A 287,209-nucleotide genomic window follows, 5' to 3' on the forward strand; every position below is an offset into this window, starting at 1 on the left:
TTGCATCAAATTTGTCTAAAAGCACATTTATCTTCCTATATATCTCAAGTTTTAAAAACCCTTATTGAAGACTACACAATAAGTCAAATGATCCGCACCAGTGATTTTTTTATACTGAGCCCAATTTTCTTAGATTGTTATAGTAGGCCTACAAGTGTGTGGCACATTGTGGAAAAGTCTTGCATGGCAAATTGTAGGGGTGGTAAGGTGGTAAACTCAGAGAGAAGGACATGGGTAACTATTTATATAACTCTGAAATGGGACCCTGTGAGCATGTGTTTCTGTCTGTCAGGCTGCATGATCAACCGATGGACACACAGGAGCTCACTTGCTTTCTGTTTCATTGCTCTTTTTCCTGTCTTTTCCGGACAGGATCTCCCTTGTTTTGTGGACTTTGTTTGTGTTTTCTTCTCTTACTCATCTGCGCCTTTACAGAGCCTTAAACTTCAACCCCTCCTGGATCTTCTTTTTCTCCCTGTTGTGATTTTTTTTGTCTTTTTCTTCCTCTTTTTCCTAATCAGACTGCTTTTCCTGTGTGCATATCAGTCCTTACCCTGCTGTGTTTTTTCCTTATCCTCTTCTCCTCCACCGTTCCCTGTCTACCAGTGCGTGGTTTTTGGGCCATGCTCTCCTCACCCACTGTGATTCTCCAGCCTTATGGACTCCCTGTCTACCCACAGACAACCACATGCTACCCCAGCATAGTACAGGTAAACTATAGTCAATTTAATCCAAACTCTCTCTCTCTCCATCTCTTTTTAATCAATATTGCATCACCAAATGTCCAGTCAGGCTCAGCTTAGAGCTTGACTCCAAGCTAAGCTAAACTAAGATAGAGTGACTCAGGATATTTTCAAATTTATGTGATACCTTTTGATATTTCCTTATGATATTATAAAAAAATTCTGCACACAACTGAACAGGCTTAAAAGAAAGAAAAAAATAACAAAAGATCAATTAATTGACAGAGGTTTGCAGAGGAAGGAAAATAATCTTGCATTAAAAATTAGAATAAAGATAAATAGGAAACAAAATAAATAGCACAAACAGCTTTATTTGTTTGCAATGCTGAAGTAACTGCATATGATATATTTGACTTTAAATGTGAAAGTGTTTGGAAGCATATATTTTGATTTATTAGTCTAGTTAATGTCATTGTGTTAATGTAGAATTTGACTGAGTCATCACCAAATGATTTATTTTCCAACTTTAGGAATTATTTTTCATGGCGTATATGACAGGGAACAATCAGAAATAAATAGAAAAACAGTAAATGACCATTCCATGAAATCAAAATGTTTTTAGTGAAAGCTCATTTGTGACACCAATCGTCTTTTAGAGAATAAAAGATTACAAATGCAAGTAAACAGGGAAAAAGTTAAACAAGGTAGAGCATGAAATAATTAAAAAAAAATCACATTTAAAAATATTAGAAAATTATCTAGAAAAGGGGTTTTGGTATATCACAATAGAAAAATTACATTTTGAATTTTCTTAACTCTGATTTTCTTGCATTTTTGGTTGAAAACTGAAAAAAAAAAATTTAAAACAAAAGGTGAAACAAAACTAAAAATCTTACTCTACCTTAAATGTCAACTTCTTTCTTATACCTTCATTTAACCTGTTCATATAAAATAAATATGTGTCACAAATAAAATGTCACAAGATCACATCTTTCATTTATTTTTATATTTCAACTTGTGTTCAAGAGACCAAAAAAATGTAAAAATCTGAAAGGGGTCACAGCTTTACAAAGCCTTGTTGGATATTGGGGTGGTAAACAGATTGCGAGAGCCCTTTATTTTAAAGTAAGGACACATTAAGGGTTATCTTTAGTCCACTTGTGTCAGTAATGCCAGCAAGCCTTACATGTCTGTGAGTGTGTAGAGCGTGTGTGTCTAAGTGTCCCTGACATACCATTAATGCCACAGTGCATCTGGTATCTGTCTACCTTGTCTCTGTGCTTCTCACCAGCTGTATTTTTAGCCCTCCTTTCCTGAGCAGATAATCACTAGAGGAGATTCTGTCAACTATCTTGTTCCCTGCAGTCAACTCCACTTAAAATAGGTGTGAAACCTGCCTGCTGGGCATTTAAATTCTTACTAACAAAAACTATTTGATGATGTTGTTTGGATATCTTTTCTTATTCATGAATATTTCAGGGATCTAGAGTGAACAGGTGTTGGCTGTGGTGTTTGAAGATGACTTCTACCAAAAAAGGAGGGCAGAGTTTGAGTTTCAAAACATAAGGGCTGAGTTCAGGCATGTTGGCAAATGCTTGACTTTTTGCTTCTGTGAAATGTTGAATTTCCAAGGATCGTAGACTGATTTAGCTTTTTCTTTCCTCAAGAATGTCTGTGTGTTTGAACCGAAACATCTGTTTGGAGAAGGATGATTTGTACGTCTGTCTCCTTCATATTTCCTGTTGTTTTAAAAGTAGTCTGAATAGGAAATGGAGTGAATTTAGCAGGAGAAGGAATATTTGGTGTCATTATTAAGCTATGTGTTGGCTAATATTTGTAACTCAGTCAGCAGCACTCAAAGACCACATCTGCAGTTTGCGTTGCTGTCTGTGTGTAAATCCTGCAGCAGCTGTCCCAGCATGCACCTGGCTCCGAGCCATTGACCTCTGGCCCCAAGCTGACAGCTGAAGAAGGGACGAGAGAAAGAGGGAACAAATGGATATCAGAAAAAAGCTTGTGAGGAGGAGCAGGGGGACGCGGTGTCTGCACGCCTGCTGACGCTGTGATACTGAATCAGGCACAGTGGCTGCTGGTCACAGTCTGTGGGAAGATAAAACAGGAGAGCAGCACTGCAAGTGATATCTTTGGCTGCTATCTTCATTTTTCTGTCACTTCATTATCTGCCAGGAGAGCAGAGACAGTCACACACTAGCTGAGATAAATGGTACACATACAGGCATGTTGTTTTGATATGTGTGGAAAATGGTTTCAGCTGTGGCTAACGTGAATGAGTGGAATGAGACTTTGGAGAGTCACAGCCGCACTGATTTCAGTTTTACGTTGTTTCCTTTTCCAGAATGAGAAAGAATGCAAGCAGCAAGCATGATCAGTCTTGTAGATTTCAAGTATGTCTTTAATTAAGAGGGAAACTATTTTAAGCCAATCACGCTTCACAGCTCAGAGGATAGCAGTACCAGTATTCAGATGCATCTACATCTTTGACAAATATCAAATAAATATGTCAACACATAGATGAATTGCCATTATATTCTTTATGTTAAATTCTTACTTTGTTTTTGAAGCTATCATGACATTTTAAGTGTAACATTTTCTTGTGTGTGTGCTGTGAAATATCCCATCAACTCCTGTATTAATTCCTGAAGATTCAACAGGATAAATTGCATTTCTTTTGGTGATTCCTTGACCCTCGATTTAGCACCAGCATCAGGGCAAAATATTCCTCTTGATTACAAAATAGTTAGATGCTAAACTGTATTATTAAAAGCCTCAGCTAAATCTTCAGCCTAATAAACTCAAGAGTGCTAATAAGAAAAGCTTAGCAAGCTAACATGTTAAATTGTTAACATGATGAACAAAACAGATATTTAACAACAGAATTCCAGATTGTTAAATGGGAAATGTGAGTAGTTTGCTCCAAGTATTACTATTCCTAGTCAATCCATCCTTTATTTATTCTGCTTGTCCTGTTCAGGGTCGCAGGTGGCTGGAGCCAATATCAGTAGTCACTGGGATTGAGGCAGGATACACCCTGGACTAGTCGCCAGTCAATCACAGGGCTGACATGTAGAGACACTCTCATATTCAAAGCTATAATCACCAATTAACCTAACGAGGAAGTCTTCGGTTTGTGGGAGGATGCTGGGATACTCAGAGACAACCCACGCATGCACAGGAAGGACAGGCAAACTCCACACAGTAAGGTCCTGTCTTACTGGGATACGAACCAGGAGACTTCTCACTGTGAGGTAGCAGCACTAATCACCTTACCACCATGCAGCTCCTTTTGAGCTTATACCACAGCACACTTTTTTGATCATAAAATTAAATATTTTGTCCAGTTTAGTCAAGTCAAAATCATACATTTCATACACGGGACAACACAACATGCTTCATGCTCACAATCATGAATCAATCCATCTTTATGTGTAGGGCAAGAACAGGCCTAGACCATACTCTTTGTTCTGTTTAGACTGGGGCTGTTAAATGATTTTGATATCCCTCTACTTTGTCTTTATAACTGTGACGATTAGCTGACAAGGACGCAGAAGCAGAGCATGAGCCGAGGTTGAAAGTGAAGAGAGTTAATTTAACAGGAGCTTATGGTGCAGAGGAGGCTGGCTCGTGGCAGGCTGAAGCACTGGCAGGAAGTAGGAGACACTGTAAGAGCAGAGGACAAAAAGTTATAGTGAAGTCCAAAGAGTCACTGAAAAAATCCCTTGCAAAAGCACACTTCTTCAACACTGAGAGAGCCAGGTTACCACTCATGAAGCTGAAGGAATACTCGGATGCCTAAATGCTCAACATGTAGTGCGGAGATATTGATTCTCAAAAGACTGGCTGCAGCAGAGATGCCTAACAAGCTGCAGCTGTGAGTGCCAGTGCTCCTGCCCTCCCCAACCACCCTGCAGTGACACAGAGCCTCCTCTCCAACACACACACACAAAAACAATCAATACACAAAATCCCAGAACACAGGAGGTCAACCATGATATAAAAACAGTTTTTGTTTCGTTTTGGATTTTTTTACTGTTATAGTCTAGGGGTAATTAACTTCTAGTCTAAATAAACACCTGCTTTTATTTTGAAGAACAGAAAAAGAAATCTAGGGTTGATTATAGGTTATAATATGACCGTAACCACAAGAAAAGGAATTTGTTATGGACTGAAAAGGAAATAAGAGAATGTAAAACAGTTTAATGTTTTATTTCAGAAGAGCAGATGTCTTAACTTTTCCTCTGAGCTGCCTGTGAGTTTTTAATGTGAAATGAGCTATTAAGGAGCAGTGTTGTACTTATTTTACATCACTGTGGCAGCAGTGGCTTAACCAAAATGTGCTGAAAGGGACAATAGAGCAGTGGTTTTCAATCTTTTACCCAAGGCACACCTAAGATCAAGCCAAAATTTTAAGGCACACCACAACCATATTTTTACAAAATAGCCTCTTACATGTTACAGTAAATCGAGTGTATAGTGTTAGTTCAGGTTGGCCATGGAATGAAGCACTGCCATATAATTGAGATCAGCTGATCTAACGAAAGTCCTCGTCATCTGATGGCAAGCTGATGTACTCTGTGCTAGTGGCAAATCATACACATGCCACAATATACAAAGCCTCTATGCTTTGCTACTCCCTCTGCAAGCTGCTTTTTGCAACCCTCCTCCACCCCAGCTCCTCCTTTATTCTACCTCTGACTTCATCAGTGTCATTCTGTTGCCATTTATGCTTGTTCTGCTCTGTTTTTTGTTATTGTACAGTTGTAGTAATATGGTTGTACAAATTCCTACGGCACACCGAGACTTGGCTCAAGGCACACCAGTGTGCCTTGCCACACCATTTGAGAACCACTGCAGTAGAGCATATGGAAAACAGACTCATGTTTAACAGCCATCTGTCAAAGCTGTGTCACGGTTGTGAGGGGTTAGAGGGAGATACAGACACAGAGAGACAGATAGAGACAAACAAACAGAGCAACAACAATGAATACATGTATCTTATTCCTGTTTTCTTCTATATGGCTACAGTCTGTAATCATGGCACAACAATGTGTAATATTTGATGTTAATCACCTGCTAAGTGAAAATAAAGATCTGTATTAGAGACTACAATTATTGTGACACACAGAGGAATTATAGATGAGTTTGGACAGATTCACTTTAACATTTATAACAATAATAACAGATTTAAGGCTGATATAAATAGTTGCCACATTCAGAGTTGAACAGGTCTAAACATGTTAAGTAAGATAGTAACTGTAATGTTGTTATTGTAGCATTTGGTGATTGCCAGGTCCATAGCAACATGCCGTCTACATCAACGATCCAGGGAACCTACAAGACAAGGGAACTGGGAGCTCCCAGGAAGCTTACCACCCAGCTTACTCTTAACTTTACCACAATCAGTGTTATCCCTGGCATTGTTGTTAAGTGCTTAAAGTCACTTGGTTTTTGGATCCTAAAACATTAGCTGGAATCATGCCTGGTGTTTTACTTACCCTGGTCGCTTCAGTGTGTCAGTTGACAATCTTATCTGCTGATATTCACCGAAAGGTACTCACTATTAACAATCCATCCTCTAATTCCTTTTAATTTGTACTATCTGCATCTATAGCTCTAATTTTCACACCTATCAGTGCAGCAGCTGAGTTCCAGTTACATTAGATCCCTCTAAATCCTAAAGTTGGGCGAGAAACTTGTGGTATTTTGTCCATATGGCAACACTTGGAAGTACATTTATCAGTCTGTTAGGACGAAGTGATGGTGAGCCTATATAATCCTTCGGTTAAGAGAGGCAGAGAACACTGAAATAGAAATAGGCCTGCCTGATTAAAGGAATATTTTGGCAATACACTGCAGTGGGAAGTTAGCTTAGCTTAGCTTAGCTGAGCATAGGCATTAGAAGCAACTAGCAAGGTTGTAGTCAAAGGAAAGAAAACTATTATCTCAGCTTTAAAATTAACTTGTTATTTTCATATAACTTGGTTATTTATGGAAAGGCAAAGTGAAAAAGAGTTAGCTATGCTAGCTATTACCCAGTGTTTCAAGTCTTTAGGCTAACTTTACTGTCAGCAGTAGTTTTATACTTGATGAATGTTTGAGGTGGATTCTGGTTTTAAAGCATACTGGGAATTCATTATCATCCATTTAGGAGGATTTTTTTTTGCCTATGACTTCAAAAATAACACTAAAGATATGTTTCAGAAAGACTAGACATTTGACATCACAGTTTTTAATTGTGACACTCATGACCAAAAAAATGCCAGTTGCTAATTCCTGAGTTAATCCAAAGTCAAACATATTGCACATAGCATAGAGAGGAAACAGTTGGAATATATAGTGATTAAAGAATGTCCCAGTAAAAGCAATAAAGCGCTCTGGCCTCTCAGAGTGATATTCTTGGAGTTGACCTTTAACATGATGTACTGACTTGCAACTGAAGGAGCATTTACATTCATAAATACCTCATCTTGGGGGAAGAGCTCTTTCTGCCATTTGGGTTGAGTGTGTGAGTGTAAATGGATGTCTAAAGTGAAGGCAGTTAGTTGTGATTGACAGTTACAGATGACCACAGCTGGTGTTCCTCCCCCCAGTCTTTTAACTCTGGCAATCATTTGATGCGATTGGTGGAAGAGTAGGACTTATGGTGCAGTAGGCGGGTGGTCAGCTGGCATTAAAACATGCTGCAGTTGTTGGACAATGCAGCAAAGATCGAGGAATGCAGTAAAGGGGTAAGACAATGCTTTGGCTATTTACTTAATAATTCACTTGTATCAGGGCTGTGCTGGATTGCTTGGTTCAGTTTCTGTTTTCCCATCAACATAATGATTTCTTAGCTCCGCACGATTGTCTCTTGACTTCAAGGAGTTTTTGTGGGTTTTTTCCTGCTATTATTAGATTGAATTTAGGCTTTATTTAAACAGCCTTTCACTTGTCTAAGTCTTAGTCTGGTTATTCAGAGAAAACTCTTAGATGACTGAGAAAAGGACTGCAACTTATCCTTAATGATGGCACTGATTGATTTTATGTATTGTATTGATATTATAGTATGACATAAGGTGCATAAAAGCATCTTTAATTCCCAAAGTTCTATCGCTTTGGCTGAACTGTCTAGACAAAGCATTATTGTGGATTGCAAATTACCAATCAATCAATTGTTTGAGTAATTATTGCTATTTGCTAAAGTAAAGGGATTATTTAATATCTTTTAGTGAATTATAAAATGAAAATAACAGTACAACAGTGCAAATTCTCATTTTCTAAGTAAGATGCAGTGATTTTTTTTAAATGACTTTAATTTGCATCTGATAAGTGGAGCAAATTTTTATATATTTACATTTTGTGAACCTGTGAATTTCATTTAGGGATTAAAAACAGCCTAGGTATATTAACACATAAGGTTGAATCTTGATCATATTTTGTATTATGAATCTTTATTTGGAAAGTAAACAGAGATATCAAATAAATAGTGGAGTTTAAAGGATAAATATATTGTGAGATTACTGTGATGTGGAAGTGCAAAGCAGTAGTGAATGAAAATATACAAGAAATGAAGTAGCAGCAGTTTTATAATACTTTTGTAAATATATTTATTTATTAGATGTTTTCATTACAATCACAGCAACTCTTTATTGTGATTGTTTTCTTCTATTTTGGGTGTTCTTTTAATAGCATACAGAAGTATTTTGATGCAGTATGTTTCAATATATAAAAAATAACTGAGTATTTGTAACTGTATTATTTTTCTGCTTTTAGACATTATATGAATATCTGATTCTTTTTGCATAATGTGACATGACTTTGCAGTTAGATGGGTTTCTTTACAAGCCTTGTATTTGTGTGACGTCTTCTTGTATCTTGTTATTTATCTGTCTTCTAAATAAATGAATGAATGAATGTTTTTTCAGTTACGTACATGTTGATTAAAAAAACAAACATCAAATAAGGTCTTTTTTACATAAAATTCATCCTTCTTTAGAAATGAATGAGGAACTAAGAGCAAAAACAGCTCTAGCAGGTTTGTTTGTTTACACCTTTGACATCTGATACCTTGTCTGTCAACAGTGGCTGATTCTTCCCTCTCTCTCCTCAGGGAGGCCCTACACAAGAGGCCGGCCCTGGCAGTGGCGACCCCGCCCTGCCACAGGTCTACGCTCCTCCTCCGTCCTACCCCCCACCAAGTCAAGGCCCGCCAACATCTGCGGGCAGACTGCCACCTCTTGACTTTAGCTCTGCACATGCCAGTTCAGAGTACCCTGAACATCCTCAGCTCAGAGTCTATCAGGCCCCTCAGCATGACGGGGCTGAGGCTCTGACGTCCAGTAACACGGTAAGAACAAATTTAAGCCCCAGTAAAATCCGATCTTCTCTAAGTTAATGTGACAGGAGCCCTGCTGCCACAGGTAGTGCATCCATACGTCCTATCAGAGGAGCATGGCCAGATAGAGTGTCCTTCTATATTTAGAGCCCCACTTCCACTGGGCTGTCCATGTACGGGAATGCAGCTCACACTACAGCAAAGTGGGGGGGACAGCTGAGAGGGGATTGATGAAAATAAATCCCCACTTTCCTTCTCTTCTGTGTCTTATTTAGCCACCAATAAAACAGATCACCTTTCAGGATTATAACTGTGCAATATTAAGTTTATATTATCAGTTCAAAGTTTAGGATAGGCCTATAAACAACAAGTTGCACTTTGTATGTCATGTTTTGTGGTTCATGTGACTGAGATGTTCATTGAAATATACTTATAATAGAATACAATAAATGAACTGCATGTACATTTAAGATTATGTTTTTTGGTCCCAACATTTTTTTCACAATGTCAAAACTATTTCTTAATCTGTTCTGTATTATAAAAGTCTTATTGCCTTAAAATAAGGGAAAGCATTCACCAGCACAGTGAGATAATTTCAACTTGATTCAATGAAAATTAACCGCAACAATCTGCATTATCTTTAATTTTTAATATGGATGGTTTCACACCTTTTTTAAAAAATAATTTTGCTTTGAGTGAAAAGCCTGAACAACTCTGATTGATACTCATTAATTTGTCACATCTTTTTTTCTTAGACAAAAATGGGCACATTTTTTACCAGAAGGAGACTTGGTAGCACTTTGTTTTAGTTGGCCCTAACTGTGGCATTTTACCTTTACCCTCTAACCTTAACCCTAACCCTAACCCTCGTAATATTGTGGCAATTCTCTGGTAATTAACTGGTAAATTAAGGAGTAATTTCTTAGAAATAAGATGGTTATTTCTGTTCAAGTTGCTTTATAGTTCTGAGGTAATTTCTTTATTTTGGTCCACTAAATTAAAAACAGTCTTCTTAAACAATTTAAAAGCAGTTTTTATGGTTAGGATTAGGGGGTTAGGGCTAGGAGGTTAGGATTAGGGTTGGGTTTGCGGTTAGGGCATTAGAGTTAGGGTAAAATACTACCTAATTATCATAGACTTAAGACAAACACTTGCCTTGATAATGAATGATTTTTTTACAAGGTAAATACTTTCTTAATATTACCATATTTCCAAATGATTACTTGGTAAAATACCAAATTGTTACAAGGTAATGACACCTTTTTTTTGAGAAATCATTAGATTATTACACTTATTACCATCAAATAGAAAGATAATTAGGGTTAGAGTTGGTTTGTCCCTTTTTTCATTTGTCACAAAGACAATCCCAGGGCAAAAAAAATGATTTGTCTCACAATGAGCCCTGTTGGATTTTGTTTGATTCCAAAATCTTAGCTGAAAAAAAAATACAACTGCAGTAAGATGTCAAATTTGTCTTAAAATTAAGGTTCTGCATAAAGTTCTTTGAAATTACAGTTGTCTCACTTTAAGACCTCAGCTTGCAAAAAGAAAAGTATAAGATAAAGTCTAAGTTTTTCCAATTATCTTAAGGTTGTCTTCTATAGCTAAAAAATTACGGCTTATTTTTTACTTTAAGTCAAAAATAACACAAAATATGTCGGATTATTGTGCTCCTAAGGGACCCTTAGTTCTTTTCATCCCTAAAACAAAGTTAGCATGCTAACACAATAAACCTTAGTGTGTTATGATATGAATATGAGATAGCCTTATTAGGTTTAGCATAGTAAAAGGCTAACATACAAAAAGACAACTTAGCATGTCCAAATACTGACACGATAAAAAAAGATTTTGCTTGTTAAAATGACACAACTACAGTTTTGTTGCAATGCTAATATGAGTAACTATGATTTAGCACAGGGATGTCAAACTCAATCACAGTAGGGCCTAGGGGCCTAACAGGGTCACCTTTTTAAGCAGAAACTGTCAACCTCATTTCACCAGTAATAAAATATGAAAAAACACTTAGCACTGATGATAAGCGATTTTGACATTTAGAAAGTTAAAAAGACAAGTCTAAAGGTTCACAATCTAAGAAAAGTAAATTTATTATGACAATAATGCTCAACAGTAACAGTTATAAAAAAATGAGGCATGAACCCTAGTTAAGTAAGTGGACATGGGGTCTGGTTATAAGGAATGTTAGAGGGAAATGATGGCTGCAATGAGGAACTGAAGTCATGGCCTGACAGTTTACAATGGACCAGAACCTGAACAAGCTTTTAGTGACTGATTTGAATCCAACCTAAAAAAAACCCACAGTATTTTGCAATGTGAAAGGTCAAAACATTAAATTGAAAAATAACATTTTAACATTTAACGTAACATTTTAAAGGCAAATACATTAGAAAGAAAGTCAAAATCATAGGTTTAAAAGGTCAAATTATGAAATAAAATTCATAATTATGGAACTAAAAGTCAAAACATGATTATGAATTTTTAGTTGTGAGTCGAAAAGGTCAAACTATGGGATTATGAAGTCAAAGTTTGGAGTCATATATATTTATATATAATATGAGATAAAATACAAAAAAAATGGTTAAAAAGTTCTAAAAATGAGAATTATGAATCTTAAAGCTCAAAATATTACATGAGAAGTCAAAATTATGAGTTGAAATGTTCAAAATACAAAGAAAAAGTCAAAATCCTAAGTCTGAGTCCTAATTGTGAGATGCAAAATTGAAAATGTGAAATTAAAACACAGGTTAATTTCCTTTCCCACATTCCTGACTTCTCATCTAAATATTTTTAATCCTTACTTTTTCAGATTTTATGACTTAACAAGGATATCTTAAATCATCAAGGATAAGTTCACATTTTTATACTTTAGAAAATCTGCAGACCTCATACTGATGGCCCAGTTATAACAGAAATATAAGATCATCTTGCGGGCCGGATTTAACTGTTCCACGGGCCAGATTTGGCCCCTGGGCCTTGAGTTTGACAACCCTGATTTAGCATAACTAAATCTAACACAGTAAAGAAAGAATTATTATATTGAAATACTCATATGATAAGCTAAGATTTAGCATGGTAAAAACTGAATCTAAACTTAATCGAGCATGTTAACAGGATAGATTTGGCTACCATTTATCATGTTAAAATGTCACAGTAAAGTATATTTTAGCAGGAAAATGAACTTGTTTTGCCTTGAAGGCCCTTTTCTTGATTTAAATCTGCTGCCATGTTAGCTAGCTAGTAATGCTAACGCTAGCATGCTTGCATGCTAACAGTTCAACATCTGCTACAGCATCAACAAAGCATTCACTGAGAGTGTGAAGTGTCCAGCGTTTTACACTAAATTATGGGCGTTTTGTGTGCTACAATATTAGCATGTTAGCATTAAGCTTTTAATAAAACACTTAGCAGCATCAAAAAGTGGCTAGCTTACATTATATATCTCAAAAATTCTTTGGAAATGTGATTTAAATTTGGAAAGAGGTTGAAATTGTCTCACAGCTGCTGTAGGCTATCTCTTACAGAAACAGTAGGCCAAAGATGGAAGAGAAGCATAATGTTGTGAAGAGGAGATATGAAAGCACTAATCAAGTCTCCCTCAGGCATGAAAATGTTCATTTTGTCAAAGGCAGGGGTGTTTAGTTTGATCTTTGTGGCAGGCCAGCTCTTTGTCCTGCTGCTACACATCTCTTTGCCTCCTCTTATAAATGGTGTTTTGTGGCCCCGTCTATATATTTTATTACTAGAGCCCCTGACATACTTGGGTCTGCGCTGATTTTCGTGTGAGGAAAGTTGAGACGCCGCCATGGAGGGAGGGGGTCAAAGGGGGAGGCTGACCAGATGACCCCCTTTCCCCCCCTGAAATATCGCTCAGGTCCAGAAACACAATCCTGCATCGTGACATGACACCACCACCCAACTCAACCCTTTCCCCCGTACCCCCTACACTGTAGCCTGTCTGTGGTGTGAATGTGACCGTCTGCTGTCTAGTAGTGAGCTATGACAGATTCATGTAGTGTTCTCCAGTGGCCTGTGTGAGTTTATGTGTGTAAATTACCCCCCTATGTGAATGTCTCTTTTCCTGAATATCCCCAACTCATTAATGATGCCCCTTGACGAATTATCTTAACCCTTGGCAGAAAAGCAGCACCGTGACCCCAGACTGACACTTTTGAAATGTTCAGTTTGATCTCTGCCCCCCATCACCCTTTTCAAGCTTTTTGCGCACTTCTTTGCCTTGTTAACTTAAATTTAATTTGACTCTTCACTGCTGCACTGAGGCCTTTTAAAGAAATCTGCCTCTTGGTTACTAGAATGCTTATAATCAAATCTTGACTTCTGCATACAAACTAGAGTTTTCTTTCACATATCAGTATTTTTCCTGTTGTTTTTTTTCTGCTTTCGTTTTCTTTCCAATGCACCCTGCTCTTTTTCTTGCTCACACTGCTGAAGCTCTTTGTATTTTTCCATGCAGACCCTTTCACTCTCTTTTTCTTGTTTGGACTCATTTATCTGTCTGAAAAAAAAAGTTTCTATAACAATATTTTCCTTGCAACGGTTGAACAACACATACATGTGCATACACGTGCACACACTAGCATCGTGGTGCATTGTGGGAGAGTGAATGTTTTGGTTTTGGCACATTAGGCCTTGGATTTTCTGTGCATGGGTAAATCATAATAAGTGAAATATTGTAGTCTGGAGAATATTACAACTACTTAGTATTCATAAGAAAACTTGGCACTAAATTTTTGTCCTTCTTGTTGTCTGAGAGAAGATAAAACTTGTTTAACATTTTTATTGAGCATTAGCTTTGGTGTCAGATATATTAATAATTATTGATATTATGATTAAGTGCCTGAGAGGGATCACTGGTTGCTGAATGCTCTTTGGTTTGAATCACTTTATGAAAATGATCTTTGCCTAATGAAGTGATGCTTACGCAACTGAACTTTTGCGTAGATGATGACCAATGTTGCTGAGTCTGATATATGAATTCACTTTTATTTCCCCTCTTTTTTCTTTTCTTTCCTACTGATGCTCTCTCACTGTTTTTTATTTTCACACCTTCTTTCATCTCATTCATACTCTTCTCTCTCTATCCTCTGTGTTCTATCTTTCTGTTTTTGTTTGTTCCTTCACGTCCTTTTTCTTCGTCTTCTACCCACATGCATGCTTCCTCTCCTCCTTCTCCTTGTTTTCATACTTTCTCACTGTCAGGAGGACGCTTTGGCCCCTGTGACATCTGATCCCCAGTCTCTGAGTGTGTCCGTGTCATCAGGGGGCGGGGCAGGAAGTGGCAGTGAGGAGGAGGGGTCAGGTAAGGCCCAGCCAAAACGCCTCCATGTCTCCAACATCCCCTTTCGCTTCAGAGACCCAGATCTCCGCCAGATGTTTGGGGTATGAATTTCCTTGTCTGCATTCCAGTGCAGTTAAATCACTGTTGCCCATGTTAGTAAACTCGTATGTAGCCTTCATTAAGCACTTTCTCTCATATTTCAGCAATTTGGGAAGATCCTTGATGTAGAAATTATCTTCAATGAGAGGGGTTCAAAGGTAAGCCTAAACAATTATTGTCACAGCTGAAACTTAAAGCTCCTGTAAGGAACTGAGTGTGAGTTTATTTTGGTGCCCCCTGTGGACAAAGCAGGACTTCTTATCTTTCTGCTGATTTTATCCTGTACATCCATAAGTGTCTTTTTGTTTATTTTTAATTAGGGATGGCAAACAATCAAAATTTTAATTGCGATTAATGTCTTAATTTCTAAAGGTAATGCAGTTAATCTCCCTCTCAGTAGCATTTTTAAATTTCACTATTTTGCATTACGAACAGTTTTTGTTTCATTTTTGATTTTGTGTAGTGTCTCAGACTAAGAGCAAATGACTTAAAAGAAATAAGGAATTTGGGTGGATTGAAGATTACAGCTTGAATTTAACCACAGGAAAAGGAACTTGTTATGGATTGAAAAGAAAATACCTGAACAGGCCCAGTGGTATACTTACTTTACATTCCTGTAACAGGGCCTCAATAGAGTCCTGTATTGTCTCCCGAGTCAGGGGTGGGTAATCTGTGTGCCTGCTGCCTTCCTTGGTTGTGTTAGTGGTTTCATAGACTTCTGCTATAGAATCAAGTCCTGATTCCCCATTACCTGTGGTGGCCATGGTAGGCACAAAAAGTACTACTGAAAGTTGATGGGGCAGATATTCAAATGACACGTCACCTGCACAGAGGCCAGTGATTGGCTTGAGGTTATCATGGGACAACTTGGAAAGATTGGGTTCTCAGTCTCACTACCAAACGACTGGTCAGGAAGGACAGATCTTTGGAGGAGGGGGTGATTACCACCCATCCTCTGTGCATGCCAGCCCTCCTTGCCGCTGAGGCTGGCTGGAACCGTCTACCCAAACACTGGCCCTAGGCCAGCTGCAGGGGGACCTCCGATAGCGGGTCATGGCTGCCAATCTCTTTGCTCTTACTGCTCTGTCTGTGGTGTGGAAATGTGTATGAATGTGTCTGAATGGGATTAGCCAATACTGATGGCAAATTTTTCACAGAAACCTCTACCATCAGTGAATGAATGTGTGAGTGAATGGGTGTGGATGGGTAGGTGTGACCTGCGGTATCTTTGAGTAGTCAGATGACTGTAAAAGTGCTATACAAGCTCAAGTCTATTTTACATCAGTGTGACAGAAGGAAGGCATTGCAGTGGTTTAACCAAAGTGTGCTTTTTAGTGACAATAAAGAGTATGATTGTTTTTTTATTAAATGGACTTATTTTGGACCTAATCACATAAAGATTAATGCATCAGAGCTGACGGCCCAATTTGATTTAGAAATCTCATCTGACTTTCTTGTAACTGTTGCATTCATGTCTTATATTTATCTCAAGAACCTTTCCTGTCTGTTAAGTTAATCACAGTCTACCGCCTACACAGTGGCAGCAGTTTCAGGCAGTATTCATAACAATAAAGAAATATTTCCTCTTGTTGTTGAAGGTTTTGTTTGCTTCTTTAGTTTACTAAGAGTATTACTGCGTGAACTTTCAGGGCTTTGGATTTGTCACCTTTGAAAGTGCCACCGAGGCCGATCGAGCAAGAGAAAAGTTGAATGGGACAATTGTAGAGGGGAGAAAGATTGAGGTAAGGAAGACTTTCCTGCTCTTATTATTTTTGTCTTCTTAATATTCTGTATATTTTTATCATTTAATGTAACTTTTATTGTGCTCCAAGGTTAACAATGCAACTGCAAGAGTAGTTACCAAGAAGCCCCAGACACCTCTAGTGAACGGGGAACTTTCAAGTATGAAAAAACTCAACCATATTGTGCATTATACTCTAAGCAGAAGCTTCCGTTTGTAACAAACTTAATGTTATTGTTTTTCTGTAGCTTCTGGATGGAAGATCAACCCAGTGATGGGGGCAGTGTATGCACCTGAACTCTATACTGGTAAGTGGTTCTCTAAAATACCTGATTGTGTCTTATAACCATCACCATCTTTTAATGTACTTGTTCTATGTGTTTTTAAACTCCCTCTCTTTAGTTGCCAGTTTCCCATATCCTGTAGCGACTCCCACCTTGGCATACCGGGGCTCTGCTCTGCGCGGTCGAGGCCGAGCTGTCTACAACACAATCCGCTCTGCTGCTGCCACACCTGCCGCTGTACCTGCCTACCCCGGGTAAAACTAAGCTACCAAGACCTATTGACTGGTCTCTTTTCATTCACAGCTCAACCGTTCATTATTGTTTTTTATTTGCTTTTTATTAGGGTTGTATATCAGGATGGACTATATGGAACAGAAGTCTATGTAAGTCTGTATACTGAGATAAACCACCTAAAGATTTTGAAAGTGTTGCAGCCATCTTCATGCCACTGATGTCTTTTTTTTTTTTTTCTTGTGCAGGGAGGCTATCCTGCAGCTTACAGAGTGGCTCAATCAGCATCGACTGCCACAGCAGCTTACAGTGATGGGTAGGCATCAGACACAGGGCCCTCACAGGCATTTTGCACAGCAGTATTGAAATTGCAGCCCATCTTGCATTTATAATGCATCAGCAGTAAATTATTGGAAGTCTTATAATATATACTGGCTAATTTTCTAGAGCTATATAGAGCTATATAACATATATATCTTTCAGTCTGGTAATAGCTAATCATCAGTGAAGGCTGAAGGCTGACAGTATGCTAGAGGTTATGTACTCATAGTGCTGCAGATATATAACAATGAGCCTGCCAAGTTTAACTCGGAGTGGTGCCCAAAGGCTTCAAGGCACTCTAAGAACCACATGGAAGAGGGGCCTTTTGGGCTTGGCTGGCTCAGGAAGCAGCAGACAGGTACTGGCTAGCCAGTAGGGCTGTGTTTTTTGGTGGTTGCTGAGCAAAACCCAGGACATGAAAAGAGTTCGGAGAGGCCATACAGGAGGGTTTTACTGTTGGAATCAAGGCGAGGACTTGGCTTAGGCAGAGGTTAGGCAGGCAGTTGCTGATTCAGGCTGATGTGAATGTAGTAACGAAACAAAGTAATGAATAAACAAAAATACCTCCACTGCTGGGTTAGTTTGGAATTGAAAAAATTTTAAAGAACCAATCCCCAAATGTCTTCGGATATAAAGGCGGGGTTGCTGTATTCTCGCCAGAAGTTGCTGAGGTAGTTGAGAAGTTTCTCAGTGGCAGGGTGCCAGGTGGAGATGAGATACAGTCAGAGGTGGAAAGCATCCATGTTGGGAACATGTGAATGTCATTTTTATTTATTCAAATGATGTGACGCTGTCGTCTTTATCTGGCCTTCAGTAGACACTGGGAGTAGCCAAGTGCCAAGTCTGAAACTGTCTGGTTAAGGGTTAGCTCCACTTAGTCTGATGCCATGGTTTTCTAATGTCAGACAGTGGATTACTCCACCCTGGTAGGGAATGAGTTGATGCCTCACACAGAGAAATTGACTGATTAGTAAAGAATAGTTCTTTCAGTATAACCAATTAATTCAATAGTTTATCAATCCATCCATCCATCCATCCATCCATCCATCTTCTTCTGCCTATCCAGGGCCAGGTAGGTGGCAACAGGCAAATCAACCCAGACATCCCTCTCCCCTGTGACACTTTCCAACTCCTTCTGGGGGACCCAGAGCCCAGAGGTGTTCCAAGACCAGACAGGATAGTTAATCCCTCCAGCACATTCTGGGTCTTCCCCAAGGTCTCCATCCAGCTAAACATGCCTGGAAGACCTCCAAAGGGAAGCGCCCAGGAGGCATCCTGATCAGATGTCCAACCACCAGAACCACAAGTTCTTTCTGGATGTCTGAACTCCTCACCCTATCTCTAAGGCTGAGCCAAGCCACCCTCTGGAGAAAACTCATTTTGGCCATCGGCAATCTTATTCTTTCTGTCATTACCCAGAGTTCAGGACCACAGGTGAGGATTGGGGGGTAGATCGACCAGTAAGATTTGCCTTTCAGTTCAGCTCCCTCTTCACCACAACAGACTGGTATAATGCCTGCGGTAATTCTGACACTTCATCAATCCGCCTGCTCCCTTTAACCGTTACCCTTATAAGACCTGACATACTTGAACTCCTTCACCTGAGGCAAAGACGACCTCCCCACTCAGAGGGAGCAATCCACCATTTTCTGGCCTCAGGCTTGGAGGTGCTGACCCTCACCCCGACCGCTTTGCACTCAGTTACAAAACTGTCCCATTGCCTGCTGGAGGTCCCAAGCTGAAGAAGCCAACAGACCCCTGTCATCTGCAGTCCCCCAGACTTGACCTCAGTAGTTTAGACTGAATATATCCATTAGTGCAGAGTGGGCTATAATGAAGTGAGAACTTCAATAAAAATATTATGAAGCAGTTAAATTGAAATATACGGCGGTTTAATTGAATGTTGGGTTTCTTACAGATTAAATTTAGGGCTTTTTGCCTTTTCTTGGAGAGGACAGAGCAGTGAATAGAGCAGGAAGTCATGGAGAGAGAGTGGGAAATGGTGTGTGAGAAAAGAAACCAAAACCTGGACCACCCACTTAGAAGACCAGCTTCCATGTGGCCCAACTACTAGGCCATCTGCAACCAAGAAGGTTGAGCTTTCTGAAATAAAATGGTCCTCTTCTGTTTTTGAGCAGATACGGACGGGTGTATGCTACAGCTGCTGATCCCTATCACCACTCAGTTGGACCAACAACAACCTATGGAGTTGGTACAATGGTGAGTAAAAATACCTACAGCTTCTTGTTATTAGCACTACCAACTCAGCTGACACCTACTTCTGTCAACAGGCCAGTTTATACAGAGGAGGATATAACCGCTTCACCCCATACTGAGACACCCAGTAGGGGGCAGGGATGACACCCTCATGAACTCTGGGATTGGCTGATCCATGGACACTGCAGGACAGATGATAAGATCCTTCAAGTTTGTAAAAGTGGGAATGGCTTTACCTCCTGTCTCCTTCACAACCTCTCCTTCAGAGGCTAAACGGACTGAAGTTGTAAATACTGTAGGACTTATTCTAATGATTAATATTTAGCACCTGGAGAATGTTATTTAAGACAGTTGCTTAAAAACCTTTAAGAGATTGTTTTCTGTATTTAAGATGTTTGCTCTCACTACAGGAGGGACAGTCCATGATAAATACTGTGAGAATGAATTTTTGTGACTACTATCCACTGTCACGGGTCAAACTGTACAAATGAACATTTGTACAATATTTAGATGACTTATTTTTGATGATAGCTATTTACTTAATCTGTTTGACTGTGTGTTTGAACGTGTGTTTGTGAGTGTGTTAATGACTGAGAGAGACCGCTGTGACTCTGGTTTCAATATTACAAACACTGAACTAATGTTTGTCTGGACTTAGCTGGAATTTTGTTTTTTTTAGCCTTTCTAACAATCTACCTCTCATACATTTCTAGTTTTGATTACAGCCATCTTTATTAGTCCTGTTTCGCTTTCTCTATCCTTCATTTTTAGACTCAGCAGAGCTTTCTTTAATCTTTTTATTTAACTTCTTTTTAAACCCTTACTAAAGCTAAACCAAGTGGTCTGGTCAAGTTCTGTCTCTTATGTCAACAACAAGGGCTGGTTTCTTTTTTCCCATGTTTTTGTTATCTAATATATACATAAAAAAGCTGAAATTGAGCTCAGTCGAGCAATACACTGACTCCTGTGAATGAAGCTGAGCAAAGTCTCCGGATCTCTAAAAAGAGTCACACTCTCCATCACTACGAATGAGGCTGGATGGATATTGGCTGGGGAGATGCAAGTCAGATCAGAGTTTACTATCCCAAACCAGAATGCTTGGTGGAAAGGCACATCTCAGTCCCTGTTTCTATGCCTATCTTTTGTACCTCAGCTCCCAGGATGCTTTATATTTCTGATCAGCTTTAATCGCCTTCAAGGTTCAGAGTGGGGCTGCATTGTGCTGTTGCCTTAACATTTACAGGCCTTTCTCAGAAACTGCTTCCTCTTAGTCTTTATTTTTTAGACACACCTGTTTCTATGTTAATTTATTCTTCTCTGCTCTTTTTCTGTCTACTTTGCCTTATTTCTCTCGTATTTTTTTCCTCTGTGTTCTCACTCAGAGCTGCTGAATACCTTAACTTTTATCAATCAGTTCTTTTCTGCCTTTTCTTTGTTTCTGTTTCACTTTTCCCTGGTGTGTTTGATGTTTACCTCTAAATAAATTCTCTTTTCGCTGTTCTCCTCTTCTGTCTTTTGTTGTTTTATAACATTTTCCAGGCTATTTTGTGTTTCTACACAGCTCTGTTGTAATAGAAAGCTTTTATTAGTGATTGATTGGCTTAGACTTTTCAGGTAAAAGTTTTAAGTCAATCAGCGGAAAGCGGTTCTTTCCCTCTGTTTCTTGGTCAGTGTAGTTTAGGAAAACTGATTTTTATTTTGAAATTAGAAATCCAAAAGTGGAAAACCTGCCCTGAGCTCTTTCAGGAAGTTCATTATTATATTGTGAATCTAAGAGGCAGAATAAAAAGGTTTACGTTTTGAGAATCAAGAAACAGAAAATGAAAAACATTTTGTTTTCTATTTCTTTTTTTTTCCATTTTCAATTTCTCTTCTATAAAAAAAGAAAAAGAATAAATGAATACAGGCTCACTTTTCCATTTTTCATTTTTAGAATCAAAAAAGGAAGATCAATGAACAGAACACTGGGGCTGTAACATTCTTTTACTACATACATGACCTGGTGCACGTGTTGTATTTAAAAAAGAATGTTAAATCTCCAGATCAATGACGAACTGTTTTTCATCTTTAGTATTTATATTTGGAGAGCAAAACAGAGCTATGGAAAATGAAAAACAAGAAACAGTAAACAAATCCATTTATCGTTCTCTTTTTTTGATAATCGGTTTGTTTTTTGTTTTTTAATACACAATTTAATTGTGTTTTTGCCTGAAAGTGTCCAGGGTTGTTTTTCCACACTTTGCTTTCCTACTTTTAAATAGTAATCACGAAGCATGGATTTCTGATTTCTAATTTCATGATAAAACTGAGCTGGCTGTAAAAAAAACACTGGCCATTTTTTCTTCTATTCAACTTGTTTTCCCACCTTTATTTTCTTGTTTTTTTCCCTTCTTTTCTGCACCACTGTAAAAAACATATTTACACACACATGAAATGTCGCCTTGGTCTGTTCTTCTTTTTATCTATTACCTTTAAAACTTTCTGAATTCATTCTTCGTGTTATTATTTGTAGGTTTAGTTGTAAGACCTTTCATAGTTTTCCTTTTGTTTCTTTATTTTTAACTTTCTTCCTTTCTCCATCATTAATAGTCTCCTTTTGACTTTTCCTTCTTTGCATGATACACAGTCCTCTCCTATTTACTGCATGTTTGCTTCTTTAGCTAGTTTCTAGTCCTTTAGTGGGTATAACACATGAGAGGGAGCAGTAAAGTCCTGAACATCATTATTGTTGTGATACAGATGTAGGCACACAACTGAAGATAAAAACAGCAATGATGATTATACAGAACAACATTTCAACCTTGAGTTTGATTTTGGTTTTAAACAAGAAGGTAAAAACCTACAACAGATCATTTTAACTCCATCAGGTCAACTCATTTTATAATTGAACTGAAACCCCAACATTTTACTGCAATCTAGTCGCTCTGGCTGTGTCCATGGTTTGTAGTATCCACCTAATTCCTAACCCCCATGGTACTTGACAGGAATTCTAGGTGTGACTTCTGGTGCCGCCTGTCAAAATAGAGTTTTCCATAGTTAGGAGATGCTAATCAAGATTATTATTAAGCAATTTAGGAGATTTTTAAAAAGTATGTAAAAAAATATGATCTGATTATTTCTCAGCCTTCTTCTGTGAAGGGTACTGTAAAAAAAGGATATTTAACTAACTTGATTATCTCTGTAACTGTATTTGCGAAGTAATAAAGTAGTCCTTTTTTAAATATTTATTTTTATTAATATCAGTCATTCACAAAGTCACATGTTGAGGTTTGTTTATCTCAAACAGGTACCAGAACTCAAATATTTCAGAAACTTTCATTTATAACTTACAGCTGATAACATTTAGTTTGATGCTTCATTTAGATAAACATTTGATAATGTCTGCTAAAGTACCAGAAGTTCCACCTGTAATCATATCTGCAAAAGAGGATGAAAAAACTGACATGCATCGCGAAACTAGCAAATTTAGTGTTGTGTGATTCTAAGGTTTCAGATTTATCAGTGAAGAAAAACTCTGTTAAACCTGAGAGTCAGAACTCTAGGCTGAGGTGGAGTGACACATATTATGAAAAGTCCTTATAGTCATATATGGGATGCCTCTTGTCCAATCAAATCTCTTGTTTGGAACTAACTCCTTTCCCTATGTGTTTAGTCTTTCTCTCCTCTGACTTGATCTCATTTCTGTTCTATTTTAGTTTATTTTTTCCCTAGTAGTTGTCCTTTTTCTCTCATTGGATAGCCAGCTTCAGTTCCATTTAAAAATAGCTTACAGTGACAGATTCTTAAAAAGTTTAATGCCTGATTTCACATTGTGAATGTCAGTAATGGGGGTCTTCTCCTGTCAGGAGCTTTACTTCCTACATTCTCGTGACTTTTTATGCATTTACTTCATTATTTAGAAGTCTTTCTATGAGCTCCAGTTGAAAGGGGCATGTTTCCTGACAGCCACGGTGTGATCACAAGATTTATTCACTTAGATTCACCTCAAAGTAGTTGCATTTGAATTCAGCATTCAATTCACATGTAAGGTAGTAGTTGATGCAGCTTTAGGACTTCTGTGATAAAACAGCAAAAACATACTCTAATCTTCACTGATGATTTAGTTACCTTGATTTTAAAAAAATGATTATTTAAGGATGTTGGTGTTTTACCAGCTGTTTCTGCAGAAACATCTTATTTTTTGTACCTTGCTTTCTAATCTTTGAAATTTCTGTTATCTGTCCTCTTTTATCTTTAGACTTACTTGCATGAACTCATTTTTCATTTCAATTCTTTCCTTTGTTTCAGTTCTGACTTTTTCTGGCTATCAGACAACCATCATCCAACTTTTAAGTCAGAAATCATGTATTTTACTACGCTGACCATTTTTACACAAGGTCTTTAAAATTCAGATTTTGAGCATGCATCTGCATAGTACCAGGTACTAGGTCTGTTCTCTCCTCCATATCACTGGTGTCTCTATTCTGTTATTTAAAATAAAGTGTCTATATCATTCTTGACTTCTGGCTGTTTTTGGTGTCCTATAAATTTATTCTGGCAAATACTCCAAAAGTTCAACATGACACAGAATGCTTATCATACTTGAATTTTATTAGATATCTTCCAAATGTACACAATATTTACAAAATGGCAGTTTTTCATGTCACATCTGTTTAGGAGTGGGGGTGGGGATGGAGTTGACGCTTTGAAGGTAAACCTTCAGCTTTAGTTGTTAGTGAGCTGCAACATAAACTTCTGAAGCTTCGCAGAGGAAATACAATACTTACTAGTGATTGTGACTAGCTGCACTGAAGGCAAACAGTCACAAACATATTCAAGATTAAAGGAAAAGATGATGAGAGGAGAAATACTGAAAGAGGTTTGGAGAGAACAGGAGAGGGAAGCATGCAGGGAGGGGAAATTGGAGAAAAGAGAAAAAAATGAAGACAAGTTAAAAGCGAGGAATGTGGGAGTTGCTCTAGTGTCGAACAGTAAGGAGTTACAAAGACTGATGAAACAGGAACATGGGAGCAAAAAAACATCTGAAAAAAATGAATCAAGCATTGGAGGGAAACAACACACAGCATCCAAACTAAAAATGTGTAGTTAGACATCCTAACGGGTGAATTTTTCTACTTAAGAGAAAAAAAATTAAACAAAGCACACATTCTGGACTTAATCAATGCTGAAAACCTGAGACATCTGATGTACACACTTTAAAATGAGTGAAATATTTTACTGTTACACAAATATCAGTGAAGCTCAATACATTAGAAGAAACCAAAGAGCAACTTTTCAGCCTGGGAGCACACACCAACAGAGAGAAAAAAAGTTAGCCTAAAAAAACACTGCACATAAAGAAAACTATTAAATGAAGGTATAAATGAAGAATTTCAAGGATAACATCTTCTGCATGTCCGGACACTTTCAAATAAAACCCTCTTAAGAAAGCTCTCCGAGGTCTGCTAGTCTAGCGAGATCTTAACAAAAATTTAATTATCAAAACCAAATACAAGAAACTACACTAGAAAATTTACCAGTGAACCAATAAGTGAAGGAAGATGAAATGCATCTGGACAAACAGAAGATAGCACATGTAACTTTGTCCACATTGTTTAAAAACTAAACAAATACAAGGTTGCACAGGAAAATTCATTATTTATGTTAGCAGCAAAAGATTTCCACATTTCATTAAATGAGGCTCCTATGTATGATCAGCTGTATGGCTTCAACTTCAGTGGGTCAAAGCAAGACTTGGATTGCTCACAATTCACTCTCCTCGGCTGGTGTATGGAGGTGGTTGTTCGCCCACTTATCACTCCTCTGTTTTCCTGCAATGCAGCAGTACAACGAGCTGAAGGATGAGAAGTTTGGTGGTGTGAGAGGAAGGTGTGGGGGACGGAGGGGGAAGAATCGGCGAGGACAGGGGTGAGGTAAATGAAAGAGGGAAAAAGAAAAGATCAATGAGATCATTGCCATTAGAAAATGAAATGTCAACAATGAACAGTTTGGAAAATAAATCTATAATCCAGATTTAGAAAGGCATATTAGCCTGACGGAAGAATTTCGTTTCACAGAAGACGTTTACATCGCTCCCGTTTTGCAATTTACACCTCATTCTTCACCAAATGTTTACAAGCTTTACGTGGAACCATCTGCCAACAATAAACTGCAACACATAGCAGGTTTTTGCTTGAGGTATCAATACTCAAAATCAAATGTTACATGACTATTAATAGAGATGACCAGAGGCCACAATTTGATTCAAAGGTCTTTCTTAAAGATTTCAGGCTTTACTGGGAGAAACTAGCAATTATCAACTCCAGCACTACATCCTCCAGTCAAGTTTACAAATCCACACAAATGTTCTACAAAAAAGACTAAATTAAAAAAAAAAATCACACTTACCCATGTGTGAACAAAAAAACTATGTGCACAGTTTGAAAAGAAATAACAGCAATATAATACAATATTTACAAAAAATATACTAAATAGACAAGTAAACATTTTGATTGTACAGCAAGCCTTCCTCCATCATTTTCAGTCCTGTGTATATAGGGTATTTAATACTTTTCAGATTAAATAAAGCTAGTGGGAATTACAATGCCATCCTGGGTTTAAGCAGTTATTTAATAAATGGGAACAAACTGATGTTAAATCAAGGTCAGTGCTGCAGGTGTTGGTGGTAAAAAGTGTACCTGTTTTTAGCTGGCGCACCATTTTATACATGTTTTTTAAGTTTTGTAATTTACCATAAAATTATCCAAGCAATACATATGTAGGTCCTTAAAAGCACAACCTGAGGATAAATGGACAATCATGAGAGAAACTTGCTACTCTATAACCCCAATGCCATTTCAAGAAAAATTTCTATTTAAGGCTTTATAGCTTCTGTTAAGTACAACTTCACCTGCATTTTAGAAAATTGACTTTGGATACATGGATATAAAAGCACTGGTCTCTTTATTAATCGCCATCTTTATTATATCAGTGTCTATATCTGTATAAAAAACGATGTTCTGAATCAAACACTTAAATAATCAGCAGCATGAACCTGTGCAGAAACATTTCTGACTCAATTTTGGCATTGAAGAACACTGTCCAATTGTAATGATACTTAATTCATCTGTCCAATCTCTGTAATCTGCTTTTGGACTCCATTATTCCTTATTTTGTGAGAGAAACGCCAATACTGCAGAGCACTAAACATAGGACAAAACAATTCTTAAGAAATGCGAGAAAACACCTCTGTTGTTCAGTAATCCACCTCTTCTGGAGAAGTCCCTTTCTCTTACCAGCCTTGCAGACACAGAGCTGTGTGTAGCATACAAACCACTCGATGATTCTCCTTGAAGCAGCAGGTTTCACGATGAAGCTCCAACCAGCAGCTTTCACCTCCAGCTCATCTTCACGCTTCCTTTAGAATTACAGCTGATGAGGAAAAGACGGCCATCATGGAAAAACGATAGTTGCGATGAACAGGTGCTGGATTCCAGTTGCTGGCAGAACTTCTACCTGAGGATGATGGAGGCAGGCTTCCTCAGCCTCGGGATGCTTGTAATCTGCAGACTGAGCTCAGTGTAGAGGGCTTGGAGGCAAGAGGGAATCACCTGCCTGTATCCTTTATCATAAAAAGTCATTGCTCAACAGACGGACACTTTCTAGAATGCTGGCCAACCATTTCATGTTTGAAGACAAGCAAAAAAGTTCTTATGAACTGAATCAGGGAAACAGCTTAAGACTTATAGTTCATTGCTTGAAAGGCAGTAAAATCCGGGACGAGGAACAGGATGAACGAGCCAACTTTAGAAACCTTCAGGAACTAGGGTGCAGGGCAGGACATACAAACCACTCAGCTTTCTTCCAGAAACTGCAGGCATCTTCTCACCTTTTTGTCTCAGTCTCTTTGAGGAATTGTTACGATGACCTGACTCTGATTGCTTCGCTTCACAATGGAGACAGCTGGATAAACCACTTGAGGAATGCCTTTTCTATGAATTTCCCTTTTGCAGGACAATGCTTGAGTCTTCAGATCTTGAAGCTGTTGACTTGAGGAAGGAAAAAACATGACAGAACACCGTTAGCTTTGAAATCTGATGGTGCTAAAGGAACAGGAACCATGACGAGAGAGAGAGCCTCCCTGATCTGCTTCTGTGACTTCTTGGCCTCTAAGTGCTGACACTGCATCATTATCTGCAATATAAATTCCCTCACTTTTCTGTTGTTGTAAATATAGTTAGATATGATGGGAATCTGACTGTTTGTGTGCCAGTATGTGCAGGCTCATGTTTAAAGCAGCTGTCTAAGTTTCAAAATGGCTTTCTGAAATAGGACTCTTGCAGTAGAGTAATGTAGCAACTATCTCTAGGTCTTTTCATAGCCTATGATTGCCACCTACTCTGGACTGGCTCAGTTGTCTCAAGTAGAGTGCACTGTGTATGTAAAGATCCCTCCCTTGATGCTACTAACCCCCAACCCCACCCCTCATGAAGCAGCTAGAGAAGCTGTGCTGGTTTTGCAGTCTATCTTTTTGGGGTCAGATGGGGTAAAGGTGACACCTAGGCCAGTAAGAAAGCTCATACAGGAGTCTAAACAAGGGAAACCCAGAGTGGTCTGCACATACTGCACCGATACGTCGGGCCTGAACCTGTAGACAGAAGAGGAAAAACAGAAAGAAACAGGTCAGCAGATATATTTGAGATATTAACATAGAAAAACATGTTTCAGGACGCTGACTTACGATTTGACAATGGCCCTAAGTGCATTCTTTCTTTCCCGCTCTACAAACTTGTCAATGAGGTATGAAGCCATGCGGGGGGCATCCAGATACAGCTTAAAGAATCTGCGATAGTTTCCTAAAGCCCAGGCAGCACGGAGTGCAAGTGCATGAGCCACACATGGATCTGCTCGCAGTGTCGGGGTTAAATAAACCAACTCAGTGGTCAGATCTGGAGAGGAGACAGGCAACAATGTTAATCCGTGGAAAAAAAACATCTAATGAGAATTTTAATGTTGACGCAAGAGACAACCGTTTGGTGATACCTCCAGAGTTTTTTGTGAAGATGTAATACAGCAACCTATATGCTGTAAACTCTCCGATGTTCTCTGAGGGGTTGTCCTTATATAGAGCCTTCAGCTGGGTCTGGCATTGGTTAAACTCCTCATGGTCTCCCTAAGACAAAAACATACTGTCAGTTGCTAAAATATGCACTGACATCACATTACACAAGGCATTTCTAAAGAGAGAATGGCTCACCTTTTCCAGAGCAATGCGTGCATGACACTCGTACACTTCCACTGTGAAGTCTGTACGAACTCCTTGGACCTAGATATTAACAGGAAGAAACAGAGACATTTATCAAAATAGAGCCAAGCTAAAATTCTCAACCTACTCTTAAAGACAAAGACAGAGGTCAAGTTTTCATATATGAGGATTACTAACCGTGAGGTCCTGTCGTATGGACTTCATCTGTTCGCAAGCATGGGTATAGTCCTGGTGGGTTTTCCAATGGGCCTTCACAGCCTGCAGAGATTTTCTCAGGACCTTTGGGAAAAAGTACAGATGTAGATCAGTCTGGTAGAATTTGAAGGAGAAATCCTTATGCCCACCATTGTTTTTACTTAATTCACACAAGAAAAATTAGGCTCTGAAAAATATTTTCTGCACTTCTCTTTACTGTAAGGTGACAAATCCAACAAAAGCTTCACGTAACCCATGAAGTTGTTCACTACAGTAGTACGATAAAAACCTCTTACCTGCACAGGGCGAACAGTAGAGGGGTCTGGGGCACAGGTGAGCCTTAGGTAGGGCTTGGTGATGTCCTGGCATGTTCCTACGATGGGGCAGTCCTCCCAGCTGAAGCCCTCCTGAGTTCCATCAGGCAGTTCCAGGGTGTGAACGGAGAGAACCAGGGGTTCTGAGCGAAGTTGTTTGTGGAAACGTGCTGCTCGGCTCTGCTTCTTAGCTTCTCTGTTGGGATCATGGAAATCAAGCCCTGCATTGCCACCTTTCCGCTTCTTTCCAACAGCTGCACTGGCGTCTTCCATGTTCCTGAAGGGATAAGTTAAAGGTTATAGACAAGCCTTCCCTGTTGAAGATGTTCATTTGGCACCTCAATAAGAATGGAAGTCAGTTAAGAAATCAAAGTCTAACAGAAAGTTCTATTTATTGATATCACATTTAATAAGTTACCTTCTTCCTCTGTTGGCCTTTCCTCCTCTTCCTCTCCCTCTCTCTCCACCTCCACGCCCTCTGTCTCTGTCATTACCACGACCACGGGCTCCTCTCTGGTTTCGTCTTGACAGCTGAGGTCTGAGGTCACTAGAGATGCTGCTGTCTGACTGTGAGCCAGAATCACTAGGAGCAGAGACATGATATATTTAAAAGGGTCTAATCCAGATGTCCTTATTAACCAAAATACAATCAGAAGAAGTGTCTTACCTGCGTCGATGCCTTTGGGTGCTTCTGTCCCTGTGTCTGCCGTGGGAAGGGGATGGGGAGCGAGAGGAAGAGCGAGAGGAACTAGAAGATGGACTCCTTTGAGAAAATATATTTCTGTAATGGCCTAGTCTATGTCCACCGCCCCTGCCTCTTGAAGCTGCAGCAGCTGTACTTCCACCACGACTAATGGAGCCGTCTGAAGCCCTCTGGGGTTGAACTGCTTCCCAACGAGACTGTTTAACTTTAATTCTACAAAAATAAATAAAAATCCAAATGTATTGATGTGAGTTTTAACAAACAGGAAACAACATCAACAATTAAAAAAGCCTAAAAACATAAACAGATGAGAAATTATCCTCTTCATCTACAAAACATCTCAGTAGTAAAGACGTTAATGACATCCTATAAATGCGCCAGGAAGATAAACTCACTCTGGCAATGGCTCACGAGTCCAGTCAATAGTGTAAGCAGAGCCGTCTTTTAACCTGTCCTGCAGAACTTCTTTCAGCAATTTTTCAGTGCGATCTTTGTCTTCCTCTGTCTCACAGGCTGTAAAGCAGCGCTGCACGTATTCCTTCATGGCTTGGGGCCAGTCCTGGGGCCTGGAGAGAAGGATTTTAAGTAAAGTTACTTTTGTAGGATTAAAAAACAGAAAAGAAAGTCAGTAGAGACCATTGAGTTCTTACCGTGTTTGAGCACCTTGGGGTGCACCAGTAGCACTAGCTGGGGAAGAAGGACTTGGGTTTAACCCTGAGGGCTGCTCGCCTGGAGGGAAAGTCTGGTTGGAAACTGGAGCACACTGCACCTGATACGGCCTTTTGGGAATATTAAACTTCACAGAAGCTGTCCCAGGTGCCTCTGAGAGAACAAAATGATAAAAAAAAGGAACAAAACCTTGTAATTACAACTTAATGAGTAATTTTAGTATTGCTCAAATTGACATCGGGTCAAAACTTGGATATGGAGATGTAGTTTTGTTTGAATACATTGTTTTTAAACCAGTGTAAAGTTAAAGATCTTGTAGTTTAAAGTTAGCGTTATTACAATTTGCACTCAAATATAAGTTACAAATCTGTAAATACTGATGACTTTTATTGGAGTAACAACAAGAAATATACAACAAACTCTCTGTAGAAATGTTAGACATCTGAACTAATTACGGTAAATCTTACGTTTCATGCGGTGCCACAGTTGCTGTCCTTGTTTTTGGTTTTTGTTTTTGTTGGCCTCTCCTCTGCCAATTCCTGGTAGGTACTGGCCAGGCTGTTGTTGCTGCTGCTGGTGCTGTGGGTTATTCTGAGAGGGCTGATAGTTGTTCTGGGCCTGAAAGCCCTGTCCATAGTTAGGCCTTCCCTGGGAATGATTGTACATTTGCATTTGGTTGGGGTCACTGGGTGGGTATGGCATAGAGTTATTGGCATTGTAAGAATTTGGAGAAGGGGGAGGGGGGTACTGGGAGTTGGGTGGGGGAGGAATTGATGGGGGTGGAGGTGGTTTATCTGATGTGGTGGGGCTCTGGGGTGGTTGGGGTGTTGCAGGGGGAGGGGGCTGTGGTTGAGCGGGATAGGTAGGAGATTGGTCTTCCATTCCTGGCACTGGGGGAGGCTATAAAAACAAAAGAAAAAATTAATGTATTAAATAGAAAACGTTTAAACCCTTCTTAAAGTTTTTAATCAATATAAATATTGTCAATTTATACCTACATATACAAATGTAAACATTTATCTTTACATAGAAATGTGAATGTACCTGTCCATTAGATGTTGGAGGTCCCGGGTAAGGCCCTGGTGGCACACCATACTGATTTGGTGGATATGCACCTCCATACTGGAAATCCAGAAAAACATATGCTGTCACTGAGGAACCTTGTCCAAAATTTGTCAAATACCAGACTCACTATATTCTCTGGAATATTTTTGTCTGATTTACAGATGTGCAATCCTTGTGGCTTGAGACGCTAAATACAGTGCCTGCCCTTTATCAGCACAAGATATTAACAGGAAAGAATTCTTCCAAGCACTTACTGGACTCATTGGGTAGTAGTAGTTGTAGGGGTATGTATATCCTGGGTAATGCTGCTGAGTCTGCTGATACCAAGGATAGTACTGCTGCTGCTGCTGAACGGCAGAAGAGTCAGACACGGCTGGTTGAAACTGACCAGCCTGAAATGACAAAGCAGTAAAAGTCTTTAAATACAGAACAGACAAGTCAAACATTGACCGGATGGAAAAGACAATGAATAGAATATAAAATTAATCAAATACAAACACTTAATAAAAGAAAAAATATATATATTTATTTATATATATTAAAAAACTATTAGCCATCAAACAGCAATCCTTGGGTATCCAGAAATGAGGTGACCATTAATTGGGTAGTATGTGACTTTATTTCAAACGCTTTTTTTTTTTTAATGCCAGCTGTGACTGTGATAAATTAAAATTTGAATTTCTGGTGATCTTTCTTTATGTATTAATTTCAAAATCAGAAAAATATCAGCGTATTGGTTTTGATCCCCTCAGATGCATTTTATACATAAAAATACAATAACACAAAAACATACCTCTGCTGTGGTTCGGTTGGCTTGCGCAGACTTAGCAGAGCTCTGATTCTTGTTAATGGATGCTAGTGCTTGTCTTGCTTTCTCCCATTCTGGGTTTTCGTGAACCTGGGCATCTCCAGAACCCCCATAAGCCCTGAAAGTGGAACAAGAACTAAGGTCAAGGGTGTCCTAATCTTTCCTGCTTTTATTTATTCATGTTTTTTTAGGGATGCATGATAGTATCAGTATGATATTGGTATTGGCAGATATTAGCTTAAAAAGTGAGTTATTGGGATTGGCAGATACTTTTATTTATGAAAATACCTAAAAACCAATATAAAGGCTATTAAACCTGCCTATACTAAATATTGGCTATACAAATGAATAAGTGGAGTTATACTCTAGACCAATAGACATATTTCAACTGAGGCCCCTCTCCCAATCATCATTCCTTACATTTAGTGTGTTTAAAGGACTTCACTTTTAGGTCTGAACTTCACTGACATATAAGTATCAGCTAAAATAACTTTGTACATATCATCATACTGGATAAATATGATTGGCAAATATTCAGTGTTGTGCATCTCTAACAGGTTTCATCATGTTGCCTTTTAATTCTGTCACTTAAAATTTTCATTTGTTTTCTTTTCATCAACTGTTCATTATTTTAATAAATTCATAATGGTGTGTATCAGTCACTCAGTCTTTTTACCATTCTCCTATATTATCAATCACTTTTCACGTTCCTGTAAAGCACTTTGAAATGTAACTGAATTTGTCTGAAAGGTGTTCTATAAATAAAGTCTGAATGATTGGTTGGACAGAAGGCACAAAACGGCTTCAATAGGACCAAAACTACAAAATAGGCTTACTGTATATGCACTTTTAACGTTTAAACAGTTTGATTACCTTCTGAAAAATGTCCCTAAGAAAGCTAACCATAGTTTACCTTTGCACAACACAACACCTTCAATTCAATCATGTTATTGCACGGCGCTATGAAGGGAAAAGATCATACATTTATCGCTTGTTTTAGTGTCACATATAGAAGGCAGAGCCAGCGTTTAAATTCTGTTAACAGCCAACTACTTGTAGACGATAACATGTTGAATGTGATCATAGAAAAAGACGACCGAATCCAATTACACGTTGGCCTTTTGAAACACGGCCTATTCCGACATTTCAGTTGAGCTCAAAGGGGGAATGTTAGAAGGTTAAAAATGCTAACGTTTTCATCACACCATGGCCACTAGTAGTTTTAAACAAATATGACTTAAATATAGTCAGCTGTACACAATCGTGTTAGCTTTCCTCTGGCCGAAGAATTGGCCTGTATCTGGCTAGTTCTCTGTGCTAATACTTGCCAACACCCTTTGCTGAGGGAGTTATCAGACTTAATACCAGAACGGGACAAAGTAGCTAAATCGTTCTTCATTTGACGATTAGTTTCTGAATATGCCACATTATTTTTATTCAGCCTCTGTTATGAGTATTTATCGCATAAAACGTTAAACCTACCAGTTGGTTGTCGGGGTTGCTTGTGCCGTGTTGGCCGCCATTTCGCCACAGTGTAATGTTAGCGTTAGAAAGCTAACGCTGGACGTTTGTTCGCTAGCTAAGCTAGCCGGCTAGCGACAGACTCTGCTAACGTCGTTAACGTTAGCGCTCCTGCTAAAGCAAAAGGTAAACAAGATGAATTCTGACACGTTGAACAAACAAATCAGCTCCAAACCGATAGAAGTTACTAGTTCCTATTCAAATGAGACCTACTATACCATATTTAAACTCAAGGTATAATAAAAATGATGTAAATTTAAGCAAATCCGCGTCTCTTCTCGACGACAACCAACATCGTCTGACCTGACTGTGGAGATACAAAATGGCAGATAAGTAAAATTAGCCAAGTCCAGTGACGTTACCATGCTAACGGTTTTAGCCCTGAGTACACTCTCACAGGCAAAAGGGTCGCACGATAACACACACTCTTAGTACTGCCCTCTACTAGACCAACAAATCAAATATCTAGCTTCAGGTTTAAGCCTGTCTGTATTCACCCACCAAGCTGTCAATCATTACAAAATGAACGGGGGTTTGGATTGTTATGCCTGAGGTACCAAAAGTATGGTAAAAATTACCCAATATTCGTAAAATGTACTGAGTTAGAGTTAGACTTGGGAAAACAAAACTGAGTTAAACGATCCAACATAACTGTATCTAAATATATGGTATTTTACAATCAGTATTAATATATAAATAAATGTCTTCCTTAAGAAAAACACCATCCAACAATAGTCTTAGCTATGACCATATTTTGAAGCTGTAGCATCATATTACCCGATCAACATAGTCAGTTCTAACTTGCTTGCGTACTATTTAAAAAAAAAATCAGGATTAATTTATGTAATATTATCCCAGTAGAGTTTCATGTTTCCTTTGGCTTTTCAGTGCAGCACACAGCTGCAAGATGTGTGTTTTTTTGACCTTGTATTAGTGTGTACTACTGAGAGAGGAGTCTTTTCCTGTGAGTGTCTCCCACACCTGAGCCCCCAAATCATTCAGACTTTTTGGAAGTCTCCGTGAAGAATAAATTATAACAAGTGTATGAATAATTGATAGTTGAATGATAGCTGAACAGCCAGGCTATCAGTGTTTTTTTTTTCTCGATATTGTATTTATTCCTGTACCAAAACAACACTTAATTGTTTCCTGTCATCTTTATTTGTAATGAAAATGAGACTGATGTATCTTAGTATCTTAAGTTAATACAGGTATTTTGAAAAGAACTTAATGTTCTCCATTGTAGATCATGACATCTTTAGGCCATAATCCTTTATGTGGTCAGGTTGCAAACATTTAATTAAATAAGTTACTGTATTGAGTGTGATTTCCAGCCCATTTCCTACAAAGGATGATATAGTATAATGTCTCTGCAGATGGAATAAGTTGTTCCAATTGTCTTGTTGTCTACATCATCACACAAATATGCTGAGCATTTGTGACAAGATCTCACAAACAATGAGTCACGAGTCAGCACCATTGTATAAGTACCTGCTGTTTGGTTGTGCTTGTTTCTTTTACCCATGGGAGGAAGCTGGATAATATGGACTCCTCGAGCACATCCCCACTCCATTACTGTTGATGAATCAAATGAGATTTGTTTTATAATACCAGTAATATGTCAGAGAATCTATGTATTTGTTATTCTTTAAGTTATTCTTGTGTGTTCATTATACATCCAACTGACACCCTTGAGCTGCCGTCAGCTCAGTCATAAAACACACCATGTAACACAGCAGGGTTTGCTTCACTGACTGCATTCCACTGTAATTGCAGCCAACTGTAAGTCAAAACCCTTCTTATCAATTACCATACAAAATTACATTGGTCTAATGTACTGGTGTAGTATTAAAGATCTATACTGTAGCTTGAAAAATTCTTAATAAATCACTTGATACCATACACTCAGGCTGGGTATAAAGTGATTTAATGTCTAATTCAGAGATTTGAGCATTCTTGGGAGATTATGCCAAACACTTACAAAATTGCACATATTTTAAGGGGCCTTGTAGAATTTGAATAACATATTGGTCTTCTCACATGTTATTTAATATAACAATTTACAAATGTTATCTGTGTCTGTAGTGAGACTCCATACCATGGTCTCCCCATGTAGTTCTTTGGTTCATTTAAACAAGGGAAATTAGTTTTGATTGAATATTGGCCCACATAAAAAAGCAGTAAAGTTTATTTGGAACATTCTGTCTTGCTGCCAAAAATATGACCTAAATCTGAATCACCTTAAAATAGTCTAAGCTGTTTTACTTTCAGTGTGAAGTGTATTACTGCTTTATAACTTTAATTTTCTTTTCTTTATTTTGATGTTGAATATTTCCATAATCAGGACCAACTAATGGGCTAAGAGCAGGTTTTCAGGAAGTTAAGTAGTAGTGTTTTTTCAACATGATTTGTTGCTTGTAAAGAATTGTAAATAATAGGCCTAGAGAATGTTGCATACCTTGTATTTTATTTATTTTCATTTTATTTAATCAATTTGCATTGATTTTTACGTTGATTTCATTCAATCAAACAAACAAACCATTTTTTTAATTCATATATACAGTATGTTAACAGCTAAATGTGTGATGTAAACATCCGCCCAGTTGAATTTGATCAAAAATGTATCTGTATACATTACGTTCAAAGAAAAAGTCAACTTGCTTTACTGAGGATAAACTCTAAATCATAGCCTGACGAAAGTACATTTTTAATCATACATGATGTATATATCCCTCCGCCGCAGCGTTTATCCTTTATTAATCAGTCTCATTCCTCAAAACTACACAACAGACTTTTGGTTTCACTGTCGTTTTATGATAAATTCCATTTTTATGATCATTTTAGCAAATGTTCGTTCTACAAAATGTCTTTTCTGTGTTTACTGGCACAAACATAGTAGCACGACTCCAGAGTATGCTTGGGCCACTTGACAACGGTCTAGTGTCAGTTGATGGAGGAACTAGTTGAGTTGGTGGAGGCAAAATAATCGACCGAATCACAGCATTAATGATTTTCAGTAAAATCGAATGTATACATTCTACCTTCATGTGATATTGCTTGATTCAAAATTACTGAATATGGCTTAGCATTTACTTTAGCCATGTCCTTTAAATCCTGACTAAGGTCTTTTTTATTCACAATTATATGATGACAAGTTTGATATCATGGCAGTTACAACTGTGTGCTTTTTAATCAAATAGTTAAACCTTAACTGTTATCAAATAATCTTTTATGCCATTACAAAGTACGGTTAAAAAGCAGCATGGTTTCTGTCTGAGGTGACTGTTGACCTCGTTTTATTGATCCCTGTTTAGTGAAGTCGACAGCCTCTTTGATCCAGCTCTCCCCAATAAGTGTCGCGTCACTTCCTCGCCCCATGCCCATCCCTTTGGAAAGAAAAAGAAAACTCACACAGACAACGACGGCGAGAAAAAGAGCGAGGGAAAAGGCGAGAGGGAAGCGAAAGCCAAAAAGCCAGATGAAAGAGCTGGACACTTGTGAGGGAGCCGACCAAAGACGAGAATATTCTCTTTAAAGTAAGTTTTTATCAGTTTTAACGTTTCGGTGGCGCTCAGTCAGACCTATCGATAAGTTTAATATTGATCCGACCGTGACTCATTAAACTTTAGCAACAACTCTAACTCTCACGTGTTTTTCATATCAGTTATTATTCACTCATGAAAAACAGTGATACAAACAATTTTTCGTTATTATTGGTGGAAAGTTATCAGAGTAGGGGTAGGCCTAAAGCCCCCTCCCCTCCCATACCAACTCACATACATACACATATGTACACTAAAGAAATGTCTTAACTGTATATTTATGATGCCAGCGCCATACATTTGATGAAGAGATGTGTTTGTTAAAATGTCCAAATATATGAGATAATATTGGCTTCCACTTCCTCTAGATTAACTTCAAATGTTACCTTGATGGCCTACTTTCCCATGACATTTAAGTTAAATTCTCACTAAAGCAGCCCAGTCATATGGCTAATTGTCAAATATTTAGCTTTTCCTCTTTTTCTGAATAAAGTTACAGTCTTGTTTTTTCCACATTCATCCCTGAGGGGAGAGAAAAGTATGTGCTAGCGTTGCATGAGTGCTTCAAGTACAAGTCTCAGCATGGCCTTCACAGCCGCAGAGTGCCAAAATGCTCATTGCTTTCTCCAGACTTGCACAACATGGAGAACTGTTGACGTTAATCTGCCTTATCAGGAGTCTATGTGCCAGTTTTTCAGATGCTTTCTGCACTTTTTTTAAGCTCTGTATTATCTTGTTTTCTCAGAGTGCCACATCTGTCATTTACAGCCATTCACATGAATAACAAAGAATTAATGCTCCCCATATTCTGGCCTGCTTTTTCTGTACAGTTATGCCGCTGCACAAATCATCCCGGGCCCCTCGCCTGGACCCCACCATGATCTCAGCCCCACTGGGTGACTTTCGCCACACTATGCACATTGGGAGGGGAGGCGACGCCTTTGGCGACACCTCCTTCCTGTCCACACTTGGCCCGGGCCAGGCCAGCAATGACCCAGGAAGCACAGGAACTGTGGCTCAGCCTGAGCTGGTGGTCAACCACAGTGATCTTCACACAGAAGCTTCTGCAAGCACACAGAACAATGAGCTTCAGCACTCTGAGTCAGTGTCTTCATTCGACCTGGATCTGGATCTAGGTCCATCCATGTTGGGAGATGTTCTTGGGGTGATGGATGGTCTGGGGCTCGACTCCAATGAGGAGGATGTGTTCAGTCCCAAAAAAGGCCCCTCCTCTGCGGACTCAAAGCAGGGAAACAGTGAGATGTCTGTGAACATGCAGAACGAGCTTAACGGGAATGACTTGGTCAGTTTGGATGGAAACCAGGTGGGAGACAGCAGGATACCAGATGGGAACGGGATCAAGTCAAAGGGGTTACGACCAAAAGTACGATTCAGTGACAAACGAGAGGAGATCATTCGCCACGCATCTGAAGAGGAAGAAGGTCAAGGGTTTGACTTCCAGGATGAGAATCAGCTGGAGTGTCTCAGTCCAACAAGGGTCGAGGGTGAGATTGTAGTAGATGGAGGTGAAACGGAGTTCACCAATCACAGAGCAGATCTGCCACCCAGTCCCGCCTCATCACACAGCTCAGAGTATGAAGGAGTGACTCCATTGGACAGGAGGAGAGTCGACAGCTGCCAGTCAGAGACTGATTCAGAGGAGGAGGAAGAGGAAGGACGAGGCTACACATTTGAAGATGAGTTTGATGATGAAATCGGTCTATAGGGGGCGGGTACGGTTTTGCCTTAAAAACAAATCTTTGCTGTCAGCCAAATCAAGTTTACTGTATTTTCTTCAAACTCATTATATCAATACCATTTGAATGGGAGGCTTCAAAATAAACTGGATTGATCAAGATATAAAGGAGAATCTACAGTTTGACGACGTTGCTCAACTGGAAAGACATTTTTGTTTTATCTGCATGGGTAACAGATTTGCAAAAAGCAGATCGATGTGATTTAAGTGAAAATGAAAGGTTAAAAGCACTTTTTGACTTATTTTGCTACTCTGGATGCCTTGCTTTGATTCTGATGTTCAGTGAGAGTTTGATTCAGGCTAAGTTAATATCACTTGCATTGTAAAGTTTCATATCTTTCATTTACCTTCTTCAGGGCACACCTAAGGCCCTGTGAGCTTTCATTTAGTGCCTTTTATTAATATACCCTGTGCCTTATCCATGTCTTATTAGATGTATCTCATATTGCATGTTTATTACAGTCTTCATGTCTTCTCTTCATGTTTAAGCTTTACAAATGAATCCCAAACACTTTGAGAGGAAATAAATCTTGTGTATTATTAAATACTGTGAATCTATCACATTCCAAATCTGATGCTGTGACTTCCTTGTTCACACCAAATGAGATGTTTTCTTACTGCAGTTATTTAGCATGTTTTTAATGATACCAAAGCTCTGCTTTTTTGCCGTTGGGTTTATACTCAGACAATCATGGGAATTTAAAAGGTCATTTGTAAACCAGGAGCAGTTGTGTGTTTGTACATGTCTCTTTCTTGATAATTAAAAACAAAAGTATTTTATTACATTGTGCTGTAACAGGGAGAGACAATTGTGCTCATCTGTGGAAAATGCTGGTTTTGACTTATTCTTCATCCCGTGGTCTCAAAAGGATTGCAGTAAGAACAATAAAACTGTCATTGGGATTTTTAAATATCCACTCACGATGGCTCTGAGTCTTTTTTTCCCTCTAGACATGGCTTTAGGGCAGAAGTGGAGCACAAAAGGAAAGTATTCAGAGTGAATCTAGAGATCCTTCAACTTGGATTTTTTTTCCTATAACCCCTTCCTGAAATGAAACCATTCTGTGTTTCATGCTTGTTCTTTTACAATTACAAACACAATAAAACTGGGTTTCATCATTTTATTTTAAACATGCAGCAGGAAATGCCTAAAATAGTTCACACATCTGTAAAGCATACAGAAACTTTCATGGTAAATATAACAGTGTGGCACTCTGTTGGCCAATGAATGTCAAAAAGAGAAATTACTACACAGCTTGGATATATACATTATTAAACATACTAAGAATTACCACTTATATCACACACACGATGTGATATACTTGGATTGCAAGAACTGTCTGCTTCTCTCACGCACATGCATGCACTACACAGATATCGTCCTGAACACGTTGAACCCTGACAGAGCCGTAGAGATCATCACACCAGGGATCTGTGGGTGCCAGTGGATTTCCTTGATCTCAGACTGACCCTGATGCAGGAACAGCAGCTGAGGGGGCAAGTCCTTCACCCCCTCCACTCTGGCGCCAACATCGCATGACTCCACCGACAGGTCCCACTGACTGATGACGTCATCTGCACCTGAGGCAGCAAACACGCTTGAGTCCACGGGGCTCCACTCGACAGAGGTGATGGGGGCGCTGTGTTGTTTGAAGTTTGCAACAGGCCGCCCAGTCTGCATGGACAAGTGAAACACAGACAGTTAAAGGGACAATATGTAGAATTGATATACTGAAATGACTACAGTTAGTAAAAGATGATTACCCCGATGTTATACCGTATATTACTTTTTAGCTGTACATTTACATTACTGTACAAACTTCTGACAATTTTCAACAAAAACTGCATTCCAAGGTGAATTTACCCTATGGTAAACAGTTATTGTTGTTTCATGGATGAATTTCATATAATAAGGGTGAAAAGCTGTTAAAAGTGGTCTTCCCGGAATGCTTTCAATTCAATTTAAACAACTTTATCATTATCATTATCATCTTTATTAATTTATCTGGAGCAGCTTGTACATATGAAAAATAAAGCTGGCAAAGAAATAAATAAAATAAAACAGCTGTGATTAGTCTAATAAAAGTATAAAAAGGATCTGTGAGGGTAAAAAGATAAAGGATAAGAAATTAAAACTCTTGTATAAAAATATAAAAGCCATATAAAAACCTAAAGAGCATTTCGTAATCAGATTCCAAAGGGAATCAATAAGTAGCTTGCAACCTAAATCAGGAGGGAGGCATTGAACAGCTTTCCTCCTCATTATGTGAAATTTATTAATGAATATGCAGTTTTTATTGAACAGGGTCTCCAGTTTAAAAAAGAATAAAGCTATGGACGTAGGCAGAGCTAAGCAGTTAGAATCATCTTGTGTTATCGTTTTGTTTGAGAGCCTCCTGGCACCAGAATGTAGACACAACGTGTTTGAAGGTTTTTATCATGCATGGTATCAAGTTTCAATCCAATTTGCTTACTGATCATCCTGAATGTTCTGTTTTGGTTTAATAAATGGCAAAGGCCGATCAGATTTAGACAGATTTTGTTGCATCTTGCCGATTTTGTCCTGTGCGTAGGCAAACTTCTTTTTTTTTGAATTTTGACTAAAAAAATCTTCTTAGTTAACCAGGTATATGCATCACTAATCATCAGTGCTGGGTAGCGTTACTTCTGAAACTAACTTGTTAGATTACTGTGTTACCTACTGACAAAACTAACACGTTAAGAGTACTTTGCATTTCTAGATATTAAGGGTGTAACAGTATGGAAAATTTTCGGTTCGGTACGTACCGCGGTTTTGAAGTCACGGTTCGGTACGTTTTCAATACGTTAATTAAAGCGAATACATAACAGATTTTTAAAAAGTGTATTAAATTGTATAAAAATAAACAGGCTGAATAAATTACATTTAAACTATTAATAATGCTGCAACCTCCTTCAAAAAGGTCTTCAATTGATAAAAAATATCAATAAATAAATACATTTTTGAATTACTGAGACTTTTTATTGTTCTTCCTCGTAACAGTGATGTTCTTGTTTGATTGGTGCCCTTTCAAATGCATAATCCACTGGAGGATGTGGTGTCAGCGACACAGCTGCTGAATAATGTCAGCGCTACTGTTGTTGTTTTTGTCCACTGTTGTATTTTACTGGGAAACAAAGTGTTTCTAAACAGGACACTTTTATCTGGGAATATTCAGGCTGTTGCTGGCATTTGCTGTGGTTGTGTGGTTGCCAGGACAGTGTGACAGTGAGTTGTTTTTTGGTTTTCCATCCATGTATGAGCTTTGTTCCACATGTATCCGTTCAGTATATGTCTGTACCATACCAAGAGGCCCGTACCAAATTGGTATGGTACGAATACACATACCTTTACACCCCTACCAGATATTAAAACCCTTTAATCACTCATTCTATTTGTGGGTTGTTAAAACAACATCACAAGCGCACGTCTCCCTTTGAATGTGTTGACTCTTCTGTCACTGCACAGCCAAATTTACGACCTATAATCTGCATCTCTGCAGTCTGACAACACCACCAACCGCTTCACAGCTCTTTCATATGCCCACAATCTGATAAAAAACGGGGCAGAGGCATACAGAAAAACACAAACTGCACATGGGATTCAATGAAAACAAAATAAAAGAGCTTTTAAATCCACATTTCACCATAATGCTGTTTTTGTCCATTTCATCAAAAAAATCCAACATAAAGAGAATAAAGAATGTAATGCTGGCCTCTCTGCTATATCACTGGCTCAATAAGCTAGTGACACGTGCAACAACACAGCTGTGTTTACCTTCCGCTGGCACTACATGCCAATATGCATACAGGAAAGAAAACACAAATAGTGCTGATATTCAAGGGGCTTCTTTCTCATTGTTTTTGTGGCCAGAAAAGAAAAGAAAGCAGGGATTTTTCTTTCAGCAATGGATTACTTTTATGAAAAATGTAACTAAAAGATCACCTGGATCGTAGAACTAACGTGTTATGTTACTTGTTACAACAAAAAAAGTAATCTGAGTACTCTTACAGATTACTTTGCAACGTATTACCCCCAACACTGGTCAGCATAAGTCTCAATCCCTGTTCAGACAAAAGATTTTGAGACTTTGGGAGAGCAGATGGTCGAGTGGTTTGGGGCGCTACCCATGAATGCGGGTAGCCGGGGTTCGACTCCAGCCTGAGGCCCTTTGCCGCATGTCTCTCCCCGCTCCCTTCCCTGTTTCTGAGTCTATCCACTATCCTTCCTCTATCAAATGAAGGCGTGAAAAGGCCCAAAAATAAATCTTAAAAAAAAAAAAAAAAGAAAGATTTTGTGACGCATCAATACCATTTTAGGACGTCATGTGGGACTGTTGCAGCTGTTTGAACTGAGACATTGCAGCTCCAGAGAGGTTGGCTGTTGCAAGCAGATAAATAGAAAGAGAATATCTTGTTTCAAAAGGCTTTAAATGACAAATATTAGTTCAAAGGTGTGTATGTTGTTAGATAGAGGTATGCTGTGAATTTTGGAATTGTTAACATCTACTTTTTTCCCAGGCCTTAAACCCGATAAACAATCCATTGGGTGTTATACTTCTTAAAGTGTGCCACACACTACAAAATACTTGATTGTTGGGCTGGAGCTTCCCTTCCGACCAAAGCCAACAAAGGCCAGATTATGGGATAGTTCTTGAGATTATCTCTCCAAATTATCCTGTGGTGTGTTACAAGTAATGTTTCCCTCTTCGACCTGATCGAAGATGCTCAAATTGGAGAGTGATATTAAACATGTTCAATATTTACAACTAAAAAATCCTGTTGTGTGAGGTTAACACTGAGGAAAGTCGAGCAGATACGAGCAATGAACGGAGCGATATCCAATCATTAGGCAAGCTGACTGAAGGAGGAAGTAAAATGGAAACACACACATGGCAACAACAGTTTACAGAAAGTCAGATGGATTTTAGAAATGAAGGAGAAATTTGTTGCTTTGCTGCAACAAAACGAGAGTTTTACAGCATGAACTGTTAAACGTACCACAGACAAACAGCCAAAGGAGGGAGCTGGACTGAAATTGCAACCGCAATGGACGTAGCATGACGCTACCAGCTAACCACAGTAACTTCTTCACTCTAAAGTCACGTTTGACCGTGCAAGATGTTAGTGTGTGGTTTTCTGAGTTTATCCTCTCATTCTACATCACACTTTTTATGAACAAAACAGTACAATCAGTCATTATTTGTCACCATGTGTGGAGTCTCTCATATGGAAAAAAATTAAGGTTTTAAAAATCTTTATGTGTGTGGCAGGCTTAGGAGGCTACACGAGAAATTCAATGCTGTCATGGCTAAGTTTGTCTGGGAAAAATGTTGCTGTCAGAAGACATGTTGTACTAAGCTAGCAAAACATTTCTGTGTTAGTGCCATGAAATTGCATTGCCATGCTACGATGGTGATTGCATAAAAACATGTGCACAGCATCTTTTTTTTTAAAAAGGGAATTAGTGATGAATCACCCTCATGCAGAAGTCATACAGCCTTATGTCATGCATTACTATGATGATAAAGTTGACTGAGGTAAACAGAGATTTAAAAGGTAAACTGTCAAACTGTGCAGAGAGTAAAGAAAGGGAGAGAAAAGTGGTACAGCAAATGCGTTTGCTTATCTGTGTGAACTGGGCTTTACTTGGTAAAATGTAAAACAGAAAAGGCTGTTCCTTCATTTTGCTGTTTATCACTCTGTGTTGACCCCTTTGCCCTGGCAGCAATTTCAGCCATTAAAATAACATAACAGAAATAGACAATCTCATAATTTACAGTCTTGCTTGCTTTTGAAGATCATAAAGTGGCACCAATATCATTATCCGTCTATTTTACCCGCTTAATCTTCCCACAGAAGCTTAACTTGAAACTTCAAAAAATGGTTCCTGTATGAAAAGAAGTAGGGTGCGATAAAACACAACACAGTGTACCTGGCACAAAATAGAACAAATGTTATTTGTTAGGTGGGGCTGCCTTAATGCAGAGGTGTTTGATTAATGATGGCGTCATGCAGAAAGAGCTTAGCATTGTTTGTCTTACTGCTCTAATGGGGTGTTATTATATTGTGATGACACACAGAGCAAACAGTAACATCATCACTGCAAGTCATACATTAGCAAGCAATGATTCATAGTTGTGTGTGAACAAAGGGATGATACTGAATAAGTTAAACCACCAAGAATTAAACTGGACAACTTGCTCTCTATATATTTTCTAACCTTAAATTGGCGCAGGTCCCACACTTTCAGGTGCCCGTCATCTCCTCCTGACAGGAGAAATGGTTCACTCTTGTTCCAGCTGATCACATTGATGTCTGATGAGTGGGCGCCATCGGCTGAAAGCATCGAGTTTGGCGGAGCACGGATATCCCAGACACGAATAGACTGATCCACCGAACACGAGGCAAAAACCTGAGACAAACAACATATCACAGTTCATTTCAACTTGAAGTGTGGAAAATTACACAAAAGAACACTTCAGTTAAACAAATAACTCCACTTTATTTCTCTATTACATAATTTTTACTGTTTTTTTTTTTTTAATTGAGAGGAATGGGTATTTCCTTGTTCATAATTTTGTATTTATTTGCACGAATCAGCCTAAAAGGGTGGACAGTTAAAACCTGTGAGCAAAAATGGTAACTGTAACAAGGCTTGTCAAGGATTCCAATGCAAATACCATAAACCAGTTTGGTGAGTGAATAGCTGACGTCTTTAACTTCATATTTCAGTCTGGGATTCTGTAATTGCACATAGCTACAGTGTTAACATGTGGTGTTGGGAAAAAAAGACAGCTTAGTTTTATTCATTCCAATCATTCACTCCCCAAACACCTTTGAGTTCCATCCAAACACCTGTAAAGCAGCAGTGAGCTCAGTGTAACCCCTGTGAAGGAATTCAACTTCTACAGAGAATCATCGCAGCCTTTTAGGAGCAGTCAGGACAGCAGGCTTAAAATCATCATGGCCATTTTAACTTAACACAGTCCATCAGTCTGACATATGAGGTCATGTTTACAATGAACATACTGTAGCTTCGGTGGGCGACCACTGCAGATCCTCCACAGACTTGCTGTGGGAGCTGAAAGGCCGTTGGTCGATCTGCCATGAAGTCCCGCCTTCTCGTGGCTCCCAGACGTGGATGTTCTTTCTGCAGTCTCCACTGACGAGACGACCTGAAAACAGAGAAAGCGCATAACACTCCAGCCTGTTGACATACTCAGCTGTAGCATTTAATCTCATTCAGTAAGATTTTTTTTTAAATGACAACTTGTTTAAGAAGTTAAAATGTATTTTATGCAGTCAAAAGAAGATTCATTTATTGCAGGTTCTTTATATGAGGAGGCTGACTGGACTGATAATCACTGACTAATAGACAAGGGCTGGTATTACACCATGTTCCACATTATTATGCAAATGACATGTTTCTCTTATTTTCCTAAATATTAAAGCAAAAGACAGTCAGAATATTTTTCAAATCATTAGCCGTTAGAGCATAATTCAAATGTTTTTGAACAAACTTTATAATGATAACCATTATTTTTCTGTTCCACATTATTAAGCACAGCAGAGTTTTCAAACATTTTATAGGTTGTAAAGAACTGAAAATGATCATTTGTTGAATTTGCAGCATTAGGAGGTCATATTCACTGAAATCAAAAGCTATTTCAATCAAAAACATCTTAACAGACAAAGTTACACGTTGACATAGGAGCCCTTCTTTGATATCACCTTCATAATTCTTGCATCCATTGAACTTGTGAGTTTTTGGAGAGTTTCTGCTTGAATTTCTTTGCAGGATGTCAGAATAGCCTCCCAGAGCTGCTGTTTTGATGTGAACTGCCTCCCACCCTCATAGATCTTTAGCTTGAGGATGCTCCAAAGGTTCTCAACAGGGTTGAGATCAGGGGAGGATGGGGCCACACCAAGAGTTTCTCTCCTTTTATGCCCATAGCATCCAATGACTCAGAGGTATTCTTTGCAGCATGAGATGGTGCATTGTCATGCATGAAGAAAATTTTGCTACAGAAGGCACTGCTCTTCTTTTTGTACCATGGAAGAAAGTGGTCAGTCAGAAACTCTATATACTTTGCCGAGGTCATTTTCACACCTTCAGAGACCCTAAAGGGGCCTACCAGCTCTCTCCTCATGAATCCGGCCCAAAACAGGACTCTGCCACCTCCTTGCTGACGTCACTACCTTGTTGGGACATGGTGGCCATCCACCACTCCATCTGGACCATCCAGGGTTGCACAGCACTCATCAGTCAACAAGACTGTTTGAAAATGAGTCTTCATGTATTTCTGGGCCCACTGCAACCGTTTCTACTTTTGAGCATTGGATAGGGCGGCTGAATAGTAGGTTTATGCACGACCGAAAGCCTCTGGAAGATCCTACACCTTTGTAGTTTGGGACTCCAAAGGCACCAACAGCTTCAAATACCTGTTTGCTGCTTTATAATGGCATTTTAGCATCTGCTCTCTTAATCCAATGAATTTGTCAGTCAGAAACCTTCTTCATTATGCCCTTATCTGCACAAACCTGTCTGTGCTCTGAATCAGCCACAAACTTCTTCACAGTACAATGATCATGATTAATTTTTCATGAAATATCTAATGTTTTCATACCTTGTCCAAGGCATTGCACTATTTGACACTTTTGGCAGCAGAGAGATCCTTTTTCTTTCCCATATTGCTGAAAACTGTGGCCTGCTTAATAATGTGGAACAGTGCATTTTGAGGTTTTATTATTTTTTGAATAATTATCATTATGAAGTTTGTTCAAAAACATTTGAATTATGCTCTAATGGCTGATGACTTGAAAAATATTCTGTCATCTGCATTAATATTTAGGAAAATAAGAGAAAAATGTCATTTGCATAATGTGGAATGTGATGTATTACTCAGTTTAAACTTTAACTCCCACTTCTTTGTGGACGTCACAAATCAAAGAAACAAAGTAACTGACAATTTCTTTAGCAGTATGCATGTCATTATTTGTAAATATTACTGCTTCCTATCTGCCTGTATGTTTTTTGTAGGTTCATTTCTTTTGTATGTGTAATATAAATTTCAAGTTTCATTTCATTCTCATTCAATAGATTTTGTAGTAAAAATATCTTAAAATAACACAGCTGAAAGAAGCCCTTTTTCCATTTTCATAAGCAGTTAGAGGTGTGCGCCAAATATGAAGTATATGTCTCACAGTGTTAATCTTCTCGACTATAGCCATGACATAAAATGTTTCTCAACTACCTTTTCCCACAAAAAGGCAAGACTTTGGCTGGCCACACACTAGACCATTTTCAAATCTTAAATGATTTTAGAACTGTGGAAGACCACAGACAGAAGGACAACTTTTTGTCTTGAATAATTAAAATGATTTAGACAATCATTACACATGTAAATAAGAGGTCAAAAGTGAATATAATGGCACCAAACACAATTTTGTTGTCCCAAAAAGTCTGAGGGGAACCCTAGCCTCTCGAAAACCCCCAAATACTGTCTAGTGAAGTTATTTATAAGTAGATGCATACAGACACACTGAAGCAATGTACTGGTGAATTCTAACAAACTCAGCACACAAAGTCACTTAAGAGGCTTCCACTTTTGACTGCTCAACCCAATCTGTTCCCAATCCATTCTTTGTTTACATTATAGCATCTTCAATCCTGTTTGTTTGCTAGCTTTTGACGTCACCTGCACATTTCTGTTTTTAACTCAGCTTTGGCTGACCAAAAGTTGTTAGAAAACTACCCTTAAGGACAGAAACTTTGTTATTTGAATCCAGATCCAAGCCCTTATAGGCGCTGGGCATCGAAAGCTTTATAGTCCCTGGCCTGTATGCATTTCATTGGCAAGCTTCATTTTCCTTTAAACTACACATAAACATGTTTTCATAAAGAATGTGATTAAATTGTCATTAAGTGCTCACAGCTAGGGATTTCACACAGAAATCTTTGATGCCAAGTTGACAGAAGGACACTCATGTACATCGGGTACACACAGTTCTTCTCATGTTACTTGGCCTGAGGCCTGTGCTACGAAGCGATTCCAGCATACCCAGGACATCTCTTCATTATCTGGCTTGGCTAAGCCATCATGCTAAGTGGTCACATGACAGCTGCTATTAACTCTGTAGGTCAACCAAGGGATTCCTCATCTAGCCATGAGCATGTTTACATAAAAGAGCTGTTGTCTGCAGCGTATGACAAATTGTAAACATCAGCCAGTCTAGTGGCAGCAGAGCAACAGAGTCTGCGACAAAGACCAAACTATATCAACAGATGTATAGGAAAAGTTACACTTAATCCAGGCAATAAGCAACACATTTGCAGCAGCTAAAAGCAGTGAGGACAGCTGTCATAAAGAATCATCACTGTGTGATCACATAAGTTTGAGCAACTCTAATATTACAGCTAAATCATAGGGGCAACAAAAGGTTTATACTTTTAATCCATTTTGATATTAAGTTAATGTGTTGCTGACGTGTTCAATGACCATTTGAACCTTACTCTTTCAGTGTCAATCAGATGCCAGAGAAATGAAAAAATAAATAAATAAATAAATAAATACTTAAACTGTTACATAAACTACTTTCATATCAAGTACAGAAGTTTAAAGCTTAAGTGCTTCAATCATACTAGGCTAGGATACTATCATTACACAGACAAACAGCCAGCCTGGTAGAACATGGAGGGGGATGGGTCTTTTTCCTAAAAAGTGGACCTTTTCAGTTTCGTTCTTCATTTTGTAAAACTGTTTTGAGCTGCATTAGGAATGCAACACAAATCTCATGGGACCAGGCAGTCGGAAAAATAATCGCAGCTCCAGGATGGTCGCACATAGCTAGTGCTTATTACGATGGAGTTAACAATGATGTGAAAAGGAAAATTAAAGTTAATTTCCAATACATAGGCAAAGCATGGCAAAGCTAGACAGTTGGATGTTTGGAAGAAGTTCTCATTAACAAATGAGAATGTAACTGACCAAGAAAAGGTCAAGACATGGACATTCTTTGCTGCACAAATGTAAAAAAGTTCTGATACACAGCAGGTACAAATCTGACACATCCGAGATGAGATGACAAACATGATCAGTTATCAGCACTCCTTCCTGCTCATATGAACCATACATTACATAAACATGACAAAATTTACTGTTAGACACATTCACCGAGATATCAGGGTTCAAATGCTCTTGCCATTTATCAATTATAGGCACAATCGATACACATAGATTTTTGAATATAGACAGTCTGTTGGCTCTGCCCTGGCAAAAAGTGTGAGGCTTTGTAAAAGAGGTTTGTACAGCTGGTGTATCCACTAAGATGGCAATTAAGGCAGAAAGATCATCTTATTCATCACAAAACGCAACTACCTTTAAATATTAGAATATTATGGAAAAGTTTTCTGAGCTCTTATTCACTTTGGTTCAGTACACACAAGTACAGAAGACAATCATTGACACCCTTCACAAGTAGGGCAAGCCACAGAAAGTCATTGCTGAAAGGGCAGGCTGTTCTCAGAGACTGTATCAAAGCATATTCATGGAAAGTTGACTGGAAGAGAAAACACATGGTAAGAAAAGGTTCAAAAACAACAGGGATGAGCTCAGCCTTCAGAGGATTTTCAAACAAAGCAGAGTGAAGAAGTTAGGGGAGCTTTACAATACGTTGACCGAGGCTTGAGTCAGTGGATCAAGAACCACCACACACAGATGTGTCCAGGAAATGGGCTACAAGTTGCTCACCTGAGCTAAGAAGAAAGAGTTGGACCATTGCTCAGTGGTCCAAAGTCCTGTTTCATATAAAAATAATTTCATTTGGGAATCAAGTTCCTAGAGTTTGGAGGAAAATTGGAGAGGCAAAGAATCCAAAGTGTTTGAAGTCCAGTGTTTTTAAGTTTCCACAGTCAGTGATGGTTTGGGATGCCATCATTGGTGGGTTTTGGACTCCTGTGCTGTATCAAGTCTAGAATCAATGCTGTCAGCTGTCCACCAGGAGATTTAAAGGGGACATACTATGCAAAAATCACTTTTTCAGGTTTTTCTAACAAAAATGTGTGCCTTTGGCCTGCCCACAATCCCCTCAAGTACCAGAAAAATCCATTCCCTTCCCTCTCTCTTTCAGAAAATGTGTGCTGAAACAAGCCATTCTCAGATTTTCCCCTCATGATGCCATGTGGAGAGTTAGCACTGCTCCCTGGTTTGGTTGGCCCTCCCCACTTGGAAGAAAGCATCAGCCCTCCTCTCCTGATCTTCCTCTCAGCTGCCAGCTGAGATGCTGGGTAGCTCATTGAGTTACCCTGCTGACTTTGGTTTAGGAGACTGATGGTTCAAATGCCACTCAGGTCCTGACCTTTTGATAAAAGCTTCTGTAACATTGTAACATCTGTAGTGCCACATCCATTTCCTGAGAGAGGTGTGGTCAGGGGCGGAGCCAGACAGATCAGTAACGGACACCGCAACACTTCGTTCTGAACAGGGTTGAAACAGGGGGGTTTTTAGACATGCAAAAATCCAATACTGGAGTGTTTTTTCAGCAACAAACTTCACAGGCATGTTATGGGGACCTCTGAGACGAAAATAAACTTGGCTTAAAAGTGTAAAATATTTCCCCTTTAAGGGCACTTCATGTTTTCATCTGCTGACAAGCTTCAAGGAGATACGAAGTTCCTCTTCAGCAAGACTTGGCACCTGCCCACAGTGAAGCCAAAACTACCAGTAAACTGGTTTTCTGACCTGACCTGAGCCCCGTAGAGAATCTCTGGGGATGGGTTGAGAAGAAGACGACAGACAGCAAACTTAACAATACAGATGAACTGAAGACTGCTATCAGAGCAACCTGGGCTTCATAACACCAGCAGTTGCACAGACTGATTGGCTCCATGCCACATTACATTGATGCAGTAATTTGTGCAAAAGGTGCTCCAGTCAAGTAGAGTGCATAAATTAGCATAAGTTTCTAGAAGGTCAACATCTCTGTATTATTAATTATAATGTTTTAACATAATGGATTTTAGATTTTCTTGAAGTTAAAGCTGTAATTTAAATATCAAACCAAAATAAGTCTTGAAATATTCCACTTTGGGTGAGATGAATCTATAATATATGGAGATTCATTTCTTGAATTAAATTACAGGAAAAAAATGAAGTTCATCATGACATTCTTTTTCTTTTAGATGCACCTATAGAAGTAGAACTTTTCTGACCAGTTCAGGAAGAATTGTACTTGTGGAAGTTTCATAAAGTAGGAATATCTGGTAGAGCTGTTCTTTTGGATTGCATTAGATTGCACATGTGGTCACAATGTTACAGTTGATTGGTATAAGCTGCTCCAGGAAGAAATGTGTGGTTCAAAAATCAAAAGGAATTATTAGTTAGTCAGACCACATCCTTTACTCTCAGTCCTTTTTAATGCAGTCAGGAAGACACTGTCCTGCCTCCCCAAGAAAAACAGATATTCAAACCTATTCATTCTCAGCTATGAGGCTGCTTAATGCACACAGCTTTGCCTCACCTATACATAAAGTGTTGTTATTTGTTTGGTGTTTGTATGGCATTGTGCCTCATGATTCTTCACAATTTGCTGCTCTGAGCCAATCTGCCGTCACTGATATATCTGTATACTGCTGAAGACAGTGTCTTCACGGTCTGCTTTTGTTTCTGTTAGGCTGTAAACTGAATGTCACCTCTGGGCTGAACAACAATGTTTGATTCTTATAAGTGTTAAAAAGTAAAATTGTGCTTTTATTCAGTAACAGGTGACATCTTGACTTACCAGGTACTGTAGGAGACCAGTCAATAGCAAATCCTTCAGTCATGTGTCCTGAAAAACTGAAGAGAGCTGTAGCTTCCTTCTGCTGGTTGACAAAAGCTGCCATGGCAGCAGAGCTGTGCACGGCATCCAGTTGCGGTTGGAGGTCAAATATCTCTACCTGTCCTTTCTCAGACCACACAGCAGCCAGAGACTGTTTTCCATGCCGAGTCACCTGGGAACACAAGGAACAAAATCAGCAGCTAGAAACCTTTTCTGTAAGACTTTTTAAAATATGATACAGAAGAAATGATACACAACATACTCTGACTCTGTTAATGCCTCCATAATGAGGCATCATGGCCAGCTCCAGCTGTGGTTTCTTGTCTTCATCCACCTCATCATCACTTTCTTCATCACTGCTCTCCTCATCATCTTTGTCTTTCTCTGTTCCATGAAGGTTGTGCATGCGCATGACAAGAAGTCTGAGAAAAAGCATACACTTTATCAGGTCGGTGGTGACAAACTTGACAGTCTCTTGATGGTACCTACCAGTACTGTAAGGGTCATAAACCTGCTATTTCAGAGTATTTATAAAGTAGCAAATTACTCATACGAGAAGTATTTAACATTGTCTGCTTTCTGTATTGACGTTTCTAGTTTTCATGCAATACAAATTAGCAAATTAACATGTTTCTCATCACCCTGTACATGACCCTTCAACTGTCATTCAGAAAAAAATCAGAGCTGTTTTCATGCAGTGATCTTGATGTCATGGAAGAAATAAGACTACAGAAACAAAAGAAAACAAAAACCAGCTGCTGTGATTTTTTTCATCGTTTCACTTAAATTGAAACTATCTGCCTTTTGAATTTCTTTGTTTTTATTCTCTAGCAGTAAAATTCACTGTTATGAATAAGCTTCTAAGCAAGATTACGGAGCTTGCTATACTTGACACTTTATTTGTTGAGAATTTTGTTCTGGCTAACTTTAAAACAAATGAACGAAAATCTATGCATTGCATTTTACAGTTTTAGTCCTGATGTTACCACAAAATATTTATATTTCACCTTTATACTCAACTGCTTTCATTATTGAAATTGTTCTTATCTTTCAAGATAAGGTTCCTAATGATACTAAGAATCAATAGTATACTATGTTACTCTCATTTTGTCCATAGGTTTTGTCCTGTGTAGTAAATAGAGTTCACCCTCGCTTCTTCTACAGAAATGTACCAATTTAGACACAGATTTTGAGTGGTGTGACTCACTTTAAAGTTGGGCTAGTTTTCAGCCTGATCCCGTATCGTGTAGTTGGCTACATAATGTGGAAAAGTTGGCTGACCAGGCCCCAACTGGGTACTCCAGATTGGTTGGATGGATTTCTAGCATGTTTCTTATTTTATTATTTGGAATTCATGAGACTGGTAACCAGTATTTGGAACTGACATGCCTTTATTATTTAAAAAACATAATTTATGTGATAAAAGTAAAATTGCATGATCAAACTAGAAAAGCACTCAGAGAGCGCAGACCTCCGCCATTAGCCCTATCTCCCAGTAGTACAGCATCCTTTAAAAAATTCCTGAAACCAGAAGGGGATCTGGATCACTCCCAAAATCTAATCAGTTCTTCTTTATGCCATTTCCTGAAAATTTCATCAAAATCTGTCCATAACTTTTTGAGTTATGTTGCTAACAAACGATCAAACCCTCCTGATCACATAACCTCCTTGGCGGGGTAATAAATGAAGGAAAATATACAATTTGGTCCTTCCTCTCTTAGCATGAGAAACGGCACAGAGCAATACAGTAGCGTAAAAAAAAAAAAAAAAAAACAGGAAGTGATTGCAAACACTTATTGTGTCAGAGGCACCCAGGTTTAAGTGTTGATTGACTAATACTCATGTGACATCTAGCCAAGCAGATGTTTTGATCAATCAATTTGCTCAATTGTCTGTAAAATATAACCAAACCCGATAATTCACCAAATGCCAAATAGCATCAATAATCAGCCAGGTTGATAACTGGCTGACCCCTAATTCACAATCTTGGGTGCTTAATTCTCCTTTAAACTGTCAAAGAGAATCTTAAGTTACCATGAAGACAGCAAGAATGGCTTTTTGATGTGCCTTCCCTGAATATAATAAAGGAAATAAATGAGCAGGAAAAAGGCATAAACGCAGACCTCCAGCTGACATAAAATGTTTGTCATTATTTTACTGCCAGTTGTGTTTTCTGGCAATGCTGTTTATATGTGTAAATGAGAGATGGCAGGAGTGCTTGTGGCTATCTAAAGTGTGAAAACATGACAAGAGATGTGACATCAACCTCCGTCTGTGAGACTTTTCATAGGAAACCGAAAGCCATTTTTCACAGTCTGTTCCAACTTCACTCAGACAATGTGAGCACATAAATTGTGCATGATGGTCATTTGTTGTAAAAAATTCAGTTGCACGGTGTGATGATGTTGTACTGATATTCCACCACATCCATTATAAAGGCAGCTTGAACAGGGTATGCACAGCTTTAGTGTACAAGGAGAGATAGCTAAAGAAGATGTCTGAAAGGCCTCCACTGGTTGAAAAACAAACAAACAAAAATCAATACCAGTCATATGAATTTTGAAGAGCCAGGCATGGAACAATACAAAATAATATGAAAAATTTGCAAGATGGTTGATATTTAATACTTCTGAGATATAAGGCATGGTACAATTCCTTCAGCATTTTCCCCATTAGACTAAAAAGAGTAAGTTATTTTTCGGAAAGCACTGTTACTGAAATATGATCCTGCAGACAACAGATTCTGGAATGGCTTTACTGTGTCATGGTTTTGTTAAGAAATAAATCAACATGGGTTCCATATTTGAAAATTTCCCTTAATGTCAATAAACATGCACTCGTTTTATATGAAATGTATGGAGATCGTGCCCCTTACCCTATTGCCTGAAAACCATTATTGACACACTTTTATAAACAGCTTGCATAAACAGCATGAGTAGCCCATCTATGACTTGCAATCAGGAGGTGTGTACCTGTTGCTGAGAGCCGTTTCCGCCTGTGTGCCTGCACACAGCAGCATGGACAGAGGGAACTGCTCCCTGCCTTCTCCTTCTCCATCTCCCAGCACGTCAAAACTCAGACATGGAGCACCTGAACACAAACAACAATCCAATGCATTAAACTGCAGCTTTATATTGTGGTTTAAAAAGTTGCCATAATTGCTTAACTTTGGCTGCTCTAACTCACCTGTTTGGCACTCATGGTACATGCGGTAGGCTGACCGGTCCATCTCCAGCTCCTGGCCGGGCTGAAGCGGCTCGATCCCGGGGACGTACACCTTCTTCTCCGCATCTCCATCTGCTCCTTCCTCTTCCATGTCTACACCTTCATCATCATCGCTACCAGCTTCGCCCATCTCCACCATGTCGGCTCCTTCCTCACCAAACGTGTCTTCATCGGGCGCAGACATATTGGAGGAGTTTGCTTACTTCCGGTGTACTGCATAGCCACGTGGTTTAAACACCCTGCTCTGCCCCCTCCCTATCTCTCCTCCTCCATTTACGGGAATTCAGCTGGCTTGTTTGACGACTTGTTTCCAGCTGCCAGGAAAAATCTAACTTGCAAATATTTGTTTAGGAAATTGCACAAAGTGAGATGCTTATACATAAACGTGAAATTGGCCTGGTATTAGGGAGTTAAGTGGATATTCGGGGTTGTTCCCTCCTCCTGGAGATCAGCATGAGTGTATGGGATCAGATGAGTCATTTACACATTCAGGGGTCATGTGCTGCTGACCAGGGACAGGATCTTCTAGTCTCTCTGAATGAGTCTGATCGTTGGATTTGCTTTCAAGAATGGGCGTAGTAGGAGAAACGTGGGCCAGACCACCCAGAGCTCCATGGAAGATAGGTTGTTGAGGCTGAACTCAGACAAGCTGATAGTGTTGCCTGTTATTCCAGGCAGTCTGGAGGCATCTGCAACTGTGAGGCACTTCTAGCAGGCCGTTCATATGAGAAACCGTCTGTGTCAGAACAGAAATACACGCTGGACGTTTAGACAAGTCAGATCAAACTTCCGTTTAGGGTCAGAAAACGTTAAATAAGCAGAGAAAACAGTCTGCCGTCAAGAAAAAACTCGTCCTTCGTAAAAGCACTCTGATAGCAAACTGAGCTTAGCCAACATAGCTAGAGCCAAGCGCACAAATCAGTCCTTTAGGTTACATTGCTACAGTGTATTATCTACAGCACAATGCTAGCTTTATGTTTGCTAAAGCTCATGTTGCTAAAACTAACTTAGCTACATTAGCCTGTAACATTAATTACATAGCTAGTGTAGCTATTTTAGATTTAGTTATTAATTTTTAAGCTAACTTAGCAACCTTAGCTTATTAGTAACATTCATTACGTAGCTAGTGGAGCTTTGTTACAAAGTTAATGCAAGGTACCATTGGTGTAACTACTTCTAAAATGGGTTGATACATTAGTAAATCCCATATTCGACCTCTGACCTCGATTCTGTTTTATCCTTTATTCTGTTTTATTTATGAAATGTTGCTTTGTTTGTAAAATTTGCAGTTTAGTTATTCCATAAAGTTAACTGTCAGACTGAATGAAATTGATTTTTATTTATTTATTTATTTATTTAAAGCTAAAACTGGAAATATGTTCTGCCAAATTATGGCACTTCTATTCTGACAGAGATTATCTCACACATTATTGGTGAGAGGGGCCATCAGAGATGTACAGTCTGCATCCAGACAGTCAGCACCCTGGAGCACAGAGAGGAAAGTAATACTTGAGTATGTTAAAATGTTTTGGAAATTTTAATTGGTAAATCTGCCCTGTTACCCTTGTTGAACTATTAATAATGGAAAGGAAAATAAAAAGTAAGCATTATCTCCCCAAGCCTTTAAAATGGGATTTATCATATGGCTATAAATTTGTCAATGGTTATGGCTAGTGGTAACCGAAGTGCCTTGTCTTCTCCAGGTACAAAGGTGTGAAATGACAGGCTTTCACAATTTCCCTGAGCAGTCCAGTACAAGCAGCTGCACATTTTAACTTGTCCCATTGTGAATCTTTGGTTTAAAGTGGGCACAAGTCTATACTAAAATGCTATAAACCTATAAGATGCTGAAAAGAACTCAAATGCCAAGAAATATATATTTTACACAGTCAAAACATTTTCATTGTTAAGTCTAAACTCCAACAGACTTTTAAACAGTTTACATGAAGCCATGGGCTATGAAATCAAACTTCAATACAACTGATTCTAGTAAGTATCAAACTATCCATACCTGTGTTAGCTGTCTCTTTACCAATGCGTCAAAAACAGAAATCAAATGTATAAATGTAATATATTGCATGCAGTAAGTAATGCACTCATTCTTTTTAGATTTTTTAAAAATTTGATATGTTTCAATTGCATTGATAATTAAAATAGAAAATTGTATCATTTTAAAATTTCTGGTGTAAAGAAGCACTTTTTCAATGTTTAAGATCGAATTTTGTGGCCCCTGTTTAAACAGGACATTGAATAGAGTCAGAAACTGGGGAGAGAGAATGGGGAACAACATAAGCCACAGACCAGACCCAGGCCACCTGTTTTGATGACAACCATCTTTACATGTAGCTTGGATACAACCAGACCACCAGCCTATAAAGGGTAGAACAATTTGATGACCTTAAGCAAAGTTTAATATAATATATATATTTAAACGACCTTTCTGTTAAACATTTGAGAAGGGACTAACACAAATCTTTTACTGAGACATTTGAGTAAACAATGTTACTGAGCTATTTAACAAGTAAGAGTCAAATAATAAACATAATACTGAAGTGAAGTACAAGTATGTGAAAAAAAATATTGTAATATGCTTAAAGCTCTTATGAAGAAGTCTGTTTTTGTTGACTTTGGCACCCCTTAATGTCAATAAACAGGCACAAGTTTTATATGAAACAGTATAGAGAGTTACTTAAATTGTCTGTGTTTCTTTCCCCTGTTGCCTGAAGACAATTATTGACACACTTAATATAATTTCAGATAACAGCATGAGTAGCCCATGTCTGACCTGCAGTCTGGAGGTGTGTACCAGTCTTGTCTAATATATATAATGATTTCTGTCTAGGGCTGGGCAATTAATCGCAATTCAGATTAAATTGCAATATGGCCTGCAACAATTTTCAAATCGCAGAGGGTGCAATATTTGCTTTACCTGAAATTTGTGTCAAAATACCAGTTTAAATTGTTTTTTTTTTTTTTTGTTTTTTTTGCAGCAGAGACATTATGCATTCCATATCATGCAATCATTCTAGTGGCATATTTTTCAGAAAAGCGCACAAAAAATCCTATTCTCTTTATTTTTGCACGTTTTTTTTTTTTTTTTTAAATTAGAATTATATAAAATCGTCATTCCCTTTAATACAACATTTCATATCCAATTTGCAAAATGAGTCAAAATCATTACAATTACAATTTTTTTTCAAAATTGTTCAGCCCGTGTTTAATCTAATATTGTGTTGGTTATAGTTTAGAATTAAATTGTATGTTTTCATTGGAAAATACATGAGATAAGGAACTTAAGAAATAATCGTGTATTAAATCGCAATGTTGGGTAACAAAATTGCATTTAGATTATTTTCCCAAATTGTTCAGCCCTATTTCTGACCAAAAATACAATTTGATAATGATGATTATAATAATGAATTTTTGGCATACCTTTCAGTACCAAAATCTCGTATTTATTTGGACAATTTATGCATAAGGTTGGCATGCACCTTTTCTCCATGTAGTTTTTTTTAATGAGAAACTGCCATGTTTTTATCATTAAAATAAAACAGATACAATTCCTTTAGAATCCGTGGAATCTTAAAGGAGGAATAATTTAATGATTTGGTTTAATGGAGGTATAATTATTGTGATGAAACCCCTGATTTAAAGTGCAACATATGGAAGAGATGCAGAAAAAATCCTGGAGTGACTCAGGGGTCAGTAGCCTCTGTAGCATTGATGGGAACTTGTTTCGCAGCAGTAAAGACAGACTGGTAATCTGCTAGCGCCATTTAAGGCATTCGCTGATTACATGTATTTTGATCAGCTGATCTCATCTTAAAATGTACCCTACACATATCTGAATAGTATGCATGTGTTTTGTCTGGCTTTTGTTTCCTTTTTTTCCTGTTCTTCTTGCTCAATGATGATCTAACTGTTGTGCTATTTGCACTCATGCTGTATTACAGCTTTCCTCTCCTTTCAGATTATGATATAAAGTCCGTTGAAAATAGTGAATGAAAAACTGAACTCTAAGCCAGAGCTCTGCTTCCATACAGGCCTAAACTAAAATGTCTGGATCAGTGTTTTCAGAATTATGAAACATGCAGGAGGATCCAGTGAGGACAATGGTGCACATTACATGCGTGGGCGTTTACAAGCAGGGGCAAGTGTGAGCAGCAAATGGTTCACTTTATTCCTCGTGCAGATCTTGACAGAAGTCAGAACTTCCCTGGAGTCCTTTTCCATCCAGAGCACATTCCTCCCCTCATCTGCAACTCATCTTTCACTGTTTATCAAAGTTACAAAATAGTTGTGAAGGATTTGGACTCTGAGAATGACTTGGTAAAGTGACTGCAGTGATTGCTGAGCTTTAATGAATACTCTGTGAAACTGTGTGCTGTTGCTGGAATGCAAAAATCATAAACAGAATGTAATCACTCTGATTAACACTGACTATAATATAAATATTGAAGTAATGTTTTGACAAACAGTTGAGAAGAGATAAATGCACATTTCTTTTACTTAACTGTTGAAACTTTGTGAAAAATGTTACAAGTAAAAGTCTCAAAGTTAAGATTGTATTGAAGGGAAAGTATGTGAAAATAGACATCAAAATGCAACTGAAGCCCCTGAGAAAAGTTTATGTTTGGAGTAGCTGAGTTCCTGTTGTTGACCAGGCAGGAAAGTTATCTCTTTGCTGAGATAATGATGATTATGCACGTTTATGCATAAGAAGTGTTCAGATTAGAACCCAAATTTGGACATGGCTGTTTAGCAATGTAGGCTACTCTTAATCGTCTTGTCTGATACTTAAGCCACAGCAGGGATGACAGACATAAAAAATGCAAAATTAATTAATCTTTTATTATATTGCATGGTGTACTCAAAAAGAGACTTATTAGATTTATTTGGTTTCTTTTCCAGCACATCACAAAAGTTTTAAATAATAAAGAGTATATATTACCCATGTATTGTTTAATTAGTCTTTAGTATTAGTATTGTTGATGAAATGAGCTGGCATTTCACTATTACAGTGGATGAAATATCGGGTAATTTTAATAATTTTTAAATTTCAATTCATATCATTCCATCATGCTAAGTCAGGGGTGGAAAGTAACATATTAATTTTACTCAGTAAATGTACTTTTACATGAGTACAGTAAACTGTAAAACTGAAAAAATTAAACATACTCAAAACAGTTATTGAACTGATTACATTAGTTTTTAAGTAGTGGAAATAATTTTTTTAATAGACTCAAGTCAAAATATATAATTTACACTACAATACCTGACGGGTTAATCAAACTTAAAATATTAGAGGTAACTGATTACATAAAAAATTGAAGTAAACGAAAAAACCCTGATTTGTTTAGTTGCAGGTTCTTAGCCATTTTAAGTTATATCACCTCAGTTTTATGATCATATATGTTAGGTCAACTTTTTTCAGTTAAGCTACACATTAGAAACTTTCCTACACTTACCAATTCAGTTTAAATCCAACGCTAAATAACATGTTTTAAGGTACACTTCTCTGCTCCTGCCATCTTCCCTTAATTCTGCATGTACATTCATCTTGAACATTTATGCCACTTATCGTAGGCCAACCTAAGTTACTACAAGTGATGCTCACTGAAAGATGCATACTGAACTAGGAAGCCTTCTTCCATCATGTTCTGTATACCCTACTCAGTGTATTGTAATTTATTGCCACAAGAAAGCCTTCTCTAACTGAGTCAGTCACTTCACTCATGGTGCAAAAGCATATACCCAAAGGCATTCTGGAAAAACTGTGCAGAATAAAAGGATATTTCAGTATTTTTGAAGTTGGGTTGCGTAAGGTACATGGTGAAAGTATTTCCATTAGCCTTCAGAGGTTTCAGTGAGTGTTGTCCCTTCATACTGAACGCACTTAGAGAAGCTAGGCTTTGCAGTAGCAGACAGGTATAGCTGCTCTGCGTAATTTAGAGTTTTTGTTAAAAATTGGCCAAAAAAGTGGTTGGAACTATTTTACAATGCGAGCTTTGGTCTCAGCATATCAGCCGAATGGAAATTTGTCATCCAAGTAAGTTTATGGCTGTACTCTTCTAATGGCCGAGACAAGCTACAGTTGACACAATGTGTTTCCTTTATAAAAACAATGTGTCAGCTGTTGAAGTGGAATATCAAGCTGGAATAAGTAGTTTTAGCTTTATGTGGTGTTTTTTTTTGCTAATAAAGCTAGCAAAAACAAAGCTGTTCGGATACACTGAGGTGGAAGAGCAGTAGCTAAAGCTTGTATTGCAAAATAGGGTCAAACACAGATGCTTTCTGGGGGAAAAATTAAACACTTCAAAAATGTTCAATATAGCGTGCAATTGAACCAACATTGTGTATTGGCCTATTTTTTACCTAAAACTCATTCAATTACATGGCGCAATTATACCTGTCTGCTAAAATCTATAGCCTAGCTTTCTTGAGGGTGTCTTGTTTGAAGAGGCAACTCTCAATGAAATCTCCAATGGGCTAATGGCACTACTTGCACCAAGTACCTTATCCAACCTAACTTCAAAAATACATAAATATCCTTTAAAGGGATGATTGTCAAATAATTTGAGTTAAAAAAAATATTTTGAATGATTGAGTACTGTTTACTTAAAACTAAAAATGTGTTTAAAACACTTAAAAAATAGAGTTTAAATTGCTATTTTGGATTTTGAAGTGAACACAACCCAATGTTTACAACCAATGTGTTGTCTGGTACTTTTTTCCACCTCTCTGTAAAATTACCCTTTGTCAAATACATGTATGCTACCAGCCAAAAAGGGAAATATCCCTACAAATGAAGTGTAGTGGAATTAGCAAGTAAAGAAAGGTTATATTTGACCTAAACGCTGTATACTTTCTCTTATTGCTAATAACTAGCAAAGCCCACAATAAATAAAGCTTGCAACCCTTAAGTTAAACCAAAAACTATCCATGAATATATATCTAAATGTTTTTAATTTACAGTTATGTACAAAAGTAAACACCAATAAACTGTAATATCTTACATTTACATAAAATTCATTGTAAACAGTGATGAATTCCACATCGATAGACGTTGGCTTATGTGCATTGGCTTTATCTCTTGTTAGCATATAGAGCATAGCTAGCTTTAGCTTGTGGCTAGCTCTAGAGACGATGGCTATAGGTATACGTGTGTGATATCATTTGTTACAGAGCACTTGTGGGCAGTGAACGTAGCTACGGTATAGGACTAGCTTTGGACATTAAATGCAACCTGTGCATGTCACTTCAAATACAAAAGCTTACTGCATTCAAACACGGAGACATAAGTATAACAAACATTCAGTGCCAGGAAATGTCTTTGCATTTTGTGTGCATCATTAAAAGGGATCATTTTTTAGTAACTATGGCAACAGCCACCAGTAGAGTCTGAATAGCAGGGCGCTCCAGACGGAAGCGGAAAATGATGAGGATGGAGGGCCACCGCTGGACGGCAGCTGAATAATGTCTATCATCCTGTCAGGCTGAGCTCCCTCCTCGTTGCTGATGGCTCGGGTTGTCAAGAGTCTGGCCCTCGAGGGACCGTAGTCCTTCCTCTGCACTGAGGGGGGCAAAGTAGGCAGGGTGCAGGTCTTAATCGTGGACGAGCACCCAACGTCGAGCCAGCGAGTGAAAAGTTCAGAAGTGAGCTTGAGGAGCTCCTCAGGAGGGGAGGATAAAGTGGGGAACTGGTCCAGCTCTGTTTCCTCCTGAAACCTCTGGGACAGGAGAACAAAAAAAGAAAAACATTCAAGAAACTATTCAGAGAAGGGGAGAAACTTTTTAAACTCCCCTAATAGAAAATGAGACATTAAAGACAAATGTCTGTTGACGGGCATAACTGTTTGGGCCAGAGTTAGCTATAAATCTAACATACATAGGGTCTTCAGGCAGGAATGTGGGAAAATAGATACCATTTAAAACAGTTAAAACCATAAACAACTCTTAGAACATGATATAAAAAGAACATGCATTGCAAAACTAATTTACCATCTATTTAATGAACTTTTACTCATGTTTATGCGGTAATCATATTTAAACATCTAAGTGCAGTATGCCAACATATCACATGAGCAGAGTTGGCCCTTGTTTTTGCAGCTTTCTGTTACAAAGTACAGCAAATTATTTGGGTAAGACATACATAAATATAATCCTTACCTCTGTATGTATGTTTCTCTTTATAATTTTATCCAGTGTCTGCATCAGATCAAGGATGAGGGAATGATTTAGGTGCTCATCCCAGAGGTTTCTGAGGAGCACATGCCAGGAATCCTGGAGGACGACTGCAGCAGGAAACACACAGCACTGCAGGGAAACGGTTCAACAACACAGCAACCCTAAAGTTAAGTTTAGCGTGCAAAACACATGTGACAAACCACCAAAAAACCACATCCATTACTCATTAAACAAGCAAGACGGCTGGTAATCTCAAGCAATGTTTCAGTAAACACTGTATATACAAGACTTTTCCTGTAAGGTAAATTCAACAATAGTTCTAAATGGCTTAAGATTGGGATAACTGGATTATGTCTAAATAGAGCATGCATTTATTGCATGTCAAATGTCTCTCCCCCTGATTTTATCTGATAATACACTCACCGGATCAGTGTCACACAGCATGTTTCTTCTGTAGCGGTGCACGACATAGTAATCTTTTGGAAATACTGTCCGCTGGGTCAAAACAAAATGAAAGCAAAAGATAAGAATAAAACCACTGATGATGAAAAGGTTTCAAGATATGAAATCTTTTTTAACTTCACAACAAATAACAGGGCTAACGTTTTAAAATGTAATAACTTTGCAGGTTATCAGATGAGAGATAATAGCAGATCGTTCATGTTTATGTCGGTGAGAGCTTCACCTTTTATGCCCTCTTGATTTCTCCTAATTGAACTACATCAATAAAAAATGATTGTACTGCTTAAGGAAGAGTACATCCAGCAATATAAAATCTAAAATATAGTTGCTACAGACTACAGGGAGGATTATTTCCACTCAAGAAACACCATATGGTCTACATTAAATCATAAACAGAGTCAAAGGTTTCCAACTTACAAATCCAGTCGGATTAGAGTCGATGGTTGTTTTAATGTTTTTCACAGCTTCCCTGTCAAAGTCACATCCACCACATTGGACAGTCAAGAGTGATAGCAACAACAAAACTGTATGAGGCATGAGTGAGAAGAAAAAGAGACAGAACACATTCAGATAATTGATGGAAACTTTGTGTGGTTTTGTAACTTGTTCACGCCGCATACCCACTAAGAAACATTACATCACATCCTGCCTCAATTAGCTATTTCTGCAGAAAAGCATAATGAAACATTGCCCACTGTTGCAACAGCTCTGGTCAAATAAGAACCCCAGAAATACTGAAGTAACAACAAAGAAAAAGATTTCAATTTAGCTTTAGCTCAACTAGAAAGTAACTACTTCTAGTTTATGTATAGTTATCACCTACATAGACAGTTTAAGTTTGCAAAAAGCATTGACATGTACACATTTCTGGTTTCTTACCTGGCAGTGACATCCTTTTTATCTTTCTAAGAAGGGACACTTCTCCATTTCTTCTTGTTGACGGCAGTCACTCTGCAGACGGGGTTTCTGTGTCAGTCTGTGAAAGGCAAAGTTTCCTCCTCTGTCGTTTCTTAAGGTCTTTGACACAAAGTGCGCTGCTGTGCCTCCTCTTTTCACAGCTTGATATTCAGTTTCCTTGTTGACATCCCTTTTGCACTCTCTTATTTTGAGTTCCTTTGGTACTTTCCACAAAAATGCCTCATTTATCCTCTCACGCCATCCTGCTCTCTCACTTTGGATTTTCCCACTTAAGCCTGAGTGGCTGCAGCCTTTCTCCTGTGAAAGCTTTTGTTGTTTTGCCCTTTTTTGTTCCTGTATCTCTTTCCCTTTCCCTTCTCTCTCACTACTGACCTAGAATCTTCCTGGACTGCCTAATTTGAATCACCCCCTCTCCCTCGCATCTGGTCAATGGATAAGCGGGAGAGACTCTGGCCTCCTCTTCCTCTCTCCCTCTGGCCACTCTGTGTATCCTCACTCGGCTCAAAGTGAAAGTGCTAGGCTGGATTGCTTGTCTGCTCCCTTTAAGTCTCGGCCACTCCCACCACCACACGTTTTACCTCACTATTGACTGACCCAGCCCCCTCCCCCCCCTTTGCTCCCCACATTCCCTCTTATTACCCCCGTTCCCCCCCTCCCTCCATTTCTCCAAACCAGGCCCAAGGAGGCTTAGTCATGCAGTTGGGAGCGTATGTTTTTCATTTGGACTCTCCCCCACACCTCTGCGCCCTCAGATCCCCTGCTCTTTATTCATCCTGTTTAATCATCACATGATCTTTTTCCCTCTTTTTTTTCTTGAATAACATTCCTTAACAAACAGGGTTGCAACACTGCATTGTCAGAACTTGCAAGTCATCCCATGTGTGACAGCTCTCTGTAATCATTACTGTTAAAGTGGGCTGCACAGAGGTGGATGGTGTTGACTGTGAGGTTGAATATTGTTCACAGCTGTCATCAGATTGTCCCCTCAGGTTATGTGAAGCCTCATTATATTTTTGCTGTCTATTAAGAGGAGGTGTTAATTACTCATGATAGGAAGGAAACCAAAGTTGCGTCTTTGAGTCAAAGACAAATTGTTCATCTATGTGTCCTTTCTTGAACACTAGCCAAAAGCAGCAGAACTGTTTCCTGAAGTCCCCTCTGCTTCAGACGAAAAGGAAACTAGAGAGCAGCAGTGAGATTAATGCTCCCTGAGGTATCATCTCGAAACCTCACCTACACTTTATAGTTTAATGGCGGATATAAATATCCAGCACTGTGTCGTCTTTGTTTCATACATTGCTTGTATATTGAGGGGAATAAATATGTAACTAATTTGTGGTGCTGCTGCAGACTGTTTGTGCTTCTATTTATGCAACATGCTAAATGAAATCCAGATTTAAGTCAGAAAACCAAAGCAATAAAAAGTAGTAAATCTATGAGAACACAGCAGCATACTAACAATATTAAGAAGTTTTTATTACAAGAGAAACCTGGAGTCAGAACTAATAGCCCCCCCCCCCCACTTAAATTGGAATTTGGAGCAAAAAAAAAATGAGCCCCCCCCCCCAAAAAAAAACCCTCAATCACTCCATAGGTTTGGGTCAAGACATTAAAGCAGACTCCTAATTGAAACAAAGCCGCATGTTGCTGAATTTTATTGACTAAAGTCTGCAAACTTCAGCAAAGAAACAAGCTCAAATAACTGAGGTATGAAAAAAATCCTGCTTTATAGTGGATCACTGTGCAACTGGCTCATTAAGAGGCCGAAATCCTGCTGATGTGGATGGCTGTACTGGAGCGAGGCCGTGTTATGCAACTGGTTTTCAACATTTCAGGACAGCAGAAAACCTTTAAAAGTGTTGTCTTACACCACTTGGGGCTTATTGGCCGACAGCCACTCGAACAAGTGAGTGGGAATAGGCGGGGAAATGTTGAGCTGCTCCTTCAGTTCATTCTCTCCCTTTTAATCTTATCATTCACCACAAGATGGAGCCAAGAGTGGAATTCAAAACAAAAAGGATGCCAGTGGCTGTTCACATTCATTTATTTCATTTAAAAACATCAGCAAAAAAGAGTTAACAAAGTGCAAAGTCTGGTTAATAAGTTAAAAATATACATTAGTCTTTAAAGCCATCTACAGTAATTCCCTTTGACAAACAAAGCATGCCTTATCCAAACTAGCCAGTTGTGTTAATCTGAGCAGAAGAATAATCAACATTATTAACAGTAGATTTCCAACTATTTAAAAAGAAAATAATGAATGAGCCATGGCATTCCTGGCTTTCATTTACATTTCTCTTTCACTCTATTTTAAGTCCCAAAAAGTTACTTTTAACTGATTCCATCTATCCAGCTTTTGCTTTCCCTCCTTTGGAATTTCCCCCTCTTTTTAGCCCCTCTTTTCTCCTTCTCTCTTTGTCACTGGCTGGGGCTCCTCTCCCCTCCTCGCACGGCCGTCATTAGATGACTCTTGTACGTTTTGCTAAGTCCTGTCATCCAGAATTTCAGCAGTCTGACGTTGTCCTCCTCGCCTGGCCCTGTGGCCCCGAGGAGGGCCAGAACCTTCTGAGTGTCCTCCCTCCCTCGTCCGTCCACTTTGGAGAACTTGAACAGCACTTTGACCTTACTGAAAGGCAGAGAGTCAGCTGTGAGGAGGGGAAATCTTACAGCACTTAAACCCAGAATGAAAGCATGATACTCACTTCATCCATTCCTCCTTCAGACACAACAGGCAGTGAGACACGACATCCACGGATAAGTTCTCATTAGACAGAGCAACCTCAAGCTTGTTCAGTAGCGTGGGACCTGGAAAAAGATTGTTTGAGGGATCATAATTTAACCATGTATCTATTGTTTTAAGTTGAAAAGGTTTTCAGCTCATTTAAAGAGGCAAAGCAGGAGATCCTTTTACTGCCCCTTAAAGCCACCAAACTCCAGAGACAAAAACAGTATTTTTTCTTCCTCCATTGGTGCTTGATAAATTAATTAATATTGTTGTTCAATGCTGGTGTTTACTAAGAGTAACCTCTGATCAATCACACCATGACAGACAGACACCTTAATGACAAAGGTTGCGACAGTGGGTTTGTGTTGAATGAAGTCACAATGGTTTTAGCGTATCAATCATCCTATCTTCAGAAAGTGCATCTTTAGATTTTTCTGTAACAATGTCAGGCATGAAGAATAACAATCTGAGCCCATCAATGGTTAAAAAAAAAAAAAAAAAAAAAAAAAAAAAAGCACTTTTGGTGGATGCACTTTGATAGGGAGCCATTGCACTGCTGCTGCCAGCTGAAGCCATCTATGGGGCAATTCATTTTTTAAAAATTCGAGAACACTAAAATATGTCACAATATAGGGCCCAGGAGTACAGTTACCTTAAAGTACCAGGTTGTGTTTTGCTATCTCTAAAACTGTCAAGCAGAACAGATTTAATTGTAGTTGGAGGGAAGATAACATTAACTCATCACTTGGAACCAGACTCTGGGATCCCTGGAATAGGACATGTCTGGACATTTACCATTTCAATCCGGTTTTCCTTAACGACAAATAAATGTGGCTTGCATAAGCTATCCCTATTGGTTATTTGATGCTGATTCACATCCAAATCATGATCAAGAATGCCTAAGGTCTATTCTGATATTAAAGGTATTAATTAGTTAAGTTTGAGCTGCACTGGCAATTAATGAGCATTCTTTGCTTTTGGTTTTTGACCATAATGCAAAGGACTACATGTTTTTCTGATTCTTTTAAAGCTTTTGCCTTTATTTGGTGAAGATAGGCAGGAAGTGTGTGGAGAAAGAGTGGGGGATGACACTGACTACACTGAACACTTTCTGGACTATGTACTGTATTATATACACACAATGTGTTTTTGACATTGAAAGTTACATCAAATGTACTGTACATGGACTATTTATAAAGTCAGGTATGTGTGCTCACCTCTGTCTGTGGGCTGTGTGTTGGCACTGCTGATGCTGAACTGATAAAGTGAGGAGATGTCATCTTCACCCGCAGCTGAGATCTGGCAGCTTCTTTCTAAACTGACATCCACCAGCACTGAAAACTCTACAGGATAAAAAAGGGAACAGTAAAAAATCCACAACATATGACCTGTGAGAACTAACCGTGTACTTGTATCAGCGGCATTTCACAGCATGATTTCAAAGAGTACCTGAAGAGCTGACGTGTGCTGGAATGGGCACATCAGGGCTGAGACCCAGGAAGTTACATTTGTAGGCCTCTTCATACTGAGCACTGTATGGCACTGATCGCACACAGCCCACTGGGAGCAAAGACTGACGGGAAGAAAGGGGCACATTTAAGGATCCGTTTATACACACATAGGTCTGTTTTGTATAAATGTGATCAATAACACCTGGGTTTTTTTCTACAGGGATTGGCCAAAACGTCTACTGCGGGAGGGGAAGGGGAAAATAAAGAAAGTGACCGTTAAAACAACAAAAATATCACCCTGTATACAAGAGTTCCCAATATTAGACTCTAAAACTTTCAACAGCGAGATAAATAGTTGTATAAAGGGAGTAGTTACATGCTCTGTCTTGTTGGTGAATTTTGCATACAAATATCAAGGGAGCATGTACAGGCAGAGAAACTGTCAAGCTGTTTAGATGTAGCATGAACAAAAACACAGTACCTTTAGTTTAAGAGTTTTCAGGAGATAAATAGCATTTTTCTGAACTAAGAACTAAAACCTAATGTTACAAGCTAAGTTTTAAACAAGTTTATATATAATCAGAGTTGTTGTATAGGACAGGAAAAGTATTTCTTCAATAAAACATGTGTTTTCAGTACTTTTCATGCTTAAAAACGTTAAAGCTCCTGTGTGGAGTTTTTAGCTCCACACAGGATTCAATGCCACACTAAATTCAATGCCTCTATCTGACGTTCTAGAGCAAAAACACCATTAACAGGTGTCTGTAGGCTGTAGGTATTATTATTGATGCCTAAAACCATGGCCAGTGGGTAGGCGTCGGTTAAAGGTGATCTTTGCCTGCAGCCTGATGGCCTTTTTTTTTGTTTGTTTTCCAAGCGTTACTGTTAAAAGAAAGCAGGGTGGGATTTAAACATGTACAAAGAACAGATTCGTCCACTGGATCGCAAAATTCAACACAAGCTGAAAATTCCTCAAATGAGCTTTAACAATTTTAATGTACTGGGATTATTACGCTTCACTAAATGTATCTAATGCCAAATTCAATCTTATGAAATGGTGCTTGCCTTATTTATGGTTACCCACATGGCATACCAAATAACAGAGCATACTTAGAGCGAAGTACCTTGAGCACTATAAAAGCTGATTGGATGAGCCCGGGGTCTGCTCCTCTCCATATGACCTGATTTCCCATGAGCACGTGCCACACAAGCTGACGAAACTCAGTCGCCCCGAGGACCTGTGGAACCAATCAGACTATGATGTGCATCAGCTCACAGACACACAATGTGAGCTAATATGAGGATGAGAATCAACATCCTTAATAGGTAGTATATTGATAATTTTTTAGCTAATTAAAAAATCTATCAGTACATGTTCACTGTAAATTGAATACAATCTTGCAAAAACTCAGTGACCAACTTAAAAATTGCCAAAGTTTACCTGTCTTAAATGCCTCAGTGACCTAAATTTGGGCCCGGGTAATTCATCTAATTTTCCATCGTCACACAGGAAGTCATGAGTTAGCTCGTTCTCTGACTGGATCCGCTGTGGCTTAGGACCGCCTCCCTCTGCGCCCTCCCAACAGCTCATTTCCTCCTCTTGTTCTGTTAGAAACAGATTTACATGAAAAACATAGTGGTGACTGAATGCTGTAAAAATGCAGGGGAATTCAACAGGAAGTTATTACGAAGTGTTGTGTTAATATTGCACTCCATTTACAGACAACACATGATGTAATCAGTCATCTATTTCTAAACTAAGTCAACAGTGTACAACTGACCTCTTTCCTATGACTAATTCCAATCCCACTTATGCTACTAGAATACAGGCCACAACAAAACCAATCCATTCAAATATGACATTTTACTTGTTCTTACATTGCTCTATAATATTTTTGTAGCTTGTAACTCGTGTGTTTGGTAATCCACTTGTAACCAGGATTTCCTGAAGTGTAACAGAAATAAACTTTACTCATTTACAATATCAACACAAGGCAACAGGATTAAAATTCTAAAGAGCTGCATTATACTGGGACACATCTCTTGAAATCTTTTAAACAGTTTCTCAATCTTGAATAAAAATTAGGCAAACACTTTCTGAAAGGCAGTGTAAGAGAATACAATGGTAAGTGAATCACACTGTTATTTTGGCCAGAGTGTCTCTCACCGACTTCCCAAGTGAATCACACTTTACAGGAGATTCAGACAGATGATAAGACTAAGACACACTGTGAAAACACATGACATCCGCTGATGTAAGCCTCCATCAGGAGGCCAAATCTTGCCAGGAAGGCAACACATGTTGAGGCATTACTCGGGTTACAGGCATTGATATTCTGAGCGTTTTAATTCAGTAGGATTTGAGTTCATTCTACCTGATTTAAATCAAAGGCTCAATTAGAGGGATGTAACAGTACCTAGTAAAAATTTCAAAATCAATACAAATAGGGACACGTGTAATTGATTTAACAAAATTATATACTGGCATTGCAATACTTTTCAACCAGCAAAGGCAAAAAATAATTTTAACTTGGGCTGTCGAGTGATTATTAATTAAAAATCACATTTAATAGCTGAATTTTAATAATCACAATAATCACATCTTTTTTTTTTCATTTTAAAGCTCATGCTCAAATTTAATCATTTTGCATTTATTCAAATAAATAGATCTCAGATTTCTTGTTTGAATAAGTGCTGCAGTGGTATACTACTATGGTCAAAGACCATGCCTTAGAGGCAAGAGACCGCTTTAAAATACTTATTCTGTGGAATACTGTGTTTAGAGCAAAAATCATTATGAATTATTAATTAACAAGATTAAAAAAAAAACAAAAAACAACTCCCTGTCATGCTTTTACCTTGAATTGGTACAGTCTTAAGCTAAGGGCACTTTCTTTTTTAGCCCCATTTGGATAAAAAACAACTTTGAATTTAAAAGAAGATAAGGAACATCTTGTAGATCAAACATTTCAAAATTAGCTTGGCAATAAACAAGAATTAGCAATGAATTTAAAGTTCTATGAAAATAACTTAGCAGAACATTTTAAAAAGGTGAAATGTTTGATATTGAAAGTTCAGATTACTTTTGAATAGTTCAATGAGCTTTGCAGGTGTTCTTTTAAGTAAGTCAGACATTCAGAGGCAGTGTTGTACTTATTTTTCCACCACTGTAAGAGCATGAAGACACTACATTGATTAGTTTTCAGCTGCAGCCCTGACATGCTAGCTTAAGTGTGGTGTGCCTAAATGACAAATAGCATGTGATCAATGTGATCTTTTAAAAGTCAATGTGTTAATATAGTGGCCTTAATCTCGTCACAATTAGTGTGTTAATGCTGACAGCTCCATTTTAAACAAAACTTTTAAAAATATATAATTATTTATTAAAATGTATTTAACCAGGACAACCTAAATGAGATTAAGAGTCTCATCGAAAAGCATGTCACTACTATCAGTGTCGCAACAAGAGACAAGCACTGGAAATTAGCAAAGCTACAAACTCTCATCAGCTTCATGTTCTGTAATGAAACTATATTTTTCCCTGTTAAATAAAAATAAACTCAGCTCATTTCTCTTTCTTAATAGAAAATGGCTTTTTATTACAAACTATACCACCTTAACCCTCAAAGCGTATTACTTATATAACAAAGAAAAAGTGTGAACAGGTATATTTAGTTTTTATTGTTGGAGAAAAGAAATAAAGGGTCATAGTTGCTCATTAATTGACTTCAGTTTTATCTTATTTCTGTATTAAAAATAATTTTAATAAATTGTCATAAAAGTCTTCTGAGGAGCCAGTGTCATGATACTTAGTGTTAGGTGAAATTTGCAAAAGTGTAACTGGCAGAATTGGCAGAATAATATATATAAATATAAAGTGTTACAAAGTAAAACTAAAGTGTCTAAAAAGATAAAACCCTTAAAAAATATTTTGTGTCAACGTTCAAACATGTGGGTGTGTGTTTCAGTGTTTATGTGGTTGCCTTGTGTGTAGCTATGTGGGTCTGTGTGCTGATAAGTATCAGACAGAGATAAGCCCTGCTTTCTACCATGAAGGCTTTATTTTTAGTTGTAAGAGGTCACTAAGCTCTTATAAACCTTAATTAAAGACATAAACTTGGAAAGGTTCCTTCTGCTATCACGTTTGATGTTTTTCAAGGGAGATTTTTCCATGTCAGCTTTTCTGTAGCCATTATTTTTTTGTGTTTGCTTTCAGGATCTCATGGCTGTGCTCATCCTGTTGTTGAGGATGTGTTTCTGCTTTCCATCTCTGACAAGAGGAAGTGACTGTAGCATCTTTTGAGGGAAAGGAGGAGCAGATTACAGACACCTTTATATATGATGTAAATTTGAGTTAAGAAACTATTCATTGGTTACCGTGTTACTAAACTGTTATCATTAAACCATTATACATTACCTATAGCACTGATCACTGTCTGCTCCGCTATAAATATGTGCTACATAGGCGCTAATTTAGGTATATATTGGTGGTTTCTCAAAGCCTATCACTACATGTTGCTATATTAGTAAAGCAGCAATTTGGTGCTTTCAGTAGTTTAGTCCAGAGATTTATTTCTGTTCTGTTGTTTAACCTTGTGTTTGCATTTTTGTCCAGCTGCATCTTGAGTGTAACTGTAATATACTGTTGTATATCATGTGCAATGTGTGTTACTGGAGGATACCTCTAGAGGGCACATGAAAGAGCTGTATACAACTACCTAATGTGCAAGATGCAAATTAGTGCAAGGAGATACTTGTAAAGGTTAGTTTGCACTGAGATTAGAGGTACCCCCATAGAAAACACCATTAACAAAAAGTAACATCAGATCAGACCTGTGGTCAATATAAACCACCAGCACTGTCTACATACATTTTCTTCTATGTATGGATGTAACGATCCTTGCATTATGGTTTATGAGTGACAATGTTAACTGGTAACTTCCAACCAAATGTGCAGTCTTTACAGCAGCTGTTGAAAATGGAAAAGATCCTTGCTATGTCTCTCTGCAGTTGCAGCAATGGGCGCACTCAGCTGAAAATCATCAGGGTCACTCACTGAAACTACATTTTGAACAAAACTATGATTCTTCTTTTAATTTCCAGCTCTGAAATAAAACATGTCTGCCTGATCATAGACTGCAAAAAGTATCGGACCAAGTCTGAGCAACACTACCCATTTTGTAACTGAAGCAGTCTTTCAGGCCAAACCATGACACTGGCACACTGAAGCAGGTAGAAATGAGGCAGGCCTAAAGCCTCCTGACAAACAGCTACAGCCATGCCCCTAGTAATGCATAGCCTGTATCCTTCTTAAAACCAACACACATGAGTTATTAAAAGATTCACCACTTTTGAAATTGATTTTTGAACCAGGATGTATTTTTTTTTTCTACTATGAAAATCAGTGTTTTAACATGGGTTGGTATCTGTCTTTCAGTGCTTCTGCAATCAGCCTCAAATGGACACTCAAGGAACTGCACTTTCAGATTGGCTTCATTTTTCAACACTCAAGGTTGCCACTTAGTCCTTGTGAGTTTGACAGATGTTTGTGACTGTGCCATGACAATTACGCACCGTACAGATGTGATTAGTTGTGGACTTGCTCTATTAACTCTTCGAAAAGTTTTTGCCATTGCTGTTTCTGTAATGCCATCCACATCTCCTCCATTTCTACACATCTACTCTTGGCCATGTACATACTGCATCTTGCATCTGTGTTAATTTTTAAGGATGTTCAGAGCAAATGTGCCAAACCAAAGCAGAGGATGTGTGGCAACCATCATGTGCGCTCTGAATAAACAGCAAGTATATCTACGGCCTGAGAAAATTGAACTGGCACATGCACGACTGCACGCATGGAAAGTAATTATCAAGGCCACATAAATAAAAGGGTAGACCAAATCCACAATCTAACACAGAGACTTGATATATTTCAAACTGGAGAATAGCCGTACAGGAGAGAACTGTTACAATCACAAATATATCCATTCTTTTGGTCTAGGACTACATAAAGTTAATGATGCTTAGGAAGAGTTCATTAGATTATCAGAGGTTCATGTATGCTGGCACACGTTGGTGCTAAGCATTCTTCATTGGTGCTCTGACCTGAAGGCACCCTTTAAATTTGCACCTTTGGTCCATTTTATGTGAGGTAGACAGTAGACTATAGAGTTTGGGCACTCTCTAGTTTATCAGCTGCTTCACAACACCATTGATAAGCATTGTCTTCTCAGTTATATGTTCCCTTAAAATGTTATCACATCTCCACACATCAGAGATGCATCTTTCACCACCTGATACTTTAAGGCATTCATTTATTTAGTTGGGCTGTATTTTCCTTAGTGATTAGTTTTCAAATGTTTAATCTTGTGCGTTTACTTATTCAAGGGCTAAAGCAGGTGTTATATTGTTAATTACCAAAGTGTACAGTACCTGTTTGCCTCTCTATGAGCACCAGTGTATCCTCTGTGGGGGCCCCTTCCAGCAGCTTCTCAGTCAGACGACTACCACAAGCCTTCAACAGCCTGTAGATAATGTAAAAAGACAGACTTGCAAATTGTGATCAGGAATGGATGACTGAAGAATCACTTCATACATCTATTTCTTAGGACAGGTGCATAGGAGGGCAAGGTATCGAGCAAACAGTTCAACTAAAACTCCTGCACACTGTCTGACTTGCTAGAAAAAGGGATATTTATTTGCAGAGTTTCGGTATGAGACCCTCATCAGGCCTGATGAGCAATGTAAACATGCAAAGGCTTTTATGTCATGGCTGGGCTGCTGGCAGGATTTTGACTCACCAGCTAAAGGAGGAGTGCAGACTGGCCCACAGGTTAGGATGCTGGGTGAGAGAAGTTAGTGACCTGGCTGCATTTCCACTTCTTTGATGAGGGAAAACAGCTGGAGAGAAGACGCTGTTCATCCTTACTGCTCGTTGAGGACAAACTCCTTGTTCACTGTCAAACACCTGATGGAGATCATAGTGACAAGGTATTTAGTGCTCCTGATGGAAACATAAATGTTGACCATTCCTCATATTTCTATGAAACAAAACTTAATATAGGCATGTAGTGGTTATGTGTACACCCTACCTTGAGGGCTGTGCTTTGCAGGCTCTGTATAGTGAGTCTAAGGTGGCGTAACAGAAAGGGCCAAGAGTTGATGAGGTAGATTCTGTCCATTGCTACCATAACAATACTGTACCAGCGCTGGAAGCCCCTGGCCAGGCTGTCCTTAATAAAGAAGGTGTGCGAGAACACAAAACCATGCTGCTCATCTCCAAAGAAAATCGGCCCTTCACGTCCAGGACACACCTGATGAAACATGCAAACACAAAAAGTTAGACATATTTGTCACAACTAAAGAATTAAATAAGATTGCAATAGGTTATACAGTCGTATGTCACTGTTTACCTCACAACTGAGGCTGCGTACACAAGCCTGCCGGACCACGCTGAAAAGCTGCGGCTGTCTGGGATGCTGGTGGCTTAAGAAACGTATGCCTGTTTCATCATCAATACTCACAAAGCCTGGGTGAGATGCAGGAAGAGATCGGCATCCCTGCGAGACAAGAAGAAGAGGAGAATCAGTTGTTTGAGATACAATAGAGTAACCTCCTCAATAGCAATTACAGCGTTAGAATATAGACGCCAGGTTATAAAAAAAGTTAATTCTTCTGATATGTTATGATGAATTAACATGCCGTGTTGTGTTGTCACCCTCCACTCACATCACACATCTCTCCTCTCTGTGTGGCTGAGCTGTTGGCTCTCATTGTCAGCCCTTCTCCTTCCCGGTCACCATCTCGGTCCCTGTCTCCTGGCACTGGGGCACCTGCCTGGGATGAAGGGGATGGGGATGGAGGGTGAAGTGCCTCAGTGCAAAACAACGTCCGAGGGCCATGGAGCTCACAGAAATGACACAGAGCAACAAGCGCGTTCATCTGGAGAGCAGAGAGTGAGGTTTTATATAGTACCTGAAGATGAACATTATCTAGAAGTTTTTCACGTAGTATTTGTTGCCGATTTGTTCATTGACATTTCTAGTTTTACTCATGGCCACAAAGCCGTCAGTATCACTTAGTCTTACCTTAGGGACAGAGCCCGTTGATCAAATGACTGGTAATCAGTGCTTCACAAAGAAACATTCGGTGGTCGCAACAGCCCTTACATTAAAAAGCAGTATATAAACTAAGTGCATATAACATGCTCGACTCTTCATGTCGTCCGTTTTTTATAAATAAATAACTCGTAAGTAACTCAAAATTAGTCCATCTACACTTCCTAGCTGTATTTTCATTCCGTACAGCTGCTAGCTGGCAACAGCACATCATGTCACGTGACGTGGAGTCACGCGCTCGAGCTCAAATGACGCATGGCAGTTGAGAGCATTTGTTGGTCTCAAATTTAACCCTGAAATTAAAAAATACACGACGTCATGGTCTGTAAATAGGGAAGCCAACCATAAAACCTTCGGGATTATTTGTGAGATGTGAAGGAAATTGTCAAGAAAATGTAAAATGAATCGACCACTTTTATAAACTTCATTACCCATAATCCCCTTCGCGACAACAAACTCAGTGTCAAAGGGTAATTTAAAGTCAGAACCGCACATGCTTTCGCTAAGTATGTAAAAGATACAACTTTTTAACCAAATTTGTCGTAAAGACGCGCCGCCAGGGTAAATGTACCATCTAACTGTGATATTTTTATTTGTTGCACTCGGAAAGGTTTTTGATAACAATTTAAAAAACAAGAACGAACTACTTCCGCATTAGCTTCACCGGTGCTGTAAACTGTTTGTACTAGTTTAAGGAGTGTCAGGTCTTGAGTTGCTGTTGTGTCAGGTCAAACAAGGCTTAACGTGTAGCGACAGAGCAAACTTTTTACAAAGTAATATTGCCCTTCAAATCACAGATTTGGTCATGGCATCAGACGGATCAGAGATGCCCTCATCCCCAGCAGAAGACCAGAAGCATGGTGGAGAGGATACAGAGGCGGGGGTCCCACCAGACTCTCAGGGTGGCAAAGAAATCCCAAATTCCACAACAGGTAAATCAGCCTAGTTTTATTATACATAATGGGAAATGAAGACTGTGTGAGGTTTTGAAAAAGCGATCCAAAGACTTTCGTCCTCATTCAGTCTACAAGATTAGTTCATTTTGAAGAGGCTGTGATTTACATTAAAGGGGTTTTTAGAAATCATGTGACGTCAGTCTGAATATTTTCTGTTATCCACTCTGTAATCACAAACCAAGTCCGTGATTCACTTCTGTGTTAGTGTAAGCAATTTGAGTTCTGGTAAGATCTCAGTTACTGTGTCATGTGGCTATGCCCCATATTTTGAAACTGGGACCTCAGTGATCTAGCACACCACTTTAAAGTCTGCCAACATATTTTCCAGTCGTGCTAGACAAGTTTCAGGAGTTTGGAGGTGAGTCATGAGCTGCAAATATTAACGCTGACCTCTGGTGGACTTGTGTGTCTGTATCTACTCTCACTTGCCTCACTGGGCTGAAATCCAGATAAACTGTGAAAGGCACTTCGTAATTATTTTACCCAATTAGTTCCTATCACTTGAACTAAGATCTGATGTCTGAGGCAGCTGAAATATTGTGCTCATGCTCTCCCATGTCCTGAATGACCTGTGCCAGCCAGTGCTCTCGCAGGGGGAGGGCAGGTAATACAGCAAATAGTTGAAGGATTTTGGCTGTGAGTCATTTCCAGTTCTGCTATCTGGAAATAACATTATAGGGCGTGTGGTATGTATGTGTTCAAGCTTACAGGCAACCACATCCCATCTTGTCTGGCTGACATTTGAATCCTTTGGAGCTAGTCATTGCCACCTGTTACAGGATTTATACCCTCAGGAAGCATATTGGAGAGGAAATCAAGTGTAACACACATTGATTATTCCCAGAGTCAAAGTCCTCTTGGGGCTGAATCAACAATATATTTCTGATTTAATTTTCAGTTTTAGACCTGCTTAGAATAAGAATCAGGAAATTATATTTTTGACTTTCCTGGCTCTCTTGGAGACAATAAGACTTACACAGAGGCCTCTTTACAGGATTTAAAACTCGGCTATGTATTCAATAATAGAATAAAAAACAACAGCAGAATCTGATATCCTATCTCCTTGCCAAACTATTAAGCTCACATAATACTCTATATTACTATTTTAGAGGAATCACAAATTTTGAAATCCTCCATTGGACCTACCTTTGGTATGCGATCATAAATATTTTGACTTTGGACTTATTTGTCCCAGTTTGATTTGGTTTTAATGTCAGCATTTTCAAATGCTGCAGGCTGTGCCTCTGAAGAAATCTTATTACACATCAATTTTCTCAAAAATCAAATAATCATTCAGGCACTGCATTTTGTATTTACTTGGGTTGTCATTGTAAAATATAAAAATTGGCTTGATGATCTGAAACATTTAAGTGTGATAAATATGAAAAAAAAAACAGGAATCAGAAAAGGGGCAAATACTTTTTCATGGCACTTTTTCATGGTGTATACAGATAAAACATTCAGTGTTGACAACAGAAAACCAGCTGACATAAATGTATTCTTTTTTAAAGATTTATTTTTTGGCTTTTTCGTGCCTTTATTAGAGATAGGAGGACAGTGGATAGATTCATGGATACATGATACATGATAGATTCAGATACATGGTGCGCACCCTAACCACTTGACTACTGGCGCGCCCCAACATTAATGTATTCTTATGATGGTTTGTCTGCATAAACAAATACCAGAATTAACAATCCTTTATAGATCAAATATTCAATCTCTAGCCATAAATATGCTAATATGATGTATAAAGCCAGTCATCAGTTAGATCCTCTCACAACCTCAAAAATGCTTCAGAATAGACCAAACCAAACTCCATTAAAGAACAATTTAAAATGTGTTTTCTTCTCCTGTTAGGAGAGACCTAACAAAGCATGACTTTATTCTTCATGAACATGCATCATGATGTTGATATTTCAGAAAATAAGTTACTTTTTCTGACTCATACCACTGAAGTGAGTATAAATAAAGCAACACGAGACTTCATATGCACAGCAGTACTCTGAGAACTAAAGAATAGACAGCCTTTAATGCTGATCTATGTAGATGCCCTATGGAAAAGGAAATCTTGCCAAGAAGTCATCTAATGTTGGCTTCACTGCAACCAAGAAAATATTTATATCTGTTCCCATAAGCATAAAGCATCTTATCAGATAATGTTAGATAATGATTGCCAAAGGATTCCTGAGACTGGATTCCAATAAGAAGCACAAACACTGGAAGTAGTAAAGCAGTGAATGTAAACACATATTTTGTTGACATATCTCAAACAACTTTCTATCTATCTGTCTGTCTGTCTGTCTGTCTTTTCATTAAGCTTGTTGTCTTAGGTATAAGGATTTTTCTATTCAGAAATGTCATGCCAGAGAGCTGTGGGAATTTGATATTTGTATTAACAACTATAAATTGCCAGCATGTACCTATCTTTGTACCTTCACCCTTTCTTTTCAGAACCAACTGCATGTTTCTCACAGAGAGACAAGTTCAGCTAACCAATGTACCAATGTTTTTTGAAATCTGTGTACACCTTCAACAAATAGATCAACAGAACAGCTGATGAAATTAAGTTGCAAAAAAAAACAGTCACCTGTTCAGAAGTGATTACTAGTATGCCATTGTTATCTTTAAATCAAGACTTTCATGTTTTTAGTTATAGGCTTTCAATGCAGTAGTCTGCCCTGATGATTTTTCTCTTTCCCTTTCATCGACAGAGTCCACAGGACAGGAACAGAACGGAGTGTGTCAGTTTTTCCTGAAGGGAAAGTGTCGCTTTGGACAGAGATGTCGTTTGACCCACAGGTCTGCTCCCATTTTTCTTGTTTAACAAACACAGTGGCAGGATAAAGGGTCAATCCAGTTTTTACCCCTTAGCCCTTATCTTAGCCCTTCCCCTTGGTTTTGTGTGTTCTTTGAGGGCCAGGGCTAAGGGCCAAGGGCAACATAGCGCTTGAAACGAAGGTTTTTCAGGACTACACTTGAAACCAAGGGGTATGATGAATTTCCCACTATGCAGTATAGGAGTTTATTGTATTTTTGGTATGTACACATGTAAACCAGGGCTATTAACTGTATAAATATATGGAGAAGACTATCACAAATATTCATAGTATGAACGAAATGGTCAAAGCTTTATTGTCACCTCTGGGGACACACTGTTTAGCGGCAGTGTAGGATGATGAACAGCAGTCAAGTGGTGTCTCATTTCTTAAGGAAAGGTTTCTACCCCTACCCCATACCACTCTGTTTCAAGGAGAAGAGTTAAGGGGTAGAAATGGGATTGGTCCAAAGAATGTTTTTTTTTTTTTTTTCTGGTAACAGCAAAATTAAATGAGTTTTGAAATATTTGTGAAAAAAGGCTAACAAGATTGCATCCTTCATGTTTAAAGGTGAGCAACACTTTATACGAGTTAAAGCAGAAGTTTAAATGCATACCTTTTATTTATCTGTTACTTTTTTTAAATTTAACCTTTTTTGAGTTAGGTTAGTCCCATGGAGATCACGGATCTCATTTTTGAGGGAGACCTGGCCAAGAATGGCAGCAATACATAGTTTCGTCAACCAATGCACCTAAACACATACAGCACACATGAAATGATTAAAACAATAAATAGTTATCATTTAAAACTGTGACATTCGGAAATCAATACCTTACTAGCCATACCTACCTTCACAGAGTGTAAAATCTATGTTTTGGTTTTGATTTAGTTGTTGCTCCTGTCCAAATGATCCCTTCTTCAAGCAAAACTAGAGTAATTCAAAACTGACAAAATCTTCACCCTTAATAAAAAATGACATTCAGCCCCAATAACTCTTTGAGTATACAGATGGGATGTTAGGGATGCTTTAATGTAGGTTTGGGGAATAAAATTTGAACTTCTCCTTTAACTTTACCTCTAACTTGTTTTAGTGACATATTTAGAAGTGCCTTATTTTTATTCCTCTTGATGCTTGTCCATTATCTTTACCTCTTTCAGTGGCAAAAACAAATACAGCACGTCATTACAATCTATTGCTTAAATTAATTTCCCAAAGATTCATTCCTTTATGTTTAGTCATAGTGAAGTATTAAAAAAGAATTTAATGAAATTAAGCCAAAATGTTTTCCTTTTTTATGTGGTCATATTGACTAGACAGACAGGTGCTTAGACACGATTACATGCAGATGATACATGAAGTTCAGGAAATTGCACTTGGCTGTGTCATATTGGATGGGAATGTTTCATCTTTTTTCCACTTGTTTATTTATTTTGACATATTTTCCCCTTTTTTTGCCCTGATTTTTTCAGTGACCCTTCAGTAGATGATTCAGGGGCTGCATCTCCTGACCAGGATGACAAACCAGACCAAGAAAAAGCTGAAAAGCTTCATAAGAAAGTCAACAAACCAAAAAAGCCCAAATATGAAGTAAAAGGTCAGATCATTTCTAGTGAGCTTCTTATATCATGTGCTGATGACATCACACCCTCATGAGGCCAGCTAGACTTATTTTTGTCATGACTCACTTTTTCCACATAATCTGTCAATAAATGTTTTCCTATAATCCTCATACAGAGGTGAACAAAAAGCCCCGCATGCGCACAGCAGATGACGTTATTTCCCGGATCCTGTGGGACCCTTCAGTGGATTCCTCAGAGTTTATAGTGGGATACGTGGATCGCTTCCTGGGAGTACTAGAGCGCCCCTTTGTTGACTTCAACTGGGACACCAACCCTTGTGACTGTGATTATACCACTGAGCTGGCCCTCCCCAGACACAGGATCCAGTACTTCACCTACAGAGGGCACCGCGTGTGGGACCGCCACAGTAGAACTGACAGGGTGTTTGGATCCACTGGTCAATCTCTGGCTCCCCCCTTTGGAGGGGAGGAGGAAGTAAAGGGTAAGACAGGTCCTGTTAATACTAAAGTACAGAAAATTTGCAAAGAGCAAGCACACATTGCATCACTGATCTAATCGTTATTTATTTCAGAGGAAATAAACTCAGAAGACCAGGGGGAGCTCCATAAAATAACAGGAAATCAGCCACCTGTTGGCTGTGGGCAGGACGAGAGTGGAACAGATGATTGTGTTCACTGGAAGGACACACATCTGGATGAGACGAAGCAGAGGGAGATGAATATTCACACTCCTGACTCATCAGCAGCAACTCTACAGTGTGGAAGAGACACTTCTCAAGAACAGAAAACACAAGCATGTGTTATGGAGGAGTACCATAATAGGTCTGCTGTTCTTCTTCTTCATGCATTTAATTAAACTGATAGACAACAACACCTGCAGAGAACAAAACTCTGTTTGAATGCCTAGATGTTTCTGCACAATTTGTTCAAAACAAACTTAAATGTTACAGTAAGACAAAAGTTAGAGCAATTTTAGTAAAGTAAATTAGCTGACTTGAGCTGAAGGGGATTAATTGACTGAAACAATCAATTCTTTTCATTATCTAATAAGACTAGAGATATTTTTAATGGGAAATGCCAAATACTTGTGGGGTCTAGCTTTTCAAGATTTAGTTTTTGGGCTTTTCTTGCCTTTATTTGAGAGACAGGACAGTGAATAGCACTGGAAACAGAGATGAGAGAGTGGGAGGTGACATGTAGTGAAAGAGCCACAGGCCGGATTTGAACCCAGGCCGCCCACGTACACGGGGCACAGCCTAACCACTACGCCATCTGCACCCCATATTTTGGCATTTAAAATTGGAAATGTACTATTGTTGTAAATAAATGTAAAAATAGGAGAAACTGTTATTGCCCAGCTTGCTGGGGGAAAGAGAAGTAACACAAATGCAGATTTTTTTGGTAGTTAAAAGTAAGTTATTACAAAAGAAGTAAAACTGAGTAGCAAAACAGGATGAAAAAAATGACAAATGCTTTATAAATCAATAACAAAGAAAAAAAGAGGCTCTAAACCAGTGATACTCAACCTGTGGCTCTCGAGCCGCATGTGGCTCTTTAGTGACCAGTTGCAGCTCTTTTAAGGCTTACTTGAAAAAAAAACCTTAACTAAAAACCTTAATGAAGGTAAACACTGTCATCAGTAAAGATTCATGGTAGGTCACATCAATAAATCTGTTACCCACACAAAGAAGACAGGTTTTAACTTCCAAATTTAAACATCTATTATTTTAAATCCGTATATCATTACCACCGGATGCGCTCGACAGAGGAGCGTGTCTAAGAGAAGAGCACAGAGGAAGTCCGGTGGTGGTGCAGTGAGGTGTGCTGTCTTGTGTTCAAACTGAAGCTTCCCATTTCCTTGTTTGAACTTTTTCTCCAGCCACTTCCTGCCGATGCTCTTTCACACCCATATCTTATGAAAATTATGCCAATGCGCGTGATAAACGAGCATAACACACACGGATCACACGTCGAGATAACATCATATCTAGTGAAAGTTGTCCAAATGTGGGTGTTTGATTTGATCTTTAATGCACTAATGATCCTAAATATTGTCAAAAGAGCAGAAACATAAAACCAAAGCTCCAAAATGAGGCAGGGTGAAACAATGTGTCTGGAGAGCTGCAAGTGTGGGGCAGGGCTGGTTTTAGTCATTTGGAGGCCCAGGGCAAAGACCAATATGAGGCCCCTCCACCTTTAACTAAAGAATGAATAAGTGGAAAAAAATAAAAAGCATCTCTTTTATGTTAGTAAAGCCACAGAACTCCAGTAAAAGCCCCAGTGTGAGATATAAATACCCAGATAGCCAACCATAATTCATCATTTTCTTTGAAAAGCATCTCAGAGCTCAAATTCAGCACATTCTAATATCTTAAAGAAACTTTAGGCCAGGTGGAACTTTCATAACGCTGGTGTTGGGCCAAAGACTGGTATCTCCAAAAAGACCACTTTGCAGGGAATGAAAAAAAATGTATCTTTTGACATATTTTATTGCTTTAGAATTAGTTAAAACCACCGGCAGATGTAAAGGGTGACCAATAGCACTGATTTATAAAAAACATGTTAAAATCATGAAAAAATGACATACAGGTTTTAGCCTGATGTCAGTGATAAATAAAAATAAATAAATAAAAATCAGTGACATTATACAGACATTTGTATCCCATTAACCTCATAATTATCCACCAATTCACTGTTTAATTTCATTTCAACTACAGATTAACTGATCTATTATCTACCTTATGTTCCCGGTTTGGATTGTGGTTCTCGCTAAAGTATTTTTTTAGACAATGTGGTTCTTTGGTAGAATAAGGTTGAGTACCACTGCTCTAAACTATCGTTATAAAGTAACTAATCACTTAGAAAGTAAAGTAAAGAAAATAATATTTAACTATCTAGAATAATCAAATCTAACAGCATCCCAACACCTAGTCTTTCAAACAAAGATGTCTCTTAATGTGTCTGTGGTCCTAAATCAAAACAAATACCTTCAAAACTAAAAAACATTCTTGTCTTTGATATGTATGCTGAATATGTATGCTGCACAAAGAAACACACCCCATTTATAAATTTGAGAAAAAAAAGAGGTCTACTTCTAGGCTGCAGTTTTTATGCAGTCCACTTGTGGTCGTATTGTCTTATTGTAGCATAGTTCATCCCACCATGAAGTGTCATCCTAAAAAAGAGAACAGTAAGGAGGAAGTTACAGCAATGTTGACTGAGATTAGAGCAGCAATAAAAGACGTGGCAAGATAAGCAATGCAAACACAAGCATAATGAGTGACATCACTATCCAGAGTGGATGGAGCAACAGCAGTAGCCCACATGGGAATCTCCTTTTTTTTTTAAATTAGGCTTATCTCTCAAATGTAAAACAAAATCTAGTGTGTATATGTGTACAACATAGAAAAGGTCACAACATCTTCATATGCAGGGCTACCTTTAAAGGCGGAAGTCGGCAGGTCCTCCCCTCTGATTGGCTTCACTAGCAGCAGCACGGGTGGATGAAATCACGCCTAAGGCAGTGGTTCTCAATCTTTTTTCAGTCCTGTACCCCTTGTGAAGTATTTTTTCAGCCAAGTACCCCCTAAACAGCGCAAAACTTTTTGGCCAAATTACAATTACAAATATTTTTTTTCAAACATTTTAAATGTTAAAATGCTTGACTAAATTCATGGCAAATCTTCTCATCACTAAATGTGGGAATTCAAATTAATGTAGTGAAAACAGTAAGTGGCATAAAACCATTTAAACCCAGAGATGTGCAAAACTCTGCTCGGCTGCAGTGGTCTCTCTGGAACAATTTGGAAATAAAAACATAGAGCTAGAGAGAACTGAAAACCTGGAAATAATTACCTAATTATAAAAAAGACAGCTTAGTGCCCCTTTTTGGGATCATAATAAAGATCTCTTCTCAAACTGAAATTATGAACTTAGTTATCGATCAGCATTTCTTCACAAAAAATAAATCATGAGCCTTTTTATGAATGGCGTGATTGTGAATACAGTGATTGACAGGCATGTTCCAGTGTGGGTCAAACCATTCTGCCAACGGGGGAGACTCAGGGGGTTTTAGGGTCATTAAATTTAATTAATTTACAAAATATAAACTCCACTTCATAAACTTAAGTCCTTACTCTCCAGATGCAAATTTTTGGTTCAAATTATTCACACAAAATATTTACATTTCGAACCTGTAGCGAGTCAATGCAAGCTTCAACACCTGCAACACCATTTCTCAGCGCGACATTGCTGCAGATGTTTTTTCAAAGTTTCGCTCCGATGAGCGCACATGGTGGTGGTGCCGATTTTTAAGGCAGACAGAGGAACAAAAACGTCCTCCTCTCCAACACCACCTGATATTTGTCCTCTCCTCATATCTGTCTGTAGTCAGTGCTTGTGTTTTTGCCTCATGTAGCCTGGTAGAGAGGGAGACAGGCAACAGGCAGCCAGACATGTTCACATGAGCGCAAATGCGCTACTCGCACAGCTGGAGCTGTTTCTAAACTAACGGGACTTTATTCCAGTGAAATATTTACCGACACAGCCTCCTCTGACCTCAGAAATACAACTTATAAATTACTCCTCTGACCAGTCTGGAACACAAACAGGTGAGCCAATCTGTGTGCTGTGGGTGAGTTAACTCCTCTCACAGCGACCCTCAGCTGTGCCCTTATTACTCTTATTGATCATATTTGACATAGAATGAATGAAAAGTCAGTCCCTCCTCTTACAAACTTGGCTGGCACAGTGAATGAAACAGTGAAACAAGACGGCACTGACCTCCCGGCTGCGAGTAAAAGTGCCGCGTTACGCACGGAGTGAAGGACAGAGAGGGACAAACCTCCTTTTATCTTCCGCTCCAATAAATATCACTGTTTATCAGAGGACAGAGAAAACTCACCGCAGATAATCACAGCATGAATGTGATTTTAGAATGTACATAAAATACTCGCAAAATCGTGTCGCTCCTGATGTGCAAAGAAAGGCGCTATTTTCTAAAATAGCTGGAATATATTTTAAAATTTCACGTACCCCCTGGAGTGCCTTCACGTACCCCCAGGGGTACACGTACCCCCATTTGAGAACCACTGGCCTAAGGGATGCAACTTTCACTCCCACCACACACACACACACCAGAGAAGGGTGTGCCTGTAACATAAAAATAGACTGGAGTTAATAAAAACAATAACACTATGAGGCAACTTAGTCTCTTTCTTTTACAATGGATTGCTCAAACACTGAGCAGTTACCCTGTATGCCATTTAAAGATGGAGTTGAAGAGGAATCAAAGAAACTGATAAATGACTCTTCCAAAATGCTCTCTTAGATATCTCACCAATTTCTTTTCCCACTCGCATACAAATTAACACCCCAAATAATAGGATATTCCTCTACTGCCCACTCAGCGAACTCACAATCAAATGCTGTTTTATATGATTAGCTGGTAATTCCAATTTAGAGAAAATGTAATGTCCCTTAGTTGAAGATGAGGCATAACAATATTGTCTTATTTTTAGGCATAGAAAGAATTTTGGATGTTGAAGTTCTTAGAAAACTGTTACAGAAATAAAAGCAGATAGCTGGGTACATTTTTCACTTACCTTCATCTGTGTCATGTTCTAAAGACGGAGCACAGAAGGTGTTCTAATATTTCAAAAGCAATCTTGGATGATACTCTTCTGTAGTGATTTAACTCACCTGTTTTGATTTCAGCCTCAAGTATACAGCAGTCCAAATGTGCTCATCCCAGGGAGGAGGAGGAGGAGGAAGTGTGAACGTGGAGGCTGGTGAAGACTTTTCAGCAGAATGGCAATGGGGCTTGGAAGGCACTGACGATGATTGCTTGGTGAGCAAGTTGTAGATTTTTGTTTTGTTGTAACACTTCATGATCACCACAGTGATTTAAATCCTTAGAATTCCAGGTAAAATTACTCAAAATGTCTATCCAGGAATACCATTTGGACTACAAGCACTGACAAGGTGTAGAAAAAAGGAGGGTGAGTGCTACATGGGGTCAGAAATATCTAAAACTTTGTAACCAGGATCAGATGCTCTTCAGAATAGGAGGGCGAAGATATAATGCAAAAAGAAGAAATAATGACTGGCCAGATAACTTGCAAATAAAACTGAAAATCTGAGGAAATCTGTAATAAAAATCCTTTATTGACCAGGGATATCTAGTTTCAAACAAGGTGTCTTTAGAGAGGTAACACTAAGAAACTGTCAGACTCACTACAGCTGATGCTGGTATTGAGTAAGACAACAAAAAACAACATGTTTTTCCATCTAAATGTGTATTGTGAAACAGGCCTGTAGACGACTGCAGCTGTGAGTTATTAGCTTGTAGCGCCGCATTATGTAATAACGCCATATTATGTAATAATGTAATGCATTTTCCATCCATCATGTAATAATGCTGCATTTTCTAAGCCACTAAGTGGTTAGGGTTAGGGCAAGGTAGTAGGGTAGGTGTTTAGTCTAGAGCCCTGAAGGGGGGTTAGGTTTAGGCATAAGTCACTAAGCGGTTAAAGTTAGGGCAAGGTAGTTAGGTAGGGCATACCTTAGAGCCCACACTAAGTCCTATGGTTAAGGTTTTTACATAATGCGGCGTTATTACATAATGTGGCTTTACATAGCTGGACAACTCAACTGGACCAAAGCATGAAGCCTCTGCAAGTTCAGGTTTAATGCTGATAACAATAGAACAGAAAAGGAGTATTTTACACCTGTTTTTGTGGAAAAGTCCAGGTGTTATCAAACTGGGGACTCTAAAAAGAACCCTTGTTTACCGTAACCATGGAAATACACCTACAATTTTTAAATATTTTTTAACAGGAGCATTCCCATTGAGATGCAAAAATCTCTTCGACAAGGGAGTCCTAGCCAAGACAGCAGACTGATAAGAAGACAATAAATAAAATAACAAGATTGCCACTCCTGATGCTTCACCATACAGACATCATCTTTGTCTCTGTGGAAAGGGGACACTCAGAGGAATCCAGTCCACTGCCCAGAATCGCCATCAGTGTTACTGGCAAAAAACAGAGGAATAACTTTTTGCATAATCAATGCACTTGTGAATTTTTACATCAACATATTATTCTGCACTCATATTTACATAACTGAGGGCATATTTACAAACTTTTATTACCTCCACCAAGGAGGTTATGTGATCGGCAGGGTTAGTTAGTTAGTTAGTTAGTTAGTTAGTTAGTTAGTTAGCAACATAACTCAAAAAGTTATGGACAGATTTTGGTGAAATTTTCAGGAAATGTCAGAAGGCATAAGAAAGAAATGATTAGATTTTGGGATTGATCCGGATCACCATCTAGATCCAGGAATTTTGCTTTAACTGAAACCTAGCTAGATAACTATCAAGAGTGGGCCCTGCCCTGCATGCAATACTTTAAGTGAAGCCTAGCTTCAAGAGTGGGCCCTGCCCTGCATGCAAAAGTTGGCCCTGCCAACGGCTCTGATTTAGAGGGAAGAGAAAGATGACCGACAAACAAGTGCGTGTTTCCATGATTCTCTTCGATTTATTGCAGGGTGACATGAGCTTATACAGTGTGATAAACAAAGGCAGGTTTAACACGTGGCAGTGTACTCTGTACAGAGTAGCATAAAGTAGGCGATAAGAAATACTCTGACTTCCTGAATTATAGGACTAATTACAAATTGCAAAGTAATGCAGACTAATCAGAAATAATATCTACGTTATATCAAATTTTTTAAAGGATTCTGTACTATTGGGAGATAGGGCTAATGGCGGAGGTTCTGTGCTCTCTGAGTGCTTTTCTAGTTATATTCATGTTACCAGCAGCATGCCAGTCCAACCAGAACGGTACCAATTCATTGATCTTTATGGATGTAATCTTGTTTTTGGACTCAATGTTTGACTGAAATGTAGAGACTCTTTCTAATGCAGCAGGACGGTTTCTGACGGAAAATTATGATCAGGAGAAAACAGGAGAGCTTCTAATTATGAGCAGTGTCACTTTTATTATTGTTTGTTTGTTTGTTTGTAGTCTGACATATGCATTGAATGTTTCGACTGCTGTGGGTGTATCCTGGAATGCTTTGCATGCTGTCTGTCCTGTGACTCCTGAGATCTTTCTGGTGATGTATAACATATAGTGTACAAGGTATGGCTATTAAAAACAAGGCTAGTGTAATACCATTTTATTCAACATAAACATTTTTCCTGCATCAATGCACCACTGCATTTAGGTCTTCCACTGGTTAAAGTGGGGCGGTAGGTCTTCCTCAGACAGTTGTTTCAGAACCTCTGTCGTTCTTTTCTTAACTTCTGACACAGACTTAAAAAGTGTTTTTTTGAGCACAGGTTTAATCTTAGGAAAAATGAAAAGTCACATGGTGTTAGATCAGGTGAATTGGAAGGTGATCAAGCACCTTGATTTGCTTTATGGGCACAGTGTGAGCTGGTGAGTTGTCTTGATGAAGAAGGAAACATTTTTTCACAATGGGGGTCTTTTTCTTCAACGTTTTTTCAAAAACCTATTTGTAATAGTGTTGATTCACCGTTGACCTTTCTGGAACCCAGAATCATTCTTGTACTGAGTTGTCGATCGTATTGAACAATTCATTCAATTTATTTAATGTTTTCAGAAGTTCTGAACGTACATCGTCTTGGACATCCTCTTCCTTCACAAAATCTTTTGATTAAGACGTCACTTATTGGAAACTTAGAGCAGTTACGCGGGAATACTCAACCTTGAATATATAGCACTCGTTGTGACTATGAGCCATGTGGTTTTGTCCTCATAAGTTCAGTGTGATTATTTAATAGCCATACTTTGTACTAATAAACATTTCGGAAATAACTGAAAAGTAAAAAAAAAAAAAAAAAAAAAAAAAATCTGCTGGTAAGCTCTGACATTTTTAAGGGATTTTAACTTGTGTTTCTGCTCTTCTAAACACAGGGTAACCTTGGAGCTCTCAACATCAGCCAGAATCCATCAGCACCTCTGGAGCAGAGGGAGGAGAAGCGAGCTGGTCGCCCCCCTAAAAAACGTCCCACACACTTCATCACCTTTAGAGCCAACACTCCTGCTGTCCTCTCCTGTTTTCAGCAGCTGCAGGAGGAAATCACCTCCCTCCTCCCCTCCTCTGCTCCTCACTGGCAGACCGTCTCCAGCCTCCATGTCACCCTGTGCCTCCTGGTGCTGCCTGGCCCCACTGAGGTGGCCGCTGCCATGGAGATCCTTCGACAGTTTGCCCATTTGGATCGAAACCCTCCCGTGGCCGTGACCTTTCCCGTGAAGCTGAAGCATTTCAACGGAAAGGTGCTCTACCTGAGCCCCCAGCCGCAGCTCCACCTGCAGCAGCTCAACAGCGGTCTGCAGGAGGCCTACAGGAAGGAGGGTCTGCTCCACAGGGACTCCTACAACCCGCGCTACCACCTCACACTGGCCAAGGTAGAGGACAAGGAGGGGGAGAGGATATTTGAGGGGGTGGGGGACCTAAAGGTGGGAAAGGGGTTAAATTTTGGTCGTCTGCCTGTAAACACCTTACACCTTTGTTCTATGGGTATGTCCAAAGTAGACGGTTTTTTTGACACTGTGGGTACAGTAACTCTTCGGTGATAGTAGTCATCTATCATCGAAGAGTTCACATTCATACACCACCTACAGGTTTGAGAACACCAGATACACATGAATAAATGCAGTACCTCTGACATTTGCACTGGTCCTGAGGCCTTATAAACCAAATCTGAAGTCTGTATTTTAACTTGTAAAGATTAATTTTTTTTTTTTAAGGTGCACTTAAAAGGGGGGGGGGGCATTTGAATATGAAGGCTTGAATGGTTGATAATATTGAATATGCTGCTGTGTTGCACAGTGACAAATACGCCATGTCAAATTCAACCTACCTTCATTTACATGTCAAGAGTTACTCCAACCAGTTGGTGAACATCAGCATATTAGCCCCATTGACAAACACCAGCTACAGTCCAGTTGAGTCCAACTTTTTTTTTTTTTCAAAAAAAGTTTGCCTCAACAAACAGCTTAATTGTTCATTCAAACAGTGGTGCAGGTATCCACTCTAATTTTCAATGTCGGTGCACCTCTTTCATATTTTAAGTTCATGAACACTCAGCAGCCACTTTATTAGGTACACCTTGCTAGTACTGAGTTGGACCCCTTTTGGCTTTAAGCACTGCCTTAATTCTTTGTGGCATAGTAACAGCCAAGTGTTGGAAACATTCCTCAGAGGTTCTGGTCCATATTGACATAAAAGCATCTCACAGTTGCTGCAGATTTGTTGGCTGCACATCCATGACATGAATCTCCAGTTTCACCACACCCCAAAGGTGCTCTGTTGCATTGAGATTTGGTGACTGTGGAGGCCACTGGAGTAAAGTGAATTCATTGTCATGTTCAGTAAACCAGTTTGAGATGGTTTGAGCTTTGTGACATGGTGCTTTATCCATCAGATGATGTGTACACTATGGTCATACATGGATTGACATTGTCAGCAGCAATTCTCAGGTAGGCTACTAGGCGCCCAAAGGGTGCCAAAAAATTACCCTTCACACCATTACACCACCACCACCACTCTGAACCGTTGATCCAAGGCGGGATCGATCCATGCTTTCATGTTGTTTACGCCAAATTCTGACACTACTGTCTGAATGTCACAACTGAAATTGAGACTCATCAGACCAGGCAACGTCTTTTTCAGTCTTTTGTTGTTCAATTTTGGTGAGAGTGAGCCTGTGTGAGTTGTAGCCTCAGTTTTCTGTCGGGAGTGGCATCCAGTGTGGTCTTCTGCTGCTGTAGTCCATCTGCTTCAAGGTTCGATGTGTTGTTTATTCAAGGTCATATTCTGCATACCTTGGTTGTAACAAGTACTTATTTGAGTTACTGTTGCCTCTATCATCTCAAACCAGACTGCCCATCCTCCTCTGACCTCAACAAGGCAATTTCCACACAACTGCCACTCACTGGATTTTTTTCCCCCTTTTTTTTGGACCATTCTCTGTAAACCCTAGAGGTAGTTGTGTGTGAAAATCCCAGTAGATCAGCAGTTTCTGAAGTACTCAGACCACCACTCTGGTAGCAACAACCTTGCCTCATTCAAAATCACCTAAATCCCCTTTTCTCCCTATTCTGATGCTCAGTTTGAACTTCAGCAAGTCGTCTTGACCACGTCTACATGCCTAAATGCATTCATTTTTTGCCATGTGATTGGCTGATTAGCTATTTGTGTTAACAAGCAATTGAATATGTGTACCTAATAAAGTGGCCAATGAGTGTATATGCTATTGATATTTCTTGAGGGAAATAAAGAATCACATGTTAGAAGGTCGATGATACAGTTCTAGCTCATATTACATTACAACAGATTTGGGCAAAACGCTTTGGTTTATTTTTTGAAGGTTCAGAATTTCCCCAGTCTTGTTGGCTTTACTTAGCAGAAATGAAAAATAGCTCAATGTCTACAATGAAATTGATTGTGTTTAGCAGGGGTCTTGCGGGGTTTTTTATAATTTGTTTTTAAGTTTAGCATTGTGACAAAACTAATGTTGCAGACCAGTCATCAAGGCTGATGCAGCACCGCTCATACGACATTTGCACTTACATACAGTGCTTAACAAATTTATTAGACCACCTGTCATATTTGTCTCAGAGACCATCCAGCATCATGGAGTGCTTTAATGCGGACTCTTTCATTTTCAGTGAGCTCTCCATGTTTTACCATTTTTAACAGGAATGAAGAATTTCAAACTGAATTCACCTTTTTATACCTAAATTTGAGCCGGCTCACAGGGCTTCTCTGAGAAGTTAGAAATTAATCAAGCATAACATTCAACCACTAAAACTCATTTTTCTGTTCAGGAATGCAAGTAAATGACTATAATTTGACATACTAATCAAGAAATAATAATGTGCTTTACTATTTTTTAGTTTTTTTGTAAATCAGTAAATTTGAAAATTCATGGATAACAATAATAATGATATTTTAGCATTAAAAATATCATTTGGGTTAAAGAGCTTCCACATATTGGTGTATTAACCATTGCAGAAACATCAGAAATGATTTTGGTAATTACCAATGCTGTTAATTTAGGGCAGCTGTGGCATAAACTTTACTTTGGGTGGTGGTCTAATTAATTTGTTAAGCACTGTACATAAATTATGTGGAGGGCAGGGATAAATTGCCTAATAGCACACAATTTTAGATCTCCAGGTGTTCATATCAGTCTCAGACCATCTCATCTTTAGATAACCTAAAATAATTATTTTATAGAGGACATTTTCAATAAATGTTTACATAAATCCATGTATACTCCTTTAGTAAATCATATAAAACCCTTTGCAAGTAAATCTGCCTTTGTTTTAGCCCTTCTGTTTTCACACATCTGGTGTCCACTGCTATAGAAACGGGAAATGTTGCTGTCTATTCACTTTTAATCTTCTTAAATATCATAGGACAAAGTTGAATAATTTCACTGAGAAATGAAGTAACAGATTTTCCTATTACTACAGTAATTATGAGTTGCAGCATCATATGAATTGGAAATAATAAGCTCTAGAATAATAAACTGTTGGGTGTAAAAATGACCTGCTGTATAGTTGTATCAGATCTGCAGTCAGACTCCTATAGGTAGCTATAAAGGATTTTTCATCAAGCTGATGTTAATAACTCTAAATATTGACATTCTATAACTATATACAGTACAAACAAACTAGGTGTATGAGGAAAGCCAGGCATGCCTCAGTTGGATACGCTGTTTTACAGCTGCACTCATAGACAGGATGTATGAACCTGCTATAAAGGCTTATGTACCAGACATAAATTGTTTAGGAGGAAAAAAGATTACATTTTCTTTACAGCCATGATTTAATCAAAGTGCTTGTAATCTGCAGTTCTTAATTCCATGTTTTATACAATCTGTTTTCTATCAATATTGTATGCCTTGTTTTCCACAGAAGCCTTTGTATGCTTTTAAAATGAATGGTAACGACTAGATTGTATTAAATATTGAATTGGCTGTTTGAAATCCTGTGTGTTGTGATGTTTTATCAGAGCAGTGATGGACAGCCTGGATGCAGCACTGCTGCTGTGGTCGAACCTTCAAACACACGGAGGCTGCGTGAACGCTCCATGAACAACTCTTGCATGCATAATATAATTTTCTATCATCTTAGCCCTCTTCCTCACAGATACACTCACTATACATAGTCTATATGAGTCAGTGAGTATGCTCTCTGGCACTCTGCTGTTTGCTCCCTTGCTCGCTCGCATTATCTCCCATCCTCCCTTCCCCCACTCTCTTTCAGTGACACAGAAAAACGAACGCCGCCCCCTCCCTCTTTGCGCTCGCTTCTGCCCCCCTTTCTTCACTGGCAGACAAACACCATACTCTTTTTACTCCTTTTGCTGCCATTACTGCTCAAATCTGCAGACAAATCACCCAGAGAGCATCTCCATCAGCACCCTCTCATCACTCCTGCTCAGCCTCCTGATCCCTTATTCAGTGCTGATGCTGTTCTGCAGCCACCACTGAAATCTACTCTTGCCTTAAAAATCCATTGCACGCCGCTTTTGCCCCTTCTCTATTCATTGTTCACTCCATCTCTCTCCCCCTCCTCCCTTTTTTTCTCAGCATCCCTCCATGGGAACCCACTTTTTTTCCTCTTCTGTATTTGATGTTGCTTTTCCCTGCATCCCCCTCCACTTATTCATCCATGTGTGCTTATTCTGCTCTAATTTTATCTTTTCCTCACATTAGTTCAACACATCTCCACCTGACTGTGCTGTTAGAACAGGAGTTAAATAATTCGCATCCAACAGTGTGAGTGGATTTCCAAACAAATCTCTTTGCACAATTATCCAGTGCACACAGTTGGCTGGCAGCTCTGCATTTTTTTACCCCTTTCTCTCAGTAATCTGGTCAAGGTTCAGGCTGGAAGTCTGGACACAGATTGGTCAGGTTTACGGGAGTGTGCGAGGATGTTGGTGGGGGTCGCCAGTAGAAGTGTGCCTCTGGTATCTCGGTATGAAGTGAGAGAGGGGTTGAACCCCTGCTAATCCCCGTTAACAGATTAATTATCTTTGGGCAATATCGTGTTGCTGCCGTGTTGTGAAGTCGCATGGGCATTAAGCTACGAAGATCTACAATGCAACGATAAAGGGTCTCATAGGGGTGTCTCCTCAATCTTAATCTCTCTCTCTCCCTCTCGTCTCTCTCTCTCCCTCTCTTTCTCTCTCTTTCGCTCTGTGACTCTCTCACTTGCTCGCTCTCACTGAGAGCTCCTCTCCCATCCATCACCACAAGCACCTCTCCACTGTCACCAGAAAACCTTACAATTATTGGCTTTTTACAGTTTCAGTAACTGCAAGAATTACTGGCTTTATTTTTCCCTCCTTTTTCCTCACGTTTTTACCCATTTTTGGCATGTCACTGAGCCATTTTTTCAGGATGATGTTTTTTCAGGAGCATCAAGCGCCGATGGCTGGTAATATACCTCTTTGAGTGGGTAAATATTTCACGGACACCGGTGAAGAGAAGAGCCAGAAGGAGAGAGAAACCTCCCAACGCAGCCGACACAGGTAAGACACCGATCTCTCCCTCCTCTTTATTATAGTTTAATTTTTAATGTGGTTGCTTTAATAGTCAAAAATCATGTCAAATATAATCTGTTTATAGAAATGCAGTGTTCTGCAGATTTTCACCCATGCATGTTTTAAAAAATGTAAATGGATGTGCATGAAGTCATCACACCAAAATGGATTCATGCACATCTTTTTAACTCTCACACCTAATGGATGCATGTTCTCTAATGCAGAAAAAGAAAATTATCATATGATTCTGTCATAATTTCATTGCATCCAATTATTCTCCCATTTGTCTCATATTTTCTCTCAGTGCTTCTAATTTATCCTTATTTTCTGCAAGATAATGCAATAATTGGTTGTGTGTAGGCTTGGGTCAGTGGCGTGGAAGCGTTTTGTCACCATCAACTTGTCATGCCGGACTCTTGCACACACCACAGCACTGATTCGCTCTGACTTACTGACTATGAGCTGCACTTACTTACCTTCGGTCAGCTGCACTCACTTCCAGGTTTCATTGTTGGAGCAATGCATTAATTTTGCAGAATGCAAGGTGAAAATTGAATTTTTTTCCCAGGTTTCTGTGTAGAGTATCTGAATGTAACTCAGTGCTCTTCTTAAAGATGTTAATGAATTTCTCCTGGCTGGTGTAGAGTGTCATAGGGCTGTAATGTCATCATAAATTACAGTCATTAAGATTGTTGTTAAGAGACTGTTGGACAGATACTTAGGCTTTAATGTGAGTCGTTACAGACTTTATGAGGCAAAATGCATCATTTCAGCAGCAACAGGACTTCATAAAATACATCATGAAAATACAAAATGAAGGTGGCGATGATGTCCCTGTGCTAGAGATGATCCTAAATTCAGCTGACAGAGATGCCTCATTCTTGCTCTCATTAGCTGCATCACAAAATGGCCCTGTACTTTACATTCAGACATCATGGAGTCTCATATCATGCAACTCGCTTCATTCCCGCTGTTGTCTTGAGCTTGGTGCAGACTGAAAACAAACAGGGATGCCTTTTTTTCTTCATGAAGAGAGTCGCATTTGGGTGAGAGTCGGTGGTTTTCTTCAGTGTCCCTCTCCTCCTTTTTCTTTTTCCTTTTTATCTCCTCTGCAGACTGAGCTCAGAAATCACTTTTATTTGGCTACACTTATGCAACCGGAAACAGGCATGATAACAAGCTGGCAGGAGACATCAAGTCAAGTTGAGGATTCATATCTGTGACAACTGCTGACTAACTGCTGCTCCTGGACTGTAACCCCAAACTCCCCCCTAGACCGCCCCCTTCACTTCCATCAACAAATCATTAGGTCGCCTCAATAACTGGCCTTATGGGAAACCTACCTGAACTTTTACCTCATGTATGACTTTACTCCCCATATCCTCAAATATAGTGTGGATTGTGTGTTGAAATTGTGAAATATTGTTGCTCATTTATTACTGTGCTGGCAGCTGTATTGTATCGTATCGTATCATATCATAACGTATCGTATCGTACCCATCTCAATAATTTTGAGCGCCAATTGAAGACAAAGTACAACGGACAACCTGCTGCCATGCTTATGCTTCATTTTAACATTACTTTTCATCATTTGGTTTTAAGAATTTATCAATTAATCAAACTTTATTATATAGCACCTTACAGACAAATTCAATTGAATTTCAAAGTACTTTACAAGATGGTGAAAAGTGGTGAAAATAGCAGAATGATAAATGGATTTAGAGACTAATGGACACCAATGTAAATGTAATAAAATAATTAAAAGATGGGTGATGAAAACAAGAGACAAATTAAAATTTTATGAGACAGAATTAAAGGGAAAAAGACTAAAAAATGAAGTAAAGAACAAGAAACATTTAAAGTTAAGAAAATTTGCTAAAACAATAAAAGACTGATTAAAATATAAAGATAAAATGTCTGTTAAATATGAGATAAAGAGATGGGGTAGTAGTAATAAGAGATCAATAAAATACTACAAATAAACATATTCTAAAATGAAACAAAAATGACAGTGGTGACTAATTGTAACTATAAAATGATCAAGCATTATGTAAAAGCCAGACTGAATAAATGAATTTTCAGCTTATCTTTAAAAGTCTTGATATTCTCAGCTAGAAGAACCAGAGGATCTGAGGGGCCGTCCCAGTTCATAAACTAAAAACTCTGAAAGTAACTAATAGGTAACCAGTGTAAGGACTTTATTAAGGAGTTTAGGATGGGTTCATTTGGCCACGTCTCTTAAGAGGTGTTTTGACTGTATTTTTGACCACCTTGATCTTAGTTTTAGTTGATACAAGTAGCAACCTCCTGCAGTTCCACAGGTGTCCACTTGAGAATGGCTCTTAAAGTGAGTCAGTTGTCATTAGATCCCATGTTAAAATGCTCATTTCACATCAGGAATAAACAAACATAGCTCATTTCTGTCTTCATGAAAACTTTGTTGGGAGTCTTTTTTTTGGGGGGAAATAATATATTTTGACAGATAAAGGCTAAGAGTTTTACAAACACTAAGGGGCGTGGCTGACTGGACTGACAGGCAGGCACATTATATCTGTTTGCCAAGAGACAATATTATAAAGTCATTTATGAGATGCTTTTATCCAAAGAAATGTATGTCTGAAATGTCGCTTTAAGGACCTTTCCCGAGGGTCCACAGTTGAAACTGATTGTTCCAAGATCAGGATCCGAACCCCCAGTCTCCAGTATGGAAGTCGGGTCATAAAACACGGAAATACTGAGCTGCTATTTCTTTCTTATAAGAGACTTGACTTTACTTTAGAATAATCCTGCTTCATATGTTAAACTGATGGTTTATGCTGGCTAGATGATGAGCTAGACAAGGTAGATGGCAGGGTTAATTTCATCTCTAACACTGAAAGTGTTAGCCAACTACCTTTTCCGATGACGAGCACTAGACTCGGACCAGCTCAGGATAGATCTTAAATAACTGAAAGTCTAACAAAAAGGAAGTTTAGTCCCCAAGACTCAGAATCCATGTTATTTCTCCACTGTGTTTAAAAATTGTGAAAACACAAGGAGAGATTTGAGTTGAGAGCTTTCAAGGTATGTCAGCATTTCACTCTATATTTTTTTAAACTATTGATGATGCATTAATATGAGTGTTCACATTTATATTGATTTAAAAATAGGGATTGTAAAAGTAGTTTAAAGGAAATAGATGTTTTGACTAAAAGTAAAGACTAAAATGGAAAAGAAGGTTTTTGCTTTTGGGCTTTTATGCCTCTTCTTGAGACAGATTGAGTAGGAAAATGGCGAGAGAGGCAAGGGTGTGACATGAGGGAAAGGCCAATCAGTGCACTAGACCAGTGGTTCTCAACTGGTGGGTCGGGACCCAAAAGTGGGTCCCAAAGCCCTTTTCAGTGGGTTGCAGATGTGTGCCTGGGAAAAACATTGTTCCACATTGTCTGTGAGACTCTATAAAACATGAATGTTTTTTCCTGTTTCATTGTTTTGTTACACCTTTTGTACTGTCTTAAGCCCACGCTCTATTCTTTTTTATTAAATATATCTGATTGACCAAAAAAATCTCCCAAATTTTGGTCACAAATCTCCTTGAGGAGTTGATGGTGGGTCCCATGACCAGTTGAGAACCACTGCATGAGACCAGTGGTTTTTTTTAACTGTTCAGGCACCAGGACACACCACCAGCTCCTTATGAGAAATAGAAACCACAATTTTTAAAAATGTTTAAACATTTACATTCATTTAATAAAAATGACAGTTTGGTTTCTAAATGGAACAAAACAGGACAGAACAAAGAGACAGGATAAAACCAATGTGTTTAAAAAGCACACCAGGACAGAAAGACCTGCATGCACGCATTTTATTTATTCCACTGACAGCAAAGATGCTGGGTAATTTCTTTAGAAGTTTCCTAGTTATTTTGGAAAAAACTTGCTTTGTTGTCTGGGGAAAAGGACATAATTAAGTTGAAATGTTGAGAAAATGTACTAACATCATAGGCAAACCTTAAAAAATATAGAATATACTGTTTGCCTTATTTGGTCCTCTGTACATCATAGACTTTTGCTGCATTTTCTTTCCTGTTACACATTTGCAATCCACTTCTTTGGTTCCACTTTTGGGTCTTGACCAACCAGTTGAGACTAGACTATGTCTGTGTTTAATATAGTCTTTGGCTGATGCATACTGGTACTAAAGTAATAAGTAATATACATAGTATCAGTGTAAAAACAAACATTTCTTACTTTATTCTGTCTTGACTTGTGTCACATTCTCTGCTTCTACTCCACTGTTGTTGATTGTTAGTGTCACACAATAATTCTTAAGGAGGAAATTGGTCATTGTGTTGGAACTACGCATTGACTGCTATACAAACGAATACACAACATCACATTAAGGCAGTACTAGAAGCCGATACATCAGTTGTATTGTAAAAACCCTCCTCACAGTGTAAATCATTATCATATGATAACAACATCCATCAAAAGTGATGGTTTCTATATTGACCCACTTTATTGTTGGATGTGAACACAACAGGTGGACTGATTCTCCTTTGATTGTTGAATTATTCCTTTACTTGATTATTATGCCTCTCAAACTGCTTTTATCCTCTCCAAACTCTGATGAATGCACCTCACACACCTGCCACACTGCTCCTTATACATGTCTAATGGAATAACGCAGTCAAGATGAATGATGATGAGGGAGTACCGTAACACCAGAGTACAGTCTGTTTACAGTGCTGATGTGTGGCGGCCTGATGCTGCTCTCCCAGCGTGTGAACCATTATGTTGGGCACAGTTTTAATAAGGGAAATGGAGTGCTGGCAGTGATTCGATTTGTGACAGTTGGGCTGCTGGAACCATTAAGGTGAACCGGCTTATTGTAATGGGCTTAGAGCAGCAGCCCTGTCTGGCCTGTGGGTGAGCTGTTAACTTGTTCGGGACCATAACCGGCCCCTAATGTGAAAGGGAAATTGTTTGGCATTGAATGTGACATGTGGGTACGGCTAAACTTTTATGTGCAATGGACTGAATCAATAGTGTGAGTAAAAAGCCTCTGCAGCGTACAGTAATAGATTGTTTTAAAGTCCAGTTAAATAAATAACAGCTGCATTAGAAGACAATAAAACAAGCCTTTAATTCAGAATCTATCAAACATCATTAGACTTGAACACAGAACTGTATCATCCTGTAACGTCAGCATTGAGCTCAGCTGTGTAACTCTTTGTATTTAAACATCAGTGCTGTTGTTGTGAATGGTTCTCTCTCTCGATTATAAAACTCTTTTCTTAGACACTAAACCTCTGCTGGTGTCTTAATCTGGGTAGCCAGTATCAGGACCCTCGCAGGCCCCCGATTCGCCCTTCGTCCCCCCTCTGCTCCGTCATTGTAATGAGGATTGCAGTGTATGTTTTGGATAAACGGATTTGCCTTTTGTATTTACCCTACTTTCTCCCCCTTGGCTGGCTTTAGCAAGAGAACATCGGCGAACGGGGGCCAATGTTTGAGTCAAATATATAGCAGCCTTTGTACATTCTTGTTGTGTATTTTTCTTCTGCCATGAAGACTTCAAAGACCCCCATAGATCCCCTATATAATCCATGCTGCTCCCACCACACACTCCCTTTTTCTAAGGTTAAGAAGAAGGTCTGCGAATAGCAGTCAGTTGTCAAATAAGGTCATGTAATCTCCCTGGCAAAAAGCCCTCTGACTAATGATTATTTGTATCAACATTTAATCTGATGATTATTTTCTCATTCACTGATTAATGCTGTGTGCTGTGTTATGTTAAAATAGAGAATGCAAACACTGGTTTCCAAAGCCAAAGTTAGAAATTTAAGAAATTGTTTTCATCAAATGAACTCTTAAATCTTTAAAATGATGACCAAATTTGCTGTTTATGGCCTTGCTAGTGAATAAATCAACTAATATTTAGACGTGAATAAAACCTCAAACTTTAAAAAATGGGACATGTTTTTAACACTTAAAATTTGTAAAATTATGACTTATTTATTGATTTTATTTTGAAATAATACAAAGAATAAGCAGAGGAGAAATTATACTAACCACAGGAGCATATTTTCTTTAGTGACTCAATTTTACTGACTTTTCCTTGTTTGATAACGGTGCAGTATTGAGTGAAAGATTTATCTAGTCCCTTTTCCCCCCCAAGCTATATCAATTAACCCAAAACTTTAGCTTTTAAAATCAAATAAAAAACATGCGTTTTCTGTAATACATAAGCCCAAAGAAGACATAATCCTACATGTATTAACTTACTCTATTGTAATGTGTTAATTAGTAGTGCTGTCAAACAATGACATTTCTAAATCACGATTAATCTCAGAATTCCTGTGGTTGATTACTGTTTATATTCTCTTTTTTCATTTTTGCATTTAAAACTGTTTTGCTCATTTTGGGTTTTATACTGTCTTACCTAAGGGTTATTGACTTCCTGTTTGGATACAGATCAGCTTTATTTTGAAATAAAATAAAAACTTTGGGTACATGAAAAACTAGAAAAGCACTCAGAGAGCGCAGACCTCAGCCATTAGCCCTATTTCCCAATAGTGAAGAATCCTTTAAAAACATTCCTGGATCCAGATGGTGATCCGGATCACTCCCAAAATGTAATTCGCCGATTGCTCCCTCCCCGGTGGGATGGAGACATGGTGAGGCAAAGCATTGGCTTCGCTTAGTGTGGAAGTCATGGCAGAGGGTGAATATTCCTCTATTCCTCCCAGCATTGTGAGTTTTCTCGCTACAATTCACTGTATTTCTCTCTGTTACGTTCCAACTCGTCTCCTCGACCAGGTATGTGTCTTTCAAACTATAAACTCTAAAACTTTGAATAAGTTACTCATGTCCGCCATCTCCTGGTGTAAAGTGGTAACTGCGCAGTCCTCCACCATTAGCCCTATCTCCCAATAGTACAGAATCTTTTAAAAAATTCCTGGATCCAGACGGTGATCCAGATCACTCCCAAAATGTAATCAGTTCTTCCTTATGCCATATCTGACATTTCCTGAAAATTTCATGAAAATCCGTCCATGACTTTTTGAGTTATGTTGCTAACAAACAAACAAACGAACAAACCCACCTCATCACATAACCTCCTTGGCGGAGGTAATAATACACCTAACCAAGGTTACTATAGTTAACTAAAACCAAGTAAATAACTAAAACTAAAATGCATAAATCATTTTAGTTCACTGAAACTAAAATAAAAATGTAGCTTTACAAGAAAACGAAAACTAACTAACTAACTTGCCCCTGGCAAGTATCCTATACTACGGTTGCCTGGAAGTGCAATACAAAACTACAAAGTCTGAAACGCTTTAACAAAGCTTGAAACAAATTACATCAGCAACACACTTTTACAAATGACAAGACAAATCTATGAAAAGTCAGATGCAAAATTACAAAGTTTATAACACGTTTACAAAACTTGAAACCATTTGTAATCAACCAAAAAATTTTAATTTCATAAAACAAACTTAGAAAGTCTGATAAAAAATTACAAAGTCTGAAACATTTTTAAAGAATCTGAAACTTGGGTCACTTTTTGCTTCTGTTGTATTCACGCTCCCTAAGATACTGTCGTTTGAAAAGTTGTTTCAGAAGTTGTAAATGTGTTTCGTAGTTTTTATTTTCGTAAAATGTCAATTCAGAATTTTAAATGTAGTTCTTGTTTTTTAAAATTTGTTAATGAAATGTAAAAAAGCTTCTTGCTTTAAGTGTTTCAGACTTTGTAAATTCAATTTTTATCACATTTCTAATTTTTGTATGGCACTTCCAGGCCACCGTCTAACTGAAAAAAAAAAAAATCAACAAAAAACAAACAAAAAAAACAAATAAACAACTAAGACTAAAACTTATAAAAAACAAAACTAAAATGAAACTTTTTTCCAAATAAAACTAAACCAAACTAACAAACCAGCAGGCAAATGTTATAAAAACTTAACTAAGGTTGATAACAAAAGGTGAAAATGACATAAAAATAAAAACTAATGAAAAATTAAAAACTATTTAAACCATGCCACAAACTTAACCATGGAAAAAAGGAAGTTGTTATGGCTTGAAAAGAAAATAAGGTAAAAAGTTTCATATCACCAAGTTTAGATGACTCTTGGCATGTCCACTAAGCTGTCTGTGAGTTTTTTAAAATGAAATGAGAGGTTTGGGAGCAGTAGTTAATCACTGTGGCTGTATGGAGACGTTCCACCATAGTGTGCATAAATGGACAACTGAGCATGTGACTACTTCAATCAAAAAAATGTATGCACTAACTACAGACCTAAATTTATTGCGATTAATGCAGTGGTGCTGACAGCCCTAATAATGAGTACATTTCAGTTGTTTTCTCGAGAACTGAACTTTTTATCTCATTACCTCAGGATAGCAATGATGTTTCCCCTGACATAATGAGTAAATTTTGGTTGTTTTCTAAAGATATCAAGAAGGCAACTTATTATCAGAAGAAAACCAGCATTGTTATCCTAAGATTAATGCACTGAGATCTGAAGAAACCAGCCAAGATGTACTCATTATCATGGGAAGATGTAGTAGAATTAAACGTATAGGCATAAGACTGGAAAGGGCTGCAGTGAAAAATAGATTAAAACAGCTTTAAACATTTTTGACTACATTAATTTAACCTCCCTCCTAGTTTATGTAACTCCAAATGAGCTAATCGCCATTATTTATAAGCATTAATATGTCATTGCCTTTGTTAGCCAGTACACCCAGTAAAGCCAAGATTCTTTACTTTTTTCAACCACCTTTTTTTTCTCTGTTTTTCATTTTGCCTTCACTTTTTCCCCAAATGCATGACCTCCCTGTTACATTTAAAGATATTGGTAAGAAATGGCAAACAGAAGACTAGGAAAGCTGAAAGCACGATAATACCACACACCACACTGGCTGGTTAGAAACTGTTTAAAGTAACCAAATAATGCACTTCTGCAGTGCTGAATGAGGTTTATGTGTAGATTTACACTCCCAAGAGCGTCTTTTAAGTAACTATGGCTGACATATGACCCATACTTCTCTCAGGTGATCTCTGTTCATAAATTGTCTCCTCTGTGTGGGCACACACCAGTTGTGTTGAGCCTGCAGTGACCTCTCTGTCCTCTGTGCTCAGCTCATCCTTCAACACCTCCTTACCTCCTTTCTCTCCTCTCCTCTGCTCTTACTCCACATCCCTTCTTGCTCTGACCTCCCTTACTCTCTCGCTCACTCTCGCTCTCTCTCTCTCTCTCTCTCTCTCTCTCTTGCAGGGTTGGAGGAGGAGGGGGGGAACCCAGCGGCAGTAGAAAATGGCTGCCATGACAACAGTGCCCAGCTATACCCCTTCGCTGTGGGTGAGAGTGTGTCACGCCCTCCCCCGGCTGGACTTCACCATGCAGATGAAGGACAACGTCTTCGTCCCTGACAGCTGGGAGTACCAGCAGGTAACAGACACCTGCCACCGCTGCTCGTAGCACACTGTAACCACATGCTCAGGCTGAGGTGCCACATTGCATAATAATTACAGCCCTGTTGCTCCTGTTCTAGATGTCAGTATACAGGAATGTGCATCTATTGCAACCAGATTACTAGCATTTTTTCATCTTGTACTGAAGGCTGCAGTAATCCACAGAAAGCATTTGTACTCCATTTAAACACCTTTCAATGCCATACCTAATTGTTGGCAGGGGTATTGCACTAGCAGCCCTTAACTGTTATCTATTATTTCTGTGTTCTGCGTTTTAAAGTAAGTTTTTCAGTGCTTTGAAGCAGTAATGCACACCTCTGCTTCTGTGCATGCAGATATTTTATGCATTTTTCACACAGGTTGCACAAAATTCATTTGCAGGCTTTCACCACTGCTTTTGTCAGCTCTTAACTGTGCATTTTCCCCCCTGCAAAAACTGCAAAGGTTTCATCCTTCTCCTCCAACAGGCTCCTTCTCATACAAAAAAAAAAAAAAAAACACTGCTCCAGCGTCTCACGGTGCATGTTTGTGACTTCTCTGCGGTATAAAGAAAAAGAAAAGGGGCGGGAGGGGGGAACCACGCAAATTATCCTGCAGAACAGAAAGACAAAAGAGAGTGAAAGTGCTCGGAGAGGGAGAAAGAGAGAGAGAGAGAGAGAATGAGTAATGCAAGGAGGTTGCTGAACAGAAGACCGGGCACACAGAGAGGGAGAGAAGCGAGTGAGAGTGGGAGCGCGCGAGAGAGAGAGAGAGAGAGAGAGTAGCAGTGAATGTATTTAAGTAGGTCACAGATTATTCATAGAGATTCAGCGGTGTGGAGAGAAAGAAAGATAGTGGGGGAGAGAAAGAGTGTGAGAGTGTGGGGAAAGGAGGGATGGAGTGGGGTGGGGAGGGGTGTCAGGGAACAGGAGGTGAGATAGGGAGAAGGTGGAGGAGTGAGGAGTGACAGACGGCCAGATGGATGAAGGATAATGCTGGAGATATGTGTCGGAGTGAAATGCATTTCAGTAATGTTGACTTTATGACATGGAGCCTGATCAGGAGCAAAGTCCAATGGCTTAGTGACATTAATATTCACTCTGCAGAGACAAATCAGGGATTCAGCCTTTGAATGTCATATAAACACATGTGAATCACCTGTTTAATTCCATCTTTTAATGCATGTTTTCCTAAGCGTGCACCCGCTTCCTTTAAAATAATGTTCTTCTACATTTGCAATCATTATCTCCTGCTGCTAATGGAGGGGGGACAATATGACAAGCTGTGGAGTTTAACAGGATTAGTTGGTATTTTACTCTCAGATTTCTACTCTTCACTTGTAAAAACTGAATAAAACTGCCATTTTCCCATTCACTGACTCATCCCTTCTTCTTTTTCTTCCTCTTTTCTCTCAGACTCTGCTGGTTTTGTCCAGCTTATCAGCCATCGCTCTCGTTATCTCTCTCCTGGTGGTGCTCTCCTTCCTCATACACTACTGCTGCTGTCACCGTGGCGACCGAGGCGAGGGATCAGAGGAGGAGGAGGAGGATGAGGATGGCAGCACGGGTCACGGTTACAGCGGGAAGAAGGGGAGGGGCATCTGCTGCGTCACGTGGGTGGCAGTGGCGGCCGTCACGCTGTGCTGGTGAGGAGGAGGATTCAAAACGTCATGATTGACCTCTAATGTGTCATATTTGATCACAACACTCAACACAAGACATCTTTAGCCAGGGCTGGGGGAAGTATCTACATCTTTTGATGAAAGAAGTCCTTCATTTAAAGTTTGTTATGGGAGCTAATGTAAGGAATTAGTCAAAACGGTTGACTAAGTATTGTTTACTTTAAAAAAGTAAATTATGCTTTTATATATACAAAATAAGAAAGTTGGGGTGCTTGTTTAGCTGCATTGGTAGTGCTGGTGCCCTGTGTACAGGCGATGTAGTCTTAATGCACTAGCTTAGGTCCTGACAGTTTTTTGAACATGTCATCCCCCATGGTCTCGCTCTTCTTATCTGTCCCAGCAAATAAAGGCATAAAGCTCTGGAAATAATCATAATAAAAAAAACAACTTTTTATGCAACTTACAGCTTGCAGCTTTTAGCTGCACTTTGACAAATGTAAGCCTGTAAAATACTAAATAATGCATCTGCAAAACATTGGTTCTCAACTGGTGGGTCGGGACTAAAAACTGGGTCACAGGGCTGCTTTCAGTGGGTCACGAATTTGTGCCTGGAAAAAACATTATGGCAAAAAGTCCATGATATATGGAGCCCTTAGTGGAAATACAGTAATACATTTTATTAAACAATGTTTTTTCAATTTCAATCATTAAATGTTAGCAGTTTTCTTGCCTTTTCTGGGAATAACAAAGCCGGATCTCTCGTGCTCATGTGTTAATTTCTCAAGATCTCTAGCAAAACAACCAAAATTTTCACGTTAACACAAAAACAGAGAAAAGGAAAGGTTCCCAGGTTTGGAACCTTTCATCAAAGGTTTAAATTGCAACACTTTTCATTACATAAATTGTGTGATTGAGCTTCTATTAGTCATGTTTAAAAAATTGTGACTCATAAAGCAGAACATCTTTCAGAAATTTTGGTTGCGTTTTCTCATTAAGGATTGGTGCTGGGTCCTGTGGCTAGACCAGCTGAGAACCACTGATAGATCACAATTCTACAATTACAGGATCAATCAATATGATAAATATTTTTACCATAAAGACTTAAATTACACTGAAGTATTGATGTATACATTCAACACTTTAAATGCTTTGACCTAAAGTACACTATTCTATTTCTGTGTTATGGCTTCTTTTTTTTTTAAATTTCTCAAGTTTTCTCAGTTTTTATGCCTTTAGTAAAAGGACAGCACCGTGGATAGAGAAAGGCTTGAGAGAGTGGGGAATGACTTGTGGGAAAGGAGGTCCAAAGGTCAGAGTTGAACTGGGTCTGCCTGAATACTGAGATGACTGCTAGGCTATCTACTGCCCCGGGATTGTTTCTTTAAGGATGTGGATACTTCTTTCAAAACTAGTTGTTACATTATTTCCATGAATGCTTCATCAGCATTGTGTTCTCCTAGCTATAACCCATTTCAACCTTTTATGCCCAGTGATTTCATAAAGTGAATCTGAGATTGTGAGACTAACAACAGTGCAGCAGAGAGGAAAAGATTTCATGTACAAATTTATATTTTAGGTAGTTTTTGTACATTTTACTTACATTTAAGAACAGATATTACTTAATAACTATGTTTTTATTTTGAATTGAACTAATTTAACTGTTTTTACAATAATGGAAAAAATTGCCACTTTAGATCATGTTGAATTTCTTTTTGCTATTTGACCCCCCTTTAGTGTATTGCATCCCCCCCCCCGGTCCCATCCCCCACTTTGGGAACCACTGGTCTAGACCATTAATCTTATATAATTAGCCTGAGATTCAAACTCAGGCTAACTGCTTGGAAGGCCAATTTCTTCTCACTGGGTGTGTCCCAACCACCAGGCTATGAGCACCATTACTGTTCCCCTTTTTTTCTTTTTGCAGGTTATTTTTACTAGATGCAAAATTCAGTGGCATCAAAATTGATGGACACCAGTCAATCAATCTTTGTTTGTATAGTACCAATTTAAAACCAAACTTATCTTAACACACTTTACAGAGAGGGCAGGTCGAGACCGTACTCTCTGATATGGCCTATAATAAAAAAGACCAGCATCAGTCACCATGGGCATAGCACTGGCAGTAGTTAGCCCTGTTACAGTGGTGAGAAAAATCTCTCCTTTAACCTTTATGGGGTAAAGAACCATACATGGTCACTTTGGTTGACTTCCTTTGTGGCCTCCACCCAACTCTACCAAAACGAGAATGATTTTTCTCAGCCAATCAGTGGAGATCCGTCAACATCATGGAAAGTGACATTACACCATCAAACTTTCTGTTTCCTCCAGGGCTAGACAAATACGTTTTACACCTTTTTGGTCACAAATAAATGGCCCTAAAATCATGACTAACCATGATAAGCTAATAAAACTCACATTATAAAGGTGGATAATAGCCATAAACGTCACGTTGGGTTTTGTTTGCGTAGGATTTCTTACAATTTCTGCAGTTTTAGTGTGAAAAATGGAGCAACCATATTTGGACATAAACCCGTTCAGGAGTGTTAAATGTCTTTATCAAGCTGTACTTAGGGTATTTTCTTGACAAAAGGATAATAGTACTCTATAGCAGTGGTTTTCAGCTGGTCAGGCATCAGGGCCCACCAACATCTACTTAGGAAAAAAAGCCACTCAGATAAAATAAATCTAAATAACTGAATTAATGTAATAAGAAATATTGCAGTTTGGACCCCAAATGGGACAAAACTGAACAGAGAGACGGGACAAAATAAACACAATTGAAAATCAATGCATTACAGGAGGACATGCATACATCTCCTTTTACTCCAATTTTCTGAGTCTGCAAGGAATTTCTGTAACTTCTTGAGAAATTTTAAATTATCTTGCAGATATCTGCTTTGTTATTCAAAGAAAATTAGATACAGGAGTAGAAATTTTGAGACAAATATTTAAATTTACTCCTGATGATAATTCAACTTAAAAAAAAGTGTTAATTTGCTTTTCATCCACTTAGGGCTTTGGTACATAGGCTTTTCTTTTTTCTTTCCTGACACACATTTGTGACCCCATGGACAGAGCTTTGGTCCCCCCTTTTGGATCCTGACCCACCAGTTGAGCACCATTGCACTATAGTGTGGTTGGATGTTGCCACAGGTTTCTAAAAAAATTAAAGAGTGATCCAGTGATAAATTTAACTAATTCATAGAAATTTTCAAAGTGTAGATGGTAAAATAGGTGTGATTTTTGGTCAGTTTTATAACTTTTTAACAATTTTATTTTCCTTATGTGGTTTATATCAGTTTTTATTTTTACTGCAAGCCTGATTTCTGCTTTAATTAGTTTATACATTTGATATTGGTGATGTTTTCTAAACACTTTGTGTGGAGTGGAATTGGAATTATAAACAAATAAGAGGTATAACCAGTGAAATATGAGTGATTTTAGTTAGTTTAGCAACAGTTTAACACTTTCATTGAACTTTAATGGCACAAATTAGTTTTTACTTAGCCACATCTCTGCTAAAATTCCCTTAGTTATTCAATATTTGTGATTATTAAAAGTATCCTGTACCAGTGAATGCTCATTAGACTGAATATTTGTTTATTTTTCCATTATTATCATCTTAATATGCAAAAACTTTATGTTTTTTTTTTAAACCATAAACAAGCAAGGAACCTTACATGGTCACTTCATTGACCTTGATTTTCAACATTCTATTCTATGGGCTTAAATTTTGAATTTCCAAGTATTTCAGTGAGTGCCCTATAATGGGTTAAGCATTAGATCCTCAAGCAGTAGTATTACACAATTTATGCTTTTACAAAAGATATGATTACAAAATAAACCTATCACATTATATGAGAAAAAGAAAGGAGGAAAGGAAAAAAGAAAACACAATGATAGTGTGATAGTTTTTTGAATACTGCTACAATAACATGAAGCATGATGGGAAAGCTCATCTTTATTGTTTCTTTACAGTTTCAGTGTTTATCTGCTGTGTTTCCATACAAGCAAAAAACTTTCAAGAAATTGCTCCATTGATTGTCCATGAAATGAAACTCAGCCTGGGATCTGGATTTCAGTTAGTTACTTTGTACAGAGGTAGGTTAGCATCTTCAGACTTTTTCGAGGTTTTATGCTGCTATAAGTGAATCTGCGACTGTTTTCAACAGTACCACCACACTTCCTGTCTGCAAGGCAGCAAACTTTCCCACCCAAAACGCCAGAACTCATGAATTTCTGAGAAATGACGAGGCCTCAAGATGACAGGTGGTTAATATTTTAAAGATGCAGTGTTTTTCACAAGCTTAACCCAGCTTTTTAAAGTAAAATCTTAAACTGAAGCTTTTGAAATTCTATTTCTGACCAGATGTACTTAGTTACTTTACTCAGTTCCCTCCAAGGTGGAGCGACATCAAGGCAGTGAATCACACGCTGTCACCCTCAGTCGTCATGTGCTCTTTAGTCTCGCACACAGTCACCGGTGTCACCGGAGAGGACAGGAGGCCTGGATGATAGCTGACGGTCATGTTGAGTTGCTGTTTACCAACCACTGGCCTCTGACAGCACTGTGTGTGTATTTCAGCAGTTGTGTATGTGAGGGTGATCGCAGCACACCCACCTTCAGTACAGTCACTTACCCATTGGTGCTCCCCCTTTTAGATCTGGTGAGCATGCAGTCATCGAGTCGGTGCATCGTCTCTGCTGTACATTAAACAGAAATGCTGAGCGACGTCTGTCCAGCACGCTCTCATATAGAGGAAGCACCACTCAACTGCCCATTAGAGCTTTATAAATCTAAATCTAAGTGACCAACTGTGTGCAGTAATAAAATTATATTGCAATTGAATGCTTCAGCAGTGCTTGTTATTGTACACCAGTCCATTCCCTGCTCTGACACCGTGTTGTTATATCACAGGACATAATGTACTGTGCATTAGATTTCAAGTGTCATAATGATGTCATCTTCTACAGACTGGAGGTTGCTGTGGTTCATGTCTCCCCCTTATGGATCTTAATGTAAAGTAATGGAGTTGTCTCCTCCTCTGATGCTCAGTGTAAGAATTCTCCATGCCAGACAGGATGAAAAATAATGCAGCAGTTTACATCTTGATAATATTTTATATGACACTCCTTTGCTCCAGATGGTGGCCTTTTTCGTCACAAAAACAACAGTGTGTCATTGGAAGTGCAGCCGCATTACACCGCGCTCACATTTGGCGGCTTGAAATGCAAAGCACACACAGACGCAGACACACATTCCTCCTTTTTCCCCCCTGCTTTCTAATCTGGGTCACATACTTTGTGGGAGATTGGGTCATACCATTCCTCTCGGGTTTGAGGGGATTTGATGAACATCTGGCCTGTGCCTTAATCTGAATATTTGAATAACACAAAGATGTGTAAACACGCTGCTATGTTTAACATTTCCAGTGTTTTCCTTTCCGAGCTTAACCATTGAGTGCCAGGAACCAGCTTTTTTTCCTCTCCCATCATCTATTTATTCCTTTCCCTGCACTGCGCTGTTGGTATGCTCACAGGGCGCACACATCCCATCCTCTTCAGCTCTATCTGCTTGTGTCACATTCATTTAAAATGTACATACACACTGAATTAAACATTACATTTATGCCTTTGCTATCTCTTCTTCTTTCCCCCCTCTCTCTCTCACACACTCACACGTATTCATCCTCCCACAGTGTTTTCATGTCTCCTCTCTTTTTCCCCTTTGCAGTGTTGCCATAGGCATCGGTTTCTATGGCAACAGCGAGGCTAATGATGGGATGTATCAGTTGACCTCGTCTCTTCTCACAGCCAATTATACGCTAGCTTCCATCGATCTGCTGGTGAGTGCTTCTCTCCGCAAGTAAACTGTCATGCAGAGTATCTACCCTGTGTGTGAGTGTGTGGGAGAGAGAGAGAGAGAGAGGAAGAGGATGTGTTGATGCTTACATGTGGTCTGCAGAGCGCCAAAGACAATCAGATACAAACTTGTGTCATATTGATCTCCCTGTGGCTGGACTGTGGTTTGTGTGTCAGACTGATAAATGTCCTCCCACTGTTAAGCTCTGTGGAAAAAAAAACACAACAATATATCTACTTACTAGAGAATAGCAGGAAAAAGATACATATATTTACAGTCATTCATATCATTCCTGTGCATATCCTTTCTTATTAAATATCAAAACAAGAATACCCCCTATTACTAATAACCCTGATTTTCAGCCAGGTATCATAGATTCAGGTTTTAAATACTGGAAATCTCAGGGTATATCTTCTTTTGGGAACCTTTTCAAGGAAGGGGTCCTTATGACCTTTGATCAGATAGTGCAGAAATATACCAAGAAATGACCTTTTTTGCTTCTTTCAGATCAGAGCTTATATTAAAAAAGGTGACTTCATTGTTAACTTACTCAAATGTCTCGGTTATTGAAAAACACATTTTCTGTAATGCAAGATATGCCTCAGTTAAGGTGCTGTATAACACTCTAAGGAGCTATCATACTGCTGGTTCTCAGGAATTAAGGAGGACTTGGGAGAAGGAACTGGGTGTGGGTATCAATGACAACATGTGGGAAGATATTTGGAACAACACAAAGAAAATTACGATTTGGAATCGAAGTAGAGCAGTACAACTCAAATTGCTTCATAGAGTTCATTTATCACCTCACTGCCTCTCTAAGTTCAATCCCCAGCACTCCTCTCAATGCCCTAAATGCAAAATAAGTGAAGGCAATCTTACTCATTGTCTTTGGTTTTGCTCTAAATTGCAGACATATTGGGAGGCTGTTCTGTTTGAAATGCAAAAAATACTTGGAACTGAACTCCATCTTGACCCGGTTTCACTTCAACTTGGTCTTCCAAATGTCGATGTCACTAATGTAATTCACAGAAAATTGTTTTTTTTTTTTTCCATTCTATTTATTGAATTTCTTAGTTTATACAGTAAATAAAATATTACATACATTGGCAATGACCCAATAATTCAACAAGTATACACAATAACCAACAAATCAAAACAGGACCAAACAAACAGCTCAGGTGGATCCAGTTATACGCAAAGATACAGGCGATTATAATATGCCTACAACAGGTCACAATCCAGGCTCAAGAAGCTCCCCTTACAATAATAGCAGAGAGATCAGGCCCAATATAATTCAAATAAGGCTGCCAGACTTTGTAAAAGTGGTCTTTCTTTGCATGTAATATGTTTGTAAGATATTCAAGAGGGACCAGTTCAAACACAAGTCTACTCCATCCTTTAACAGTAGGGCTCTTATCACTAATCCATTGTAACAATAGATTTTTTCTTGTGGCAAAAGTGAGAATGTTATACAATCTTTTGTTTGCTTCAGTGCTTAACCTCTGACTTGGAAGACCCAAAATCAAAGACATGGCATCCAACTCAAAATTTTTAGGAAATATTTTCCCCATTTCAAAAAGTATTTCTGACCAATACTTCTGCACATTACCACATGACCATAAACAGTGGGTCAGAGTGCCTATTTCTGTTTTACATTTAACACACAGAGGGGAAAGCGATGGATTAAAGGAATGCCTGCGACTGGGAGATATATGAGTTCGATGTATAATTCTGAATTGGATTGACTTTGTTCGTGAGCATATTGAAATCTTTTTAGCATATTTCCAAATACTATCCCACGTCTCATCATCAATAGTCACTGATAATTCCCTCTCCCATACACCCTTAACCCTCTGCGTGCCAATAGGTGAGATATCACAAATTACCTTGTAGAGAGAGCTCACAGACACTTTCTCTGGATACTGTAGTAACATTTTCTCAATTACAGATACTTCAGGGTGTTCTATAAGAGTAGTACTCTGGGTAATATAATGCCTTAGCTGTAAGAAACGGAAAAAATCCTGTTGTGAGAGCTGGTGTGCATTTATTAATTGTTCAAATGACATCAGACCATTGTTCTGAAATAAGTCCCCTAATATACTTATATTTTTATCACACCAATGCTGAAAACCAGAATCCAGTATGCCTGGCAAGAAGTCTGGGTTGTCTATTATAGGAGTAAACATTGAAGTTAACTTAGACCTTCCCTCTAGGTGCCGCACTAACCTCCACGCCTTCAAAGCATTAAGTGTTATTGGATTAGAACAATTATCTGTAATATTCTTAAAACTCTTAAAGAATAGCATGTTCTGCAATTTACATTTAGATAAGGATGATTCAATATCCAGCCAGATACAAGAAGATTTGTTCTTTATCCATTCAGATATAAACTTCAAGTGAGTATACAATTGGTAAAATTTAATGTTCGGCAAGTCCAAACCACCCATTGAACTTGGTAGTTGCAAAACAGCCAATTTGATTCTTGGTCTACGCTTGCTCCAAATAAAAGAGCTCAGCCAGCTGTTCAAATCCTTTAGAACCCTTTTTGAGAACAATACAGGAATCATCTGAATGGGATAAAGCAGTCTGGGCAATACAATCATCTTTATCAAGGCTACACGTCCCAGCCAAGAAACAGGAAGCGAGTTCCAATTTTCTAAATCTTGTCTTATTTTACCGAGTAAAGGAACAAAATTAGCTTTGTACATTTGGTGAAACGATGGGGTAACAAAAATACCTAAGTAAATAAAACCTGAGGGAGACCATTTAAATGGGAAAGATGGTGTAGTCTTGGGTATGGTGGTAAGACTTCCCAGGGGCATGGCTTCTGACTTATTTAAGTTGATCTTATAACCTGAAAATTTACTAAACCTGCTGATGACATTAATTAGTGCTGGCACAGACATCTCAGGATCACGTAAAAAAACTAACACATCATCGGCATATAAAGTTATTTTATGACAGAAATCACCAATTTGTAAACCATGTATAGAGGGATTCGTTCTAATGGCCTCAGCCAATGGCTCAATAGCCAATGCGAATAAAAGGGGGGAAAGGGGACAACCCTGTCGGGTGCCTCTATGTGTGCGAAAATAACCTGATTTGAGGCCATTAGTCAGAACTGCCGCTTGAGGATCATTATAAAGAATTTTCACCCACTTGATAAAGTTTAAACCAAGCCCAAATTTTCCTAAAGTGTAAAATAAAAAAGACCACTTGACTCGGTCAAAGGCTTTCTCTGCATCCAGAGAAAGCACCAGACCATCTACAGATTTTTGCTTAAAGGCTTGAATTACATTCAAGAGGCGTCTCATGTTGTTTATTGAGTTTCGACCCTTTATAAAACCAGTCTGATCCTCTTTAATTAGAAATGGTAAGAGATCTTCTAGTCGAGCAGCTAAAACTTTTGCGAGTATTTTCCGGTCTACATTTAATAAAGCAATAGGTCTATAAGATGAGCAGGACTCAGGACATTTACCTTTTTTTAATATCAAAGATATGTTAGCCTCTTTAAGAGTTTGGTGTTAGCCTCTTTAAGAGTTTGGACAGAAAATTGTTTAATGTGTTAGCATTTTGTGAAAGGAAAAATATATTACTTCACTGGATTTCCCCAAGAGTCCCCACACTCTCTGTTTGGTACAAGATAATAATGGGACATTTACCACTTGATCTCCTGACCTGTCTCAAACATGGTAAAATGGTTGACTTCCTTAATAGGTGGAGACCATTTCTGGAATATATAAATGTGAGTATGTCCGCTATCCTCTCTAGAGGCTTTATATAAAATATGTAAATTGTAAGGACCCAACTATGGTGATAACAGTCAAATTCAGCTTGTACTTGCTGTCTCCAGAAGGTGTGAGCTGTGTGATGTGTGTCTTTTTGTCCCACCCTTTTTCTTTCTCTCTTTTGGTATGGGGTTGCTGAGCTTCATATTTTTATGTTTTAATTTTCATCTGTTTGGTTGTTCTGTTTGTTAAGTGTAAAATGGAAAACTTAATAAACACATTAAAAAAATAAAAAATGAAACAATACTCTAATATGACCCTCATCAAGCCTTAGATACAGTGGGAAGGTACAGCTCAACAATTAGAGCCCAAAATTGATCAAACTTTTGACAAATATGCAAAAAAGGATCAGCTTACTAGTAAGATGATGAATTAAAAAAGAAGAAAATTGCACAATCATGAATACTGTGAAGAGTGTCCTACTCAATAACATGAATTTTCACGTGTGGTCACAGCAAGAATGTACAGTAGGTGAGGAGATTTCACACAGGTGCTTCAAACCTTCAACAGAACAGAAGGAGTTTTTTCATGAAAGCACCATTGTTTCCAAACCCACAACTCACGCAGGCATGTAAATACTAAAAAAGGACTCACTTACTCATTCACATGCATTCAAACACTGACGGCAGAGTCTGCAGTGTTACATGGCCTTTAGTATTAACTAATCCCATTCATATGGATTCACACATCACTGACACAGCAGTGGAAGCAGTTTTGGGGTGAAGTGTCTTGCCCAAGGACACATCAACATGAAGCTAGAGGAGTCGGGGATCAACCCCCAATCTGGTTGAGAGACTGATCCACTGCTCCATATGTTCATCCTCTGCAGCAGTAAAACATCATTTTATATACAAACATGTTTCTTTCATGAATAAATTAAGCCTCAAAGATAGAATATGTGATAAATATGAAATTAAAGTATTATTAAAGTAACATAGTCTTTCACTGTGTAACTCTGTACAAAGAAGTTGGTATTTATGTGTTGCTGTGCAGCTCTCAGATAACTATTGAACACAGAATACGCATGGATTTACATGCACACAACACTGACATTGATTTTCTTTTAGTGCGAGCTTTCTCCTGTATGACAAATGGATATTGATGTTTAAAGTTCTTTGTATTGTATATCAACATTTAAAAAATCATGAAATGAATGTTTAGTTTTCATGAAGGTAATTAATGAAAGTGAAAGAACATCAAATGATTACATTGAAAACAAGTCTGCATCATATTAGGCACTGCAGCATTTTAGCTTTGGAGTTAATGAAAAAAATTATAGTCATTGTAAACAGAATTGGTATTGTTGAGCATTTTTTCTAGTTTTATGAACACTCAAAGTGCTTTTACACACATACCATATGTATCCATTTACTCACACATTCACACATTCAGAGGTTGCTATGTAAAGTGCCGTTCAGTATTAATTAGATCTAATTATACACATTGGAGAGGGGTCTGACTGCAGACCATTCATCTGAGAAAGGTTGTGCCGCAATTTGCTGGTACAATGTATTTTCAGTTTGAGATTTCTTTTTATTTAATTCAGCTTTATTCACAAAGTCTGACAATTACATTCATGGAGTAACCACATTGCAGACTTTACGGACTTAGCAACATTTGATAAATATAACAGAGAAAATGGTCAGAGGTCTAATCCAGGACTAAATTATGCATAGGCCTGGTTTAGAAATAGGAACAGTGGCTTGCTTCAGCTTTGTTTTGTAAAGCACTTTGTGACTTGCTCTGTGAAAGGTGCTATATTAAATAAATTTTACTTACTTACTTACTTGTTAGCTTAAACTAAAGCTAACATAGCTGTGCTAGCTGCGTAATTAACATTACTACATAAGCAAATGTAGCTAGCTAGCTTAGGCAACCTGAGCTATAGCAATCGAGCTAAAGCTAACATAGTTAAGCAGATAATATCTACTTAGCTTACTTAGCTGCTTTTTGATCTTAGCTTTAGCTATGTTAGCTACATTAGCTATGTAGCTCCATCATCTGTAGATATGTTAGCTTTAGCAAACATAACTAAAGCTTGCTTAGCAGTGTAGATATGTAGATTTAGTAGCTACTTTGAGAGCCTACCTGTAGCCATGCAGCTACATAAGCTACATAGCTCAGTCATCCGCATAGGTTATGCAGCTGCTATAACTACATTAGCTACATTTTCTGTGTTAGAATCTTTTCATGGAGGGGAAGCTTTTCTCCTGTAAGCAGACTGTTTACTCAGCTTCACTAAACCTTTTGTAATTAGGTTTTGAAGGTGGGGTTTTTAACTTTAACTGCAGTATCCTAACCTTACCCTAATCCTAAACACTAGTGCAACCCTGTTTAGTTTCAAAAGTTTAAACGTGTATTTCTGTTCTGAGATGTACAGCATCTCAGATGAATGGTCTGTGAGAATGGCCGTCAGTCTTCAGTTGAATATTCACACAACAAAGTTGATGCCACTGGGGGCAAAGTGATGTCTCCCCCAAGAGCACTTTTATTATGTAGACCAGTGGTTCTCTGTTTGTCTAGCCTCAGGACACTACACCAACACCTCCTTAATGAGAAAATACAGCCCCAGTTTATGGACTTTTCAACTGCTCAAATTAATATAGTGAAACTGTGCAGTTTGGACCTGAGAAATGGAACAAAACACTAATTACTGAGTACAGATGCAATACAAACAAACATGCTTCATCATTACAGAAGCCCCAACCCTCCAATTCCACATACTCTGTGCAGTGATCCCCACTCTGGAGACAATGGCTCTCTTTCTAGTCCATCTTCTAGTCCATCAATGACTAGCAGGCCTGCTAAAGTCATTAGCTGGGACACAACAAGTCATTAGCTGTATACAACAACTAACCCTTTCCCCTAACTATCGCATTGTCATGCCAAAGCGGGGCAGCAGAAGAGCGACAACATTGTTTTCTGTTGCAGAAAGCTTTCCATGTTGCTCTCAGCTCTGTGATGAAGAAATGTGTTGGTCTGGCTAAGATGTTCGGCTCACAGGCCATAAATACAAGCACAACAAGTAACCCTTTCCCCCTTTAACTATCACACACTCATCCTAAAGCATTTGGCAGAAGAGCAAAAACAGTCTTTCTGTAACAGAAAGCTTTTAGTGTTGCTGTCTTCGCTTGTTTTAATAAAGAAATTTCCATTTTTGACTAAAGTGCTGCTGTGACTAATTCAGACCTAATCACTTCTCCGGCAGCCAGCGTACACAAGTATTTACACAAGTTACCTTTTCCCCCTATCACATAGTCATGCCAAAGCAGGTCAGCAGAGGAGTGAAAACATCTTTCCCAACATGAAAAGCTTATAGGGTTGTTTTTATTCTTTGCCATACAGAAATGTAGCCCAGTTCTGGTTAAACAGAGGCCATGCTAATGCTAGATCTGAGTATTTAGAGCAGTGGAGGCAGCCATCAGAGGGCTTTTAGCACAAGTAAACCCTGCCCATAGCACAACTCTGTATGTATGGCCCTAGTTAACACAGTGGAGGCAGCCTTTACTGCCAGCATTCAGTCCAAGCAAACTTAACTCTGTATTCCATGGCTTGTACAAAAGGATCACTCACTCAGTCAGTTACTTACTGACTCACTTACTTAGTCAGACACAGACATTGTGTATTACATGTAGGTCAGCCAAAAAATGTTTCATTTCTGAATGTACTCATTTGTGGTAGCAGCAAGGAAAATATACAAAATAGCAGCAAATCAACCTCATATGTTTATATACTTCGCTCACATTGGACTCACAGCTGTGTGATCTTGCAATTCCCGTGTGAAGTGGTATTTTTCCTGTAATCTTGTCTCTTCTCCAGCTGCTCAGGGCTGCACTCCACAGAGTGTCTATTCAGAAGTTTACTCCAGGTCTGCAGCGCTGCATGCACACAGTTGTAGCAGAACCATGGCACACATGCAACTCTGCGGACATAGACTGATAGGAATCAGAATGAAAGAAGACATGCATGCATACATTTTAAGTTTCCTGTGATAACAAGTACACTTGGGTTGTTTTCTGAAGATCTCAGTATACACATTATCAGGGGAAATCAGCTCTGCTATTGGAGGATAATTAGATAGATAAGGCAAGACCCAGAGAAAACAACAAAAATGCACCTGTTTTCATGGCAAAATGGAGTAAAATAAAATGTACAAATGTACAGTATGTCTGCTTAGGGCTTCTGTACATTATTTTTCCCAGGCACACATTCACAGCCCACTAGAAAGAGCTACATGACCCGCTTTTGTTTCCTGGCCCATCAGTCAAGAACCATCAGTGTTAGCTTCAGGAAAATGCAAACCTTGCTTCATCTTTGATCCACAGTCGCCCTACATAATATAAAAATACATGCACTGCTTTTAAAACTACACTTAAGTGAAACAAAAACCTCAAATCACTCATTCTATAACTACATGGAGCAAATGTTGCAGATATGAGTCTCCTGTTTTTGTTTCATTAAAAGAAGAAAGGTATTTCATTAGATTTGAATGAATCAGTGCTAGTAATTATACACTGAATGCATTTGTGCACACGGTTATGTATTAAATAGTTAAGATAGTGGATGATTCAATCGAAACTTCATAAAAGAGAGGAGTAGTTGCAAGTAATTGGCCTCAAACCACCCTGTTCAGAAATAGACAGATAACAAATAATTCATCATGATTACACGGTCTTTTCTAAAACAGGTCCTGAAAACCCTGTGCTCTCTTGTTTCCCTGTGCTGCAGACATCTTTAATCTTTTCTAAACAACCTGAAAAGACCTTTAAATAACTCCTAGATAAGACTTTCTTCATGTAAGAGAATATTATATAATTAACTCTGTAGTCTGACAAAAAATGAAGTCAGAGCTATAAAACAAGCTTAAACTGGTTTTATTGATTATGAAGGATATGCATTAGCAAACTGTGGCACCAAGATGCCCACCATCCTCAGTACTCCATCTCAGTAACACAACCACAATGATTTTAACAGCATCATTCTCTCCACTCTGTGGTTTCCATCCCACTTAACTCCCTTCTCTTTCTTCCTCCCTCTCCAGATTTCAGACACGATTGCTGGGCTGCAGCTGTCCATCTCTGGCCCTCTGACTTCCATGGAGGAGCTCTTTACCGGCAGTAAACCATTCCTGGTGTCGACGCGGAACTGCCGGAGGTTATCTGAGAATGTGATCAACCTCCTCTCCTCCATCTCTCTGGCCCGCTCCAGTTTGGACGTAGACCTGGGGAATGACAGCAGTGTGAGCGGGGCATCTATCATCCCTCTGACCCCTGTCCCCCCTTCTGTGGCTCCCACAGTGGTGCCAACCAGCAGCTTGATGCCCAACCCCTTCTCACCTGGCTGGGCTGCTAACACACTGATGGTCAATGAGGACTACAGGTAAGGCTGAAAGCCAGAGAGTGAGGTATGAAGGCCAAAGTGATGATATTTTGCTCAATATCAGGCAAAAATAGATGTAAGGAATAAGGAAATAGAAAGCTCCAGCACTTGTAGTTTAGACAAATGCATTGGTCTAATAAAGTTGTTCTCTAAACTGCAAGTGTGGCTGGAGTTTTTCCTTTCCCTCAAGACTTTATTCATCCTCCATGCACTTTGGAAGTTGTTGAAGTTGTGCCAGAAATACCTACTTGAGCTCTAAATTATACAGAACTCTGCATTGCAATGCAGATTCCTCCTGTGATGAGTTTAAACACTGGTTTACAAGTTATATTGTATCTTTATGAGTTATTTTATTTTTTTGCCACCCTTGGGCTGGAGTAGGTGCATGGATGAGCTCGCAAACAACAGCCTTTCAGTACCATAAAACCCAGTGTATAAGATGCATCTTTATATAAAAAGTTGGCTATACACTGTAAGAAAAAAATAGTTGAGCTTACTTAAAAAAAATTACGGAAAGTCGTTGCCTCAAAAATAACAAGTAAACTACACTTGACTTTTGTGAGTTAAAAAAGTTGTTTGTTAGTAGTGTGCAGTACTTGTTCTACTTGAACTATTTAAGTATTCACTACTAGTTTAAAATCTATTATTTTAAGTTTTCACAACTGAGATTCAAATGTTAATTTAAGTTTGCAGGACTTAGCCTAAATCATCTACTTTGAGTGTGTAATACTTAACATTTTTAGTGCATTGTAAACACTGATAAGTTAATAGCACTCAAAATATCTTAGATAACTGATTACCTTAGAACATCAGCTACAACAAAAGTTTTGTAAGTCATCATTTCACCTAAGGTGGACTATCTTGTACCACCATTTGCAACAATGGCTGTTGGTGACCCACTTCATCAATGGCAGAGTGCCATACAACTTTCACTGATGCTGATAACATTATTAGTGCCCCCTATGGGCGGGACATCTTTAATTGAGACAGCAACTTCACTTGTGGTGCATTTTATTTATTTATTTATCTTATTTCACCTTTTTTTTTTAACCAGGAGAAGACCTCACTGAGATTAAAAATCTCTTTTTCAAAAGTGTCCTGGCAAAGACAGCTACATTAAACAGAGTGCATAAAGGTTTAGTTCCCAAAGGCATTCTGGGAAAACTGCAGATTTGCCACAACTCAAATAATATGAGTTATAACAAAAAATACTTAGATTGTTTGAGTACTGTTCACTTAAAACTGAAATAAGTTCAATCAGCTCATAAAAATAGAGTTAAAATCGCTGTTTTGGATTTTTAAGTTAACACAACTTAATTATACCCCTTTTTACTTAATTTTTTTAAAGTAAGTAAACTTAAGTAAATCAAGCCCTTTTGCTGTTATGGCAAAGACGTACAATTGACTTGTTTATAATAAGTATTTAGAACAGGTTAAGAAGAAATGAGTAATTTCAACTCAATGTTTATGAGTAAAATGGATGTTGCTTTTTACAGTGTAGCGGCTGCACTGTGGAGCAGGGATTAGCGCTGTTGCTTCACAGCAAGAAGGTCCCTGGTTCGCTTCCAGTCAGGGCCTTTCTGTGTGGAGTTTCCATGTTCTCCCTTTGCATGCATGGGTTCTCTCTGGGTACTCCAGCTTCCTCCCACCACCAAAAGACATGCTCATTAGGTTAACTGGTGACTAAATTGCCCGTAAGTGTGACTGTGAGCGTGCCTGGTTGTCTGTCTATATATGTCAGCTCTGTGATTGACTGGCGACTAATCCAGGGTGTACCCCACCCCTCGCCCAATGACAGCTGGGATAGGCTCCAGCCCCCCCTGCGACCCCTAACGGAATAAGCGGTATAGAAAACCTTAACCCCACCCAACCTATAGATCCAACAAAAAGGAGACACAAGTAACTATTAGCATTAGGGACCCTTTCCAGGGTCTTTATTTAGACCCTGATCTAAATTTTTAGCCCCCTAAGTCTTTGTCTGCTCTGAGGTTGTCAAAGATAGATTCACACATCTTTTTAAAGATTATGATTAGACACCTTATGGATATTTTATACAAAAATCTTTAGGTATGAACGCATTTTTGTAGACCTTCTTTTTTGTAATTTAATCAATGAAAACAACTCAAACAAAGTTTGTTTTTTCCATGTGGGTCCTGGGGGAGCTTTTTCGTGTGAGAAGGGAGAAAACCATGGGTATAAATCAAGCTTAGATTCATGAGAGTTGGTTGTTTATTTACGTAAATGATTTGGTGAAACTTCAACTCGACAAACATGTTTATGGTCAAACTAGCAACAGTAAATATTTGCTTTGACGGTGTACTTTCCTGTAAGAACTATAAACTAGTTCAAGACCTTGAACTGTTTATTCGTCTTTTCTCATAAATGCTTTTGTTTGTGTCTGGCATTGTGGTAATCAAACTTTAGAGGTGTTCAATAAATTAGAGTCTTTTCATATAGTTTCAGCTCATAAAACGAGCTAAAGTCTGGCTCCTTATGTATACAAAACTAACACTAATCCTTTAAGTCAACTCATATAAGGTGATTAAATGCATGATTGGAAAATTAAACTCCACATAATTGAATTGCATATGGTAGTCCCACATCATGTCTCATCAAAGTGTAACTGTTTTACATCTATCAACCACACTTTCACACTTGGACACTGCAAACTTTTATATAATCCAGCAAAAATCCTCCTAAAACTGAGTGCAGCATAAAAGCAGATGGGAGCATTTGTAGAAGAATGCACATAAACCCTCTGGATTTCACAAACTTCAGCATGCACAGACTGTTTATCAACACTGCCAGACTCCTGCTCTTGGTTTTAACAAGAGGATGAGAAAAACTTTCTGACCACCCTTCATTAATGTTGCATGTTTATCTGGATGTCTGCACTCCCACACATATTGTGGTGATGGTATGCCACTATATCCCATCAAACATAATGCACACTCTTGGAGTATTTAGTAAAAGTCCATAACTATAACACTAGTGTCGATTAATAATGTCTGCGGTTACAACAATAGGAAAGTACAGCTTTCCGTGAACAAAATGACACACACAGCAGACAGGATGTCATTCATCAGTTGTTTTTTGACAGTGAGAGGTTAAAGAGAGTTCAGCTGCCTCATAACTGCCAGAACTTTACCGCATTCCCAAAGAAGAAGTCTGCATCCTCTTATAAGCAGCAAAACTATTCAAGTTAGCCACAAGCACACACCAAGTCATTGACTCATTTTATCTGTTAAATACCAACAAATTTCCTGATAATCTTCTTAGCTAGTTTATTCTGGGAGTGGAGTAAAAGGCGAAAGTTTTAATCCCAGATCAGGTGAAAAAAAAAACAACTGAATGGACTGAACCCAGTTTATTTCACACATCAACAAAAACACAGTGTCTAAGATGGCAAATCAAAACTAATGACTTTTTATGAAGAATAAGGGAATCATTTTTAGAATTACCCCTGCAAAAAAGAGTTCAAAAAGTTACCTAAAGTGGTGTGAGAGCTTCTAAAGATAGGGCTAAATGTTCCATGACTTTTTTAAGGGGATGCAAGCCAAATAATTTGGCAACCACAGTTTAAAAGACATTAGAAGACAACATTAACCATGTGAACTCTCAGATTCTGCAAATTTTAACAACTAATATCTTCTTCAAATTGCATTATATCACATCCAGGTGTTCTTGTGTTTGACTCTAAAGCCCCTTTAACACATGGAAACCTACACAGAAAATTTCCTGGGTTGCTTGTTCATATTTGTCACTCACAGCAGGACATTTTTTAGGCAATAGAATGGTGGAGGAAGCAAAAATACTGGGGCACAAGCAAAGACAATGGAGTGAAGAGTCTGGGTTTTGTGCAAGTATGAAAAGGGCTCAAGATTTGTTTAACAATGCGTGATGTCCTTTCCAGAGGAACAGAGATGGTGGTGGTGGTGGTGGGGATACAAAATCAGTAGCACACAAAATACAACTTATAAAATGCTAGAACAAAAAACAAACAAACAAAAAAATGTAAAGGAATCCTGTCCTGACATAAGCAGCAGTTGTAACAGAGGAAAAGAAGACAAGTCAGATTGGTTTATCTTCAGCCATTGGCCATTGTTAGAAGTCCCACCCTTTCTTGATTTTGATTGGTAGGTGAAGGTAGAAGGGACATTGGCTGTGTCCAAAATCACTCCCTATTCACTATATACTGCACTATATAGTGAATTTGCCATTTTGTAGTTTAGCAATTCCCCCATCAAGACTGATGATGTCATGGGCTCATATATTTGCCCTGCTCAAATAAAAACCAAGCCCGGAAAAAGGCGAACAACTTTCTAACAGTCAAAATCAAAAATTTAGTCACATGTAGATCTCAGTGTTTTCACATGTTCATGGCAACCTTATTCCAACATGTCCAGTGTGTGAAAACACAAAATTGGGATTTGACTTTACAGGGACTTTAATGTCTCTTTCACTTTAAAAAACACACGGACAGCTAAGTGGACAAATCAAAAGTCATCTGCACATTGTGATTTCAAACATCTACCTTTTACGGTTATTCCCTTTTCAATTCATTTGCAAGTTCATGTTTTAGTCTTCAATCTACTGATTAAAACCAGGTCTGTATCCAACAGAAAGTCAGTGACCCTTGGTTTAAGACAGTAAAAAATCTAAAACAAACACAAAAATAGTTCCAAATGCAGAATAGTGGAATTGTATAATTTATTAAGAAGGTGGCGATTGATTGGGATTAAGTACAGAAATTCTGAGATTAACTGGGGCTATTTCTTTTATTTAGACACTGGTATTTAGTAATGATATTGATCTAATTACACCTGATTTACCTTTAAATATCATGATTTTCTTAATGAGTCTTTTGAAATAAATAACTTATTATTGCATATAGATTAGCTTGCATTATAATGAACAGGCAGAATTAAATGAAGAGAGGTTAATGCATTTTTTGTGAAATGAACAGAACCATCATATGATGGAGTTTACACATTTCTGACAGAGTAAAAAATGGGTATAGAGAGTGATAGCTTAATCTAACTTTTGAATGCAAACTATTAACTGATTTGACAGTAGATCAAGAAACATGATGAAAATGAAAGGTGAAACCATGCTCTCTGCATGCTCTGATTAATATATATACTGTGTACTTTAGTCATTGTATTTGTTGGATTCACACCCCCAGGTTTTGATTGTAAAGGTACTTTTCATCACTTTGACTCTTTGTTGAGCAGGGTTGAGTTGTACTGCTTTGACAAGATGTAGTGTCATGTTTTGTGTATTTGTGTATTGAACGGATTTTAATGTCACAGATTGTAAGAAATAACAAAAAAAGACTTAAGAAAATGGTGGAGGGCTGTGGAAAAAAAACCCTCTGAACAGACCCTGATTTGAGATTTTCTAGTCAAAGTAGTTTTTGGATTAAAGGCAACACTTAGCATGTACAGCTGTTTCTCTTTCTCTTTGCTATAGGTGGTTATCGTATGTGTTGCTGCTGCTCCTCGATCTCATAGTGTGTCTCTTCATTCTGCTGGGACTGGCCAAGCAAGCTCGCTGGCTGCTCATCCTGTGAGTACACATTCCTGCACTTAAACACACACACTTTTTTGATGTACAACAGAGGATTGATGGTCAAAGTGTCCTCTTGGCTGAAGAGTTTGTGTTGCTCTCCCTCTCAGGATGACCGTGCTGGCCTGGCTGGCTCTCTTCCTGAGCTGGGGCTCCCTGGGTTTGGAGACAGCGACTGTAGTGGTGAGTAGACCCAGGACAAGAGCTCTGCAGAGGGGAGGAGGGAGAGCTGGAGGAATAGGAAGTGAATGAGGTCGTTATTGGGAGGATTTGCCCGCTACAGCTGAGGAAAGAGAGCTATAGGAGGCCGACCCATGATGATGGCAGGCCAAAGCTCTGTGTGTATGTGCTTGTGTATACGTGAGTGTGTCATTTCTGCACCCATTGTGCTAAACTGTGAAAAGACCTGCCTCCTAGGGAACGCTGCAGCCGTGGCAGAGGACCAAAAAGGCAGGAAAATGGGGCAGAGATTAAAGATTCAATGCGCGTGTGCACATTTGTGAACAAAGTGTGTTTGTGCAGAGAAGTGTGTGTTTTTCCATGCAAGTGTGTTTGTGAGTGTGTGGGCGTTTTGTGGCTTGGAAAAGTGAAGATGGGAGATGAGAAGTGCTTTCAGGAGAGGAAGAGGGGAAGAGAGGGAAGGGAGGAGGAGGAGAGTGCATCTTCAGATCATTTAGAGAGAGAGAGAGAGAGCAGTGTAAGGCTTGAAGATGGAGCTGTACCTCGTTCCCTGGGGCTTCACAGGGAGGATGTAAGGAGGTGCAAGTGTGAGTTTAATCCTGTGAAAGTGAAATTCACAAACATGAGAGTTGAACAGAATTCCAGCTGTGCTTTTATCGCCTGAACATGACAACAAAACAAAAGTGCTGTGATTTACACACATGACTATGGCCACTTTTAAAGGCAGGACAAGAAAACAAGAATGTTTTCAAGCCTCAAACAGAGGAGTGTCCTTTTTCTGTTCACCCTCTGAAGTTTGGTCCCATTCTCTGAAGGGGGACACTGTTTTGGGGGGCTGTTTTTCTGCACTGCTGCGCACTTTAAAAGTCCCAGTGTCATGTGGAGCTGGCAGGAGATGTCCCAAGTTCTGTGGGTCTGAACAGAGCTGCTCTGTCCCTGAGCGCTGACAGGGAAACAAAGGCCCAGCTGTGGGTCTGCCCACTTCATTCTGCTTTTTTCCCGTCAGCCGCCTGGCGCTCTGAGTGTGTCTCTCACTCCCTCTTCTGGTGGGGTGATCTCAAGCTGAGTGTGCTTGTGGGTGAACTGTGTCTGAAAGTAGGCCAGACTGTGCAGGAATGTATGGAGATGATGTGGAAAAAGGGGTTAACAGAGGCGAGGCTATGATTGATGAGCTAATGGAAAAAAAAACTAGATGTCAGGTTTATGAGGACAGCATGTGACACATCGAATCAATATTCACCACTGTTTTGTGAGCTGCTGTCACATATTAGAAGAGGTAAGTATGTCAGTCGGTCAGTATGTCCACTAACTTGTTCCCTTGTGATCATTTTCTCTTCTGCCCTCCATCTTTTGCCTCATCTGTCCCTCTCTTCTGCTGTTTTACTGCCCTGTCATCCTCTCTCTATATCCCTGTCATTCCTCACACTGTCAGGCTCTCAGCGACTTCTGCTCAGATCCAAACATGTTTGTCCTCAACTCCACCCAGTTCAACTCCGGGACCAGCTCAGGTAGGATATTTAATCTAACAGCGCATTTGTCTTTCTGATTCTGCAGTAAACTTGATTTTCTTTTGTCCTCTGGTGTTTACTTGCCCATTCAGATGTGTTGGATTATTACCTGACCTGCAGCAGGCGCATGAACAGTCCGTTCCAGCAGGTAATGTGACCTCACATGTCTGGTATATATAGCATGGCACATTGCATGCATTAAGCTGACACCCTCGTTGATTTAAAGTAAATGAACAGGCTGCAGCTCAGGCTGGCTCAAGGCCGGTTAAGGACAAATTCTGTGAGGATGGGATTGCACAGCTGTTACTGCATGTCCTTTCCTTACATGATTTGCCCTACATGCACAGCATATTAATGGTGTATTTCAGCCATAATACAAAATGTTTTCACTCTTAACTTCTCTGACTTGCTGGCTTCAGCTGCTGACCCAGTCACAGAGGGCGCTATCCAATATCCACACACATCTCTCCAGTCTGGACAGAAACGCTCTCACACAGTTTCCCAAAGCTGAGGTATGTTTACACAAAACCACTGCTACCAACAAAACATAAAAACCTACAAAAAATATGTGTTAAAAACTAAACAACCATGGGATGCCTTCTTGCATCATAAGGAGTGCCTTCAAAATGCTTTATACGCAACCAAGAATTACTTTGAATATGCAGATCTTTGGCTGTCCCCACTTAAATAATTTAACATTTTTAAAGGGCACCTCAACAGAGAAAAGGTTCAGAAAAGCTGCACTAGGACACGATGCAATACAGTATGTTAGGATAGGATACGATAGGATAGGATAGAATATGTTCCGATAAAATAGGATAAATTAGGAAAGGATGTAATAGGATAGGAAAGAATATGATACATTAGAATACAATAGGATACATTAGGATGGGATAAGATACAATACAATAGAATAGGACAGGATTGGATACAATACAGTACCATACAATATGATACAAACGTATAGGATACAATGCATTAGGATAGGATAGGATAGGATAGGATACAATATGATCATGATCAATACATAGGATAGGATACATTAGGATTGGATAGAATGGGTTAGGATATGATATGATGGGACACAACAGGATAGCATAGGAAATGATATGATAATAAATGATAGGGTATAATATGATACAAAACTAGATATGATACAACCCGCAACGATACAAACCACACAAGGTACACTTCGAAACTTGACAGGATATGATATGTAACAAAAAACTATATGATACCGTAGGATTTGATAAGATGCAGTATGATAGGTAAAACCATACAATAGGATATGATCAGTTACAATAGAATACAAGATGCCATACCATTCAATATGATACAATGTGATATGAAACGAGATGTGACACAATACCATGCCATGAGATTCAATAAAACATGCCATGCCATACCATACCATACCATACCATACCATACCATGCCATGCCATACCATACCATACCATACCATACCATGCCATCCCATCCCATTCAACCCAAAATGAGATACAATACAAAAGGATATGATGCAAAACATGACATGATAAGAAATGAGACACTCTATGTTACCATATGATACATAAGCACATAAAATATGACACAGTGTATGTAATGAGCTATAATACAACACGATATAATAGGTTTTCTCCTTGGGTGAACTTGTGTTGGACAATAATCCACATGCACATGAAGTAACGCATACCAATTAAGAACCACGACTATATATTGCACATACCTATAATGCACAAGATTTGCATAGATATAGTAATAATACTCATTACAATGAGAAGAAGTTAACAATCAAAATGAAAATATGAGAGAGAGAGAACATCATGGCGTTACTGTACAGCCTGTGCACACTCAGCAGAAAGTAGCAGCAGCACATGATTCTGGGTTGCAAGCAGGGCAGTGCCACCGGAAATATGTCGCAAATTTGTGCCTCACATGTTTTTCATAAACCTGAACTAAAGCTGTCTCAGTAACTCGTATGTTTCTAAGAAATATCTTCAAAATGATGGCAGGAACACGCAAGCAGAGCTGAGATATTGCTCAGGATAGCAAAAGGCATAAAAGACGCCCACACTCTACTGAAATAAAACAAGGGCATATACTGTACGTTACGTAAATCACAAAGATAAAGTATTTTTGTCTTTCTTTTAGAGTGGTGGCCCACCCCTCAAATGAATGCTGCTATCACTCTCTGCTTTCATAATGCACAACTATGAACAAACAAAATCTAGGTTTTGTTTAAAATACATTGCAAAATAATTTATTTTTGGAAAAACAGCTAACACAAATTAATAAAGTAGCACAACACCTTATAAAGTGGAAAAAATGAGTGAATGCAATCTAAAAAATGTCTTCCCTTGCCTATATTTGGAATGAAGACATTTCTGAGAGGGTCCTTTATAGTTTACTCTTACCTTTGTCCTGTCTCCACACTTGTCTTTATTTTATAACTTACTGTGCCTGGTTTTTTTTTTTCTGTCATTGTAGAAATCACTCAGGGAGGTTCAGCAGATACTTAACTCCACAGAGGGAAACTTTCATCAGCTGGTGGCGCTACTGAACTGCAGAGGTCTTAATAAGGTAACAGGATACACAGTGCATAAATAAGCTTGTATAGAGGCCTGCAGGGATGATGGATTTTTATATTTTAATCCAGGAGTTGTGCAGGTTCCATCAATGAAAAGCCAATGGGTTATTGGATTATCTCTGAAGTTTATGAAACTTGCACCCTTTGTTCACCAAGATAATCTTCACAAGTGAACTCTTCTTTCATTATTTTTGAAGCTTAATCTGCAAAAGTGAGGAGCTAATGTTAGGTTATAAAGGAATGTCTCCACAGTTGACTGATGTTAATGTCATCTCTACTAAGCCTCTAACTTTCTTCTTGTGACCCGATGAAGTTAATGGTCATGGCTGTGAAATGTTAGTCTAACATCATTTTTCTAGTAGCAGTTTACCATGGGAGGCTGTTTAATGTCCCTGACAGACTCTGTAGCCTAAGTTAGCCACTTATTAGCATTTGCCTTTTGTACAACATGAAAAAGCTTCAAAATTCCCAAATGGGCACTTCCTGAATGTATCAGATTTAAAGAAAAAAACATTAAAGCTTGTGTTTATCACAGACTTTACTTTGATCATCTGAAGTCCTTCAATGCTAATTCCTGCCTTAGCAACCCTTAATTGATGACAAAACACAAAGAAACATGTAAAGTACTGTGCAGAACTTTTGAGCATGTTCTGGCCAAAAATTCAGGCCAAATCAAGACTTCTAACAGCAAATTAGCCCACCTTAGGGTACCATGAGTAAGAAGAAGGACTGACACAATCCAGATCATGATTCAGATGTCCTTGCATATTGCCAGGGATATGGGGAAATAATCTGTTGAAAAATAAAGTCCCCACCTTTAAGGCAAAGTAAAGGCTGGTGAGTAAGCATGGCCTAGAGAACAGTCTGGGTGCTTAGTAGGGTTGGCAAGAGCCCCTAAATGTGCTGTGGATGTCCCAAAGTTCTGAAAACTGCTGGTGGTCACTGGAGGTATTACCAGACAAAGGAACTGCTGTTGAGCTTAACTTTGATTCTGCAACACCCTCCCCCTCTTCGTTGTGGTACATCAGGCCAATGATGAATCCTTAGTGCCCTACATGATTAAATGCATGCACAAGACTTCAACCAAATAACAGACCTTTTCACTGTTTTCTGTAGGACTACATCGACTCTTTGAAAGGTCTGTGCTATGATGGGATGGAGGGACTGCTCTACCTCTCTCTCTACTCATTCCTCTCTGCTCTGGCCTTCACTGCCATCCTCTGCTCCCTACCTGGTGCCTGGAGGAGCTTCCCCAGGTGGGAGAATGCAGGATTATGTGTATAGTGAATATGTTTGTATTAATTCTCATAAAATGTAGGACAAGTAGGACAAGTAGCATATACGCTGCCAGAGTTGTTAGAAAAAGAGGGAGTGTGAGTCATAAGAGCACTAGATTCACTGTCAAGGAGGGGTCTAAACTCCTCTGCTGCTACATTTAAAAGAGATGGTGTACAAAGGCACCAGTTTCAGGGTTTAAGATATCTTTATCAGTGCCTAAAAAGGTAAAATTGTTGCGCATACTGGAGATCTGTCATAAAATCAACACATTACAACAATAGAGACCTCCGACCTCAACTTTTGATGTATGTTCACCCCTATAACTGTCTCTTTTGACAGTTGTCCTATCAGTAGGGGCCAAAACCAACCAAAAGAGAAAGCTAATGAGAATCAATAAATCAGAATCACTCAAGGTAGAATACTGGAGCATGCCAGAAATAACTGGATGTAATTTAAGTGTGATCGGTTTTTGGGAGGTCAGTTGCACACCTAATAATATAACACAGCAAGACTACAACCTTGAGATGTTTCCATCTTGTTTGAGTTTTTCTGTATGCTCTTGTGAACCATCCAGAAAATGTGTTTTATGTTTTTGGTAATTACTTGCCTTGAGACAGATGAAGTTTGTGTTAATTCTGGCACACTTACATTGATGTGTATTGCGGATATGTCATTAATTTGTCCTGTCTTGATTCAATGAACTTAATTTACAAAAATCAATTGATTACAGCTGTAGAGTTGGTTTTACTCTGTCTCCTGGGTGGATTTATTTGGGTTTTGGTTTATTCCAAATAATAGAGTGTAGTGTTACAGAGCTATAAAGTGGGAACATTTGTTGAAATGCTTTAAGACAGTGGTTCTACTAGTCAAACCCCCTTATGAGAAATTGTGATCCAAATTTTTAAAAATGTCCGGCCTCTTAAATTTTCATAAAGAAAAAATATTCCTAATTGGAAAAAAGTTTGATTGAAAAAGGAGACAGAACAAAACAAACACATTTATTAAGCACATAAATACAGAAATACATACTAAATGCACACTATTTATTTTACTGTTTTCACAAAAACACCATAGAAATTCAGTAATTTCTTGAGGACTTCCATTATTATCTCGGCAAAACCAGCTTTGTTATGTGGGGTAAAGGAGACCCACTGGAAACGACTTTGTGACCCATTTTTGGGTGGCTGCTTTAAGACACTATAGAGAGGGTAGCTTGTTTTTTGGGAAAACTGAAGTGCTATGTACGTTTTCGATTTGGTACAGGCAAGCCAACATAATTTCTTGGCCCAATTTTGTGTAAAACTATGCAGATAAAACGTTCCCCTTTATAGCCACTATGCCCCGGATCTCTCTGAGTTCGTAATAACCACAGGAGCAACTTTCACAGAAATCACCAGAGGCTTATGCCACTACTATAGCTAAGTACCTCGTACGACCCAACTTCAAAAATCCTGAAATACCCCTTTGAATGTAACTTTTTAAAAGTTTTAAAATTGGTCCTCACTACATACAGTTAAACTTCTCTTTTGCCAGTCTTAAATATTTTACAGTACGACAGAGCTGCAGTATCTCTTGGAGCTCTGTGGCAAGGTGGATCTCCTCTGTAAAGAACAAGGCAAGGAGTCAACCTCAAAGCAAAGCAATACTAATGAAGAATACACACTGAGGGTTTTGTTGGAGCATCTAGAGTCACTGCCTCTAACTCAGAGGATAACCTTACTTCTGGTGCAAATGTGTCTCACCAAAACAACAACAATCCATCAAAACATGAGCAAAGGAATCCCAGCAGTGACTTATTTTAAGTTTTTATCTGTGAAACTACTAAAAATGTACATAGATTTTTGACATCTTGGGGGACTCAGCTTTTCTTAGATACAAGTAAGGGAGGCTCCAGGGAAAAGTTTGGGAACCACTGATGAGGTAGTTTGTAATTTGTAGCTAATAGAGCAGCATGTTTTCTTGGCACCATTTTTAACCACTCTGCCTTTTAATTTTCTTCAAATTATGAGTATCTAATTATCCTGAACAGTGAGGAAGAGAAAATTTAGCTAAACTTAGATTAGAATAATGTATCTATATTATTAAGGGTGCAGAAAAAGCTAATGGCTCCCATCACTTCTCTCCTCACTCCTGCTCCTCTCTCTCTCTTTCTTTAATGACCACAGTGAATCGGAGGAGTACGAAGACTCAGACAGCGAGAGTGAGGACCCCTTCACCTCCCATCAGGCACGTAGACCTCAGGCCTCGGGGTCTCAGCGAGGGGCCATGGCCCCCTTCTATAATTACCCGGGGGCCGGGTGGACACCCCCCTTTTCTAGCGCGCCGCCCCTCCCGTGAGTAACACAGACACACAGACACGCAGACAGACAGACAGACAGAAAGAACAGCCCAGATGTTTCAGGAAGTAGAGGATAATGTTCTTAGATAAGAATTGTCTTCAGACTTGGGGGTTTGTGTGTAGATTTGATCTTAAGGGCAACATTTAATCTAATGCCCCCAAGATTAGAGATCATGCACAGGAGCAGGATGACAACACAGTTATATTTTATAATTAAACACTGATCAAATTTCTGCAGACACATAGCGTTTTGGGTGAAAGAATTGTGTTTGAAACACAAATTTCTCCCTAAAACAAATATGTATGTGAGTGACACACATGTAAGACTTTGCACATGTATTTTTAAGGGTTTAGTGTTCAGTGTAGTATAGTCAGCTAGGCATTCACACTTTTGTATACATGTAGTCTTAGTGTAAATCCATAGACAGGTCATCACACGCATTGCAGACAGACACACAGACAGGTCAATATGGACTCCAGTGTAGGCAGAGAAACAGACACAACTCCAGAGGTCTGTCTGTCTGTCTGTGTGTCTGTCTATCCGTCTGTCGAGTGTTTCAGGACAGACGGTGTGTAGGCCGCTCGTTCATTTCACAGATCTGGTCGCAAATGGCGTCCTGTCTCCTAAACAGCAGCAGAGTGCTGCTGTGTTGGGGGGAGGGTGTCATTGACGAGGCCGCGCTCGTAAAAACTCCGGCGATGTGAGGCTCAGGTTGACTATAGGTAACCCCTTCCCTCACCCTCACCCACCCATCCGCCCACACCCACTGCATCTTTCTCATCCGCCTCCTTACTGTGGTGTCCCAATCTCTCCAGTTATCTCCAGCTTCTTTAAGCCTCCTGCTTCCTTTTTTTAGTTCTCCCTCTTTTTCTCACTTTATATTTCTCATCTTTTAAGTTTTCTCCTCCCTCTCACCTTCACTGGTGTTTACAAGCTTAGTTAGAGGAACATATTCGTGGACTATTTAACTTCTAATATCAGCTGCTTTCATATCTAATTTTAAGGCAAAAAAAGAAAAGATTGCTGACTAAACTGAACCATCAAGGCTCAGAGACACAGCCAGCACTAAAAATACAGTCCACTCTTTTTGGAACCAATCAGCTCGGGATTGCTTTAAAAGCTTTCTGGGGTTTTTCATGCAGATAAACAGATTCATAAGGAGACCAGCTGAAATGAGGCTGATGAGTCACACCCAGCTTTAAATGCATATAATAGCAGATTATTGTATGAATCCTGCAGTCAGGAGTGGACTGTATGCTGCTCACAGTGCCTGTAGTTTTAAGTCAAACTAGTTCTACTGAGTGCTGTTTTTCCGCACTATATTTCTAACCGCTCTCTCTCCTTCTTCCCTGTTACCTGTCCTTGGGTCCCGTCACCCTGCGGCCCCTCCCCTCTCCTCCATCCCCTGTGTCTTTCTCAATGTGTCTCACCCCTGTTTCCCTCTCTTCTTCATCCTCCGCTCCTCCTCTCCCTCTCTCTTCTGTCCTTGTCTCTTTCTATCTCTATACAGGACTCCAAACGTTTCCTCCAATGGCAACCCTGGCTATGAGAGCCTCCCCTTGACTGACAGGCAGTCCCCACCCCCCTCTGTGAGTTCCTCTGTACTTGTGACACCATCGAAGTCTCTCTGCCTTTACTGAATCGCTGCTCTCAGTGCACACGCTCGCTTTTGATAATCTGGAGTAAACGGGCAAACATGGTGGCGAAGCTTCGACCTTGCTGGACCCTGTGAGACCGGCTCTTTGTTCTTTTTTGGGGCAACGCCGCAAATCATGCAAAGACATGACAGAGCAATGACATATTTTCACTATTATGAATGAATTTCAATTCAGTTCATTTCAATGAACTGTCAATTCTTTGACAGTGAGGTCAAATCACAAGTGTTTTATGTTTTATTCTCACTATCTGACCCTTTCAGAAAGACTCGTTGAGCAGACACTTTCAGTGAGTTGAGTTACAGTCATGGACGAAAGTGTTGGCACCCCTGGAATTTTTCCAGAAAATACTCAATTTCTCCCAGATATTGTTGCAATTAGAAATGTTTTTGGTATACACATTTATTTCCTTAATGTGCACTGGAACAACACAAAAAAAACAGAAGAAAAAAGCCAAAAATGACATATTTTACACAAAACTCAACAATGGGCTGGGCAAAATTATTGGCATCGTTTTAAACTGTGGGTAAATCATTTTATTTTAAGCATGTGATGCTCATTTAAACTCATCTGTGGCAGTAACAGGTGCTGGCAATCTAGAAATCACACCTGAAGCCAGTTAGAGTGTATAAAAGTTGACTCACCCTTTGTGTTGTGTGCCTGTGTGTGTCACACCAAGCATGGAGAAAAGAAAGAAGAGATGAGAATTGTCCGAGGACTTAAGAAGCAAAATTGTGGAAAAATATGAACAATCTCAAGGTTACAAGACCATCTCCAGAGATCTTGAAATTCCTTTGTCCACTGTGCGTAATATAATCAAGAAGTTTATAACTCATGGAACTGTGGCTAATCACCCTGGACGTTGACGGAAGAGAAAAAAATGACAAAAAAAATGCAACGCAGGATAGTTGGAATGGTGGATAAACATCCTCAGTCGACTTCCACACAAATTCAGGCTGTCCTGCAAACTCAGGGTGCAAAAGTGTCAGCTCAGACCATACGTCGCCATCTGAATGAGATGAAGTCTATGCATGGAGGAGACCAAGGAGAACCCCACTGCTGACAAAGAGACATGAAAAGCCAGAGTGGAGTTTGCAAAAATGTACCTGAGTAAGCCTCAGTCCTTCTGGGAAAACATTTTGTGGACGGATGAGACTAAGGTAGAGCTTTTTGGAAAAGCATGTCATTCCACTGTTTACAGAAAACAGAATGAGGCCTACAAAGAAAAGAACACAGTACCTTCGGTCAAACATGGTGGAGGTTCAAAGATATTTAGGGGTTGTTTTGCTGCCTCTGGCACTGGATGCCTTCACTGTGTGCAAGGCATCATGAAATCTGGAGACTATCAAAAGATTTTGGTCCGCAATGTAGGGCCCAGTGTCAGAAAGCTGGGTCTACATCAGAGGTCATGGGTGTTCAAGCAGGACAATGACCCAAAAAACACCTCAAAAAGCCCCAAGAAATGGTTGGAGACAAAGCGCTGGAGAGTTATGAAGTGGCCAGCAAATAGTCCGGAACTAAATCCCATTGAACGCCTATGAAGAGATCTCAAAATTGCTGTTGCAAGAAGGCACCCTTCAAGTCTGAGAGACCTGGAGCAGTTTGCAAAAGAAGAGTGGTCCAAAATTCCAGTTTAGAGGTGTAAGAAGCTTGTTGATGGTTAAAGGAAGTGATTGGTTTCAGTTATTTTTTCCCAAGGGTGTGCAACCAAATATTAAGTTGAGGGTACCAACAAGTTTGTCTGGCCCATTTTTTTGAATTTTGTGTAAAATTATGTCAATTTTGGCTTTTTTCTTTTTTTTCGGTGTTGTTCCAATGCACATAAAGGAGATAAATGTGTGTATACTAAAAACATTTGTAATTGCAACAATTTCTGGGAGAAATGGTGTATTTTCTGGAAAAATTCTGGGGGTGCCAATACTTTCATCCATGACTGCATAATCAACACTCAGCTGGCATTGAATTCCTTACCTTGGACACAGGGCAAAAAAAATTAAAAAAGGGTGCTGATATGCAATAAATTTCAGAATGTATTCAGATCCCCTTCACCTTTTTTTTTAATGTTGTTATGTTGCAGCCTGATACTACAGCCAGTCAAACACATTTTTATTCTCATTAATCTACACTGAGTATCCCATAATGACAAAGTAAAAACAGAATTTCAAAAATTTTTGCAAATGTTTAAAAAATAAAAACTGAAATATCCAATGACATTAGAAGCACCTTTGGCAGCAGTTACAGCCTGAAGTCTTTTCAGGTCTTTTTCAGGTTTTTTTGATATGTTCAGCCATCAGCTCAGTCTGAGGTTCTGAGCACTGAAGAGCAAGTTTTCATTGAGGATAACTCTGTACTTTGCTCCATTCAGTTTTCCCTCTACCCTGACCAATCTCCCAGTCCCTGCTAGTGAAAACACCCCCACAGCATGATGCTGCCACACCATGCTTCACTGTTGGGATTGTATTAGGCAGGTCATGAGCAGAATTGCCCTGATCAGTGGAGGGCTACAGTAATGTTAGTCCTTCTGGAACTTCATCCCATCTCCACGCAGGATCTCTGGAGCTCAGTCAGAGTGACTATCTGGTCCTTGGTCACCGCTCTTACCAAGGCCCCTCTACCCTGGTTGCTCAATTTGGTTAGGCAACCAGCTCATGGGTCTCTGGGTTCTGCAGCAGTTCCTTTGACCTCATGGTTTGGTTTTTGCTCTGTTATGCATTGTCAGCTATGATGCCTTCTATAGAGAGGTGTGTGCCTTTCCAAATCATCTAATCAAAATGATTTGCCACAGGTGGACTCCAGTCAAGGTGTAGAAACATCTTAGCAAAGATTGGGAGAACTGGGAGGAACCGGAGTCAAATTTGGGTCTGAATGCTTATGTCTGGATGTCAGCGTGATGGTTCCGTTTTTTATTTTTCATAAATTTGCAAACATTTCTAAAGTTTCTTTTTACTTTGTCATTATTGGGTACTGAGTCTAGAATGAGAATAAAAATGGATATAATTTTTGTAGCATCAGGCTGCAGCATAGCAAAACTGAAAAAACATCACTTTTTTTTTTTTTTAAAACAAAGTATATCACTCTGCGTAAGCCCTGTGCTCTAAACACAGTATGTTATCATTCCAGCAGGGTTTGTCCTGATTCATCCAGCTGGTACCTCTGAATCACAAAACAGACATTTATATAACTCACTGCATGATAGAACATACAAATAATGTTCATCACCCTCAGTAGCTGTTCTATGGTAACCATGGATACGGACAAATAGACAGACTAACACATAAAGCTGATGCAACAGGTTGTTCTTTTTATTTAGTTCAGTACGCTTGGTTGTAGAGCTGTTGCATCAAAGCAATAACACACCTAAAGTCAAGTTGCTGTTGAGGGTATCAGCAAAGCTTTGATTTTCTTTGGCACTAAGAAGGTGAAAGACCTTTAGAAGCATTTCATGTGTGAATAGTCTTTGTTACTGACTGCCAAATGTTCACTACCAGGCCCCTAGCTGGCCTAGTGGAAAGGTGGAGGGTTTTCTTTTTATCCAGCAGCAGCCCCTCTCCCTTTTTTTGAGATTTATTTTTAGTTGCAAATGTAGTGCAGCTGTACCACACGTGTTAACACAACCATGAAGAAAAATCACAAAAGTAGTACTTAGATGTTTTGTTGTTGGATAAGTCTATTATAATCTGCTGATATATATATATATATATATATATAAATTTTTTTGGGGGGGGGTGATTTTTCTGTTCAAGAGGAAAAAAACCCTGAGATCCTAGACTTTTGATCCTGAAGAGGAGCTCTTTTGAACCCTCTGAACCCTTTTGGCTACAGGCTTGACTTCTGAAGAGGGAAACAGTAGTGACAAATATAAATACCAATTATGTACTAACAAAGATATAGTATGGTAAATTTGAAAGCTCTTTTTATTCAGTATCGATAACCACAACACATCTGTATTACAATACATGTCATTTTTCAAATTTTGAGTATCATGATGGCAGTGATGTAGCTATCAACATAAAAAGGAGGAAATTCTGATTAAATTTCAAAAGAAGCTAATGATTATTTAGCTCGTCAAATTAGTCAATATAATAAAAACTTCAGTAACACTTTAGTATACTTCACAATTCCCACCATTGATAAGCGGCTTGTCAGCATGCCAATTAGAAGCATTCTAACTGCTTATTAGTCATTATTAAAAGTTAATTAGTGCATTATTCTACAAGACCATACTCTGAATAAGTCTGGTCTATTCTCATGAAACAAAACACAACTTTTTATTCTTAGTAGTGTCCAAATAACTCCTCAATAAACCCTTGTAACCCAGAATATGTACCTCAATCTAAAGTAAGGTCTTGTTCCTCATTAATTCTTAGTAGTTTCACATTTATTATTTAGTTATTTTACTACATTTTGAAGTGGCCTCCTCTCCACAATTAATGATTCAGTATAGCAAACAACAAATGCAATTGATAGATCATATTCTTGTGAAATTTAGTAGTTTAATAACTCATTTTACAATTCCTGGCAAAATAAAATGGGCAACACTTTCTATGAAGCCTTCCTCTAAAACACATTATATCTAGAGTTGGAAAGTTACTCTGGTTAAATTGTGGTCTTTAAATCTAATCAATCCTCATTGGAAAGAACAACAAGAGAACAGATCTAGAACCAGGTTGCTCAGGTAAAGTCCCACCTCTATAAAAGTAAAACAGCAAAAATGACAGTGTTAATTTAACTCATATAGAGTTGAATTTCACACTTTAAAATGTCTATTGGTCCACATTATATATAGTTAAAATAACACTTTTGAAAGTGTGAAACAGAACACCTAAAATCACGGACAGACTCTATAACTCTGTGGACAACTTCACTCATGGTGTAAATGTGTTTCACATAAAAAACAACAATCCACTCTGAAACTTGAGCAAAAGAACCCTATATGGCACAGGTGTCAAACTCAAGGCCCGGGGGCCAAATCCGGCTGGTGGAGCAGTTGTATCCGGCCCACAAGATCATACAATCTTGCTATTATAACTGGACCACCATTATGAAGTCTGCAGATTTTCTCCAGTAAATGTTTGAACTTAACCTTGATGATTTAAAATATCCTTGTTAAATGATAAAAAACTGAAAAAATTTCAAGTAAAAGAAGTTAGATAAAAAGTCAGGAAAGTGGGAAAATTCCAACTTAAACTTATGATTTAGATTTTTTTTCATGTTTTGACCTTCGAGAGTCGCAATTCAAAAATTCTAAGTCATATTCTTTAATTTTAAACTTGTGATTCTGACTTTCTATCTCATTTATTTGCCTTTAAAAACATTATTTTGTCTTTAAATTCCATTTTTGACCTTTTGAACTAATAAGTTTGACTTTATGTCAGACTTTGAGTCTTTAAACTTATCATTTTTATTTTTGTTTATCTCAGAATGATTTATTATCAGTTTTATTCATATTTTTTATATTTTAGTAATGGTGAAAATGAGGTTGACAGTTTATGTTTAAGAGTTGACCTTGTTAGGCTCTTAGATTTTTCAGAAATTCAGAATCGCGATTGACTTTCACAATCCTGGCTTAAATAGTCCGGCCCTCAGGACTTCTCATCGGAGCAAATCTGACCCTAGACTCAATATGAGTTTGACACCCCTGCTACAAGGGATCAGTATACTACAGGCAACATCTGAACTTAACTAAACATATATAAAACACATCTGAACACTCTGCCCACACATGCACAAGGATTCATTATTTTGGCATGGCTTTAATCAAACTAACACTGGTCAGCCGGCACTGTCAAACTACTCCAAAACTGAAGACTAATTCACTCAGAGGGAAGTTGAAAGTGGGAGTTTTGTGTGTGGTCAACAGAGGTGGAAAAAATACAGGAGTACTCAAAAATACAGTTACCCAGGTTTAAATTTACTAACGTACTAGTAAAAGTACTGATTGCAAAATGTTTTTTAAAAAGTACAAATACCCAAAAAGACTGAGTTACAGTAATCTGAGTAAATGTAATTATTAACTTTCCACACCTGATTATAAGTTTATTTATAATGTATTACATAACACATCTGTAATGCATGTATTCAAAGCTATAAGCACTCATTACAATGTAGAAGACCAGATAACAGTAATCATAATTTTAAACACCAGTGTATAATTATAAGCTATACTGTTTTAAAATATTCAGAGTGCTTTATAAAAGATATATATATATCACACACTATAAAACATTTTTGACTTATAATGCTGGATGTCAATACAACATGTTTGCTTGACATTTGTATTTGCAAATATAAAATTATTTAACTTTTACTTTAAATACATTCTAGTCATTCTTCAACACATCATAATTATTAGTATGCAGTTAATTGGCATGATAACAAGTTGCTAATCAATTGTGAAAATTGCACCCTAATGGTGAACAAGACCTCACTTTAGTTTGGGGTACATATTCTAAGTTACAAAGCTGTAATTAGGAGTTATTTGGACATAACTTGATATGTGAAACATTATAAATAAAGTAGATCAGACTCTGAAATTACAATTTCTGCTGCTCCTCATTTTTTCAGATCTTCACATGCTAATAACACGTTTTGTTCTTTCTTTTCTCTTCCATTTCCTCTGGACCCATCCTCGGACCACATCTTCCTACCTCCTGCTGATCATCTTTTCTGGAAGTACAGTACTCTCCCAGCATGCTGACTGGTTATGGGGGAAGTCAATCACACCCCAATCCTGCCCATTCGCGGAACCTGTATTCACGTTGATTATAATTTTTTTTTTTTTTTTTTGTTAGGAAATGTATAGAAAAAAATCTTTAGTTTTCATATGAATGGACACTTTACTGAAATGAAAAAGAAACTAATCTAAATAAAATGAATGCTAGGTGTCAATTAAAAGTGCGAAACGTCAGTACCACTATGATAACTATTATTATGAGAAGCACTTAAAAGAAGCAGGTTTAAAGGGACTCTCGACTCTACAGATGCTGGTCTGCAAAGCTATGAACCGAGTCTTCTTGGTCTAAATTCTTCCCCCTTGTCTGTCAAAACTCTGTGTAAACTGTGAACAGTGGTGAGGCAAGTCAGAATGGTATTGACGTTACTACGTTGTAGTTTTATATTCTTAATGTATCAGTACCACCAATTTATTTTGAAGTTTTTATATAAATATTGTTGTAGAAAAGCACTGGCACGTAGCAACATGACACATTTTTTCTGTGAATGGTTATGCAGTTTCCTCACTTGGTATCATTTTTTTTTTATTCTTACTTTTTATAGGTGGCAATTCTGTATTTTCCTTGTATTACCTTATGGTATTCTGTATATCTCACTGTCTATAATATCTGAATAATCATGAACCTTTGGTCTTAAAAAAATACTTGAGGGCTGCTAAGACCCTGTTTTAATGACTGAATGGAGAACTACAACTGCCACTCCAGTCTCATGAGTGGAGAACTACAAATCCCATGCAATGACAGCAGGTACATAGCAATATGATCCTTGCTACTGGTGCTGCAGTAGCCCTACCGTAACTAGCAATAATGACTATGTATAGCATTGGGTTTCTGAGATCTCTCCACGATGTTTTGTGTATATATACGGTACGGTATGTTGGAGATTTCATCAAATCCCCCTGTCCCTGCCAACTGACCTTGTTAACCCTTGAATTGAGTTTGTATGGTTATCAATGCTCCTTTTGAATGGCATCCTTTTACACTCAGAGTCTAATATAAATAAAAATAACTTCAATATCCTTCATATGGTCTCAATGATGTCTTAAAGTCAGTGCAAAGACAATAAACACACAGCATCATCTACAAATGATTCATACTTAAAACAAGAGGCCAAACTTTAATATAAATAAGCTTCAATAAGTTTATGTTTTAGGTCACTAGTGTGTACCAGAGTGTTCCTATTCTTTTTGGATATGCATAGATCAAAGAGGAGAGACACAATACAAACACAAAAGTTACATTTACAGTCATACAACCAGTGCTTTTGCATATTTTGCACATTATATTTGATCTCCCTGACAATTTTCAAATTCAAAACTGATCTTCCAAATGCATTCATTCATGACATGGCTATGTGAAACCCAAACAGAAGACCTTTCATTTTAGCTGCATAAATGCCTAACAATAAGTTTAAATTGACTTTGCTTTGGGATTGTCAATCTCAACCACTTTCAAATCCCTAAGGGTCATCCACTGAAGCTTTATGTAAGGAAACCAAAGGCTGCCTTGGCAGCAGCAAAAACAAAATAGAAACAGTATCAGGCTATGAAAATGTTTCAAAGTTTCTGATGAATGTCTGAAAACATGCAAAAACACTAGAAGTCCTTCAGTACATTACCACACTGCAAAAAAAATCGAATCTAAACAAGTGCAACTACCTTATTCCTGGTCAGAAATTTTAAATCACATTAAGCCATTTTTACACATGCAACCCTCAAAATCTCAAGAAATTTCCTGGATAACCTACACAGAAAAACTTCCTGACTCACTTGCCCCTCAAGTTCTCCTGTTAGTTGAGGGAGGGGACAAATGCAAGATGGCTTGAAGGGAAAAATTTTGTGTGAGAAATTCAACTGTTTGCATTCGCACATTGCTTATCAGGTAAACTCAAGACGTTTTCAGGAGTTTTTCGCAAGGGTGAATAGGGCTACATCGTACATGCAGCTGCAGGCTAAAACCCCCCCTTAAAAAATAGGGCTTGGCGACGTATCAAGTATAATTGATGTGTCGCAACCTTGCCGCTATATTGTGTTGGTCGAGTATAAATTATGTGGAGGTTTTGAGCAATCAGCATGGAATTCTCTCATTACTTTCAATTACCATAAGTAAGTGTTGTTAAAGAGACAGGGTTTAAAATTCTTAAGACGCTCAACCAAAAGTATGATTGGCCTGGGCACAAATTGTTTGCTGCCAGAGTTGAACAAGCCAGAGATTTCAAAATACTGCAATATACCCCCAGATGTATCGTGATATTGACTTAAAGCCATACTGCCCAGCCTTAACAAAAAAAATTAATTTATGTTTGCAGGAGTTTTATGCAAATGTGAATAGGTCCTACGTAGAGACATTCCCCTAACAAGTCCAGATAAACATCTAATTTCAAGATATAAAAAGCACAAGTATGACATGCAATACAAATAAGTAAAAATGTTGTCAATGGGCGAGACACATTTTACTTTTGTGTCCTAAACTCTAAATGTACTGGCTAGTTTGGACAGTACACGTTTTAGCAGATCTTTTTTACTTATTTACTTAAGTTTTGCTTTTTATATCCTGTGCTAAGAGGTTGATCTTGTGAAAGATGCCAAAAAATAATATTAAAAACAATCTTTCTGACCAAGGAGTTCACACATCCACTTGCTTAGATCTGAGTTTTTGCAGTGCAGGTGATGCTTTCACAGTACCTGTGCCTGTAGGGACACAAAGACAAACGGCGCTAACAAATCAAACTCTGCAGTGCATAGAAGGTTCAAAACAAAGGTCTCTGCTCAAGAGACTTGCTGCTTAATAACTGATCAGTTTTGACACAACCATCTTGCACAAACTGATCTTAATTTGGCAAACCTGGATGTAAAAATCTACAACAAAGGTAGCTATGGTGGAAAATGTGTGAACTGTGTTTGCAGATGTTTTTATGCACAAACACTGCTGCTGTCCTATGAGAAAACAGTGAGATCAGTACTGTGTTAACGAAGCTATCACCAGACTAGCCCAAACTTAGCTCCAACTATGTAGTGTCCATGCCCCTTCCCTGTGTTCAAACAGCGCAGACACATCAGTCATATCACAGCATTAGCTTCTGTTACAATCAAAACAGTCCTTCAGTTCAGGAGTAAACAAACGTCTCTGCTTCTCTTTGGAATTTCCCATGTGAATCTGAGTGTAGATATTAAATGGGTTTTAGTGCATTCCCTGAAGACTTTTCTGTCATGAGGTGTCTGTTCTGTAAAAAAAAAAGTCATTTTTCCCAGAGGAGTTGTTTTTCTTCCCATGCTTTGTCCTGTCACAAGAAATCACTTATTGGGGTTGTCAGGGTTCAGCCACGAGCCGTCCTCCTCCACCTCTCGCCGGACGACCAGGAGCATCTCGGCCACGTCCTGAGAAAGCTGCTCACTGAGAAACGTGCTGAAGGACAAACAAGGATTATGTTAGAATGACAGAGGGCAGATTGCCTGAATGCAGCATTCTGACACAAACAAGCAGTGAGGTAAGCCTCATGTGACCACTCGTATGGGATGAGTCACTCGCTGAGACAAGAGTTCAAGCAGATAACACAAGACAAGGTTTGATGAAATTCAAAACAGGCACACATACGTCTGCTCTGAAGAGAAAAGTTTAAAGATGTAGTGACAGTCTTACCGTAGTTCTGCTTCTCCTCCAATGCAGACAGGACTCTTCAGTTTGGAGTCCAAGTTGTAATACTGTCCGTTAACTTGCCGAACTGCAAGCCAGTGTCGCCGTCGGAGTGGGAGGGACACGATTCCAAGAGATACTCTTGATGGGACGTTGAGAATGAAACCCTGAACTTTTGACATGCAAAGGCTCTGTACTGTCCTGCATTTTTGAAACAGAAGAAGAAGCATTAAAAAATTCTCAGCGATACAGTTTTCAATAACATTTCAGGAATTTTATGTGGCAGAAATCCCATATGACCTCCTAAAGGCTCAGAATAAAAAACCTTCAGTACAGCAGGAGAGATTCCTCATGCACACAAACTACTGAACAATTCTGGGGCAAGCTGCATGTGTGAACACTAACAGCCAATGTCTTTCATCCAGTGTTAACTTCGTTGACTAAAAATGTTCATCAACAGCCTTTTTCCATGACAAAAACTAGACGAAGTCTAACAAAAAAAGATCTGTAATGACTAAAACTGACAAATACTCAGTTTAGCTTTCGTCAAAATGACTAAAACTAGACTAAAACATAATGTAGTTTTCATCGGACATTTAAAATCTGTGATATTTCTCCACTGTGGGTAAATTCTGCCTCTCAGCTGGAGAAATCAGGGACCCCAGGTTTGGCAGAGTGCATGGAACACACTAGCATGACTTGGTACCAGATTTAGGCAAGAAAATAATTGTTTGGACTAAAAGTCAAGACTAAAATGTGAGGACTTTTATGGACTAAAACTAGACTAAAATGTTTTTGAGTTTTTGTCGACTAAAACTACACTAAAACTAAAGCAGGTAGAAATTACTAAAATGGGACTAAAACTAAAAGACATTTCTTCTAAAGACTAAGACTAAAATTAAAAACAGCTGCCAAAATTAACACTGCTTTCATCCCTTTCACCCTGACTTTTTCCTACAAACCCCTTATAAAATTGTAGAGGAAAGCTGAGGTAAGAGTAGCAAGTAAGACTCAGGAAAATCCACAGCAAGCAATTGGAAGGGGGTTCAAACTATGTGATCTTTGTGCAGGTTACAAAACTGCTCTGTTCTGCTTAGCAGCGTGTATTTAATATTCAGTTTCTGACTGCAAATACTCCCAGTTATATGTAGCACTAATATAAAGTAAAAAGTGTCATATTAACATAAGACTGTCACTTCTTTCACAATTTCTGCATTTTTTTAATGCCATGTCCTGCCTCACCCCTCCAATCTGACCGGGAAAGTCTTCTGTATCCTGTCGTAGAGGAAACCGTTCCTGAAATTTTTTTGCACCACGTGTAAAAAAATGCTTCAGAAATTATTTTAAGTATGATGCACAACCAGTAAATGCATTAACAGTCTCCTACTTACGCAGAAAAATTAATTTTCCTGACTCATAAACTGGTGCTACTCTGAATATAGTTTTTATCTGTTGCAAATGAACAGATCAATTGAGCCACTAAACCAAAAGACAAACCCACAATACTGGGATATTAAACAATTCTGCAACCAGGTTTCAAGTTGCTTCAAAAAGAAAAGTTTCTAATCTCACAGGAATCTGTGTGTTTCTCTCACCTGCGTTTGTCCCACCAAACCGCAGCCAGGTCCCTGCTCTGTAGTGCTGCCATGATGACGTTGACGTCATAATTCCCAGTTCCTAACACTGAGCGATGAGGGTTCACCACACACTGTGGTGCCAGCCTGGAAAGATGATTCATCAGAGCAACAGAATTTAAACAGGATATCCACAATATACGGTTTTATATACAGTGCTTAACAGTTTTATTAGACCACCACCCAAAGTAAGGTTTATGCCACAGCTGCCCTAAATTAACAGCATTGCTAATTACCAAAATCATTTTTATGTCTCTGCAATAGTTAATACACTAATATGTGGAAACACTTTAACTGAAATGATATTTTTAATGCTAAAATATAATTATTATTGTTATCCATGAATTTTCAAAATTACAAAAACCCCCCCAAAAAACTAAAAAATAGTAAAGCACATTATTATTTCTTGATTAATATGTCAAATTATAGTTATTTACTTGCATTCCTGATCAGAAAAATGAGTTTTAGTGGTTGAATGTTATGCTTGATTCATTTCTGACTTCTCAGAGAAGCCCAGTGAGCCGGCTCAAATTTGGGTATAAAAAGGTGAATTCAGTTTGAATTTTTACATAACATAATTTTTATTTAATTTGCATTTCTATAAACTAATGCAAATTAAATAAAATATGTAATGTAAAATAACAAACTGCATAAATATTCATCCTCTTTAAAGTGATTTACTAAATTCAACAGAAGTCCAGCCAACTGGTGTTAGTACTCTCGCAATTAGTGAAAAGGGGAAAACCTGGCGTAATTGTAGTATAAATACACTTATGTCTGTAGGGTCCAGTCATTGGTTAATTAGTATTCCTGGCTACCATTACACCATGAAGACAAAAGAACACTCCAAGCTATTTAGAGAAAAGGTTATTGAAAAGTATAAGTCAGGGAGTGGATACAAAAATATATTTCCAAGGCCTTGAACATCCCCAGAGTTCAATTAAATCCTTCATCAAGAAATTAGAGGAATGTGGCACATCTGTAAATCTGCCTCAGTCAGGCTGTCATCACAAACTGAGTGACAGTGCAAGAAGGAGACTAGTTAATAAGGCCACCAAGTTATCTTTGACTTCTCTAAAGGAGTTACAAGCTTCAGCAGCTAAGATGAGGGACTCTTCAGCAACTGTTGCCCTGATTCTTCACCTGTGAAGCTTTATGGGAGAGTGGAATAAAGAAAGCCACTGTTGAAGAAAACTCATTAAATCTTGACCAAAGTTCACCAAAAGGCATGTGGGAGACTCCACGGTCAAGTGGAAGAAAGTTCTTTGGTCTGATAAGAGCAAACTGGGCTTTTCTTTGGCCATCAGGGGAGATGCTGTGTTTGGCAGACACCGAAGACTGCACATGCACATCACCACAAAAAACCCCACCTCCTCTGTGAATACAGTGGTGGTAGCACCATGTTGTGGGGATGCTTTTCTGCGGCCAGCCCGGAAGGCTAAAATACAACAGTTGTTTTGAGACATGATGTTGAATCACTTTCTCGACCTATACTAGTGTAGTCGTCAGATGTGGAAAAAGTACAAGACCCCCGCAAAAAACTACTCAACTAACAGTCGTTTGAGTACATGTGTTAAAAGTTACTTTCCACTTCTTGTATTACATCTCACTTTTAAATATTGTAACATTATTACCTTAGTTTAAGAAGTATTTTGTGAAACTACAAATGTCCACATGTCATTGATGGAACAACCTACTGCAACAAAACAGGTAAAAACCATATTGTGGAGAAATAAATGGATGCTGACCTAAACACCTGACACTGGGGCGCAGGGGCCAGCTTTTAGTTTAGCAGCACCCCAGTTGTAGACTCATATACTCGACTATAAACATCACAGGCTAATATGGTTCTTTCTCTTTAACTTTATTAGCAGCAGAGTCATCGATGCTCAGTGAAAATGTTGCCCTACCGTTTGCAGATGTCATCGGCTGTCTCTTTGGTGAACACCCGCTCCTGGAGCACGTTGTTGAGTGCATGAATCGCGCACAGCTCCAAACGTTGCTTCTCATGAAAAACTTCTCCTTCGCTCATACTAACGCTTAATCGTCAAAACAAAGGCATAAAATTAGACAAAGTTATAAACAGGGGACCAAAAAGCAGTGAATAAGGCAGCTAGCACAGTTCACAGTCTTATCGAGCTAACTTAAAAGTCGTTAGCTAGCTACCGTTACTGCTGTTTTAACGGTGGCAAAACTGTGACGGCACACCGACAATACTCTAGTTTAGTTGCTGATAATTTGCAAAACAACGGGAAAGTAAACAATTATTCATCAGCAACAAAAATGAAGCCACTGACCTGCTGATAAAGCGATTTCGAGATGAAACGATGCTGGAGACTGACAGCTACATCCAGAAACCGGAAGTAGATCCGTTGTTATTGTGTTGTTGATGTGCAGCTGTCACGCCCATTAAAAGAATTCACCGTAGCATCAGGCAACGTCCACTGTTTTTGTACTGCTTTTATTTTTATTAATTTGCATAAAAATACAAGTATAAATACACAAATTAACGTCACAGGAGACGTATTCACATGGTTGCACAGACTGTGCTCGACCCTGCTGTATGGGCTGTGGGCGTTATGTCAAAGCGCCCTCTAGTGTCAAGTCTCGGTATACATGAAAACGAGTGATGTGATTTACCTTCGACATTCACTGATAAAATATGTTTTTAATTATTGATTGTTAAATGGAAAAAATACAATACAATGTCTAATCTCCTGTTTAAAAGCTCTGTTTGGGATATTTGTGTCTCTCATAAGCACAAGTAGGCTATATTACTCTTCCCTGTAGCTTTATTCTTCCACTTTACAAAATTTGCAAGACAAATATTTCTCTTCAACATATCTATGGGACAGCTGTGATAATAGTTACTCTTCAGACTTACAGTTCCTATAAAAAGTATTCACCCCCTTGGATGTTTTACCCTTTTATATATACTTTTTAATATAAATCAATCATGGTCTGTAGGCTATAACTATATTTTTTAATTTTTACTCTGTACTTGATGCTTTTTAAATTGAAATTAATCCCCCCAAGATATACTTAAGTCAAAGTAAAAGGAGTGATATTAAAAGTACCTGAGGAGTACACATACATAAAAAAGATACACAGTTATTTGAGTAAATGTAATTAGTTAATTTCCACCCCTGGTGAAATGGCCATCAATGTTGGACTTACTTGACACTGTTAATGCATTCAGTGTTAGTCCAGCTCTGTAGACCAGGGGTCATCAACTCCATTTTCACAAGGGCCAGCTTTTTTTCCTAAATGATGCTGTGGGGGCCAAACACGGAAATAAACAGAAATAAATTCCATATTTTCATCTAATCAACATATTCTTGTAAAAAATATCCTTCCGACATTAATGCAACTTTAAGCCTTTAACAGTGAGTTCTGTCTCTATCAACTTTACTGCAGCCAGCCACAAAGAGCATGTTTTAGCTACATATTTCTGGAGCACTCATGATGTCTATCATTGAGTTTGATGCTAATACGCTGTCTAGTGATTGACTGAAAACATGTGCCAGAAACGGTTCTTCCATAAAGATTCTAAGAGGGGCTAATTGCACTCTGAAAGAGCTTTTTGTAGAAATCTGATGCGCAAAAGTGCAACTTTAATGAAGATAACAATAGTAAGTACGTGTTTAACATGCCAAATTATAGAAATATGAGTTTGCTTCTCATCCTATAAGCTGCTAGGTTAAAGGTCTTATTTAAATGTCAAGAAAAACGTTAAACAAAAGCCCACTATATTTTTGCCCTCTCAAATATTCTGAATTTAATAATCCTCTAAGGGCCGGATTGGAAGCCATGGGGGGCCTGATGTGGCCCCCAGGCCTCTAGTTGAAAATCACTGTTGTAGAGAGTCAACTGATGCTTTACCCACCATTTCAAATCTGGGGGTAGAGTTTTGCCATCATGCCTTTTGGCGAGTTTTTTAGGTGTGCTTTAGATGTTTTTATGTGTATTTTCATGAGTTTATATGAGTTTAGATGTTGCCTGTTGTTTAGTGATCATAGCTAGGATGCCTTGGCTCTTGTTCCTGGTGGCTTATTGTTGTTTTGATGTTAGACACATCTGTACTATGAAAGAAGTTGTCAACTGAGTTACCAACTTCTTGCCTGTGGCAAGTAGTAAACTACAGGAGAGGGTGGTGGAATAATTTTAATCAAAGAGTGTTGCACAACTCTGCATTTGTCTCTTGACTCTTTCCTTAACAGAACAGTCTTGACTTTGCCACAAGAGTCCAATACAAAATGGCAATTTTTAACAATTATAAAAAGCACATTGCGATATGTCAATAAATCAAAATGGTATAAACTTCAGATTAACACTGGAAGTAAAAGGAAATAGCTCATTGTTGTGTTAAGATGTTTTTGTTGTTGTTGTTGTTGTTGTTGTTTTTTAGCAATATCCCCATATTTTAGTGATTAATTGCATAAATATGTAAACCTTAAAGTGTAAATGAGAGGATATCACTTCAACAGTTGAAAATGGAAAGTGTACATTTCTAACATTACAAAGAAGTGTTGAGCCAAATTAACACTGGTTAGTGGTAAGATTGAGCTAATTTAGCTCCAAAAAGAGTCAATAATGACACTTCATTAGTCTTAAGGTTCTATCTCTCTAAAAAGAGTTAAATCAACACTCTGTAGAGTAAAAATGTCAGTATTAACTCTGACACTATTAATTGCCTACACAGATTTTGCTGTGTAAAAGAAATAAAGGCCCTTATGATTTGTGGCAGAAGAATGGATGGTGTCCCCAAAGTAAACATATACCATTTTTAAGCCTATTTTAGAGACATGTGAAAATGTTGGGATGTTGTGACCTTAAGTTATGATGCTTTTCTAAGAAGTGATGAGTAAATACTGTAGGGCATAAAGGTTATTCTTTTTTCTTCTTTTTTAAGATTTCTACATGTCTTGTAGTTTGTTACCAGGAAAAACATATGCTTCAAAATATTTTGTTCTCCAGCTATTATTGTGTTTGGCAAAGTGGGGAAGGGCCTTTTATTAGACTTTGCCTGGGGCATCTTAATTGCTAATAGCGCCACTAAACCTTTAGATGGACTCAATATTATGAAATCTGAGCATGTCACACAGAACTGGGTCATTTTTTTGTCTTTCAGTACTTGGTATTTTTCTTCCTCAGTAATTTCAGATAAACTCTTTTGAAACATGATTTATTTTCTCCTTGAAATTTCCTTTAGAAATTTTTAATTAGATTCAGTTTCATGTATTGCTGTATAACCGTATTATATCATGTATACCGTCCCATCCCTTGTTTGTTGTATACTTAGACAAATTTTATTTTCTTTCTAGTTCAGTTTCAATGTATTTTTTTTTTTACAGAATTTATCATTTCATAAGATTTGTGGGGGATTTGAATTTTTCAAACGGACCAATGACGACCAAGTATTAGTAATGTTTTCCACTCTGTGTGGCTGTAAGGGTTTCCTACTAAGACGTCACGACAGAACTCTATCCTAATTGGCTGAAGCTCTCTGACGTGTCGCGCCACTAAGATGCCCATTGGTCTGTGGTACATTGGTAGTGGGTTAAATAGAGAATCGTATTTTTGTTCCTGTGTCAACGAAAAGAAGAAAAGAAGAGTAGCCCATTAAACCCGGCTAAGTTTATATTAAAGAGAGTTTTTCAAACATAACGGAAACGTCACTTCACATCTGACACAACCCAGACATTCCCCGCATCAGCAGAACTCTGTTTGAAGATGGTAAGTCGATTGGCTGAGCATATTGCTAAAGGCTAAAAGCATTTGCTAGCTTGCTTCGACGTTTAGCCGTCGCCAGCCGTCGAGCTTTGAAGTCGGTTAGGGATTTTTAATGGACTCCCTGACTTGAATTTTAAAGCAACGTCAACTTTTAAATGATGAAACAGTCAAACTAACTAATTGAATGCTTTATTGTATGTATCAAAGACTCGGGTTGTTTATTATTTACATGATCAGGTATAGGCTAAGCTAGTTATGCTAACGCTATTGACAGAAGAGCGTAACGATAACGGTGAAGTTACGTACTGTGTTATTATATAGTTAGTATTTCTTGGGGTTCGTGTTCACGTAAATAAATGATAAATGGTCTCATAGTAATGCTTGATAAAACTTGTTAGACTTTTATTGTAATACTTCAGCGGTGTGTATAGTACGTTTGTAGCTTTCATAAACCATGGAAGATATCTGCTTTGTCTGAGCCAAAATGACGATATTAATAAAACTTTGTCAGCAACCAAGCACTCAAAACATCGCCATTCGTGTTCTTTAGAAGGAGAAAAATCATGTAAGCTGTCCGGGGATTTAATTTTAGGTTTTGACTTTTGTAGGCTAAATCTTAAGACACAAATGATCCTCTTTAATGTTTTACTTTAAAAACTGTCAGTTTAATAATTAATATGTTAAACTCATTAGATGAGAAACATTCTTTTTCGTTTGCTTTATTTCCTTTACGAAAAAAATGATTGGTTTTAAAGGGCAAAATTCATTCTTTGCAGAAGCACCACTACGCTACAGAGCAGATACCCTGTAGCTACCATTTCTAAAAATAATTTATTACTTGGATTACTCAAGTACATTTAATACCTCTATTCACCAGTATAACGATGGTAACTATAGTTATTTAGCAACATCAAAACCAGTGCTTGCCGGTTTTAAACCATCTTATTCTCTCCCATTATTTAACAGTATTGCTCCAGTAGTTAGATGGCCTTTTCTTGAATGTCAACATTATTCTGGCAATATACCATACCATATTAAGAAATTAATATTGGTGTGGAAATATTATTACTAAGGCTGTCAAAATATTACAACTTTAATGCAATTTGTCTCAGAATTTCTGTAGATAATCATGATTAATCGCACCCATTATCACATTTGAAAATTCTTCTATTTTGAATTTGAAACCTTTATTTTGACATTTTGTAATTTTCTGCTGTCTTAAAGTAAGGGTAAACTAGAAAAGCACTCAGAGAGCGCAGACCTCCACCATTAGCCCTATCTCCCAATAGTAGAGAATCTTTTAAAAGATTCCTGGATCCAGACGGTGGTCTGGATCACTCCCAAAATCTAATCAGTTTTTTCCTTATGCCATTTCTGACATTTCCTAAAAATTTCATCAAAATCTGTCCATGACTTTTTGAGTCATGCTGCTAACAAACAAACAAACGGACGAACCCTGCTGATCACATAACCTCCTTGGCAGAGGTAATAACTTCCTATTTGGTTGCAGATCTGCTTCTACTGGTAGCTCAGAGAGTATAACATACTCTTAAACACAAGAGAACACTTAAAAGGTCCTGATGACTTCTGACTCACCCACTGAGCTGTATGTGAGTTTTAAAAGTGAAATTAGACATTAAGGAGCAGTGATGGACTTGTTTTACTTCACTGTGGCTGCAGGGAGACGCTGACAAGAATTGACCAAAGTGTGTCGGGGGGACAAGAAAGCATAAGAATAATCATGATTTAAAAAAAAAAAAAGTAGTGCACTAATTGTAGACCTTAATTAATCATGATTAACTTGATTAATCTTGAAAGCCCTAATTATTACAGCTGCATAAGATATGCCATTCAAATTTATTAGTTAATTCATTATTTACTTTTATTGTTGGGCTTTTATCCCTTTATGAGAACAGTGGATAGAGCAGGGAGGGAAAAGAGTGGGGACTGATGTGTAGAAAGGAGCTACAGGGTGGCTTTCAACCAAGACTGCCTGTTTTGAGGTCAAAAGATTTTTTCCCAAAGAGAAACCTATACTTTAGACATGCAAGTTCACTTACTTATTTTGTTATACAAGATGAACTTTATCTCCTACACTCAGTTATTAACTGGCTTCAATAAAGCAATCTCTACCCTCCCTAGTTGCTGATCAGTTGCTAAACCATCTTCCCATCTCTCCCCAGAACTCCAATGTGGAGAATTTGCCTCCTCATGTTCTTCGCCTGGTCTACAAAGAGGTTTCAGCTTTAGCGGCAGACCCGCCTGAGGGTATCAAGATTTATCCCAGTGAGGAAGACATTACTGAACTGCATACAGCCATTGAAGGACCAGGTAAGGAATACACTGTGGGGTTACAACAACCTTAAATTGACCATAAGAAGACACAAAAACTACTGAAACACCACGTTACTAATTCGTTAGGATAATCATGAGATAGAAACGGGTTAGTTAAAATTCCTTTCTTCAGACCTCCTTATGGATTGTAATGACAGGTTAAGTTTCAGTTTTTTATTTATTTTGTTATTACACTCTCTAAAGAAAATGAGGAATCGGTGTCATATTGAAGATGACCCAGTCACTATCAGGGATGTCCTGATCCCAATCACGTATCGGATCAGGGCCAATACTAAACATTTTTAATTGATCTGCGATCAGCAATTTGATCCAATCAGCCCAGCTGATCATTTACATCAGTTGCTGTAAATAGAGCATAATTTACGACAGGCTGTAAACACGGCAGTAACAACAGAGCAGTGGTAGCAAAATTAGCTTTCATGTGTTAAAAATGTCAGCGGTGTGGAAAAACTTCAAACTTGAGAGCAAAAACAGTCCAACGACCACTTGCAGCATCTGTAACACGACCCTTTCACGAGGTGGTAGCAGCAGAGCTGCGTTTAACACTACAAATTTGTTCCGTCATCTCCGATCAAAACATGCAGCAGAATACAGGGACTTTACAAGAGCAACAGGCAGGTTCACCAAAGATACACATTCTGGACTTTAAGAGGAAAGACAAGTACCCTCGAGGGAGTGATAAGGCAATAAAAGATAACAGTACTAGAAAAGCACTCAGAGAGCGTAGACCTCCGCCATTTGCCCTATCTCCCAGTAGTACAGAATCCTTTAAAAAATTCCTGGATCCGGACGGTGATCTGGATCACTCCCAAAATGTAATCAAGTCTTCCTTATGCCATTTCTGACATTTCCTGAAAATTTCATCAAAATCCGTCCATGGCTTTTTGAGTTATGTTGCTAACAAACTAACTAACAAACCCATCCGATCACATAACCTCCTTGGCGGAGGTAAAAAAAAGTGGTCGAGTTCATCACTTTGGACAACCAGCCCCTCTCTGTGGTCAAGAATTTGGACCCACGCTGTGCCCTGCCGTCTCAACATTACATTACTGACGCTGCTTTACCGGAGCTGTCCAACAAAGTACGTGACAGCATACTAGAGAAAAGCAACTTCACTGCCGTTAGCTTCACTACAGACATTTGGAGCTCAGATGCCCCATGTCACTGCCGAGTCTCCGAGAAAAAGTAAGGGGAGGGGGAGTGATGTAGCAGCTCTAGTTGCACTTTAGAACGCGCACTGAAATTACAAGAGTGCCTTGTATTTGGGTTTTATTCCATTGTTAATGTTTTGGTTTACATCTCAGATTACGCTGCTACATTTTTAAAAAAAAGATTGTTGTTTTGAATCTGTATGATTTTGATCCTATTCAGGTGAAACTATTTACACCACTTTAAAGTGGATTTAGGATGTTTTTAATTCATTTTTGAGTTCAGTTTTCTGTTGTGACTAATAGAGTCAAGATAACTTCTAAGTGGAATTATAGTATTTAAAATTAATTTATTGAATTCATATGTTATTGTGACTATTGACTCTGTTCACCACCTCTAAGTGAATCTGAGGTTATTTGAGTTCACTTTTTTGACTGCTCAGGTCATTCAGCTGATCACTTTAAGTTGATTTTGATTGTCAGATTGAATACTAAACACTCACCAAGTGATTATGTAAATTTATTTTTTGACAGATTATTAAAGTGAAACATAGCTATTACACCGTTCTGAGCAGAAGTGGGATTTTAAGTTTTTTACAACAATATTGGCTGTACTGAGTTAAATGGAATAAGTTTGAGATTCCTAGTAATAACAATTGAAAGTGTAATCTAGGTAATTATGAGTATTGGATGACTATAAAGACGTTGGGGGAGGGGGTGCGAGGCTTTGTCTGGTATGAGGCTGCCAAAATTAGATTTGGAACATTGATTAAAACCGTGACAAAGCAGTTATTAAAGAAGTAGTGAACACTTTAACATTTTTTTCAGCTTTACACTGAAGTATCTGACTGAAATATAATATAACACATCAGTGTGACATTTAATAAACTCAAACAGACATCTGCTTTAAGAAATCTTTTCTGAAAAGGTGGGGCTTATGTGACGTAGGTACCTAACATTGGTAGGTTTCTGAGAGCTCAGGCCTTAGTAACGCTGGTGCTGGAGCCAATGGTCCAAACAGATAGCGCTCAAGACCATCACGGTCCACCACCACACAAAAGCCTGCTTTTAGGGACTCTGGAGGGGAAAAATCCTCCACCTCAGAAGATCGCTCTGAGGCAGCAGTGTTGTGGGACTCTGTGTCACTTTCTGGCAAGGGGATGTCACGGTCACTCCCACCTCATCTGGAAAACCTTGTCCTTTTCCCCTCCCTCCTCTCAGTACCAAACTGCTCACTTCCTGTGCATTTTTAATTACTTAAGTGGGCAGAGCTAGCTCCGAGCTGGGGGTCCACTTACACTTTAAGTTGTTTACATGAAGGTCTTTTGATAAGACAAACACGCATTGGCCTTTTTTAGGGGTTTATCAGTGATGCAATTAATTCTATATTGATTTTTGGCTGCAGTTTATCAGTTCTTTTCTCTCTTGGGTCCTGAGTAGGCTCCACTTTTCTTAGGTAAATGTAGGGGGGCCCCAAGGAAAAAATGAGTGGGGACACAGCTCTGCACCACTGTTTATAGATAGTTCAAGCATAGGGCAAAGAGATGCCACAAGTTTCAAGAAGTTTCACAAAACAACTTTGTTTATTTCTTTCTTTCTTTGTTTCTCATCTCTAAATTCATTCATTCATGAGTCCAGCGTATTCTTATGACACGCAACAACGCAGTACTTTAATAAAGTCGATTTTTCCCATAGATTCTTAAAATGTTTATGCAGTATGATTGCATAAATACCTTTTATTGAAATAGTTTGTAGCTGTTGCTTTGTTATAAAACACACAACCCTCTTAAACAACACAGCCTACATTGTCCATGCCATCTTGTTTCTAGGAGCTTGTTACCAAAGACCCTGTTATTGTCAAGTAGGCCTTGAAGAACCACATACTTGTCCACATTTGTTAACTCCTCCACAGTGCAACCTCTCTGCATTTACTGGTTCTATATAAGAGTATTTTTATTAGATATTGGACTGGACATATTTATGTCTTCTTTTGTCATCTTTAAATGGAAATTCTCTGTATTTTTTTCAACTCAAGAAATGTAATAATACAGACTCAGATGAAAGGTTTTCTGTTTGTTTGTTGCTCTATGACCCTCTTTCTTTTTGTGGAGGTAGCTTAGCACAGTCAGAACATACTGTTCATGAAATTAATTTTTTATGCTTTGACAGAGGGAACTCCATTTGCCGGTGGCGTTTTCCGAATGCGTCTGGTCCTCGGGAAGGACTTCCCTGCGGTTCCACCTAAGGGGTATTTTCTGACCAAGATTTTTCACCCCAATGTGGGCCACAAGGGAGAGATCTGCGTCAATGTGTTGAAGAGAGACTGGAAGGCAGAACTTGGCCTCCGACATGTCTTACTTGTAAGGACAACAAACAATCTTACTAGTGTTTCTGCTGTGTTTCCCCTCCTATGTTTTTAACATTTGTTCTTTATTTCCTCACAGACAATCAAATGTCTTCTCATCCATCCGAATCCTGAGTCGGCTCTTAATGAAGAGGCAGGCCGCTTGCTGTTAGAGGACTATGCAGAGTATGAATCCCGTGCTCGTCTGCTCACAGAGATCCACGCCATGGGCGGGCCCGGCGGGACGTCTGGGGCACCTCAGGACCCTAATGACGGCCCGCAACCAAAAAAGCACGCAGGCGACCCCATGAAGAGAGCAGGACCAAGTGCAGCAGCTGTGCCAGCAGCTCTGGGTAACGGAGCTAACGGTGCTAGCACCAACAGCAGCAATAGTAACAATAGTAGTAACACTAATAATGTAGCAGGGAAAAAGAAAGCGGATAAAAAGCGCGCATTGAGGCGACTTTAATACCTCAGCAAAATACTCAGTGTGTATGTGTATGAGTGAGAAAGTGTGTAAATATAAATATTGAAGTGTGCAGATGAGTTTTTGTTCCCTTTTTCTGACCATTTCTACCACTTGTCCAGACTGTCCACTTTGTATTCATATCTCAAATTTGTCCTGTTGGCGTTGCAGGTGTGTCACTTATTTCTAAGACAATAAAATATATTTGTTTGACTTTTAGCAGAAAGAGACGACGCTTTGACTGCTTAAATCATGCCATAAATTTTATTTTTCTCAGCCTTGTGTGAATGAACAATGGAGGAATTTAATTTTATTGTTCAAAAACATTGCCTCTTATATCTGCCTTCTCAATGAGATCTGTTCAGAAGTCATTTTGCTGTGATGGTACTGTGTACTGCTCAGCCAGGCTCACTTGTGAGCCTTAACCAGGATGTTACTCAAAGGAAATAACAGAGGTTGATTACCAATTACATATAAAGGCAGCAGGGTCACATTTTGGAAAGAAATATTGTTACACAGAACAGTGACCTGTTTTTAAATTGTAGTTTTCATATAGTAATCCAATAAAGGCAAAGGTATGGAAAGGATTGATAGTGGATTATAAGAGGTCGGTTATGTTCTTTATGGAATTTCAACCCTTTTAAGTTTTATTTTTTATTTTTCTAAAATGGCTTCACTGTCCAGTATTTTCAAAAGTTGTTTATAGTTGACCTTCATACTCGGCTGTCTTGTGGTTTTGTGTGATGAACTAGATCAGTGGCTTTAAAAGGAGCCTGACATAATCTGACAAATTCACTTTATTGGATAGATGTTTGTATCTCTCATATGTAAACTGACCAAGCAAACTCACTAGATATGTGCATTTTGAGTAAATTTGAGCTTATTAACTCACCAGGAGGCTGCCATGTTTTTGTTTGCACTGGTAATGTGATGTCATTTGGCTGGAGCACTCCTCGGCCATGCCTATGCAGTAACCGCATGATGGCTTTGTCTCCCTGCTGTCAAAGCCCTGTAATTCTTCATAAGTCTTACCTTAATGAACCTCCCTATAAGTGGCTTGATTCAGTGTACAGTGGAAGCCTGCTGTAAGCTTTTCAAAATAGAAACATAAAAGGGGGTTTCTCCAAAGAAATGCTAAAGCTGCTTTTACTTCAGAAAGCACAAACCGGGAGTGTTTTTGTACTATGTTTGGCTTTACCTTCATTAGGTTCATTGAGAAACAGATTTCAAACGTTTTCTACCAAAGTAGACGTACACATTTGCTACCACAATGTAAATATAGCTTGATCATTTTCCTGTCTATTTTGACTGATGACCTCTTGTGGTGCACAAAAAAAAAACAAGACGAGAAGCCTCCTGGTGAATGTATAAGCTCAAATTTACTCAAAAAGCAGAGATCTAGTGATTTTTTTGTACATACATTACATACATGAGAGATACAAATATCCATCTGATAAGGTGAATTTGTCTGATGGTGTTGGGTTCCTTTAAAAGGAACAGGGCAGGATGCCAGACTACTTAAGAAAATCTGTTACTTGTAGAAGCATAACCTGTACCCCTACTCCCCTATAAAGCCGTTTGGTGCTTTCACATACCCAGTTCTTGACAAGCCATGCGGGTATCTGAGGAGCAGTCAGTAGAAAGAAAACCCTCCACATTTGATAGAACTTTTCTCCCCACTCTTAGCACTGGCTAGGTTTCCTGGGCAGGTTTTCTCTCTTTACTAAATGCATGCTGGGTCTACATTTCCCAAGGAAACACACTGAAGCGTTGTGTTAATTTGGATGGAAAAGGTGCCTCTGGAACTCTTGTCACTGTGCAGACTGTTGGCTGGATATTTTGTGTCCATTTTAAATTATTTAAATTAATAAAACATTGAAATACCACAAGTGAAATGAAAAATGAGTCATGTTTGCTCCTTATTTGGTGGCATTTAGGATGCATAATTGTTTATCAAACTGTTGTACATAAATGTGTGTGTGTGTGCATCAGTATAGCCTCAGAGAGTTAGGCTTTCATTGTTGTGTGACGTATGATATTGCTTCATTTTGTTTATAGTGCTCTCCTGTTCTGCAGTGATGGAATAACCATTATGAGGGGAAATCAGTAATTGCACCCACCCCAGCAAACAAGTGAGTGAAAGTGTTTCGGTAGAGCGTCATTGGCTCGTCTAATGAAGGGCTCCACTCGCCTCTGCTGCAGACATGCTGCAGCCCACCCACCTGTGTAGAAATAGTAGCCTGTCATGCAGGTAATAATCAGGTCTTTCTTAGACACCTGGGGCTCCACAAAACCCTAAACACCTTTCCCAAACCACATTTTGGAAGTGCTTACCTCCTTCCCCACCTGATTTCCGCCTTCTTTGCTGTTATTGCCTTAAGTATTTTTTCAAACAAACCTCTGGTCTGTTCCAATCTTGGTCAGGTTTAAATAGGAAAAGCATGTTTATTTTCCCCTAAACACCAGTACGATGTTAATTGTGAATCTGTGTCTTGGCCCTGTGTGTAATTCCAATTCGAGCATCACAATTCACGTCAAAAATTTTACAAAAATCCTAAATGTGTTTTCATTCATGTGCTGCTGTTCTGAGGCTCGTGAGGAGGCAGTTACTGTATGGAGCCAACTCCATCCATTACAAACCTCACACACTGCGTCTCCTTCACTCCTTTAGGCTTTATTTTTTTTGTACATTTCTTCATGTATCCAGCAGCTCGACCTAAACCTGGAGAAATCTCTGAACTGGCAGAGCAGGTCTGGGTCTAATTGACAGTTTCGTTCACGCTCCAGTGTTAAATCTTTTGCGCCAATCCTCTCCCCTTCCCCGTTTTCATTGCTTTCATAATTGCCACCAACATAATGACACAGTTGCTGTGGCAACCATGTCTCTCTTTTTCTCTCTCCCTCACACACATACAAAGAAAAAAACACATACACACATTTTGCATCTTAGAGGGTGTTTTCCCCCTAAATTTACCTCCTGCTTTTCTGTGTGGGGGCAAGTTATTGCCCATATAATGTAATTGCTTTGTTTCTTCCCTTTCCCTTTACTTTCTCGAATAACAGTGTTGCTTAATCCTTGACTGATATTTTTGCTAGAGCTGCTGAAAAAGTAGGCCTCCAGGGTCATTCAATTAAAGAGAGCAATGAATTGGAGGGTAATAAACATGAACGCCACCAGCTGAATGGGCTTAATGACCAGTAGCAGCATCATCAGTAGCAGCGCGAGCTGAGAGTCTCATCAGCACCAGACTGAGCGACCAATCACAGCGCTCCCCCACCGGCGGACCTCCGTCAGGCCAGTCGCAGTTAGGCGGTGTAACCTATATCTCGCTTGGAAATTATGAAGACAGCCAGCTTAAGTCAGTTCTAGAGGAAAAGTTCAATTAGTGAGGATTTTTCTATATTTTGGAGACACTTTACGCATCCTGAGCTCTCGCGCAGCACCCAGGATTGCTCCTCTATAACTTCTGTTGTATATCAGTTATCCGGTGTAGTTTTTAGCTTAATTGTCACATGTATCAGAAAATCTCAGAACATCTCGTTATGGACGCTGACCATCTTTGTCTGCTGCTCGCGTCTTTCTTGCTCTCTTTCTGCCATAACAATGGATTAACAGATGCCGGATGGAGACAAATCAAGAAAAGAGATTGAGATCTGCAGCTAGTTGAAGAGGGAAGAAAAAAAAAAACATTTTTAAACAGGTGGCAGATCCGGCAACAATTCACGCTGTCCTGATCATCCTCTGTTACAATAACAGGCTGCCATCTGAGAGAGATTCAGTGCGCAGGCTCTCCCAGCGCTCCTCTCCAGCATCAGACCCCAGAGCAACGCACAGGTAAGACACGACATTATGCACCTTTTTATTAACGCAACATCAGGTACGGAATCAGGAACAAAAACTGTTTCATACCTTCACTGTGTGTTTGTGAGAGTGCGGAGAACGAGTTTGCCATCTGTTTGGACGCATCAGCTGTGCCGGAGGCTCTGAAACAAAACATTTGGATGAAAGCTGCGCCACAGAGAAAACATCTTCACACGGGCTTTGTGCGCCACTGACACGTTTTTCATCACTGAAAATCTACCATCGACACCTTCCTGCACGTTTAAACATAATCAACATATTGATATTAAGGCGCACAAACAGACAGAACAAGCCGGACTGCACACACACACACACACACACACAAACACACACCGGCACGGATACACCCACGCACTTCTAGCCTACTGATACATGCAAGTCATGTCCATAACCTGTATGCTTGTTCATTGCAACTTATTAACCTAATGAGTGATGGGGTCTGAAGAGTGCAGATTCTGATGCGTGGTCATTGCGCGGCGTTTATTTTAACAACTCACGCGCAAACGCTGCTATCGCCTTTTTCTTAGTCGACATCTTTGCATCGACTTTTATGTAGACTTCCCCCCACTTATTGATTCATGTAAGAATGCATGTTTGCACTAGCTTTTCTACAGGAAAAGAAGCCATTTTGTTTCATTTCCAACAAACACCTGTTGAAATTGTTGCGCGCTCAACCCGTTTGCACAGCTGCTGGGCTTCCTGCACAAGAAAAGGAGGAAAAAAAAAAGAAGAAGAAGAAGCGGGCGCCGTGTGCTTCATTTGCTTTGATACAATTGCTCGAGTCTGTGGAAACGGTTTGTTCTCCCTCCAGTGGCCACGTAACTCAGGGACGCATCTTCACAGCTCTGAATGTGTGCCCTTCACCCTTTGGTTCCTAGCCTTGCTCTCTCTCTCTCTTTCCTTCTCCCCCTCTTTCTCTCTGCAGCATTGCCTCAATAGCACAGAATAGAGATCCCTACAGGAAAACATGCGCTTCCTTTCCATGTTGAGTCACTTTCTGTGAAAGATTTGGGATTAGACTTCCAGCCTTTGGCTGCAGGATGACAAAGTCCATCATTTTAATTCACATTCGAGCAATTTAGATTATAAATCTTAGTCATTATTTAAAAAGCTGCATGTTTATATGTGGAGTTGCTTATGTACAGGACTCGAAACTGCATACATTTAAAGCTATGAGTTAATTAGAAAATTCGTATAAAGGTTAAATGTGTATTTTATAGGAGAACCCCTATCTGTCATCTGTCATATGTCTCACTTGTTATACCAAGATTGTCCAGGAGATGGTGCTCTGCACAGTGACAAAAAAAAAAAGTCTTAATTTTGGGCTAATAAAGTAAAAAAGCCAGGACGCGATAACTTAGGTCCGAACAAGCTACGCAAAAGTTTGATTTCCTGTCTTTTCTCAGGTTAGTAAGCCTTTAAAAGCAAATAAAAGCAAACTTGAACACTATAAAAAACTAGCAGGTTAATTTATTAATTATGTGAGAAGCGTAACAAGTAGCTGAGTGATAGCAGAGTTTCTTTAAATGTGAGTTTTAGACGATATTAACCATTCTTTTCTTCAAAATAACGCGTTAGCTTTGTGCTAGTGTAGCAGGCTATAGCCATATTGTAAAGGCAAGTGCGTAGCTAGCTTTCCGCTCAGCAGTAATGAGTACAAGCTACAGTAGGTCTTTAATAAATAATTTTAAAAGGGTGAAGTAGTAAATGTCACATAAGCTCAGTGATGTGAGGTTAGAGATAATTTAAGCACTGTCGTGGTCTACATTATGCCATGTTAACAGTAATGTGTAAGTACATTTTTATTTTGCTAGTTAGACAGCAAATTACAGTCTTTGATTTTGTTTTGCTGTCTCCAAAGAATACTTACCTTGACAGTGAGTTAATAGTGATTTTCATAATACTGTGAAACAAAGTATTCACGATTATTTTTAAAATCAGCATATTTACAATATTATAGGTAAATAAAATGATTATTGTCAAACAGAATCAGCAAATAGGTGACTTTCTGTCTTAATTCTCAATCCTGCAATCCTGAGGCCGGTAACATTTACATCTTTTTATCAGCAGAATAAGAGCAAAAATCTGGCAGAGGAAGTTGGAAGGAAGCACACGGGCGTCAGTGTCATCTTTTTCCAAACCAAGAGACGTGCAGCAGATGTGACTTTGAAATCTGGTCGGTCTAATGGGTGTAGATTGGATTCTGCCTCCCTTCTCTTTCACTGCCTCTTTCACTCACACACAGACAGAGCTGCATTGCTATTCTGAGAGAGTTAGCTGCCTCAACCCACGCACAGAATCTGAGAAAGAGAGAAAGGCAGAATGAGGGAGAAAAGGGAGCAAAGAGAAGACTACAAGGAGGTTTAAAGAATTCGTTTACTATAGTCTCTCACATGCAAAAAAATTTACAAACGTGCAAAGAATTTTCACAGTTCAGATTGGCCCCTACACAAGCTGGTTAATAGTTTGGATTAGCGCTCTTCTTGAGTGTGGCATTGACTGTATTTGCAGCTCTGTTTGGTGGTGCTGTTTGTGTGATGTTGTATTGGTAAGTGCTGGGAGAAATGTACTTGATTCTGTGCCACCCACACACGCCGCCCTCCCACTCACGGTCGTCTCTGCACATCTATACCTCTGGCTCTTCCCCGCTCGCCACAATCTCTTTTTGCTTATTTAAATCCCTACCCTGCATTTATCCCTCTGCCTTTCTCGTGTTCTTCCTGTGACCAAAACAGGCCCACTAACATGCAATCCGCCTCACTGAACGCACATCTGTTCACATAATGCAATTAATAAAAATTGAGCACATGTGTACTCTATATGTGCACACACAAAGGTTGCAGAGCTGCTTTCTAATCATGCTTTTTTTAATTTGTGTTGCAGTGGATGTTCCAGGTTTGATTGTTGCTGTGCAAATCCTGAAGAGAATTCTGGAAATCAAGCACAACACAGAGGAGAAATTCTTCCATTTTTCTCAAACATTTACTCAGAGCTTTGTCTCTCTCATTTTCCCTCCGCTGAACCCTCCTCAGAAGGTCAGAGGAGCATGTAACTGAAACAAGCGGAGCCCCTTGGTGATTTCAACGCTCCATCTCCCCCAGTCTGTGCCTACATTCTCTGCCACAGATAGGGACGTTTTTGATAATTACATGTAATTATAATTTCTGTGGGAGACGGATCTGCTTCTGTCTATTATTGCCAACACCTCCAACACAATAACTTCATGCATTTACATATTTCTCAACAAAAGTGATATTCTTTGAACCTCCGAGACCAATCAGGAATAATTTTACTTAGAAAGACATGTCACAGGGTGAAGCCATTCAGTTCACGTCTAATTAGAGCTGCAGTTCAATGACAGGCAACTTTTTTTGTGCTTAAAAGCTGAATGCAGAGCATTTAAAATCCATCACATTTGCCTCTTTGCACCATAGGCTGGTTTATGCTTATTCCTGATTTTCAGCTGTTACTGTCCTCTAGCACTTAAGGCGAGCCCTCCCTCATTATCACCCCAGCCTGATAGCAGAAACAGTGTGTGCCAGCTGGGTACCAGTGTACGATAATCCAACAGAAGGAAACAGGGAAATACACAGAGTATGTGGTGTTTCTATAGATGTGATGAGTGCCTACAACAGCTTTGCATGGATCTCCATAGAAATTTGGCATCATTAACAGACAGCGTTTATTAGCCATGCTGTCTTTTTATTCTGTATGATTGTTTACGATGCCAAAAAACACCAAATATATGAAAAGAATTCTAGATTCATACATTTTTCACTAGAGATTTGCTTAAATAAGTGCCAATTCTGAATGTATGAAGTACTACACTAAAATAGTCACCCAGGAATGAGCAAACCAGATAAAACCGTTTACATAGAACAAAATCACAGGCCATATCCTTCTATTAAAGTGCCATGATCAGCACAGGAATGTATAGGACTGCCATATTTTATTAAGAATCTCCCTCGTGATTACTTTTACTGGCCTTTTTGGTTAGAAAAACCTATTTTTGTCTTGCACCAAGTCAGACATTTGTCCTTTCTAGCAGGTGGACATGTAGGATTAAGGAATTAAGGACTAAAAGCATGAAGATTGTTGTTTTCAATTTGTCCTTTCTGCAGAGATGCACAGTGTTCTAGACTTGAGAGGTGTTTTTGGAGGGCAGAAGATGAAGTCATTACGCATTCAGAGTTCCTCTCTAGCAGTAAATTAAAATCATTTTAACACCATTATCAGCAATTATTGAAAACCTACCAAGTGATTCTGACAGTGTTGGTCCTTTTCCCTCTACTGTTTTACTGTTCTTTTTTCTAATATTTCTGAGCAAGTGCACAGATTCTAGGGAAATAAGCAGGCTTCAGATTTCAACATCCTACATAAGTAAATGAAACTATACATCATCAGCTTCCAGCAGGTCGTACATGCTACTTGAATATTTCACATGCCGTTTTAGTGGGTTAAACTGCAAAGCGGATACATTATTGTAACTGCATTGACTCAACAACAGAAAAATAGATCTCTTAGTCATGTAAAAATGACGCCCACCACCAATCTTCGAGTCTTCGCCGTCTCCCTGCTCTCCCTCCTCACTGCCCCCCTCACTGCTGCCGCTGTGGAGACCTTTCCGTCCCCTTCTCCTCCTCAGCATGTAAACCACTCAGGAAGGTTGTTCACTGAGCAGCCTCAGGCTGACCCCAGCCCCTCTCTGCTGCTCCTAGCCATGCAGGCCAACATCAGACCCGCTGCTCTGCAAGTCAAGAAGAACACTCAAGAGAAACTTCCAGAAATCTCAGAGGAAGTTCTGGAGACCCCTCCCAGACCTCTTCCCCAGATCATGTTCCCCAAGAATGTGACCTCTGCAGAAGCCCTTGCACCTCCTTTAGGAGCAGCCCAGGTGGCCCCCAGTCGACCCCGCATGATGGATGTATGGATGGACGTATGTCGAGGTTATTATGATGTGATGGGACACTTTGACAGTGCCTTCAACTGCTCCAAGGACACCTATATCTACTGCTGTGGGACCTGCCACTACCGCTTTTGCTGTCCGGAGCGAGGCCGGCAGCTGGACCAGGACAAATGCAACAACTACGACTCTCCAGACTGGGCCAAGCCGCAGACAGACTCCACAATCATCTCCGAGGAGCTAGGTCCTGACCTCGAATTTGACCCGCTGAAGCAGCAAAGCCACAACACGGGCTTCGTCATCGGAGGTGTGGTGGTGTTCATGGTGGCTGTTGCAGTGGGCATCAAGGTGGTCTTCAACAAGGTGCAGCAGGAAGCCATTCAGAGGGACCTCAACATGCCCAGGTGAGGCTTTTTCTTTTATTCCTTTCTCTCACTGCTGGATTCATGAATTCACTTCATGGTTTGTTGCTTCATTGCATGTTTGAAAACTGTTTTGGAATGAGGTTTTCAGGCCTTCATGAATGGCCCAGATTCATCATTCTGGCCTCAGAATAATGTCATTAGTCATCCTCTGAAACATATTTGATCTTCGTCAAGAGGCTTCTGTGGAATTCACGGGTGTTTTGATTCCTCTGGGCCTTTTTCATCTCGTATGCTGATGGTAATCTTTGCAGTGAAGATTGTGCTTGATTTTATGATTTTTTTGTCCTCTATCTGTTTTGATATTTTCTACCTTTGGCTGCAGTATTTAATAAAGATGACTAAGGAGAGGTTAGAGTGTTTATGGTTGCTGAAAGCATGCTGTTAATGATAATAGTCATTTTTTATTATTATGTTTAAATTTGATTCCAATTCAATAGATGAATATAAAAAGGATTATTCCAGTGCATTTCAAATGTTGTAAATGTTTTAAAGATAAGGTCATTTATATTTAATGAATTGCACTCAAATGTTCAGCCTTACATGAGCTATGATATGATATGATTAAATGTGGTGAAGAGAAAAAATGATACCAGCATATTTATAATGATATTTGAGGAATTATACTCAGGAAATTGCTTGTCCTACAACACAGACTACTAAGCAGAATGACTTAAAGGTGCCAGACATGTTTTATCACTTTGAATTCTATGTGATAGTCAGCAATTAGCCAACAGTTTAGTCGCATTTTTACCTCATCTTTCTGTTTTTGCTTGTGTTTTATGGTATCATCAGAGCCCTGGTGGACATGCTGCGGCACCAGTCAAGCCCGGTCCAGCAGGACGAGAGAAACAACAGCGTGGCTCTGACTGTAGGCGATGGAACGGGCACACTGGGGAGAGCTCCAAAAAATCTGTACGCCCCAGGCCTGCCCAGCAAGGACAACAGATGTGAGCGTCTCAGGCTTTTATTGCATCAGTGAATAGACGACTCAGAGGCACAATCAAAGCTTTTGTAACTGCATTCTCTGTATGCCGAGGCACATCGTTTTTGTCATGTCTGCATGTAAAAGGTTTTTTTCTCTTTCACACCCCCAAGATGCCTTTGTAACCATGTGACACTATGGAAAAAAAATCAATGGTGATGAGCTTTGGCTGTCATTGCCAACAAAATATGGCATTTACTTCTTTTTGTTATAAAATAAGGACACCAATTCAGTGCTGAAATGGTAAACTGGTATCTTGAGATTTGTGATTTTGAAATATTAGATTCTCTGAGCATGTATAATGAAGTTAATATGAGCTGATACAGAAGCAAAAATGTCTGTTCCTCCTTCATCCTATTTATGCATAAGAGCCATTGAGGTTGAAACCGTCTTTTGAGCTGATTACCTTTTCTTCTTTTGACTTCCAGTGGGAAATTTGCAGCACAATTTCATCCACTCATCCGGCTCCAGCCCCAAACACACTGCAACTATCGGTAAGGCAGCTGCTGAAAGCTGAGCTCCCGTGTAAATTACATGTAAATGCCACAAATCTTCATTTGCCTTATTCAATTTGGTGAAGTAGACTAATTTATCTCTGCAATAATAATGATTTTAATTGCTTTGATTTCTTGTTTTGGTGCAGAAAGTAAGTTAAAATCCGTTCCAGTAGATGTTGGATCATTCACACCCTGCTATGTACAGCGTGTTATATCCAGAGGAGCAAATCTCATTTAACACACGGTGCTTTACTCCCTGTGGTCTCTGCAGAGCGCACGCCTCGAATGAACAATGCTCAGCTGGCGGCTGGAGGCACCCTGCTCTCCAGTAAACACAACAACACCAAATCCCAGCCTTCCTTCCACCACTCCCTGCACAACCTGGCTCAGCTGCCGCCCTCCTACGAGAGCGCCACCAAGCCAGAGCTCAACAGATACTCCTCCCTCAAACGCCTCGGTAAGTGACCTGCATGTTTGATAAAAGTCTGCCCCTCGCTCTGTCTGTGCAGTTGTTCCATGAGACATGTTGACAGTCTTGACACTGCTGCAGAGAGTGCAGTATGCGTCATTATGTGTCGAGGCTATTTGCTGTGGCGATAAACAATTCAGAGAAATTTTCTTTGGCTTTCAGAGAAAGGTCTCGATGAGTACTCTTCCGGTTACTGCACCACCAAGCGCCGGCCTCACACGGCCCAGCCGGCCCTCCAGTCCTCCCAGCATCACCTCCACTGGGGGGGAGACTATACCCTCAGCGGGAGAGGAACCCTTCCCAGGCATGCAGCCCGGCCCTGGATCCCTCCACCGCCTTCTGGCATGCCTGCCTCACCCACCCCCAATCCTTACCCTCTGGATCCTCCTGAGCCGCAGTACAACCCAAACTACGACACACTGTCCAAACCCCCAAGAAAAGTCAAGTCCACCGACCAACTGCTCAACATGGGTGATGTCCCTGGCAACACCGGGACCTTGTCCAGGATGTCTAAGAACCAGCAGCACCAGTACTACAAAGCCATGGCCTCCAATAAGAACTCCAACACGCAGACGCTCACCAGGAAGAACCAGGACAGGAGAGAGGAGAGGCAGGAGCGGCAGGAGAGGCAGGAGAGGCAGGAGCGGCTGCTCATGTCTCCAGACCATTTGGAAGAGAGGATGGGGGTGGTGGATCCGTACGCCCACACAGGGGGAAGCGCAGGTGGAGGAGGAGGAAGCGGAGGAGGAGGGATCGTCCCCACGCTGCCTCGTCAGCAGAAGGCCCAGTCCCAGCAGAACGTGTGCGCCACGCCCTCCCTCGACCGACACCACATGATAAAGATGAACTCCCACCCGACGTCCGGGCGGGAGCAGGAGAGAAACACGGCCATGACTGGGCACATGAGTGGGGGCATGGGCTGGGCAGGGGAGGCGCCCGCACAGGGGGTAGTCATGGGAACGGGAACACTAGGGGGCCATAGTGCCAGGAGGATGGCTTTCGCAGCGAAGAGGCAGAACACCATCGAGCAGCTACATTTCATACCAGGAGGGGGAGGTGGGGGGTCAGGAGGAAGTGGAGGGGGGAGCCAGGGGATCAGGACAGGGAGTAAAAACGAGGTGACGGTGTGAGGTTAGTGCCTAAAATAGAGTTTACTCTCATTCAAGATGTGGGAATAGATCACCCTTCTGCATTTAGCTATTAGACATACAACTAAAAATAAACCTAGCAGCATAATATAGTAACAGTATAATGTGCTTAGGCTATTCAAATTAGTGTTATCTTGTTATTAAATAGCTTCGATATAATACTTTATTAAAAAACTAGGTGGGAATATCTGTTCCAGTTATGTGATAGCCTACATCAGCCATATTTTGTAAGAAATTTTGCCATATTGCCATAAACAGCGGTGCCATTACTTGCAGAAAGACTGACTGGGAGGGTGAGACAAAACCAACAGAAGTGTCGTTTATAATTTTGTTTTTTATATGTTTTTCCAAAAAGTACTCAGGAGCCATATTAGTGTTAGAGAAGATATATAGATGTATATATTCAAAAAAGAAACTTAAAAAGAAGAAACTGAGAAATATTTTATCACAGAATTTAACCGAGAATCGAGCCGACTACCTTCTGGACTATCAGCCTGATTTATTGAACTCTTAATCTGAAAAGGACCAGATGAGTCTGCATGAACTGTGTGCCTGATGACGGTTTTTGGAGATGCTTTTGACATTTACTGAACCAACCTTGTCCTCACACAGGATGGCAGAACTGCTTTTTTATTGCTTCCTGTGTTAAAGACTGAACGAGGTAGGAGCTGTTTTCTGTCTGGGACTGTGCAGCCTCACACATTTGGCAGGACTCTGCGCCCGATTTAAACTTGGGGACATACCCACATTACCAATCTGATGCCTGGGTTGCCTAGTTTTCCATGTGACCTTACATTAAACCCCCACAGGGACTCACTCTGATCACTGCCACACTACAGAAGTGTTTACTCTTGTTAGATTACATATGGACTGTCTCTCCCTAATGCTCCCATCTTCGGATCAGGACCTAACAATGGGCTACCAAATAATACAGAGCCATTTGTTCCTAAAAATGCTGACTTTAACCTAGATGAGTCAAGAGCTAACAAAACAGACCCGTGTGTTCAGTTTACCAATAAAAGGGCAACTTTCTTTCTATAGGGGCACAGGGTCTTCTACAGAGCACAAATGAATAGACAGTGTGACGCAAAGGTTGGACTTATACAACTGTCCTTCAGAAGCCATTTATGAAGAAAATACCACACAGGAAGCTGGTCCGACAATCACCACTTTATTATCCTCTCCAGGTGACAAATTAAACAAGTCAGTGATATTTTGTACAGTCAAAGGAAATCGGCTTCAGAGAAAGCCAGAAAAAACAAAACACACCTCTCAGTCAGGAGACCTGAGGCCTTCTCCTGCGTACACCATAAGAGACTTGGATGGCTGGGAAGCCCTGCCTGTCCTCAAGATGAAGATCTTGCTGTATCATATCGCACTTCAGCCAGTATGAGACGAAAAAAAAAGACACAGAAAAGAGAAAAAAAAACCCATCAATAACAATGCTTATCAATACTAAGGGCTATCCTATCCTATACTGTAGTATGTGATATCTGTGGTCCATATAAGATGCTATCTCTTTCTCTTGATTTAGTGTTGATATTGTCATGATGTATTAAGTATTAACGTGTACAAAAAACAACAAAGAGCAATTTAAGCACAGTTCAAAGAGAAACACAGACAAAACTTTGCACAAATCTTTCCCCCTGATATTTGCACCAGATACAATCTAACTTTGTATCGCATCCTCGAGGTTTACAATCCGTATGAGCACGGCTGAACGTGTGACCGATCAATGGGAGGTACTGAACTGAGGGAGGATTTTTTTTTTTAAGGGAAATCAAAGAAGGAACTTGTTACCACTGTTTTTTCTTTTCTTTTTTTTGTTCAGTCCTGTGAAAGGAGATGAAAAACGGACAAATATTCGGACAATCTTCCTTATACACAGTGCTAAATGTAGTTGTTCTTAATATGATGGAGTGTTATTATTAATAATTATTATAACTGTTATGGTTATTATTAACAATTATCTTATGGTGTGATGTTCTTTTACTTGGTGGGATTTAAGTGTTTATTGTTTTTAGATAACTAGCATTCTCATGACTGGTTGGTTTTTCATACATCTGGTCGTAAATTTGACTTTTTCAAAAGCATTCAGAATCTTAATGCATGCCAGCGCCATTTCATTGAGAGGCATTTACAGGCCACCTGGATTTTTTAGGTCATCCACGCTTAAATATGGCCGATTCTCCAGCTGTACGTACTGTGCCTAGACATCGGCCTTATGACTTCTTGATCTCAAGTGATTACTTAGGTTTCCACTCGGGTACATCTATTGAAAAAATCTGCAGCCTTCTTGACGTATGTGACAGTGTTTTTGGGGAGGGATAGATGTGTTCGGGACAGGCTGGAAGCTTTTAAAGGAGACATTATGTTTGTTGCCTGCCCTGATAACGTACTATGGGATGTACACACTAAACCTTCGATGCCATAATGTATGTGTGATGAAATGAATGTTGGAGAGACGCCGAGGTGAAACCTAAGCGCAGTGTCTCTTTCAGGGAAAATAAGACAGGTGACATACAGTAGTATTAGATTTTTTTAATAGAGCCACAAAAGGTCTGTAGCAAAGTCTGTAAAATCTCACAAGCCATATCCATTGAATCTCATGATCACAATTTTATAAATGGTTAATCTAATTTGTGCAAGTATTGTATTTTGTATAGCTAGTACAATCAGAATATTTTGAGTGACATTAATTTGAGGAATCAACAAATGACGTGTTAGTATTTAATGAATTGTACAGTGCCAGACTCATAACATTTTGTTGTCTTTCTATTGTCAGAGCCCTTCTAAGAGACAACAGGGGTTAATTCTTTTTCACAGCAGAAACCCAACACACAGGCGAGTAAGCTACAGAGCTAGTTATCAGACAGAAATGAATGAATATGGTGTGTGTCTTTACCATTATGAATTCATTTGGAGAGAGAGGATGGTTAATGGCCACCTGAAATGTGAACATTTATGAACACTATCTTGTATGGACAGGGATCGTGTCCAAAAATGAAATTTATTTTCATGCCTAATTTCAGAATGACCCTTCTGTTAATATTCAATGCATTGATCCCCCTTGGATACAACAGTGACTTATACAAAGAATTTGTATAATAAAGTTGGTGGAAAAAATGTTTGGTCATTGATTATTTAGCTGACATTTTTTGCATTTATGTTCTTGACATTTTGCAACCATAAATCTGACATATTCTAGTCATTTATCAATCTTTAGTCTGTCTTTTCTGCCTGAGAAATCTAAAACCTCTGTACACTCCTCTGGCATTCAGGTATCAGTGTTTTCAAACACATACTTTGTTTACCTTCATTCACTGAGTTTGAGCTCATTTGCTCAGTAATCTATATTATCCAGTGCATGCACACATACCTGCCCACAGAGATGGTAGGGTCCCTGAAAGGCACAGTAAATAGGTCCTCCCAAGATGCCATTTAACAATATCAATGTATACACATTGGATCAATTGCATTGGCACTTGCCACCTATAAACATTCACCTCCTGGGCCAGGCTCCAATCAGTTTTGGAATGGATCGACAATGATATTGTTGCAGGCCTTAGTGTGGCTAAACACTAACATTCCTGTCCTAGTCCAAAGGGCCCACACAACATCTATATTACACAAATAAAGGCTTTGCATTTTAAGAAGACAAGGGTTCCATTTGAAACAAGCAATAATGAAATTTTTTTTTTGTTGCTTTAACCAGTAAAATGGGTATTTAGTCTGAAATGAAAGCTCATCATTGCTTAAATCAGTGGCTCCCAAAGTGGGGGTTGGGATCCCCAGGGGGGTTGTGGGATGCTTTCCAAGAAACAAAAAATGTATATGACTTAAAATAATAAATCTTATTATTTATTGTAAAAACATTGTTGAAATAAGTTCAATTTCAAATAAAAACATAGTTATCAAGTGGTGTTTGTGCTTACATTTAAGCAAAAGTTATTAAAAAAAAACTAAAATGCAAGTTTTATACATGATGCTTTGTGCAACATTGTGCACTTTATCCCCCTCAAAGGAAGGCGGGGGTCCCCGACCTCTGACTTTGTTATTTTGGGGGTCATGGGCTGAAAATTAACTAATGAAAATCAGACATTGCTTTTGAACTGTGGTTCAACAGAATCCTTTACCCCTTAACTTAAGGGGTTGTTGCACAACCTTTCAAGGCAATCACTACAATCAAGCTATTTCTGTGACTCTCGATGGGACTTCTGCACCTGTCCACAGGTATTTTGGCCCACTTCTTATGAACAAACCGCTCCAGCGCCTTCAGGTTTGAAGAGTGCCTACTCCAGACTGCATGTTTCAGCTCCTTCCACAGATGTTGAATAGGATTTAGATCAGTGCTCACGGAGGGCCACTTCAGAATAGTCCAGTGTTTTGTTCTGAGCCATTCTTGGCTGTTTTTGACACTGGGCAGCACATTTCGCTCCTGAATAACTTGTTAGTCTTGAGATTTCATTGTACCATGCACTCAAGACACCCTATGCTAGATGCAGCAAAGCCTCCTCCATGTTTCACAGTAGGTGTTCTTTGATGTGACTCGGTAGAAAGCTCCTTTAACCTACCTTGAACATGCTTGTCTATAATTTTCTTTCTAGTCTCCTGGGACAACTCACTCCTAAGCTTTCTGTGGTCCATGTTCAGTGAGATATACTGAACAGCACAGTGACTACTTTTCACCCATCAAATAGGCAGGCCGACTGATTGCAGGTTTGAAGGCACCTGTGATGCTAATTACAGGATACACCTTAGTTTAATATGTCCCTATGGTCAAATTCATTTTTGTCCATTAGTTTTTAAAAATGATTCTGTAGAACCACAATTCAAAAGCAATGTCTGATTTTCATTATTTTATTTTCAGTACATTTTTATTTACCATTACTGTTGTTTATTTCAAGTTATTTCAGCAACAGTTGTGGGTTTTCCCTTCTGCAACAGAACAATTTTTTCCACGTGTGCATAATAAATGTAATCCTCTACTAGCAGATGTGGAAGAAGAAGAAACAGTAGTTGTGGTGAGAAGCAGAAAGCACATGGAGGCAGCATTTTTGGAGTGAAGCTGAAATGCTCAAAATACAGATATCCATTACCTAGATGAGTGGGCATATTACAGTGGATATGTAAAAAAGTGTAGACAAAAATGGCTGAAGGGTGTTTACAAGAAGTATGGAACAGATTTGTTGCTGCTGGAAATCACTTGGACTAGCTTACAACAAAGCTGAGAGACAAAGCAGCAGCACTACTGTACATAACCAATCCTAAGAGCTAGCGCGGCTAATATTAGCAGCCCAGACAAGGTAGAGCGGCCACACTAAAGACAAAAAGCCAGAAGCAAGTGCTTGGGACAAGAATTCCAACCATTGATGGAATCATGTAGATATTTTATTTCACGCAATGCATTACTGAAGGGCATGCACTGTATGTACTAAATGCGTTGAATGGGATCAGTGCTAGGGATATGTGCAAGCTAAACACCTAAATTCAGATAACAAATTAGAACGCAAGATTTATGAGTCAGTTAAACTATCTTTTTTTTTTTTTTTTTTTTTTTAATAAACAACTGCCTTAACTCCTGGTCATATACAGTATGTTTTTTTTAAACCACAATGAATTCCCCCACCATTAGTAGCCGCTGTAGCTTCAGTTAATGCTGTTGCTTCGACAGACATAAACATGAGAAGCTTAGCATTTAGCATGTCGTTGGATTAATGTGGTATGGCAGTATTTTGAACTTGGAAATAGAAATGAAGTTGTGTGTGGCTGTTAAGGGTTATACTCATGTGTCATCACTCAGTGGTGAGTAACCACATTAAGCTTGACATTAATCTGCAAACAGGAATGAAGGCTAACAAAGCTAGCTGCTAGCTTTAGCTACAATCTTATCAAATATTAGTCTCACATCATATACCCACCCACATAATAACCCTGTGATGAATTTGACTGGTTTCTGAGCCTTTTCTCCACTTTAAACCAGTCAAATTCATTTTAAATGTGCATTTAGCAAAATAGGGCAAAAAGAGTCTGGGAGCATCCTTCACTGCCATTTATTAATTGACGTCGTGAGAAGATGTGAGAGGTCATGGAGGTGGCAATGAAGGGATGCAGGATGCTCAGAGGAGCTGGACCTGGACACCAGTGAGAGGTAATGGAGGTGGCTGGGGTGGAGAAGGGTTACAGCAGCCACAGTGTAACAATGGACTGGCTGTGGAGGACAACAGATTTTAAAAACAGAGTGTGGAAAGGCAGACACATGAATTAGTGATTGTTAATGACTGGGAATGAAACAGTCTTCCCGCTTAAACTTAGGCTAAGAAACTTTTGGTTTGTGTCTGTTTTTGTTCCTACAAAGTAGGAAGGTCTTATCCATCTTCTGCTGTCTTTCAAAAGTCATTGAATCACTAAATGAAAAATCTTCATCTGAAAAGTGTAAAAAAGGCTATTTCTGTCGCATGCTGGGGTGTGGGCCATCACTTCATCTTCATTTGACACCTTCCCACTACAGTATTTTCAGGTATTAAAAATAACCACATAGAAATGATCAGTTTGGTTGTTGATGGTCTTATTTCCTTTTTAGGGTCAGAAAGTGGCACCAGCATTAATTTCAGTCTTTCTCGTAAGTAATCAACTAACAAGAGCTTGAGGCAGATTCATTTAAAAGTGCATAATGATATATAATGAGTTTATCAAATCTTATATGCTATACCTTAATCTATATAGATTAACCAGTAACAGTCAAATAAATCTGTTGGAGTAAAAAGTATAATTTTCCTGATTGATTGTGTTGAAGTAAAGAACATAAAGTGCTGATCTATCAAAGACGTAAAAAGCTGTCCTGTAGCCAGACATTTGTTGCCTGGGTTTGGCTCAACCATGGCTGTGACTCATGCAGGGGTGGCCTGCAGTATGTACACTCTGATACAAGAATAAATAACATTTATTTTCCCTGTCTGGTTTCACTTAACATATATGATTAATCAACTAACACTGGAGTATCAGATGGTTTATTCCTGTATTGTTAGATAGTAACACAGCAGAGAGACATCATAGACTGTCAGTCAGGAGCAGAGCGGAGAGAAGCATTTGATCCAACTGATCATCCTTTACCTCCATCCTTTAACACCACTGCATAAGAGGACTAGCACAACTATGGCTGAGAAGTTATTTAAGTAATTGTTTTCAATATGAGAAAACTAATGATACTTGATCACTTCTTAATAGAGTAACATGTGGAATTTCTCAGGGTTCAGCACTGGGACCAAGTTATTTATACTTTCTTTGAATGATATTGGTACATTAACTGATACATTAATATTCTTAGTGTTTGCAGTTGACATGTATTTATTTTACTCCGGAGGGAACATCACAAAATTGTTGAAAACAGTATAAATAGAATTAGGTTGAATTAATGGTTTGCTTGAAATAAGCTATGACTAAATAAAAGTTAAATAAAATGTATGTTGTTTGGTGGTGAAAGGCAAGGCAAGGCAAGTTTATTTATATAGCACCTTTAAGACACAAGGCAACTCAAAGTGCTTTACAGGTGCACAAGGGCTAACATAAACATGTATTTACATATGTGCATGAAATAATGATTAAAATGGTGTTTAAAGTGATGATAAAATAATTACATTTAATTAGGAAAGAAAGGAACTAGAAAATTAAAACCAAAAAACTGACTTTAAACAACAGCGAAACTAAAGAGTTTATGAAACTATGTTTTCAGAGTGATTACTGATGACAAATTTTGTTGGAAACCTTACACTGAATATAAATAGCCTTGGATATTTTTCCAAGGCCATTTATATTCTTTAAATGAAAAACAAAACAAATCAACATAGTCTGATTTAAACAAAAAAACAAAGTCTGAAACACTTTTACAAAATTTGACAAATTAACATTAACCAAAATATTTTTAGATTTCATAAAACAAATTTACATAGCAAAAGACTTTTCTTAAATGAAAACCAAAACAAATTTGTGCAGTCTGATAAATGAAATTCAAAGTCTGAAACACTTTTATTAAACATGAAACAAATTTACATTTACCAAAACATTTTTAACATTAACAAAAAATTACAGTGCCAAACACTTTAGGATTAAAAAACACACAAAAACCAAATAAAACTTATCTAAATAGTCTTACACAAAATACAAAGTCTAAAATACTTTTATAAAATACAAAAAAAAAAAAAAAGAAAGAGTAGTAAAAGTATGATTTAAAGTAACAATTTCAAAATAAACAAACAAACAGAACAATTTAGATCCAATAATCAAACTGAAAGAGAGCTATTAGGGTTAATAATTAAAGTTGGATACTGTTATTCCACCAGTCCTTTTTATAGGATCATCTTACCTCATTGAGATTAAAAATCTCAAACTAAGAGAGGGAAATCATCATTTAGGAGGATTGTTGATGATGGAAACTTGCAAAGTGAGAACAAATGTCATGCAGATGTTTGTCAGTTTTGGGAGTGAAGGTAAGAAACTGACCTCGTCGTGAAATAAAAATGTCTAACTTCCTGTTGAGATTCAAGCGCTTTGAAATGTAAAATAATCAAAAGTGACAATGTGAATTGAAACTAAATTACAATTGAAGATTTGTAACTTAAAGTATCGTGAACCTAGTTTTTCATTGTATTGCTGATTTTCTGTGTTATTCCGTGGATGGTACGGGATACTGAAGGAAACTTTTGAATTAAATGCTCTTGTTTGATTCTTGTTTTGTTAATTTAACCATTAGTGTAACCAAAATAAATTCATTCATTCAAACTTAGGAAATTCCACCAGCACTGGCTTGTACCCTTTTATTTCAAACCATCCTGAGCACATGTACCTGGACTATCTATACCAATGTTTTTAGGTCTAAAGATTTCCCTTGTTTGGAAGCGCTCTTCTTCATGGCACTGGTGGTTTTAGGGATGCTGTTCTCCCTAAATTTCCTCTATTAACCCCTTAATGCCTATTGTGTCATATTTGATACACACTTTTATGAGACCTCTATCTAATCAACTTGATCCTTGAATTACTTAAAAACATTTCAAATACAATGTGATAAATGATGAAAATATCCTCCAGTGGATTACCAGTTGCCAATATGCCTAATGTATCAAATGTGATGCAAAAAAATATACAGTATGCTGAATTTTATGGCATTTTTTTATTTTTGGATTTCAGTAGAGGGTAAATAAACATGTCAGTTTAAAAAAAAATCTATAATTTTCTGGCTATTATTTGAGTTATCAGGCATCAGAGGGTTAATGGTCACAAATATTTATCACAGAAGCACATCTTCATCCGAGACCTGGCCTGAGGCAGGTGGACTATATTTACTGAAGTGTCTTACTCCACAAAAGCTGAGACTGATGTTGGGACGTACGCACATATGACAGACTGATAAAAAATGTTTGTGCCAGCTGCCACACTCCTGAGATCAGTGGCTGTGTCAAAAGTCAACGTGTTATAAAATTATTATTCTAAATATAAATACACGACTGAGGCACAAAGGGTCCAACAAAAAAGCCTTTTCGTCTTCAGTGGGTTAGCGAGCACACAAAGTGGGTCTATCCAAATGTGAGGCATTGTAAGACTACACAGAGCCAGTGGGAGTGGACGGCTGTGCTCTAAATGAAATGAAAAGGTGAGATTGTCTTCATATAATTCACATCTCTAGGCCATCTGAGTGCAGAGTTATATCATAGTGCTGCTGCATCCTTCCACTGAGGTAAGGGCTATTGAGCTCATATTTGAAACCTCCTGTGGATATCTTTATTGAGCTGAGATGTATGAAGGCTTAAATGAAAGAGCAGATGGCTGCATTGTACTTGTACAGACATTATTTTTGCAATGAGGGCACAAGGGCGCAAAAAATATTACATTTGATTTAAGCATTGACAGCCTGTGACGCTTCACAATTATTGTAATTTACACATTTCACCACCAGGAGGTTCAGTAGGTCCTCAGCTCAGTCACAAAGCCTTCACATATATTTCACTGTGTGGAACACAAAAGACGGAATATGATCTTTAACAATATCCACTTATAAAAAAACACCATGAATGTCACCATTCATAATAACCCATTACATACATAAATCTCCTCTAAGTAAAGTAAAGCCCTTCATTTCACAAGTTTTCCAAGTTTATTGCAGCGACAGACACTAAAAAAGATGGCAAATTTGCAGGAAAAGAGAAATTAATATTCAAATGAATGTGTGTGATTAAGGCTTTCAGTTTCCTCTGATGATGAGTAAAAGATACCCAGGCATGATTACCATCTTTACAAATCAGAGAGGAAATGATTCACATCTCTGTGATTAAAGTGACTGAATCAGATCCAAGATGTGTGTCAGGGAAAAATGATGATTTTACCAGAGGTTAAGTTCATGAGTTCTCTCTGACTGTTCTCACAGCTTTATGAAAACATAAGTCATAACTTTTGTCTTGTAATTGATTTTATTAATACATGGATGTGGGTGAATCAAACTTTAAACACAAAGTTGTATAAATTACTGTGGGGGCAAAAAACAGCTCATAAATGTGAAGTGACCGTACTGGTATTTTATTAACTAGTTGCAAGTTATATAAGTGATTGATGAGGCCCCAGGCAAAAAGCACCATGGGGCCCTTCTACTGTGTTTAAAACAGTCCCAGATAATGAATAACATATTTGGAAGCATTTCATTTCAGTCATCAAAGCCACAGAGCTTCTTTTGTGACTAAGGGATAGCCAGTTGTACCTCTTACAGTGCCTATAAAAAGTGTTCACTCCCTTGGATGTTTATTGATTTTATAAATCAATGATGGTCAGTATAATTTGACAAAAAAAAAAAAAAAAAACTCTTCACTGTCAAAGTGAAAACAGATTTTGACAAAGTAATGTCAGTTAAATAAAAATATGTATTGTAAAATAATTGATTACATTAATAATTACCCCCTTTAAAGTGACTGACCTAATTCAACAGAGGTCCAGCAAACCGGTGCCAGTAGTCTCATAATTAGTGATATGGGTCTCAAGTGGTTGTGGTATAAAGACACCTGTGTCTGGAAGGTCCAGTCACTGTTTAATCAGTATTCCTTGCTACCATTACACCGTGAAGACAAAAGAACACTCAAACTCAGAGAAAAGTTTATTGAAAAGAATAAGTCAGGGGACGGATAACATTGAACATCCCTGGAGTTCAGTTAAATCCATCATCAAGAAACGGTTGGAATATGGCGCGTGTGTAAATCTGCCCAGATCAGGCCATCCTCGCAAACTGAGTGACTGTGCAAGAAGGAGACTAGTGAGAGAGGACACCAAGACACCTATGACTGTTCTGAAGGAGTTACAAGCTTCAACACATCAGATGGGAGGGACTCTGCATACAACAACTGTTGCTCGGGTTCATCGCCAGTCAAAGCATTATGGGAAAGTGGAATGTTGAAGAAAACTTACATTAAATCTTGACTAGAGTTCACCTAAAGCCATGTGGGAGACTCCATGGTTAAGTTCTCTGGTCTGATGAGACCAAAATGGTGCTTTTTGGCCATGAGACAAGACACTGTGTTTGACAGACACCAAACACTGCACAGCACCACAAACACACCCTCCATCCCCACTGTGAAGCACGGTGGTGGCAGCATCATGCTGTGGAGATGCTTCTCAGCAGCCGGTCCTGAAAGGCCTGTAAAGAATGAGGGTAAAATAAATGCAGCAAAATATTGGGAAATCCTGGAAGACTAACTACAGCTTGTGAGAAGATATTTTCTCCAGCATGACAATTACCTGAAGCATACAACAAAAGCTAGCAGTAATTCACGCTAAAAAGAACCCCAACCAAGTATTGAGTGCATATAAATGAACATACTTAGAAGGCCAACATTTCTGTGTTAAAATTCCATTTAAATCGACCTCATGTAATAGTCTAATTTTTTGAGATACTGAATTTGGGTTTTCATTAACTGTAAGTAATAATTATCAAAATCAAAAGAAGTAAAGGCTCACTCTGTGTAACTAGAAAAGCACTCGGAGAGCACAGACCTTCGCCATTAGCCCTATCTTCCAATAGTACAGAATCCTTAAAAAAATTCCTGAAACCAGACTGTGATTCGGATCACTCCCAAGATCTAAACAGTTCTTCCTTATGCCATTTATGACATTTCCTGAAAATGTCATCAAAATCCACCCACAACTTTTTGAGTTATGTTGCTAACAAACAAACTAACAGACAAACTAACAAACGAACAAACCCACCCGATCACATGACCTCCTTGGCGGAGGTAATTCATCTATTTGAAGTTAAACTTTTTTAATTGCACTACAGAGATGAATCTACTTTTCCATGATATTCTCATTTATTAAGATGCACCTGTACATGTGTTGTTGTAGCTGAGAGATAGGATAGACTATGTTTAAACCACATCTCACCCCTTTTCTACCCCATACTGCTTTCTTTGTATGAAATATACAATCTTCACTTGATGTTATTATAATGTTATTTTTTGATAGCTTTGTAATTCTTTTATTTATCTTATTTTGTTTCATGAGCATGTTTAAAATAAATACACCAATTAATCAGTCAGTCAGTTATTATTATTATCATATTAGAATAAGATGGACCATCTTAAACCACTATTTATTACAGTTAATGAATAGGTCTATAGTAGGGCTGTCCACAGAATTGGCTGAGCTCCTGAAAAATCCCAGAGAATGGGTTCCAGTTGTGATTTACTGATACCAATGCATATGTGCTAGACATGTATAACTGGTGCTAGCAATTTGGGTAACACTTCATTATGGACCTAAAACTGTGTGTCTAACTATAACTTGCTTCTGATGTTGGAATTATTTATTCATGCTACTTTTCAACCCCTTTGCAATTCTTTTTCTGTCCATGTTTGCTATTTCTTTTCCCTTTTCCAGCACAAACAGAATTGCTAGTTGTTTAGCCCTTTATTGACACTTTTAACCTCTTATTTTAGCCATTTTCTCATTTTGCCACATTTTGCCTGATTTAGCAGTTTTCTGCCCTTCAATGCCACTCATTTCCCATTTGCGCTGCTTGTAGACCATTTTTCTGCTGTTTTGCTTCTTCACGTCCATTTTTTTCCACTGCTTTTTGGCCTTTATATCCCATTCTTTGCTACTTTTCACTCATTTTCGTTGTTTTTCACTCATTTTTGCCACTTTATGCAATGTTTGCCACTACTTTCTGCCAGTTTTTGCCTAATTTTGCTGCTTTTTGTTAACTTTTCCAATAAAAAAATTCGTTTTGTTTTAAGAAAACAAGTTTACATTTTGAAAAGGGCTTTGTTTGTCCATCCATTTTCTATACTGCTTATCCCATTCAGGGTTGTAGGAGGCTGGAGCCTATCCCAGCTACCATTGGGCGAGAGGCGACGGGATACCCTGAACTGATCGACACTCAATCACCAGGCTGATATAGAGACAATCAGCCAGTCACACTCACACCTATGGCCAATTCAGAGTTACCAATTAACCGCCTCCCCGGTGGTGGGAGGAAGCCGGAGTACCCCAGAGAGAACCTGCAAAATCTGCACAGAAAGGCCCTGAGCCAATGCCTGTGTCACTGTGCGGCCATGGCTCTATTAATACTACAGCATAGATTTTAAAAATCTTGTTTTGTTGCTTTGATAAAATAACAATGGTTATTATTCAGGTTAAAAATAAAATATTGTTAACATAGCTTTACTTTAAAGTGGACCATAATTTTGCAGACCTCCCATGGGCCCCCAGTTTGGTTGGGCCCCAGAAAGCTCTCCATTTTATCTCTTATTGGGTGGCCTTATCTATTTAGACCTACATCACAGAATGAATAAACATGAATTTCTTGTAAAAAAAAAATGCCTCAGAAACATTTATCAATTCTTGCAGATTCTAAAAACATTTTGTCTTGGGTTTATGCCCCATGTTCCATAAACCTCTCATCATTCTAACTCCCTTATAAACATTTAATAGATCTTGATTTTATGTTAATTGTACTTCTGGTTAATTTGACCTAATAAGATGTTACTGGGTCACCCAACTACAAGATAAAAGGTACAACAAGAGGTATATTTAGGTAGGTATATAGGTAAATTTACCATATATTTTCAAAAACCTATTTAAGCTTCAGAATATATTTTTCCTTATAGGCCTGTGAGGTATCAGCTACCATACATCCCAGAGAAACATCCCTAACTTCTGCTAAGACAAGACAACTTTTCATTTATATATGCAGATGGGTCTTAAGGTGGTCTGGTAATCTTATGAGTGTGTACCGTTCAGAAAGATGATCCCCTTTACCACACAGAGGATCCGCTGTGAGCCCTTTTCAACCACCCGCGAGCCCCGCTAGTGCTACCCGGAAATATTACAAGGGCCGGAAAGGACCAATGTTAAGAGAGCACACGTCACTCACTTTTACCCAAAAATATTATCGCCGACCACCCCAATTTTTCTCGGCCGTTTCAATATTTTTGCAAAAGCTTTCCGTCGGCTTAAACTGTCGAAGCCAAATGGAAATGAAGCGGCTGCTGTGTCCATCGGCGTTGATTTCTTGGGGGGACGGTGTAAGCTTTCACTCAGCTCAGCATCAGTGAAAATGGCCCTGGCTAACGACTGGAAAACAGCACGCAGAAATGGAAGCAGACGATAGCTAGCCTAGGCGGTAAGAAGAAGGCGTGACAGGCCTCATCCATCTGCAACTGTGCTCTGCAACTGGATGCGTAAGTAAACATTTGCCGAATATAGGTTACGCAGATGTATATGCTAACGCTAGCATCTCAATGTTAACTGTAGTCAGCGTGCCTTTATTATTGTGGTTTGGGAAGATAGCTAACGTTAGCAACGGTGGTTCTGTGGTTTTCTAGACTGCGTGTGGCAGCGAATGGCTAAACACACCGAGCCTTTGCAAAACATGATGCTAATGAGAACCGTGAAGTTTTGCAAGCAAGCGTGTCCAATGTTTTTTCTTTTTCCTCTAAATGTTAGCCAATACTATTCCAGGATGCTACTCAAGTGCGTCCGTTATTACGCATGTAATGTGCTGCTTATGTTTACATTGTGCAGCGAGTTGGTGTTTCTGTTGTTAATCTAAGCATTTCTGCTCTTCTTCACAGGATTGCTGAGTTACATTAAAATGAGAGGCAGTCAAATATGCGATAGATTATCTCCCTCGTCTGCCAGGGGAACTCACTTCCCTCTAGTTTCATCGCATCGATTAGAGGAAACGGTAAGATTTTACAAGGTGAGCAAAACGAGACTGAAAAAGTGAGTTCTGCCGAAGCCAGTCTACTTTTTGCCTTCCCACAAGATGAATAATGAAGGATTTATCATAGATTACATCTTGTGCCCATGCAGATAGAAACAATAGCATCAGTGCAAATACTGCAAGTCTCCCGTTGTTTATTAGTTTTTGAATTGCATAGGTTTATTTGACTGTTAATGGCAGTTTGGTTGGATTGAATAGGCTTATTACCTGTCACATAGAGAGAACAAAGGCAACAACCCAGTCCAGTCTTTAACCGGGCAGTGTATACAGCATTAAGTGATTTACATGCAATAATGACTCATTGTTGTAGATGACTTATTATTAATATAATGGAATAGTTGAATTTTTAATATTCTTATTTGCATTTCATATCCTCTGCCTTCCTGTACACAGCATCTTATAATGTTTGATTACAGCCATTGTTCCTATTTAATAATTACATCATTGCAAATGTCATTTGAAACACTGTTATGAAACTAAAGAGAATACCAAGCATTTTTACATTTTTATCAGAACAGTATAAAGCTGTGCACTCAGAAACTTTAAAAAGTTGATCCAAGTATGTCAGTAAGGTACATAATTTTCAATTTTTTGCAGAACAGTTGGATCCTCATTTAAAAAGTTCAGTCTCTTAAATTGTGTATTGTTCTTTGTTATTTAATGCCACACCTCTCTGCATGTACCTCTTCTTCAATTTATACTAGGTAATTGCAGAGATAGCCACATATGCTGTATTTGTTCTGTGGATCTCACCTGAGTGGACAAAAGTGTGAGATACTGTAAACCACAGAACTGCTACAGCATGTATGGGTTAACAGAGTAGGTAAGCCATTATATAACATCGTAATAATGTGGGTCAAATCTCTTCAGTCGCTGTGTTTTTTAATGATGGTCTACCTCCTCCCACCTCTGTCTTGCCTTCATGAAATAGGTCTATAATGGCAATGTTGACAGTGACTTTTGCCTTTTTAGAACCTCCTTTAGAACCTATTGATAAAAAGAGTTCACATTCATGCACCAATTCTGTTTGTGCTGCAATGCACCTGAGCCACATCATGGTAAGTTGTTAAAATATAGAAGATTGTTAATGTGTATTAATCTGTAAATGTAGCATAATAATGTATTGTTTTATGGAGCAAAATAACAGGAATTGTGGATTCTTTATTTACCTGAAGTAAACACAAAAAGTTAAGTTTGAGCAATGTAACTAGAAATTCAATAGTTTGTCACACTTCTCACTTAAACTTTGGGGGTATTGGCTCATAATGATATGAAACATTTGGTGGGTTAATTGCAGATCATAAAACTAATGACACCTTAAACATATTGAGCCCAATTCTAATTTCTGTTTTTCAAAAAATTGGTGGCTTTACTTTAGGACTTGTACTTGCATGCAGTATACCTCCAAAGTTAGCATTCAAATTGTGATTGTTTCATAATGATACATGGACTTAAACATTCTCCTGTTGATAAAGTGGAATAAATCTGTTTTGTAATACAAAAGAACAGATTACAGTAGGGGGGCACATAGTTTTGGTCCCCTCTATGACTTTCATCCCTTTCTTTGAATCTTGTTTTTTCAGCTAAAGGAACTTCTTGGCTGAACAAGGATGAGGAATCTTGCTTAGATGAAGGAAAATGTCGACGCAGTAACTCTCAAAGGAAAAAAAGAAGTCATTTAAACTTCTTGTTAAAACTTTTTTTTACACCGTTTTGAAATTAGGTGGAACTCCTTACCAGTCAAAAAGACATTTTACCCTTTGATCATAAACTCATCTTTTCTGACTACCCCACTCATTTTGGAAGTTGAGTGTGGGCAGCGGATGATCAACAGGAAGTAGCAACACCAGAAGTAAACCTCTGGAGAGACAAACTTTAGATTTAGGACATTCAGGTAGTTTTTTGAAAATTGTATCATAACCTCACCTTTTGGGTAAAAATTTGCTTTTTTTTTTCAAGACTCATTGGTGGGATCATTGTTGCCGCTCCTAGCTCTGGAGGTTTGGCCCTACACCCTCATGTGCAAGTGAGTGGGAAATGTTCCAATTTGGAAAATACAATCTGGACATTATAGAGATGTTAAGTGGGCACCAGGCCCACCAGTTCAAAGGCCTCGGTTTAGATCGGCAACTACAACATCAACAGCAAGTGCAACTTCACCAGCATCAACTCCAGCAGCAGCAGCAGCAGCAGGCTGAATCATCTGGAGCTCTTCTGTCTGGACTTGGCTTGGGCCCCCTGCAGGGGTCAAGAGGTAACGCCTTTTCTGATTCTGCCTCCATTTTTGCCAAGATGAGTGCCCCTCCTCCCCCACCTTTACAACAACAGCCTTCCTCATCTCAAAGCTCTCGTTCAAAGTCAAGCAAGATGAGCAGCAGCAGCTCAAGCCATTCTTCAGGCTACCCACAGTTCCTGCGCTCTTTCCACCCGTCTGAGGCAGCACTAGCACAGGACCAGTTACACCCAAGTGTAGGCCGCTTTGAGCACTTTGCTGGGGGAAGTAGCAGTAGTGGGAGTGCTGGGGGATTAGGAGGATTAGTAACATCAGCACCTCCACCCCCTCCTCCTCTGCATCCTGGCCTCTCTGTTCCCCAAGCATCATCTGGTCCCTCCTCCTCCTCTCCTTCCCCTTCAACCTCTGTGGCCACCTCTAATAACCCCTCCAGCAGCAGTGCAGTCAGCTCATTGGGACACCAGTTAGTTGGAGCCCAATCTGATGCACGGAGCCTTCACCAACAGTTTAGTTGCATGTTAGCTGCTAATCAGTATTTCCTTTCAGGTGTGCCTGCTAATGCTAGTTTAGAGCAATTTCTTGTGCAACAGGGAACCCATAACCATTTAGGAATTGGTTTAAGTCAGACAGGTGGGGAGCCTAGTACTAGTCTCGCTCCACCTCCTGCTCTGCATTCTTCTCACTCACATGGCCACTCCACTCCCCAGCCACAACAGGCTCCACAGCAGCCTCCCCAGCAGCAACAACTTCCTCCTCACACCCTTTCCCATCCTCACTCTCATTCGCATCCTCACCACCCGCTTCACCCAGGCTCCCAGCCTTCATCACTGAGTGGCTTTGACTTCCAGGGTATCCCTGTACTTTCATCAAATCAGATAGCGTCTTTGATGCAGCAAGAAGCAGGTTTACCCCTCCCCTTGCCACTTCATTTGTCCTTATCTAAGGATGATAGCAAAGGGGAAAGCAGTGGAGGTGGAAGTAGTAGCAGTGGTAGCAGTAGCAGCAGGAGGAAGAAAGCTATGGCTGGATATTTACCACAGAGAAAATCTGATAGCACTAGTAATAGCAGTAACAGCCATGGCCATAACAGCCATAGCGGTAATCCCAGCAGTAGTAGTAATGGTGCTGGGTTAGGTCATGGTCAGCCCCCAGCTTTAATTGGGAGTGGAGTTAGTATATCAAATATGGGTGGAGACCCATCATCCCTTCTTGCCTCTTCATCTTCATCTTCGTCAGTAGTCTCTTCCTCCTCCTCCTCTGCTCCCTCTTCCACTGCTGCCTCAGTACTGGTTACTAATGATTCTCATCTTTCTAAATCTGACAACCAGAGCTCAATGCAACCCAATCCCACAGAGTCTGATTCAGAGCCCGTTTATAGTTGTGGAGATTGTGGTAAAAGCTTCCCTCACCTTTCAAGCCTTCGCAGGCATTTGCGCATGCATGAGCCAACCACAGCAGGTACTAGCAATACTGCCACGACTGGCCCAAACCCTGTTCATATTAAAGCTCAGACTGACCCAAGCCTTCCTCATTCGACACAAGACACGCCCCAGCCCCCATCTAATTCCTGTTCTAGCCCAGACAAAATATTTCATTGCCCAGATTGTGGCAAAGGCTTTAAGAAAAAAGGGCACCTCCTGCAACATGGGGTTATACACTCTTCAGCTCGCCCATATGGCTGCTCCACCTGTTCTCGGGCTTTTAATCGTAGAGAGTCACTGACACGTCATGAGAAGATACATGAGGAAAAGCCATTCCGATGTCCCGCCTGTGGTCGTGCCTTCCGTGAGAGCACCTCTCTACTCAACCATGCTGCCTCAGGCACCTGCGGCAAGCCAGGTAGGGGACCCAAACAGAGGGGCGGCAAGACAGGAACTGATGGTGAGGACAGAGTCGGGGGAGGGGGCGGAGGAGGTAATGGAGGAGGGGGAACTTATCAAAGCAATAGAGGGGTTATTTATGGGAAAACTGAGGAAGAAGATGGTGTAATCATTGTTGGGGAAGGAGAACCAAAATCAGGTTTAGGATGTGATGGTCTGTTTCAGTCTGGAAGGGGAGGGAATTCAAATGACAGGGACAGATCAGATACTAAATACCCCACTGACTACTCTCGGAATCGTTACACAGGCTACCATGATGACCACCGTTCTCAAGGTAATCCATCTCCATGCTACTCTGGTGCCTCCCCCCTTGGAAGTGGGATGGCGGGCCCAGCTCTGAGAAAGGCACCCTTGGCCCCAACACTGCATCCACACTCACAGAGCCACAACCAGCACCACCATCCGCAACAACAGCCCCACCTGCCCCTTTCTTCTCTACTGGATGACTCAGAGGATGATGTCACTAGCTCTGTCAATAATGCAATCTCTGCTATAACAGCAGCTAGTAACAGTGGAAATAGAGGGGATGATAGGGGAGACATCATAGGAGGTCTGCTAGGTGGTCTTGGTTTAGGTCCTATGGGCTCACCCTCATCAACATCTGGTATGGATAAGAATTTCAGAGGAGGTGGGAGCCAGGAGGTTATGAGCAGCAACCCGCAGAATCCTACTGCCAAACCAAAACGTCCCCGCAAACCTAGAGCTAAGAAAGACCCTGAAGAGGCTGGACAGCCCCAAAAACGTAGGCAATACACCCCCAGAATGGGGCCAAGTGGGCTCCCACGCACTCACCTCTGTAGTGTCTGTGGTAAGGGATTTGCACGCCGTGAGACACTGCGCCGTCATGACCGAATCCACACAGGGGAAAAACCCCATCACTGCACTGTGTGTGGAAAGTATTTTAGGGAGGCTTTCCATCTTAGCAAGCATCAAACTGTCCACTCTGGGGCAAAGAATTACAAATGCAACATCTGTGGAAAAGAGTTTGGCTACTCCCAGAGCCTCAGGAGGCACAGCAAACTGCATCAGAAAGGGGAGCTGGAAGAGGTGCCCACAACACCAGCTCCTGAGAACTTAAACAGCTTTAACCCAAACCCTCAATGTAGCGTGGCCCAAGACAGGAGCCAGAACCAAGTACCAAGCACCTCCTCCTATTATTCTTACACTCAAGACGTCAAGCCTCAAGACACCAACCCCCAGCAACAGCCTCCACCACCACCCCAACCACAGCCACCCCCTCCCCCTCGACTGTACACCTGTGCTATATGTTGGAAGTCGTTCCGCCATCACTTTCATCTGACTGCTCATCACCAGACAGTTCATGAGAGTGGGAGTGAAAAGCTCTTTTGCTGTGAGGTATGCGGGAAAGCATTTGCTTACTCCAATAGCCTCACTAGACATAAGCAATCACAGCATGGGATTACCCGTAATGAGTCATCCAACCCTCAAGAAGGCAGCAGCGGGTCTGGAGACAACAGAAGTGGAAGTGATGTCAATCAGTCAGCATCAGAGAGTGAGGCTGCCACCAATGCCCTCCTGCAAATGGCTCCTACCTCAGAAGGCCACGGAGGGCAGGGTCTCAGTGTCGTCACTCACAGCCACCAACAGGCACCTCCACAGCCACCAGCTGGTTACTCTCCCCTCTTTTATGATGCAGCTCATTCTTCAGCCTCTAATGCTCCATCTTACTCACAGCCTCTGCCTCCAAACTCCACTCTCATGGCCCCCCAGCACCCTCATTCCCCAGCCGGGGTGAAAGGGGAGCACATATATCCAGCTGGATCCCGTAGCCGTACGCTTCACACAACAGCTCCTTTCCAGCCCCTCACGGAACTGCCTTCCACTGAGCATCATCATCTGCATCACCATCATCATCACTCCCAAAATCATCCTCATCATCTGTCTGGTTCCCAGTCCCACCAACACCTTGACTACAGCAACCAGTTATCACACGATGACTTGAGACGACACAAGAAGAAAAAAAAAAAGTCCAACCGCAGAGATTGGAGGGAGAATAAGTGGGAACCCAACGATGTAGTCAGATTTGATGGAAGAAAAAAGAAAAAGAAGATTAGTTGTAAAATTAGAGGGCAGCTGATGAAAAAACAAGGCTCTCTTCGTTTGACAATTCGAAGAGGAGGCGGATCAGGGGGTGGTGGCTATAAGCTTGTCAACACTGGGGGCTTGAAAGTGCAGATCCTGTCATCTCTTAAAGTCCCTGTAAAACGTTTTGGCTGTCCTATATGCCCCATTGCTGTGTTTTCCCGTAAAGCAGGACTGCTTGTCCACATGGCAGTAAAACACAGACAACAGTGCTCGACCACTCTGGAGCGACTGAGGTGCCGTGTATGTGGGAAGCAGTCTAACAGAGCTTTGGCAGCCTTCATACACCGGGCCTCCCATCGTGCCAAAGGGACTTTCTCCTGCCGACGCTGTTCCACTCGCTTCTGGAATGCTACACTTCTGAAACGGCACAAGGTTTCCTGCCGCCGCAGGGCCAAAGGACTGCAGCGAGGAGATTCTAATAGGCTGATGCTTGCAAAGAGACCAGGAGAAAGACAGACCCACGAGGGTCAGGAGGAGATGCCATTCCTACAGGGACCATACAGATACTGAGCATCTTTGTATCTGGCACAGGTCGCATTCATGAGGGATATTTCAGCTCTAAAAGTAGGAGGGTGACAAAAAGGGACTTAAGAAGGCTTATGCTGCCTTTAGGAGACTTTGCTTCATGTCTCAGTTGACATTTACTCTGCTGACTATTAGAATGAGTGTGTTAACAACTACTGTAGAGCATTCTTTAAGATATGACCAGAATTTCTTCCAGATTATATTGGAAGATGTTTTCAAAGACCTGACTGTTTCCATTGGTTCATTAACCCCTGAAGTGCATTGACACTATGCTTGGCTGACACTGTGCAGTTACTAGACAAGTTTAGGTGAAATGACCTGCTAATGTATCTTCCCCCAAAACTAGAATCCCTGCTACACCTCTTGCTGTATGATAAACGTCTCTGCTGTGTACTTTGTCTTGTTGTTGTTCACTTAGAGGCTCTGAGGATTTTTTAATAATGTAAAGTGCATTTAATAGGAATAGGGACATTGGGACAAAGACCTTTGTTGATAGTTTGTCAGTGCATGTTTGTTCTCTGGTCAAGTTTTTGCTGAGGTTGTGAAACCACTCCTACAGTATGTGATGGTTTATTCAGTATATCCCCAGAAGTTTGTAGTGATAAACTTGATTTGAAAGTTGCTCTATATTCCCTAGTGATTTAATCACACATAGATTAAATGTCAAGTTGCTGGTACTTAGCATTACAAGGATCCCTCTTCTGCCAAAATGAAGAAACTTACAAAAGCCTTGCTTAGTATGTTCACTTTACTTCATTTTATTTGAGATATTCCTAGCTTTTATACCAAGAGATTGAAACAGGTTAAACAAGTGGACTGTAACACATGTTTATCTCACGTTATTTGTATGCTCTTTTTAGCAGTGATGATTTCTACTGTTATCCACAGTGTGTTGAAGACAAGGACCTATCACAATAGAAAAAATTGTAAAATTCCATGTATTTATGTGTGTAACCCAATCAGTCTTCTTGCCAATCTTATACTTAACCCCTTTTATGTTTTGCTTTTTGCTGAGTTGCAATCATATTTTTACTGTCAAGCCTTGTATTTTGTTTCTTAGTTTCAAGAACTTCTTGTCACTTTATTCACATATGAAATGTTCATACCCCTGTCAAGCCTTTTTTCTTCTAAAGGAAAATGATAGTTTTAGTAGATTTTTATCACATTATTTACTGAGAAGTCAGTAGTTGATTATATTTCAGCAATGAATAAACCTTAAGTGTAATCAGTTGTTTTCCTTTCATTTTTCATTCAGAATAAACTACTGCAGTATTCAGGTATGATAGAAACTAGTAATAATCCATCAGAAGTTATTACTCTTTCCAGTAATAGTATTGAGGTTTTACAAAATTTTAAATTGTATGACCAGCATCTATCACAAACATTCCAGCTCTTGGGTTTACTGATGTTATGGGGTAAAATACTTGAGGGTAGTTGACTGAAGTGATTAAAATGAACACAGTATCAATATACTTGAGTTGAGCTGCTGTGTAAAACTTCTTATGACTAGCTCCACTAGATGGCAGTAAGCAACTCATTTATACTGTATGCAAGTCCTGATGTGGATGAGTGTGGCAGTCACATGGAATTTGCACTGATAGGGGTTGGATTGGACTGACTTGAGTGTGGTATGACTGTGAATTATATCCCTGTCTACTGCTTACTAGAAGATTAATGCAACAAAGTAAACAAAATGCTCGAGCATCTCTCTGACCTCACTGATACTGACAGAGGGAAAATTCAGTGCATCTTATAGGGCTATAGTTGCAAGGTGGAAAAGAACATTGTCTTAACTCTGTGGTATGGGAGTGAGTCAATAATGGATACACTTGCAATAGTGTTGCAATAGTGGAGTCTTATATTTGATAAGTGAAGAGATTGTATACTTAAACAAATATATACAGCATGCATTTTCATAGCTAAAGACTTGCTATTAAAAACCCATCTACTCTGCATGTGAACTAAAAGTTATGACAGTTATGCATACCCACTGCTGTCTAGTATGTGTGGTGAGATGTGGTTAGTGGTTTACTGCAGTACAAACTAAGTTGTACTCATATTTTTGAGAATAAGGGTGCCAGCAGAGTGCCGAATGGGTTGTGTTTACAGTAGGGCTCCTTTTAAAACACTAATTATGTGAATAATACTCATTATGGCTTGTTATCAACCACTGAAGAACTCTCGTCAACTTCTGCATGTCAAAAAAACAGGAGGTGAACTCCTGCCGCGCGTTGTGTTTTGCATGTGTTCTGAAACTGTACAGTAGACAAGACAGCCCTCGCGCTTTTTGTGTTTCGAACTGGTCTCACGCGGCAGTGGCATGCATGAGGGGAATCCGAGCGGGCGGGTTTAGTCGACCTAGTTCTGTCCAATAGGCGCTCATCGCGGGCGGAGCGAGGAACTTCGAGAGCGAATAAGATTGAGCGCCGCGAGCGGCCAGGCCTAGTCTCCCCGTGCTTGATACACGTGAGCTGGAACAACTATTGTACGCCGGGAGGCAACGTGCTCAAGCGTTCCTCTCGCCTGAAAAAACGGCACACTCACGTTTTCCGTGGATTACAAGGAGACTGGAAAAGCCATGCTGGACTTACTGATTATTACAAGAATCTAAATCACAGTTCTTATGAAGATATGTAAAGTTCTAAGCCATTGAAGCTGATCATGGCTAAATAAGTGATTTGTGCCCATCTACTTGTGTGTAGACTTTGAACTCACTATCACCTCACTTGAGCTCAAACTGATATACATTTTTAGTACTTCAGCAAAAACAAACCAGGAAGAATGACTGTGTTTGTACCTATCAGACAAAACAAACTGACTGTTCTCCTCGATGTACGGCACGAGGGTAGGTGTGTCTCATAAATAATAAACGAGCTTAGAGAGAGCGCTTAAATCTACACCACGCCCCCCTCAAGCCTTGCTCGTTTATTCCGCGAGGTGTGACGTCACGTGAACTACCCGTGTCCGTTCCAGCTGAGGGAAAGAGAGAGAGGACAGTCGGACGTGGACGACGCGCGGCCCAAACACAGACCGAAAACCCGTGCGCCCGTGACTTGGATCCACCGGATGCAAAAAAGTACAGACAGAGAAAGAGGAAACGACCCCTCCTCCCCCCACGACGGACAGCAGAGCGCGACAGCACAGGAGAGAAACACCAATGCAACTTGTCATCTGACCAACACAGCCACTGCCCTGTCACTGTGTGTGTTTTATGCACCCAGTTTCACATCGGTTGTTTTGTTTTGACGGACGTTTGTTCTGCAACTATTTTGGAGTCTTGTTTATGAGTGCCGGATCATTACCTCGGAATATCACTCTTCAAGTTTACTGATTTTTGTGCTTCGTGGGTGTACGTGCGGATTCCATGGTCATTTTCTGATTTTTATTATGGACAGTATTCCTTATCGTATGGTGTGACTGTCCCTCCCACACTGATCTCCAGAGAATAACAGCTTTCTTTCTTGAACAGTTTTAACAGCGTTCAACTGCAATGGAATATTTCGATGAAAATATTTTTGCAAGGAAATAAGCAGCACCTCTTATCGACAAGTGAAAGGTAAGCGTTGCATGTGTTTTAACTCAATGTCTTGTTTAACTGCGTCATTTATACTTGTAATACATTATAATGGTTTCTTTATGCTGCATGGACACTTCTCAAAACTATCGCTTTCTCTCTCCAACCCCCACCCCCCCCTCCTCGCTTACCCTCGTGCATACTCACGCACAGCCATCAGCAAGCAAGTCCTATTGGTAGGTACTCGGTTAGTTCGCCACGCCTCTTCAAGTGCCCCAGGTGTCTCTCTGCGACCCCGTCTGGTCCAGGATGTCCAGGCAGCTCACCCAGCTTCCGACCCCCGACCTCCCAGCTGGCGCAAGCCCGCAGTTTGGAAGTTGTACTCAGCCTGCAGGCTCCCTCACAGGGGGACATCTGAACTCCATGACGGGACTTAAGTCCCTCCTGCAGCATCCCATGAAGGGAGACCAACGTTTAAAGAGCCCATTGGATGCAAAAGGTGAGACTAACTCATACTTTCTCAAAGTGTTGTTTTGACTACTGATACAGGCCATCTTTAATATATGTTCTGACGGAGCATGAATAAATCATGCAAGTCTGTTGTTGTGATATAAATGCTTTATATTTAATCTATAAAACATTTTATTTTCACACTGAACTACTCAAAATATCCCACTAAAGTCTTATGCTCCATCATACATTATCACGATGACTCTCATGTGACCTGACTCAGTATTCACCTGGATTATAATCCCTGCTGTGACTACAAATGAGGATCCGGATTACAATGAGTGTTAACATGTTATGCTGTAGTGTACCTGCTATGCAGACTTTCATTGTGGGTTTTTGCTGTGCTTGAATGTACCTGCTGCCCTTTATAAGATTCATTTAGAGTTTATACACATGTTATGAGAACAAACTGGCTCACATCTTACTGGATGCTCCAACTGAGCTGCCATCTGGTCCTTTTGGGTTTTTTAGACTCAAATTGAGAGGGAGATTTAGGAAAAGTGCATCCTAGGTATACACTTGCTGAACTATCAAGTTCTTGACACCACACAGGGTTGCTGTTAGCATCCATTAATGGGTGATAGAACATTCTGGTGTGCTGGAAGTCATACTTATTATTCATCAATATCAATCTGCATCATTATAATCATACACTACTGTCTCTGGCAGACAAAGACAGACTGGACCTTGATGAGGACTCCCTGGGAGTGTGCTCCATGAGGAATGGCAGTGGAATTGGCAGCAGTAATGGCTGTGGAGGATTAAATGGAGGAGGAGGAGGTAGTTTCAACCAGTTCTTGGGGCCTCTCTTGTGGGATCGCACCCTGCCTGCGGATGGGGGGCTCTTCCAGCTTCAGTACATGGACTTGGAGGAGTTTCTGACAGAAAATGGAATGGGCAGCATGCATAACAACAATAGCTCCAGTTCTGCCCAGATCCCCTCACAGAGTTCCCAGTCAGCTGTACCCAACCAGAGCTCCCAGTGCCTACCGCCCTCATCCCCACCTTGCTCCACATCTTCATCACCCTCTTCCTCTTCTTCGCCATCGCTGCTTGGACTGGAAGTGGCTCAACCGCAGAACCTTGCAGGAGGAAGTGACTGTCTTCATGGTGAGTTAGGTAGGATATGACACAAGACAACACACATCACAAATATACAAAATAGTACGTCAAGGTCCAGTAAGATTTCAAACAATGTAATACCACACAACATTTAATGATACATCCAATACAAAATGATACACTTCACCAAACAAAACAATACACCACATAATGCCAAACAATACTAATATATGATAATTTGAGTAAACATACAATACAGTATGATATGTTACAATTTAAAACTTTGATTAGCTACGATATAAGACAGTATGGAACTATGATATGATACAATATAATACAATTGAAAACGATATGAAACAATGATTAGATATGAAACAATATAAAACTTTAATGAGATATAATACAATATGAAACAATGATACGATAAGATACCCTGTGATGTGACATGATATACAATACAATACAATATGTTACTATGATAGTATATGATACGATATAAAACTTTTATTACATAGGATACAATATGATGCGGTATGATAAGAAACAAGACAATAAGAAACTATATTATATGATATGATCCAGTATGAAACCATGATATTATATAATAGATGTGATAGAATATGTGGTAAAATTTCAAACATAATTAGATATTTTACCATACATTTTAGTATGATACAATGTAATGCCATACAATACTTGCGGGTATGACCTGATATGATATAATACCATACGATACAATAGGATATTATAGGATATTCTACAATACAATACAAAACAGTATAATATATATAATTATATACAATACAATCTGATATGAGCAAAGAAAGACACCAAATGATACAATCAAAGAACTATTTGATACTATATGATAATAATGGAAACAATAAAATACGATACCTAATGAAACAAACCAAATACAACACCAGACAATACAATATGATCTCATACGTTGGGGTATGATACCAGATGATATAGTATGATACAATAAGGTACAATGATAACAAAAAGAGCTTTTTGATGCCAAACAGTACAATATTGGATGATATGATACAATATGATACAATTAATATCATAAGATACATTAAACTACAATTTAATATTCATGATTGGATAAAATGCCAAACAATATAATGTAATATGAAACAGAAATATAAAATGAAATGCAATACACAATATGTTATGATGCCAAATCTTGACTTAATCTTGGATCCATGTACAGTGTTTGTATTAATAAAGACAATACAATAATCAGTATGTAAACAGAGAAAACCAAATAGCTGGAAAGTTGAACCAGGGTGGTAAAATACTGAACAAGGACAGTTCATTCTTCAAGGTTGGTCTATATCAGCTCAAAACAGCAGTATCCAGAAAGAGGGTCCTGCAAACTTAGCACAGCTGACAAACTGAAAGAGACAAATTGTTCCCAGCTACTGATATGAGGCCAGTAGACCCCACAATACTGTTATGGTTGTGATGCAATCAAGGTTATGTGTTGTGCTTTATAATGTTCCCAAGGCTTGTGATTCAGCACTTTTAACTCTCCTTTGAGTTTATAACAAATACCACGGTGACCAAGCATTTTTCAGTCCAGTGGGGGTTGGGGGGGGGGGCTGAAGGCAGGAGATACAGTCACATGGTCTTTCATTTCAAAGTCAACTTAAAAGAAGGAGCATGGATTTGAAATGGCTGCTGAAGAATGACTGACGTGTTCTTTTCATTTGGCAGCATTGTGCCAGGTTAAAGTTGTCTCAGGGAGTAAGCAAGAAGTGGAGAAAAATAAGGCAGAAAGGTGAGGGGTTGCTAAGGAGGAGGTGTATTAAGAGAAAGAGATTTGGGGCTTTTTTGATGAGTCAACCTGAGAGCAATGACAAGGAGAGTTTTGGCATGTGATGTGTGTACTGAAGAGTACAAAAAAATCAGCATTCACTCCCAGCCAATTATTAATGTGCAGCAGGGTCAAAACATTACTAAGAGAGAGAGAGAGAAGTGTGTGGAGTGTTTGCGGTTGCGTGTCTTTAAATCTCTCTCCCACTTCACACGCCACAGCCATGTGTACGCGTCAGTACACGTGCCGAGGCTGAGGGTACTGGAGTGAGAGAACTAGAGGCAGGGCCAGCAGACAGGGAGGAGGAGCCCACAGGGAGGAGGGACAGACTGAGCAACAGGAAGAGTTTCCCTGAGATGCCAGACTTCCAATGAAGCATTGCATTAAGAATGAATGACATTAAGTTCACTGGTTTTCACTTGAGAGTTTTACACAGCATAGAAGGCTTTTCCCACCCTTAAAGCCCCTGAGGATTTTTAAACTGGCTTTACAACAGAATAAAATTAATTCTAAAGAATCTTTATGAGATGCAAAAGCAATCAAGACCATCAGAGACAATGTATGATTACCTCAAACTTCAACACAAACCCAAAGTTCCTCACAGGAGCTTTAAGTTAAGAAATATACCTTCATAATCAGGTATCATTGATGACAATGGCCTGTACTTTTGCATTACAATCTTTTTATGGAGTGTATGAAAATACTACAAGGTTCTTATGAAAAAAAGCATATCAAGTGCAAATTAAAGTCTGTTGTTTATTTTTAAAGTAAAAGTCTCCATATGTTATTAGTTGCTTTAAAAGTTGACTGGATTATTCTCAACAGCTCTCCCAAAGCTTGAAATAAGAGCGGCTGCGCTCTAATCCACAGTGTCATAAAGCTCCCCTGTGAACAGCTGCTCCATGAATATTGAATGGAGGACACCTAACAACAAATGTTCATATTAGGAACCTAAGAAGAAGAAGAGCTGCTGTTTACATAAACAACAGATTCAGGCCTTCCTGGAATGCAGTCGCACAAGTCCTAAAATGTGTTTTGCCACATATTGGACTATTTTACAGAAAGTGAATGCCTCCTGTTCTCTTGCAGTTTCAAACACATGGATGAAAATGCTCCAAATCAATTTTGTTAGTCCAAAGCTTTCTGTACAACAGGGAGAGACAAGGATGTGCTGCAGGAGGGCTGTAGGATTTTGAACAAACACAACACAACGCCAGGTTGATGCAGTGAAATTTCCTGCTGTCAGGATGTAGCTGTAGATTTTTTTGGTCTCTTGCTGTATGTTTCATGTACTCACACACAAAGGTTCGGTTTAGTGAATTCATCTTGATTGTACGTGCTTGACATATCTTGTGGAAAGTGATAGTACTCTTGGAGCGTTTGGCTGTTTTATGGAGAAGTTGAAATGGTGAAACATGGGAACATCATGAGGGAACACTATGCACCTTAGGGTTCATCTCATACAGCAATCACTCATGTGATAGCTGCTCATTTCAGATCTCAGACGACATGTTTAGCAGCTGGCAGCAGGGGGAAGTTTTGATTTTCTCCATTAATGCCTCCTTTATTCACTAAATATATCATGCTTTGTTTTTTGACCACTCTAACAAATGACATGGTTTTACAGTTGCACTTTGGCAGTTTTTGCACCCAGTAAATCTGCATTAATCACCAGCTTTGTGGAGTTCTGTTGGGACTGTGTTGACACAATTATATGTGCATTTTTAAGTCTTTGCAGTGTTGTTGCAGTCCAGTTATTCATCCTTCTATCGCCAGTTCAAGTTCAATGTTTTTATATGTGGAAATGTGATTATATGGGCCCTACAAAGTGGAGTTGCTTTAGGATTCAACCCTGCTTAGCATAAGTTGTTGTTGGAATATAGTTTAAAGTCCTTTAAATGAGCATTCCTTTCTTGGTTCTATTGATTTTACAGTATTAACAAACTTTTATAAAGACAATTACAAGGAGTTTTTTTTTTTTGCTCCTGCAGAGGAGTGGTCAGTTGAGTGAGGTGCGTTGAGCCTTAAGGGGAGTGGGGAGAGGTATAGCCCCATACTGGCCCCACTTAAAGAACTGGTTTTAAGAGGAGGAGTAGAAAGTTACATAACATTTCCACTTTTGGATACCCCCCTGAGGACTTAAAGTTCTGCATGTTAACTTTTGTCGAACTTAGCTTGCTTTTGACTTGTAACAGAAGCTAACACAATACAAAGACTGATTATAAGTGTTAATCATGGCTACATGTCTCATTATTGGCACTAGATTGCTGTACAGGATGCTAGGAATATCTTTACTCATTTGCTTATGTAGCATTACACACAGAGACATATTTGACTGTTTTCAGCTTGAATTGTTTGATCAGATCTAGCATGCAGTGCTTAAAAGATTAAAGGGATAGATAAGCCATCTAAAAAGTCTAATATGAATAAGATGAAAGATTTGATAAGTCTAGAATCCCATCCTTTAAATATCCTGTTGCTCCATTAAGTCCATCTGTTCCATTATGTCTATTGATCTCATTGAAATGGTATGCATTATATTATGTAATATGTGTCTTTTTGGGTCTTTTACTGCACGGTGTTCATAATATCATTCAAAGATCACCATGTCCCTGAAACTTTTAAGTTTTAGTGTCTATAAAATCTGAAAAATGTGCTCAGCTCTGTTGAGTCCTTAAAAGCTGGAGAATTTTGTTTGTTGTTTGTAACACCAAGATAGTAGCTCTCTGCTTCCATCTGGTGGCCACAAGGATGTATAGTCACAAAGGTTTGAATTCTCGTCTTACTAGTCTGCTGTCAGCGGCTGCTCTGTCTGATTCTGAATGGAACATCCATTCTAGGAAACATGCAGTGAAATAAAAATTAATTGTTTTTCTCCTTTGTTTTTTAGGGAGTCAAACAAGTATGAATGATTCCTGTGAGTCACCCTGCTCCTCCTCGTCGTCCTCCTGTCCACCCCTGCTGACGCCTACGGGCAGCGGCCCCGACGTGGTTGGAATGTTTGACATGGATCCCGCAGACATGTCCAGCTCCTCCAGCCAGCAGAACTTCGACCCCAGGAGGCACTCGTTCAGTGAAGAAGAGCTCAAGCCACAGCCAATGATCAAAAAGGCTCGCAAGGTCCTGGTTCCAGATAACATGAAGGTGAGTGCTCTCTGAAGGGAAGAAGTGGTCAATTAGGAAGGAATTCTAAGTCCTGATTGCATTGGTTGAAGACCCATACCTGAATGAACAAAGCAGAGGCTTATTGATCACAATGTTCGGTTTCTGTAATTTAAAAAATGACTAAAAACATAGGAAAGCATCTTAAACCGGCCAGTGGTGTTTTACACAAATTTGTTTTTCCTTTACATTGTATAAAAGGAACTTAAAACTAGCTGAAACTAAAATCTAAAAATAATTTTAGTTTACTGAAACTAAACAAAAAAAAAAAAAAAACAAGCTATTCAGATTTAAGCTTTTTTACTTAAACTTAAATCTGTGGTTGGTAAAACAAACTAATATGGAAGAAAATTAGGGACAACATCTCCTCAGTTTTTGTCTTTGACAGCAGCAGACCGACTGAAATGTTCACCCAAGTCTGGAGAGTTTAAAATGGTCTGATATGATTGGAGCAGACTTCAAACAATAGTTCATTTTAGGTCTTAAGTTGTATTTAAAAATCAAATTTGAATACATAAAATGGAAAGTGAAGAGTAGATGGTTTAAATAGTTTTTGAGGATTGCATGTTGGTTACTTTTTCTCACTTTTTTAGGTCTTGCCCCTGACAAGTGTCCTGTATCACTGAAAATTGCAAAACTGATAAAACTTAACTACAGCTACTCATTTTTGCAAAATAAAAGCTAAATTAAGCCTACGCTAAGCATCAATAAAAATGAGTTTATGTTTAAGACACAAAGTCGAAAAACTAAATAAAACTAAAAACTCCAATGCTATTATAACCTTGATAGCCAGTCTCCATACTGAAGAAGCTAATTATTGACTTTAATGATCCCTCAGCTGTCAAAATACTTAATAATTTATTTAATCTTATTAATATGGTCAAGGCCGCCAATAAAAGATGGTAAAGGGAGAGCTTTCTGGGGCTAAGCCAAAGGGGGGGCCCATTGAGGTTGAGGAAAATCATGGTCCATTGCAAAGATAATCTGTAATAGCCGTATTTTGTATTTTAATTGAATAATAAACACTCAAAGAAACAAAAAAGTAATTTCATTATTTATGCTGTTGTACAAAATAGGCTTTTTTTCAAAATTTAAACCCCTTTTATTAAAGCAGAATTACCTATGTTTTGTTGATTTTAGCAATGTGGATGAGCAAATCAACAAAAACATTTGAAAAGTAGACAGACTTCATAACTGAGCCATGACCTACACAAACATCAGGGTGCCAGAGAATAAAGTAGAAGGAACTGAAATAACTTTAAGGGGGGAAAAAATGGCAAAATGGGTTGAAAATATCAAAAACTGGCTGACAAAAAGTGGTATTAAGTGTGTACAGGGAAGTAAAAATGGGATAATAAAGGCAGAACTGGGTGAGGAAGGGCAAAAATGGGCAGAAAAATTGTGAAAAGCAGCTAAAGTGGCGGATCGGTGTAAAGTGGCAAAAATAGTTTGAATGAGGCAAAAATTGGAAAATAGAAAATTGATTAAGAAAAGCAAAAGGGGCAAACATGGGCAGAAAATGGTGAAACACATTTAAAACGTGGCAAAGATATAGCAAAATGAGTGGAAGAAGTGGTGAAAAGGGGTTAAAAAGTGGCATAACTAAGTTATTGAACAGCAGAACCCAATAATAGCTTCACACACTTTTCAGCTCCAAAATGAAGTAACCGTTAGCCAGGATGCTAGCACTTGTGCTACTGATCTAGCACATACGCAGTGATCATCAATAAATCAATCTGTCTTTCAGGAGTCAACTCTGTGGGCAGGCCTGATTATGGCTCTAATTATACAGAGAAAGGACTAAATTCAAGGAATGCATGCTTATTGAACACATACATGAGTTCATTAAAAAAAAAAGAAAAAATATACATGTCAAATTTGCAGATACCCCCTCACTTTGATAAAATGACAAAATAAAAAAGAAAAATAGGTAAGGAAATAAGAACTTGAAAGGAGTATACAAATAGAAATAAGATTAGAACAGTATTAAACACAAAAGGAAATACTACAATAAAAAAGAAATAGCATCCATCAAAGTTAAAAATTGGTAAAAAAAAAAAGGGCTGAATAAAAATGAATTTTAGAGATGCTTTTGTAATCGTAGAAGTAGAGGGTGCTAATGAAAGAGCACAAAATGTTCCACTCTCAATTTCACTTATCATTTAAAGCTGAGTGTTATTTCTGCTGCAGTGGGGTGTAGAAAATGGAGGATGTTTCTCTCAGACAAATATTTAGTTCTGACCAAACTCTGAGGAGGAAACGACTGAAAGGAACATGTCCCACGCTCATTCATGGCCAAACACCCACATTACACATTACAAATAACAGGATACACAGTAGAAGACACGCTTCTTCAGAAACTAGCCAGACCATTCATTGATTATTTTATTGAACTCTTTTGGTCTAATAATAAAAAGGGATCAGAAATAATCCTTGTTGTGTCTTTCTGTGTGTCCTCTCCCTCCTCAGGATGAGAAGTACTGGACAAGGAGGTATAAAAACAATGAGGCAGCGAAGCGTTCCCGAGACGCCCGCCGTCTCAAGGAGAACCAAATTTCCGTGCGCGCCGCCTACCTGGAAAGAGAGAACGCCGCCCTCCGACAGGAAGTGGCCGAGATCCGGAAGGAACTTGGCCGCTGCCGCAACATCCTTAGCAAATATGAGAACCGCTTGGCTGACCAGTGATGCTGACGCGGGAAAAAAAACACAGGAAGAGGAGGAATTTAAAGCTGGATTGAATGAAAAAAGACTTTGACGGCATGATGGACAGAATAAGAGAAATGGCGATGATGATGAGGAAGCTGATGATTCTGATGATGAATGTATAAGACAAGGAGAAGGTTTGTGTTTCGAAGCTCAGGTGTCTTGTTTTGTCGAGGTGTCGGCTCTTAAAAGTGATAGATGGAGAGAATAATTTAACAGATGAGAGATGTGACTTTTAAGAGTTTTGTTATTGGAGAATTGTATATTTTTATAATACTTTAAAATTTAGAGGGAGCGCAAATTTGGAGAATAATTTTTGTATATTTTCTACATGACGTGTGGACAGAGTAAAGCTATGGTAAATCTCTTTTTATTCTAGGTGAGTCCAGAGATGTTTAACAGGTGTCAGCCATCGATGGGTAGCTTTTTTGTCAGCTGGGTTTTTGAATCAGGAGGATGCAGCAGCAGGGGCGAGGACACATGTAACAATTGTAATATAGAGAGCAAAAATGATCTTATAATCGTATAGTTCAACATTTTTGTGGATTTTACTCAAGCACTTAATTATTTTTCCTGCTCTGTTTCTGTCACTGGGAATGGGCATGCTAGGAAGAGAGAGACAAGAGGAGACACCGTGTAAACAGACCTGCACTATCTTCAACACTTGTCTTGTGCGTTCTTTTTTAATTAATAGAACAACTTCACTTCACCTCTTTTTAATTGAACCCCACAACAATATTAGTTCTGTGTACTTTGAGCTTAACTTGATGCGATTAGTACATCCTACTCTAGTCCATACTTGTACTTTTGACTTCACTTCTCAATCCCAGTCGAGTGTTTTGAATCTGGTGTTTGGTATCTTACCTAAGCAGGTGAAAACCTGCTGTTGTGTTGCCCCCCAGGTAACTCTGCTCCTCTTCACCCTCTCTTTGACTCGTTGGGATATTTCTATTTCTGTCTGCTCTCACTTGCAGCCAATCCCCTCAGAGCTTTGTGCAAACTCTTCCTCTCCTATTTTGTCCCTGCGTCTCTCTTGTACCTCCACGGTGCATGGAGTAGTAAAGATCTCAGTGTTGTACTCTGAAATAGTAATCAATCGTCCCAGCACATCATTACTTTACTGTACTTTATGAACACACTTTAATCAGCATTATTACAGAGGGAGGAATGTGTATATTGGAGAAGCCTATGCTATTTTGTGTATTTGTATTCCAGGAGATGGGTTGTAAACCATTGAGTGGAATGGTGTTAATTTCTCAGATTTCTGGGAGGAATAAAAGCCAAAATTTCCTATTATTGATCCACAAAGCTTGTTGCTATTTAGTGCTTTTTTCAATACTTGCTCCTTCTGTTACTGTTATTACTTTAACTGTATCTTTAAACCTCTGTGTACCCACCACACCTACACAGGTACACTATGTTATGTTCCTGAGGGAGGGATGAATAGTAATAGAGTGTGATTTAATCCCCTTTATGACCATTACTGCTATTATTATTGTTATGATTATGATGATTATCCCTCTTGTTGTTGCTGTTCTATATTATTGAATGATTTTCTTTCTTTGGATGAACATGATCTGTTGCACCTTGAAACATCTATGATCTTCAGTGTTCCTCAGAAAGACTATTCAAATGGAAACCACCCTCTCTGTCTGCTATTTGCATCCCGTCTCACACCTCCAGACATTACTCACTTCTGCAAAGGATCCTGCTGCCACTTTGGTTTCTCTCACCGTGGATTCACGAGCGTGGCTTGAGAACTCGAACATGACGTCCATGCAGACTTGATTATTTTCTCACGATGACTTCCTCTGTTCCCCCAGTGGTGTACGGATTATGCACACCATCAATATTTGCTCCTTGTTGGTTGATTTCCGCCTTTGATCACCTCAATCAGTGATTGTTTGCTCCTCCAACAGGATTTAGTCTCTTTATATCCTCACAGATGTGGTTGGTAAATCTTCTAGTGACTCTTAATTGAACTACAACTGCCCTGCTGCATCAGTGGTGTCCTTGGTGCCCAGCTCAATCTGTGCTGGTTATTTGGATGTAGTCGAGATTTTTCCAGATACACCAATAAAAGATTGTTCTCATTCATGACTTCTTCGCTTTTCCTGGGTAGTTTATCACATTTAGACATTTTAAAATAATTCTCAGTATCTTTTCACAATAAGAGAAAAATAATGTTAAGCCTGTTTCCAGTATCACAGCAACAAAAATCAGTCATAGCCTGCCATAATTGGGTAATTTCTTGTTTTCATCACCAAAAATACCAGGCAAGCTCCTGCAGAATTGCAGTTACATGCTGCCAGTGTATATCTGTGCAATTTACACATTGCTCTTTCCCTCATTCTATAAAAAGTGCATTACATTTAAAAACTCTCATGAATCACATGTTATACTATCCCTTTCAGCACACTTTAAGAAGTGGTCTTCAAAAACAGGTGTAAATGCAAAATAGTGGAATTTAAAAGTGCATCCAAAAAAAAAAAAAAAAAAATCTTAATTCACAATAGAAATTCTGAGAAATTGTGTACTGACATGTCTACAGTTGCCATGGTTCGCATTATGTAGCTCTAGTGAGTTTACATGTCGGTAGTGGCGTACCTCGGTTTGGGGCTACGACGTCACGTGTTTTGTTGCTCTTATTGGCCTGTACAGATGTGATAGACAGAACGTACATCTAATCATCCTCAAACGCCGTCTATGAAAGTCTATGGTCCAAGATGGCTTTCATGTGTTTTGCACTGAGGAGAGGTTCCCGTCTAGCCCCTCTAACATAAGTCCAGATCGGTGGAGGGCTGCAAAGATGGCTGTCCTTCTGGATCTTTGTCCTATCTCCACACAGGATCTCTGGATCTCAGACAGAGTGACCAGTGGGTTCTTGATCATCCCTCTTTCTAAGTTCTTCTCCCTTGATTGCTCAGTGTTGACAAGCGACCAGCTCTTGGAAGAGTCCTGATTGTGTCAGACCTCTTGAGGCATCTGGCTGCAGACCTCTACAGTAGGGTCTTTTAAGCTCATCTGTTGCTGTTGTCATCCCTCACTCCCTCCCCCGTACCCTAACACTAACCTTAAGGGTTTGGGTGCCTAAACCTAATCCTCTAGGGGTTCCTTAGGCCTTAGACAAAAACGTTATGTTTCCGTTTCGTTTTGAAGACGTTTTCCGTAAATACAGGATCATTTCAGAAAATGTCTGCGTCAGCATGGAACCACTGAAAACGACTGGAAACGCTGTAGAATATATGGCAAGCCTGTACATGGCGCTGTATTGCTGCCATGGAAATGCACCAAACAAGAAAAGAAGATAACAATTTGACACAAACTTTCTTCTAGTTGCCCTCCTGGTTGTTCTCCACGTTGAATTTAAGAACATCTGGTATATGCTGTTCGCGGTGGTGGTAAAGGGGCATCAGGTTTTGCTGTAAAAGACATAATAAGCTCAATAGCTTCTGCAGCACGAACCCCCCCGCCCACCACCACCACCACCACCACCACCAATAATCCACCACTGTTGTTTTGGTTCCATGTGGGCATGCGAGGTAAGTAGCCTACGTTATGTATGACGTAATTGTTTCAAGAAAGATGCAGTTGGCTGCCCACATGGAGACGAAACAGTAAGCATTTACAGATTTATTCACTCTGGGACCTGGTTTCAAAAAGTAGCGTTTACAGCCTCCCAAAACGCCGTTTCCGTGTGGATGAAACGCTGATACGACAAAAAACTTTTGCGAATACTCCTGAATTTGTCTCCGTGTGGACGGGGGCTTAGTTTGTGGTTTCTTAAACCTAAATGTATCCCCCTCAGTATATTTTTCAATTTTTATTCATAGCGAGTATAAAATGTACGTCATTGAGAACATCATTCTGGTAATATACGTCACTCCCTACTCCATGGTTGAAGTCACCTCACTGTAGACGTCTGCAACAGATGACACCAAAATGCCCCACCATAGAGGTCTGCTGCCAGATCGTAGATCCTCTAAGAACTTCTTCCATTTGAAAGTTATGGAGGCCCCTGTGCTCTTGAGAGCATTCAGTGCAACATAACACTTTTTGTAGCCTTCCCCTGATCTGTGTCCTGCAACAATCCTGTTTCTGCAGGCAGTTCCTTTGACCTTGTGGCTTGGTTTTTGCTCAGATATGCATTGTCAGCTGTGATGCTTTCTCTAGAGAGTTGTGTGTCTTGTGTTTTCGGATACCAGTCAAGCTGTAGAAACATCCCAGCAATGATCAAGAGAAATGAGAGGAACCTGAGCTAAATTTCGGTGTTTTACAAAGGATCTGAATATGTATGACAATGTGATATTTCAGTTTCTCAATTTTGAATACATTTGCAAAAAAATTCTGAAGTTCTGTTTTTACTTTGACATGATGGGGTACTGAGTGTAGATTAATGAAAATGAAAATGATTTTTATTTATTTATTTTTACTGAAGCGTCAGGCTGCAACATAAAACTGAAGAAGTGGAAGGGGTCTGAATAATGCACTGTACCTCATCTGAATATATTAAACTTAGTAAAACCAGTGCTAAGTGATTGAATTATGCTGAGGCAGCAAGGCAGCAAGAGAGCATGCATCGCTGCTATCCAGTCATGGCTGACATAATGATTAGCCAATCATTGATAAGGGTTTTGGGCTTTCAGGGCATCCTGGCTACCTCTGTATCCACCCCTGTGCAGGATGAGAACAATGCCCTATGTACCAGAGAGGAAGGAAACTTTACAGGACCATTTGTGCTTGAGTTCTGCGACATAAGCACACTTTTTGCCACCTTGTGTGTTTATTGAAGAGTTTGTCTAAATTCAGTCATGACAAATAAAGCATGTCAATGAATTCTTCTTGTCAAAATGTTTGTTTACAGAATTAACACAACAGCACCATCTTTTGTCTGAAATAAGAAGTGCAGAGCGTACCATAATTCTGTTTGTTTTTAGAATTTGCTGTTGGTGATTGAATTGGCCCCCAGGTCACAGATTGGACACCCCTGCTTTAGACCATTAAGATAATAGAGATTGTACTATTTAGCCCTAGATATCCAATGGTAAAAGTGTCCATCCTTAGCTCTTAATACATCTCTTATACTTTACATGCTTGCACCATGAGTTAAAGCCCATATTTTACTTGCATAGTAGGTAACAGCAGGGCTGCCCACAAAGTTGGCTGGGCCCCTGAAAAACCTAGAGAATGGGTCCTCCCCACTTTTGATTTGCATGTTTTGGATGTGTAGAACTGGTGCTAGTGTCTGGGCTAACAGTTACCTTGTTTTGGACCTGAAAAGTGTGTCAAACTATGTCAGGGTTCTGATGTTAGAGTTATTCATTTATGCTACTTTTTAACCCCTTTTCAACACTTTTTCTGCCCATATTTGCTACTGCTTTTTGCTATTTCTAACTCAGTTGGGCTATTTTGTCCTATTTTTACCACTTTATACCAATTTTGGCTACTGTTTGCCACTTATAAGACATGTTTGATGTTTATGGCAATTCAATGCCACTCTTTTGCCACTTTATAATAATTATAATAATATATTTTATTAATAAAGCACTTTTCATAAAAAAATCAGACACTGTACAATGTAGAACAAAATTAAAAACACACCAAGATCACCATTAAAAGCATGTAGAGTCAACACAAACAAAAACAAACAGGCAAAAAAACGAAAATGGCAAAACAACATCAGAATCACAAATTAACAGCCCGTCTACAAAGGTAAGTTTTGAGCAGTGATTTGAATTTGGGTGAGTATGTGCTGTTTTGAACATGAGTTGGGAGTGAGGTCCAGGGGTAGCTATGGAGAGGTCTCTGTCCCCCCAGGTTCGGTGCTTGGGTCTCAAAGGCGGATGGCAGTGGTCGGATGGAGGCTACAGGTGGAGTGTGAAGGAGGTCAGTAGGGAGAGGCCTTTTGGTTTAAGGTTTTGAAAGTAAGGAGCAGGATTTTAAATTGATTTCAGTAGGGTATGAGGAGCCAGTGAAGATTTAGAAGAATGGGATGATGTGACCACAGGAGCGAGTATGTGTGAGGAGGCGTGCAGCAGAGTTTGGATGTATTGAAGTTTATTCAGGTTTTTTTTTTTGCTACTTTTTGACCGTTTTCATACTGTTTTGCCATCTTCACCCATTTTAGCCACTTCTTTTTGACAGTTGTACCAATTTTTGCCCTTTTTTTTTCTTTTTACCATTTTTGCCACTTTTTATCCATTTTTCCCATTTTAACAATGATCTAATTAGTTTCCATTAATGTTGTCTTAGCTGTGTTTCTGTTTTATTTTCTGGTATCCTGACAGTTTTTCACATCATTGCTTAGCTTTGAAGTCTAACATTACTTTCCAAATGGTTTAGTTCAGTGCCCCAACCCATATTTGTGCCAATCTCAATCAAGTTCTCTTTTAACCCATTTTTGCCTCTCTGTGACTATACCACCTTTTTCAGCCTTTTTTAAATTTTTATTTATTTTTTGCCATTTTTAACCAATTTTGCCATTTTCCCCTTTTTTTCTTTTTGCAGTTGTTTCATTGTTCTTGCTTAAAAGTTATTTCAGTTCCTTCTACTTTATTCTCTGGCACCCTGACATTTGTGTAGATCATGGCTTAGCTATGAAGTCTGACATTGCTTTCCAAATATTTAAGTCAATGAATGAACCCCTCCAAATTGCCTGTTTTAAGGAAAAGGGTTTACAATTTGAAAAAGGCTATATTTGTACAGCATAAATTTCAAAAATCATGTTTTGTTGTTTTGATTAGCCATTTTATTATTTAGGTTAAAAATAAAATATAATTATCACAGCTTAGCTTTACAGTGATCCTTTATTTTGCTGACCACTACGGGTCCCCAGTTTGGCTTTTATCCCCCTTATGTGCCGCCCTGGGTAACAGAGACTACATTTTGTTTACCTAGGCCTGATAAGGAATTGTAATATGCCAAGAAGTTTCCTAAAAGGATTTGTTTTGAAAGCATTTTTCATTTTGAAAGTTGCGTCAATTCCTCTAATGGGAGTCACTACAAATATGTATTCATTTCCTAACAGAGGCTTGTAGCCTTCCCAGAAATTGTCTGGAATATTTACACTTATTTCTATAATGAATGCACCCTTTAGTAACCCTTTATTAACCCTTTATTAATATGGACAAATGCTCACAAATGAGACTGAATGTTCTCTGTTAGGGTCTGCCGTTTTTTAAGGTTACTATAAAGTAAAGCAGTCTGTGTTATTTGTATATGCTGCACTGGGGATGTCTGGCTGTAAAGCAGAGTAAATGCTTCCCACAGCTTCAGGTAAAGTCCATATATTTCCCCCCTCCCTGTTTGTTTACTCTTGTTTGTTTATTGCATGTGAGGACAATAGCCATGTCACCCCCTTTAACTGCTATCTCAACAGAAATGGGTGAAAGGTCCCTTGGAGTGGAATTTTTCTCAACTCTCTCCTTCTCAACGCAAACCAGATGTTCCGGAGCTGTGCCCTCTCTCCCCCTCTTACTGTATACAAACCCCCCCCCCCCCCCCACCACCTCCCCACCCCTCTTCCTCCCACCCTTTGTTTCCCCCCTTCTTTAAAAGTGCTGTGTGGGCGCTTGCCTCTCTCATATCGTCTGAGGCCTGGGTTGGAAGGATGGACTGTGCACTGCTGCTGCTGCTGACCCTGTGGGCTCTGGTTGGATCGGTGTCTCTGCAGACTCCACGTAAGACTCCGTTCATCACTCACCAGGGCCAATCCTGCATACATGATGAATACAGCTAGATTAGCACTTTATTATGGGGAAGATGGGAAAAATGGCTTTTATTTGGCTGGATTTTAACCCTGCAGGGGATCAATATACTGTAGTTATGTTTGAGTGCTTGAAACTTTATAATTTATAAGTGTTACATTTATATTTGGGATTTTCAGCCCTTAAATGCAAGGGTGTGATGAGATCATGCAATGTATGCATGTATTTCAGGGATTTAAACTATAAGAAACAATTGTTATTGCCATTATCATGGATAAGGGAGCAAAGTCAGAATTTGAAAGATCTTATTTTCTTTAATTGTCATTATTGAAGGTGTTGCAAGCTTTTCTGAATTTGCAGTATTGATGCATGACTGCCTTGTTTTGTTTTATTTATCTTTTACGATTTGATGCAAATTCTTGCATATTAGTTGTGTTAATCTTATATTTTGCAACAGTTATTTAGATTTTCAGCATCCTTGCTGCTGCATATTTGTTCTGTACACCATGTCTCCCTGCTCATGCGTGCATCAGTCCTGCAACATGTGTGTGTTTTTGGTCACATGTGCTGAGGGCAGAGTGGATACAGTAGCACACATGTTTTCAGTCTGAGAGATGAAAAATGGGGGAACCCTGTCTGACTCCCCCTCTTCTTCCTCTTCCCTCCCCTCAAATGTTCTGGACATTGAGGGTGTGTCTCAGAAATAACATGTGAATTCCTATGGACTGATTGTGCATTTTAACAAATTACTCCACTGATGCAGCAACATATTCACAAAATTGTCAACAATTCTCTTTTCTGCAACAATAAGATTTATGGGTTAATAGTAACAAATGCTACAATCAATGTGTTACTCATCCGGCAACCTGGGTGGCAAATGTTTACCCGGCCACCCACACTGAATTTGCTGTCCTCCGAAAAGAACACAGAAGCACAATGACAAACAACAAATCTCTCTTACAACCCTGAGAGTTTGCTGTTTTTATGACCAGTTGTGAATGGAGTGAAAGCAAACAAAAGGACAATCACAGTGACGGTGTGATTTTCTCTGTCTTAGGTGTCACCACAGGGTCATGTGCACCAAGAAACCTGGTGGATGAGAAGAGGAAGTCGTGCCCTCGGCCCTGCAAGAGCGACAGGGACTGTGGTAACAAGCGTCAGTGCCTGTGTGACGGCCAGTGTGGGCTCAGCTGTGTGGTTCCAGGTAAACTATTTGTGTACTTTTGTGTCTTCACTATGAACAACATTGTGGACTCAGTCTTTAAAAGGTGTTTGTGGGATGTGGCAATGTAGCAGCTGTGCCAACATGCAACTTTGTGTGTTTTCCCTCTGTAAATGAAGATAAAAACCTTGTTCATATGCAAAATCTGGGCTGAAAATCCTCCCTGTGAGAATGCAGAGCACAGGCCTTTTTATTATGCATTGTTAAACGGGGCACTGCTTGGATCCAGCCTGGTTATACAACCTAATTAGTGCCATCTATAGTGTTTGCATGAACATTTTCATTCATTTTGAATAAAGAACAATAAAACACATTCTCAGAATTGTTCCATTTATTTATTTATTTATTTATTTTATCCCCTTAGGCCGGACTTGTCCCTGGCCTCTGCCCCCCAGTGACAACTCAGAAGCTCGCCTCCTTCATCCCACCAGCTCCTTCGATGCCCTCCTTGAAGTGCGATGCAAGCTGGGATTCACACTGCCCAACGGCCTGGATGTCACTATCAGGCGTTGTCAAGGTGACCGGCAGTGGAGCGGGGATGTACCCATCTGCACAGGTGTGTTTAAGTTCAGTAGAAAAATGGCCCATTATGTCATATCAGGGGACAAACATTTTTAATGAATTCTTGTTTTATTTAGTAAAAACATCACTTACACAACAAGTGTACAGTTTGCTTTTAGGTAATAAATTAGTCCAAGAAGTTAGATTTATCTGTTTGTTTTTTTTTTTTTTTTTTTGCTGAAACGGAGAGGAAGTCAATGTGAAAAGGAGATTTTCAGGAAAGAAGCCCCTCTGTGATTGTGTCCTGTGAGACATTGCACAGCTGGGGTTTCTCCTCATCACCATGGCAACCAGAGCTTCAGTCTTCATAGGGGTTGGAAGATTTTACTTATGAACTGATGATTATTTTAAAGAGAAGAGGAAGCACATGCAGTTTTGCATGAAAACGTATTAATATGCATGCATTTACTAGTTCGACTGTATTTCCTGTTCCTCTAAACGTGATTAATGTTAGATTGATGATTCTAACATTTATGGTTCATGAAACAGTCTCACTGTAGATTCACTATACTGAATATACTGTACAACACTTCAAAAAGCAATAGAATCCAGTACAGCCCTGTGAATTAAGATAAACGACTTTCTGAAAAACAACACAAAGTGAATGTAGATGTTCATCAAAAACTTAAAGAATTCCTGTGAACTATGTTATTATTATTTTATTTGCTAGAAAGGTTCATAAGTAAAACATAACTACATAACAGGATAAAGCAGAGATGACAACCAATGAACAAATCTAAATGACATTGGACAAACCAACAGAACAACGACAACATAATAAACAATATAATACATGAATAGAAAAAGCTGAAGTCAGGAGTGTCCTAACTATTGCCTGAGCCAACTGCAGTCCATGGTTCAATCTTTATCATCCTGTATCAAACTCTTAAAATAGAGTGAAACATGAAACAAGAAAAAAGCCCCCTCAATGAAACACGCTAACACAGCTAACATTGCTGAGGCTAAACCTAATGAAGCTGTTAGCTATGTATGCTACATAGATAATGTAGAAGCTGAAGTTAACAAAGCTGCATAAGCTTTTGCTACATTTCATAAAGCTGATGTAACAATGTAGCTAATATTAACCACATTAGCTTCATAGCTATGTTAGCTATATAAGTTACATAGTTATGTGACCCACATAGCTACATGAGCTTTAACTATATTTGCCAAAGCTCATATTGCTAAAGCTAAGATAACTTAGCAGTATTTGCTTACTAGGAAATGCGAACTATTTAGCTAGCATAGCTACATTAGCTTTAGCCAGAGATAACAAGGCTAAAACAAGCCACAGTAGGCGCAACTACTTCCAAAGCAAGTCTATACATAATTGTTTATTCCATAAACAAACATTTTGACTAGAACAATTCATTGACATGCTTTTTCATAACTGAACTGAGTCAAATGGTTGAACAACCATACTAATATCTTGATACCTCGTGCCCTGATGAATACAATTAAAAGCTGACAGCAACAAGTGCTCATTTACAGAGCACAAAATGCTTGTCATCTTCAAGCAGCAACACTCAAAGACTTTGCCACGTCTCTGCTGCACTGTGGATCGTTCTCATTTGCACTAGTGGTGGATCCAGTGGTAGCTAGGGTCAACCTCCTGAAATTTGATTGGCTAGCCCAAATCCTCAGCAATGATTGGCTATTTTTCATATCAGTTATCAGCTAAAGAAAAGCTGTGATGTAGGAGTTTTTCTTTAAGCATATGAAATTACGAAGGATATGGGATTGGGTTTACTGACTTACAATACACTTAAAGTAAGATAAAGAACTTTTTGCAGACACGTTGCTGCAATAGACTTCTGTTGACATAGGGCTACCATGCATTTTAGTTGATAATTACAAACAGGGCTGTGGAGCCATAAAAGTAACAGAAAGCTACACAATAGCATTAGGTTACTAAACCTCTGTCAAATGAGCTGAGTTGCCTCCAGGGGGCTCATGTGAAGAGCGGACTGAAAGAGGTGTTTCTCCGTACGCAGTGATTTAAAAGTGTACAAAGCCTTGATGCCTAGCTGTCCTGGTGAATACATGTTTTGTGTTTTATTGAAATGGCCAAATATTTTCATCAGGCTACTCAAAAGGTCATTTGCGAGTTCTCTCTTTGTTTTCAACATGTCATTTGGTTAAAATAGCATTAGTCACATGTCCCTATTGCCATCCAGGTAGAGGCCGGAACAAACTGTACAAGTTATCCTTTTATTATTCTGTATGCGGCCCTGTGAAAATGGTTGGACCCCCTTGCTAAAGTGAATAAGTAATCAACTATTTGTTGAAGTTATTTGATGTGGGCTATTGTAGGCCCAAACAAAGCTGAACAAGAAACTACATTTAGCCTTATAGAAATGGCAAAAACTTTCCAGTCATGGACCAAGATTGTCATGCACGTGGGCTATACATGGCACAAAAATAAGATTTCTAAATAAGAGTGTCACATAAGACTAAATTTGTCCCCCTGCTGGGCATCTTATGACTTCTACTGCTTTGCTGTGAGTCTGCACAGCCATCAATACTCCTCTGCATTTTCACATTTCTCATCATAATATAGCAACTGGAAATATGCGTTCTCTTATCGCATGCAAAACATGACAGCTCAGACGAAAAAGACGACCCAAAGTCATCTTTGAAGGTCGATTCCTGCTGCGTGAATCACACACCTGCAGCTACAGTAAACATGCTTTCTTAGGAATCCTCAAACCCTGCTGGGTCCTGGTGTCAGCCTGGGAGGATTTTTATCTTTTGTAAGATGTGAAATAAGGATACGCTTCTCAGCTCTCTGCCAGAGTATCCTCCTGCTGAGAGACGGGCAGAAGGTAGGTGGGTTTTAAACGTGTGAGAGCATTCGTATTGTGTGTCCCTTTTGCATGTGTGTTAGAGTGTGAGTCGAGCTGCTTCATGCCTGTTGAGAGGCAGTGGGCGGCAGATCGCTGTCAAAGTGGCACACAGTGAGAGAGAGAGAGAGAGAGAGAGAGAGAGAGAGAGAGAGAGAGAGAGAGAGAGAAAGAGAGAGAGTTTATCAGAAGGGTAGATATTTCTCTGTATACATTAGATGTGTAGGGGGCGGATTGCACATGTGTTGCAGAGTTTCTATGTGTGTCTATGAGTGTGTGTGTGAGTGAGTGGGCGACAGATCACAGTCAGAAGAGTCAGAGAGCTCTCTCTTTTTCATGCCGCTGCAGGCCTTTCTGTTCCCTGCTCTCCTCTCTTCTGCTCTCTCCTCTCATCCTCTCTTCCTCTCATCTTTTCCTCCTCTCATCCTCTTCCATCTGAGGCCTGATAAGGTCTCTGTTTCTACAATGGGAAGAGAACAAGCATGCAACTCTGCTTTTTTAGTTTATTTAGATTTAAATGTTTGTGGAAGAAGTAAAACCACCACCTTTGCACATTTAATCTTAATAGGATTGAAGTGAATTTAATGCTGTGGTTTATGCAAAATTTTAAAAAGGCTGTAACTTTTTAAGCATTAATTTGCTGTACCTGCTTCAGAGCAGTTTGCTGCTGCAGCCTGTGTGGGTGGCAGCAGTATGAGGCAGAAGAAGGGCGATATGTGAAAACAGAAACTGGGCTCCGGGCTCTCATCTGCAGCCAAACAGACTCATAACTCTTCCTCTCCCATAGGTGCCTTTACACTCTTATATTAACGTTCCTCGCTCTCAGATACCTAAGACAGCCCTCAGGCGAGAGCTGTCTCAGCCTTTCAAAGCGGCGTACAGCTCCAAAACCTCCTGTTTGATGGAGCTCGGGTCGCTGCAGCCTCTCTCAAAGCACCACTCTTGATATTTATATTTCCATGAGCGTGAGGTACTCAAACGTCCAGGAACGAGCGCTGCCGGGTGTTATACAATCACAGATATAGCTGTGAGCTCAGAGAGGTGTTTCACCTGCTTGTCGAACTTTGATTTCTTACCTAAGAAGGGCTATTTCAACTTAAATAGAACAAGACATAAGGTGAAACGCCTCTCTGGGTCAAAAACTAAACACAAACCTTGAAAACCTCAGTAAACAGAAGTTAAATGAGGTAGAATGATGGACGTTTCTTCCCCTGTCCTTTATCCTTACTGCCCTTACTCTACTTCCTGTATTTGTTCCTTTTTCTAATGGCGTCATCAGTAAAAATTACATCCAAATCCACAAATTTCAAACTTATAAAACTGAACTTTTTTCTGTTTGTGTGGGTTATGGGAACATATTTTGGGTTGTGTTTATGTCTTTGCAGTTTTTCTGCATCTCTCTAAGGAGGTCCACACACCACACAAATCACAGGCAGAACAGAAAAGCGGTGGATAAAGAGTTCAAGTATTTTCCTTTGTAAAAGTGGAAATACTATTATAAGAGCATTTCCCACAGAATGACACTGTGCTAGGGCAAAAGAGCATCCTGTATTTTCTGTATGTTTAAGTTTTTTGAGTATCTGCTATTTTGATAGTATTCATCAACAGGACACAGACAAAGACACTCAAATAACACAATACCAGTAGCAAGAAGCTGCAGAAAAATGTTGAAAGAATAGCATATGAAGGTTAATTTTAAACATGAGACATCACATCTAAATTGGGGCATTTATAATAAGGACATATAGATACATCTAAAACTCATTAAATCTCAACTAGAGTTCACCAAAAGGCATTAGGGGGAGACTCCACAGTCAAGTGGAAGCAAACTCTTTGGTCTGAAGAGACCATAATGGTGATTTTTGGCCATCAGACAAAACACTTTCTTTGTCAGATACCAAATACTGCACATTACCACAAACACACCATCCCCACTGTGAAGCATGATGGTGGCAGCATTATGCTGTAGAGATGCTTCTCAGCAGCCAGCCCTGAAAGGCTTGTAAAGGTAGAGATTAAAATTAATTTGGCAAAATATAGGAAAATCCTGATTAGACAATCTTATTCAGTCTGTAAGAGAACTACATTTGTGTGAAAGCTACACAGAAATGGGTTAAAAGTGAATGTTGGAGTGGCCGAGTCAAAGCCTAGATCTTAATCCCATAGAGAATTTGTGGCTGGACTTGAAAAGGGGCATTCACACCCAATCCTCATGCAACCTAACAGAGCTTGAGCAGTTTTGCAAACCGTGATTGATCTTTAAAACAAATAAAAAGGTACTACATTAAGGGGGTGAATACTTTTTACAGGCACTGAACCAGTGGACGTCTCCCTTGTGCATGCAGAGAGTGATAGAAATTTTTACAAAAAGATTAAATGGTTGGCAAATATACTTGGTGGCTGTAAATGCCTGGGTTGAACGCCCAAGTATTTTGAAAAACTGCAAATACATGATTGGGTTCTTCAGTAGAAGAGTAAATCTGTACATGGAGTTATAAAAGTACACAAGGAACCAGTTTTAAATGCTTGCTTTCTGCAGAAAGCAGAATTATGTTTTTTTATGCTGTAAACAGAAGAGAAGTCTGCTGTGCATTAATGTAGTGCATGAAGTCTAACCAAACCTGCTTGCTTTTGCCTGCTGGTTCTGGTTGGAGAGTATGTAGGGAGAGGGTTGGAGTACTGCTCATGAGAATGACAGCAAAGGGGATGAAACAGTTCTTGCAGTGTGAGGTTTTGGTCCTGATCGACCGTAGCCTCCTGCCAGAGGGGAGGGCCTCAAAAAGTCCATGTCCAGGGTGAGAGGGGTCTGCAGTAACTCTACCTGCATGCCTGGAAAGATGGTATGTTGCAGCCAGTCACCCTCTCTGCAGACTTGATGATATGCTGCATCCTGCTCCTTCAATACAGTAGTGTTAGTCTCATCCTGCTTTCTTATGGCATTCAAATGGTTCTCTTATTTTGGAGGCTGATTTTTCAGCATGTCTCCCTTAGACCTACCCCTGTGGTAGTGTTTTTTGGGCATTGCAAATAGAAACAAAGAAATGATCAGTGCTGTTTCTTATGGTCTCGTCAGGGTTTGTGGGCAATAAAGAGGCATCAGCATTAATTTCAGTCTGCTTCATAACCAGCTAAAATCTCCTCAGAGGAGCTTTAGCTGTCAGTTGCTCCTTGTTAGACTACCATATAGAAAATGATGTAGCATTTTAGACATTTTATAGTCCCTGTGAGGAGTTGTTAACTGGTTATGAAACAAACTGAAATGAATACTGATGCCTCTTTATGAAGAACAAAAGCAAACAAAATGATCACTAACAACCCTGACTCTTTCAGTTGGAGTTTTAAATGCTTGCAACTGCTGTCACTGGGTAGGTGTCAGACAAAGTGATTCACTGTGTGCTGAATAGACAGCCGTTTCCCCACTTGTGTTCACAGCAAATACTAACAAAGAGTGATATGATTAACTTGTAAAAGAAGGCAGGATGAGATTTTTTGTCAGGAAACATCACTTACACATGTACGCGACAAGATCAACAAAGAGATGCCACTTTTCTACTGGGGTTGCCAAAATCAAGACAAACCTAAAGTTCCTAACAGGAAAATTTCCTTTAGTTGCCTTTTGCTATCGTTGTAACTCTAAAGAGTGTTATGAAATGTTTAAATGCTGCTCAAAAATCCTTGACAAGTCTAGCATGTTTTTTGCCATTATATTATTGGTGCATAGGTGTTTATGAATTACTTAAGTGCAGCTCATTGAAATCAGTGCTTCATACGTGTAGATATTTAACATTTAATTTTCATCTGCTGAGAAACTGGTGCCACTGTGGGTTGGACAGGGATGAAATTGCATTTGAAATATGGCCTTTAATTCAGTTGTTGTATTTGTCACTTAGGAATGTTAAATTATTGCAAAAGCTACTGTTTTTTTTCAAGTTTGGATCCAAAAATAAACCGTTGAACCTTCTGTGTCTTCTTTGGCCTGTAGACATACTCCCACCTACTGCTTCCCAAACCTGCTCGCTGCCAGAGGAAGTCACCAACACCTTCAGCATCCTGGGAAACGCCACAGTCGGAACATCCATCCACTACAGCTGCCTGTCTGGGTGAGAGAGAGAGGGGGAGAAAACGGGAGGTTAAGAGGTTGTGAGTGCGTAGGCAGAAGCTGTGAGAAACCTGTAATGATGATGAGGTAGAAATGGAGGAAGTGAGAATACAGGGATGGAGTGTGAAGAAGAAGAGGGAGAGGAGGGGAGTTTGATTTCAGGAGAGGTGTTTGGGAAAAGACGGATGATGGGTGATGAATGGCAGGGAATTCATTTTGATCTCCCAGCTGACGATGCCTCCATTGAGCTAACTAGGTCATTACAGTCTAATGTTGTATTGACTTCCCTCTACATACTGACTCATCCACAGGAAAAGATGAGCCTGAGTGGATGTGTCAGTCTGCCAGAACTGTGCTCACAAAAAGTAGTCCTTTTGAGAGGGACACAGAGTGGGAAAAGGAACCATGAACACCTTTTTTTCATCACTTATATTCAGATGAGGCTAATTTGGAGTCAGTAATGTAAATGTCACACCACCACCTGCCTCAATCATTCTTCATTATTCTCTACAGGGCTGATATAGTGGGGAGCAGTGAAAATTTCTGCCAGGATAACAAAACCTGGCAGTATCCTCACCCCATCTGTAAGGGTAAGTGCGCACCGACCATAAGTGTGAGTGTGCCTGTTTCGTCTGCTCCATGCAGTCAGTCTTTCAAGGTTAGTAGGAGAAAATGAATGGCTTTTGATGTGTAGTGAATGGACTGAAAGACTACATGTTTATTTTGCAGGCAAGTACGTTTATTTCTTGTGTGCATGTGCAGATATGCAAAAGAGAGCAAATCAAAGGAGAAGAAAAATGAGCACACAAAATCCCTCAAGTGGAGGCCTTTCAGTGGGACCTATGGCTGTGTTTCACAGTGCTTTTCTGCCATCTTGTGGCCAGATATGGTACTGCATGGCCTGTGTGACAACGTTCATACAATTGACCTATCTGATTATTAAGAAGAACCTTGGAATGGAAGAAGTGCAAAGTGGCTGGATGCTTTCATTTCTTTTACCAGAACTGTAATAATAAGATGTGTTAGAGTTAAAGAACCTTTAAAGATATATTTATGGGCTTTTCGTGCTTTTATCTCTGGATAGGATGACAGTGGATAGAGTCAGAAACAGGGATGAGAGACTGGAGGAGGGAAAGGGAACTCAGGTCGCCTACATACATGGAGCATGGCCTAGCCACTTGGCTATCTGCACCCCATGCAAAAACCCTTTAAAAATCTTAATTTGATGTAAATAAGAAACTTGTGCCATGCTTAAAAGATAGGCATTCAGAGAACAAACCTCTAAATCCAGTCATGCCTTTCATTTGGCCAACACATGTCAACTGTGCAAAACCAGATCTCCACCATGGCTGTAAAATGTCCCATGACACAACACCTCCAGAGAGCCAATCAGTGAACTCTAGCCTTACTGCCCACCATGCCAACATGGAGACATGCTGCCCAAACAGCACTGGCACCTTCAGTAGACCCAGACTCCATCCATGCAAGCTCCAGGCAGTGACAATGCTGATACTACCTATCCTGGCGCATGGCTCAAAATTTCCATCACAAAAACACTGCTATTCCTTGTGCCAGAGTTAAACATTAAAAAGATACACAAAGAGAAACCAGGTAAAGTCCATAGACAGAGAAAAGTCAGAAGTCAGAGCTCAGTAAGAGATCGAAGGGAGCAGAAACAGAATGAGATGACCTGGTCAGGGCTGGCACATAACCCTTTTGGGTTGACCTGAGGCTCTACACCCCCCACCCTTATATTTTCTTGAGGTAAGAGAGAAGAGAGATATATAGGTGTTGTTACAATCGACACAATGTTGCATTTAACACTTTTCTATTTAGTTTTACTCTCCAGAATCTCTCCTGCTTTAACAACATAAAACCCTAAGTTTTCAATGAAAAAGGGCCAGATTGGAATCATCAAAGGACTGGTATTCGGTCCAAGGGTCAGCAGGTGAATAGGTCTGTCATATTGAATGCATTTTGCATCACACTAACAGGACTGCAACCAACCCTGGCTTTTGTCCAAACTAACTAAAGATAAGATAATAGAAACAAACAACAGCATTGTTGCAGTTTTAGGCATTTGCTCTCCTCTTTGATTAGACAATCCCCAGATTGATTATCTTCCTCTCTCCCCCTGTCAGAGGTGTACTGTCAGCCTCCTAGAGAGGTGGAGCAGGGCTATGTGGTGGCCGTCCAGAAGACAGAGTATGAAGTGGGTTTTGACATCCACTACCTCTGTAAGAGAAACTTCCTGCTGGATGGACCTCAGAAGGTCACCTGTCTGTCCAATGGTAGTTGGAGTGCAGCACCCCCACACTGCAGAGGTGAGGAAGGTTCAAAGAACTACACCACATTTAAGAGGGGTCTGACTGCAGAACCACAGATCTCAAGTTTTTTTTTTTATTTCAATTTTATTGATAAACAAAGTCTGGCAGTAAAATTCATGAAATAACCAAATAAGCAACATTTCATTAATAAAACAGAAAAAAGAGCCAATGTCTATTCTGGGAATAAATTATAATTAGACCCATTTTAGAAGTAGTTATGCAAACGGTGGCTTGCTTCAGCTTCTTTAGCTTTAGCTTAAATTAACATAGCTTCGCTAGCTACGTAGTTATTGTCACCGCATAAGCCAATTTAGCTATGTTAGCTTAAAGCTCACAAGGTTAAAGTGAGCCAACATTTTCATAACTACTACAAAACGGGTCTAACTTTAGCAAACATAGCATAAGCTTGTTTAGCTAAGTTTGTTTTAGCTTAAGCTACATTAGTTATGTAACTATTACCTTTGTAGCTAATGTGGCTTCATTAGCTTTATATTTAGCTATGTAGATATGTAATGAACAACGTTTTGTAAGCTTTGGATTTAGGTACATTAGCTAAGTATCTATGTTATCTACATAGCTAGCATCACTTTGTTAGCCTTCCTTGGCTACACTAGCTGCATTACAGTGTTTTCATGGAGGATAATCTTTTTTTATTGTAAGCGGACTGTTTTCTTTATTAAGAGTTTTGTAATCAGGTTTTTCAGGTCTTTGTTTTGAGTTTTCCGTTTGGTAGCCTAACCTATACCTTTACCCTTACCCTTACTGGACGTTTAATCCAATTCTGTTGTGCAAGTTTTAGCGTGTATTTCCATTCTGACAAATGTGGCGTCTCACCAGAGTGGATTACAGTCTGGAATCTGCAGTCTGCAGGCAGACTGTCCTGAAATAAGTACAAATCATTAATCTAAATAATAATGATAAGGATAAGTGAGGCATGATTGTGAAAATTAGGGATAGTACTAAAACACAGTGTTCAACAGGTGATGTCCTCTGTCCCACCAAAAAATCTTTTAATTTGATTCAGCTGTCAGGTATACCAGATTCCAGCAGTATATCACTTGAACACAACAGATATACAGTGAGTGGCTACTGATATCTCTTCATGCCACATTTGCTTAAGGCTAAAGTTTCTCAAAAGGGCCGATACAAGAAGATACTGATGTAAAACTGATGCATCAGCATATCCCTAGTTAAGATAAAGACAAACCCACCATTCAAATACACTGTTTTGTATTAACATTTTGTCTTTACAAAGTCCTAGATACTTGCAAAGCTATATTCAGATAAAAGCATCAGCAGAAAAGGTACTGTTATTATACTTTCACACCTTGATGTTTGTTTCTGATGAGGATCTATTGCATGATAATAATTCTAAACAGTAACAGTCATTTAAAAAACAAAGCATTAACCGTAGCTGAGTAAGTGGACATAGGGCCTGGTTATAAGGAATGTTTGAGGGAAATGATGGCTGGAATGAGGAACTGAAGACATGGCCTGACAGTCCACAATGGACCAGAACCAGAACCAGCTTACAGTAACAGATTTGAAACCAACCTTAAAAATCATAGTATTTTGTGATCATTTAGGCTGGGCCACTTGCAAGACAGTTTTTAGACATGATAGTTTTACAGACTGTGCCAGATTCAACACTGGGTAAAATACACAGTTTTGCATTAATGCAGCTAGAAGCTTACAATGTTATATTCAAATAAAAGCATCAGCAGGATGTAAAAGATACTATTATTACACTTTCACACCTTGTTGCTTGTTTCTGCAGCTCGCTGTCCGATCCCAGCTGAGCGGAGCCGTGTTGTGATTGGTGGAGAGAAGCGTTGGCCGTTTGATGTTACAGACGCTGTGGTTCCTCATGGGGAAAGTGTGACGTTCTTCTGCAAACATCCTCACAAGCAGTGCAGCCTCACTGCAACCCAGACCTGCTACGATGGAGAGCTGCATCCACCGGCCTGCTACCTTGGTAAAACTGGACAGACCCTCCTATTCTTATCTCTGCTGTGATTATTTTAGAGGTGCATGGGGTGGGGTTGATTCATTACTGACAGGTTGACTTTTGTCTTTCAGAGCCCACATGGCTGCAGTACAAACTCTTTCCCCACCGGCTGGTTTCAGAGATTGATGCGTGTGAGCCTGGTGATGTGGAGTGATGACCTGCACATCTGACCTCAACCTAGCCAACACTCATGACACTGTGTCAAAATAAGAGCACCCCCACTTGACTCATACCCATCATTTTTGGCAGTCCTTCACTCTACAGCTTCCCTTCTATCTATACTATGATTATGGTCTGTTAAACACTGAAATATTATTCACAGCTCTTGTGGATCAGAAGGCTAAGCTGTATATACTGTACTGTGGGTTTTTATGATCTCTGTCTATCCTTCCTGCATGCTATCACTCTGCAGGCGTAATTATAATCTTCACAAGTATTACTTAGATCTCCCAAAGCTTGAGCCAATGCAATCCATAGCCCTCCATTATGATGTATATATAATGCATTACTACAACAGTTATGCCTGTGATGACACTTAGGCCTACATGTAGCCTTACTCATAACGACTCTGTGATATTTCACTGTGTGATCTCTCTTTCCTCCGTTAAACGTGACGCATCAAGTCTCAGGCTTGCAAGTGTTAATGATTTGAAATAAACTTGTGTCAAAACGGTTTCTGGCTTCCTTTTTTGAGACAAACGCAGTGCTAGAGTGTGAGTCCAAGGCTATATTCGCTGTCATTCCCATTGTGGCTTTGCTTCCCTTCTCTTTGACTGCCAGGCGCACTGAGAGCCTGTCTTCGCAGGCTGCAGGTTCAACCGTACTCATAGGCTGAACATGGCTACTGGTCGGACCCGGTAGGCTGCGACACCATAGCAACTCCCCTTGACCCCTCCCTCCCTCGGCATTCGCAGCATCACCCTTTACACTGCACAGTCATATTTGGTCCTCCGGAAATATCCACAGCACGGGTAAGCCAGTCCCTATGCCGCGAGAGTATGGGTGGAGTATAGTTTAAAATACAGTTTTAATATATCGAAAGGGAGTCCGGCGCGTGCTCCGCCGGCTCTGACAGCACGGCGGGAAGAAATGACAGCGCGTGGGGAAAGTTTGTCCCAAAAACTGCCGGGCTACGCTCGCGCTGTCTCGGACCCTCGGCTCTAAAATGGCTGGCTGTAGGTCCGAGGAAGCTCCGGTGCAAAGGGAAGGATCCGCTCCACGTCGAGACTGTCTGTAAATATATTCACGTTTTTGTTCTCCGTGTGAAACCTTAGTGTTGGCGGTGTCCCAGGTCCGAGAGCTGTCAAAGCGCACACGCACCATAACAATAATACCAGCATTTCGGACCTAGGACTGTGCGTAATGGCGTCCTCCACGGATACTGCTTCTCGATTTATCCTCAGACTCGGAACCGCAAACCAAACGGGGTGTAAATATGATTCCAAAGCGAGTTTAGAAATAAAACGTGTATTGTTTGTGATGCATGTGGACGATAGGGGTGCAAAAGAGGAAATGCCTCGCTCACATCTGGCAGACCCGGTGTGCATCTGAATGATAGGCGACTTATCCTGGAGGAAATTCGCTGAGATAGAATTAAAGATCATTGAGGGTATCCAACATAATTATCAGGACAGTGTGATGATGGAGAAGAGGAGGAGGGGGTTAAATGAGTCGCTCATCATGTCGCTGTAGGGAGTCAGGGGTCTTAGTCTGTCTCATTTACATGCTCTGAGAAATAAAACAGAATCTTACTTTTAAGCTTTTGAACTAACCCTGACCCCAAAAATCAAATCTGACAAATGACTTCACCAACAAAGAACTAAATGAATAAAAAAACATATCTTTTTATTTCCCTCCCTGTTGTGGCATGACAGTATTTTTTGATCTTAATTTGCTGCCATGTGTTTCTAATTCGTATTCTTATTCCTTTTATATAGAAATATAAATGGGTATGCCCCAAAATGGATTCTCAGCTGGCTACAGTCCTGACCAGTGGCAGCCTGGATGTCCAAAATGGCAGCCAGCATGCAGAAGGATCAGGGCGAGTGACAGAGGTTTTTTTGGACCCAAAGGAAAAAACCTCACCCAGTACTGTACCAGGTAACCTCCAGCCGTGCCCTGTCACAGCAGCACTGACCATCAGGAGAGATGCTCCTTCAATCAATGGGAAAAAGCCAGAGGTGGGCGGGACTTCAAAGCCAGCCTTTCAGGAAACAAGAAGCAAGATTGCTGGGTTGAGACAGCCAATTACAGTCAAGGCTGGTGTGCCTGTAGTGCGCAGCCAGCCAATCAGACTCAAAATTGTGGTTCCCCCACAGTGCAAGAGGCCAATCACAAACTCTGTCATCAGCCTGACCAAAGACTTTACTCAAAGACATTTCAGAAGACCTGCTCCTGTCTCAGCTGAAGAGGAAAAAAACAGAATATCTGCTGTTAAAAATGGAGGAGACATCCAGGAAGTTTCTTATCAAAAGACTGAGGATAATAAACCAGAATCATTCCATGAGGCAGAAAAAGAGGAGAAAAACTGCAAAGAGAAAGAAAATATTCATGAAGGGTCAGAAACTCTTTTAATTCCTTGCACTAATACAGAAAATATATTGACCCAGAAACGGATTAAAGAGGAAAATACAGAGCAAGAAATTCAAAATATTCCTTTAATTTTGCAAGAAATGGACTTAAAGGCTTGCAAGAAGTTTGATGAACTGAGAATGGAGGAACAGTCAGAACCACTGGATCTGAGTTTGCCCAAGAAAAGAGAGAGTCGAGAGAGGAGGTGTGGACGCTTCCTGGATGATTTTGGCTGTGAGAGCTCACTGATCATGGAGGTGGATGAATATGAGGGAGAAGGAGACAGAGATGTAGTAGAAGAGGACGATGAAGGTCAGGGAGGGAACACTGTGCTACACATGGATGGGACGGATACTCTTGAGGACTCTCTGCTCTCGCCGTCTTACTTTTCTAACTCTGTCTTGGACTCCCTCTCCTCTGTGGACTGTGACACTGAAAATCTCCTTCTCATAGATGACCAGGGAATCCCGTATACTCTCAGTCCAGATGGACTCAAAGTGCCACAGGTTGATGCTTCCAGGTTAGAGGATCCTCAGCTTGATCAGGCTAGTTCTGCAGAAGTGGAAGACAAAAAGTTGTCACAATTAACAGATTGTGTTATCAGCCAAAGTTTAGATAATGCACCTTCAGATGACCTGTTCCCCTCACCAACCCCTGATACAGAGTCTGTAGTGCAATCTGTTGATCAGACAACAGCAAAGAAAGAAGTCTTGACGAGTTTTATCACTAATTCAGACCCACCAGGGTCTGCAGAACCAAGTCTTAAACCTGTACAAGAGTCTAGTTCTGTTCTCTCAGTCTCCTCTGGGATTTCACTCCCCTCCCAACCCATTCAGATCCTTACAAACCCATCTACCAACACTCCTATTCTCCTCCTGTCAGGCTCCTCTTCCTCCCCTCAGCTTTCCTCAGCTCCAGTGGGTCTTTCACTTCCTCTCTCAGTCTCCCAGACCTCCCCTGGTGCTTCCACTCCCATGTTCCTTCTTCTCTCTTCTGTACCCACTGCTTCCTCTGGTGACTCCGCCTCTACCTCCACCCCGATTGCCATCCTTGACCCCACCACCGGTCAGTTGTCTCAAATCTCAGCAGCCTCGACCCCAGCGGTCTCTGTCCCTTTGCCCTCTGGTCAGCTGGGATCACCTCTGCCCACGCTGTCTCACCCTGTCATCAGACTGAGCCCCAATAACCCCCCTGTCATCCTCTCAGGGGTGAATAATATCAACCCTGGCCCTGTTGTCACCTCTCTAACCATGCAGTCGTCCTCTCCCGCTCCTCAAAACGACCTCCAAGGCACGACTCCCATTCTTCATTCTCAAACCAGCTCTTCCGAATCAAACCCAGGAAGTGAAGCCATATCTGCTGAAGACGTCTCAAATGAAAACAACAAGCCATCAACTTCAGAATCCTCTACTAGTACGACCTTTGATCCCTTAGCTCAGCTCAGCTCAGAGGCCCAATCACCTGCCTCAGAGCCTAAATTTGACTCGTCAGACCTGCACTCACAACACTTACCTCTGGACGACCATCTTTACTTCTCCAACGCTGCTGCCCCTTCCTCTCCACCTGTTGGATCAATCCTCTCCTCCGGTAAACTCGAGCCCCTGGACCCTCTGGATCCTGTCTCTTCGGAGGAGTCCTCCAACAACATGGGCTCTCGTAGGGTGCTGTACTGCCAGCTGTGCCCACGGGTCTTCTTTTACCTCTCGGACCTTGAGCGACATGCCATCACTCACTCGCAGAAGAAGCCTCACGTCTGTTCACAGTGTGGGAAAGCCTTCAAACGCTCTAGCCATCTGCAGGTTAGTGCTCACTATTGCTTACTGTTCGTTTGTTTTACCAGAAATGCTTAATGCGGAGGAGGGATGTGCAAGTTGTGAATGCAGTTGTAACATTTGATCACTTTCAGACAAAAGTATTGTTATTTATTGGACTTGTTTGACCACCAGATGAGCAGGTTCCACATTAACTCTCTTCCAAATCTGGCTTTGTTTCTCCCAAACTCCTAAAGGAAATGTGAGCGCTGCTGTGCACACCAGCTTGTTATGACTGTATCATAGGGCTGGGCTTTCCACCAGCCTCACAATACGATACATATCCTGATACAGTGGCCACGATACGATATGATACATATCGCGGTAGATATAGGGTGATAAACTTAACTGTCATGAAGTCCACTGACTCAAGCTCTGAGTTTTTTACTTTTAATTGGGTTCGTTCTTTGACATGAACAGGATGACAACAGCATCACAACATATCCCTAGCTTAACAGCAACAACACTGCTTCTACTCTAGCTTAACAGGATGTATAAACACTTGTCATAGTCTAACAGCGACCTCTTGTGGCTAACTCAAGTAAGATGCATTCAATTACATCTATATGACGTAATAAACACATCCTACACTGCATTCACTACAGTAGCTGTTCTTAATGGTAAAGGATAATAGAAATAGTATAGGTTGAACCTTTGACAATTAAAATTTTAAAATAGTCTATTTATAATCACTTAGCTATCCAAAGCTCATGTCTTTACAAATAAAGCATCAAGTGTTGCTTTTAATACCCTGATCAGAAGTTGAGTTAAACTTTGAGTTCACAGCGTCATTCAATGCTGGTTGGGATGACACTAATTAGCCCAGTAGCCTAGCTGTTGTTAGAGATGGGAACCGAGAACTGGTTCCTGTTGAGAACCGGTTCCAATTGGCTCAATCCATCGACATCATTTACATTTAGGCAGAATCCCAATTCTCCCCTTAACCCTCAGTCTCAAAAATGCACGTTCCCGCTGATGTGCGAGGGCTGTCCCAATTCTCCCGGGAGTTGAGTTGAGTTGAGGGGCGAGTTTGAAGGCTTTATCTCCCTCAAATTTTGAGATGTTCTTGGAGCTCCCTTGGTATTGAGGGTTATCACTCAAAGAAAGATGGCGGCGAATGCGGGGAAGAAATCAAATGTAACTTTCTTTGTTATTCTAGATCTGAAAATAATGAAACCACTCTAATATCTTAGTTTAATGTTATTTTAAGGATTGTTTGCCTTTTTGGAGCGGAACATTTACTTTTATTTTTACAATTGTAAGCCGGTAACCATGCCGTTGTGGACAAGCCTACGAGTTATAACTGGTTTTTCGCGTTAGCTAATGGCCGTGTTGTACGGTGACTTTCAGCTGAATATGTCCATGGTTGTGGTGTTAATACATGTTATTTGGTTGAATATTAACACGTTCTCGTTCTTCTTCTTCTTGCTCTTAATCAACAGGCTACGCAGTTTTGGCACATTACTGCCCTTTACAGTCTGAAATTGTAACTGCTATTAAGGGGTGTTCCATTTCTAAGTCACGAGATGGCCCTTACACTTGGTTTTGAGGGGCGAGTTAAGACTGAGGGTTGAGTTTGAGGGTAAGATTGAGGGTTTAGGGGAGAATTGGGATTCAGCCTTAATCTTAACGATTCCCTTATTGATGCCTCACCTCTGCGTGCCATTAAAACATGAACAGAGAAGCTGAGAAATAAAGAAACATTTAATGGGCTGTACGGTATCGCCGCAAGGTGTTTAAAAAACACTTTAAAATTATTTTTAAATTCACGTCTTAGATCACATTAGAGCCAGCGGTGCACGGCTAACAGTTTGACTTTAGAGAAGTGATTATAAATAGACTATTTTAAAATTTTAATTGTCAAAGGTTCAAACTCTACTATTTCTGTTATCCTCTACCATTAAGAACAGTTACTGTAGTGAACTGTGCCCACGCCGTCCCTGCTCCATGGCATGCGAGTATCTGTGCCCTGGTCTATATGTGTTCTCTTACTTTGCAAAACTGTACTAACATGATTAACAGGAGTTCAGTCATCCCTTTTAAAGCGTCTTCACACACAGGCAGTGGTGCTGAGGGTGAAAAAGTACATTTATTCTCAAGGAATTGTTTATTAATGTGCGCTCATCACACAGCACCGTCTTCATGATGGTAATCAAAGCAACAGTGTGGCTATTTTTAGTACCCCAGGATACAGTATTACCGTATGACCACCCATTTCTAGTGAACTGTAACAAAAACAGTCAAAAATGTGGCTTCATCCAAAAATCATGCACACAGGGCAATGGGAAATGTCTGTCAAACAGTGATGTCTAATGCATGACATGCATCTTTTTGCCCAATAACTGTTAAATTAGCATAAGAGTTCAATTTATTTTGATACCTCTGGAGATCTAGGACCCAGAGACTAGTCATATATTTATTTCAAGGTTTTATCTTTTAAAGAAAATGAGCAGTGGTACTGTAATCTTTCTCAAGTTCACAGATAAAAGATCCAGAGAGCAGTTGGAGACAAATCCAACAAAGTAGATGTTTTTGTATATTTTAGAATGTTCTCCTCCAAAACACTTGATGTTTATCATTTTTCACAATCCAAAAAGAAAATTCACAGGAAGGAATCGACAAGGGAGTCGATAAAGAATTGAATCGATAAGAAGAATCGATAACAGCATTGATATCGATAAAATCTTATCAACTCCCATCCCTAGCTGTTGTTGCTAACTGCTAATGAGCCTGGGGTCGTGTGTCAATGAGGACTAGTGTTAGTGGAGTGCTTTACCTTCTTATAGCTTACACGAGTCCCGCCCAACTCCTGTCTACTGATTGAAGTAACCAGAAATAATTCAGTATCTTTGCTTTTAGCCTGCTGGCTGTAGATGAACACTATTCATATTCCTGGTCTGAGTACCAACTTGTTTTGGTGTGAGGAGAGAGACGTCAGCTAGGGCGTGTGGTGATATATTACCAAATCGAGATTGAACACAAGCCTACTGTAAAATGTAACAAATAATAACTGTATTTGTATCGCACCTTTAAAAATGGGGTTCAATCAAGTCCTTTGACATTCATGCAGATGCATATATTAGAACAAAACATCTGAAACCAAACACACACACACACACACACACAAAAAACAACGAAAAACAACAAAACCCCAAGAGCACAAGAAGCCATACAACTTGTGGCTGATGATGTTAACTCAAACATCATAAGAATCCAGTCAAAAGATGAACTAAGCTCTACATATGGAGTACCAAGAGGAAATACAATCAACAAAGACAGATAAAAGGGAGGCAGAAGCAATAAAATAGCATAATACTGAGGCACCAATATATTGGTGGAACAAGAGCATCAGCTCACGATGGCCCTCTGAACATCATTGGCCCATTGACAAAAATGTGACTTGCCCGGATGACAATTGCTGATATTTGTCAAAACAGGAAAATCTAGAGTGCATGCTTTTTAGAGAGAGAAAGCTTAATATGACAAAAAGCAATAAGAAACAAGATTTTGCTGCGTAAAACACACACTCTGCAGCTGACTGTCCAGGTCAGCCGAGTTTGCTACATGTGACATTTGATACATCAGCTGCTGACGTGATCCCCTTGGTAAGAGCCCAGAAACTTCCTTTACACACAGAGGCAGCCACTGATCATGCTGTTAAAACAAGACAAAGACTACTTCATTAGCGGCTGTTAGCAAAAGATTTGAACTAATATTGTCTGATACACTTTTCTGCATCGCTACCAGAGGTAGAAAAAGTGCTTGACCATTGTTGTTAAGCAAACGTACAGTTACTTTGGTTTAAATGTACTCAAATAGAAGTAAAGGTACTGCTCTATAGATCTACTGAAGTAAAAGTCAAAGTAAGTCATTTAAAGTTTACTCAGAGTATTGAGTTCTGAGTAGCTACTTGTGATCCCTACAGGATTTTCAAGAGGAAATATGATCTTTCTTTAATATGCAATATCAACAAGAACATGTGGAACGCTGACAAGGTTATTTATTATAAGGTGTTACTTAACCTAAAATGAAATGCAACAGGATGGCGTGGGATCATTCTCTCACGTTTTGCTACTGACAGTCATGTGTTGTGGAAGTCAGACTTGTAACCATTTTCTACCATTTTCTTGTTGGAAAGTGTAGACCTCCTCATTTTTGCTTTAAACTTTAAAGTGTTCTAGGGATCAAATTTTATTTTTTTGTGAATCCTCATATTTTGATGTGTATTTAAAGGATGAGTTTAGATATTACCAAAAAAAATCAAATACTGTGCATCCCTAGTTAAACAGTGTGCCAATTAAACAAATCCACTTCTCTTTCTATAGTATTTTATAAAATCACAACCAAAGTTTACTCATGGCACTTTGCTTGAAGAGTAGGTTTAGTTAGTGAGTGAAAGAATTCAGACCCCCCTCAGTTTTTCAATTTTGTTGTGTTGCAGCCTGATGCTATAATTGTTTAAATTGTTTTTTTTCTCATTAATCCATACTCAGTGAAAACAGAAATTTTAGAAATTTTGGAGAATTTCTAAAAACAAAAAAACCTTGAAATATCACAGGAATAAATATTCAGACCCTTTCACGATATTGCCATTTCATACATCTCACGGGGCAAAAGCTGCTATACATCAAATTTACTAAATATATGTCGCCCACCCCTACTTACAAATAGGAGGAAACTAAAGATAGGATGCAGATAATAAAACAAGGCCACTGAAGCACAAAAATACAATAGCAAAAAATAGGGATTCAAATATTATTCATTCTCTTACCGATGATGAAGAAAATTAAAATGAAGAGATTTAAGTCCTGCAGTTATTTTCAATCTTCAGACTGTCACAGTGGCTGAAGGCTTCCTCATCCAGGAGAGACATTCATCTAAACCTTAATGAGGTCTCAACTTTCAGTGCAACTTGAAAGTAACTTGTTAAGATTACAGCATTACATACTGAGAAAAATTATTTATTACATTACTGCATTACCTATTAATAAAACAAATAACAGTGTTTCATGTGATGTCAAAGTTGTAGAAAAAATTCCAAAGTCAGAGTGAAATCACGAGAGGTGTAAGGTGGTCATAAAACTCAGTCCAAGCAGTTTTAAGGCAGAGTCTTTGCGTTGTTGTAAGTCTTTATACTGGTCTTTTGCAAATTGTGTTTTCAATGAAATGGCTGTCATCCACAACCAATGGGATCCAGTGTTGTGTATAAGCATGTCAAACTTTTCAAACATGAGCATAGTTCATTCTGAAGCCACTGAATTTCTATTCATAACACAAGAAATGGAAATACTTTCTGCTCAGAGCTGCAGTCAGATCTCACTGCACTTGTGTCTGTGTTATGTCTGTCAGTTCATTCCAGGCTGAACTGACAGCTGGATCTTTACTGGGTCTTTCAAAGTAAAAGCCCAATCAGTTTTTTTTTCTGTGGGGAGACAACCTGCATTTTTATACTGCTTTTATTCTAAAGTGTGTCTTGGAGAGTTCTGAGGTTGTTGCAGTCACTTGCACAGTTGCTTTGTTTTTCAGTTGCTGTTTCATTTCTACTCTGTGTAAATGATCAGAAAACATCAGCTTATAAAACATAACTCATGTGCAATCTCCACCTACTTTTCCATCTTGTTCTCTGACCAGAAGTTGTTGTGAACTTCCACCAGATGCATGATGGGGGATAATCTCAAAAGGAATCTTGTTCAAGTCTTGTAGTTAATGACTCACAGTCCTTTCAAAATCTCAGTCTGAGACTACAAACTCATAACCTGACATGCCAGATGGATATGTTACACACATCCATCTGGAAAACGTTCAATACACAGCGTTTGGGAAAGGGCAGAGCCTTTGAAAAAAAGACTCGGAGGGTGACTGGATGAACGTTCTGTCTGTCACATCTTTATGGGCCAATCAGAGCAACAAAACACGTGATGCAGCCGCTAACAAGCTGCGCCTGCGCCCCTACCGACTAGGCTAAACTCAATAAAGAACTACATAACGTTAACCATGGTGACTGTAGACATGTCAATGCATGACTTTTGTCGTTTTTGAAAAGAAAACAACTCACTGTTGTTCTCAGTTCTTCTTTTAATGAAGATATGTCATCAGTTCTGCTAAAACTTACGCATCAAGAGCATCCACGATAATGTCTTCCGCCATTACTGCACCTCCTTTTTCTCGATGCTGTCATACGTCACGACTCTGCCATGCTTGAAAGTACTGGCACTCAACGCTGATTGGTCCTGTCTCTTTCTAACCGGGCCCAAACGGTTCAGATGGGAGCTTTGCCAGATGGATTTGCCAGTAAGAAAAATAGAAACAGGCGAATCCATCTGCTTTGCAAGGCTAACAAACTCAGCGACTTGCTGACAAATTGTCTTTAGATGTGAGAGGGTCTCAGATTTTAGGTCTCAGATGTTAGTCTTTTTAAAGCCTTTTAAAGTTTTAGTAGAGTCCTCTGGTGTAAAGCCAGCCTTGCTGTCCTCTGCCATCCCACTGGCTCAATAAGCTGGCGATGTGCACGTAACTGAAACAGCGGTGTTTACCTTGCGCTCACCAACAGGAAAGAAAGAAGGACCAACAGTTCTGATGCTTTCTGGAGTTTATTTTCTCTCTCTTTTTCATGTAGCCACAGGAGGGAAAGGGATTTTTTTCAGGAACAGATTACTTTTATGGAAAGGTAACTAAACAAATTACTTGATTTATAAAAAACTAACACGTTACGCTACAATAAGAAGTAATCTGAGGACTCTAATGGATTACTTTGCAACATGTTATCCCCAACACTGATAATTATTATCAAGATATCCACGTGTTATTTGTTGATCTGAACAACATGAAGAATGTACTGAGTTATAGACACGCATAGTAGTTCATTGTTGTTTTTTTCAGAGCAAACCAACAACATATTGGTAGCACCCACCTTGTTTTAGTGCGTTTGCTTTTTCTTATCACAATGGTTCTCATTTCCTTTCCTCTTGCTTACACCTTTCCTCGACTGTGTGATGTTTCTTAACAAGGTCAAAGAAAAGCAGATGAGAACGGACATAGGGAGCCCTTTTTGGGACATTTTGATCAGGTCTGACTGAGGTGTATACATACACCAGTCAGTCTCACACTGCACTCTCTAGGTAGGTTATTCCAACTTCATTTGAATATTATGTTGTCAGTCAGAATAACATATTTAAATGCACTCAAGAGTCCAGTTTTAGTTGGACAAACACAAAAATTTTACTTTTTCTTACTGGAAGGAAAAACTCCCGTTAAATAGGCAGAAACCTTGGACAGAACATACCTCAATGGTGTACAGCCAGCTATCGCCATTGGCTGAGTATAAAGGTGGAATAGAAAGAGAGAGGAAAAAATACAAGATACATGAAAAGACAGCAACAAAAAAAAAAAAGAATAAAAAAACTGATAATTGAGCTTATATATCGTACTTGTAGACATGATTTTTTCTGTATTCCTTTTCAGAGGCACAAGCACATCCACACTGGCCAGAGGAACTTTGTGTGCCCCATCTGCACCAAACGCTTCAGGGAGGCTGGTGAGCTGCAGCGCCACCAAAGGGTCCACACAGGAGAGAAACCATACCAGTGCCAACTCTGCCACACCCGCTTTGCTGAGCGCAACACACTACGCCGACACACTAAACGCAAACACCCTTACCACCAAGTCGCCATGGAGATGCTGAATGAGAGGAGAGCGGGAGGCCGAGTGGAAGGGGGAGGAGGTGAAGGATCTATCGTGCAAGAAGAAGAGGAGAGTGCTGAGTGGTACAGCTCCACCGTGTCTCACATGGAGAACTCAGAGTCTGAGGTGGAAACTTAAATACACTCAGAGTCTAAAGGAGATCAGCAGGGTGACATTAAGACACTAAACTTTCCTCATTAATTAAATGTCAAAGACAGGAGCACTTGCAATGTTTATTTTATTGCTTTGAAAGTTATTTATTTCAGAACTATTTTATTCCCATTCCATTTAATGGTCCAAAAATTCAGCCTTTTAGCCCCTCTGACTTCAATTTGAGTGTCCTCTTTTAGAAGACTGTTGCCTCGTCTAAAGGGAAATCTTCTGCTTGATGTCATGGCTTTTGTCTGAGTTCAAGATGTTAATTAGACCGCAGACATGAGGTTTCATTCCTACACAATTCATGACAAAACCCTCAAGTGCTAAAAAAAAAGAAATTTAACTTATTTACTGTAAAAAAAAAAACTCTGCTCTTGCTGTAAATATATAAAAAGAGAACTATTTGCAAGAGCTGCACTCCTGCACTATCTTATGTGAAAGATATAATCTATCTTTCTCACTGTCAGAGACACTGTGAGTCATTTGCACACGTTTTATTTTAAATGAATATTCACTTTTTTACATTGTGATGGAAAATGATAACTTTTTTTTTGCTGCAGCTTAGTTTAATGTATTTGATTCATATCAGAGTTTGACCAAATGTATTGATTCACTCTCACAGAAACACTATATTCAGATTTCTTTTTGTTTAATGTGAATCATGTTAACTTATTTGAATAAAACTTATCAATTTAACTAAGTTTCTTTCATTTTTAAAGGTTCATTCCTTTTTTGCATATGAAGATTAGAAGGACTTCAAATTTATTGAATGCTTCTCCATTCAAATGGTTCATTACATTTAACTTTACATAGCCAGTGTCCATTAATCTCTTTTAATTGAACTGATACCAAGAGTAGATTTTCTTTCTACAGTAATAACCAAAGATGAGACTTTATTTTACATGGCTCTCATAAAGAAAAAGAAATCTACCTGATATATATCTGCTGGACTGCCTCCAGGGAGTAATTGAGTTTGTAAGACAGTCCTCTTGTTTTTTTGCACACTCTCAATTTTCTGCTCCATTTACGCCACTGAGCTAGACAGAGCTGAGCTCAAGATAAGCTATTAAGTACTGTATCGCTCAAATGACCAGACTGGGTCCTTATGGCCATGCCATACGCTGGTCATTGTGTGAAAAGTGATGCTTCTGCATGCTGAGAGGACTGTGCTAGGCTGTATTGTATTTGACTTGTTAAAACTTACTTTCATAAAAGGGTCAGTGGAAGGAGAGAGGTGCTGAGCAAAGGTCAACACCGAAGTGCTGCAGATAGATGTTCTGCTTTTTCAGATAGGATTTGACCTTGTAAAACTTTAATGCACACGTTACCTTAGCTATTTCACCTTTTGCTGAATATATATCCTGCATTGCAGTAGTCCTGCGAGCTGAAGAAGAGCACCAGAGACTTTGACGACTTATAAGAAACAATTTAGCACAAAATTACAAATGTATTTCCATTTATACCTTCTTTTTACACTTCTTTTTAAACAAATGGGTTCACATTTATTAAAGGGAACCCTGCATTTTAACACACGTTGACTTTGCGAGATTAACATTAGTTACTCATATGCATTTTGTACAAAGAAACACAAAGAAATGCTAATATATCATGAAGTCAACCTGCCTTTACATGCAGGGTTTATATTAAAGGACATACAAATCTCCATATTTCTGAATATGTCACCACTGTAAAAATTTCTCCTGTCAGTGTATAAGAAGACAGAAATCCTCATCATGCTTTAGTTAGGAATAAAAAAGCTATGCAGAAAACTTGAGCTGAAGCCGATATGAATCCTCAGGAAGCTGAGATTGCATTTTTTAATCTTATAAAGTTCCTACCTTTTTCAATCTTTCCAGAGCTCTATGAAAAATGCAGATGGTTTTTAACAAAATGTTTGAATTTTATAGTAAAAGGGTTTAGTGTCTGTCTGGTTCCCTGAATTAAGACTGTTGCTTCATACGACCTCTAAGTGAGGGGAGACTAAATCAAGAAATACCTCCATTCATGCATTTAAATACTGAAATCTCTGAAAATGTGAACCTGTCCTTGACTTTCTTTAGCTGTACTGGGCTGTTTAGGACAAGGGCAATAATTCCCTGTCATTGTGAGTAATTTTAGATGTATACCTAACTATTTGATGCACTCTGACAATGACTGTAACTTGAAGCTCCTTTGCTCCAGACTACTGCCTACCTCTGCTTAATGGTAAAACCACCTATGGATGAGGATCCTCCACTCGCTGGTCTCCTTCTTTTGCATTTATATAACAACACAAAATACAAGTACGCATTGTTAAAAATCCTTTCAATAGCTTTTGATGTTATGCTTTCTTTTTTGGCTTTTTACACCTTTAATGTAATGACAGTGGATAGTGTTGGAAACCTAACCAAGAAGAGAGAGAGGGAAAGGAGCTACAGGCCACAAATTGAGCAAAAAGCTAGTTAAGTTAGTTCAGGGAGGCCATGGTGTCAAGTGATGCCATATAATTGAGATTAGCTGATCTTGCAAGTCCTCAGGCCAGCTGATTTGCTTCTAAGCACACTATTGGCTAGTTGAACTCAGTCTGCCTTATTCAACCTGCTCTAGCCTGGTGTATCTTTGCTGCTCCCTCCTCAAGCTGCTTTTTGCAACCCTCCTCCACCCCAGCTCCTCCTAAAATATGCTCCCAACTTAATCACTGATATTTGTTGTAATTGATACCGGCTCTGCTCTGGTTTTTTTGCTGCTTATTTCCCAGCTTTTGGCTTTCCTTGTAGGCACAGGAAGAGCAGGAATATGTGCTGTTCCTGCTTGATGCATTCCACATAGGCTCCTGGAAGGGCGTGGGGATCACAGAACAGCCACGCCGCCAAATATAAATAACTGCTGTCAGTGGTAATTATAATAAAAAGAAATATTTACAACAAACCATGTGAAACAACAAGAGACTATGACTCTCCAACCAGTTTGTTTATAATTTTCCACCCCTGCCTGCTGGCACCCATGTTTTCTCATAAACAGTGAAACTTGGCCAGAAGTTTAACTTACCACATTGTGTTTTTTGTTTAGAATTTTCCATCATAAGAAAATGAAACTGACTATGTATTTGTAGTTTTACTTACCGTTAACATTTTTGAACATAAAACCCCTAATGACCGCTCAGTCCACGCTCGTTTAACATGTACCCCGCCTCCCATCCTCTCCCTACCTGGAGGCTGCATGCTAACAGAGCATAGTTAGCAATAGCAGAGTGGACATGCCCTGACGTATTTACCTCATTTACAGATTACAGACGGTCATCTCCTGTTGATTGTGCCTCCGTGAAAATTGTGAGTTGACTTTTATTTATTCTTTAATAGTTAGTGTTAACATTTTCCAGTAATATTACGGGGTCTTGATGTCATTGATATTGTTACCACGAATTAAGCTAACTCAGCCTAGCAATAGTGTGGTAGCCATTTACAACTTTAGTCTCTCTCTATTGGTTTGACTTTGTGAACTGAATTTCTTCGCTACTTCTACACTGTGTTCCAAACTATTATACGAATATGAGGATTCAATGAAAGTTTTCAATAGTGCTGCTTCTCCTGTCAGTTTCCATCACTGACATCAGTCTCAGACAGGTGTGGTCATTAGTTTGCCAGGTGAGCCTAATTAAAAGGAAACTGCTGAAGGAGGATGTTCCACATTAATAAGCTAGTCAAAAATTTCACTAATATGGAGAAAAATAAAGATCTTTCTGATGATTAAAAGCTTGAAATTTGGATATTTCACAATAAATTAAGAGAGATCATCATACTGTGAAAAGATTTGTGTGATTTACAGCGCAGACGGGTTTGATAAAGGCATATTGATAAAAGCTTCTGTAAAGCAAATTCATTGTATTAAGAGAGCAGCTGTGAAAAATCTACTGATGAGTAGCAAACAGGTCTTAGAAGCTGCTGGTACCTACGGAGTCCCAAGAACTTTTTTAAGCAGGATCCTCCAGAGGCTCGCTGATGTACATAAAGCACAGCCACCCCACTGCCCACAAGGAGAAACAATTGTAGAGGGCTCAGAAATATATGAAGACTAATTTTCAAATTGTTTTTTTTTTTTTTCAGACTGCACTGGATGGTCCAGATGGACAGAGTTCTGGATAGCTGGTGGATCGTTAGCATGTCCCAATAAGACTACAAAATCCGCAAGGAGGTTGTAGTGGCTATTTGTCAATCATATATTGCTGTGTTGTTTTTTTGTTCCTAAAACAGGCCTATAAGCACACACAGTGTAAATTCACCCTGTCCCTTTGTGTACCTTGAAGTTTGGATAAAAGGCCTAAATCTCAGCTCTTGAATTTACATATTTTTATATCACACGCCACCTCTCCTGCACATCAATGATCTTCTGATGTAACACACCTACAGATCCATAAATTGTCTCGTAAAAAACATGTAAAGAGATTTTATCTCAACTTGTTTTTGCACTTTCTTTTGCTAAAAGATTTTTCCTGGTTAAATAGAGGTTAAATAAGTACATGAATAAATAAATAAGTCTACATACATGTGACAGTCAAAAATAAGATTCCCTTTTCACTGTTGAAATATAAAAAAATGTCAATATCAAGAGAGCTTTGGCCCCACATGCAGTGCTGTGAAAAATATTCGCCCCCTTCCTCTTACCCTTTCTTTGTTGCATATTTGTTACACGTAAATGTTTCGGATCCTCACACAAATTTTAGAATTAGACAAAGATAACTTGATTAAATACAAAAAGGGAGTTTTTAAATGACGATTTCATGGATTAAAGGAAAAAGCCATTTAAACCGACCTGGCCCTATGTGACAAAGTCATTGCTCCCTTAACCTTATAACTGGTTGTGCCACCCTTGGTATCAACAGCAGCCAGTGTTTGCAATAACTGGTAATAAGGCTTTCACATCACTATGGAGTAAATTTGGCCACTGCATCTCAATCACATTTAAGTCCAGATTTTGACTCAGCCACTTCAAAACCTTCCTTTTGTTTTGTAAGCCATTCAGAGTGGGACTTGCTAGTGTATTTCAGGTCATTGTCCTGCTTCACAACCCAATTGTGCTTGAGCTTGAGGTCACAAACTGATGGCCGGGCATTTCCCTCTAGGATCTTTGGTCAAAAGCAGAGTTAATGATTCTGTTGATTATGGCAAGTGGTCCAAGTCCTGAAACAGCAGAGCGGCACCAGACCACCACACTACCACCACAATGTTTGACTGTTGGCATGATGCTCTTTTTATGAAATTCTCTGTTAGTTTTACTCCAGGTGCAATGTCATACACACCTTCCAAAAAGTTAAACTGTTGTCTTGTCATTTCACAGAATATTTTCCCAAAAGTCTTGGGGATCATTAAAATGTGAGGCGAGCCTTTGTGTCTCTTACTGTTGAACCATGAACTCTGACATTAACCAAGTCAAGTGAGGCCTGCAGGTTTTTAGATATTGTTCTGGGGTCTTTGTAGACCACATGGATGAGTTGTTGATGCGCTCTTAGAGTAATTTTGGTTGGCTGGCCACTCCTGGGAGGGTTCACTACTGTTCTGGGTTTTCTCTGTGGATATTGGCTCTCACTGTAATTCACTGGAGTCCTGAAGCCTTAGAAATAGCTTTGTAATCCTTTCCAGACTGATGGGTGGCAGCGACTTTGTCTCTCGTCTTTTGTGAATTTTCTTTAGACCACGGCATGATGTGTTGCTTTTTGAGATCTTTTAGCCTACTTTACTTTGTCTGACAGGTTCTATGTAAGGGATCTTGATTCAGCAGATCTGGTGGTTCATCACAGTTAATTCATGATTTAACAAGTGGGGGTAGGTCCTTTTTCCCTTAGGGCCAGGTAGGTGTTGATGGCTTTTTTCCCTTTATAAATGTAACTATCATTAAAAAATGGCATTTTGTATTTACTCAGGTTAAATTTGTCTGAAATTAAAAAGTGTTTGATGATCTGAAATATTTAAGTGTGACAAAAGATAAGAAATCAGGAAGGTGGGCAAATACTTTCCATAGCACTGTTAGCATTGGAACCTTTTTCTAATAAAAGACTTGATAATACATGCTGTACCCCCATTACATATCACTGTGGATTTTAATTGACTTCAAATGAATGACTTCATTTATTTTACTCACACTTACAGTACGCATTTCCTCATTTGTCCAAATCAGACCTGATCTGACCTTGTTGTATAAGATTATTGAGGTGCTTCATGCATATTGTTGAGGTCATTGAGAGGGTGCAGCCATTTAATCAATGCTGCACCGTCAGTTATATAAAAAAGGAGAATAAATTGAAAACAGACTCTAGTCCCTAATTGACACCGCTGGGCTGCTGCACCGCTGAGCGTACAAGGTCTTCAGCGTGTAATGATGATGAATATTCAGCCCAGTGTGTGAGATCGGCGGTCCAGCTGGGGAAGTGTGTACATACAGTACAGTGTGTGTAGGGTTGGTGCCTATCCAGATTGCAGGGAGCTTCAAAGTGCAGTGACTGACAGACAGGTGGATGACGGACAGAAACCTGGTGTGTGTATTTTTTTAAATCTGCCTCTCTCTCTCCCTGTTTGTGTGTGTGTGTGAAGTGGAACAGGCAGCAGGCCTTCTGAGTGGCACACGGCACATGGCCAAGTGATTGAAGTGATAAAGGTGGAAGAGGAGAGTGGCGAGAGAGGAGAATGGGAGCAGTGATGAACGAGCAGGCAGAGGCTGCAGATGTAATGAAGTGTGTTCGACAGGCAGGTGTGTGTTTCAGCTTATTAAACCCTACACTTGGATATGTTTGCTGTAAATCTGCTCTGTTGTCTCATTATCACCTCAGAGAGCCAAAATGATAGAGAGCTAAACAAACCATGGATGTTTAAAAAAAAAGAAGAAGTATTTATTTATTTTGGGTCAAACATTCATAGCTGTTGTTGCACTGTTTGGCCATGTGGGGGCACTATTACATCTGTGATGTCCTTCGTGTTTTGGCTCATTCCCTCTTCTGCCTCTTAAATGGTGGAGGGAGACTTTTACTGGGCTGGAAAGCAGAAGACAGCAAGCTTAGGGAGGGCTGGGGTTTTACGCAAACTCTGCAGATTCAGCAGCACACATGACAAACATGAAATCATCACATTTATGCTAAGATTTATAGAGTAGCTTAGCATGTGTGTACCACTTGAGTGCAGAATTACACACAGAAATATGATATCTCACAAGGGAAAGGTTAACAGCGTGCAAGCCTCATCCCTCACCAGACACAGTGCAGGATTAACACTGTGGAAAGTGTGCTGTGTGTGTTGGAGGGGAGGGAGAAGGAGTGTAACAGGTGTTAATCAGAATGGGAGTCAAGGCTGTGGAGGTGAGGATGTAGCTGTGCAGGGGAACCAGAGTGAACAGCAATTACATCACCTTTCCCTCAATAATGTGCCATGCTGTGCCGTCACTGTTTATGAATGTGTGTGTCGCGTGTGTGTAAATGCATTTACAGGGCATGAGAGATGTCAAAGGTGAGACTTTATAACGATGAAAAAACTCAGATGTACTGTGCAAATGGCACCTAAAAGAGCTGTCCTTCTGTGACCATGTGTTAAATTAAGGGTCCTGTTTATTTTGTGTTCCATTAGTTGTTCCATTTTGTGTCATGGCAACACTAATTGGCTCATGTGGCGCTATCTCTGCCGCCTGCTTTCTGATTAGAGCAATGTACCTCACAGTCATTATTTCACAAACGATGAAACAGCAGCAACCTCCTTTTTATAAGAGGTGCATTAAGGTGGTTATAGGTATTAATTCGAATATCATTCATATTTAGGGAAGCACAATACTGGATTTTTACAGATATCTGATATGTTGCTATTTCAAGGGACATATTTAATTATTGGCATATCAGTTTTGGCACCAATCATGTCACCCATATGAACATATCTGCCTGCGTTTAAAACCAATATATTGACTGTAAATATCATGAGTGAATATACATTTGCAAGAAAAAGTATGTGAACCCTTTGGGATTTCTTGGATTTCTGCATAAATTGGTCATAAAATGTGTTCTGATCTTCATCTAAGTCACAACAATAGACAAACACAGTCTGCTCAAACTAATACTGCACAAAAAAATGATATGTTTTCATGTTTTTATTGAACAAAACATGTTAAAATTCACAGTGCAGGGTGGAAAAAGTATGTGAACCCCTAGGCTAGTGACTGGCTGACCCTCCTTTGGCAGCAATAGCCTCAACCAAATGTTTCCTGTAGTTGCAGATCAGACCTGCACAATAGTCAGGAGGAATTTTGGACCAATTCTCTTTACAAAACTGTTTCAGTTCAGAAATAATCTTGGGATGTCTGGTGTGAATCACTCTCTTGAGGTCATGCAACAGCATCTCAATCGGGTTATGGTCAGGACTCTGACTGGGCCACTCTAGAAGGTGTATTATCTTCTGCTGAAGCCATTCTGTTGTTGATTTACTTCTATGCTTTGGGTTGTTGTCCTGTTGCATCACCCAACCTCTGTTGAGCTTCAGTTGGTGGACAGGTGGTCTTAAGTTTTCCTGCAAAATGTCTTGATAAACTTGGGAATTCATTTTTCCGTCAATGACAGCAATCCGCAGCAACGCAGCCCCAAACCATGATGGCCCCTCCACCATATTTCACAGTTGGGATGAGGTTTTGATGTTGGTGTGCTGTGCCTTTTTTTCTCCACACATAGCATTGTGTGTTCCTTCCAAACAACTCAATTTTGGTTTCATCTGTCCACAGAATATTTTGCCAGTAGTGCTGTGGAACATCCAGGGGCTCTTTTGCAAACTTCAAACATGCAGCAATGTTTTTTTTGGACAGCAGTGGCTTCCTCCGTGGTGTCCTCCCATGAACTCCATTCTTGTTTAATGTTTTACTTATTGTAGATGTGTCAACACAATGTTGGCATGTGCCAGAGACTTCTGTAAGTCGTTAGCTGACACTCTAGAATACTTCTTCACCTCATTGAGCATTCTGCGCTGTGCTCTTGCAGTCATCTTTACAGGACGACCACGCCTAGGGAGAGTAGCAACAGTGCTGAACTTTCTCCATTTGTAGACAGTCTGTCCTACCATGGACACATGAACATCAAGGCTTTTAGAGATACTTTTGTAACCCTTTTCAGCTCCATGCAAGTCAACAATTCTTGATCGTAGGTCTTCTGAGAGCTCTTTTGTGCCAGGTATGGTTCACATCAGGCAATGCTTCTTGAGAACAGCAAATACAACACTGGTGTGTGTTTTTTCATAGGGCAGGGCAGCTTTAACCAACACATCCAGTCTCATCATAGTGATTGGACTGCAGGTTGGCTGACTCCTGGCTCCAATTAGCTCTTGGAGAAGTCATTAGCCTAGGGGTTCACATACTTTTTCCACCCTGCACTGTGAATGTTTACATGTTTTGTTCTATAAAAACATGAAAACATATCATTTTTTTGTGCAGTATTAGTTTGAGCAGACTGTGTTTGTCTATTGTTGTGACTTAGATGAAGATCACATTTTATGACCAATTTATGCAGAAATCCAAGAAATCCCAAAGGGTTCACATGCTTTTTCTTGCAACTGTATACACGTACATATGTTCAGCATATGTCAGCAGAAGCCTTCAAGACAGTCTGGTATGACATATATCAAAGTTTTGGATTATTTTCAAAATTCAACTTGATTCATAAATAACGTCTTGCACTTCCTTTCATGAAATAACTAGGCTATTACAAACATTACAGAGTACGCAACATTTCATAAATAAAACAAAGAAAAAGATCAGATGTCTAACCCAGGACTAAATTACGTATAGACCCATTTTGGAAGTAGTAACAGCAAAGGTAGCTCGCTTTGTTATCTTTATGTAGCTATGCTAGCTAAACAATTAATATAGCTTTATAAGTAAATGTAGTACCGTAAAATACCAAATAATTGCCGGGTCCCAATTAACCGCCGGGTATGACGGTACATTTTGACAAATAAACGCCTGTTCCAAATAAATGCCGGGTGTAATTTATTTAAAGCTTCGATATGTGACTGAGATGAGATGAGAACTGTATAGAATCAACTTCCAACTCCCCCTTCCTTCCTGTTCTTCTCCCTGTTTGAGCTCTGTAGCTCCACCCCTCTCTGAATTGAATATTGACATTGGCAAAGCTCTCGTGGAGTGGTTTTGCTCTGCTTTTCCACTGAAATCAATGCCTGAATCACAGGCAAGAAAACACTTCATCTCATCATGAACAAATTATACACAGGACCGAACACCGCCGTAATTCCGCCATTGAATCACCTTCTCACTGAGCTGAGATATGGAAGCTACAGTGGCCAATAGGAATGCTCCCTCCGACCTGAGCCTGATTGGCTGCAAGCACTAGCCTCCTCATTGGCTGGGGCACCCCCGTGCCTTGCTGGTTTTCTCAAGTGAGATAGCAGTGCCATGCCCCGATGCAGCGAAAAAATAAAAAGTACGACATTAACTTTAAACTGTCTGTCGTCAACTTTGTGTTTGTTTAGTTCCTTACCAGTATTTAAAGTGTTTAGAGAGTGTTGAGTTGACAGAAGCAAGACAAAAGTATAACTATGGTACTGTAATCTTGTCTTAAAAATGTAAAGGTGATATTCATACTGGTGTAAATAAATACTTTGATTAAATTTACCATATTTTTCTGATTTTTGCTAAGCAAGATTTTTGTGAGAAAGGAATTAAATGCCTGTTCCAAATAGCCGCCTGGTCCCAAATAAACGCCTGGTCTGCTCAGGGGTTGAGACAAATAAACGCCCCGGCTATTATTTGGTATTTTACAGTACATTAAGCTTTAGTAACATGAGCTTTAGCCATAGCTGTAGCTTAAACTCACTTAGCTGTGTGGTTAATATAGATATGTAGTTCCATAGCTGCCGTGTGAGGGTAGCTTTAGCTATATTAGCTACATAGATGCATTAGCTATGTAGCTACATTAGCTACATTAACTATGTAGCTTTCACAGCTAATGGAATTAACTCAAGCTTGAGTTAATTCCTAGAATGCGACAATGTTTTCATGGAGGACAAGCTTTTTCCTTGTAAGCAGGCTGTTTTGACTCTATTAATTAAGTGTTTTGTTATCAGGTTCTGCAGGCCTGGCTTTTAACTTAAACTTTGGTGTCCTAAGCCTTACCTTAACCCTAACCCTAATTCTAAACAGAAGTTTAATTCATTATATGTTAAAAGTTCTTGCATGTTTTTTTGTTCTGAGATATAGGCCTATGGCAACCTGGCACACCAGATGTGTTTGTTTCACACATCCATCTGGTAAACCACTCATAGACAGTGTTTGGGAAAGGGCAGAGCCTTTGAAAAAAACCTTGGAGGGTGATTGGATGAACATTCTGTCTGTCACATCTTTACGGCCAATCAGAGCAACAAAACACATGACGTAGCCGCTACCGAGCTGTGCCCCTACCGAGGAGTAAACGCCATAGAAGTACTACTGAAGAACTGCATAACACCAACCATGGCGACTGTAGACATGTCAGTACACAACTTTTGTCGTTTTTGAAAAGAAAACAACTCAGTGCTGTTCTTTGTTTTACTTTTAATGAGGAAATGTCGTCAAGTTCTGATAAAACTGGTGCTTTAGCAGCATCCACGCTAATGTCTTCCGCCATTACTGCACAAGCCTCTTGTTGCTGCTTGCATACGTCATGACTCCGCCACGCCACAAAGTACTGCCCCTTATCGCTGGTTGGTCCTGTCACTTTCTAAATGGGCCCAAACGGTTCAGATGAGAGCTTTGCAAGATGGATTTGCCAGTGACAAACACTTAACTCGCGAATGTATCTGCCTTACAAGGTTAGGCCTATGGCATCTCAGATGAACAGTCTGTGAGAGTATGCAGCATTACCCCTCTCGAAATCTTAGTAGCTGGGTTCCCACTACAGTTTTTCGCAAAATAAAAAGTGATATTTATATTTCTTAAATTTTGACTAAGTACAATTGTGCTTTGAATGTGTTTCCATTGAAGGGAGTTTTGGGCCTGAGCCTCGCAATGTTGGGGGCCTCATTCAAAATATTCAGGACTCACAATGGGCCTCCTTGTGTTTGTGGCATTTCTAGGCAACAACCTACTTACTTGACACACCAGATAGGCTGTTTCATATATAGGTTGTATAGGATACAGTTTATTTCAGATTCATCTGGGAAACCTAACGACTTTTAAAAAAATTATCAGAAGGTGATTGGATGAATGTTTTGATGGTCACATTCAGGGCCAAGACAAAATGAGGTGGTTGAAACCTGAGCTCTACAGACTGGCGCTGCCATTTTTTTGGTGAAACTGAGAAAGAGTTTCTTGCCAAAGCTGACCTGGAGAGGTGCAACAACATCTTCTCTGCCAAGACAGTCTCTATCTCACCCACAGCCTATCTCTGCTGAAGTTAAAGGAGTTAGAGAAAATGAACAAAGAGTTAGACAAATTGCTCATAAATGCTGGCAGGATTTTTTATGTTTGCCAATACAGTTAATGAGCTTTTGTAAAGATTATTTTTAGGGCTATTTGCCTTTATTTTGATCAGACAGCAGAAGAGAGAAAGGAAATATGGGAAGAGAAGTTGGGGAAGACATGCACCAAACATGTGCCGAGACCAGAAATTTGATCTGACAATATGGCCTAAGGATATGGCTTGCTCTACCAACAGAGCTAAATGGGCGCCTGAATTAACTTTTAAAACTTAATATCTGCCATGATCAATTAGGAGAGAGTATCAATCTGATAACAACATGGTGACAACATACTGGTGCTAACACATCGACAACAACAAATATTTCGATGCTTCATTTTGGTCCTCATCAACCTTGACATGTGCCCCTGCTACACCAAATAAAAGGCACAAACAACGTAATGGAATTTGTGTGATTTATATGCTCGATGTGTTTTATTTCAGCAGAGCATGAACGTCTTTATTATTTTACTGCCCGCGTTTTTCTACGAAGAACACAGTCACACTGACTGACTCATTTATTTTGTTCTGATGCAGCATGTGAATTTGTTTAAGCCTTTTTCGTAAAGGAGTTTCACCAATTTCATATTCTTATCCATGAAGACACCATGACAGATTTTTTAAACTGTGTCTTTTAAAAGACTTTTTGCTCTCAGAAGTATCGATTCAGGTACCATTTAAAAAGTATCGATTTAGCACCAGTATCATAAAAAAAAACAAACCATACCCAACCTCATATACCAACATCATGTCAATAATATAGTGTAGCCCTACTTTATATTCTCTTTTGTCTTTCCAGTCTTCCTTTCTGTTCTCACTGAAAAGACCCCCCCCAGTGCTACCTCCTTTTGCCTTTAACTTTTTCCTCCCCCTGTCTGTCTCCCCTTCTACCTCCCCTCTTTGTCTCCCCCTCTCTTTGACCTGCTGAACCAGCATGCACACCGGCCTGTCTGTCAAATCGACAGAACAGGTGCTCCGGCTACGACCTCACTTCCCCCACTTTTTCCCCCTCTTGCAGCTCAAAGGCACAAACACACGCACTCACACACATGTAGAGAGCATGTGCACATGGGTAAACCCTCTCCTATGTGTTCTCTGAAGTTGCTGTGGAGGCTTGAGGTGAAAGTCTGCTGATTTTGCTATGCACTGTACACGTTATGCTGACTGTTTCCCACTCACTGGCCTGAGACTCTCTGTGGTGTCACATACGCACACATGCATGCAAACAGTACTAAATCACTTTAAGAGGGTGACCCAAAGGTGTTCTGACAGGTACATTTGAGCCTGCAGTCCTGCTGCAGAACATGATTTGATGTGAGTCCAAAACACTCCAGGCTTTTCTTGCTGCCTTCTAATGAACTGACTCTTCAGCCTGATTCACTTTTTACCTGGTACATTTTAAAACAATACACTTCCTCACTTTAGTTTACTTGTTTGGTTTGTTTTGCCGGTAAAAACAAACGCAAAAAAACAGATTATCGTCCTTGAATCTGCAGATTTCAAAGAGAGGTGTGAATGGCTGCTGAGAGAGAGGGGGAGAGAAGGGGGGAGACGAGGCCATGCAGGGGGAGGGGGGAAAGTTTGACAGTCGCTCACAGTTGGCACCAAAGATCCAGGATGCTTTGGGGCGGACTGGGAGAGGGGGCAGAGAGAGCGAGGCGGAGGTAGAGAGGGTGAGTTTCAATCGTAAGGGGGTCGAAGGAACCGCAGATCCTTCCTCTCTCTGTACAGCTCACCTTTAAGAGTAAAATAAAAAGAAACAAGAAAGTGAGAAGGAACGAAAGGCGGGAAAAAAGGATATGAAAAGAACATGAAAGAAAGAAATCGTCATTAAACGCACCACGAAGTTCTCTCTTTCCCCTGTCTTCCTCCATCTCGCACCTCTCTCAATTTAATCTTAAATCCACTCCAATTTCCCCCGAGGGACGCAATTCTCTCCTTTCCTGTAAGTATTCTCTTTCATTCTCTTGCTTTATTCTCTGTGTTTGCGCTTCTCATGCCCAACTGTGAAATAATGCCTGTACAGGAGCAGAAATCTCATCAATCAATTTCCTGCTTATTTGATTGCATTCACCAGTTGGAGGCCTTCCTTTGGACTCTTTGTGTTGTAAACATGTGAGGTGTGTGCATTTATGTGACTGAGACTGTGCTGATTAAGTATGCAACACCTCAGCTATTCCAAACTGTGTGGGTTTCTCTGTGTGTGTTTGTCCGATCCCTTCAAACAGGACTCCTTTGGGTGTTCTGCGGCCGGCCGGTTCAAATCAATATTGTTAATAGGTTGTGTGTATGTGTTGTTGTGCACCAGTGCAGCTTATGCAGATTCACAGCTCCCATTGTTTGCCTCTTTTGGTGCATGACACATTTTGTGTTCATGTGCTGTGCAAGTTCATGTTTGTCCAGCAGAATCAGCGTCGCTCCAGCCCTGATGCCTGCGTATTTCCTGAGGGTCCCTTTCCCTTTAATGCAAGCTCCTCTTTCCCTTTCTTCTTCTTATTATCGTCTCCTTCTTCTGTTCAAAAAGGCTTCTTGTCTGTGTAATTCTCTGTCGTTTGTTGTGTGTCTGTGGGTGGTTCTCTGTGACTCTCTGTGTGATTATGACAGCCAGTCTATAGGGAGGCCTGAGCAGCTCTCTGCAGTCTGCCTGTAGGTCTTTGCGTCTCTATTTCCCCCTCAATCTATCTCCGCTGTGCTTTGTGTGCCTCTACCAATATCGGTTTGTGTCTATCAGTGGATTAACAAGCATCTGTCCCACTCTCTCTCTCTCTCCCTTCCCTGTTTCCTCTTCTGCTTATCCCAACAGCGAGAGACAGAAGGAGAGGGGCCCATTCCTCCTGGCAGAGTGACACCAGGATTTTCCTCTCTTTCTCTTTCTCTCTCTCTCTCTCTCTCCCTCAGCACCGGCTCCTTCATCCTCTCCTCTGCCATGACGCTGCTGGCCTCCGAGAGGTCTCTCCTCATCCGGAACAAGTTCCGCTCAGGTGAGGCTCCTCCAGGCATCAAGTCACGCCAATTAAAAGAAAGAAGGATATGTTTTCCAACAACTGCGGCCTTACATTGCCACAATAATTGGCAACATTAGCATCGATATGTAAAAGGTGAGGTGTTGCCGTGATGGTTATTGGCTGCTTGGTCAGGTTGTCTGTCATTTAATCAATACGTATGGATCATGGTGAATGGATTTAGTGATCGCTGCCTACAGACAGAGATGTTTTGAATATTCGTAAAGACAGTTGAGCCTGAGGCTAAAGATCTTTGCATGTGTTGGCGTGACACTGGTTTGTTGATACACATGTTAAAAGAGACAGATGACCTTTAAGGTTAATTCATTGCCTCCCATAGAAGATGGAGGTTTGTAAGAGGCATTGAGGCATAAAAGCCAAAAATTTGTCGTAAGATATCATTCAAAGAAAGGTCATGAAAAAACAGAAAAACCACAGAAAAAACCCCAATAGATTATAATAGGGCTAGACAATATGGTTTAAAATTGAAATCAGATTTTTTTTCTCCATTTTTATAGATTTTTGTTTTCCAAATGAAAGCTAAACCACTTAGACAGGTTTGATTTTAATTTATCAATAATATGTCACAAAATTAAGCAGAATTTTCCTCTACAGGTTAAAATGTAAGCTGTAACCTTTTCTATAAATTGCACAGTGGAGGGTTATTTACATTAACACTTAGTTCAGTCAGGAACACTCTTGTCATATATTTAACCATTTTAGTGCAAAATGGATATACAGTTTTACTTGATGGAGAAGGTTCTGCTCAAAAGATGCTCCCTGGGTCAGTCAAGCAGCATGTTTCGACTTTACAGTGAGTGCATGGCTAGAAGCCTCCATGTGGATAGACGCATTTATGACGATGTGTATTGAATACGCTAAAATTAGTTCAAAAGGAATTAATCCATAGTAGCATGAATCTGAATATGAGGGTGCAACAAGCTTTATGCTATAAAGAAGGAGGCTGGGGTGGAGGAGGTTAATCAGCACCATTGAGGCAAGCAGGGATTATAGAGAAGTATGTCATATTTAAATACATCACTGTGTGGAGAGAAAGAGCTGTGATTGGCTGTGGGAGCTGGGAGGTGATAATTAGGATCAGCTTGCCTTCAGCTGATCATGGCTGGGTGTATGACTACTGTGTCCTAAATGAACTAATGCTAGACTTCATGCTCTGAAAGTTTTTATCTGCTTAAAAAGTAGACTGAGGGTAATGCTGATGTCTCTCCATTATCTATACAGGTAAACAAGACCATCAGAAGATTATTCATTATTTGTATTTGTATTTGTATCAGATGAAAATTTTGCCATGCAGACCAAAGATACATTAAATTTTAGTATCTATATAGGATTCGGAGTCAGTGATGTGATTGATGACATATTTCTTGAGTTTGAGAACACTGGCCACAAAGATGTGAAGTTTTGTTGACTTACATGAAAATAAAGTGTCTGATGGTAGCTTTCACTTTTGGTTTTATTGCAGCAAAGTTAAAGAGAAAATCTCGATTTTCAAGTTTCCAGAAACCAAATCAGTTGGTTAAATTGATTTATTGCCCAGTTCTAGATTATGTAGAAATCATTATGCTCTGGTAATAATTACATCAAAAGACACATGGTAGTAAATAAATGATGCACCAAAACCACCAGGGATATGCTGCCGTCTGACCACAAAACAAACAAACAGAGAAATAAAAATAAAACCACGATGGTGTTCAAGCTGTTTAGGCCTCATTGTTCTGTATCAAAAAAGTGCTCTTAATGTAAAGCAATAAACCTCATGTCTCCATGAAAACAAATTGGCTGATATCAACCTTCCATTACTGAATAATTGCTTACAATGATTCTTGAATATTTCTGAGTTTTACCATCAGCTTTCAGGAAACAACATAGCTACCACAAACAGCACTGAGTCACCTTTGGTATGCCTGTATAATGTATGTTTCCCTACGAGTTTTAGCGGCTGCTGTAGTGTTCCCACGCAGCTGTCGTAAACGGCTGGTAAAACAGAGAGGCGAGGAAACGACACAGAGATGGCCCCCTTAGGTGCACGAACACCTGCTGGAAAACGTGATTCCTCAGGGCAGCTGCTCTGTTTGAAATCATGTATGTACACAACAGAGTTGGAGGAATCTGTCAGTCCGCAGACTTGTCAAAGTGATGTTCATCCACATGTGGTTTGAGTATTGTTGATGAATTTATTCCACGTGTATATGCTTTTCTGACCTTTAAGATGAAATTATGATCTTGTGGCTAGATGCTATAAGGCCAGTGTTTAGAAGACGTGACAATCCACAATCTACTTGCAATGACTCGTCAGGGGCTTAATTAATTTTTAAGTGAAACTTAAGTAGTGCTCAACGTTCACTACATTAGAATTTCAAGTGGATATTCAAATCAAAATTGTGAAAAATGCGCTTATTTCCAGAAATTCTCTATTTTATTTAGTAAATCATCTGAAGTGCACATAAGATTTGTGTTAGATTTGCCCCTGGTTGGGAAACACCATGTTATGTAAAGTATAGATGATTACAGCTTGAGCTCAAGACATGCCTTAGGCCTTCACTTAAAACAAAGAAAATCTACAGTTAGCCTAACAAGCACTACCAAGTGGTCCAAACGTTTTCCATGACTTGTCTTGGCGACAAGCCAGCGTGTTAATCTGCTTTAAATCCACATTTTTACAGCGTTGAACTTTTGTTTTGAGTGCTTAGACAGGCTGAGAGCAGGAAGAGTATAGTTAGCAGCACAGATGAGGATGACGTGAGGCCGCTTGAAGAGAGAGCGGGACAGCTGAAGGGGGGGAAGGGACCAACAGAAATAGATACACAGAGATAAATAGTCACTGCCCTCAGCCCCCCCTGCCACCCTACCCCTACATCGAAGTGTACCATGGGACAGAGAGGCGGGGGGCACGGTGTAACAGGCCCAGCCCTGCTTCACCTGTTTGTGTGTGTACTAAATGTACGTGTGCATACGTGCGGTGTGTAGGTGTGTGTTTGTGTAAGTATGCAAGTAGACATTAAATCTACAAGCAGTGCAGAGTCATGAGGGGCTTTAAGTTACAAGTCTGGATCATTTAAAAGGTATCAAACTGTCCTGCATTTCTCAACTTCTTCCTACATCAGCATCACTTCTTTCTTCTCTCAAATAATTTCTCATTCAACAAGGAATCAAGTTGAGCCCCTGTTCCATCAGAGGAATGTGTGATATTTCATCATTTTCTAACACAGTGGACTTGATCTGTGCTTTTGTCTTTCAGTGCTGCAGCTGAGGATTCAGAACCGAAGGCAGAGTGAGATCAGTGCAGACGCGGGTTAGTCTGTGTGTATCATTAACATCGCAATTTATTAGCCACACACTGAGAGCATATGAATGATATCCAGGTCCCCTAATTTCACTCACACATTATTGATTGTTGATCAATACACATTTGTAGGTTTTATCTTAGTTACCTGAATTTTTCTCCCATATTTGTGTTTAATTTCATTCTTTAACCTCAATTTATAAAGTGGATTAATGCTGCCATATCATACTAGTGAAAATAGAGAGATGCTTTTTATTTGATTACTTTTTCTTAGGCAACCATTTCTTAAAGATTAGATAGATTAAAGCAGGGGTGTCAAAACGTTTTTACCAAAGGCCTCATGCAGGGCAGTAGGAGGATGGAGGGACACCTTGATATACCTGGCCCTCAGTGCATAAATTTAGTTAAACCAATCAAATGCATGCTGACATATGCTTAGTAATTGAATAAACCTAAAGAAAACACATCCCACGTAACAGCTTTCCATGTGATCACCTCTCAACAGTCACAGAGTGCAAGGAAAATCTATCAATACACATAGACTTGTATATACTAGAAAAAAAACACCTAACAAGAGCGTGCACATATTGAAACCTTACTTTATTTTTTTTTTCAGGTTTGATTAAATTTTAAATCTATGTTTAATTACTGTACACTGAGAGCAAAGTTAACCAGAGTCAGAGTCCTTGTTGCTAAGCAAACCTGGCCTATGAGGCGGAGTCTGTTATAGCCATTTAATGTTAAGGTTTACGGGGGCAGGGTGATTGTCCCTGGCTTTCACTGGATCCACCCTTAGTCTGGATGAGAAGACACTGATGACTTATCAACACATTTAGACACATAATAGAGCAAACTGCACAACGCTGCCAAACTTTAAGGAGTGTTGGTGCTTGATGATGATCGGAGCAATATGCTGACAGAGCAGATAGTGGAGCAAATGAGCACGAGTCACGCTGAAATACTTTCCCTCTTCTTATTCAGCAGGATGTTATGAATCCAGCTATCATTATTGTTTTCAGTTTTGAATACGTTTTATCCATTTATGCTTGTTTCTCAATTAAATAATAATAAAAAGAAAGAAATCTTGTGAAAATGTTCAATTAGTGAATCAACATAGCAGCACCGCCTGTGTCAAAACTAAGGAGAACTGTACTGTGAAGCACAAGCTTCATCTTCTAATGCAGGCCAAATTCCGTTTTATTTTTAGAATTTGCTGTTGGACGATTAAAGATGGACCACTGGCTGCAGCCCTGTTGGCTGTAGTTTGGACATCCCCAGATAGACTGTAGATACAGGGGAAAAACTTGGGTGCTTTATCCACAACTTTAGTACATTGCTTCAAGTCCCTCCTAGTTGTCTGAGGCAGATGCACATTATGATGCACGTTGTGATGTCTGCAAACCCAAAAGAACACCTGAGATGTATTATGGAAGGATAATATTCAAAGCTAAACCTTCTGATGCACTGGATCAGCTGAAGTATTTAAGCATCCTCTTAAAAGAAAAAAAAAATGTTGTCTTTAAATCTAATCATTTCATGTTGTTTTTCTTTCAAGGGTTGAAATCTACCAGTCCACCTCAGAAAACAGAGAAAGACCAGAGTGAAGCTCTGGTGAGTAGCATCTAGTTGATAAAATATATCCAACAGCATGAAACATAGAATAATTCTTGATATGATGCAGTAAGAGCTAAACTCCTTTACAAGAGATGTTTGACTTAATTGAATTATTTGAATGGTTAGCAACAGTAAGACATGATTTATATAGGGCAGTGTTACTGTTATAGAGTGATTCTGTTTAGCACAGGATCAAAGCATTCTTGAAAACCTTATTGATGTTTTGAATTGAGTATTATTAAGTAGCAAGAGCATTTTATTTTCTCCTTTTTAAACTGCCTTGAAATCAACCAAACTGTCTGTTTGACCTGCTGTTCCCTGCTGCAGCATCTATCTGAGGATGGTGCTGCTCAAAAGTTGCCCCCTAGTGGTGTGAAAGCTGAAACTGCACCAGGTGATGCCCTGACACTGCTGTCTCCTTCCCTGCTTTACCCTGAATGCTCCTGGCAAAGTGCATTGCAACATATTTCTCTGCCTCTCTCACCTTCTTGATGCTTGTATTTGATCCGATCTGCGCTGCTCTCCCCGCTCCCTCTTGTGTAGTTGTTGTGCGAGGAAATGAAGCGTGAAAAATCTGGCAGTGGGCTTGGTGTTTCATCAGCTGTCAGTTAAATAGAAATGTGACCTTGTTGTTCATTGTAACTCTGCATTTTAAGCAGGTCTGCAAACATATCAGTGATTGACAGCCCATGATAAACCTGCCCACAGGAGGATCAGAGTCATCATCTTCTGCCATTACTGACATCTTTCCCTCTAATCTACCTGTCTCTCTTTATCTCCTCTTCTCTTCTCAAGAACCTCTAACCCTGCTTTTAATTTGAAAAGACTAGTGTATTATCTGTCTGATTACCCACACAATCTTCTCCTGTCCTTTCAAACATGTTGTGTGAATGTGTGAGTATTTGTTTTAAATATCCAGGGGAATACATCTCCCTATAGGCTGTGTATTTTGATGCTGCCGCTGGATGAATTGGGACTGATTGCCTGTGGCATGCATGCTCACATCACATATGTTCTGACTCCTGTTGCTTCTCTCTTTCTCCAGTTTCCTCTCCCTCTCCTTTTCTCTGCTGATCTCCCATCTGTTCCTTCTCTTACTTATCTGCAATGTTCCTCCTTCTCCCTGCTGCCCACAGAGAAGATGGTGTGTGGCACCCAGAGGCACAAGAAGGCTCGCCAGTCGCAGGACCTCACTGACAGAATCCAGCATCTGCCCGGGCCTGTGCAGCAACAGCATGAACACACGATGCCTCTGGAGAACCGTGAGTCAACACATATCCACACACGAGCACCAGAAGAACAAAATCACACACAGTTCTTTTCATTTCCCACAAACCAATCTGTCTCTGCTCCTCCTTTGACCTCACCCCCTCTCACTTTTCATTTCCTCAGGCTCAGCCTCCTTCCCTCTGCCTGCTGATGTCTTCGAAGATGACATCTCCCCCTGCTCCTCCTCCTCTCCCACCGAGCAGCCTGGCCTCCAACAATCAGCGGCCTTTACTTCATTACCTGGGCTCTTGGGTGACCAATTACTGAGTGACTTCTCAGCTGTGGCTCCACCCCTCAACCACAACACTGTTCAAACTCAGGTGAGACAACCAAGCTGAGATTTAAGCTTACTGTTCTTATTACTCAGTTGATTCCTTTCCTTGAATTGCATTCCTTCACACCAGCTGCAATCTATGTTCATTTATTTGTTTATCCTTGTCAGACTTAACAGAAGTTCATGTGTTTTTTTTTAATCAAGTTTTGCCAAAAGACTCAACATTTGAAATGCAAAAATTCAGTTTCTCTGTAGACAGAAAATTAGAAAAGTAAGAGCTCTAAAAAGTAATCACCTTAAAATTAAAATGTAGTCTTGTCACATTTCCACCAGCTGGCTGTTTCTGTGTAAAGCTAACCGAGCCTGCTGTCATACTTTTTTACTTCTGTAAAACTTAAAATATATTGCAGTAAAAATCTAATGCAGTCTGGCTAAAGACCCCAGCTCTCAGACACCTGCCTCTGCAGACCATGGCTGTCAAACACCACCACTGTCAGGACTGAAGCTTTCAAAATAAAATCGGATTACATTCCAGTTAGGTTTATGGTAATGGTTAAACAAGGTGGGTATGAAACGGCATAAATGACAATAAAACTTATTATTTTTTATTACAAACATAGTTTTTCACACAAAAAGTTACTAACCTGGCCTGAAAAATGTTGCTATAAAAGATTTTGTACAGCCGTCTCAACGGTGTACTCACAGAAAAAAAAGCTTTTCCCCCCATGAAAACACACTAACGCAGCTAATGTAACTAAAGCTAACCACCAAGCGCGTCCAAATGATCACCAACATTACTTTCTATAAACAAACCCAAAATGGCGAAAGCCAGATGCACATGAACACTCTGCACTCTTTACGCCACTGCTCTCGTCCCAGCACGAGTGTTTTCATGAGAGAACAGCTGATTAGTACGTCTCGGCCGCTATAGTAACAGCTCTGTTTGAGAGCACAGAAAATTAGCGCCACTTTTTGTTTAAGGTGTCGAATAAGTAGAAGACTTCGGCTGCTGGTGAAATACCACTGCACTCAAAGTTTTTCACTTACCTGAGGAGTAATGGGGAGGTGACCCCTGAGCGATCTCTCAGCTCTTTACCTTTGACGTGCTATCAGTATGTGCTAGGGTAGGGCCTTATGATTTCTGCATTAACGGAATCGCGGAATTGGCCAATTAAAATGGAATCTACTATTTAACACGGAAATCGCGAAAATTAAATGAATTTGTCTAAAATGCTGTGTTTTTTAGAAAGAGGAAAATATATCTAGGGAAAATGTTCTGGGGGATCTCTAAAGGGTGGCACAACTTGTGCCTCACTTTACAAACACTCACTCCGCCCACTCCTTAACAATAACAGCATGTCAAAGCAGCGGCACAAAACACCAGCTAACATCAGATAGCTCAACACGGGGCAGTAATGTGCAACATAATGTTGCACCTGCAAGAAAACTCATCTGTGCTACGAGTTAATTTAACCTCACCACACCAGAGAGTCACAGAGAGAGAGAGGTTTGTCTGTGCATGAGGCACACAGCTGAAGTCACAACTTGAAGACCTGCTCACCTCCTGAAGGCTTCAAACTCGAGATTTTATGAAGTCCCATAGTCTAAATGATGTTACATTCGAGTATCTATTAGCTTAATAATTCCTCAGGTAGATACTGTAGTTCCCATTGGTTGCTTAAAGAGCCAACATGCGATTGTATTAACTTAGCGGTCTGTTATGAGACAGACAGACAGACAGCAATGTATGGAGAGAGAAGAGGAGAGAACCGTTACAGTCAGGAGTCGAACACAATACAGCATCATACTGCATGGACTGTTACAGAGTGTGAGAGTAAAAAGTTTAGGAGGTTTACTTTTAACCATTTAACTTAAATGTTACTTTCTCATCAAGTTACTATCACTCTATGTTTGAGAGTACAGAAGGACTTCTTCATTTACATTATAAACATCAGTTAGGACCCAGGGTGATTATTCAAGTGGATGTCTCTTAAAATGTTGAAAAGATCTGACTGTTACACTGGTTATAACTATTTTATATCAGGGTTATCCAAACAACGGCTCCTGGGCCAACTGTAGCCCTTTTTCAATAAATTTATGGTTATTTCTATTTGATTAGTGAACATTTTATTCATTTAGATAAACAGGATACTCTTTTATGGTAGAATTAGTGAAAAGGCTAAAAAATGGAACTCCAAAAAATTAAAACGGAAAAAAGAGAATTTGGAAAAAAAAAAATGGAATTTGGAAAAATATAAAACAGAATTTGGCAAAATTCATAGGATTTCATAGGGCCCTACTAGGGTGGCCAGTAAGGGTGTGTCATTGTTGTAACAAATTAGATCACTGCCTTTTTGGTGCTGGTGCCTCACAGTGGTGGTCTGCAGGAGGGAGCGTCTGAAAGCAGTGGTCTGCAGCCAGACATTGTCAATGCTGGCTATTTCAAGGTTCAAAGTTAAAGGTTCAAGTTTGTCTTTCTTTTTCCTGTGAGAAAGCAATAAAACCCATCCAGCTGATCAACATAAATACAATCAGCATCTTCCTGATTCAGATACCAATATTGGAAATAAGCAGTTACTGCTAAAAATAGGGTTTGGCAATTGATCGAGAATTAGGTTAAATCACAATATGACTTGCTGCAATTTTCCAATCACAGAAGCTGCAATATTTTTTTGACCTGGACTAAAATAATGTGCCAGTTTTCCACAGCAAAGTCAGTCCATTGTTGGATCAAATCGGCAAAGACCCAACGCTCTGGTATTGGGAAGAAAAAAAATGGCCTTAGAACATCTCTAAATACAACATTAAAGAAAGTACAGTAAAGAAAATCTAATTGAAAATAAATAACAGTACAAAAGCAGCACAAGCACACTAAAAAGCTGACGGCAGTGCAGGACGAATGATTCATATTCAGTAGACTTTATTTATCCCAGAAGGGCAGTTCAGCTTCACAGTCCACCAAGTCTTTTTAAAAGAAATCACAGAATGAATGAGTCTTGTCGTTTTTTTGTCTTGTGTGCAGTCAGGCTTTATCTGCAGCTGTAAAGCAGCCTGTGGCCGGGCTGATTGGGCCACTTTTAAATTCCATACTTTGTGCAGTTGTGTTTGGTCACTCTGGTTCACACCTGGATTTTTCCTGCAAGCTTTAACAATGCCTTGTTGTCTGTTCAATTATTATTAGAGTATCAAGTGACCCCACCAAGGAGACTGTGATAACATGTTAAATAAAACAGGAGTGAAATTCCAAGATATTAGAAAAAATTTTGTGTTGTGGTGAGCTTTTACTTACACAGAATCCACCTGAGGTTGAATTTCATAAATTTTCCTTGTTCTAGGTTGGATTTATCTTTCTTCATTGTTCTGTATTGATTTGTTTTCTTTGTGACTCCTTTAAAAATTGAATCTGGATGTACAAGAAATTGTTTCTATACCCCTTTGTGACGGCAGAGGATGGAGGCATTATGTTCTAAGGTTTTCTGTACATCTATCCATCCATCAGTAAGTCATTGTTGTGAACACTTTGAGGTTTTCTTTCTCAGACTTCGCACCCATGTCCTCCCTGAATCAAGGATGACCTGATTAGATTTTGGAGGTCAGAGTCAATAAGCCTCATGCTTTCTAGACTCTGGATTCTCTGCTTGAGCTTGAGCCCATTTCAGGACCACGTGCCACAGTGGGCCGGAAACAGGCCAGGCCAGGTTCCTGAACCCTACCCTCTGGCCTAGGCCCCGTTCTGGCTTGAGAGGGAGTCACAGACATGGCAGCATAAGTATGATTTTTACCCTGGGTTTTTTAGTTTTTTGACTATTTTTCTTAGTTTTTCCATGGGCCACGTTTGTTGAATTGAGAAGTCTTTTAAAAACTTCCGTCAACACAAAGCATTCAAAGAGGTCTACTGTAGATCGTATCCAAACACTTCTGGTCCTCATTGAGCGCTTTCAGGAATTTAATGTTGTGTTGATTTCCAGAAGGCATTTGACCTGAGTAGAGATGCCCTCTGTAGGATTCTGAAGGGAGGATGTGAAGGTTCATCTGCCTGATATGGGAATTGCAGTTGTGCTTCTACGGGCATGCTTTCCCAGGCTTGATCCACCTCACCACATACTTAGAACGTACTGGGTGCCCAAGACCTGGTGGGCTGGTCCAGATGCCAGGAACAACACCACAACATCGTCATAGAGGGGGCAGCTGGGGGTATACCTGGAGAGATTGGGCATGGGCCTGATACAGGCCTGGAGGATGGACATCAGGAGACCAGAGCAGTACAGGACCAAGGTTAATACAGCGTAGTGCCGAACTGGCATACCTGACCTGACCTGACCTGATTCAAAGCAGCTTGTTAACTAAACATTATATTAAAGTTTCCCTGAAGTGTTTGATTTTTGACAGAATGAGAGAGAAAAGCTGTTAAAAGATATGCTGCCAGCTCGCTCTACTTCACAGTCACACAGCCATGCCTGATGGGGCATGAAGGGAAAGCACACTCCAAAGTGGTAGTTGTAGTTTTTATGAGTGATTGTCTGATTAATGTGGGCTGTTAGTAATGATAAAATGGCAATAAATTAAGTGATTTCCTTCATATACATTAAAATTATATTTGGAGAAGAAAGTAAAGATATTTCTACTAGAAGGAAGGGGAAAGGTGAAAATAATACTCACAAATATTCTAGAAATACTAGCTACAGTATAGTAGAAAGTTAAGAGTAACACAAAATAATGATATATATGTATTATAGAGTACTCAGTGGATGAGGATTCAATGCAATGAAACTATGCCTTAAATAGCATCAACAGAAGTACACCTGTTAGGAAACAACGTAAAAACTTCATGACATAATAGACAGAAATATAGGAAATTATACAAAGCTTTAAAAATTTATGTTGCTCCAGATAGAATGACGACAATGAAGTGTTCATACCTGTTTATAGATTTACTTTTAATCCATAAAAACTCGATGCCTGCTGTATGTCATGTCTCATTTTACTCCATGGAAGAGAAATTTTCCTCTCTGCTTGCTGGTCTTTCCTGGATGTTGGTTAGAAGAAGAAAAAAAACAGAGAAAAGCCCTGAGGCTGTGCTAAAGTGTCATGTATCACACTGAGCTGGCAGCAACAAGGAAGTCTGATAAATTTATTCTCACCAATAACCTCTGATTAACACATTAAAGTGAATATTAACAGACTGAAGAGTTTATAAATAGCCTCCTCTGCCAACTCTGATAATCTGATATTCTGTCTTTCAGTCTGGTTTGGCGTTGCTCCCGGCAACCGAGGGCATCAGACAGCCGATGAGTGTAACATTGAGCGAATCAAACTCCATGGCAACCACCGGGAGACCAAACGGGATGTATGTGACCTCTCAGACCACACCCCTGCTGCCAAAGGTAATTTGAGGTCACATGACAGTTACGCAATTCTAATGTCTTCACTGTGCGTTCATTTTTTACTTATTTAGATCAGGCATATTTCTTATTCCAAATGTGTCTGTGATTCCTCAAAAAAAAACTCTTATAAGAATTAAATGGATTCAGATTTTATTCTGTCAAACCACAATGAGACAGTGTGTTTGAGTGTGTGGTGACAGGTTTTCCCCACAGGTGTGCAGCATAAAAGATAAAACAGCATTAACCTAACAGGATGGTCACTTCTCTGTTCTGTCACACACAATGCTCGGCTTTAAGCTGGTCTGCATTCATTACTGTCAGTTTGTACTTCTGGGGGAGCTCAGTATTTGCCCTTTGGGTTAATGCATTCACACACAGGCAGCATTGCTGTGTGCCTGAACCAGCACATGCTGTCATCTGGAGATTCTTGAAACATTTCAACAATTTCATGTAAGAGGTCAACCCTGACATGGTCAAACAAGGACTCAGTGTCTGTGTTTACATGGACTTGAGTGTCCCGGGTTCTATTTGTGCATGTATACATTTTAAGAAACTGGGATTTGCCAGTTATGAGAAAACTGGTTTTGCTACCTGGAGAACTCTGAAAAGAAAACAGGATTCTGTGCCTAGGTATAAGCTGTATTCCAGTTTCTGACAGTTGCAGAAATAGACACTTTTTGAAATATGCTGGATGCGTGGCAGAGGGATAGCTGGTCCGCTTCTGTCCAGAGAGAGTGAGGGGAACCTGTTTCTGCAGTCTGTGTGGGCTGATGACAGGTTTGTCCCTAAACCCACTCATAATGAGATAAACACGAGCTGAACAGTTGATCTCCAGCCATGAATTAAGCGTAGAGTTAACTCTGAAGACAGAGAAAGGCTGGTCACTCGATCGAGCTCTGTGAGCTGAAGATGGATTGACAAACTTAGTAAGCATCCTGCTGAATCTGTCAACACGACACAGGCCTAAAATGTAAATATCAAAGCTCTTCCAGGTTGCTTTTCAAAGTGAAAGGTTGAGCTACCAGCGTTCTCACATTATGCTTTCATTCTGAAGTTGGGACATGAACTGGAGTAGAATTATGACGCTGAATTATCTGGTGTGTTTATACCTAGCACTGGCTTCTATTCTCCCAAAAACTAGGGGGCAGTGTTTTCAAAAATAACGCCTGTAGCATGTTTTGACATCTGGCACGTCTGCGTCTGTAAAAATTTCAGAGATGTGCAAAACCACATGAAAATTCGTCACACAGGACCAGCGTGGAGGGGTGTGTGAAGAATTTATGGCACCTTTGGTGCACCTAAACTCACGACTCTGCAGATGCATCAAGCATAAAACAGGCTCAAGTCTGTCAACACATCTCTGGCCTGAAGTGTAGATACCACAGTTCTTCCATGTTTCTTGTCAAAGCAAAAGCTTTTATTCTGAAGTTGTTTCCAGGACAGTTTTTTGGTGAATAAATTCACTTAAAGAATTGCTTAGCTCTCTTAAAGTCTCAACTAAACTTTCTTAGTGATTAATATTAATTATAATTTCCTCATTATTATTAGAATTTTAACATTGTTGGAACGAGGTGAATACCATCTGAAATGTGATGTTGACACTTAATAGGGTAAAGCTGAAAATAGTTCACAGTGGTCTCATTTTTCTCAGATAAGATGCCATAATCAGAAACCAAGACACTAGTGTACAGGTATATGAAAAACCAGGTTTATCTGTGCGCATGTAAACACAGTATCCCACATATGATCAAAACCAGGATATGACTCTTAACCAGGAAACTCAAGACCATGTAAACATACTCAGTGTTTTGTGCATAGATTTCCTGATAGATCTGTGTCTTTACAGACAGCTCGACCTCCCAGCCCTCCCTGCTCCTCCTCCCTGCCCCCCTCCCTCCACTTCAACCACCTCCCTCGCCCACGGAAACCGCGGGACACCAAACCCAAAATGAGGACGCTTACGTATCACCAGTACATTCCTCCAGATCAAAGAGGAGGCTCTGGGACGGGAGGTACCAGTACAGTCCTTGGCTTTTCCACACTGTTTAAAAACACCTTTGATTTGTTCAATCAATGCCTGCTCCTGTGATGAAGTATCTGACTTAGGAGTTTTTTTTAGGGACCAAACAGAAGAGCCCTGCCCCGACCATAGACCCAGCGTATTCCAATCTCCTGAAGCAGCAGCAGGTCATTCTCCAGCTGCAAATCTTGCAGAACCAACAACAGCAACAACATCAGCAGCAACAACAACAGCCACAGCCACAACAGCAACTCATGGTGGTGCCCAGGTATGAACGCAGATCTGTTTTAATACAGTCCATTCTGTGCTTAATCAAAGATGTGTAAGGCAGCAGGTATTGCTGGTGTCTTAATGATTCTGTCATTTCTCCAGTGGTGGCCACAGCGAGCTTGTGAAGGCCTCAGGAGCCATGCCTTTGAATTCCCAATCTGTCCCCACCACAACAAACAAAACCCCTACGGACACAAACGCTGCATCCAAACCTGAGCCTCTGCCTGCTAATCTTGTTGATCTAACTGTAAGAAAAGAATAGAAACAGTGTGGGCATAACTTCTCAGAAAAACACTTGAAATTAGATTAATGTCAGAAGTTAAGCTTCACTTTTACCTTCTCCCAGGTATCGGAGTTGCGGCAGCACCTGCGAAAGCGTGGCCTCCCTGTTTCCGGCACCAAGCCTACTCTGCTGCAGCGTCTCCGTCCCTTCCAGCACACCCAACCCTGCCCTACTCCTGCTCCTCTTTGCCAGCTGGGTACCAGCTTGGAGCCCCTAACACCCTGCCTCCCACTGCCACCCAACCAGAGCCCTGGCTCAAGCTCCAGCTCTGGACTAGACTCACCCAACAGGAGTCCAAACCAACAGATATACATGGCGGACAGGGGAATTCCTAATGGGATTCTCAGTGACACTCAAAATGAAGTTTCTAAGGGAGCTCTGAGCAAAGTTCCAAATGGTTTCTCGGCAGGTGAAAATTGTAATCTCACCAACGCTGTCTTCCTGGCTCCTGCCAGCACAGCCTCCGGAACTCCAAGTCCCAGTCTACCCATGTCATCATCTTCGCCCCTGCAGTGTGGGACTTCATGGACAACTGAGACAGAGCGGCAGCAGCAGCAGGAGCTGAGTGTGGAGCTAGAGATGAGGGAGAGGTTAAGGAGCAGGCCAAGGGACCGCTCCACTAACACCAGCACTGAGGTGAGCAGAGACAGGCTGGGGCTTTAGGATTATATGTGTTTATCAGAGAATAGAGTTTTAAAAATTCTCCTATATTATTCCTACAGTCTTGTGGAGGATCTCTTCATCCTTTCCTGCAACAGGATCCTGGATGCCCCAGAGTGAAGCAAGAACCAGATGCACAGACAGAGGTGTTGTTTACACAGGTAAACACACAATTTACACATAACACAGTTAATCCTTAATCCAGGATCCAGGATGTGAACACAACAGATGTCAACTAATTTACCTCTGCTTTCTAATCAGGTGTTTTGCTGCCAACCATGTGATGTGATTGGCCAGGATTTTGAGCTGCCGGTGCAGATTACAGCCAGTCCCGTTGAGACTTTGCCCGGTGTTCGCAGCTTGGAAGAAGAACTGCAGGAGGCCATCCAGAAAGCGCAGGTTAGAGTGTGCCGAATTACAAAGGAGATCACCAAAGTCCAATTCTCTGAGCACTTTTAGCCCATTTCTGATGAAGAACTCCCAGGACATTTACCACATTTCGCTCAGAGTCTGTGTAATTTCCGACTTAGTCTGTAAACTATTGAGGCCAGGCCTTAGTCTTTGGACACTGGATGTATGACATGAAAACAACCCAAGAGTTTATTTTCAACAATATTTTTCTGTGTTTCTCCTTTTATGTTTCTAAAGATGGACCCTCGACAGTCCATAGACGACATTCTGGATGAGCCCATGACTTGTGTTGGTTAGTATTCAATAAGCTTGTCCAAATTTTTAATACTTCTTCTAAACAAGTCTTAATAAATGATAAAAAATGTATTTTAATGATCAACATTATGAAATTTTAAAAAAGTACATCTCTTATATTTGAAAAAACAAGAAAATATACCCGATATTGGGTGCCTAGGACCCGTTTTTTGGTCATGGCAACGGATGTTGTTAGATTTTTACCAGTATCAGATCAAACTTCAAAATTCTGGCATTGTGACGATGCTAATATTCAATAATCATGAAAGAACATAACTTAAGTTTAATGATTTGGTGTCCAATCATTTTACTACCTCTCTTTCAGATCCTGTCAGTGACTCTAATCATAAATCCCCTGCACAGTCAGTCCCAGGTTCCTCATCTCCTCCTCCTAATGCTCATCAGTCCCAGACCTCTCAGCAGCCCACCAAGGAAGACAGCTTTCTGCCATCCCCTCTCTGCTCCTCTCTGTTGCTGGAGCTCCCTCCATCTCCGGCTGTTATAAACCCAAACCAGGTGATCCCAGCTCCTCCCCCTCCTCTCATCTGCACCTCCCCTCTATCAACTTCTGGGAAGTCACGAAAAAGAAGAGCTCCGACTTTGTTTGACGCTGCTGACTGGCTTGAAACGATGACATCTGGCCTCCGCCCTCTTACTCCACCGACTGCTCCGTTTGTTGAGTCAGACTTCAGTCTTGATTCAGATCTGAATGTCAGTCGAGTGTTGGATCTAATGATAGAGCAGTGGTGAGGGCCTTTGTGTTTGTTTGTGTTTTTCTGTAATGTAGATGAGTGTATATTTTGTTTGTGAATGGGGCAAAGCGTTTGCATCCAAAAGAGGGCACAAGAATCATTGAAAAGCTGTCACCGGCTCCACGCAATGTCGAGAGCTGGATTCAGCGCTGGCTTTGATGAGGAGAGCACACGTACACACTGACACTGCAGAGGGAGTGTTGTTTAAAAGAACTCAGGCTCAGCCAAAAATGGCAAACAAGCAGCACATCTGTGGGTTGACACACTCTAGCACACAATGTTTGCAGTGCAAAACAAAAGAAAACCTGGTGGCACATTAATTTAAACATGCTTCCTGGCTGTGCCGGGAGAATGTTGTTTCTGACTTATCTCCAAAAACCGTTGTCGGATTGGGTCGAGTGTGGCCCCTGGTGTTGACTCAGTTATTGAGTCCTAGCCATTCATGAAGCCCATTTGGAGTGTGTAAAAGCCAGACACAGCACACAGCTTGTGTGGCTCCAGACCTTAACCTCAGTGCCAGACACACAGTCGGCATGCAGAGAGAGAGAGCTGGCAGAAGCTACAAAAAAGCTGTGTGTGTTGTCATGAGTGTGTGCAAGCGTTAGCGTGAGCTTATGTTTACATGTGTTAAGTATGTGTGTTTCAAATGTCCAACTATGTGTGATTGCGCACATGAGGCTTCTTTTGTTTGCATGAGTCAACAGCCAAAAGCATCCATGTATATTAATGAGCATTAACACCAAAGGCACTTGTAGTTATTTGTTTGCTTGCAATTAGGTGTGCCTGTATGTGTGCGGTGTGATTGATCACAAGAGGATTTGTGTTAAAGACAGAAGAGAAGCCGCGGATTTCTGTGTTTGCATCTCAGACCAGACATTTCATTGTAGTGTCATTGCCAGCAGGCAGTAACTCCAGTGTAGTTATCCAGCGTAATCATTAGAACAACCACATTACCTTGTTCAAGTCTCTGTTCTCCAAGAGAGCAATCAGGCAACCACCCCAAAAATAGTCCCCATACAAATGCCCCAATCAGACAAGTGAGTTTCCTCATCGCTTTGCAAAAACAGGTGGTCATTTTGCTCCATGATTAACCCCCGACAGTGTCTGGCCCGCTGATCGCTGCTTACTCTGCTTCTAGCAAAGCCAGATTTAGCACAATTTATAGCCCAAATCCCCCAACCACACCTGTTTACTTAGTTTAAATTTATTCCACAAATGTATTATTTTAATTGTTCCGTCTTTGCTGTCTCAAAATGACTATTTATGTAAAGAGAAATGCACTGTAGATTTAGCACAAGTGATCTATCAACATGTCAAATGAGCAGAGGTGAGCTTGTCAGCTGAAGCTGATTCAGTGAGCACTGCACATTTTCTTAATGATGACAGTGATATTGCCTTTATGCTCTGTGTGATTTACTGCTTATGCAGAAATGGGTATATTATTTGTTTGCATAATATACTTTCAGTGAGTTATGTCTGTAGTAAATCCCACTTTACAGAATGACACTAATGAAAAAATCTGACAGAGGTTAGCTGCCATTAACCTCATGAATAGATTAATGTAATTCAGATACATGATCTCGTCTACATGAACTTATTTTCTAACCTTAACTGGCTGCAGGTCTCATCAATCATTTTTGAGAGGTCTGATCGGTTCCTTCATATTTGAAAGATTTATTTCATTTCATAACCAACTGGAAGTCCTTCTGTGAGACCACTTTATTTTGAAAAAAAAAGAAAGGTTTGTTTCCTCCTCAGTCTCCAGAATAAAGGTTTTGTGCTGAGTGCAATATCATTTATAAAGAGGGCACAAAAACAACAGAGCTGAGGTCATTTTACCTTCATGTGATTTTTTTTTTTTTGTCTGCAAAATCTTTGGTGTTGTTGCCAGCCAGTTTTTCTTCTGATAATTTCCCTGCATCGCCTGGGTCAGTTATTGGATTTTTGTGCAAAAGCAACACAGAGCTTTATGTTAACGCAGTTCTTGTACAGCTTTTATCACAGAGACTATGAAAGATGCAGTTACATGTGGATGGATGGCTATGATAATCATAGAAATCAATAAACATGGTCTGCTGCATGTATCAAAAAAAAGAAAAAAAAAAGAAAATTGATTGTCAGGAGAGTAAGATGCTACCTCCTGTGACTTCCATTGCTTTAGGGCCAACACCAGTGTTTTCCACATTAATTTAATTTCCAAACACTAGTGCAGAGTTTCCTGGAAAACCCCTGAGATAGATGATAGGTTTGACAAAACCCCAGGTTTAATGCTTCTGTTTAAATGGAGTTTGACAGATCTAATCTGGATTCAAAGCTGGATAGGGCAGATGTCAACCTGCAAACACTCGGGTCTTTTAGGTAAATACAACTCTGTTGGCCACTGCTGCTGCTATTATTGCCTTAAAAATGAATTGTTTGCTTTTATTTATTATGTTCATTCATGCAAAATATATCAACCACTGTTTAAAATGTATCTCAAAGCAGAAAGAAAATTAAAGTCTTAATAGATTTTCTATGTGGTTTCTCTTTGTGCTTTAATTCATATGACCTCTAATTTCTGTGATAAGTACATTTCCTTTTAAATGATCTAATACTGATAATCCATTCAGTCTTAAATAATGAAAATCATGAATTTTAAACAATCTTTGAAAGTGCTGACAAGCTTCTTTATTCTGACTGTAAATTAAAAGCTGGATGAACTCTCATATTTAGTCAGTGATAATAATGAGGTAATAGACTATTCAGTTTTAATCAGAAATTATAAATATACATCCATTAATTTATATGACGTACAAAGTTTAGGAAAAAATAGTATCAGATGAATCTCTTAAAATGGATACATAAGGTGGACTGACTCGTATCTGTAGGCAAATTTGTAAGAATGCACCTCTTTAGATTTTTGGTTACAAGGGACCTTAATAGCTTCACACTATTTAGTTAAAAGATACACTATATTGCCAAAAATATTTGTTCACCTGCCTTGACTCACGTATGAACTTAAGTGACATACCATTAATTCATAAGGTTTAATATGATGTCGGTTCACCCTTTGCAGCTATAACAGCTTCAACTCTTCTGGGAAGGCTTTCCACAATGTTTAGGAGTGTGTTTATGGGAATTTTTGACCATTCTTCCAGAAGTGCATTTGTGAGGTCACATACTGATGTTGGACGAGAAGGCCTGGCTCTCAGTCTCTGCTCTAATTCATCCCAAAGGTGTTCTGTCGGGTTGAGGTCAGGACTCTGTGCATGCCAGTCAAGTTCATCCACATCAGACTCTCTCATCCATGTCTTTATGGACCTTGCTTTGTGCACTGGTGCACAGTCATGTTGGGACAGGAAGGGGTCATCCCCAAACTGTTCCCACAAAGTTGGGAGCATGGAATTGTCCAAAATCTGTTGGTATGCTGAAGCATTCAGAGTTCCTTTCACTGGAACTAAGGGGCCAAGCCCAGCTTCTGAAAAACAAGCCCACACCATAATTCCCCTCCACCAAACTTTACACTTGGCACGATGCAGTCAGACAAGTACCGTTCTCCTGACAACCGCCAAACCCAGACTCGTGATTGCCAGTTGGAGAAGTGTGATTTGTCACTCCAGAGAATGTGTCTCCACTGCTCTAGAGTCCAGTGGCGGCATGCTTTACACCACTGCATCTGACGCTTTGCATTGCACTTGGTGATGTATGGCTTATGTCGACCATGGAAACCCATTCCATGAAGCTCTTCACGCACTGTTCTTGAGCTAATCTGAAGGCCACATGAAGTTTGGAGGTCTGTAGTGATTGATTCTGCAGAAAGCTTTACATCATATACCCGCCAACACAATGACCCTGCGATGAATTTGACTGTTTTCTGAGCATTTTCTCCACTTTGTTAAACACAATTTAAATATACATTATGCTGAATAAGGAAATACAGGCCTGGGAACATCTTTAGTACCTAGATGGTTGTATTTTTAAGTTTTAAGTGATTGTCAAGTTTAAAATATTTGAAAAATTTGACGTCAGAATAAACTATAATTTATCTGTTCATAGCCTAATTTTCATTTCATTTGGTTTCTATTTCAACACAGTACGTGGAGGTTTGGCGAGTTTTCAAAATGTTCCATTACTTGTTTCATAAGTCAGTTCAGAACATTCCATGTCAGTTTCAGCAACTTTGGTTGTTTACGATGAAAGCCTCTGTATAGCCATCAGCAGCGTCTCATTTCAGGGGTTGCATTCTTTAGAGCAGTGATACTCAGCCCGCAGCTCTTGAGCCGCATGTGGCTCTTTAGTGACAAGTTGCGGCTCTTTTAAGGCTTACTTGAGAAAAAAAAAACTCCTAAAATTCTTTATGAAGGTAAACACTGTCATCAGTAAAGATTCCTTGTAAGTCACTTCAGTAAATCTGTTACCCACACAAAGATGACAGGCTTAAACTACCAAACTGTAACCTTTATTTTTTATAATCCGTATCTTATTACCGTCAGTCGTGCTCGACAGAGGAGTGTGTGTAAGAGAAGAGAGCAGAGAAAGTCCGCCGTCTCTTCAGTAAGCTCATTCATTGAGCTGTGCTGTCTTGTGTTCAAATTTCTCCACTCACTTCCTGCCGATGCTCTCTCACACTCATATTCTATGCTAATTATGCCGATGTGCATCATCATCAACGATCGTAACACATACAGATCACGTGGAGAAATATAAAACTAACACTTCAAACTGAGGCGGGACAGAACTACATGTCTGGTAGAGCTACAGGTGTGAGGCAGGGCTGGTTTTAGTCATTTGGAGGCCCAGGGCAAAGACCAATATGAGGCCCCTCCCCCTTTAATTAAAGAATTAATAATTAGTGAAAAAACAAATAAGAAAGCATCTCTTTATGTTAATAAAGCCACAGAACTACAGTAAATGTCCCTAGTGAGATATAAATACCTAGATATCCAACCATAATTCATCAGCTCTTTAAAGGCATCTCATAACTCAAACTCAGCTCATTCTAATATCTTAAATATCTTTAGGCCAGGTGGAACTCACATAACTCTGGTGTCAGGCCAAAGACTCCAAAATCTGGAGTCTGGCTACACTTTGTTGCTCCTTCTGTAAGCCACTCCTCCTCCACTCCAGCTCCTCCTTTATTCTACTGACATATTCAGTGTTCTTCTCTCCCTGCCTTGAGCTTTCCTTGCAGGCATAGTTAAAGGCAAGACCATGTGCGGTTCCTGCTTGATGATTTCCGTGTGCTTCCCAGAACAGCCACACTCTCAAATATAGATAACGGCAATAAGTACAAATTTATAAATGCTAATAAAGAAAAATATCTATAACTGCAAATCCTGTGTTTCTTGACAAAGTGGCCTGAACTGATGTTAAACTAAAGGGGCCTTGAAACATCATCTTTAAAATAATAAACAAATAAATATAATGTCAGTGTTGTGTTAACTAGTTCCACTTGCTGCTGTTGCAGTTAGGTGATAGGGATGTGTTAAAAACAAAAAGAAACAGCTAGCTAACATGAGAATCCCCTGTGGACCTGACCATCTCATTTTAGTTCAGCCTGAGTGGTCCATGCAGGCTATCAGGGCTCTTCTCTTGCATCTTTTGAAGGATGCTACACCTGAATTGGGATATAACTAGGTAAAAACCACAAAAATGAAAATATAAGTGTGCAGTATTATTTGGACTAAGCTAAAGACATGGTATTTAGATAAAAAGGCTACAATGTCAGTAAGGATTTAATTAAATGTAGTATTGGATTTTCTTACTTATTGGGATTCTGATGTCTTCTCTATTTTTTAATCCAAGACTTTCCGCATCTGTCAGTGTTTCTGCACAGTGCTCCTACTGTAAACTGCATCACCTAATGAATGGAGAAACTTAATGGGCCCACATGTATCTTATAGATGAGTCAGGATGTTTTTCTCTCTGATGTTGTGCCAAACAACTAAGATTGCTCTGCAATGAGAGAAGATGCCTGAAGCCAATCTCCTTTTTTTCCTTATCAGTCTTGATGAGTTCACAGTCCTCTTCAGCACTTTAAGCATTTTTGCCTTAAATGAGCTTCTTCAATGAGAGCAGGTAGGTTTATTAATTGACTGATTGATCACCAGCTGAGATGTGTTGTGAAGATCCATCACAGTTTCAATCAAAGAAGAGGATGTAAAGATACAAAATTGGTTATTTAAACTCACTTAAAGCTCAGAGAGAGAGCTAAATCAGCCTGTCTGTTGGTTCTTCACAAGCTAAAGCTGCATATGTTGATAAATTTAACCCTTACACAACTGTCAAGGGGGCAGGTACAAAGGAAATAAATGAGACGAGACAATCTTCTCTCTTTGACTTATCCGCCTGGGGGTGACTGCATGTTTTCACAGGGGTAATACTCTAAGGCTGTGACTGGGGTGTAATGAAGGATTTGGTGTAATGGCCCCTCTAGCCGTTCCACATCACTTCCTTCTCGTCCCCCTCATGCAATAAGCACTCCCTTCATGATTTCATGGGAATTAAAGGGAGAAAGGTGTGTTTCATATGTAAAGCAGGTAGCTCTTGCTGAGACATGAGGTGGTTTGTGTGGATTCGCTCGCTCTATCTCACTCTCTTTTTCGTCTCTCGGGTCTTGGTTGATGTGGGGTGTTTGGGGGGGGGGCAGGTTTAGGTAGGCTTTGATCACTGACAGAAGGTCGCTATGGTTCGATTTCTGTGATGCTCCACTGAGAGGTTTGCTCTGCAATTATAAACCATGTGAGAGAAGGCAGAGGGATGTTAATTTCTCAGCAGCTACCATAGCCTGTGTGCCAGATAGCCACCAGTGAACATGAATCACATTTACAGTGTGAGACAGTAAAGAGGCATTAAAGAATCTTTTCACCATGAAGGCCGTGTGGTTATAAGAAACTCAATGAAGCACCACAAGAGCAAAAGACCTTGACCTTCTGCTGGCTCTCAGCAGAAAGCCTCATTTTACTCCAGCCAGTACTTCCTTAAACTAGAAATAACTTATCTATTCTTTAAAATCTTTTAAGGCTTACATCTAAGCTAACATGTGGGTCATTAAAAATCTAGAAGCTGCAGATTGTAAGGTTTAAAAGTGAAGCTAGCGCCAATGTCCACTTAGAGTTTAGCTTGCAGCACCCTTTTCTATTCTAAACCATTGCAGATCAGCATTTGCAACACTCAGCATCCTAAATGCAAAAATGCCCAGGGTGTAAGCTGTTCTTGTCACTGCACTCAAAGTGTTCTTGGTTGAAAACAGTTCAACTTTCAGGTGTTAAAAAGTGGGAAAAATGGGGCAAAGAAGTATAAAGAAATGTGTATGAAGCGGTAAAAATTGTGAAATTGGTCAGATAAAGCAGTGAAAAGGGGCCAAAAGTAGCAAAATATGAGCAGAGAGGAAAAAAAGGGTTAAAAGAGGAAAAAAGGTTAAAAGTGGTCTAAATGAGAAAAAAACTGCATAAATTTTCTTTAACAGAGGTGAAAAGGGGCTAAAAAGTGGCAAAAAGAGTTACAATAGGCAACAAAAGGACAAAATTATAAAAGAAAAATGTGTTATGAGTGGCAAAAATGTTGCCCAAAAAAAAAGGCCAGATGAAATAGTGAAAAGTTGTTCAAAAGTGGCAAAATTGGGCAAGAAGTGGTGAAAGGGGGTTGAAAGAGGCAAAAAGAGGTAAAAAAAAGGGGGTCGGGGGGGTTAATCTCTTGAAAGTGGCAAAAATCTTGCAAAAAAGGGCGGATAAAGTAGTGAAAATGTGTTAGAAGGTGGCAAAAATTTTGGCGATTTGTAGTAAAAATGGGTTAAAAGCAAAAAAAAAAAAAGTGTTAGAGTGGCAAAAATGTTGGAAGTGGAGGCTGGATAAAGAAGTGAAAGGGTGTTAAAGGATTGAAATAATGGAATACAGAAGAAAAAAGGGTTGAAAGTATAAAAAAACGGGTTAAGTGGCCAAAATGTATCACAAATGGCTGGGTAAAGTTGTAAAAAGGTGTTAAAAAGTTGCAGAAATTGGATAAAATATAAAAAAAAAATCGGTTAAAAGTTGAAACACGGATAAATAAGTAAACATTAAATAAAAGGGATTTAAAAGTGGCATAATTAAATAATTTCAACATCAGAACCCACTGACATCTTGACACTTTATTTCTAACATTAACAAACTGTTAGCCAGGACGTTAGCGTCAATGCTACTGATCCAACACACTTGCTTTGCTGTCATCAGTAAATCACAACAGCATCCATTCTCTGGGTTTTTAGGGGGCCTAGTGGTCAGGCCTTGAACAGACTGTTATATGTTATGCAAGTTTAGGACTTAATCAACTGAAAACAACTTAGGCCCATTTTATAAGTATACTGTGTATCTCAGGTAAAGTGTCAAAATTGCGTAGACTTGGTATTTACTGTTAAAATGACTTGAAATAGTCTCTGATTTAGCTCAAGTAATGTAAAGTGATGTTTGATGAATATAGCATGACCTAGGGGTCATATATATGTTAAAGGAGATGTTTCCTGCATTGACATTTTCAAAAGTTAACATAAATTTGAAAAGTGTTGTCATGGTGTTTTTTGAATGTTCATCCTTAGAACTGAGAATCTTCCATGAGTTTGTTATCTTTTGTGTTTTGGAAACGATTTTTTCATTTTTTTGATTTTTTTTTTTGTCAGTGCAGATTTTTGTGTATTTTCTGTGAAGATTTTTTGTGCATTTTTTCGGTGCACCTTTCCTTATCTCTATGCCATCATGGACTCAGGATTTCCTGAAGGAAACACGGTAAGACTTTCTCACTGGACACAAACTTTTGGTCAGCTGTGATCAAGTCCAGACTATTGTTTGCTTTTGCTTTTCACTTTTTTTCAGCAGTTATTATTCCTCAGTATTAGTAAGTACAATACTCATAAACTAACCTCATTCTTCATGTACATATTCCTCTTTCAGGCTTGTATGCCCATTCATTTTGGTGCTGTTGTTCCCAGCGTCCATACACCACCTACAGTGCAACCTCAGCTCACTGACAGCGAGGTCGTACAGAGCCTGAGAGATGTTCTGCAAGCATCTATTAATGAAAATAGATCTTTAAAAGCGCAAAATCATGCCCTGAGTGAAGAGATCGACGCGTTGCAAGACTCCAAAGTGACGGAGGTCAGCAAGCTCCAAGAGGAGTTAAAAATAAGGGACGAACTCCTTCAAAAGGAAATTAAAAAGAGGCGGGCCGGAACCACAGCCTATGTGGACACTTTGTACCTGCTCACTAAAAAAGAGTTGGAGCGAAAGCTGTGTCAGCAGCACTCATGGAGGGATTACCATCAGCAGAGTCATCTTTGCATTCAGGAGAATCATTTAATGGTATGTGAGGATTGGCTGTGTTAAGAACAACGCCCAGCTCTCTATAGTGCTTTAGACACTGAATATGCATATTTTTAAGAGTACATTTGGGCTTTAATGTCTTGATTAGCCACAAAATAAAAATAGAGTCAGAAACAAGGGAGAGAGGGGAAGAGATTAGAGAATTACATGACAGGACAGGAGGCACAGGCCAGATGTCTCAGCATTTTATACCGTCATACTGGGCACAGCTCATATTTTGGATGGAAAACCACTGAGAGTAGCTGTCGTTGCATAACTGTGAATGAATAAATGCACTGGTTGTGTTTTCTGTGCTTCATATGTTAAACAATGTTATGTTTTAAATTTTACAGAGTCTGAACCAAACTCTGCACTCCACCTCTGATGAGAGCAGAGCTCTGAAAGAAGAAATCCAGACTCTTGAAGACAAGAGCTTTGAAAAGACACAAGTGAGTGAGCTCAAAGAGAAGGGGAAACTCAAACCTCCCAAAGGAAGTGGACTTAGAATAACCATGAGACTTCAAAAAGCAGGATGATTGACTTGAATGTTGAAGTTGTTGATTGCCAAGTTAAAAAAAAGCTTAACAGTGCATATGTCCCTGTACAACAGTGTTTCAATCTCCGACTTTTCTGAAGACATCAGGAAGTTTTCAGGTAGATCTTGAATCCTTTCTAAAAATTTTGTTTTTCAGATTAATTTGATGATGCTGAACATAAAGCAAGCAAAGCTGCAGGATCAGATTAAAGAGGATGAGAGTGAGAAGATCCTGGATGATCAGGGATGCTGCCGATACTTTGGCATTAAAACTCTTCCTTTGTCTGTTTTGGTGGATGATCTAAGACAGAGCGAACACTCTGGCATCAAAAGCGCACCATCATTTGTCTGGATGGATAACCAGGCACGAAGTCAGTATTATGGCATCAGAAGTGTGTCTTTAACACAGATTTTTACGGTAAGGGCACGTTAAATATACCCAGTTATTCGTATCCTTCATGCACAGAACTGTAGCTGTTTTATAACTGTGGTTTTCCTCACCATAAGAAAAATCTCTGCATATATTTTTCTGCATTTCATATGTAAAATAATGCTGCTTTACAATCATGCAGGATATTGGAGATACTCTGCAATGCAGCATGCAAGAAAGTGAAGCTCCTAAAGAGCGAAACAAAGCTCTGAAAAACAGCATGTTTGAGCAGACAGAGGTAACTCAAGATGACCTCCTGAACAGATGGTGGAGTATATACTCATAAGTCCAGGGATTGTGACTGTTTTTATCTACTGAGAATGTTATTGATTTGTTTAATATCTTAATAGAGCTTGTATTAGAAGGTTAAACAGGTCATAATTGAATCAGATTTATCTATTCTGTACTGCTGGGAGAACAAATGTCTACCTCACACAGCTACTATGTCTAAGTTTCTTGGCTAAAATTTGATTTTCTTTCTCTTGAAGTTACTCTTGAAGTACTCAGAGTACTCATAAAGTCATTTTATTGAGCTGACCTTGAACACATCATAAGTTAGCCCTCTATAACCCAGTTCAGTTGGACAGAGATTGTAGTCGCCCTCATGCCTAAAGAGTAGCCTAAACATTTCAGTGGTGAATCTGAATTTTTATTATAATAAAATGATCTATTTTCAGACTGATGTCTTCAAGCTCAACATAAAGAAAGCCAAGAAGAAGAAGGAGGAACTGAACCTTCAAGTTCAAGAGTCACAAGAGAAAAAGAACATGGAGGAAGAAGGAAAAGAAAAAAAGGAGGAGGAGGAGAAAGGCCAGATAAAGTGTGAGCTGGACCTGCTCCAAACAAAGGAGCTGATATGGGCGGAGGAGATGAAAAATTGGTTGGAGGATAAAAAAGAGGATGTAGCAACCACTACATTTTACTACATATCCACCTGACCCCTTCCTCCCTCATCCCTCACCCATTCCCCTCTCATCTCCTTCCTCCTCCCATCAACCCTCACCCTCTTCTCAACAACCCCCCTCTACTGCCCTCATCCCCCACCCTGCTATTATTGTAAATATTCATCAATGCAGTTCTGTTGAACTGAGTCTCACGTGTTTGTTGTGTCTTTATTATCTTCTGTTAATGGCTTTAAGTATCTCTGTGTGGTTAATTAAATAAGACCAAGGCTAAGTTATGAAAATGAATGAACAGTATTGTTTTTCATTTAGATTTCAGAAAATACTCTGCATTCAGATTACTCCATTTCAATGATGACAGTCCACACAGATCTGTGAAAATAACAAAAAATGTTAAAAATCACTCTTATCAGAGCAGCAAAAATGAATTTTAATTAATAATGCTGTTCTACAATAAAGCCTTTTTCAAAATAAAACCACTTTATCTATTTATTTATTTTATTTACAACAGAATTACCTTTTTTAGGTAATGATAACAATGTGGATGGGCACACTGACCAAAATCAGACATCATGCCTGAAAAAAAGGCAAAGAAACTAACTACTTTAGAGGACAAACAATTTCATAATTGCAAAATGATGCAAAAATTAGGTGACGAGCAGCAAAACTTGGATGAAAAATGGTTAGGAAAGTTGTAAAAATGGATTAACAGTGGAAAAAAGGATTAAAATGGACAGAAGGTGGTGGAAATTGGTTAAAGGTGGCAAAAAAGCACTTACATGAGTCAAAAGTGGCAAAAATTATGAAAATGGGTTAAAAAGGGTCAGAAATGAGTTCAAA

The 287,209-nt window shown here is 39.5% G+C and overlaps 16 protein-coding genes across 25 annotated transcripts; 11 read left to right on the forward strand and 5 right to left on the reverse strand.

The window, feature by feature from the left end:
- Positions 1–305: 305 nt before the first annotated feature.
- On the forward strand, positions 306–23,714 carry rbfox1l (RNA binding fox-1 homolog 1, like). Its single transcript, XM_041793833.1, has 12 exons — positions 306–710; positions 8,791–9,027; positions 14,251–14,430; positions 14,533–14,586; positions 16,078–16,170; positions 16,261–16,330; positions 16,418–16,477; positions 16,572–16,707; positions 16,797–16,836; positions 16,933–17,000; positions 19,144–19,225; positions 19,297–23,714. The coding sequence occupies exons 1-12, from the start codon at positions 624–626 to the stop codon at positions 19,339–19,341; spliced, it is 1,152 nt and encodes a 383-aa protein (XP_041649767.1). The 5' UTR covers positions 306–623; the 3' UTR covers positions 19,342–23,714.
- Positions 23,715–23,791: 77 nt separating this feature from the next.
- Positions 23,792–34,076, reverse strand: leng8 (leukocyte receptor cluster (LRC) member 8). The gene is made up of 15 exons (XM_041792976.1): positions 33,703–34,076; positions 32,206–32,338; positions 31,667–31,804; positions 31,392–31,469; positions 30,815–31,247; positions 30,329–30,500; positions 30,074–30,244; positions 29,643–29,891; positions 29,394–29,558; positions 28,958–29,252; positions 28,644–28,745; positions 28,458–28,526; positions 28,244–28,373; positions 27,942–28,149; positions 23,792–27,848 (listed from the first exon to the last, which is right to left on the reverse strand). Exons 1-15 carry the CDS (start codon positions 33,741–33,743, stop codon positions 27,686–27,688), a joined length of 2,547 nt encoding a protein of 848 aa, XP_041648910.1. The 5' UTR covers positions 33,744–34,076; the 3' UTR covers positions 23,792–27,685.
- Positions 34,077–37,120: 3,044 nt separating this feature from the next.
- On the forward strand, positions 37,121–39,957 carry cdc42ep5 (CDC42 effector protein (Rho GTPase binding) 5). The gene is made up of 2 exons (XM_041792667.1): positions 37,121–37,277; positions 38,114–39,957. Exon 2 carries the CDS (start codon positions 38,116–38,118, stop codon positions 39,007–39,009), a length of 894 nt encoding a protein of 297 aa, XP_041648601.1. The 5' UTR covers positions 37,121–37,277; positions 38,114–38,115; the 3' UTR covers positions 39,010–39,957.
- Positions 39,958–40,151: 194 nt separating this feature from the next.
- grwd1 (glutamate-rich WD repeat containing 1) lies at positions 40,152–56,306 on the reverse strand. Its single transcript, XM_041792669.1, has 7 exons — positions 56,065–56,306; positions 55,851–55,968; positions 53,141–53,300; positions 52,840–53,050; positions 46,090–46,235; positions 45,281–45,472; positions 40,152–40,714 (listed from the first exon to the last, which is right to left on the reverse strand). Exons 1-7 carry the CDS (start codon positions 56,285–56,287, stop codon positions 40,406–40,408), a joined length of 1,359 nt encoding a protein of 452 aa, XP_041648603.1. The 5' UTR covers positions 56,288–56,306; the 3' UTR covers positions 40,152–40,405.
- Positions 56,307–63,050: 6,744 nt separating this feature from the next.
- On the reverse strand, positions 63,051–66,196 carry zgc:174888 (uncharacterized protein LOC558116 homolog). Its single transcript, XM_041794363.1, has 5 exons — positions 65,632–66,196; positions 65,170–65,276; positions 64,714–64,785; positions 64,273–64,419; positions 63,051–63,833 (listed from the first exon to the last, which is right to left on the reverse strand). Exons 1-5 carry the CDS (start codon positions 65,642–65,644, stop codon positions 63,480–63,482), a joined length of 693 nt encoding a protein of 230 aa, XP_041650297.1. The 5' UTR covers positions 65,645–66,196; the 3' UTR covers positions 63,051–63,479.
- A 1,506-nt stretch (positions 66,197–67,702) lies between these two features.
- Positions 67,703–78,194, reverse strand: flcn (folliculin). Its single transcript, XM_041793874.1, has 12 exons — positions 77,934–78,194; positions 77,575–77,787; positions 77,259–77,405; positions 76,938–77,159; positions 76,647–76,813; positions 76,279–76,370; positions 71,288–71,451; positions 70,971–71,084; positions 69,845–69,968; positions 69,613–69,738; positions 68,373–68,475; positions 67,703–68,296 (listed from the first exon to the last, which is right to left on the reverse strand). Exons 2-12 carry the CDS (start codon positions 77,785–77,787, stop codon positions 68,089–68,091), a joined length of 1,680 nt encoding a protein of 559 aa, XP_041649808.1. The 5' UTR covers positions 77,934–78,194; the 3' UTR covers positions 67,703–68,088.
- Positions 78,195–78,410: 216 nt separating this feature from the next.
- leng9 (leukocyte receptor cluster (LRC) member 9) lies at positions 78,411–95,042 on the forward strand. Of its 2 annotated transcripts, none has more exons than XM_041794111.1 (8): positions 78,411–78,469; positions 78,761–78,895; positions 81,634–81,721; positions 83,209–83,333; positions 83,474–83,800; positions 83,891–84,140; positions 89,034–89,166; positions 92,261–95,042. In XM_041794111.1, the coding sequence occupies exons 1-8, from the start codon at positions 78,457–78,459 to the stop codon at positions 92,921–92,923; spliced, it is 1,734 nt and encodes a 577-aa protein (XP_041650045.1). In that variant the 5' UTR covers positions 78,411–78,456; the 3' UTR covers positions 92,924–95,042. The 2 variants fall into 2 exon arrangements, with proteins under 2 accessions (XP_041650045.1, XP_041650046.1); XM_041794112.1 differs by having other exon boundaries at positions 78,422–78,524.
- A 2,555-nt stretch (positions 95,043–97,597) lies between these two features.
- Positions 97,598–146,860, forward strand: ttyh1 (tweety family member 1). 2 transcript variants are annotated; one of them, XM_041793884.1, is made up of 15 exons: positions 97,598–97,898; positions 107,176–107,349; positions 108,767–108,996; positions 114,707–114,818; positions 123,665–124,002; positions 129,475–129,570; positions 129,681–129,753; positions 131,183–131,258; positions 131,351–131,406; positions 131,678–131,770; positions 133,748–133,840; positions 134,964–135,103; positions 137,291–137,458; positions 138,975–139,053; positions 145,798–146,860. In XM_041793884.1, exons 2-15 carry the CDS (start codon positions 107,215–107,217, stop codon positions 145,879–145,881), a joined length of 1,773 nt encoding a protein of 590 aa, XP_041649818.1. In that variant the 5' UTR covers positions 97,598–97,898; positions 107,176–107,214; the 3' UTR covers positions 145,882–146,860. The 2 variants fall into 2 exon arrangements, with proteins under 2 accessions (XP_041649818.1, XP_041649819.1); XM_041793885.1 differs by having other exon boundaries at positions 137,291–137,351.
- Positions 146,861–146,952: 92 nt separating this feature from the next.
- On the reverse strand, positions 146,953–153,670 carry josd2 (Josephin domain containing 2). Of its 2 annotated transcripts, XM_041794470.1 has the most exons (5): positions 153,415–153,670; positions 153,028–153,156; positions 151,079–151,204; positions 149,490–149,684; positions 146,953–149,255 (listed from the first exon to the last, which is right to left on the reverse strand). In XM_041794470.1, exons 2-5 carry the CDS (start codon positions 153,147–153,149, stop codon positions 149,144–149,146), a joined length of 555 nt encoding a protein of 184 aa, XP_041650404.1. In that variant the 5' UTR covers positions 153,150–153,156; positions 153,415–153,670; the 3' UTR covers positions 146,953–149,143. The 2 variants fall into 2 exon arrangements, with proteins under 2 accessions (XP_041650404.1, XP_041650405.1); XM_041794471.1 differs by lacking the exon at positions 153,415–153,670 and having other exon boundaries at positions 153,028–153,404.
- Positions 153,671–156,676: 3,006 nt separating this feature from the next.
- Positions 156,677–163,382, forward strand: ube2s (ubiquitin-conjugating enzyme E2S). The gene is made up of 4 exons (XM_041794476.1): positions 156,677–156,853; positions 159,034–159,181; positions 162,523–162,713; positions 162,798–163,382. Exons 1-4 carry the CDS (start codon positions 156,851–156,853, stop codon positions 163,164–163,166), a joined length of 711 nt encoding a protein of 236 aa, XP_041650410.1. The 5' UTR covers positions 156,677–156,850; the 3' UTR covers positions 163,167–163,382.
- A 3,026-nt stretch (positions 163,383–166,408) lies between these two features.
- Positions 166,409–178,657, forward strand: LOC121513047 (protein shisa-7). Its single transcript, XM_041792535.1, has 6 exons — positions 166,409–166,998; positions 169,909–172,332; positions 173,146–173,300; positions 173,764–173,829; positions 174,104–174,289; positions 174,464–178,657. The coding sequence occupies exons 2-6, from the start codon at positions 171,560–171,562 to the stop codon at positions 175,429–175,431; spliced, it is 2,148 nt and encodes a 715-aa protein (XP_041648469.1). The 5' UTR covers positions 166,409–166,998; positions 169,909–171,559; the 3' UTR covers positions 175,432–178,657.
- Positions 178,658–189,823: 11,166 nt separating this feature from the next.
- Positions 189,824–198,677, forward strand: si:dkeyp-69b9.6 (gastrula zinc finger protein xFG20-1). Of its 4 annotated transcripts, none has more exons than XM_041793332.1 (4): positions 189,824–190,163; positions 190,557–191,766; positions 192,292–194,780; positions 195,069–198,677. In XM_041793332.1, exons 3-4 carry the CDS (start codon positions 192,746–192,748, stop codon positions 197,435–197,437), a joined length of 4,404 nt encoding a protein of 1,467 aa, XP_041649266.1. In that variant the 5' UTR covers positions 189,824–190,163; positions 190,557–191,766; positions 192,292–192,745; the 3' UTR covers positions 197,438–198,677. The 4 variants fall into 4 exon arrangements, with proteins under 4 accessions (XP_041649266.1, XP_041649267.1, XP_041649265.1 ...); XM_041793333.1 differs by having other exon boundaries at positions 190,557–190,684; XM_041793331.1 differs by having other exon boundaries at positions 190,557–190,669.
- A 117-nt stretch (positions 198,678–198,794) lies between these two features.
- Positions 198,795–212,321, forward strand: dbpb (D site albumin promoter binding protein b). Of its 2 annotated transcripts, none has more exons than XM_041793335.1 (5): positions 198,795–201,008; positions 201,180–201,465; positions 202,146–202,595; positions 207,254–207,507; positions 209,995–212,321. In XM_041793335.1, exons 2-5 carry the CDS (start codon positions 201,276–201,278, stop codon positions 210,208–210,210), a joined length of 1,110 nt encoding a protein of 369 aa, XP_041649269.1. In that variant the 5' UTR covers positions 198,795–201,008; positions 201,180–201,275; the 3' UTR covers positions 210,211–212,321. The 2 variants fall into 2 exon arrangements, with proteins under 2 accessions (XP_041649269.1, XP_041649270.1); XM_041793336.1 differs by having other exon boundaries at positions 202,146–202,586.
- A 5,506-nt stretch (positions 212,322–217,827) lies between these two features.
- On the forward strand, positions 217,828–231,668 carry ntd5 (ntl-dependent gene 5). Its single transcript, XM_041793769.1, has 8 exons — positions 217,828–217,907; positions 218,992–219,138; positions 219,521–219,712; positions 226,543–226,660; positions 227,173–227,249; positions 228,801–228,983; positions 230,764–230,961; positions 231,066–231,668. The coding sequence occupies exons 1-8, from the start codon at positions 217,838–217,840 to the stop codon at positions 231,146–231,148; spliced, it is 1,068 nt and encodes a 355-aa protein (XP_041649703.1). The 5' UTR covers positions 217,828–217,837; the 3' UTR covers positions 231,149–231,668.
- Positions 231,669–231,923: 255 nt separating this feature from the next.
- Positions 231,924–243,796, forward strand: LOC121513092 (zinc finger protein 236). The gene is made up of 3 exons (XM_041792602.1): positions 231,924–231,965; positions 232,932–235,364; positions 242,838–243,796. Exons 2-3 carry the CDS (start codon positions 232,956–232,958, stop codon positions 243,192–243,194), a joined length of 2,766 nt encoding a protein of 921 aa, XP_041648536.1. The 5' UTR covers positions 231,924–231,965; positions 232,932–232,955; the 3' UTR covers positions 243,195–243,796.
- Positions 243,797–246,430: 2,634 nt separating this feature from the next.
- Positions 246,431–277,704, forward strand: si:dkeyp-69b9.3 (myocardin). 3 transcript variants are annotated; one of them, XM_041792541.1, is made up of 18 exons: positions 246,431–246,520; positions 247,295–247,382; positions 249,776–249,932; positions 258,458–258,635; positions 261,916–261,969; positions 263,516–263,571; positions 263,902–263,968; positions 264,711–264,836; positions 264,967–265,163; positions 270,361–270,501; positions 272,348–272,513; positions 272,621–272,789; positions 272,894–273,038; positions 273,138–273,710; positions 273,797–273,895; positions 273,996–274,133; positions 274,383–274,437; positions 274,765–277,704. In XM_041792541.1, exons 4-18 carry the CDS (start codon positions 258,581–258,583, stop codon positions 275,187–275,189), a joined length of 2,466 nt encoding a protein of 821 aa, XP_041648475.1. In that variant the 5' UTR covers positions 246,431–246,520; positions 247,295–247,382; positions 249,776–249,932; positions 258,458–258,580; the 3' UTR covers positions 275,190–277,704. The 3 variants fall into 3 exon arrangements, with proteins under 3 accessions (XP_041648475.1, XP_041648474.1, XP_041648476.1); XM_041792540.1 differs by lacking the exons at positions 246,431–246,520; positions 247,295–247,382; positions 249,776–249,932 and adding an exon at positions 257,295–257,599; XM_041792542.1 differs by lacking the exons at positions 246,431–246,520; positions 247,295–247,382; positions 249,776–249,932 and having other exon boundaries at positions 258,576–258,635; positions 261,916–261,977.
- The last annotated feature ends 9,505 nt before the right edge of the window (positions 277,705–287,209 follow it).

The sequence above is a fragment of the Cheilinus undulatus genome, linkage group 8, assembly GCF_018320785.1.
Source record: "Cheilinus undulatus linkage group 8, ASM1832078v1, whole genome shotgun sequence".
Lineage (NCBI taxonomy): Eukaryota > Metazoa > Chordata > Actinopteri > Labriformes > Labridae > Cheilinus > Cheilinus undulatus.

Bases quoted from the DNA above. Each gene is read 5' to 3' on its own strand.
- rbfox1l (XM_041793833.1), top strand. From the start codon at position 624: ATGCTCTCCTCACCCACTGTGATTCTCCAGCCTTATGGACTCCCTGTC. The intron at 14,587-16,077 runs GTAAGCCTAAAC...GTGAACTTTCAG, and splicing joins TCAATGAGAGGGGTTCAAAG to GGCTTTGGATTTGTCACCTT. The intron at 16,708-16,796 runs GTAAAACTAAGC...GCTTTTTATTAG, and splicing joins GCTGTACCTGCCTACCCCGG to GGTTGTATATCAGGATGGAC.
- leng8 (XM_041792976.1), bottom strand. From the start codon at position 33,743: ATGGCGGCCAACACGGCACAAGCAACCCCGACAACCAACTG. The intron at 31,248-31,391 runs GTACATTCACAT...TTGTTTTTATAG, and splicing joins CTCCAACATCTAATGGACAG to CCTCCCCCAGTGCCAGGAAT. The intron at 30,245-30,328 runs GTAAGAACTCAA...CCTTCTCTCCAG, and splicing joins CCCCAAGGTGCTCAAACACG to GCCCCAGGACTGGCCCCAAG.
- cdc42ep5 (XM_041792667.1), top strand. From the start codon at position 38,116: ATGCCGCTGCACAAATCATCCCGGGCCCCTCGCCTGGACCCCACCATG.
- grwd1 (XM_041792669.1), bottom strand. From the start codon at position 56,287: ATGTCTGCGCCCGATGAAGACACGTTTGGTGAGGAAGGAGCCGACATG. The intron at 55,969-56,064 runs GTGAGTTAGAGC...GTTTGTGTTCAG, and splicing joins GTACCATGAGTGCCAAACAG to GTGCTCCATGTCTGAGTTTT. The intron at 40,715-45,280 runs GTTAGAAAATAT...TTGTCCATGCAG, and splicing joins GGGACCTGCGCCAATTTAAG to ACTGGGCGGCCTGTTGCAAA.
- zgc:174888 (XM_041794363.1), bottom strand. The intron at 64,420-64,713 runs GTGAGTGTATTA...GTTTCCCTGCAG, and splicing joins TGCTGTGTGACACTGATCCG to TGCTGTGTGTTTCCTGCTGC. The intron at 63,834-64,272 runs GTAAGGATTATA...CTCCTGTCCCAG, and splicing joins AGAGAAACATACATACAGAG to AGGTTTCAGGAGGAAACAGA.
- flcn (XM_041793874.1), bottom strand. From the start codon at position 77,787: ATGAACGCGCTTGTTGCTCTGTGTCATTTCTGTGAGCTCCATGGCCCT. The intron at 69,969-70,970 runs GTACTTCGCTCT...TCTTCCCGTCAG, and splicing joins CAGCTTTTATAGTGCTCAAG to TCTTTGCTCCCAGTGGGCTG. The intron at 69,739-69,844 runs GTACTCTTTGAA...TTTATCCTGTAG, and splicing joins AGCACACGTCAGCTCTTCAG to AGTTTTCAGTGCTGGTGGAT.
- leng9 (XM_041794111.1), top strand. The intron at 84,141-89,033 runs GTCTGCTGTTCT...TTTTGATTTCAG, and splicing joins ATGGAGGAGTACCATAATAG to CCTCAAGTATACAGCAGTCC. The intron at 89,167-92,260 runs GTGAGCAAGTTG...TTCTAAACACAG, and splicing joins GCACTGACGATGATTGCTTG to GGTAACCTTGGAGCTCTCAA.
- ttyh1 (XM_041793884.1), top strand. From the start codon at position 107,215: ATGGCTGCCATGACAACAGTGCCCAGCTATACCCCTTCGCTGTGGGTG. The intron at 108,997-114,706 runs GTGAGGAGGAGG...TCCCCTTTGCAG, and splicing joins GCGGCCGTCACGCTGTGCTG to TGTTGCCATAGGCATCGGTT. The intron at 131,407-131,677 runs GTAATGTGACCT...TGCTGGCTTCAG, and splicing joins TGAACAGTCCGTTCCAGCAG to CTGCTGACCCAGTCACAGAG.
- josd2 (XM_041794470.1), bottom strand. From the start codon at position 153,149: ATGAGCGAAGGAGAAGTTTTTCATGAGAAGCAACGTTTGGAGCTGTGC. The intron at 149,685-151,078 runs GTGAGAGAAACA...TCAAAAATGCAG, and splicing joins GTTTGGTGGGACAAACGCAG to GACAGTACAGAGCCTTTGCA. The intron at 149,256-149,489 runs GTAAGACTGTCA...TTTGTCCTTCAG, and splicing joins GGAGGAGAAGCAGAACTACG to CACGTTTCTCAGTGAGCAGC.
- ube2s (XM_041794476.1), top strand. The intron at 159,182-162,522 runs GTAAGGAATACA...ATGCTTTGACAG, and splicing joins TACAGCCATTGAAGGACCAG to AGGGAACTCCATTTGCCGGT. The intron at 162,714-162,797 runs GTAAGGACAACA...ATTTCCTCACAG, and splicing joins GCCTCCGACATGTCTTACTT to ACAATCAAATGTCTTCTCAT.
- LOC121513047 (XM_041792535.1), top strand. From the start codon at position 171,560: ATGACGCCCACCACCAATCTTCGAGTCTTCGCCGTCTCCCTGCTCTCC. The intron at 172,333-173,145 runs GTGAGGCTTTTT...TGGTATCATCAG, and splicing joins AGGGACCTCAACATGCCCAG to AGCCCTGGTGGACATGCTGC. The intron at 174,290-174,463 runs GTAAGTGACCTG...TTTGGCTTTCAG, and splicing joins CTCCTCCCTCAAACGCCTCG to AGAAAGGTCTCGATGAGTAC.
- si:dkeyp-69b9.6 (XM_041793332.1), top strand. From the start codon at position 192,746: ATGTTCCAATTTGGAAAATACAATCTGGACATTATAGAGATGTTAAGT. The intron at 194,781-195,068 runs GTAGGGGACCCA...ATCGTTACACAG, and splicing joins AGGCACCTGCGGCAAGCCAG to GCTACCATGATGACCACCGT.
- dbpb (XM_041793335.1), top strand. From the start codon at position 201,276: ATGTCCAGGCAGCTCACCCAGCTTCCGACCCCCGACCTCCCAGCTGGC. The intron at 201,466-202,145 runs GTGAGACTAACT...TGTCTCTGGCAG, and splicing joins GAGCCCATTGGATGCAAAAG to ACAAAGACAGACTGGACCTT. The intron at 202,596-207,253 runs GTAGGATATGAC...TTTGTTTTTTAG, and splicing joins CTGTCTTCATGGTGAGTTAG to GGAGTCAAACAAGTATGAAT.
- ntd5 (XM_041793769.1), top strand. From the start codon at position 217,838: ATGGACTGTGCACTGCTGCTGCTGCTGACCCTGTGGGCTCTGGTTGGA. The intron at 226,661-227,172 runs GTGAGAGAGAGA...TATTCTCTACAG, and splicing joins CACTACAGCTGCCTGTCTGG to GGCTGATATAGTGGGGAGCA. The intron at 228,984-230,763 runs GTGAGGAAGGTT...TTGTTTCTGCAG, and splicing joins AGCACCCCCACACTGCAGAG to CTCGCTGTCCGATCCCAGCT.
- LOC121513092 (XM_041792602.1), top strand. From the start codon at position 232,956: ATGGATTCTCAGCTGGCTACAGTCCTGACCAGTGGCAGCCTGGATGTC. The intron at 235,365-242,837 runs GTTAGTGCTCAC...ATTCCTTTTCAG, and splicing joins AACGCTCTAGCCATCTGCAG to AGGCACAAGCACATCCACAC.
- si:dkeyp-69b9.3 (XM_041792541.1), top strand. From the start codon at position 258,581: ATGACGCTGCTGGCCTCCGAGAGGTCTCTCCTCATCCGGAACAAGTTC. The intron at 258,636-261,915 runs GTGAGGCTCCTC...TTTGTCTTTCAG, and splicing joins CCGGAACAAGTTCCGCTCAG to TGCTGCAGCTGAGGATTCAG. The intron at 270,502-272,347 runs GTAATTTGAGGT...GTGTCTTTACAG, and splicing joins CCACACCCCTGCTGCCAAAG to ACAGCTCGACCTCCCAGCCC.